General features: G+C 39.3%; 2 protein-coding genes and 2 pseudogenes across 7 annotated transcripts; 2 read left to right on the top strand and 2 right to left on the bottom strand.

Annotated features, from left to right (window-relative positions):
* Positions 1 to 101,793: 101,793 nt before the first annotated feature.
* Positions 101,794 to 104,949, top strand: LOC122751158 (annotated as a pseudogene).
* Positions 104,950 to 106,807: 1,858 nt separating this feature from the next.
* Positions 106,808 to 144,361, bottom strand: LOC122751148 (annotated as a pseudogene).
* A 9,156-nt stretch (positions 144,362 to 153,517) lies between these two features.
* Positions 153,518 to 237,469, bottom strand: OSTF1 (osteoclast stimulating factor 1). 2 transcript variants are annotated; one of them, XM_043975984.1, is made up of 10 exons: positions 237,040 to 237,469; positions 185,765 to 185,811; positions 166,771 to 166,821; positions 166,139 to 166,202; positions 163,814 to 163,867; positions 162,836 to 162,943; positions 162,312 to 162,361; positions 162,088 to 162,166; positions 159,164 to 159,262; positions 153,518 to 154,043 (listed from the first exon to the last, which is right to left on the bottom strand). In XM_043975984.1, the coding sequence occupies exons 1-10, from the start codon at positions 237,053 to 237,055 to the stop codon at positions 153,985 to 153,987; spliced, it is 627 nt and encodes a 208-aa protein (XP_043831919.1). In that variant the 5' UTR covers positions 237,056 to 237,469; the 3' UTR covers positions 153,518 to 153,984. The 2 variants fall into 2 exon arrangements, with proteins under 2 accessions (XP_043831919.1, XP_043831918.1); XM_043975983.1 differs by lacking the exon at positions 237,040 to 237,469 and adding an exon at positions 235,071 to 235,471.
* NMRK1 (nicotinamide riboside kinase 1) lies at positions 235,597 to 273,334 on the top strand. 5 transcript variants are annotated; one of them, XM_043975977.1, is made up of 9 exons: positions 235,891 to 236,146; positions 246,136 to 246,191; positions 252,217 to 252,307; positions 252,632 to 252,680; positions 257,701 to 257,848; positions 257,922 to 257,993; positions 262,891 to 262,997; positions 265,515 to 265,598; positions 272,828 to 273,029. In XM_043975977.1, the coding sequence occupies exons 1-9, from the start codon at positions 236,081 to 236,083 to the stop codon at positions 272,878 to 272,880; spliced, it is 726 nt and encodes a 241-aa protein (XP_043831912.1). In that variant the 5' UTR covers positions 235,891 to 236,080; the 3' UTR covers positions 272,881 to 273,029. The 5 variants fall into 5 exon arrangements, with proteins under 5 accessions (XP_043831915.1, XP_043831913.1, XP_043831914.1 ...); XM_043975978.1 differs by lacking the exon at positions 257,922 to 257,993 and having other exon boundaries at positions 235,886 to 236,146; XM_043975979.1 differs by lacking the exon at positions 265,515 to 265,598 and having other exon boundaries at positions 235,886 to 236,146.
* The last annotated feature ends 15,024 nt before the right edge of the window (positions 273,335 to 288,358 follow it).

Below are 288,358 nucleotides of genomic sequence, written 5' to 3'. Positions count from 1 at the left end.
CATCGTAGCAGAAGAGGCAAGTATACGGATCTATGATCACCTGTACCTCTTCATAACATAACACACACACACACACACACACACACACACACATCTGTGCATTGACAATAATCTCAGTCACAATTTACTGCAAGTAAGAGTTGTTGTTTTTTTCTTGTTAGCCCTGATCTCACTCTTTGCCTATGTTCCAGCTAGTGCTCAGGGATTATAGCTGACCTTTCCTGAAATGTTTATTCCAGAGACATTTTTGTGTGAGAGAAAAGAAAGCAATGCTTAGTGTTATTAACTTAGAATATCACCAATTTCTGATCCTACACGTTATGTGTGGTATGCTATATGTCAGTGTCACATAGAACTGCCAGAGTCAAAGGAAGAAGGCCCAGGTTTGAAACCAGTCACACCTCTATCTTGTTGGGCTGATTTTTTCCCATCTTGCAAATAAAAAAGGGAATTAAAAAACAACCCCAGTTTATGCAATACACTTCTAATGAGAACATTTCTTTATTCCATAAAAATGGCATGAGGAAAAAATAATGCTGTGAAATCTTTATTATCTTTGTTTACTGAAGTTTTGAGTATCCTGATTTATTAATAAAAGGAGAAAGACAAATAACTAGTGCCTTTTCTCCTATAATTATTCAAATGCAATCATTTGAAAAAGAAAATCCTTAGGGTAATTGGCCAATTTTTCCTTTTGTATAATATTTGAATTGTTTTGTCTTCAAAAGAAAAACCTCAATTCCCAATCTGTTGTGTAAAAGGAGAATTTTTACAGGATTTGAATTTAGTCCTGCAACACACCAAAGCAATAATTTACTCTATTGCCCCCTAGTGGCCCAAGAGAATTAATGCAGCTTCCCTTGTTGGCTAACTCAGCTAGTCTTAACTAAAAAAAACGGATCTGGCTCCACAGTGGAGTTTTGATTTTCCTTTACCAGTGTATTGTGTATACCACCAAGTACCTAAGTCTGGAATTTAATCATTTGGACATCGATTGTCTGAGTAGGCCAGAAATCATGCTAGACTTTGTTTTCCTGTTACAATTTTGGCTTCCCTTAGCTTTAGTTGCAGAAAGGGTTTTGGCATAAAGGTTTCAAAGTCATTTACATTTTTAAAAATCTAGCTCCTGCTTTTAAGAAGGATTCTTTTCCCATTCCACTCTCTCCATCTTTCATGGACATAAGAGCATTCTGAAGATTTGAATTTACCTTCATAACACTGAATTTGGAGCTGTATCTGGGTTCTAATTAAAGCTCTGTCATTAACTACTTGTGTGGTGAGCAATTAATCAATCACAAGCATTTATTAAGCACTTACTATATGCCTGGCACCCTGCTGAGTGCTTCTGGTAAAATCGCGCAACCTCTCTAGACCTCAGTTCTTCATCCATAAAATGCAAAGGGTAGATTTAATGAGGTCTAAATCTCCTCCCAGCTCTAAATCTATGAAACTAGCATCAATATTTCTATGAGAAAGGTAAGAGGATGAGGAAGACTATATTATCAGCAAATTGAGATATAGATGTTTTAGTGGCTTGAGTCAGAAATTATCTTAGAGAAATAAAGGTCCAATAGACTATAATCTCCATGAGGACAGAGCCTGTTTTGTTTTGCTTTGATTTGTTTTTGTTTTGTTTTGTTTTTACAGACCCAGTGCCTCACACATCGTTAGTTCTTTATAAATGTTTGTTCAGTGAATATATCCAGTCGGACACACAAAATTCTTGACTAGGTCCCACAACCTCTGAAAAATAACACTTCCAAAAATATTTGACATCCTTTTCCAATACTCTAAGTAAAATACATTCTTTTGGGTTAAGTGTAAACCAAAGGTCTATGACCATAAACAGTGGTTCCTCTTATTGCTGCCACCCTCCTGCTCTTATGTGGTTCTCTGAATTCTGCCTCTCTATTTTCCCCTCTCCTTCGATCCCTCCACATTCATTTACTTTTTATTCTTGTATGTTATTTCCTCCTCATTCTCCATTTTATTTAACTATGCTCATCATCACTGGTTTGGGGCATTTATTTTAGAAATCACCAGTTTGTGTGATTTTAATAGAATGGGAATGCACTCTGCTCACAAGGCTACAGAACTAATGGCATTTCTCCCCAGCATTTGAAAAGAGTATGAGAATTGTACTGATCCAAGCAAGATGGAGTCCCACAGAGTTAATTAATTGAGATAGCCCTTGGGCATTCGCATTAAAGAGTGTAGATAAGCATAATCATTCCATAGGCCAACTCTCTTTCAGCAGGTACTTTTTAAGGAAAATGGGGCAAAATTCCTACATGAGAGGAAATAACATTGAACATATATACTACAAAGAAAAACAATTACCTAATGAATTCCTGGATAACTTTCAGTCTGCTCTGAATCTATGAGGTTCTGCCACTAAAAACAGTTGGGGGGAAAAAGAGACATGTAATATGTGATACAGAGCCACAACAATTCCATCATGCATTGGTTGTGACTGTAGCCAAATAATTATAATATCTTGCCAAAAACCTATTAAAGTCATTGTTTTCCATAAGGGTTCTATCTGTATGCAGGAAAATCAAAGTCATTAGAAGAGCCAGCTAAAGGCAAGAAATATCAGAACCCTCCAAAGAAACTTGAATATGTGTGATTTCTAACTCCAGTGACTGGGGCATAGTGATTATTCAAAACATTTTTTTTCTTCTCTGAACTATGCATGTGTGATGTGAAAGTTCAACCAATTAGTCAAGTATCTTGAATATTCTCTGATGGAAACTATGAGAGAAATACAATTAAAAGCTAGAGAGAACATTAGAAAGTACAAGACTATACTAATTGTATTCTCATTGTTCTACCCTATACCTCCCCTCCCCCAACACCAAATGAGTAGACTAAAAATAGACCAATTCATTCATTGCAATTGATAGAACCCTATTAAAAAAAAAAAGTGATCCAGACATGGGATCTCATTGGTGTAAGGAAATGCCCATGAGGAAGCTCCCTCTGAATGCAGGCTGATTGGTAAACAGTAAATTCTGCAATTTACTGTCCTGAACGGTTGATTGAAGCAGTGAGGAATTAAGTGACTTTTCCGGGGCCATTCAGTTAGCATTTTTCAAAAGCAGGCTTATACTCGTCTTACTGTCTCTTTCTCCACTACAACACGCTACCTCTTTTAGAAAATTAAGAGTGGACAAACTAGCCCACTTCAGCCATTATATTTGCTGCTGACCCTAGACGTGAAACCATGTTTCAACTCCATATATCATGTACATCTACCTCACAAATCTCACTACCATTCTTGTCTCACAGGTACCTGCCCCATCCCCATTTTTCACCTCCCCTCAACAAAACTCCCTTCCCTCATTACTCCTCTATATATTTTATCTTCCCCTACTGGACTGGAAATTCAATGAGGGCAGGAACTGTTTCTTTTTTAAATGTTCACTTAGCCAAGTGCCTGGTCCTCTGTAGGTGTTATGGGGTCCGGACATATCAAAGAATTTGGGAATTACAATTTAAACTGTCCAGATAAGCTAAAGGACAGACACACCTTGAGAAGTAAGGGAGATAAGCCCATTAGGGCATGACTATTGCCTGAGTGGCACTAAGGGTATAGCAATAACTCCAGAAGTCCTGACCGCCACCTCTCACTCAAGCTTCCCCCACCCCCAAAGGGAACTTTCCATTGTCAAGTGGTCACCCCATCTACCATCTATAAACGCTTTTGCCTTTCTCTTGTTTGAGGAGATAAGTATCTCAGAGAAGGTCTCTGAACCATCTCCTCTTGGTCTCCTTTCTCTAGCACCTAAATAAAGATTATTTTATTCTAATTGGATTTGTGTGGGAGAGAGTGCAATTCTTTAAAAAGGAATATCTAAGGACCCTCACCATCACCCATTCCCCCCATGACAATAGGCATGGAATATTTTTTTTAATCATTCAAGAGCCAGGGCATAAATGTAATACTCACAAGCCCTTGAAGGACACAATCTTTTCTCTAGAGGAGTATTATCCCTGGGGTCACATGGATTGGATTGACATCGTAGGAGATCCTCACACCAAAGCAAGGATCTTCTTGCGCTCTCTCATTATACGCCCTATCTAAAACCCCAAGAAAAAAAATTGAAGTTTAGGTTTGGCTCATGTTTTATATTTCCTCAGGATTAATAGGGTCTCTCTCTCTCTTTTTTTTTTTGGTGAAGCAATTGGGGTTAAGTGACTTACCCAGGGTCACACAGCTAGTACGCTCAAGTGTCTGAGGCCAGATTTGAACTCAGGTCCTCCTGAATCCAGGGCCAGTGCTCTATCCACTGTACCACCTAGCTGCCCTAATAGGGTCTCTTCTAAGAAGATGGTTAATGAGGGCAGCTAGGTGGCGCAGTGGATAGAGCACCGGCCCTGGAGTCAGGAGTACCTGAGTTCAAATACGGCCTCAGACACTTGACACTTACTAGCTGTGTGACCCTGGGCAAGTCACTTAACCCCAATTGCCTCACTTAAAAAAATTTTAAAAATTAAAAAATAAACAAAATAAAAAGAAGATAGTTAATGTACAAAGGAAACCAGGCATTGGGTGTCTATGTCTTTCCTCCATCACAAAAGAAATGCTTAAACCATAAAATGCTCATAAGCACATGTGGGCAAATGCTTAAGACATGAAACAATAATCCATAACTCCTATTAGACTCTCCTAGGAGCTTGATACTTAGAACATTAAAGCAAGAAATATGTCTGGGGACCACTGCACAGACATTTCATTTTCACCTCAAATCTATAGTATCCAAGCAACTCATTCAAAGTCCATATTTTCTAGCAATGCCAGAATGCATGATTCATCATTCTGGTGATGGCCATTGTTGAAAGTTATTGACTCAGCATCTCATTGTTCACAGTGCTGCTTATTATCAATCAGTGTTGGAGGAGGTGCTGGCAGGGAAGGAGACACCAAGTCTATAGCTTTTTGTATAACCTGCTCTTTGTCAGGTATCCCTACCTGCAAATTGTCATGTTTATGCTACCTTGAGGAGGAACTTAGATTCAAGGGTCCAAACTCTTCTTCTGAGGTGGAACTATCTGAATTGTCTCAAAGTTACCTATAAAAGCTGTCCCCAGGGGGCAGCTGGGTGGCACAGTGGATAAAGCACCAGACCTGGATTCAGGAGGACCTGAGTTCAAATTAGACACTTGAGCTTACTAGCTGTGTGACCCTGGGCAAGTCACTTAACCCTCATTGACCTGAGAGGGGGGAAAAAGGGAAAAAAAGCTGTCCCTACCTTGAAGTCATTGCTGATTTCCAGTGATCAATGTGTTGCTACCTTGATGTATTTATAATAAACTCCTTTTAATTCTATTTGTCCTGAGTTTTGACTCATTAATGAGGGTGAAAAGTCCAAGTGAGGAATTTTCCTTTCAACAGTCATCTTCTCCAAAAAGTTGTTGTGAAGATCACCTTCTACTGAGAAATCAGGACCTAGACCCCAGGAGCTCCCAATCTCTCCCAGCTCTCAAGATTACCAATAAGGCAGAGAACACTCATCTCAGGAATTATTTTTCAATCATTTGTGCTCTGATAAAGAAACACAAAACAAAAAAGGTAGCTGACTTCTTGACCATGTCTTCCTAAAAGTTTACCAACTAACATGCTAGAGGTCTTCCTCTTTTTTTTTTTTTTTTTTGCAGGGCAATGGGGTTAAGTGTCTTGCCCAGGGGCACACAGCTAGTAAGTGTCAAGTGTCTGAGGCTGGATTTGAACTCAGGTACTCCTGAATCCAAGGCCAGTGCTTTATCCACTGAGCCACCTAGCTGCCCCAGGTCTTCCTCATTTTACCCAACATTGCAAGGATACCAGTGGAGGATGGTAAAACTGTTTATATTGAAAATATGAAAATTTACTGTTATGGGAAATTTGGGGTCAGTAAAAAAGATTTTCAACTTCCAAAAAGAAATCTAATCAATTCTCCTCCTTTTCAACTTCGGGCTTAGTTCATTGTCTGTCTGGACTATATGTCCCACTGTTGGACAAGCTTTATAAGACGTCCATTCCCAGTCATGTTGAAATCTTAGCGATATAGATTCTTCATCTGTTTGGTCTTCCCTTTGTGGGTGAACAGACCAAACTCTTTTGTGTAATTGGAATTCTTCTAGAACATCCTGCAATGTAGGGCTTGATGGAGTCAACAATGCCATCTGCAAACATTTCCAGAGAATACCTCCTCAACCCAGACCCCATGCTGGATGTCCTCCATCACAATGGTGACTACTTTTGTCAAATATAAAATTCCTTCTCTTATACCTATAATGAGTAAAATCTAATGTGTGTCCTTACCTGCCCCCCAGTGTGGGGCGGGGGAAGAACTTGCTAAGATTTACTGATAAATTGAGAAATCGTTTAGGCTTTTAGGCATTTATTTTTTGTTTGTTTGTTTGTTTTTTGTTTTTTTTAGTGAGGCAATTGGGGTTAAGTGACTTGCCCAGGGTCACACAGCTAGTAAGTGTTAAGTGTCTGAGGCCGGATTTGAACTCAGGTACTCCTGACTCCAGGGCCGGTGCTCTTTCCACTGTGCCACCTAGCTGCCCCCCTTTTAGGCATTTATTAAACTATATTAGGGGTTAGCAAAGAGAGAGAGGGAAAGCCGCCTTCACCTAGCTATGCAAGAGAGAACACGTGAAGTTCAGGGAGATAGGAAACCTGTCTACCCTGGCCTGCTTCTTCTGCCACAACAAGTTTGTTCCAGCCACCAAAGAGAGAGTTTCTCAGTCCATTCAAGTGGAAGCTTCCTGTGGGACCAGAAGAGGGGTGGTCCCCATACACAGTTCCAAGCTAATTGGCTAGTAGCATTCAAGTCATTTGACTGACATGACTTAAAGGTGGTCTTTGAATAGAGGCAACTTCCAGGATGCCAGGCAGCTTCCAGACACCAGGATGACCTTAGAAAAGGTCATCTCACCATGTCTTTCTTGGCAGGGGGTGGCACCCTGGTTTTCACATACCTCACCTGACATTTATTACCAAAGGGTCATTGATAGGGTCATTTCCAAGATGCAGGATTATCTTCCAAAGAATCTTGGAGATAAGTACATTGCCATATCAATGAGAGATAACTTGCTGTAAAAGAATCTAAACTAGGGATTGTGTTTTTTTAATTCTCATAGAAGAAGAATGTTAATATTGTTAACTCAGATACATTGGTTATAGTTATTAGTTTCTAGGAAAAAACTGGGATAAAAAATATTAGTTAGCAAATTTTAACAAATCAAGGATAACATTGAGGGATGAACTGGAAACCTCACATTCCTTTATTTGGTATCACTTGTGTTTCATAAAATTAATATTTTTTTTACTAGATCTGTGATTTTATTGGAAAAGAGAATTCCCAGTGAGGATACCCTCTTTACCAATGAAGGTCTGCAAGTTATATAGGCTTAGGGAATTGCTGGGGACTTGTTCAAAATTCAATAGCTGGTCTGTGAAAGAGGCTGGACTCATACCCAGTTCTTGTTGACCCAAGGTCAGGTCTCTTCCATTATACCTATTGTCTCTCATTAACTGTAATAATAATTCATGTTTTAAAAAGGAAAATATTGGATGTTGAAGGAGATGTGGGAAAACTGGAACATTAATCCACTTTAGGTGGAGTTGTGAAAAGATCCAACCATTCTGGAGAGCAATTTGGAACTATGCCCAAAGTTCTATAAATGAATAAATATATAAGTAAATAAATAAAACCACTGCTAGGTTTATATCCCAAAGACATCCCCCCCCAAAAGAGAAAAAGACCTATTTGCACACACAAAAATTTATAGCAGCTCTTTTTGTGGTGGCTAAGAATTGGAAATCAAAGGAAATGCCCATCTGTTGGGGAATGGCTAAACAAGCTGTGGTACATGATTATGATGGACCATTATTGTGCTATCAGAAATGACAATTGGGTGATTTCAGAAAGGCCTGGAAAAACTTGTATGAACTGATGTATGGTGAAGTGAGCAGACTCAAGAAAACGTTGTGCACAGAGACAGCAATATTGTTTGATGAAGAACTCTGAATGACAAGTATTCTCAGCAATACAATCATTCAAGAATCCCAAAGGACTAATGATGAACAATACTATCCACCTTCAAAGAAAGAACTGATATTGATTGGACGCAGACTGAAGCAAGCTATTTTTCACTTTCTTTAATTTTTTTTCTTTTATTAAAGTTTTCTTGTACAAAATGACAAATATGGTAATGTTTTACATAATTGCACACATATAACCCACATCTGATTGCTTACCACCTGAGGGAGGGAAAGAGGAGAGGGAGAGAAGGAGGGATAAAATTCATAACTCAAAACTGTAAATAAAAATGTTTATTATTAGAAAAAATAATAATAACTCATGTTTCTACAACACTTTCTTCACAACAACTCTACAAGATAAGTAAAGTTACTATTATCCCAATTTTCAGATTATGAAACCAAGGCTCAGAGAAACAAAGTGACCTATATATAGTCCAAAGAAGAGGTTTCAAACATCTGGCCAGCTGACCCCACGCCCCCAATAGCAACCTTTATTGGAGTAAAGTACAATTGGGAAATATTTAACTAAATAAATAAAAATACAATGAAACAGAAACGCTAAATTGTGGTTTTCTGAGTCAATATGTAGCCCACTGGGATCCCTTTGAGTTTGACACCATTGACAGAGATCCTTGGAACCAAGATGAAATATAGGCTTTCCCTTGAGTAGAGGTATATAAACATATGGATGCAAAGTACTAGGATCAATGCTGTGCTATGGAGATTCTGATTTCCTTCAAAGTCCAAATGAAACAGGGATTCCCTATAGGTCAGAAGGAATGCTCAGTGCTCCTGTTTGAAGTTGCCATGATGCTGTTTACAGCAAACACCACAATTCTCCAGCATGAAAGGGGGGGGGGAAGGAGGGAAGGAGTGAAGGAGCAAGAGAGGAAGGGAGGGAAGGAGAAAAGAAGAAACAATCAATGAATGAAAGGAAAGAAACAGTTATAAATCTACACAGGAAAAACCAAGTGGATGAAGAATACTTATTATCCAGGTTGCAGTATGTTGATTGGATTAGCAGCCCTTTTACTTATTCTGTGGATACTCATATCTTGGACAGACACTGGAAAACAACAATGAAATGGGTCGATAATTTGGTAGAGGGAAGGGACTGGATCATATTTGGGAGATTTTCACAACACTTCCAATTATCTCAAGCTGCTTTCTGCTTCAGAAGTTCAACATTGTTAACACCAAAATTCTTCTGGCAATGTTATTTGGTTACAAATCATGGAACAGCACACCCTTGCAAGAATCAAATTTCAGGGAATTCAAAGGGAAACAGAGAGTTGAATATTGGATTGTAGCCATGCTATATTACCAGAAATAACAAAGTCAGGAAATGGTATAAAATATATCTTCAAGGAAACATATGACTGGAAAAGGATGTGGGCTGGTCATAGAATGAAAGCAAAGGATAACTAGTCTGAGCATTGCACCCCCCTTCCACAAAAAGACTTAGAGGAAGGCCTCTAACAAGATGGATGGGTCCTCTTATCTAGGCTCTATGTAAGGGCACAGATCAGAATCACCCAAATTGAGATGAAGTGGAGCAGTTATAATTTGCATTTGCAAAAGAAGTAGAGCCATAAGAATGAGTTCAAGGGGCAGCTATGTGGCATACTGGATAAAGCACCGGCCCTGGATTCAGAAGGACCTGAGTTCAAATTCGGCCTCAGACACTTGACACTAGCTGTGTGACCCTGGGCAAGTCACTTAACCCCCATTGCCCCACAAGAAAACAAAAAAAAACAAAAACAAAAACAAAACAAGAATGAGTTCACAGATTCACTGAAGTAACAGAGAAGGCTAAGCCCCCCCCAAAAAAAAAACCTATGCTGAACAAATCCAAATAATGCACCCCTACTCATTTCATGTAGAAAATATAATTTGGGGGAATCAGTTGCCTGACCGTAATCTGAGCTAGAGCATGGGAAAGACACTTCTCTCTGACTCCAAAAACCCTCAATTTTCTTCTATAATATAAGATGTACATCATTGTCATATTATCATTTTCAGGGAAATCATATGGCAAGGGAGATTGCTGCCCAGGGAGATCAAAATGATGAAGGGCTTTTTGAAAACTTTGGTGATGAAAGATCTAGATTACAGGGAATGATATGAAGGGTCCGAATGGAGTGTGGAATAATTTATTGGTGTTCTGTCCGCAATTGGAAACTTTATCACTGTTTCAATTTACAAGTTTTTTGAGAGTGGGTGTTTGTTTTTTTTAACCCAGTTACATCATTTCTTTCACAGTCCCAGAGTTAATAGTACTTTGCACTTGCCTCTCACCTTCTGTCAAAAGATCATTAGGTCATTTGGGGACTGTGTGCATGGATTCTACTGTTACATTTCTACCCTGTGCACATGGCTGCTCCCTTCAACTGGGCAAACTCTGAAGAGATAAGAAAATTTGAGACAAAAATGATTCCTTACCATGGCCATGTTGAGAAAGTAACTATTAGTGTGTTTATTTTTTTTAAAGGATAGAATAGAGTACAATAGAATATAATAGAAATTCCATCACTAATAGGGAGCTCTGAGGTCATCCAGTCCAACTCAATATCACCTACAACTCTTTGCCCACCCTCCTCTTAAAAACCTATGGTTTCATTTTTTTTAAGTATTCAGCAAAAAAGAAAGTAGAAGTTCCTCAGTCAGCCTACTCCACTTTTGGAGGACTCTGATTGTCAAAAAGTTTTTCCATTCTATTAAGTCAAAATCTTAGTCACCTTCAATTTCCACCCTCTCTTACAGCTTCTACTTTCTGAAGCCAATCAAAATAAATCTAATGTCTCTTCTGTATAACAGGCCTTCAAAGACAAAAAGACAACAATCCTTCCCCCTTTAATTTTCCTCTTCACCAGGCTGAATAGCCCCAGTTCCCTAAAATGACTCTTATATAAGTATGAGAAATTGTCTCACTTTCAGGGTTTGTTTTTGTTTTCTTTTTTTAATCCTCAACATCTAGTACAGTGCCTGGAACATAGTACATTCTAAGTCAATCTTTGTTGATCAATTGACTGATTGATTGACAGCAGCATTTTAATTCCCTTCACCATTCTACTTACACATCTCTAGGTGCATTTCAGGTTGTCAATGTCCTTTCTAATACACAGCACTGAGAATTAAGCATTATACTCAAGATGTGGTCTGACCAGAGAAAATAGCACAACAGAACTGCCACCAAATTTTGAACACTATGCTAGTGTAATTCATCTTTAAGCTGATTTATCTTTTTTGGCTGCCATATCATGCTACTGACTTGTTGAGCTTGTTCTTCACTAAGACCGTCATATTCTTTTTTTTGCGAGACATTTGGGGTTAAGTGACTTGCCCAGGGTCACATAGCTAGTAAGTGTCAAGTGTCTGAGGCCAGATTTGAACTCAGGTTCTCCTGAATCCAGGGCCAGTGCTCTATCTACTGCATCACCTAGCTGCCCCAGTCATGTTCTTTTTACATGAATAGTTTGTTGACTGGTCATATCTCTCCCATTTTGTACCTGGATAATTGATGTGTTTTTTTTTTAACTAAAATGTAGCAATTTCCATTTTTCCCCATTAAGTTGCATCTTAAATGCCCTATGGTACCCCATTAGAAGCTAACTTCCAAGTTGAAGCTAGCCCATTATCAGTAGTCTGGTTGTGACCATTCAAGCAATTCTAAATAGACCCACATTCATCTTGCCCACTTCTTTCCATCTTGTCAAAAAGTATATTATGAGAGATTTTGTCAAATGCCTTACTGAAATACAGGTATACTATATCATAGATAGCTGGACAGACGGATGGATGTATAGACAGAGATAGATAGATAGATAGATAGATAGATAGATAGATAGATAGATAGATAGATAGATAGATAGATGATGGATAGCTGGACAGACGGATGGACAGAGAGACAGATAGATAGATACAGCATTGATTTGTTTAACACTAGGGATACAAATACATGCAAACAAGATAGTTCCTATGTTCAAGGAGCCTATATTCAAATGGTAGATAAAGGGGAGCTAGAAAGTGGGGAGAGGAGCATTAGGAGCAGCAGAGTGCAGGCAGAGGCATCTCATGAGGGCATGGCTATTGGCAAGGAGGTGAAGTCCAGAGAATGAGTTCATATGAAAGTTAAGTAAGCATGGATGGAGTCTCTCAGTGGCCCCAGCTAAGAAATCCCGTCAGGAAAATGAAACCTTCTTTGACATACCTTTAATGTAGAAACCTAGTAACCCTGTCAGAAAAGTAAATAAGGTCATTTTAATAGGATTTGTTCTTAATGGGACCATTAAGAATAAAGAGGAATCCTATAAAAAGAAGCAAAATCCTAAAGATGAGAAGCTGACCTGCCTACTGCCCCACAAGGATCCCATGAAGGATCCAGAGAGGAATGAAGCAGTCCTGATTCCCTATGTCACAAAATTTCAGTGTTGAAAAGGAGCTCAAATGTTTTCTAGCCAAACCTGTACCTGAATAGGAATGCCTTCCAAACATCTCCAGCAAGTGAACATTCACTTATTCTCTGCTAGAAGACATTCATTGTTGAGGACAGAGCATTCCACTTTTAGAACAACTTTATTCATTAGGAAGGGTTTTTTTTCTTATATTGAACTGAAGCCTGTTCCCCTATAACTTCCATTCATTAGTCCTAGTTCTGCCCTCTGGACTGTCCTCTGCTCCAGAGAAGAGCAATTCAAATAAGTGAAGGCAGCTATGTATTCCCTTGAAGCCATCTCTGCTCAAGCCATCTTGTAAATCCTTAGTTATTTTCATGTTTGTCTACCCCATTACAATGAGAGCTCCTTGAAGGAGCGGACTGTTTTTGCTTTTCTTTGGAAACTCAGCACTTAACACAGTGCCTGGAAGATTTGTCATTGTTCAGTCATATCTGACTCTTCATGACCCCATTTGGGGTTTTCCTGGCAGAGATACTGTAGTGGTTTGCCATTTCTTTCTCCAGCTCATTTTACAGATGAGGAAACTAAGGCAAATAGGGTTAAAGGACTTGCCCAGGGTCACACATCTAGTATCTGAGGCCAGATTTGAACTCAGGAAGACAGGCCCAGCACCCTATCCACTGCACTACCTAGCCACCTGAAAGATAACAAGATCTTTTTTTTCTATTTTTTTGTTTTTTGGTGAGGCAATTGGGGTTAAGTGACTTGCCCAGGGTCACACAGCTAGTAAGTGTTAAGTGTCTGAGGCCGGATTTGAACTCAGATCCTCCTGAATCCAGGGCTGGTGCTCTATCCACTGTGCCACCTAGCTGCCCCAAGATAATAAGATCTTAATCAATGCTTATCAACTGAACATTGTTTGAACATACCCATATCCTTTAACGGTTCATCATTTGACAGTTTTGAGTCTCTTTGGCATCCTGTTTATTCTCATCTGGATGCACACCAGCTTGTCAATGTCCATAATGAAATGTAATATCCAGAACTGAACATGGCACCTCAGATGTGGTCAGGCCAGGGTAGAGTACAACTCACATCTTTTAGATTGTGTTTCTATTAATGCAGTCTATAATAGTATTTCCCTCAGAATTACAGTACTTATGTTCTGAGATCTGGGCCCTTGATGCCAGCTGGATGAATAGCAGAGCCACAGCAGTAGGGTCTCAGCTTTATATATTATAATTTAGTCTGTGAAAGATAAATCAGCTAGTTAGAGGTTAGAGGTCACAATATGGATTCCCCCACCATTAATCTGGCCCAAATTGTCATTGCCATTATCAGCACACATCCCTCACCCTTAGTTTTAAAAAATTTATAATCTGACCTTATTAAAATCTTCCAGGGCTGAAATTTGATCAGCTCAGCTTCATTCTTAATCCTCCAAAAAGTGTTTTTAATCAGTCAGAATTAAAGATTTGAAAAATTGGACAATGTCACTGTTGTTTCCTCAAAACAGGTTTTAAGCCAAATAGACATGTGCCAAGTAGACAGATATGTCTCTCAAGGATTAAGTTTGCAATGCCAGAGGTAACAGTAATTAATAAAACAGTGTGTAACCAGAGAAAGGATCAGGCCCCCAAATAGCTGACTGGTTATCCAGAGGAATAGCTTTCTTGTTTTCTGAATGATTGCCTCCTAGGCTCTGGAGCAGAAATTTGACAATTTTGAGGCATCACTACAAAAAAAAGTTCCACAGTTTGTGCATCACACACACACACACACACACATACACACACACACACATGGGTGTTAACATGCAAGTTATTCAGAGGTGAGAAATGGTCAGAAAAGTCTTTTTCTTCCCAGTTCTGCAGAATCACATGACAGGAGACAGTCTCCCAGGGATGCAGAGGCATGGCTTCAATTAAGCCACAAGCATTTCCACCTGCAGCTCTTTCCCCATATTTTCTCCCAGTGTTTCCTGTTTTCTGGAATCCTCCAGTGACTTCAGGGCCTGTGCAATCTCCTCAGCTTGATTCCTTTCCTTTTTTTAAAGGGCCAGTTCAAATTGTTTGGAGATTGGAGATTTCTTACTGCTTTTTTTTATCGTTACTTGCACTCTCAAGGTCTGTCTTGAACAAAATGGGCAAAGTTAAAGTTAAAATTTAGCACACATTGGGCCTTTAATGTGCATGAATGTAGCATTTTTCTTAAGTAAAGAAAGTAGGTGGTAGAGGTAGAATAGACTGACCACTATCTTATTTGGAAGAAATAAGAATTTCAGGCCATTCTTGTGTGTATAGCAGCTCACATCTTTTTGTTTTGTTTTGTTTTTTCCATTCGACTTCTGATTCACAAACTTCTCTTCCAGTGTCTAGTGTGGAAAATACTCAGAACTTCAAAACAGATCTGGGTTTCTGGTATGCTGATATTGGTGCTTTGCAAGGAGGCAAGTGAAGCTTCTTTGGTTGACCTATTTGAGAACACCAACTTATGTATTATCCATGCTAAATGTGCCACAATCATGTCAAAAAATATGAGCTGGCCCACCACACGTATGGAGAATGTGCTTAAATCCCACTATGATGGGAAACATTTCCATTTGAAGCAGCTAGGTGGGGAATAGATAAAGAGCTGGGCCTGGAATCAAGCAGACCTGGGTTTCAATCTGGCCTCAGACACTTACTAGCTGTGTAATCCTGGGGGACTCATCTAACTTTTGTCTGTCTCACTTTCCTCCATTGTAAAATGGTGATAATAATAGCACCCACCTCCCCGAGTTATTGTGAGGATCAAATTAGAGAGAGAGAGAGAGAGAGAGAGAGAGAGAGAGATACATAAATAGATAGATACATAGATGGATATGCATGTGCATATGTATGTGTATATATAATTCAAATATATTTATGATATACTTAGATGATAGATGGATGGATGGATGGATGGATAGATAGATAAATTTGGAGCTAGATGGAACATTAGAGGTCATAGGGTCCAATCCCATCATTTATATAGATGAAGAAACTGAAGCCCCGAAATGAAATGACTTGCCCAGGGTCACACAGGTAGAAAATAGATTTGAACCAAATTAGGTTCAAAGCAAAGAAATTAGGGCCTCTAACTCTAGATCCACAAATTTTTTCCCACTGTGCCACATAGGGCATAGAATTGGAAGAGACAACAACAATAAAAAAGGAATGAAACAAAGCCCTATTTTCTGCTCAGTTCTAGGGGATGTTTCCATAAGAACCTTCCCGTAACTATGTTTCTAAATAAAATTTCCTCTGACCAGAACTCTGAATTACAAATCACAGTTCTTCCCATAGAAGTTACCCTAGAAGATTAACACACACACCCAACTGGGTGGAGTAATCTATTTAATCTGGGCAGTAAATGAGCCTAACACTCATCAGAATTGGTTCAAGGAGGGAACACTGCAGGAAAATAGGAGGGGAAGGGGATAAAGAGAGAGGGGCAAAAGAAGGAAGGGCAGATTGGGGGAGGGGACAGACAGAAACAAATTCCTTTTGAAGAGGGATAAGATGAAAGAAGATGGATAATAGAATAAATATGATGGGGAAGGGAATAGAATGGAAGGGAAACAGTTAACAATAGTAATCATGAAAAGGAGAAAAGGGGGGGAAATTGTACAAAAAATATTTATAGCAACTCTTTGTGATAGCTAAGAATTAAGAATCAAGGGAATGTCCATCAATTGAGGAATGACTGAAGAAGCTGTGGTATATGATTGTGGTGGAATGTACTATAGGAAATGACAAACAGGATGATCCCAGAAAAACCTGGAAAGACTCATGAACTGATGAATAGTGAAGTGAGCAGAGCAGGGAGGACATTGTGCATAGTGACAGCATATTGTTCAATGAGCAATTGTGAATGACTTAACTACTCTCAGCAATGCAATGATCCAAGACAATCCCAAGGGACTAATATGAAGCTTACTATCCACCCCCAAAGAAAGAACCAATAAAAAGAGCACTTGTGGATTGTACATATATAACTTGGTTGCTGTCTTGTGGAGGGGAGAGGAAAGGGAGGGAGGGAGAAAAATTTGGAACTCTAAATCTTATGAAAATGAATGTTGAAAACTACCCTTACATGTAACTGGAAAAAAAAATGTTTGTTGCTAAAAAAAAAAAGTTACCCTAGATATTCATGAACACCATATATATTCTCTAATCCTGTATGTTGCCTACAAATATGCCAAATCAAAGTCTCTTTACCAGGGTGCCATGGTGTTAGGCTTCTCATTTGATAACTTAGGAGATTATTTATTGCTGGCCAATTTTACCACCATTGAATGAAATACTACTTCTGTTTATCTTCAAATTAAGTACACATTTACTTGTTTGGGAATGTATTTTGATTTGGGGACCCTGCCTTTGGGCTGAGATTAAAAAGCCTTAGGCCTCCAAGGGTTTTTTCTGTGTAAGAGGAACTGGTGCCCCTCCCCCTCCACTTCAGCTGAGCCAAAAAAGCCCCATGGGCTTTACGGGACACCAGATCAGACATCTGGGGGAAAAAGCCCCAGCTCCCTCTGCCCTGGGGGGATCTACCCCAGAGATCCCAAGATTGTCCTGCCAGGTCCTAGCGCAGCTCGTGCAGAGGTCCCAGGCATGCAGCAGGGGGCACAGGCCCCTCGAGCCCCGCTGGGCACAGCCCTAGCGTGGCTGGCAGATTAACGTGGTGCGTGCAGGGGCGCAAGGAGCCCGAGGTTTGAGGGGAGAGGAGGAACTTATACAGGGGAGAAGACAATGAAGGAGGAGGCCAGAAGATTAAGAAGACAGTAAGGGAGGAACAGACAGAAAGGGTGGTGCTACAAGGATGCTAAGAAAGCGAGAAAGGAGACGGAGAAAAAGCTAAGAGTAAGGAAGGAGGATGCAACAGTAAGAGGCTTTTCAGGGGGGTTGGCAAGAGTACGGAGCAGGGGGGCTTTTCAGTGAGGGCAATGCTAGAAGAAGGTCCATTGGTACGCAGGAGGAGGCTAAAAAGTTCCAGGTATGGTGGGTGGAGAGAGATGCACTGGAAAGCATTCAGGTTGTACATTTTATTTTCCTGTATTCTTAATTTTAAATTGTATCTCATAAACAAACCCACTGCTGTTAAATTAGAAGAGGCTGTTTGCTTATCAATTTGGGAGAAGCAAGTGTGGGGAAAATTTTAAATGGCTCTAACAGATTGGCTTAGGAAATTAATAGCAGTCATTTAGCCAGCCAGTCAAAAGTCCCCAAATTAGTCCTCCAGTTATATTAGGCCCCCCAAATTAGGCCCTAAGTTAGCTAAAATATTTTACATTTGAATGGCGACCCAGATGGGACTTACACCCCAATTATAATTTTTCATATAATTATAATTTTTTCATGTAAGTCCAGCTATAAATTTTTCAAATATAGTTAAGTTAATCATTTTTTTACACTTGGCCTAAGCATCCAGACACAAGTAATTCATAAGATGATTTTCCCTAGAAGATTTTTTCAGATAGTGTCTTAAAACAGAAAGTTGTCCTTCATACATTTCCCTATTATTCCATAGAAGATACCGATACTACTGATTGCCAGTTCTGGTGCTTACCTCTTCAAAATTATTTTCTGATACTTTTTTCGCAAAGCTATAAACAGTTTTTAAATTTTCAAATATGACACAGACCTCCCATATTGTAAATTTCTATGCAAGGGAATCATTCAAGAATGTGAATTTCAAATGGTTAATGAATAAAATTTGAGTCCCCATTTGAATTTATATTTAATCATGGGACTATTCTTTGCTTTGACAATCCCCATGTACATTTGGCCCTTGGCACTAATTAAAAGTATCATGATAAAAATATCTTATGTACTTTTAAATCACATATTAATAGCAACCACATAATCTCACCCTATTAAAGGCGATTAAAAAGAAACACAGAACAGAATACAGAAAACAAATGTATATCGGAAATTCTTAATCATCTAAATAAATAATTAAAAGCAAAAGTAAAAAACTTAAGGAAATACAAGTAATCAAAGTGACACAAAGGATAAAATAAACAATTAAACATCAATCAAAAATGGTTCTATGACTATATCACCTGGGAAATTATCACCATTCCAATCTTGTCACTAATGAATGAAATACTATTTCTGACCTATATATGATAAGACTAAGTAGCTATGTATTTGCTCTAAGTATCCAGAGGTTTGAAAAACAAAGAAAGTATAGAATAGGGAGGGGGAAAGAGAACAAGTATTTAAGTTCCTACTATGTGCTGGGCAATTAACTAAGCACTTAACAAATATTATCTCGATTGATCCTCACAACAACCCTGGAAGGTGAGTGCTATAATTATTTCCATTTTATGATTGGGGAAACTGAGGCAAATAACAGTTAAGGTCACAGAGCTAATAAGTATCTTGGAATGGATTTAAATGCCGGTTTTCATGGTTCCATACCCAGTGCTACATCCACTATACCACCTAGCTGAAGAAAGAAAAAAATGTCCCAGAAAAGGAGGAGGTGGAAAATGTCTGATTATCCATGTTGCGAAAGAAATACAACATGAAGAAAGCACAAGTTAGATCAAATGTGAAAGGGGAAAATTGAATAATATTAAAAAATAAACAACAGGAGAGTAAGTAGTGACCTCAACTTTAGCTTCCCTGCAAAACCAGAAAATGTTGGGTCTAGATAAGATCCTTAATTATTGGCTCAATTGCTTCACAGTGGGGTCTATATTACTAGCAAAGGATGTTACCAGCTTCCTGTCTGATGAAAACCTAATACTATCTTCCTTCTCACAAGGCATCACAGATTTCTTATCAAAAGATGAGAACACCAGTGACTCCTCCACATAGTGACCAATTGCATATTGAAGTACTTTAAATAAGATTAACATCTTGTATTGTTAAGCATCAAAAATACATGCACATATATGTATGTATGTATATGTATCTATACATATGTGTATATACATATACATATTGGTTTTATATATATGTGTGTGTATGTATGTATGTGTGTGTGTGTATATATATATATATATATATATATATATATATACTTTTTTGTTCTCTTTATATAGATAAAGAGATAGAGAGAGATATAGTCTCAGGGCCATACTCATTGATTCAAAGATTACTGAACTATCAACCTCAAAGTACATTTACTGCATTAACATTTAAATGGCAGAGCAATATTGACTATGGACCTCAGCCTTCTCTTAGATTTGGCCTTTCCTTCTCCTCTTTCTTGAAAGGTCTGATTGGACAGAATTGGGACTTTGGACCACCTGTTTAATTTATTTCTGTGTCTTTATTGATACTGCAGTCGTTAACTCAGTTCTGTACTCACGGCTTAGCTATAGATTACAAATATACAAAATAAAACCAAGCACCATGAGAACATGAGAGTTTATGAGGGCAGAGACTATCTTTTGCTTCTTTTTGTATCCCTAACTCTTAGCACAGTGTCTGGCACATAGTAGGTGCTTAATAAATGTTTATTGAATGAATTAATGAATACATGGTTGATGTCATATAGGGAAGTGAAGAGAAAGGAATAAATATTTATCAGACATCTATTATCCACCAGGAACTGTGTTAAATACTTTTTACAGATATTTTCTCATTTGATTCTCACAACAACCCTGGGAGGTAGGTGCAATTATATTCCCCAGTTTACAGTTGAAGAAACGGAGGTAAACAAGTGTTAAATGACTTGCCCAGAATCACATAGCTAGTAAGTGTCTAAGGCTGAATTTGAGCTCAGGTTTTCCTAACTCAAAACCTGGTGCTCTATCAACTGAATCATCAGCTGGAAAACTATTTTCTAATTTACAACATGCCAATAGCCAAAGAATTGGAAATAGAGGGTGTGCCAATCAGTTGGGGAATGGATAAAACAAACTGTGGTACATGGATGTAACGGAATACTATTGTACTGTAAAAACCGATGAGCAGGCGGAGCTCAGAGAAACCTCAAAGGACCTACATAAACTGATGCTGACTGAGAGGAGCAGAACTAGGAGAACATTGTACACAGTAACAGCAACATTGTGTGATGAACAATGGGGAGAGACTTGGCTCTTCTCAGCAGTGCAACGATCCAAAACAATGCCAAAGAACTCATGATAGAAAATGTTCTCCACATCCAGAAAAAAAGAACTATGGATTATAAATGCAGATCAAACCATACCATTCCTACTTTGGGGCCGTTGTTTTTCCTTCTTTTTTGAAGTGATTCCCTTGTGCTCTGATTCTTCTTTCACAATACAACTAATGCAGAAACATGTTTAATGTGATTGTGCATATATAAACTATATCAGATTGTTTTCTGCCTTGGAGACAAAATTTGGAACTAAAAATCCTATGAAAACAAATGTTGAAAACTAGCCTTACATGTAACTGGAAAATAATAAAAATTACTTTTATTTAAAAAAAAAAACATGCTACTAGCAGGGTAACATCAAAAACAATTGTAATAAAATGTGACATCTTCCATGGGCCAATTTTCAGCCTGCTTTGATGCTGCCCAGCCTTAAATCCATTAGTATCATTCCTAAATAGAACTGAGTACAATTTTTAAGTCAAAAAGGAAGGAAAGAGAGGGTAGATCATACAAAAACATCACATTAATCATTTGATGTACATGGATGACATTGGGTTATCTCCTATCTACTATTCTTTTCATTTACTCTCCTACAGTTTTGATTGAAGTCTAAACCTTCTAGGCAACAGGGAGTCATTGTAGGTGCTCCACCAAGTGAATGATGAAAACTGAAAATTAGCCTGGCAATGGTATCTAGACTATGGTGTAGCAGGTAGAAATTAGAAGACAAGAAATTGTGTTTTCATGCAAGTAGTCTAGAAAGTTGATGAATATGAAATGGAAGGGGAGAAGTTGAAGGAAGAATTGACAAGGTATTGTGACTGGTTTTTAAAAAGTAATCTACGGGGGCAGCTAGGTGGCGCAGTGGCTAGAGTCCTGGCTCTGGATTCAGGAGGACCTGAATTCAAATCCAGCCTCAGACACTTGACACTTACTAGCTGTGTGACCCTGGGCAAGTCACCTAACCCTAATTGCCTCACCAAAAAAAAAAAAGTAATCTACCTTCTTGCTGAGGACAGCTAGGTAATTCAGTGGATAGAGCTGTGGACCTGGAGTCAGGAAGACTCATCTTCCTGAGTTCCAATCTGGCCTCAGACACTTACTAACTGTGTCACCCTGGGAAAGTCACTTAACCCTGTTTGCCTCAGTTTCCTCATCTGTAAAATGAACTAGAGAAGGAAATGGCAAACCACTCTAGTATCTTAGCCAAGAAAATCCCAAATGGGGTCACAAAAAGTCAGACATGACTGAAACAACTCAACAATAACAACACCTTCTCATCATCCCCCATGAAATTTTTCACTCTTGATTGGTCCCACAAAATTTAGTATATAATCATATATAACAATTGTATAGCTCTTTAAAGTTTTTTAAGTGTTTTACATACATTATCTTTTTATAACCCTGTAAAGTAAGCACAATCAATTATTATTACCCTTATTTTACAAATGAGGAAACTGTAGCCCTGAAAAGTGAATTTATTGACCACAGTCATATAAGTAATAAGTGCTGGGATTCAATTCCAGGTCTTTCTCCCAACAAGCCGAGATCTCTATCAATCTGCCTCCTTATAAACGCCAAAATGAAAGGGAAAGACTAGGGAAGTTAAAGGGTCAGCTCAACATATGGAAGGGGTAGGACCAAAGTTGCATGTAGGGTGCAACTTACTCTATTTCCTGAGGTATAATGGGAAAGAATTTTCAAACTGGAGAGGTAGGAAATGAAGAAGTCTGTTGCAAAATGAGATTTCAAAATTCATAGTAGAAAGTTTCCTTTTCACTTCTTAGCTGGAATTGAACTACAGAATTATTTAATGGGATGGGACCTTAAAGACCTTCTAATCCAGGGGTTCTTGACCTCTTGTGAGTGTGAGTGTGAATGTGTGTGTGTGTGTGTGTGTGTGTGTGTGTGTGTAAGCATGCATGAGATGGACCCTTTCGGTAGTCTGGTGAAGCCTATGGATCCCATCTCTGAATAATGTATTTAAATTAGTAAAGTAAAATACACAGACTTACATAAATCAATTATATTGAAATACAGTTATCTGGGAACAACTGGGTGTCACACTGGATAGAACACTGGGCCTGGAGTTAAGAAGACTTCTCTTCCTGAGTTCAAATCTGGCCTCAGACACCAGCTTTGTGACCTTGGACAAGTCACTTAACCCTGTTTGCCTCAGCTTGCTCATCTATAAAATCAGTTATTGAAGGAAATGGCAAACCACTCCAGTATCTTTACCAAGAAAACCCCAAATGGAGTCAAGAAGAATTGGAGGGGCAGCAGCTAGGTGGCGCAGTGGATAGAGCACCGGCCCTGGAGTCAGGAGTGCCTGAGTTCAAATTCAACCTCAGACACTTAACACTTACTAGCTGTGTGATCCTGGGAAAGTCACTTAACCCCAATTGCCTCACTTAAAAAAAAAATTTTTTTTAAAAAGAAGAATTGGATATGACTGAAATAAAACAATTGAACAACAACATTCTGGTTCCAAACTGCCTTTTCAGCATTATTTTACAAGACTTTCCTTCTCACACTTTATGTTCTAGGAAAACTGAATTACCTGCCACTCCTTGAACATGCCCTTCCATTTTCTCCCCTCCCCCCTCCCCTCTCCCCCCCTCTCCCTATATATATATACTCCATGTATTAAATAAATTCTTCCCCTCCCCCAAGCTCAGGCCTTTTGAAATTCCCATCTTTCTTTAAGGCCCAGTTCGAGCACCACCTCCTAAGTGACATCTCTCCCAATCCTTTCAGCTACATTCAAATCCTTCTCTCCCAGAAACCTTCAGTCCTGTCTTTTGAATATCTTGTATTCATTTATCACATTCTAACTTAGAGCTGTGTCATTGTATATCATTCCCCTACTAGACTGCATTAGAGGCAGCTGGGTGGTACAGAAGATAGACTGGAGTCAGGAAGACCTGAATTCAAATCTAGCCTCAGACATTTTCTACCTGTGTGACCCTGGGAAAGTCACTTAACCTCTAAACACCTCAGTTTCCTCAACTGGAAAATAGAGGTAATAATAGTACTTGCCTCCCAGGGTTGTTGTGAGGAGCAAGTAGGATATTCTTTGTAAAGCCCTTAGCATAGCACCTGGAAAATAATAGGTGCTTAATAAATATATGTTTTCTTTCTTGTTTCCGCAAAAGCAAAGTCTATATCTTTTTTTTTTTCATTTTTGTTACTCTCAACCCTTAGCACAGCCATCCTACCCCTAGTATTTGTTTAGCAACCAACTTTTGAATTGAATGAGTAGGTAGTTACACATTAAATGCAATCTGAGGAACCAAAAGATTGTATTGGGTAGTAGGGGTTAACCTACTCTTTTGGGTTAAACCAAAAAAGACCCTGTTAAAATGGAAAAGTTACCTTGGAGGATGTCACTAATTTTTCACAACTCAACAAGGCTTAATACAGTTTGGTTCTCATTACTAATGAGAATTATGAGAAAACTGAACATTGAACACTTATAATGGGAGAAAGGAAGAAACATAAAAAATGGCATGTGGGAAGGATGCTAGGGAGGCCCCAATCAAGACACCATCGATGGTTTGCCTAAGGAGTAAGAAGGCAAAATTGGGACATTCAGCACGCATATGTGTTTGTGTGGGTGAGCAAGCGTGTGTTCAGAAAGGGATAATGAAAAGGTATGAGAGAATGGAAGGATGCCAAAGACAAATAGCCCACATTACAATTTTACCTTGGACAAAGTGCTAACTAGGATGGGAATGAAAGGACAGAGCCAAGATCAGGTTAACAAAAGCATGGCAATGATTAGCTGAGGACTAACAAGTTCTTCCTGGAAAGTGTCCCCAACCAATCAGTGCAATGTTTTACAGATGGACTCGTGATCATATTAGCATGCAAGGAGAATGTAATATAGATTTCTTCATTATGGCTAATGAAAGTCATACTTCAAATTGCCCATACAGTGAGCTGGAAATATATCCTGTATTTAGTCTCATTTATCAAATTAAAATGAGAAGAGCAGAAATTTAATTTCATAAAATAATGTATTAAAATATTCGTTACAACTATAATTTCTTCCCTTTTAATATGCATGCTGCTCAAAAATACAGTTAAGTATCTATGTTTTAAGAAGAAAATTGCTTTTTTCCCCTCTTTAAGTTTCAGGGTGAATATAAATGATCCCTGAATCAGAATGAGAATTCTCTGAACTCTGGGAACCTTTACAGTCTTGCTAGATGCTCTCTGTTAAAAGTCATCCTACAAAGATGACCCTGGGTGAAAAAGGCCCAATTCAAACTCACATCCTAAGACAATAAAGGGAATCTTCAGTGAGGCTGTATTTGAATATTCTCATTAACTTTAACGGGAGCTGGTTTTCAGCACACTGACATGGAACTTTGGATAAGTAACTCCATCTGGCTTAAAGGTGTTTTCCAATGGCCAAAAAGTGAACTGTGGTCCATCAACATTTCATTATACTCAGAAAGAGCAAGAATAGGAGAATTTTTCTTCTTCTTTTTTTTAATAAATGCAGCTAAGGTGAACTTCATTTTTATGCAAAAGAAAATTTTCATAGAGAGAGCCTTCATTATTATCACTTCTTGCTGAATCAAAACTAACCTTTATTACTTGGACAGGTCAGGGAGGTCAGAAACCAAATCAGTTTAACTTCCCAAGCATAGTATGCATTGTTATTTTGTTCTAGCTGGATCCTATCCTAAATTCTTAAAGTTCCTTTTTATTATTTTCCTTCCATTGGGAATGTTCAGCAACTAAAGCATATATGTTCCAATTCCCTTCCTTTCTCCCTTCCTTTTTCTCTTCCCTCCCCTCTTCCCTTTCCTTCCCTCTTCCCTTCCCTCTTCCCTCCCCTCTTCCTTTTCGCTCCCCTCCGCTCCCCTCCCCTCCCTTCCCTTCCCTTCCCAGGAACATTACATATAAAGCTGAATTCTGTCCTTCATCCTTCCAAATATATATAATTGAAGTTTCTGGACTTGCGTATTGCTGTGGAGGCTGAAAATAATAGGGGTACTTGAGAAAAGAAGGGTTGCCCTTCCAATAGGTTGTTGTTGTTGTTTGGAAAACTGTCTTCCTGTTTCACCTAGACTCTAAATATAGCAACTACTAACCAACCTCATCCCACTATTAACAGGCACAGGATTCTTGATCTTCTCCATTTCTGATCATGGCCAATTAGTCTTTCCTTAGGCATCCTGATACCCTTCCTTGCTCCCAGGAACTCTTCATTAAGGTGCTGGACATCCAATCCATTTTAGCCCTACTCTATCTCAGAATTCCTAAGCTTGAGCAATCTACCAGCCTCAGCCTTTCCAGGAACAGGTATTACAGGTATGTGTACCATGACCTAACAGAGTCTTTAAGAGCTAAGGTTTTTTAAAAATATATTTTTATGGGGGGCAGCTAGGTGGCACAGTGGATAAAGCACTGACCCTGGATTCAGGAGGACCTGAGTTCAAATCTAGCCTCAGACACTTGACACTTACCAGGTGTGACTCTGGGCAAGTCACTTAACCCTCACTGCCTATATATATATATATATATATATATATATATATATATGTGTGTGTGTGTGTGTGTGTGTATGTGTGTGTGTGTGTGTGTCTGTATATATGTATGTATATGTATATATACATACATATATAAATATATACACATATATACATATATAAATACATATATATACACACACATATATATATATTTACATATGCCATCATTTGTTTTATTTCACCTTCATTTTCAAATATACCCTTCCCCTTCTCCCCTGCCAGAGAGCTGTCTCTGCTAAAAAGAATAAAAAATTTTAAAGGGTAAAAAAGCAGTTTATCAAAACCAACCAACACTTCAATATTATCTGAGAATAAATGAAATAATACTCCAAGCCCATAGGCCCCCACCTCTGCAAAGAAGTGAAGAGGTACACTTTTCTCTGAGTTCAACCTTGGTTACTATGATTCCACAGTGTTCAGTTTTGGTTTTGTGTTTTTTCCTTTTCAATTGTTATAGCTATTGTGTATATTGTTCTCTGGGTTTAATTTACTTCCCTCTATATCAATTTGTATGTCACCATATGCTTCTTAAGATCCCTCACATTCATCATTTTTCATCAATTGCCAAGAATTTATTAAGCATCTACCATATACAAGCCCCATCCTAGGTGCTAGGAATACAAATACAAAAACGAGACAGTCCTTGCCCTCAAGAAGCTTATATTCTTATGCAGTAGTAACATTCCATTGCATTCATGTCCCACAATTTGTTAACCATTGCCCAATCAGAAAATATCAGCTTTATTTCTGATTCTCTTAAGAAAAAGTGCTTCTAAGAGTATTTTGGTCTATCTGGAAACTCTCTTTCTGTCTTTTTTTTTGCAGGGCTATGAGGGCCAAGTGACTTACCCAGGGTCACACAACTAGTAAGTGTCAAGTGTCCAAGGCCACATTTTGAACTCAGGTCCTCCTGAATCCAGGGCTGGCACTCCATCTATTGCACCACCCAGCTGCCTCCTCTTTCTGTCTTTTACATCCTGGGGACAGATATCTAGCAATAGGGATACAAGACATGAATTGACATTTTGGTCACTTTTGTGTAGTGTAATTTGAAATTATTTTCCAGTAGTTGGAATAATTCATAGCTCCTCCAACAATGTAATAGTGAGACTATCTTTCCACAGCCCCTCCCACACAATTTCCATCTTTTTTTAATCTTTGACAGTGTGGGAGACAATAAGAAGAAACATAAGAGATGCTTTGGTTTGCATTTTGATTTACATTTCTCTAGTTGGTGATTTGGAGCCAACTTTTACATAGTTGTTAATACTTTTGAAAATTATACATTCTTATTCTTTGACTTCTGGTCCACTGAGGAATAAAACAGGGCTTCTTTATACAGATGAAAAAAAATCTTTTAGCTTGGTGTTTATGCAAATCTATTTCCATCGACCACTACCCCACAATTCCTATCCTCTCATCCTTGCTATTCTCTACCTTTATCAATTGTCTGTCTTTTTTAAACTACCATCTGTAACAATAATGAATGCTATAACTGATTTGTACAAAGTAGTACTGGTGATAAAAGTGCCCCAGGAATACAACAAACCCCTATCACTACCCTATTCATGAAAAGCCAACAGAACTGTGTTTTCTTTGCTACCTAAAAGAGATTAGCTTTCACATACAATCTCCCACTAATATTACCAGGGGTAAACATGTAACCCTATGAAAATGTGAATTTCACATGCTTTTCTTTGTGTAACTCAATACAATTCTGTCTCTGTTCAGGTGTTGCTTTAAAAAAGATTATCCTTAGTCCTAGGTTAAAGCAAGGGTGGCCAACTTTAGGCATAAGAGGAAAGGCATTTACTTCACTAGTCAGTGGTTCACAAGATAACTGCAAAACAAAGATACCATAGACATTGGAATGTCTGTGGAATCTATAAGATCATCTTGTGAACCAGTTGTTTTGGTAGGCTAGCAATTACCCATTCATAGATTAATGCATTTCACATATCCACTTCCAAAAAAATACTGTAGACAGGTGTTATCTTTCATTATAGTAACTGATACTTATGAAGTGGTTTATAATTTGCAAAGGACTTTACACACACACACACACACACACACACACACACACAATACATATATATACTTTATTCCATTTGATCCCTACAACAATAAAATACTATTATTCCAGGTTTATAGATGATGAAAATAAGGTTCAGAGGAGTTAACTGACTTGCATTTGACCACATAGATAATAAGTTCTTGAGCTGGTATCAGAGTCATTACAAAAGCAGGACAGTTGGGTTTTATGCAAAAATTCAGTGAGTGCTTACAGAAGCTACATTTGTTTGGCAACATAGAACCAAACAAGCTTGGTTTTTTTGGGGGGGGGAGGTTGGTGAAGGTTGGGGAGAGGGGGGCAGTGTCTATAGTGGAGGGCACAGGGGGTATCAGTACCCCCCTGGGGGAAGAGTACATCTAGGATTTCTTTGATAGAAAGGCTCCTGGTATGGAACTCCATCTACTAACACTGCTAACTGTGCAATTCTGGGATTTTTCAGAGGCAGAAGGAGGTGAAGGACTGTCTCAGAATCTCATAGCTGGTATATTTTCTAGGAGAGAGAGAGACCCAAACCCAAGCTTCCCTGACTCTGAGGCCAGCTTTTATCCACTACATTAAAACTTCCTCCCTTGACCCCCAGCAGGAATAATTAGTGCAAATAAGAAGCTATCAAATGAATATTCTTCCCCATCCCCAGCAGCTGTATCCCTCCCTGGTGAGCTCCTGTCTGATGCAGCCCCATATAATTTTCCACTATCACCCCAGCTGCTGCCTCACAATGTCCTGGGATCTCTATGCATGGGAACCAGTGGCCTCAGGCTCTCCCTGCCCTCTCTAAACTAATAAGGATAAGAACTCTAGGCCTGTGATTTAAGTGATAGAAGGAAGTTTGGGATGAGGAAAGACCTTCTACCAATGCATTCTCTGTAATTTGAAGTCTCGCAGAGCTGCCTAGATCCTTGAGAGGTTAAGTAAATTGCTCAAGGTCATACAGTCTGTATGTGGCAAGATTTGAATCCAGAATCTTCCTGGCTTTGAGACCAGCTCTTGATTCTCTACACCATGCTGCCTCTCACGTATTCTACATATTTGAATTTAATTTTCACAGGAAAGTTAGCTTATCAGATAAAGGTTTCAAATTGAAAATATATAGATAATTTTGTCAAATCTATAAGAATACAAGTCATTCCCCAATTGGTAAATGGTGAAGGAATTTGAACAGGCACTTTCCCAATGAAGAAATCAAAGTCAATTATAATCATATAAAAATGCTCTAAATCATTGTTGATTTTAAAAATGTAGATTAAAACAACCTTGAAATATCATTTTATACCTACCAGATTGGCTAAAATGATAGAAGGAGAAAGTGACAAATGTTAAAGAGAATGTGGAAAAACCGGAACACTAATTAATTGTTGGTAGAATTGCAAACTGATGTAACCATTTTGGAGAACAATCTGGAATCGTGACCAAAGAGTTATTAAACTGCCTATCCTCTTTGACTCAGTAATACAACTACTTGGTCTATTTCCAAAGATGATTAGGGAAAAAGGAAAAGAAACTATATTTTCTAAAATGTTTATAGTAGCCTGTTTTGTGGTAGCAAAGAACTAGAAATTACAAGGATGCACATCAATTGGGGAATGGTTGAACCAGCTGTGGTATATGATTATGATGGAATACTACTGTGCTATAAGAAATGATGAGTTCAACAATTTTAGAAAAACATGGAAAGACTTGCACAAAGCAATAAAGAAATGAGCAGAACCAAGAAAATATTATATACAGTAACAGCAATATTGTTTTAAGAATGACTGAATGAATGTTATTTTATCTCTTATAAATACCCAAAATATTTAAAGAGGACAAATGAAGAGATATGTAATCTGCATCCAGAGAAAGAACTGACAAATAGAAGTATGTATAGAATAATTTTATAAATACATGTGTGTATATATGTATATATTCACACACATATTTGTACCTAATGGTAGCCATCTCTAAGCTTTTCCTGATAAGTCATGAGTAGGTTAGTGATAGGGGTTTATCGTATTCCTGAGGTACTTTTATCACTAGTACTGCTTTGTACAAATCAGTTGTAGCATCCATTACTGACATAAAATCACATTTGCAAATGGTAGTCAAAATTAATATTACAAGTTGAATAACCCATAAGAGAGAAGGGACATCGTGCCTAGACCAAATATTTAGAATCATCAGAGAAGACTGAGTAACCTAATATAATCCCAGCAAGTCTACCCTGCTGCTAAGTAGAATTATTTTTCTTCTTCATAGAACCACAGTGCTTCTGTACCCAACTAACTCCTTGACTGCTTGGGGACACAGTTACAAAAGATTGTCTTTCTAATTTATGCTCCATCCACTTTTGACCATTTTAGATATCGATCTTGCTTTTTGCCATCAGTTTAGGTGCCCCAGCAACAGCCTCATTCAAGACCGTGACGGTGGGTGATCAGCCTCTAAAGCACAGAAGAAATGGGGGGTGAAAAAATTATTTACCCTGCTTTTGTTGGCCTTTTATTACTGAAACAGATGTTGTGAGTTTTCCTGGCTGAAGTAATCGGTGGCAGAGCAGGACAGGTAAGTGGTGAAGCTTTCCCCACTGAGCGCCAGGAGCCTAAAGCTATGCTTATCCTGGCAATGTCATTTCATCAGATGCACCCAAAGAGCTAGAGTCAATGAAGCCCAAAAATGTTGTTGCTTGAAATTTTAAGAGATTTCTTCTCATCTGTGGGCCCAGAAATGGAAAAAGAAAGAAAGAAGGAAGTGTTTGCTTAAAGATCATTTTAAAATCAAATATTATCAATACAGCATGTACATCTGACTGATAACAATTGGCTTAGTGTAGGCAATGTACCACTCTCATTTCCTTGAATAGTTGTGTGAGACTAGACGATCCAATGATTTTATTGGACGGTACCAGGCTATGAGGTCCAGAGTATATCGTAAACTCTCCTATTAGGGTGTAGGAGCATAGCTGCTGGATTGTAAGCCTCTTGAGGGCAGTAAACATGGCTTACATTTCATTTCTCCTTTAGAACCTATCCCAGTGCCATCATGTAGGAATTCAATAAATGTTTAATGAGTTGAATCATCTTTCCTGATGTTTAAAAGCCTGGGGTGAAGTTTGGCCCAGAAGAAGAGATGAGAAAATGCAGAAGTGGGGGATCCTGGGTATGAAATTTGACAAATTTTTGCTATTTCTTTTTTTTTCTTAATTATTCTTCATTACAATGGAAAGTTTACTGGATAAGGAAGGAGAGAGGGATATATTTAGAAATAAATATAATGAATTGATAAAAAAATCAATAATTTTTAAGAAACTAAGTAATTAACTGAAAATGAATATCTAAAAGGAATGGGAGTAATCCTGGGATTTCATTGGCATAGAGAAGAAACTCCTTCTACAAAGGAAGAGGAGCATCTTCTCTGTAACTTAAAAGTCTTAGAGAGTTGCCTAGTGGCTCTAAGAGGTTAAGTGACTTGCCAAAGTCTCATGGTCTTGAATGAGGCTGTTGCTGGGGCACCTAAACTGATGGCAAAAAGCAAGATCGATATCTAAAATGGTCAAAAGTGGATGGAGCATAAATTAGAAAGACAATCTTTTGTAACTGTGTCCCCAAGCAGTCAAGGAGTTAGTTGGGTACAGAAGCACTGTGGTTCTATGAAGAAGAAAAATAATTCTACTTAGCAGCAGGGTAGACTTGCTGGGATTATATTAGGTTACTCAGTCTTCTCTGATGATTCTAAATATTTGGTCTAGGCACGATGTCCCTTCTCTCTTATGGGTTATTCAACTTGTAATATTAATTTTGACTACCATTTGCAAATGTGATTTTATGTCAGTAATGGATGCTACAACTGATTTGTACAAAGCAGTACTAGTGATAAAAGTACCTCAGGAATACGATAAACCCCTATCACTAACCTACTCATGACTTATCAGGAAAAGCTTAGAGATGGCTACCATTAGGTACAAATATGTGTGTGAATATATACATATATACACACATGTATTTATAAAATTATTCTATACATACTTCTATTTGTCAGTTCTTTCTCTGGATGCAGATTACATATCTCTTCATTTGTCCTTTTTAAATATTTTGGGTATTTATAAGAGATAAAATAACATTCATTCAGTCATTCTTAAAACAATATTGCTGTTACTGTATATAATATTTTCTTGGTTCTGCTCATTTCTTTATTGCTTTGTGCAAGTCTTTCCATGTTTTTCTAAAATTGTTGAACTCATCATTTCTTATAGCACAGTAGTATTCCATCATAATCATATACCACAGCTGGTTCAACCATTCCCCAATTGATGTGCATTCCTGTAATTTCTAGTTCTTTGCTACCACAAAACGGGCTACTATAAACATTTTAGAAAATATAGTTTCTAGTAAGTGTTTGAGGCTAAATTTGAACTCAGGTCTTCCTGACTGGAGACCCAGAAATCTTTCCACTTGAAGAAGCAGAAAGCAATAATGATTAGGAGGAATCAGGAAAGGCTTCCCAAACGAGACAACGATCACAGCCAAAGTTGTTACAGCACTGTAATGCTTACACATGAAGGGGGGCAGCTAGGTGGCGCAGTGGATAAAGCACCGGCCCTGGATTCAGGAGGACCTGAGTTCAAATCTGGCCTCAGACACTTAACACTTACTAGCTGTGTGACCCTGGGCAAGTCACTTAACCGTCATTGCCCAGCAAAACAAAACAAAAAACAAAAAAACAAAAACTCAAATGCTTACACATGGCATCTTCCTACTGGTAACTGTGTTATATCAAATAGCATTGCCTGTGGCTCATCAGGACTTTGGGACTGTGATTGCTCAGGAGATCTTTTTCTTGTAGTGAAATATTTATACTAAAAGGCTTGGATGATGAGTTTTACAAATGATGGCAGAAGGGACCTTAAGTACCTGGGCATTATGTCCCTCACCCTGGAGGAGGAAGGGAAAGTTGAGACTGTTTAATGAATGTGATGGGAAGGAAAGGAAACACAGGAAGTATACTGGTAATGAATAAATGAGTAAAGGGAATGTGTGACCATAAATGCTCAGCTCTAAATTACCCCATAAATATAACAGGAATGTACTAAGGGGAAAATCATAGTGAAGAATAGAAAGAAAATACGTAAAGGAGTGCAGACCCCTTGCCCTGGCGTTGCTACACAATCTGGACCTAATATGGGTATCTGCAACCCATCTCCCGCAACCCTCCCCCCCCCCAACAGCTATAGAAGGCGGTCTGGTAGAGTGGATGGTGCTAGATTTGGAGTTGAGAAGATCTGGGTTTGGATGCTAACATTGATCCATACAAGCCATGTGATCTTGGGCAAGTATTTAACCTCCCTGATATGCAGTTTCTTCATCTGTAAATGGGGGATCAGAATACCTATAGTACCAATTGCACAAGATTGTCATTAAGCTCAAAAACAGCAAGGAAGGAAAAAGTCATGTGTAGGCATTACAGAGCTGTATCAATGTCAGCTGTTATTGTTGCCTCCTGCAGGAAGCCTTTCCTATTTCCCCTTAGTTGTTATTGCTCTCTGCTTCCTCAAATTACCTTTTATTTACTGAGATAAATAGATATAGATATAGATATAGATATAGATAGATAGATAGATAGATAGATAGATAGATAGATAGATAGATAGATAGATAGATAGATAGATAGATAGATAGATGATAGATGACTGATAGAGACAAATGATAGAGAGAGATGATAGAAAGATGATAGATAGATAGATGTGGATGTGGATATACAGATAGATATAGATATAGATCCCCTAGTAAAATATTGACTTCTTAAGGACAAACACTATTTTCACTTTTGTCTTTGTATTTAGCACAGTGCCTAAAATATTTGTTGTCCTGGGGCAGCTAGGTGGTGCAGTGGATAAAGCACCAGCCCTGGATTCAGGAGGACCTGAGTTCAAAATCCTGCCTCAGACACTTGACACTTACTAGCTGTGTGACCTTGGACAAGTCGATTAACCCTCATTGCCCTGAAAAGAAAAAAAAAAATGTTCTTCTTCAGTCATTTGGTTGTGTCTCTAGATTGGGTTTTCTTAGCATGGATACTGAAATGGTTTGCCACTTCCTTCTCCAGGGGATTAAGGCAGACAGAAGTTAAATGACTTGCTAGCAACTTCCTGAGGTTGGATTTGAACTCTGGTTTTCCTGACTCCAGGCTCAGCACTCTATCCAATGAGCCACCTAGGTGCTTTTCCTAACACATAGTAGGCACTTAATAAATGTATGTTAACTGGAATGAATAGAAAAGTCTTTGCTCCTCTTTTCACCTCTGAATTTTGACTCATGCTGTTCCTTCTGCCTGGAATACACTCCCTATTTCCTCTGCACTTCTCCAAATCCTGTTCATAAAGTCCTAGTTTAATTTCCCAGACCACACTGATCTCTCCTTCCCATGAATTCCTGCAGTGTTTATGGTCTATAATACTTACCCTAACATTAACTCATTCTATACTCTTTAGATATTTCCTATGTGTGTGTGTTTGTCTCCTTGTTAAAACTAAAAGATCTCTGAAGACAATGATTATGTCTCATTTTTCTTGTGTATCTCAGTAGAAAGAAAACTATCTCTGCAATCTGAGATGTGGATTCAAATCCTGGTCTTGAAACTTACTATCTATGTAACATTGGACCATTTAATTTTTCTGAACCTCCATTTCCTCACACATAAAATGAGGGTCTCAGTTTGAAAGATTTAAGAACTCTAATAAATGCAATAATCAACCATGATTCCAGAGGAGCATTGATGAAGTATGCCGCCCATCTCTTGACAGAGAGATGAAGAATTCAAGATGAAAAATGAGACATACATTTTTGGACATGGCAAATGTATGGATTTATTTTTCTCTACTCTGCATAGGAGACACAGTGGATAGAATGCCAGGCCTGGAATCAAGAAGACCTGAGTTCAAATTTGGCCTCACACACTTTTTAGCCATAGGACCCTAGGCAAGTCACTTAACCCTGTTTATCTCAGTTCCTCATCTGTAAAAAGAGCTGGAGAAGGAAATGACAAACCACTCCAGTATCTTTGCCAATAAAATGTGAAATGGAGTCACAAAGAGTGACTGAACAACAAAAACAACAAATTGTTAGAAAGATTATGTCTTCCTTGTTATGGGGTAGAGAAGAAAAGTTTGAAGCACAGAAAGGTTTAAGAAATTTTTTTTTAAAAGAGAGAGTTGAACTAGATGACCTCGAGTTCCCTGAAGCGCTTAATCTATGAATCTCCCCTGCACTAAGGGCAATGCGTGCACACAGTTGATAATAGACTTTTGTTAAACTGAACTACTATTTTATAAAGAATGTTTTTACCCGAGTCTAGGTAGGAAATCTGATTTCTTGCAGGAGCTAATTAAATAGGAATGCCCCCTCAGTGTGACCATATCACACCTCAAAACTTCACTTATACAAAATTGAGAATTCGTTTGGAAACTCCAAGATTATCCCAGCCATTATTATGTAATGGGCTTTGTGTGAATTACTAAATTTCTCCTGAGTTTTAGTCAGAAACCCAAGCATCCCTGGTTCCCATGGATTAACTGATCAGATTATAATACGAGTTTGCTTGAATTGCCTTGTTTCAGGGAAAAAGATGGTTTCCTAGTCTTAAAATCTTAGAACCAGAAGGAATCATAATGGTTATCTAGTTCCACCTCTTCATTTTATAAATAAAATAATAGGTTCAGAGAAGTAATTGTCCATGATTATTGTGCTAGTCAGCTCCAGGATTTCAAGGAATAAGATAGGCTTATACTTCATCTATTTAACTATGAACTTTATTGATAGTATTGATTTTGTAAACATGCTCATAGCAGAAGGATCCAAGACATATTCACCCTAGTTCACTGATACCCTGGGTCACTGCTTTGACCTGCTTAAGAGAAATGAAGAAATATATGAAACTACAACCTTGGCTGTTGTCCAGAGGAATGATGGTAAATGTTTAACAACCAACTCTCCAAAAAAAATCACATACAACATACTCTTAAGTTTAATCTGCATCATTGACATTTTCTTCATTACTTCTTAAATCCAGACATTCAGCAAAACAATAAACCAAGCCCTGATTCATAACGTTTGCTTATTTCCAATGCTCAACCTGAAAACTTAACAATCAGGTCTCATGAAGCAATTCAAGCTAGTTTCAGCATGCTTCTGCTGTTGTACAGAATAATAGTGTACAGAATTGTCTGTATATAGACAAGTAATTGATTCTGAATGTTCTAGAAGCCATATAGTTTTATACTGAGTTAGACAGACATAGCTGAAGCCTTTTGCTAATGTCCCAATCAAAGATAAACAAAACCTAGGTAACTTTGAATATACCAATCATCAATCAGAAGTTGATCAGATAAGGCTAAACACAAGGTTTGATAGAATTCTTTTGGAAATGCTTAGATATTAACTAGTTCTGTCTCTAACTGTTGGTATGTCATCCTCAGCCTCCCCTTTTCTTGCTAAATAGACCTGGTCTAAATAGTCTATATCATTCACATAGCTAATTAGTAACAGAAATTCTAGGATTCAAATTTCCTCACTCCTAGTCCAGGATTCTTTTTTTTTTCCCCATTCATTATATCTTTAATTTCCCTTTCCAAATTTCCTTAACTTTCTTTGAGACCTAAGGTTCTATTCTTTCCATCATCTCAGTTACTCCTTGTAAATAATAAGAAGGAAAACTCAAATAATCAGCATGGTTGGTCCAAGATCAGATCAGGTCTTGGTAACTTCATAATAGGATCAGAAGTCTAATTTAGATGCACATGATGAATGATATATTCCCCCAGACCAAAGTCCCTCCCTGGAAGGAAGAAATACAAATATTTAGGGAATCACAGTATCACTTTGGGGCCTTAGGCTGACCTTTGAATTCATATATAAAAGCAATTTTAAATAATGGGTTATACTTTATAGATGAAAACGGCATCTATTAACTAACCCCCATGAGATGTCCATCAGCAGCAGTAAGGGCTTTACTGAATCTTTTTGTCTTCACTCACTATGCTTTGGCCAACTGAGCTAACCTAGCAGACTATAATGACTTGATCCCCATCTTTCCATAAACTTTCCATAAACTCTCCTAAATAATAGGAGCATGTATATATGTGCACAGGCATATAAAAATAGTATCACAACCAGAAACACAAAAGTAAAAATAAATAGAAAGGATACTTGGGGAAAAAAGCAGATAATTTCAGCAGGTTCTTGGTGAAGTATACTTGGAGATTAAGGAATAATTTATATCTAAGATAAGACACTATGGATAACAATTTTTAGGGGGCAGCTAAGTAGCACAGTGGATAAAGCACTGGCCCTGGATTCAGGAGGCCCTGAGTTCAAATCTGGTCTCAGACACTTGACATTCACTAGCTGTGTGACTCTGGGCAAGTCACTTAATCCTCACTGCCTCGCAAAAAAAAAAAAAACAATTTTAAGCGCTTGCCTTTCAAGTGCCTCAGAAAACCTAATCATGTTTTTTTTTCCCTAAGTACCATTTCATTTACCTATTATCATAATAAATATTTTAATGAAAAAATGCTATATAGCTATTGATTAGTAAGAAGTAATGAGATAATTCCCTAATAGATAAATGGTCAAAGGATGTGCAAATAGTTCTCAAAAGAAGAACTGCAAAGTATTCATAATCACATGGAAAAATGCACCAAATCATTAATAATAAAATAAAGGTATATAAGCACAACCCTAAGGTTCACCTCACACCCTTAAAATTGGTAAAAATGGCCAAAAATGGCGAAAGTTAATGTTAGAGGTGTTGTAGGAAGATAGGCACACTAATACATTGTTGGTAGAGTTGTGAAGTGGTGTGACATTTTGGAAAGCAATTTGCAATTACACAAATAAAGTGAATAAAATGTCCATATCCTCTATTACTGGGCTTATACCCCTCAAGGAAGCCATCAATAAGAAAAAAAAGTCCCTATATACTCCAAAATATTTATAGCAACACTTTTTGTGATAACCAAGGATTGAAAACAAAGTAGAAGCCCATAAATTGGTGAATGACTACACAAATTGTGGTATATTAATGTAATGGAATACAACTATGCTATAAAAAATGATGTGCATGATAAATACAGACAAGCATGGAAAGAGCTACATGAACTAATGCAGAGTGAAGTAAGCAGAACCAAGAAAATAACATACACAGCAACTACAACAATGTAAATGGAAAGAACAATGACACACCTGAAAATCAAAAGTAAATAAAACACAGTTATAAAGATCAAATAGAAAAAAAAAAGATTAAGTAGAACTCAAATCAAGAGATATGAGAAGACACTCTCAATCTACCCATTCATTGAGATGGGAGGTCCACAGGTGTTCCACATTGCACATGTTTCTGGACTTTTTCAATATCAATTAGTTGTGCTGTTATTTTTTTTTCCTTTCTAAAAAAAATGGGGGCAGCTAGGTGGTGCGGTGGATAAAGCACCAGCCCTGGATTCAGGAGTACCTGAGTTCAAATCCAGCCTCAGACACTTGACACTTACTAGCTATGTGACCCTGAGCAAGTCGCTTAACCCCCATTGCTCCACAAAAAAAAAAAAAAATTCAAATAAAAAATTTTAAAAATGCTATTTATCATATGGGATGGCTCTCAGAGAGGAGGAGATGAAAGGGGAGAGATACTGAAAATACTATAACAATGTAAGAAACAGAAAATATCAATAAAACTTATTTTTTAAAAATAACAGAATACGTTAAGAAAATCGGAGACAGAATATTCATAGCAATACTTTGTAGTAATAAACAATTGGAAATATGGAAGGGGAAAGAGCTGAAAAAACTATGGCAAATGAATATAATAAATTAAAATTGTTCTATAAAATCAGTAGTTGAGTCAAAAAGTGTTTACTCTGTTCTAAGTGCTGGAGATACAAAGGAAGGCAAAATGCCCTCAGGTAATTCACTTCCTACTAGGAGAGGCAACAGGTAAAGAACTCTATACATACACTATATATACAGTTATCTCTTCCACATTGCAAAGGTTAAGGACAAGGCAACCCCTGCAATCTGGAAAATCCATGTAAAAATTTTTGGACTTCCCTTGTTACCAGGGAAGAATTTTTTCTTTTTCTTTTTATGGGGTGTTTACAGTACCTTATTATAAAATTCGGGGTAAATGTTTGGTCATAGGCTCTGTGTCATCTGCTGGCCTTTGCACGTCATCTGCGGCTTCTGCAAAACTCCCCAAATAATTCCCATTTAATTTCATATGCCAACTGTGATATATCGAAACCCCATGAAGAAAGTCACAGTGTGGAAGGAATAACGTGTATATGGCAAATGTCAGGTAATGTCAGAGTGAAAGCTCTGGCCAGGATGAATATAAGGAATTCAGAGAAACATGGGAAGATTTGCACAAAATGAGGGGGAAATTAGCAGAGCCAAGAGAACAATATACACAACTACAACAAAGTAAATGCTAAAAATCACTGAAAGGAAGTTTAACTCTGAATAAACGGAAAAATAGTGAAGGTCCTGGAGAATAGTTGATAATGAAACATATCTCTCCTATTGTGGCAGAGAAGTAAGGGACTGTGAGGACAAAATAGCATATATGCCATTAGATGAGATCACATCAAATGTTTTTCCTAAATTGTTTTTCTTTGTCACGATGAAGGGTTTGTTCTGAAGGCATGGTTAAAAGGACTGTGATGAAAAAATAAAATAAAATATAAAATATAAAATGAAAAAGGATTGTGATATAGGACAAAAAAATCATCAATAAAACACACATATATACGTGTGTACACATACACATTTAAAGAAGAAAAAGATAACAGAAGAAATGGCAGCCAACTGGTCATGTCGGTGTGTGGGATCTAACTGCAGGCTGGTTGCCTAGGAACAAGGGTTGAATGGGCCAAAGCTAAAAGTCAAGTCTAGCCAACATTAGCCATTGCCACTGATAGATAATAATAACAGCTGACATTTACATAGAAATTTAAGTTTTCAAAGTAATTTGCTTATGCATGACCATATTTGAGCCTCACAACTACCCTGTGAAATATTGTTCTCAAGCATTGTTAATCTTATTTTACAGTTGAGGCTCAGAAAGAGCAAGTGATTTGACCTGCATCACACAGCTAGTGCTGGAGGCGGGGTTTGATCACAGGTCTTCCTGAATCCATGTTCAGTCATTCCAATGTACCATGCTGACAGAATCTAGGATTGTAAGTTTAAGAATTCATACAAGGGGAAAAGGTCGAACCAAAACAAAACTTTAGGCTGACATATCAAGGAAGAGGAGGTGATGTTTGATATCACTCATTCACTCTTTTTTTTATCTGTAGTATTAAGGCATAGTCTCAGATAGATCTTTTCAGTCTCTTTAACCCAGGCAGACAGTAACACTGAACATAAGAATATTATTGTTGAAAGGGATCTTAGACGGGGCAGCTCGGTGGCGCAGTGGATATAGCACTGGCCCTGGATTCAGGAGGACCTGAGTTCAAATCCTGCCTCAGACACAACACTTACTAGCTGTGTAACCCTGGGCAAGTCACTTAACCCTCATTGCCCTGCAAAAAAAAAGAAAGAAAGAAAGAAAGAAAGGAAGAAAGAAAGAAAGAAAGAAAGGAAGGAAGGAAGGAAGGAAGGAAGGAAGGAAAGAAAGAAAGAAAGAAAGAAAGAAAGAAAGAAAGAAAGAAAGAAAGAAAGAAAGAAAGAAAGAAAGAAAGAAAGAAAGAAAGATGGGGATCTTAGAGAGCATTCAATTCAACCCTCCTCATTTCACAGTAGAAGAAACTGAGGCCCAGAGAGGAGAAGATACTTGCCCAAAGCCACACAGCTAGATGGGGCAGAGTCAGACTCAGCAGCCAAATCTTATGACTCCCCATTGAGACATTTTCCCGTTATTTTCACTCCATCTTTGTGTCAATGAGACTATTATTCTGGTCGAAGAAATTGGGATTTGATGTGAATTCCTTGTGATCTTAAAATCAGTGATTTTAAGTGATCTTTAAAAATTGATTTTAAAATCAGAAGAGGATCACATGCAAAAAAGGAGAAAGAAGAGGGGGATGTAGCTAGGTGGTGCAATGGATAAAGCACTGGCCCTGGATTCAGGAGGACCTGAGTTCAAATCTGGCCTCAGACACTTGACACTTACTAGCTGTGTGACCCTGGGCAAGTCACTTAACCCTCATTGCCCTACAAAAAAAGAAAACAAACAACAACAAAAAAGGAGAAAGAAAAGGGAAGAAAGAAGAGGAGGAGGAAGGGAAAGAAGTTGAACTTTTCTCTCAGGAAGCATCCTTAGCATGTGCTTAAAGATTTAAGGCTTGCTGGGCACTTTAGAATAGGAGATCTGGGGGGCATCTAGGTAGTGCAGTGGATAAAGTACTGGCCCTGGATTCAGGCGGACCTGAGTTCGAAACCAGCCTCAGACATTTACACTTACTAGCTGTGTGACCCTGGGCAAGTCACTTAACCCTCATTGCCCCGCAAAAAAAAATTATAAATAAAATAAAGCTGATTTGTTCCCATCAGAAATCCAATTGCTTAGAACTGTCATAAAAAGTCTGTTGCTGTTGTTCAGTCATTTTTCAGTTGTATCTGACTCTTTATGACCCCGTTTGGGGTTTTCTTGGCAGAGATACTGGAGTTCATAACCTGATATATTTGAGAGGGCCTATGAACCTGGACAAGGGAAGAAATGACAGTTTTATTTTTACTAATCTCTAATTAAAATTGAGTACTTTCTTCCATTATCAACATAGGAAACAAATATTATTCTGAGAAAGGGTCTCCATAAATTTAACCAAATGGTCAAAGGGGTCCATGACACACACAAAAATAAAGGATCCTGGTCTGAGGAGCTCTCAGTACAGACAATCTTTCTACCCATGAAGATAGGCAACTCATTTGTAACATTTTGTAACTCATTTGTAAGATTTTGCTTGGGGAACTAAGAATTTAAGTGACTTATCCACAGCCACACAACTAGTAAATATCAGATGCAATATCTGAACCCAGGATTTGCTAACCTCAAGGCTTGCTCTGTCCTCTACATCATGTTGCTCCTCCATAGTCACTACTCATAATACAAATGTTTTGTACATAATCAGTACAGATTTATAGCTAGTGTTTTTGCCCTTTGAAAAAGTTAAAAAGATCTTCTACTCAGATTCCTAAAGCAAATCAGTGTGGTCCCCATGACCAGCTCACAGTGAAACATCCTGATTTATGATGGGAGTATCTTCTGTGGGAATTTTAACCAGGGTCCCATTTGGTGGGTAGCTCACTGGGTGGGTCCTGGCTGGAAGTGAATGCAAGTCGTCAAGGCTGAATAAATTAATGTAACAATTAGCCATAAAATAGCATCAGTATCTGAGAAGTTAAATAAGCTATAATAGCTATCCCAATAAAACTGTTCTGACAAAGACTAATGAATCTCTCAGACTTAATAGCAGCTCTGTCTTGCTATGAAAGCAATAGAAATTAACCAGTTCACTAGTTTATGGAACTTCACCAACTTTCTGTTGTTTTAGCCCAGGCCTGTGATTTCAAGGGTGTGGTCAGTCCCTCCATCCATGTAGCTCAATAGCCCCCCCCCCCCCCCCCCCCCCATATCTATTACTGAATATCTGTGAGATTTGCCAGGGGCCCTAAAAGGTTAAATGACTTGACTATGATCAATTAGCCGGAATGCATCAGTCAGGATTTGAACCCAGGTCTTCCTGAATCTAAGACCAGCCCACTATTCTCCAGATCATGGCTGCCACTGGTCTAACATCATAGAATCTAGAATCGGGACACTCCTTCAAGATGATCCTCATTTTATAAAATCACCACTTAGCCCATCCCAGCCCAGAAAAATGATTTGTCCAAGTAACAAGTCACTTGCTTCCAAATAAGCAAGTGAACTTGTCCAGGTTCACTCAGGTAGCCAGGATTCTGAACCCAGGTACCCTGATTCCAAAGCCATCCCTCTTTTTACTCTTCTTAAGGCAAGATAGGTGAGATTATGTTCCCTTTCCTGCAGGAGGAGGATTTAAAAGGGGAAGTCAGGATAACTTTTTTTCTGGTTACTCAAGTGTTTAGCTGGTGAAAGTGGGGAGGATCTAGATAGCAGAATCAAAAAACCAACACACACACACACACACACACACCTGCAGCTCTCTCTCTCTCTTTTTTTTTTTTTTTTTTTAGGCAATGGGGGTTAAGTGACTTGCCCAGGGTCACACAACTAGTAAGTGTCAAGTGTCAGAGGCCGGATCTGAACTCAGATACTCCTGAATCCAGGGCCGGTGCTTTAACCACTGCGCCATCTAGCTGCCCCCACCTGCAGCTCTCTTATACTCCACTCCTTACTCCTGAGCATGTAAGGCCACAAACCCTCAATGGGATTATAGGATCATAGATTTAGACCTGCCAAGGTCATCAAATCCAGCCCCATCCTTTTACAAAAAGCCCAGAGAGGGGGCAGCTAGGTGGTGCAGTGGATAAAGCACTGACCCTGGATTCAGGAGGATCTGAGTTCAAATCTGGCCTCAGACACTTGACACTTACTAGCTGTGTGACCCTGGGCAAGTCACTTAACCCCAATTGCCTTACCAAAAAAAAAAAAAAAATCCCAGAGAGGTTGGGACTCACCTGGGCTCACAGACAATAAGTGCCTGAGTTGGGGTCCAAACCTAAGTCTTTTTGATTCAACGTTCATCATTCTCTCCACTGTATCCAGATGTTGTTTGTAGTAAAATTTAGCTCGGGCCACTTCTACCACTATCCACAGAGCTCTTATTAAGCCCAGAAAAGAGGAAGGAGAAGAGAAACCAGCACCAGGATTGCATTTTCTTTTGTGTTTTTTGAAGTATTATTATTATTGCTATCTTAGGAGATCCAAATGACTCATAGACTGGCCCAGTCCATCCCTTTAATTTTCCAAATAAGGAAACTGAGGCCCAGAAAAATGAAGTGACCTCCAAGGTCACTCGGGTAGTAAGTGGTGGAACTGAAATTGGAAGCCAGGTCCTTTAACTGCAAATCCAGGTCTTTTGCCTCTGTACTAAGACTTTAGGTGTTCCAAGTGGACTCGACTTCCTCCCAACCCTGTCTAAATGTGGTTTCTAAGTGCTACAAGTTCAGGCTATCATTCATTCACATCCTGGTAGAGCCAGGTTGGCGCAGAGTGACTGATTCTCTGAGTGCTTGAATGAGAAATAGGAAGGCAAAACCCTAACAGGGTAAGATTGATGTCTGGCATGTCTGGGATATCTGCACATCCCTCCATAGGAGAGCAGAACTTAATACATGGGGTTTCCTTCCTCTTAGAGGCCTTGCTTCATTTTTATTTCCTGCTTTGATCCAGCATGATCGTTTCTAATCAAACACAACTATGCGTGATGGTGTAACTGTCCAAGAATGGTAAGGCACCACGGGGAAGAGATTGAACACTCTCTGCTGTGCTCGTGTAGCAGCTAGTTTCCAAAGGGTCCAGGGTAGGAGGCTGCCTTCTACCAAATGGGAGTTTCTATACTTGTCCTTATTTGCTTCCTGAAAAGAGTAAAGAAATTATCCAACTGTTTTTAAGTATATTTGAAGGAGCCCAAGAGGAAAGGGTGACATGACCATGGGGCCACTTACTGATGGACAACTAAATAGTTTAATAACAGCTATCTCCATCAAGTCAAATCTCAAGGTTTGGCAGGGGGAGCCTTTCCCATGGGTGCAGGGTACTCTCTAGGGTAGGAATCCTCTACACACCCAGTGCTCTAAGTTAAGTTATCTGAAGGCTACCAGCTAAACCAGAATCATAACAAAAGAATCAAAATTGGATGCTGTGAAATTATAATAACCAACTTTGTCCCAAAGAAGAGATATGAGAATTACCTTCCCTTTCTTCTTTGCAGAGATGGGGGACTATGGGTGTGGAACACTGCATTGAGGTCATTTTGCTGAACTATTTTTAACTCTATTTTTATCCTTTGTTATAAAGGATGGGTCTCAGGGATGGGGTAGAGGAGGGATATATTGAGAAATGGAGATAATAAAAAACAAAAGTTATCAATAAAAATGTTTAAAGAAAATAAATCTCATGGAAACTTCCAGATGTCAAGCATACCTATTTTCCTACTCTGCCATCTAGAAATCTTTTCTATCATTTTCTCCCTCTCTTCTCCCTCTCCCCTCCTCATCTCTCCTTTCTTCCTCCTCTTCTTCCTTATTATCCTTCTTCTCTTCCTCCTTCTTCTCTTTCTTCTTCTCCTCCTCCTTATTCTTTTTCTTCTCTCTCCCTGTCACTCTGTCTCTCTGTCTCTCTGTCTCTCTGTTTCTCTGTCTCTTTCTCTGCCTCTCTCTGTCTCTTTGTCTCTGTCTCTCTCTCTCTCCACTATTTTCCACATACTTTTCCATTTTTCTTTTCTTTCTAATCCTTTCTTCCTCTTTGTTAGCGTATCTTTGGAATGCAGGCCCTTAACTATTTCAAATTAATTTGAGTTGCATTACCATATTCCAATGCATCCCCACTCCAAGCTTTCTTTCAATGCTTGCAAGTCAACAAGTATTTTCTAAGCATTTATTAATGTTCAAGTCATTATATAGGGCACTGGGGAGTATGGAAACAAAACTATATACATAAACCATCCCTTTGAAGAGTTTCTGTTCTACTAGGAGGAAATATCATTATTTTCATCATCATCATAGCTACCACTTATTTTTAAATGTTTTTAAGTGTTTTAAGATTTTCAAATCACTTTTTTTTTTTTGCGGGGCAATGGGGGTTAAGTGACTTGCCCAGGGTCACACAGCTAGTAAGTGTCAAGTGTCTGAGGCCGGATTTGAACTCAGGTACTCCTGAATCCAGGGCCGGTGCTTTATCCACTGCGCCACCTAGCCGCCCCCTCAAATCACTTTTAATGAATCTCATTTGTTCCTTGCAACTCTATGAAGTAATTGATATTATTTTGTTCATTTTATAGATGCAGAATCTGAGGCTGAGTGCTATTAAGTAACTTTCCCAGGGTCACACAGCAATAAGTGTCTGAGGCACTTCAACTCTTGGATTCAGGAAGACCTGGGTTCAAATTTTGAATCTGACACATTTTGGCTGTTAGTTCATGGACAAGTCACTTAACTTCTCATTGTCCCAGGAAAATGTCAAAGACTATTAGTTACAGATGGGTTGTCAAGCTGCATGGGTAGAGGGGCTTGCTTCACACTATGAACTCAAGTCTTCCTGACTCTAGGTCCAGCATTACCCCCACTTACTCTCTGTAAGCCGAAAACTATATACATTAAACTGTGAGGAGAATGGAGAGAGCAAGCACAAAAAAATAGGGGAATTTAAAAAGACTTCCGATGGGAGTCGGTACATGAGCTTAGGCTGGAAGAAAGCCAGGGACTCTAAGAAACAGAAGAAAGGAAGGTTTAAAGTGGATGGGCAGAATATGCTGAATACAGAAAACCATGGGATGACTTAAGTAAGATGATGCAAAGTGAAGTGAGCAGATCCAGGAAAACAAAATGCACAACTGACTATAATAAAATCAATGAAAGAACAGCAAAAAAAAAAAATTGAATCTGAATGTTGCAAAATCATAATGACCAGGCATGGCCCCAAAGAAGAGACAGAAAGAAGGTGCTTCACTCTGCTTCTTTGCAGAGGTAGGGAGCTATGGGTGTGGAACACTGAATATAATGTTAACATTTTTGATATGTAGGTTAGTTTTGCTGAACTGTATTTTTTTTTCTTCCCTACTTTCTATTTTTTGTTATAAGGGATGGTTCTCTAGGAAGGGGAGGAGTGGGGTGGGGGGGGATACATTGGGAAACATAAGTAATGTAAAAAACAAAAGATACCAATCAAATTATTTTAGGACTTTTAAAAATAAAAATAAAATTATTCTGCAGGATGTTTAGGCTAGAATGTGGTAGAAAGGGAATGTCCCAGAAGAACAAACTTGCATTTTCTCCCTAAAGAATGACTGGTTTTCCCTCCTCTTATTTGCTCAGCCTTTGAACAGACTCCCCTACCTTTAGCAGAAAGTTGGAGGACTATACGATTATTCCACAGCATCAAAGAGTCTCAGAGCTGAAAGAGACCCCATCTAATTTGAAAAAGAATCCCCTTTCTAGTATACTCAAGTATGCATCCAGTCTTTGCCTAAAGACTTCATATAAAGGGAAATCCACTGTCTCCTCCTCCTCTGTACCTGGCTCCCTTTGAGTCTCAGCTCACATCCCCATCTTCTACAAGAAGCATTTTCTGGTGCCCTTTAATCATTATGCCCTCTCTCTGGGGACTATCTCCAATGTATTCTGTAGTTAGACATAGAGATAAAGATAGAGATAGATAATTGATAGAGATATAGAGGTAGATAGAGACAAATACATAGATCTAGATATATCTAGGTAGTTATACCTTGTTTGTACCTAACTGTTTGCACGTTATCTTCACCACCACCCCCCAGTAGACTAAGTTCCTAGAAGTCAGAGACTGTCTTTCGCCTTTCTTTTTGTATCTCCAGAGATTAACACAGTACCTGGCATTCAGTAGGTACTTAATAAATGCTCATTGATGTGACTTGACTCCTGAAGCAGTCCATTCTGTTTAGGGATAATTCTTTTTTATCAGTGAGCCAAAAATTGCCTGTTTGCAAATTCTACCACCATGTTGTCCCTAGTTCTGCCTTGTGGGGACAAACTGAACAAATGTCAACATCCCCCACATGACAGCCTCTCCATATGATGGGTGCGGCTACCATGTCCCTCCCTGAGTCTTCTCTTCCCCAAACAAAATATCCCTTGTTCTTTCTATACATGGCAGCAGTTCTGATCACAGCGTTCTGGATGACTAGCTGATAAAGACATATACCCAGAATAGCTCTGTAGTGATTCTGCTGACACATGTAAAAATATCTGTGCTTTGAATTAACTTTTTCACTTATGCCAAATTGATCAAGCATAAATACGAGGCCGTGTTCTCCTTTTCTACTTAACATAACTATAACAGCTCACTAAAATGTCAAGGGATATAATTTTTTATTGTGATTCTCCTCCTGTCTTCCCTACTCTGGCACACACACACACACACACATACACATGCACCATAAAACCCTTTACACACACATATATACATATTCATAATAAATATTATGAATACATAATCCATCCATACATTTATACCACAATACCTTCTACACAAGCCATACATCCCCTTTCCCCAAATAAACATATACCACATAAACCCTTTACACACATGTCCCCCACATACCATTTATATATATACACATATATATAAACTAGAAAAACTCTTACATATATCCTTTACACACAGACACATGTATCATATATATAATATATGCACACATGTCCCTCATACCCTTTATACATGCATCCATGTACATGTATACTGTAAAAACCCTTACATAATGATATGTATAAAAGCTCTGTACTTATAGAGAGAAATATGTGTGGGTGCAGCTAGGTGGTACAGTGGTTAAAGCACCAACCGTGGATTCAGGAGGACCTGAGTTCAAATCCAGCATCAGACACTTGACACTTACTAGCTGTGTGACCCTGGGCAAGTCACTTAACCCTCATTGCCCTACCAAAAAAAAAAGAGAGGGAAATATGTGTGTGTATATATCTATACATCTATATCTATATATATGGGTGTATATATATATATATATGTGTGTGTGTGTGTGTGTGTGTATGTGTGTGTAGTTTTACAAATGTACAGGGAGGGGAGGGAGGGAAAGAGGAATAAAAATTCAAACCCAAAACTATAAATAAAAATGTTTATTATACAAAAAAACCAAATGCACATATGAATATATACACCACCAAAAAAACTCTTATACACATGCTATGCAAGTCCTTTACATGCACACAGACAGAAAGGTGTACACACCTCACACATACACATATACATCCTATTAAGCCCAATGAAGCAGCTAGGTGGTATGATGGATAGAGCACTGGGCCTGGAGTGAAGAAGACCTGAGTTCGAGTCTAAGCTCAGACACTTAATTCGCTGTGTGACCCACAAATCACCTAGCCTCTGTCTTCCTCAATTTCCTCAGCTATAAATTAGGGATAATAACAGCACCTGTTTTACAGTGTTATTGTGAGGATCAGAGATATTTGTAGAAAGTGCTTAGCACAGCGCCTGGCACATAATAGATGCTATAGAAATATTTATTCCCTCCCCGCCCCCGACATTATAAAATAACATTTCCAAGATCATTAACATTTCTTTTTCCTTTTCAATGAAAGCAAAAAAAAAATCGTAACTCCTTCTTGGTAGCCTATGTGTATATGTCTGCTTTTCATCAGGCTTCCTATTCTCAGAATCCACAAAAATTCATTTTTTAAGTTATAAAATGTTCCCTACTGTGCTATAATTCCCCCAAGGAAGGATACCCCAGACACCAAGTTGATGGAATCTAGCACATAGTAAGGGAGCAGGCTGTGTGGAGATATTGCCAATTAACACAGGATTTTTAGTACTAGATATTAATGCAATTAATGGAGGGGGGGTGGAACCACCTTTTTCCATTTCCAATTCTGCATGAGTGTTAGATTTTATCACAAGGGAAAGTGAAGTCATGCAACTAGGCAGAATTTAAACACTAGGCAGAAAATAGAAACAGTGAGAATTATAAGAAAGAAGTGAAAATACACTATGAGAGAAAGACAGCCAAAAGACCTATGAGAGCAGCAGTCAGTGACAAGGGAAGAGTTTTCTCTTTTTTTAACAGCTAAATAAGAACACGCATGATTCTCATTAAAGGGACCAGGACACCACATGATCATTCTCATCAGGAGCATTTTCCAGCTGTGTGAGTCATCTCTGGTGTACAGTCAATCCTTGGAATTATGAGCTGTTAGATTTCAAAGACTCCGTCCTCTGCATATTCTGTACAGTGTTTCACTGTAGGTGCTCATTTGTATTATTGAATGATGAGCAAACAACTAGTGGCTATTTTGACATGCTCTACATTAGGGACTGGACATGTGATTTCATTTGTATAAAAAGCTCTTTTTACCCATTCAATTATGCCCCCTTCTCTGCAATTTATGGTTGCCTGGAGCACTGAGAGGTTAGTCCATTTGCCCAGGGTTACCCAGTCAGTATGCATCAAAGGAAGGACTTGAACCCAGGTCCTTCTTGTTCTGGGACAGGTTCTCTATTCACTCCACCATGCTACCCTTCATGAGGGATCTTGGAGGAGCTTTCTAATGGATGTGCAATTTCCAATCTCTCCAATCAGAGGAAGGGAAGGGTCCCAGGGCCAAAGAGTGCTAAAGAAGAGTGAATATCAGAGTTGATTCAATCTTGGCTGTAAGGTGCATTACTGGAGACAATCATGAGGTTATTATGCCAATACATACTTATGTTTCAATGATTCACAAGTTCATTGATGTGGCTACTCCTTATACTGATACTAATTTCCACTCATCTGCCACATAATAGAGTCCAGAGGTGTCAAACTCATTGGCCAGAAAACTCCCAGTGTAGCCTGAACAAGATTTAAAAGTAATTTGAAAGTGTTTAATAAAATAAAAATACAAAACAACAAAGATAATGTTAAATTATTGTTTTCTAATTCAAGATGCTGACACACAGATTCATTTCTATTTGAGTTTGACACCATTGTAGTAATCCACCTTTGAGGGTTTCTGGTGCTCATAAGTTGGGGAATGACAGAACAAGCTGTGGCGTATGAATGTAATGAAATACTATTATGCTGTAAGAAATGATGAGTGAGTGAATTTCAGAAAAACCTGGAAAGACTTGTATGAACGGATACAAAGTGAAATGAACAGAACCAGAAAAACATTGTACACAGTAACAGCAACATGGTGTGATGATCAACTATAGAATGACTTGGTTCTTTTCAGCAATACAATAATCTAAGACAATTACAAAGGACTCAAAATGGAAAATACTGTCCATCTCCAGAGAAATAACTGATGGATTGTAAATGCAAATGGAGCATACTTTTTTGTTTTGTTTTGTTTTGTTTTTTTTGCTGGGCAATGGGGGTTAAGTGACTTGCCCAGGGTCACACAGCTAGTAAGTGTTAAGTGTCTGAGGCTGGATTTGAACTCAGGTACTCCTGAATCCAGGGCCAGTGCTTTAAGCACTGCGCCATCTAGCTGCCCCTGGAGCATACTTTTTTAACTTTATTTTTTCTTGTTTTTTTCTTTTGTTCTGTTTCTTCTTTTACAGCTGTGAGTAATATGGAAATATGTTTTTCATCATAGGATGTGGAGATATTGTTTACCATTTTAGGAAGGAGGTGAGGGAGGAAGGGAGAAAAATTTGGAACTCAAAATTTTGTAAAAATGAATTCTATAGGGGGCATATAGGTGGCACAGTGGATAAAGCACCAGCCCTGAATTCAGGAGGACCTGAGTTCAAATCCATTCTCAGACACTTGACACTAGCTGTGTGACCCTGGGCAAGTCACTTAACCCTCATTGCCCCACCAAAAAAAAGTAAAAGAATATTATAAATTGTTTTACATATAATTGGAAAAATATAAAATGTTATTAAAATATTTTTTTAATTTCTGGGATTGATCTCCTAGGCCTCATCATTGTCTCCAATAATTCATCTTCAGCAATATTGAATCAACTCTTATACTCACTCTTTTTCAAATATGGTCTGGCCCCAGGACACTTCCCTCCCTCTTGTTGGAGGGGGTGCACAGTGAATATCCATCAGAGAGCTCCTCCCAGATGTTCCATTTAAGGAGGTGGCCAGATAAAGCTACCTCATCATCTCCCACATGGCCACAGGTCTTCAATGACAGCCAGTCTCCTGGAGCCTTTCCCAACTTATACACGTTGGACTTTGGATAACATTGGCCTATAGCAGATGGGGTTTTGTGAGGAAAGCTTTTTTGTCAGAGGCAGCTCTAACATTGGCATACTCTTAATTCAAATTCAATGTTAAAACAAGAAGCACTCAAAATTTTTTGAATGTTTAACAAAAGGACATTTCTTTGCCCTAATATAGCAAGGATACATAACAAGGACAAAGTGGTACTTAGTTGCTCTGAATTTGCCCACCTCTTGACTCCATATGGAAAAACATCTGGTCCCCAGAGCAGAATATTGTGACTCCCAGGTTCTTCAGAAATCCACCAAGTTTGAAATGCCCCAACTGCTCATGGATGAGATTTTTTAAATGCCTTTAGGTCACCAAGAAGCTCTTAGGGAAGGTAAGATCAATCAGGTCCTGGGGGTGGCTTTGTCTCCTTTTAGAGAAAGCTAATCTCTAAAGATTAGGAAAGGTGAGGGGCCTGAGCCTCCCCATCTGGTGATTAGGGATAAAAAAAATACATGGGGAAAACTTGATAAATATTAGTAAGAACACATTGTTATAGACCTTAGAATAGTGATAGGGACTAGATTTGTGATTTCATTGGTATAGGGAACTCTCAGATGAGGAAACTCCCTTTATTAGTGCAGATTACCTCCCCTGTATCTTCTAGTCTTGAAGAATCCCTTGAGGGCGGCTAGGTGGTGCAGTGGATAAAGCACCGGCCCTGGATTCAGGAGTACCTGAGTTCAAATCCAGCCTCAGACACTTGACACTTACTAGCTGTGTGACCCTGGGCAAGTCACTTAACCCCCATTGCCCCGCAAAAAACAAACAAACAAACAAAAAAACAAAAAAAAAAAAGAATCCCTTGGATCAGAGGCAACAAACAATTGGTCAGCAAAACTTCCAAGTCCAACCAGATTAAAATTTAATTAGGAAATGTTTAACAAATTAAATAAAAATACAATACTACATAGTTAATGTTAATTTGTGGTTTTCTTTTTTAAATTTTGTTTGTTTATTTTAATTTTTCTCAATTAAATGTAAAGATATTTTTTGAGTTCCAAATTTTTCTCCCACCATCCCTTCCCTCCCCACTCCCAAAACCAGTAAGCAATTTGATATAGGTTATACATTAGAATCATGTTAAACATATTTCCACATTAATCAGAACAAAAGGAAAGAAAAAAATGCAAGAAAAAATAAATAAGAACAATAACATAAAGACAGCAACAAAAGTGAAAATAGTGTGCTTTGGTCTGCATTCAGACTCCATAGTTCTTTTTCTGAATGTGGAGAGCATTTTCCATCATGAGTCCTTTGGCATTATCTTGGATCATGGCATTGCTGTGAAGAGCCAAGTCCATCACCATTGATCATCACAAAATATTGCTGATACTGTGTACATTGTTCTTTTGGTCCTGCTCATTTCACTCAGCATCAATTCATGTAAGCCTTTCCAGGTTGTTCTGAAATCCATCTGCTTATCATTTCTTACAGCACAGTAGTATTCTATTACATTCATATAACACAACTTGTTCAGTCATTCCTCAATTGATGGGCATCCCCTCAATTTCCAATTCTTTGCTACCACAAAGAGAGCAGCTATACATTTGGGTCCTTCCCTTTTCCATGATCTCTTTGGTATACAAACCTAGTAGTAGTAGTAGTAGTAGTAGTAGTAGTAGTAGTAGTAGTAGTAGTAGTAGTAGTAGTAGTAGTAGTAGTATGCTATGTCAAAGGGCATGCACAGTTTTTTGGGGGGGTTTTTTGGGTTGTTTTTTTGTGGGGCAATTGGGGTTAAGTGACTTGCCCAGGGTCACACAGCTAGTAAGTGTTAAGTGTCTGAGGTCGGATTTGAACTCAGGTACTCCTGAATCCAGGGCCGATGCTCAATCCACTGCACCATCTAGCTGCCCCTAAAATTAGAGTTCAAAGAGGTATGGTATTTTCTTTTCTTTTCTTTTTTTAGTGAGGCAATTGGGGTTAAGTGACTTGCTCAGGGTCACACAGCTAGTAAGTATCAAGTGTCTGAGGCCAGATTTGAACTCAGGTACTCCTGATTCCAGGGCCAGTGCTCTATCCACTGCACCATCCAGCTGCCCCTGGCATGCACAGTTTTAAAGCCTTTTGGGCATGGTTTGCTCTCCAGAATGGTTGGATCAGTTCACAGCTCCACCAACAATGCATTAGTGTTCCAGAGAGAGAAGGGGAAATGAGAGAGAGAGAATTTATTAAGTGCTTACTATGTGGTAGGCCATGTCATACACTAAGATATTAGATTATTTACAGTATTCAGTATTATAGCACTAAAATGGTCTTCTCTGGATCCATGTCATAAGACTGATTTACAGGTAATACCTGAAAAGAAATTAAAGTTCTTTGGATGAAGCCAAAGATAGGAGTGACTCATGCCACATTTTGCTTTTTAATAAATAGTAGTAGAATAACATTCATCTAACAAGTTATCATGACCTCATTTCCATTTCTGTACAAACCCATTTCTCTTATTCCTAAAAATAATCATTACCCTAATATCTTTTTATACTTTTTCTTCCTAGAGAAGGTTAAGGAAGAAAAGTGAGGAATAGCACAATGCTTCAACTAGTGATGAGAGAAAAGCATAGGATTCTATTTAAGATCTCTTTCAACATCATATACTATGCAACTTTCAGGATTGGGCATGAGAGATGTCACACAGTTTCCGTAACTATAAATCAACACACATTTATTAAACACCTTCTATGTGCAATGCTCTGTGCTAGGCACTGGGGAAACAAAGACAAAAGCATGACAATCACTGTTCTCCAGGTCTTCATGTTCTAAAGGAAACACCATATAAGCATGTGCTCATGGGAATATGCACAATATGTATGTGTCTGGTATGTGATGAGACAGAGACAGAGACAGAAAATTTGTAGGAAAGAACTAGCAACTGGAAAAATTGTGAAAGGTCTCATATAGGAACTGGCACTGGAGCTGAGATTTGAAGAGACCAGGCCCTTGAAGGTTAAAGTGATGAGGGAGTCTGAGAGACACAAAGATGAGCAAAGGAATATCATGTGTGAGAAACAGCAGGAAGGCCAGTTTGCCTGGATCAAAGAGTGAGTGAAGGAAAGTCAGGTTGGAAAGATAGGTTGGAGATAGGTTGTGAAGGTGTGATGGGGGATGGAGTTCCCTTTTTTCCTGCTTTAGTCTTCCCTAACAAGTAGGGGACACTGAATAGCCTGCCCCACCTCCAAACCAGCTGCCTTTCCAAATGGAGGAAGATGACTCCACCCTAAGGACAACTCCATGGTTGGTGAACCCTTGCCCAAGACAATTATATTATCAGAGGCCCCAGTTACAGTGATATTTTCCTTCCTAGTTTACTCTCTTGTCAGCCCCTGTTTTGCCCTGCCACAGATACCCCTAGCCCCTTCCAATTCCCATCTCCCCTTTATGTGTTGTTTTCTCACATTAGATGATAAGTTCCTTGAGAGTAGAGAGCATTTTTTTCTTGTTTTTGTATTCCCAGTACTAGCACAGTACCTGACCTTTAGTAAACTCTTAATCAGTGTTTATCTCTCCACTAATAATAATATAATAACAATAATGAAAATTTATATAGTACTTTAAAGTTTTCAAAGTGCTTTACTCATTAACTCATTTAGTCTTTGTGAGGATCATTGTGATCCTCACAACTTTGTGAAATAGGTGCTATTACTGCCTCCCTTTTATAAATGAAAAACAGAGGGACTGAAGGACAGAGAGGCTACATAATTTGCCCAGGATCACACAGCTAGTAAGTGTCTGAGGCAAAATTTGAACTCAGTTCTTTCGGTCTCTAAGTCCCTCTCTCTCTCTATCCACTATGCCACCTAGCTGCATCTATCTGTAAGCAGTAGAGCACTCCACCAGAAGAGACGAGGAGACTTGAGTAAAGAAAACAATAATGGGAAACAATGTCACACAGTTCAGGAGGACCTGAGTTCAAATCCAACCTCAGACACTTAACAATTACTAGCTGTGAGACCCTAGGCAAGTCACTTAACCCCAATTGCCTCACCAAAAAAATAAATAAATAAATAAATAAATAAATAGGGACATCCTAGTGAATGTTGCCTCTTTTTTCTCAGCAAAGTATGAGATATCTTCTGTTGAGAGGGTGGGAGGAGGGGAAGTATGAGAGGTTTGAGGAAAGACTTCCCTTTCTACTAGGGGAGTGATAGAGAATGAATTAGAGTAGAACAAAAGAAGTGCCTTACTGTAGTGAGGGCCCAGTGAGATTAGATCATCTAAATTTGTAGAGGACCTAATCACCATGGTTGAATGAGTTCCACCAGCACCATTCAGTGGCATATATATAGGGGTGAGAGAAGTGGAAGAAATTCATAGCTAGAGGTTTGTTTGTTCAAATTGACTTGAGAGAAAGTATACCAGTATTAGACTAGGATTCTTCTAGGGGAATCCGGGTCTCTGTGAGTGCAGGAAAATGGAAGGAACATTAGAGGAAAAGATCTAAGGTAAACAGATACTTGATAAAGCTAGAATGAGGATTCTATAGAAGGAGCAGAAAGAGCTGAATTGGGACCTGAGAAGTTAAGCATGAAGTCAAAAGATGAAAGAATGGGAAGCAAAGGGAGTGGCTTATACTTATGAAACCAGGGATTCTTCATCTCTCTACTTTTTTCATTTCCCAGACATAAGAAAATACAGGTGTTCTGCTGTACTTTGAGTTCTCAAAAATGCAATGTTCTAGACTAGCATAGAACAAATGTATTTAATTCTAAGCCCACAGAACATAGCTTCATAAGATCATAGATATAGAGCTTCATGGGATCTTAAATGTCATCTCATCTTCCCATTTTACTGATAAGGAATATGAAGCTAACATGGGATGAGTGACTAACCAAAGATCATACAAGTATCACGTGACAGAGGCAGGATTCTAACCTAGATCATCTGAGTCCAAATCCAAGTCTATGCTTTCTACTCCAATAGAAAAACAAATTCAAATAAATTGTCTATTTGTTCTGATTAGTCAAGGAGCATTAATGTGACTAAGCCAGCATTAGTTTAACATCAATAGAAACCTTAACCAATTTCACACCGGATGTATGACCTTGGTCAAGTCACTATAAGTCTTGATTACCTCATTTGTAAGATGAGACCAGACAAGATGATCTCTAAGGTTCTTCCCAATTTTAACATTTTATGTTTCTAGAAAAAAAATGCCTTGAAGAGATGATGAGCCCAAAAGATAGTAGGAGGGAGTGACATTTATCTGAGATCGTTTGCTCAGTAGAGCAGCACGCTCAAAGTACATGCCACAGAGCATCTTCATGAGATGAGCAGAGACTTCGTGCCCAGTGGTCACCCTGGAATCGGCAGAACACCTCACTCAGAGAGATGATAGCAAGGCAGAAAGCAGATCCATTGAGAACATGATGTCACCTGAAGATTTTAGTGGTCCTATAATGTCAGAGATGAGTTACCCCTCCAAATGAGTTACTCAAGCTACACATGTTCCCTTATGTGCCTTTTTTGGGTGATCTCAATGTCTACTCATTCCTCTCACTGATGGTATGATAAGACCCAAGTGATTTGCCCAGTTACATAGATAGTAAAGGGGAGAGTCAGTTTTTGAACCCATGTCCTCTGATTGCCAATCTAGTATTCTTTCCACTATACCACACTGTTGAGGTCTTCTCATATATTCTTGTTTGTAAATATCATCCTGATTATATCAAGCCCTGGAAAATTTCAGTACCCCTTAAATGAGATTTGTTCTAACTCAATAAGAGTCAAGTCTAACTATCCACACTGGAAAAAACAAGTTGATAAAGAATGTCTTGTTGTCCAGATTGTGATGTAGAATCAGATGGACTTCCATAGGACTGGTTCATCGATGCATATATCTAGGACACACACTAAAAATGGAAGACAAATTGGACCCAGATTTGAACAAAGGATGCTGTGCATGGGCTGAAGTGCTCCGGGAATATTGTACAGTGTTTATAATGACTTCAACTTTCTCACTAAAACAGGAGGCCTTTTTAACATCAATGCCCTTCCAGTGAGGCTAGGTGTCTATGGGTCACAGAATATCACTTTGTCCAAAGAATTAAAGTTATAGGGTACCCATATGGCAATAAAGAGGTGGGTATGATGGGCATGAGTAGGCTGCAACATATTACTGATTTTTAAAATCTCATAGAAGAAATGGCATAAAATAAATCATCAGAGATATTTGAGTACCAAAGGAAGTGGGTCAGTCATATGGGAAGTAAGAGGATGGGTAATTTAGGTGCTCCTTGTTTTTCCCCACATAATATCAATAGATCTAAAGGAAGGCCTCCAGCAAGCTGAGTGTACTCACTATGGAGGACTTAGAGAAGGAAATGGATAAGCATCACATAGACTCAAAAGGCTCAGACCATTTGTGATATGAGACATCAGAAGAAATCTCTATAACTAGAAGATAAAAAGGACATTAAAGCACAAGAGTATAGTGCTATGGTTCTTTGAATATGTGTTTTCTCTATATATAGGCACGTTTGATGATAAATGAGCTAAATAGTTTCAGGGTCAGGTTAAAATGAACATCAAGAGTAGCCTGGAAGAAGAAAAGGAATCACAGAAGATCAACATTCAGTGTGATAGCTGTGGGAAGGAGGGAGGGAGGGAGAGTGATAGGGAGGGAGGAAGGAAAGAAGGAAGGAAGAAAAGAAGGAAGGAAGAAAAGAAGGAAGGAAGAAAAGAAGGAAGGAAGGAAGGAAGGAAGGAAGGAAGGAAGGAAGGAAGGAAGGAAGGAAGGAAGGAAGGAAGGAAGGAAGGAAGGAAGGAAGGAAGGAAGGAAGGAAGGAAGGAAGGAAGGAAGAAAAAAGAAGGGAAGGAAAGAAGGAAGGAATATCTGAGAGTCATAACAGTGAACAAGGAGAATGTCAACACCTCTTCCTGAACTTTGTATCAAGGGGTACAAGAGAAGGAGCAATGAGCTTAGGAAAAATATGAGGTACTCAGAAGAAATTTAGGCTTCAGTCAACACCAAAAGATAGAAGGAATGTGAACGGCATAGATCTAAGATTGTGGATCTTGAGCAGAACACTGGATAGAGCACTGAACTTGGAGTGAGAGTAACCTGAGTTCAAATACTATATCAGACTCTTACTAACTATGTGATGCTGGTCAAGACACATAACATCTTTCCACCCCAGTTTCTTTATCTATAAAATGGGATTGATAACTAATTATAAGGTTGATTGTGAGGATCAAATGAGCAAACATAAGCAAAGCACTATATAAATGTGAGTTATTATCACTAAGAGATCATCTGAAAGGAAACTGAGGCCCAAAGAGATAAAAACAACTTGTCTAAAGTCATACGACTAATAGATAGAAGAGTTCATCTTTGAACTCAAGACTTTCACTGCACCACTATAGTGGAGGCTTCCACAACCATTAGAAACAGCTGGTGGCTCAGTGGAACGAGTGCTGAGCCTGGAATCAAAAGACCTGAGTGTTCCAATCTGCCCTCAGATACTTACTAGCTTTGAGACCTTGGGCAAATAACTTAGCCTCTGTCTGCCTCAGTTTCCTCAACTGTAAAATAAATTGTTGTGAAGTTCACATGAGGTAATATTTGTAAAGCAGTTAGCACAGTCCCTGGCACATAATAGGTGCTTCATAAATGATTCTTTCCTTCCAGGAGGCCCAGTGGAAAAGGAGGTAAAAGATAAGGACAGAAAATATTAGCAGGAGGGACAGTCATACTGTGGCTGCCTTTCCTGTTGATTGCAAGATGATCCTGGTCACCTCCATCATCATGGAAGTTGCCAGCCAGCAGAGGGGGTGGTGGTCTAAGGGGATCAGGGCAGTTCAAGCATCATCCTTGGCCAGTAGTTCAATAACCATACTGGAGGGGCAGCTGTGTGGCACAGTGGATACAGCACCCTGGATTCAGGAGGACCTGAGTTCAAATCTGGCCTCAGACACTTGACACTAGCTGTGTGGCCTTGGGTGAGTCACTTAACCCTCATTGACCCCCCCAAAAATAATAAAATAAAATAACCATACTGGAGACAGGGAGCTCAGCAGGAGGAAGAGTGTAAGTGGAGGGAAAAGAGAAGTCTAAGGAGAGAGGGAAGAAAAGAATAATCATTCTTCCTGCCCCAACCTCTAGGGATGTTGTTGTCTGGGACTCAGCCCCTATGCTGCTGGCTCAAAACATGGCCACCTACAATATGGACTCCTGGAAGTCTAAGGCCTGATGTAAACATTCCAAATTTTCACAACCCAGGTACCTCTCTGAACAGTACTTTGAACACAGTATTATCTCAATTGACATTTGATTGATTAACCAGTAAACTAATGACTATTGCCTCTTCATCATTTACATGGTTCCTCCAGTCCAATATTTGCTTTTGAGTATAATTATGTCATCTATCTGAGGAAATGGAAACGGTGTTTAAGATGATGAAGTTAGCAAGGGCTGTTGGATATGGCCAAATACATAAAAATCCACCAAAGTAATGAAAATAAATCTCATTGGCTGACTAGTCTTTGACCTTAGGAAAATGCTAATTTCAAGTATTGAAATAGCATCAACTTATCAGAAATAGGATCACTAAGAAACTGGAAATCACCACTAACATTTATAAATTAAATTTTTATTTACTTTAATAGAATAATTTACTACAGAAGGACTCAATGTCTTAAAACAGCTAATATCTCTGCCCTTGTGTTTTTACCCCCTTGATTCTATATTTAAACACCTAGTCAAAGATTTTTAAAACACTCAAATGAAGAGGCAACAGTCAATAGTCAATAAACATTTATTAAGTACCTATTATGTGCAGCTACTGTACTAAGCACTGGTGATACAAGAGTCAAAAGATGGTCCCTGGGGCAGCTAGGTGGCACAATGGATAAAGCACCGGCCCTGGATTCAGGAGGACCTGGGTTCAAATCCAGCCTCAGACACTTGACACTTACTAACTGTGTGACCCTGGTCAAGCCACTCGTTGCCCGGAAAAAAAAAAAAAAAAAAGATGGTCCCTGGTCTCAAGGAGTTTGCAATCTAATAGGGGAGATAATAAGCAAATAAATATGTACAAACAAGCTATATGCAAGATAAATAGGAAATAACTGAAAGAAGGAAGGCACTAGAATTAAGAGGACTTAGGAAAGGCTCCCAATAGAAGATGGGATTTTAGTTGGGATTTGAAGGCAGAATATTCCAGGTATGGGTAGAGTGCTGGGCCTAGAGTAAGAAAGACTCATCTCCCTGAGTTCAAATCTGGCCTCAGATACTTACTAGCTATGTGACTTTGGACAAGTCACTGAACCCTGTTTGCGTCAGTTTCCTCATCTGTAAAATGAGCTGGAGAAGGAAATGGCAAGCCGCTCCAGTATCTTTGACATTAAAACTCAAAAGAAGTCACGAAGATTCAGACACAACTGAAAATGACTAAACCACTACCAAAATATTTCACACTGAAACTTGAAATTATAAACAAACATTCAATCTCTTAACTTCAAATCATCCTTCATACTTCACATACGCTTAATAATTCTAGTGCATTTCCTTTGTTAATTATTTCCTATTTATCCTATATATATAGGTTGCTTTGCATATATTTGTTTACATAGTTTCTCTCCCATAAAGTTGTAAGTTCCTTGAGGAGAGGAACTGTCTTTTGCCTTTTTTTTTTTGTATCCCCAGTGATTAGCATAATGTCTGCCACACAGTAGGCACTTAATAAATGTTTATTGATTGATTGACAATATAATCTTTCTTATGTATAAATCTAGATGTGTCACTCTTCCACTCAGAAATCTCCATGATCTGCTAGAGAAAAACATAAATTCCTATGCCTGCTATTCAAAATTCACCACATTCTAATACCACCCTACTTTTTTATGTGCTTTCCACGGGTTGTGTACTCCATACAGGTGAACTCCTAGCTAGCCATCTCAGGTTTATTGTGTTTTGTGGATAAATATTCATTCAAAACTATAGCCTATCATCTATAAGGTATGTTTACCTTTACCAACCCAACCAAAGGACATAATAGTTTAAAGCAAAAGAACTCAATCAAAAAGCATAGCAAATTAAATGTTATATGGGCGTTCCTATCTTCTTGGGGTGAATAATTACAACCTGCTCAAATATTATGTGACTCACATACTTGATAAAAACTGCAGACCTGGAACTTGTCTGTTGATACTTTGAAAATAGCATCTTTCAGCCAAGACTATTATTTTATTATCCCACCATTATCATGCTTTTCCAGTGTATTTCCAAAGATGAAGAGTTCAACTAAATATGTCAATAATTCTAGATAATTCATATTTCTTTTTTTAAGTGAGGCAATGAGGGTTAAGTAACTTGCCCAGGGTCACGCAGCTAGTAAGCGTTAAGTGTCTGAGGCTGGATTTGAACTCAGGTACTCCTGACTCCAGGGCCAGTGTTCTATGCCACCTATCTGCCCCGATAATTCATATTTCTAACCACATTTACCAAAAGTCATTGCAAAGTAGAAAGTGTCCCTAAAGTTTGTTGGAGCACTTTCCCAAACTGGCAAAACAATATGTAACAAGACCTGCTGAACCTCACATTTAAGGGGTTCTAGTTCTAGGCCAGGTTCAGATCTAAGGTAGCCTGGCCTCTAAAGGAAAAGGTTAGGCTTCATTTTCATTGTTTATGGCTCATTATTTCCTCACTCCAGAATGGAATTCTGGGGGCAGTCACTTAAAGTTGAGATTTTGTCTCATGTCTAGTTCTTCTCCAAAAGAGAAAAGAAAGTTTCTCTGTGTACAATGTAGATCAGGTAAAAGACAGCTATTTATTTCTCCTGTATTATTCAAAAGACTGATGTGTTTCTTAAAATATGAAACTGGAATCCATAATTAGTCCTATACTCCCTGCTTGTATTATAGGTAATAATAACATGTAATATATACATAATAAAATAGCTATCATTCATATTACACTTTATGGTTTACAAAGCACTTTAAATGTTATCTCATTTGATTCTTATAACAGTTTTGTGAATGAGATGCTATCCTCAATTTTTTTTGTTGTTTTTGCAGGGCAATGAGGTTTAAGTGACTTGCCCAGGGCCACACAGCTAGTAAGTGTCAAGTATCTGAGGCTGGATTTGAACTCAGGTCCTCCTGAATCCAGGGCCCGTGCTTTTTCCACTGCTCCACCTAGCTGCCCTCATCCTCAATTTTTTTACAGATGAGGAAACTAAGGCTCAGAGAGTTTACCTGACTTGTCCAGAGTCACATAGCAAGTTAAGTGTCTGAGACAGGATTCAAATTCAGGTTTTCCTAACTCCAAGCCCAACATTCAACATTCAAGCCACCCAGCAGCTTCTTATATAATATATAGCAAGTTCAAGGTATCATCACCTCATGACATATGAGTTTGCTACACTATCCTTAGTCAAGGAAGAAAGTATATGTAAAGTTGAGAAATATTGTGTTGAGCCTCTGTAGCCCAAGGTGTAAAGGAGTAAATAGCTTTTTCACATGAAGAAGAGTTGGGGATGAGGGGTTGAAGTAAGGGGGATGACCAGCACACTGACCCATATAAACATGACCCTATAGCAAGACCTCAAAGTAAGAAAAATTATCTCATTGGTTTCTCCAGCTTTTCCTACCCTGGTTCACTTATCTTTAAAGTTAGTTTGTTCTGTACTACTGACTCTACTTTCTGCTTTATCCTAAGCAGAGATGAGGACCAACTTATATTCCAAAACATACAAATGTTTTGTTTTTCCTATATTCCTGATATTTTCTTCCTTGACTTCCCAACTGGTAGGTTTCTCTCAAACACAACCTTCCCAAATCTTCCTTTCATTCCCATTCCCCAGGGACATTAGACAGAAATGTAGACACACCTCAGTGTTTGCTGGCACATAGAATTATCTGACAACCAGCTAATATGTGATGATGATGGGCAGATGAGTAAGGTGTGACTGCGTTGACATTTCTAATTGAATAATTTGATTAGTTAACTAATATTGATTTATGGTTTTTGATTTATGATCTGTGCAGATCCTCCTTGCCCCCCTAAAAAAACATTTTGAATCTGTCAAAATGGCCACCATGGGACATTAGTCAGTTGTATGTCAGCTTTAGTTTAACCATACAACATAGAGAAAGATATGCTACACATTCCAGTTAGTGGCAGATAGGAGATTGCCCTTAGGATACCCGGAAAATTCTCCAGGTTTAGCAGGCACTATTTTCAGAATGCATTTTGATCATCATGAATGTGTATTAAAAGAGGGATAGCAAAATAGCTGAAGTTGAGGTCTAAGATTATCTCTGAATTTCATTTATCCATGTTACAGGAGTCTCCCATGTGCAGAGATAATTCAGAGTGCTACTGCTTCTCCTTGGGGAGAGGAAGCTCATTTGGAGGATGAAAGGGATGATGAAAGAAGGCATCAGGGCAAGAGGTGATCTATGGAGAGTTCTGTGGACTAATCTTTCCGCAATACTCTTTTTTTACAGTCAGGGTGAAGGGGAAAAAAAGTAAGAGGAAAGAGAAGATTGGAGTTTTAAGTCTCTTCTTTGCCTTTAAAGGTGCAAAGGATGCTCTGTAGTGGGTTTTGAACTCTTGACCCCTGATCATTATCAGGTAAAAACCATATCCATTACCATAACTGTAATTGCATTGCTTTCAATATTATCTAGGAAATCAGGCAGTTGAGAGTTGGGCTTTTTATCTCTGTTGAAGAACAATTACTCCTAAAAAACTTATTATCCTGAGTGAGCAAATGATTTTGCTTCATTTTGTTCAAGAGGCAAGCATTGAAGTTATCATTTTAAAACAGTTTTGGGGGGAGAAACACATTTAGTTACTTCAACAACCAAATCTCTTATCACAGATGTAATTTCACATGATAGAAATGCAAATTTTCCTCTCTCAAAGATTAACTCACTTATTTTTTAACGGATGATCAGTATTTTACCTGGCAGGAGGATGATAAGCCCAATTTGGTGGCATACATGTTTTGTCTTACAAATCTTAGCAATGTCTATACTCTTCCTCTTTGCCTATGGAAAAGAACAGCTTAGACTCATTTCCTTCTTTTTCCCCCCTTCTGGGTGGATCAGAACCATCAAGAAATATGTAACCCATTATTTAACATTACATCTTCATTTAGAAGGAGTGACAATGACTGAAAATTTGAATTTGCAAGCTAATCCTACTGTCATGTACAGACCCTGGCATCAGCAGATGTCTATGAATTGACTCAATGTCAATCTATAATTTGCAAATTAGTCAACTTTGCCAGTTTTGACACAGAGGTTGTGATGTATTTGTTCATTTAACCCATGGCAGCTACTCTTATTATATGGCTGCTATAACCAAAAAAAATGTTAGGTTTAGCAAGGTGATTGATTTTGTTGTTGTTAACTCTTTGGTTTTCAAAGCTAATTATTGAGTATAGACTTTGGAGAATGAGAAGGTTGGGAGAAAGCAGAATCCTTAATAATGATGGAAGATTTTTCCAATTTAAAAAAGACAATGTGTTTTTTTTCATATTTTTGTCTAAATTTGCCTGTACTTACTACTCCTTTGTTCAGAAATTCGGAATCTCTGAATATACTTTGGGGGTGATAGAGTTATGGAGGGGTAGAGAATGATTCAATACTATTTTGGACTATAGAAAATATTAGTCATAGTTATAATAATGTTATATTGATCTGAATTTATATTTGAAAAGCAAAAAATGCACTGAAGCTCACTTCAACTGAAATATCTGGAGGGAAAATGTCTTTATGACTCAGAATTTCAACTAGCTTTGGGCAAATTTTCATCATAGTAGCCTTGGTTTGAAAATAAGCTGGGGAGGAAAGCATCTAGGTGGCACAATGGATAAAAAAAAAAAAAGCATCAGCCCTGGATTCAGGAGGATCTGAGTTCAAATTTGGTCTCAGACATTTGACACTTACTAACTGTGTGACCCTAGGCAAATCACTTAACCCTCATTGTCCTGAAAAAAAAAAGAAAAAGAAAAGAAAAGAAGCTGTGGCTCCCTCCTCCACAAGCATCTGTATTACCTATAAGTTTAAAAGGAAATTGGAGGAGGAGAGGAAGAAAGCTAAGTTGACTCTCCACAAAATATGCAATTAAATATGAATATTTTGTGCTTTAGCAAAATGAAAGCTGCTTCCATGATCAGAAAGGCAAATTGATCTATGGGTCAAGAAAACAGCAGCTATTGCAAACTCCCATAAGAAGGTCGCCACTCTTATCTCACACTTTGAAGCTATCTACTGGGAGTAGATAATAGAAAAGAAACCCAGAATCTCTAAGTTGGGTGTTGTGCTGGCTCATTCTATTATGATTATTGAGCTAAATATTTTGAAAGGAGGGGAAGCAAGAGACCAAGGTTGTAGGTGATAGCCTTTGTGGTAGAGCAGTATGACTGGAGAGTCTGGTTATCTGGATGACTATTCCTGTCTAACTGTGCCATGCTTTCCTGTGTTGAATATTCCCCTGAATAAATTCTTCTATATTGGACTGTGCTGTAAGTTGCTTGAAGTCTTAGGTACAGCACACATCAAAGTGTTAAGCAGTCATGATCCTATCACAATGTAAGCAAGAGCTGCATCCTTGACAGCACACTTTTTCTCCTATTTTTTTCTTGGGTGTAGTTATTTCAGAGATTGTCAAAGATGCTCACAAAGGGTTCTTACTCAGGTACAGACTAGACTATATGCCCTCCGTGGTTGTTTTCAACCACTATAAGATTCTAGGATGATCAAGAAGACAGAATTTCTGGTCAAGAATCACACATCATAGGATTATAAATATAGAACTTGGAAGGTCCATTTCTCTCATTTTACAGATGATCAAAGTAAGATCCATGGAAGTTAAGTGACTTACCCAGAGTTACACAAGTGGTAAGTTAAGGATGGAGAGAGGCTAAATTTACCCTTCAATATAACTCTGAAGTATTACCATAGATATTAAATAAGTCATCCCAAAAGAAGCAGTGGCATTTTCTTTCAGCTTCCTTCTATATATCTCTCTGCTCTATTAACATAGATCTCAAGGGCTTCCCACCAGTAAAAGCATGGTAAGTAGGGAAATAGACACTGAGAATATAGTTAGCATCATTGGGATATGAATAATTGAAGAGTATACACATAATTTAACCATCAAAGAGAACTTATTTACATTTGGATTTAGTTTCATTAAAATATAAGAAATACTTTTTAAATTAAGTAATGAAGTCAGGTATCAACTGGGATTAATTAGAGGAGCTTTCTTGGTTGAGTTGACATCTTTAACTGAAGAGTCAAGTTTTGAATGAGGTGATAGACAAGTACTAGAAGAAAGGAGAGTAGATATAGTATACTCTGAGAAGTGAATGGCCTGAGCCAAGACTAGAACATGATATGTGGTAGATTGCTGTCAGAAGCAAGGAGAATAAAAGATTGGATGATTGGCATTGAGGGTCCTCTTGGATAGTAACTGCAGTAAAATAAATAAATAAATAAATACCTTTGATTTGTGTCAATTTAAAGTTTATAAATGTTCTTCTCACAACAGTCCTTTGAAGTAAGGAGTACAAGTTTAACTATCTCCATTTTTCAGATGAAGAAACTTAGAGGGAGAAATTAAGTACTTTGCCCATAGTCACACAGTTGGTAAGTGCCTGAGCCAGGATTTGAACTTAGCTTTCCTAAATCTAAATCCAGTATATTTTCTAATATACCACACTGCCAAGATTTTCTATCTGCTATTTACAGAGCACTGTACTAGGTATAGAAGATAGAGTTTAGATAGGACATACTCCCTGACTTCATTAAGATAACAGTTAAAACACCCTTGCAAAAAACTATAATAAATATTATAGCATTACTGAGTGCTACTACTTACAGATCACTGTTCTAGATACTGAAGAAGATACAGTTTAGAAGTGATATAATCACAGCTAGGTGGCGCAGTGGATAGAGCACCGGCCCTGGAGTCAGGGGGACCTGAGTTCGAATCCAGCGTCAGACACTTGACACTAGCTGTGTGACTCTGGGCAAGTCACTTAACCCCAATTGCCTCACTTAAAAAAAAATGCACCAAGAAGTGATATAATCCCTGCCTTCATTGAGATTCCAGTCTAGCTATGGCTTAAGGCAACCCTACAAATGTCAATGATAAATATTGCATAAGTGATTAGAGAATTGAGAAGCAGCCTTGGTAGAGTAGGTAGAAAGTTCCCCTCTGAGTCAAGATCCCCTTCTAATATATACTGGCTGTGTGAACATGGACAAGTCACCTAAACTCAAGAAACTCTAACACTATCAGTTGCAGAGCTAATGTCAATCTTCATCAGTAAAGGGAGAAGCCTTGCTTACTTGAAGTTCCACACGCAAATTAAATCACAGGTCTCATTCTAAAAAAAATGAGAGTTGCAAAACAAGGTGTTTTTACATGGTCTGAGGCCAAATGACAATACCACTTGGGAAGGGAAAGGAAGGAAAGGCTATCTGAAGATGGCATTTTGATAGGAATGCAGCACATAAAGGGAGAGAGGGAGAGTATTCTAAGCAAAGAAATCTGTATAAGCAAAGGATAGATGTATGTTCAGAAGACAGAAAGGAGTTGTTTTTGTTTGTCCTTCATTATCAAAGAGGACCATCACATCAGGGTGATGTCATGACTTGCAGTGAATTGGATTTAAGAGAGGCAGGGCTGTGCAAGGTGACCAATCTCACTCTCTACTCCAGAGCCATCTGGGTCCAGTGGCAAGATACATATAAGGACAACTGGAGATGGCCCTGAATGTTCAAGGCAATTGGGGTTAGGTGATTTGCGCAGGGTCACTGAGGTGAGATTTTAACTTGGGTCCTCCCAACTTCAGGGCCTGTACTCTACCTATTGTGCCACCTAGCTTCCCCACAGAAAGAAGTACAGTTGAGTTGGATTGCAGAATGTATGTAATGACATGACATGAAATAATATTGAAAAGGCAGAGTTATTCCATAATGTGAAAGGCCTTGAATGACACCAAAGGAGTCTGAAATTTCCTTGGTTGGCAAGATGATTTTGGAACAGAGGAGTAATGTGACCAGATCTTAACATAAGATTATTTGGGCAGTAGTGTAAAAGATAAATTGGGAGGGAGAGAAATTGGAGACAGAAAAACCTGTAAGCATACTGTTACAAAAGACCACCTAGGTGGTAATTACCCTGTACCAGGTGGCAGCACTGGAAATAGAGATAAGATGAATGGGAGAGGGGCAGCTAGATGGCGCAGTGGATAGAGCACTGGCCCTGGATTCAGGAGTACCTGAGTTCAAATCCGGCCTCAGACACTTAACACTTACTAGCTGTGTGACCCTGGGCAAGTCACTTAACCCCAATTGCCCCGCAAAAAAAAAAAACAAACAAACAAACAAACAAAAAAAGATGAATGGGAGAGATATTGTAAAGGTAAAATGAACAGGATTTGGTAATTGACTGACTCTTCCCCCTTCCTTACCTCATATTCCCAAAGATAACACCAACTTTACAAACAAGGAAGTAGACATGAAGGTAGGAATGCCATAGGCAAAGATACTTAAATTAGGAGGAAGAACAGATTTGGGGGGGGGGAGACAATGAACTAGTTTGGAACCATGTTAAGTTTTTGATGTCACTGGGACAACCCAATGAAACATCTTAAAATGTGAGTAGAGATGTAGGTCTGGAACTCAGAGGAGAGGTTGGAGTTGCTGATAAGATTTGCAAGTAATCTGAGTAGAGAATGTATTCCTAATCTAGAGTCCATGAACACGGTGGGGTTTTTAAAAATTATTTTATAACTATAGTTCACTATATACCAATGCAAACTCTTTCAAGAAATTTAGCAGTGAATGCAAAGAAAAATATAAGGAAATATCTGGATAGAATAGATGCTTCAAGGGCTTTTTAGGAATAAAGAGATCTGATCAAGGTTTTAGGCAATTAGTAAAAAACTAATGGCAAGAAAAATTGAAGATGCATGTGAGGAAAATAAATGCAGGAGCAAGGTCTTATTGGGCTAAGGAGAGAAGAAGAAATAGGATTATGGGTACAAGTATCAGATCAAATGAGATAATATTTGTAAATCACTTAGCATAGTTCCTGGTACATAGTAGGCACTATGTAGGTGCTTATTCCCTTCAGTAAGTAGTAGGGACATTTCTCTCTTTTCTCTGTCATTTAAGTAAAACAGGTAAGGGAGGGTAATGATGTTAAAGAGGTTTGATGTATGGAAAAGAACTGAGAGAGGTCTCCTTGGATGAACTTGCTTCAAATAGGTATGTAAGGGGGAATGAGAAAAGTTTGGAATAATCAATGTGAATAATGAGATAGGGAGTTATTATGGGTCAAATAGAAGCAGTGTCAAGCAGTAACTGAGTTTCTGTAGTATAAATATTTAGTAGTAAAATCAGTTTAGTTTTATGACTTTCTTCAGTGACACTCGGCAGCCTATAAGCACAATATCTGGCACATAGTAAGCATGCAATAACTACTTGGTGACTTGATAACTTAAGTAGAAGTGTAAAATATAGATGAGAGGGGAGTGGGTACCCCAAGTATGAGGAGTCACAGCCATTGGAACAGGGGATTCTAGCATAGAAGGCAATAAAACATTACAGGAACAGAGCACTGTGACAAGGTTGAGAATGAAGACGTGTAAAACCAGCAGGAGGGGGCGAGGGGGAGTCGACCAGGAGAAGAAAGATCGGTCAATGGCCTAGAAGTCAGAATACGTGGGAAGCTTAGATTTACTGTAAGTAAAAGAATAGGAGAGGTACAAGAATAGAAAGACATTTGTGGTTGGAGAGTAGAATTTCAAAGTTCTAGAATCTTGGAGGTATGGAATGGAAAAGCATTTATTAGGTGGTAACTATGTTCCCAACACTGTTCTAAGCACTGGGATTACAAATTTTAAAAGTTCTCAAGGGGGCTTACACTCAAATTAGAGGAAATACCTACTGAAGGGTTTAGCCTCAGAGCAGATGGAAAGGTTAGATGGCCCTTAGGAATGGCATGTCAAATAGCAATGCCAGATGGATGTTAATGCAATTCTAAGAAATTATGAAGTCTAGGGTATGATCGTGCCAGCATTTTGTGACTCAACTCTTGCTGTTGTTGGTCTTTCCTTCTGGAAGAGGACCAAGAGAGACCATGATCATGATGTCAAGACTCACAGTAAATTTGATTTAAGTGAGAGTGGGCTATGCAAAGTCACCAACCTGACTCTCTCCTCCAGAGCCATCTGGGTCTAGTGGAAAGATATATGTAAGGATGAGTGGAACTGGTCCAGATACAGTGGGAGACCTTTTTTAAGCTAAGGCCCTGTTTGCCTGAGGCAGTGCCCAATCAGAGCCCAATTAGTGGCTAATTAAGTAGAATGCTAGATCTGGAAACAGTGGATCTGGGTTCAAATCTCAGCTTTCTATTTACTATTTTGTGACCCTGGGAATGTCACTTAACCTTTTCATCCCCAAGTTCCTTTACCTATAAAATGAGGAGATTAGATTAGATAACCTCTAATATCCTTCCAGCCCTAAATCTATGATGCTATTTCTGAAGTGTAGTAAGAAGTCTAGAAAAGAAGTTGAAGAATCATGTGATTGATTTAATAGGAATGCTGAAGTCTCCAAAGATGATGGCAGAGAATGGGTTGTAGAGGAAGCAAATAGACAAGGTATTGAAGTCATTGAGAATATAGGGAGAGAAGGCAGTTAGATGGTGCAGTGGAGAAAGCACCGGCCCTGGATTCAGGAGGCCCTGAGTTCAAATCCGGCCTCAGACACTTAACACTTACTAGCTGTATGACCCTGGGCAAGTCACTTAACCCTCATTGCCCTGCAAAAAGAGAGAGAGAGAGAGAGAGAATGTGGGGAGAATGACCGAAAGAGATCAACAAGGATGGGGCAAAACTGGTAGAGACACATCACACAGACCTTAAAAGAGGTCATATCATTGACAGAGTGAACAAAAGATTTCATCTTGAAATTGCAGGACGTTATATAAAAGCATGCTCATCCTTTCTCCTGGTTGTGTGAATCTAGGGGAATAGAGAAGAGTTGCAATGGAGAGAGTTCCAAGGTAGAAAGAAGTTGGACTGGTTAATTAAATAAATATTCATGAGCATTTACTTTGTGCAAAGTATGGAGATAATACAAACATAAATAAGAGATAATCCCTGTCCTTCTGGGGTTTATACTCTGAAAAAGAAGATTAAATAAGTATACAAATCATTATACAGTAAGTAATAAGGAATCACTAAAAATTCTAAGCAGAAGAATATGAAAAAATAGTATTTCAAAAAAGATTCTAGTAACTACCTGAGCTTTTCTTGAATCAGAGAAGACAATGGAGAATGCTAGCCTGGGAGGTTTCCTTAACATTCCAGATTATTTTCCCACACTGCCCTAGGAAATGGGGAGGAGCTGTTCACCCAGGAAGAATAGAAAGAAAGAGAGGGAACCAAGGAAGAAAGAGAAATGAGAAAGAAGCAATGGCTTATTATTTTTAGAGCCACATAATAAACAATTTGAAAGAATGAACTTGAGTTTACATCCATCACTATGAAACTCCCTCATTTTACAGAGAAGGAAAAGAAGAACAAGAGAAGGCAAAGTTCTTGTCAGCAGCTACACAGCCATTGAAGTGGGACAAGAACTGAGGTCTCTTGACACTGAATCCAGAGCAGTTCTTTGTGATACAGACAGATGAATGCCCCACAATTAAATTAAACTGTATGGATTGCATACTTGGTTAGATATCTGTGAAGCAAATCCAATGCTGGAACTAAAGAATTTACCCAGCTATGAGGAATGAAGAAAAGAATCATTACTTTTGATGTGATGGATGACAGGAAAAACTAAAGCAAAACATAGGGAAAAAAACTCAAAGGGGAGCCAATTAGTCTATAACCTGCAGATCATAAAGCTTATTATGATTAATATATAACACTTCTCTTTGAGCCTTTTAATGACTGTCATTTTTTTAATACAGGCCAGAAGCAAAATCCAACAGAGTTAATATATTTAAATTGTAGAGTATAGAATCCTAGAATATCTTACCTAGAAAAGGCCTTAGAAGTCATTTATTCTAGCCTACTCGTTTTAAAGCTGAAGAAACCGAGGCCCAGAAAGGCTAAGCTGTCGTAATCCAGACCATAAAGTGAGCTTTGGCAGAGACATTCTATGTTTTCCAGTGGATCATTCTGTGGTCCCTTAGGGCCATAGGGAACATTTTGGATGCATACATTTCCTATATTAGAATATGACCTTTGAACATTTGGTGGTGGGAACAGTAATTGGAAGGCACCACTTGGATGACCACTCCTCCAGAGGGGGAAAAGAGCAAAAAGCCAGTCTGAGTGGAATTGTCTACGGAACTACTGTTAAGATGCTCTTCAACAGAAATCTTTTCACAACATTTTTGTGACCCTGAAAGTCAAGGAGAAAGTCATAGAGAGACTCCTTCCATCTGTAGTGTTAGAATTCATCCCAGGCAATGGCAGTGATTACCATCCAATAAACTAATACCTATAATATTCATAGCACTAGGCCAGGCTCTGGGGGAGACTCAAAGTTTAAATAAGAAATCTGCATTGGTAGATAGTTCTTCACCAGGAATTACTTTAGTTAATGAAATTACATATACATATATACATATATACATATGCATACGTTGTTGTTGAGTTGTTTCAATCACATCCTACTCTTTGTGACCCCATTTGGGATTTCCTTGACCAAGATAGTGGAGTGCTTTGCCATTTCCTTCTTCAGCTCATTTTATAGATGAAGAAACTGAGGCAAACAGGGTTAAGTGACTTGCCCAGAGTCACACATCTGGTAAATACATATGTGGATATGCATGTGTATGTGTGTATATGTGCACATATGCATATATGTATGCATATACATGGTATGTGCATGCATGTGTATGTGTGCATACATATATAGCCACAAATATGCGACTGCATGATACATATATGTATGTGTATATATACATGTGTATATTTTGTCTAAATCAGAATGTGTCTGTGTGTATAATACATATATACATGTATGAGAATATATATGTGTTCATCAATAATTGCATTTTACAGTTTACAAAGCGCTTTCACACATTCTCTCATTTAATTCTCAGCACAAATCTGTGAAGTTAACAGAGTAGGTAATATTATCTCTATATTACAGGGGAAGAAACAGGGGTATACAAAGTGATTATTTTTAACTTAATTAGCAATGATAATGAAACCTGATGTTCCCATAGCACTTTACGGCTTTAAAAGTGTGTTACAGATATGTTCCCATTTGATTGATGGTCATAAAACAACTGAGGTCCCATAGAGGTCATCATCGTCACCATCATGTGTTTTTATAGTGTTTCCTAGTTTACAATGTCCTTTACTGATTATTTTTTTATTTGTTCCTTATCACAAAGCTAAGAGGTAAGCAGAACAGCAATACTATCCTCAGTTTACAAATGCAGAAGCTAAGGCTAGAAATGTGATAAGATCTGTATAAGGTTAAAAAACTAGGGCAGCTAGATGGTGCAGTGGATAAAAGCAGTGGCCCTGGATTCAGGAGTACCTGAGTTCAAATCCGGCCTCAGACACTTAACACTTACTAGCTGTGTGACCCTGGGCAAGTCACTTAACCCCAATTGCCTCACCAAAAAAAAAAAAAAAAAACCTAATAAGTGACAGAACAAAGGCTGTTCCTGGTGCATACATAGCATGGTGGCTGGCACAGAATAAGCTCTTTTTTTTGGGGGGGGGGGCGAGGCAATTGGGGTTGAGTGACTTGCCCAGGGTCACACAGCTAGTAAGTGTTAAGTGTCTGAGGTCAAATTTGAACTCAGGTCCTCCTGACTCCAGGGCCGGTGCTCTACCCACCTAGCTGCCCCAGCAAAAGCTCTTAATAAGTGTTTGGCCACTGGTTGACTGCGTGACTACAAACTGATTGGTCCCTTGTCAATCACTGTTTCCACTCAATACAGGTTTACTCTAGCATCTGGCTAGGAATTGGTGAACCATATCTCTCCACGTCATGCTGGAACATTTACTCAGTATAATAAATGAAGGGAGGGGCAGCTAGGTGGCACAGTGGATAGAGCACCAGCCCTGGATTCAGGAGGACCTAAGTTCAAATTCAGCCTCAGACACTTAACACTTACTAGCTGTGTGACCCTGGGCAAGTCACTTAACCCCAATTGCCTCAGCAAAAAAAAATGAAGGGAAGGAACTGAAATATCTCCTCCACAACAGGTAGAGATTATGGGTGCTAACAAATTGAGAAAATTCAGCAGGACAAGACAGCAGGTTAAAGATAGTGTCTGTGTCTAAATGACTATCTCTGCACTCCAAAGCATTTCTTCTCATAATGGAGGAGGATCTCTATGGCTAAAGGGGAACCAACAGAGAAGTAATCCCCTACTCCTCCTACCTTCACCTCCTCCCCTGCTTCTTCCAGTCCCCTCTCTCCTAGCTCAGAATTCTTACTTCATGCCCTTCCTGCTCACCCTTGGATGGCTGCTAAACCATCGCCTGAGTTTGTACAACCAATCCAGAGTTATCAGACACATGTGATTGGCAAGCCTGAGATATGCTGCTGGTTTTCATTTATTTCCGTTTACCTTGTTAAAATTCAACTTCAGAGGGTGGCTATGATCTTTACACTGGTTATCATCTTTCCAATGAGAGCTTTTAAAGCAAGCTAATGGTTTTGATGTGCATCCAAGTCATACTGCATAATATACTATTATAGGTGCTTTTCCATCTGGGAAACACTTAGAGATAAAGGAAATAATCTGATTATTTGCCTCCTACAAATTACTGCTCTGAAAATTAGTTTTTAATGTAGAAAATGGGATTATATTTAATGTTTCTTATCTGACTTAAACCCTCTTCAGCTTTCTTCCAAACTCCAACCAAATATTTACATACAATATAACATTGGTATATCTGTAATATAGGAATATAAAATTTCCCATACAGGATAGCAGAACAATTCATGTTTACCTTCAGAACCTACCTTGGGGGGGATGGGAGAATAGAGGGGGAGGAGGCAGGAAGGGAGCACCATTATCCTATTTTTTATGTTTTGCAAGGAGTACAGGAGCAAAAAAAAAAAAAGTCAAACTTCAGGTTAGATGCTTAGCTCTGGAAGATATAACATTTCTTCTGAATTATACATGATCTACAAGTGCCCTAAGTATGAGGTCAATGCTATATGCTGAGTAAGTAACAGTTGTAGTAAAGGCAAACCTCTTGAGCTGAGGTGGGGGAAGAGGGCTAATATCATTGATTTTCCAATCAAAGGCATGTCAAGAACCACATGAGATAATAATATACTGATCTCCCAAAGGCAGATGATCCAATTGTCATGAGTAGCATCAGTGAATAGAAGTAGCCACATTTTCCCCAGTTGAGGGAATCATATATTGCTTCCTACATTATGGCCACCATACCCAGACTGACAATGGACTCTTTCCCCAATCTCTTTTTTTTTTTTTTGGTGGGGCAATTGGGGTTAAGTGACTTGCCCAGGGTCACACAGCTAGTAAGTGTCAAGTGTCTGAGGCTGAATTTGAACTCAGGTCCTCCTGAATCCAGGGCTGGTGCTTTATTCACTGCTCCACCTAGTTGTCCCCTCCCCAATCTCTTGTAAGGGCATAAACCTGATTATTCAGATGATTTGTTTTTCATTTCATTTTCTGTATCTTCTTGTAAAAATAATTTATTTCCTTCATTTTCTTCTTTGTTTATTTCCCCTTTGTCTAATGGAGACTTTTTATTCTTTGACTCATGGACTTTACACTTATTTAACCCTTCTTTATTCTCTATATTCCTTATGGAATTAAAGTTTCTAAGGTAGCTATTTTGAGTTACATCTTCTAAATACTCTAAATACTTTTATGTAATCGCCTTGTAGATCTTGTCCCCAGTTCCCACTCTCTGTTGTACCTCACTCTTAGAAATACTAATCCCTACAACTGATCAAAAAGTTATTGCCTCCTGGTAAGAATTTTACCATGTCCTTGATTATGTAGTTCATTATTAAGTTGTGCCTTCCCCATGATCATTTCCCCGCATTTGTCTTGAAATCTCCTCTCTAGGTCTATTCACCATTTGGTTGTCACTTTGGTCCAGGAGCCCTGATTACTCTTCTCCTGAGGCTGGAGGAGTAGTCACTTTAAATACCAAGTCTCTGCAGACTACACCTATTGTAAGCCCACCAATGTCTGTTTATGAACATCTCTCGTCTCTCATGGGAGCAGTCATCAATGGTACCCCCCTCCCACTGCTAAAGAAAGATCTTCCCATTTCTTTTCCTCTTTTTCAATCCTTCCCTTTGTCTCCTTACCCTTTCTCCTATAGGCTCTCTTCTTCCTAAAAATAAGTTATTTTCCCATCATTTTCGCCTTCGACTTGATTAGGATGCCTCATATATCCCCCCCCCGCCTTATTTTTCTCCTCCCCACATTTATACACCCTCTTATTCTGTAATTTAGTCCCACAAAATACTTTCATTCACCTGTAGGGAGTGCTGTAAGGGTACAATCATGTTTCAGAACTGTTTCTCCACCATCACTTCCATTTGATCTCTGCTTTTACTCTTGTCTCCTTTGCACTTAGAAAGAAATCTCTTAATGGTTTCTCAATTGTTATGCTACTGTTGTTGTCGTCCCTGGTTGTTGTAGTTGTTTACTTTTCTTATATTTCTGATTATTCCCCTCTTTTCTGCTATTTGGGGTGTATGCAGCGTTCAGGGAGGATGAGAACTTCTAGTGTGAGTGCTTGCCAACCCTTTTTTATGGCTGCTCATCCACCTTTGGTGTCCACTTCTCACCCAATTCTCACCTATGGCTCCAAGAAGGTATAGCAAGCTTAGGGGTTACACTCTGGTAAAACCATATTGGCAGGGGCAGCTAGGTGGTGCAGTGGATAGAGCACCAGCCCTGGATTCAGGAGTACCTGAGTTCAAATCCAGCCTCAGACACTTGACACTTATTAGCCGTTTGACCCTGGGAAAGTGACTTAACCCCATTTGCCTTCACAAAAAAAAAAAAAAACATATTGGCAAATAGGCTAAACCAGATTGAGGGTAACCAACAGGCCTCAAACCCATTAGTGAATTAGGGGAATATATATCCCAAGCATGTGAAGACTTCCCCTGCTGAATGAATAGATGAGAATGATTTTTTTTTCAACAGCAATGAAGACAGATAAAATGGGAGCCATGGAGTACTTAGAGCTTGGTCCTTTGAAGACACAAAAGTCATCCTTTACATACTGGGACATCACCAGTTGTCTTGACTTTTTGTCTAGCACCTGGACTTTGATGACTCTGGAGGCCAATGACTGTGCAACTCTGTCTCACTTAAATCCAACTCACATACAAGTCAAGACATCACCCACGATGTCATTGATCCGCTTCTAAAAAAAAGACAACCAAAACCAACAATATTTCTGCTATTTGGAGTGTTTGAAAGGAAGATAGTTTCTTTGGGTCTGATTTTCTTTCTAGGAATGTTTCTGATGACTCCTTTTATTGAACATCCATGAAAACATGAATGGTTAAACTCAAGTATGCAGAGTAGGTCCCCTTGGGTTTTATCTTGAGCTCCTTTTCTCTTCTGAATTACATTATTCTGTGCTCTCCTTCAGTTTCTGGTAGGTGTAGAATAGTCTTATTATTCAATTTTCCTTTGCTTTATATTTGAAGGTATTTTTTCTGGTCACTTGCAGAATTTGTTGTTTCTGAATAGAATTATTCAATTTAACCAGTATTTGTCTTACAGTTTTCAGCATAGTTTTTTTTCTTCTGGAAATAATCTGTGGATTCTTTCAACTGGCACTTTATTTTCTGGGTTCAGTAGTTTTAGGCAGTTTTCTTATGTTATTTCTTGCATGGAAGTATACAGGTTTTTTTGATTGACTGTCTTCTTCTAAGAGACCAATGATCTTTAAATTGTCTACACGCATCCCATTGAGAGGCATAAAAAGTTTGAGACGTAATTTCTGGGTAATTAATCATTGTATTAATCATGCTAGCAAATATTAAAAGGGATCAATAGCACTCTCAACTGGCAAAGACCCCTCATGGAACCCACTTGGCTCTTATATGACCCTAGAAGAGTAGGTGCTCCTGAGAGTGGTAATCAACTTTGACTGGTTAACAATTAATGAAAATGATGAATATTATAATGAGAGATAGGCTTATTTTAATGAGAGGATGGGGGATATAACTCTGACCTCTCAGTCTTCAACAAAGAGATTTATCTCTTATCTAAACTACCGCAGCCTAGGGCAATCTAGACAAAAGGGAGTCCACCTCAGCTCAGAACAGGACAAGTGGAACACAATGGGCCAGAATTCACCTTAGATTAAATTATTTGTGAGGTTCTCTAGAAAAATGGGGTCTCCCACCCAGTATTGAAAGATGTGTACCCCAAGGACATAGGCAATCTCATCCACCTATAATGTCCTTCAGATGGTGGTTTGGCCTATTAGAGAATGGGGATCTAGAAAGGTAAAGAACCTGGATCTCCCTAATAATTGGTTATTTAATAAGCATTTCTCTCACCATCTTCAAGATCAATATATTTGGTGGGGCAGCTAGGTGGCACAGTGGATAAAACACCAGCCCTAGATTCAGGAGGATCTGAGTTCAAATCCAGCCTCAGACACTTGACATTTATTAGCTGTGTGACCCTGGGCAAATCACTTAACCCTCATTGTCCCATGCAAAAAATAAATAGATAGATAGATAGATGAATAGATAGATAAGTAAATAAGTGAATGACTGAATGAGTGGATAGATAAATAAATAAATAGATTTTGCTTGTATGGAAATCCTGTTTTCTTATTATAATGTTATAATTTTTTGCTTCTCTTTCCATACTGTCCTTCACTTCTGTGTATTTGTAGTCCCAATTGGCAATTCTCTCCATTGTTTCTTTGGTGAAATTTGCCACCATGGATTCAAGATGCCATTTCTTGAAAGCCAAGACTTCATAATATGAGTACCTTGGGTTAGGGAAGGAGGCAAAATATTGGGGCTAGTACTAAGAGTCTCAGCCTCCAGCAAAAGCATAAACTATTCATGAAAAGAGTCTGGGGAAGCATGATATACCATGTCTATTTAACAGTTGCAGCTTCCTGCACTCTACCCATCTTGTTAGGAGGACCATCTTGCATTATCTGATGGGCAACTCTGGGCAAAGTTTGATGATATGGTCCTGGGTCATCTGTTTTACAGGACACAGAAATAGAGAAAGAGCCATTGGTGAAACTGATAACCCCATTCTCATTCAGCCCACATATATTTAACATTTCCTTCTATTTCCAAACCACTATGGCTTCTAATCCCCTTTTGGTCCTATTTCCAACTGAAATGCTAAAAAAAATAGTTTATTTTCATTTGCCTTATTCTGGCAAATTAGTTTTTCTAAAACTGTAAGAGCCAAGGATTACTAATGTTTTACAACATTTTTATTCTGTCAAGTACCAATCAGACTGATCCTATGGGTCAGGGTGGAAAGGAAACCTCCTTAAGAATGAATGAATAGGGGCAGCTAGGTGGCACAGTGGATAGAGCACCAGCCCTGGAGTCAGGAGGACCTGAATTCAAATCTGGCCTCAGACACTTAACACTTACTAGCTGTGTGACCCTGGGCAAGTCACTTAACCCCAATTGCCTTGCCAAAAAAACAAACAAAAAAAAGAATGAATGAATAGGGGGCAGCTAGGTGGCACAGTGGATAGAGCACCAGCCCTGGATTCAGGAGGACCTAAGTTCAAATCCAGCCTCAGACACTTAACATTTACTAGCTGTGTGACCCTAGGCAAGTCACTTAACCCCAATTTCCTCACTGAAAAAAAAAAGAAGAAATGAATAGGGGCAGCTACGTGGCATAGTGGATAAAGCACGGCCCTGGATTCAGGAGGACCTGAGTTCAAATCTGGCCTCGGACACTTGACACTTACTAGTTGTGTGACCCGTGGGCAAGTCACTTAACTCTCATTGCCCCACAAAAAAATGAATGAATAAATGAAAATTTATTAAGCACTTACTATGTGCCAAAGACTAAGCTAAGTGATAGGGTTACAAATTACAAAAGCAAAAAGAGTCCCTGCCTTCAAACAGGTTACATTCTGATGGGGGGAGGATAGTAATACATATAAAGAAGTGATGGCTAGGGAGGGCTATTTTGGTTTTTCAAAATTGCAAAGATGGTGAGTTCACCATGATCGAGTAGATTGGCAAACCCTTTCTAAGTAGCAATGCCAGAACTGATTTGATTATCGCTGGGGAAGAGGGTGGCAAGAGGTATGAATGTTGAGGCTAAAGAAATGGACAAGGAGTTAAGTGAAGTGTGACTGAAACCCAGGCCTAGATATAACGATATAATGAGTAAATGAGACAACAATTAGGACAATAGGACTCCAAGGCCAGCGTTGCAGGAATGAAAAAGTTGAATGCCAGGGGTTCATTTATGGTCTGAAGTGGAGCATGGCAGCTGGTAAGATGCCAAGGAATGAAGTAAAGTTTGACAGGAGCCTAGGCCTGGATATTGTTGGTTACTGATGGAAGTACCAATCAAGACAGAACGGTCCCATTGAGAGAGCTCCCCATATATGCCCAAAGCACTACAGCCACAGGGTACCAACTCAAGACTTCCTTTATTCCACATCATCATTTCCCTACTTCTACCACAAAATTATCACAAAACATTGCTATTAAATAATGCCAACTAGCTCCAAAGATTCTGGGTCAGGCCTAACTCATGCCAGTCCCATGTAGGATTCAGGTTCAGAGTTAGAATGCAGAGAAATAATTGTGGATTGTAAAAATGTAGGGGGAATGATTATTTATGACAAAGGATTAAAAGGGTATAATTATTTAAAATAGATACTGCTGTCCTCTTCCTCCATGTTCAACAAAATAATAATACTAGATCAGAAAGACATTCCACCAGGCAATGGAAATTGCCAAATCTCGGTGACACCAACTCCCAGTTGGCTGGGATTTTTATACCTATAGGTCTCCAATATCTGTATTGAAGTTATTGAGAAAGGTGTTAAACAGCACAGAAAGGAAAAGAAGGGAACATGTTTTTATTAAAACTAAAATGTGCCAGGTGCTATGCTAAGCACTTTACCAATATTATCTCATTTGGTCTTCATGACAACCCTGGGAGGTAGGTGCTATTATTACCCCCATTTTACATATGACAAAACCGAGGCAACCAATAGTTAAGCTATTTGTCCAGCATCACACAGCTATTAAGGCCGCATTTGAACTCAGGTCTTCCTGACAACAGGCCCAACATTCCATCTACTGTGCCACCTAGCTGCCTTTAAAGATAGATAAGAACAGAACCCAGAGGCACCCCATTAGACACTTCCTACTGTGTTTTTTTTCTTTCTTAAGTTTTATTGATATGTTTTGTATTTGCAATACAAACGTTTACAGATTATTCCCACTTTTTGAGAGGTCCCTTGTAACAAACCAAAACATTTAAAGAAAACAAATAATATGGTGACCTCATATGAAAGTGCATTCAACATCTCCAATATTTGCTAAAACCTCTGTATACTCTATACACTTCAACTCAGTATTGTTCTCAAGTGCCATTAAGTTAAATGCCCTATAAACCTAAAACACCAAATACCTAATATTTTTCTAGAATGTCTTCTATCCTGCCTAAAGGCCAATGAATTTATAGATTTTTTATTCCTGAGGGCCCCAGTTTTGGAATTTACTAAATGACATAAGACTCTTTGTATTAAGACCTAATGAGTTCAGTTATTTAAGAAGTAGAAGCAAGAAACATCATAAACAACACTGGATTAGGTTGGAATTAGGAAACGGGTTCAAATTTCAGCTCTCCTAACTCATTGCTCTTTTCCTGTATGGAAAGTAGGTTCAACCTATGCAAAATGAGGTCATTAGATTCAGGTCCCGTATAATGATATGATCCTGGTGTTAGAGTCTTCTGTGTAAAATTAAATCAATCAACTAATTAATATTTGTTAAGTACCTACTACTGTAGGTGCTCTGTGCTAAAAACTAATAAATAAAAAGAGAGAATTCGAAATTTGAGGGCAACAAGTAGGTTCGTGTATGTCCCATCAGATTCAGAAGGAAAACTAGGCTAGAAAGTGAGACATCTCTTACTCTCTGGGCTTTATTTTCCTGATGTGAAAAATGAGGACCTGGGACTCAAAGATGTCTTGGGTCTCTTCCAAATTTGTCATTCTATGATTCTGACAGAGAGAAAGATAGGTGCCGTGAAGAGCCAAATAGGAACTGGTGTTGGGTTTGTTGTTTTTTTTTCCAAAATGTAACAATATCCCTTTCTGACATAATGGTATCTATTCACTGAATTCAGAAGATGTCTCTTATAAAATGATTTGAATTTCATTGGATTTGGACCACTGCAGGTTAAAAAATCTTCCCTCAAATTTCCCCTCACCCGGCAACATAATAACTATATACCATCAAAGCCTGATAAAACCCAGAGAGCTTAAAATAGCCTAAAAGACCGGCATTCGCTTTGTCCCCAATACCAGAGATACCATTGTATCTCCTCTTTTCAATGTGTGATGCTTTACTATTGAGGTAACTAGGAGAGAGAGGAGACAGACAGACAGACAGACAGACAGACAGAGAGGAGAGAGAGAGAGAGAGAGAGAGAGAGAGAGAGAGAGAGAGAGAGAGAGAGAGAGAGAGAGGGAGAGGGAGAGGGAAAGGGAGAGAGAGAGAGGGAGAGGGAGAGAGAGAGAGAGAGAGAGAGAGAGAGAGAGAGAGAGAGAGAGAGAGAGAGAGAGAGAGAGAGAGAGAGAGACTCTTTCATGGACAATATTTCCTTATGTCCCACTGCCCTCTGCTGGATAGAACTAAAACTTCCCATATGAACATAGCTCGTTCCTTCACTTCACATTTCCTTCTTCAGGCTACATTCCAGAAGTTCACTACCATGCCCCAGAAACCTCTTGTAACGATTGGAATGTCGCCACCTGCTGGAGACTTACTGTAGGAAAGCTCCACCATGAGGAGAAGGCGCCTGAGGGCAAGACATGTGGCTTTTCTTTGGCGTCAGGAAGGGACGTTTGCTTGTGGGAGGAAGAGGGGGTGAGGCTGGCACTCAGTTTCTTTCATTAGGACTCTGGTGGAGAGCGGAGCTAAAGAAGCGCTCTCCCATTGATAGAGAGATGAATCTAGGCCTTTTTCTCTCTCTTCACCAAATTCTTATTCTCTTTAATAAATGCTTAAAAATCTAACTCTTGCTAAAGCTTATAATTTATTGGCAACCTCTCATTAGATATTTTAGACAGACTAGCTAGAATTTTAGCCCCTTACACTCTTCATGCTGGAAATTCATTCTAGCCCGGAAACTAATACATTATAAATAACTTCTACCCCTCCATGGTCTCTCCCTCTAATTGGATGACTCCTCTCAGAACCTTCACCCAGGTTAGCCAGGCCTCATTCTTCTCCAGGATGTGCTCCTAGTTCTTCTCCAGATTTTTGCTACCAAGACCTGTCAACACCTTTTCAGCTTTCTCTTGCAAAAGAACTATCTGTATGAAAAATATTCATAGCAACATTGTTGTGAATAGTTGCCGTCATTGGTTCTCAAAGAGGACCAAAATGGCACCAATCTGTGTTGGAGTCAAGTACGATGTGTCCGACTGTGGCCGAGCAGACCAGTACTAGCTTGGAAGGCTCCGAGACAGGTAAGGGACAAATAGTCCACATGAACATTTGGAGTGGAGATGTCTCCAAATTTGCACATCTCATGTTTCTTTTGAGCTATTGCAATTTTGCTTCACTCAAAGAGCACAGAGCCACATAGTAAGCACTTAATTAAATACTTGTTGACTTGTCATATATTATTTCATCCACAATAATGCAGCATGTGGAATTATTCAGTTCTTCAATGCTCATAATGGTCAACTTTGAACTAGTTTTCTTTTACTATGCATCTCCTTACAAAGAAGAATCAATACATTACTTTTGCTAAGCTATAATGAGTCACATGGTCACATAATCTAGGCAGAACTGTTATGTAGGAAGATATGATAAAAGGGACAACATAATTCTATGCTCAATCAAAACTATCTCCTACCCCCTCATACCTACACCTCCAACCCCCCAGCCCTTGCCTACCAAAACACTTAAAGCCCCTATGATTAAAAATGCTATGTTGATAATACAGAAATATATCTGATGTGATTATACATATATAACCTATATCAGATTGCTTTTTGTCTTGGGAAGGAGGGGAGGGAGGGAAAAAAATTTGGAACTAGAAATCTTATAAAAACTAAATGTTGAAAACTATCTTTACATGTAACTGGAAAATAATAAAATACTTTTATGATTTTTAAAAAAACGCTATGTTGAGCTAAGTCATTGTTTTCCAAACTTTCCTGTCAAAAACATACATGTATTACTTAGGAGACAGGATCCCTTTAATCCAGAGTACCCATCTGTATTTAGTATAGATTCAGATCATAGGGTCTTGCAGTGTTGATTTCTAAATCACAGAGACATAGGGATAGAAAGTTAGAAAGGCCTGGGGAGTATCAGCCCTGGATTCAGAGTTGAATGAGTTCAAATTTGGCCTCAGACACTTGACACTTAGTAGCTGTGTGACCCTGGGCAAGTCACTTAACCCTCATCTCCCCAAAAAGAAACACAAAAACAAGATAGAAAGGACTACAGAAGTCTTCTGGTCAAACCTCCTCATTTTGCAGGTGAGGAAACTGATGTCCAGAGAAGTTAAATGACTTTGGCCAAGGTCATAATAGGTAGTAAATAGCAGAGGCCAGTATCGAGCTCAGGTCTACTGACTCCAAATCCAGTATCCTGTTCTTTTATCAGAGCAGCAGAATTCCATTTTGAAAAGTAGACATTGGTATCTTCCTAAAGCACATATAACAACCATATATCTCAAAGAGATCAAAGATAGAAAGGCCCCTATAGATCAAATTATTCCTAAAATCAGTTTTTGTGGTAGCAAGGAACCAGAAACAAAATGAGTGCCCACTGATTAGAGAACGGCTATACATTTTTTTTTTTTTTTGCGGGGCAATGGGGGTTAAGTGACTTGCCCAGGGTCACACAGCTAGTAAGTGTCAAGTGTCTGAGGTCAGATTTGAACTCAGGTACTCCTGAATCCAGGGCCAGTGCTTTATCCACTGCACCACCTAGCTGCCCCCAGCTATACAAATTTTGACAAATGAATGCACTGGAATATTGTACATGATAAATTTATAATAGCTAACATTTATCTATTTAACATCTAATGATAACTAATATTATTTGCCAGACTCTGTGCTGAGGGCTTTGCAAATATTACCTCATATGATCCTCAAAACAACCTTGGAAGGTAGATACTATTATTATCTCCATTTTACAGATGGGGAAACTGAGATAAACAGAGGTCAAGTGACTTATGCAGGGTCACAAAACTAATAAGTGTCTGACGCTGAATTTGAACCCAAGTATCCCAGGCTGCAGGCCTGTTACTCTATCCACTGAACCATGTAGCTATCCAAAAGAATTCAAAGAAATATGAGATTTGCCGAAATGCTGCATTGATGTAGAATGAGATAACCAGAACGGGGAAAGTAATCTACACAAAGGCTATGAATATGGCAATCAGAATAGTATGAATGAAACTGGATGCTGTGCAATTATAATGACCATTCTCAGCCCCAGAGAAGAGGTAAGGAAATGCACTTCTCTCCTTTTAGTGGAGAGGTAGGGGAGCGGCTAGGTGGCGCAGTGGATAAAGCACCAGCCCTGGATTCACGAGGCCTGAGTTCAAATCCGGCCTCAGACACTTGACACTTACCAGCTGTGTGACCCTGGGCAAGTCAGTTAACCCTCATTGCCCTGCCCAAAAAAAGTGTCACTAGAGAGGTGGGGTACTCCCAAGAAAGGAACCCTTTATCACTGCAAGTTGGGACCTTTTCTGAAACTAATGGCCTTAGAAAGATGCCTGGAACAGAGGTTGAATGATTGCCCAAAGTCCCACTACCAGTAGCTATCACTTGTGAGATAGGGAGAAAACAAAATTTGAGGGTTTGAGATTAAGGAGCTAACTGTCATCCTTCCAGAAGAACCGACTGAATGGAAAGTAGACCATCAAGCTCCTGCATATCTACTTCAGCAAAACCATGAAGTTCCCAGAAAAAGGAATAAAGATTAAGAAATCCAATGAGAAACTACAGAAAGGGGGGGAAATGGAAAACCGTTTTTCCTCTTTTTTTGCAGGGGAAGCATTTTATATAGAACCTACTATGTGACAGATGCTTTTTACTACTTTTATTACTTTGCTTTACTGCTATGCTAAGTGCTCTTACAGCTAACTCCACAAGATAGATGTGATTATTATCCCCATTTTTGTTGTTCAGTCATTTCTCAGTCATATCCAACTCTTCATGACCCCATTTGGGTTTTTCTCAGCAAAGATACTGAAGTGGTTTGCTATTTCCTTCTCTAGCTCATTTTACAGATGAGGAAACTGAGGCAAATAGGGGTTAAGTGACTTGCCCAGTGTCATAGAGTTAGTAAGTAAGTGTCTGAAGGAGGATTTGAGCTCATATTTTCCTTACTCCAGGACCAGTGCTCCATCCATGACACCACAAGGTGACTTCTTCCATTTGAGAACTGCATAAAAAGTCAATCAGAAGCCCACAGAGGGGCAGCTAGGTGGCAAAGTGGATAAAGCACTGGCCCTCAATTCAGGAGGACCTGAGTTCAAATCCAGCCTCAAACACTTGATACTTACTAGCTGTGTGACCCTGGACAAGTCACTTAACCCCGATTGCCTCACAAAAAAAGAAGAGAAGCCCACAAGCAATAGGATAGTACAATCCTCAAGTCAAGCCAGTGCAGCATGACCAGAGATAGGACATGCATAGCCTCAGCAAGAGCAGGGGGCTCCCTTAAGAAAGCTCCCAAATGATCCCAAAGCCCCATGGTGGGGACCTTGGAAACTACAGCAAACAAAAACTGACAAGTACCATCAAAATGCTTTTGTGCTCAGGTCCAGACAGGTCAGGCCCAGGGTTACAGAGGTCCCTAACATTCTGTCCTGACACACCAACAAGAACCCTCTGGGTGTATCTGAAAATCCAGTGCTCTGAACATCAAAAATCTAGTAAAGCTTAACCCTAGGAGGTCAACATAGGAAGCCAGACAAGACCCAAGACAAGAACAAACAGGGCCTACAATGTCCCTAGAAGTATAGCCGGGGCAGAACATGGCCCTGACACACACACAAAACAAATTTAATAACTAAAGATGGGGAGATGAATAATTAAAAGAAAACACCAACCAGTATAAAGATTATTATAAATCTAACTTCATAACTGCAAAAGAAAAAAATCAATTTTCCACAAGGATTTAGCAATGCTTAGAATAGGCATTAGCAATCGTTATGTCCCCCAAAAGGACAATTGTAAAAAAAATGTTAATGCACAGAAAACAGAACCAAGTTTTTCAAAAGGAAACACAGACAAGGGCAATTTTGAATGTAAGGTGTAGGATATATTATATCCCTTTTTTTTGAAGCAAGCAATATGAAATGGAGATTTACAGTTTCATATAGCATTGTAAGAAAATAATGGATTTGGGGGGTCCCAGAGGCCCACTACTCCGGGGCCTAACTCAGGAGTCTTGCCTGACCCAAAGTCAGTAAAGTTGGACTTTGGACTCTGAATAGAGACAGTAGAGATTAAAACCACACCTACCTGAAAGTCTTTCCCCTCAGAGTTTCTGTCCTCTGAACTCTGAACTTAGCATGTACTGCTCATTTTAATATGAACTGCTCTCAAGGCCAGGAAACCAATAGATTTGAATGATGCTAGCCAATTAGCTTTGAGCAGTGTGTAAGGGCTGCCTCTCCTCCAGGCTGCAGGGAGTTTATGCTCTCTCACATGCGCTCTTGGCATGGGACGATGGAAGAGGAAGCCATGCAGCCTCTCATGCTCTTGCTCTCTATCCTAGATATTGTGATGTTTAAAATCTAAATTGTGGTCGCCTTAAATTAGAAGCTTTAGTACTAGTCTTTGGGCATTAAACATTTATTAAAGCATACAGGTATTCACAAGGAGTTCAGAAAGTTAATAAAAAGCCTATCCAGCCTAGAGTTCCAAACTGGTTGGGTTCTTCCTCAAGTCCTCCTCCAGGAGCCTGCTTTAATCAGGAACTCACCAGCAAGCTGATTGTGGAAGCTTTTTATAGGTCTGGAACAGAGGCGGTCCTTACACAGTGCTTCAAGCTGATTGGTTGGCATCATCCAAGTCCATTGGTTTTGAAGGTGTTCTCAAGTTGAGTTCACAGTCTAGCTTCTGAGAACAATACCTTCTTAAGGGATAGCCAGGTGTGATTACAATCCAATTAACTTGAAGTAGGCTAATCAGCAGTCAATCACTCCCACTTGATTCAATCAGTCTAGATTAATCTCCAGGTGGGTCTTTGAGTATCTGTGAAATCCCATTATTTCATCACAATATGTAGGGCTTCTGAACTTTTGAAGCCAGGTGCTCTCTCTTTACTAACATTTAATATGACTTAATAAATGCTTAATGCCCAAAACTGATGCAGTAGCCTCTAATTTATGAGTAGTAATATATTAGAAACTGCAGCTAAGTTCCCTAAAAATTGGGACAGAAATAGTGTGGTAAAAATTATTGGAGTTTAGCTGACTCATTTTGGGGGGGGGCACACCTGGCCCACCCTGAAGTTACATATGCTACTGAGGTCAGAAGTAATAAACCTCTCCATAGGCAGTTTTTGAAGGACCTCCCGTTTTGGGGGAGGAAGATTGAATGCTTGCTGAGGGGAGGCTGAGTCGATTCCAGAACACTCTCTCTCTCCCACTCTCTCTCCTTGGTTTTTCTGGTGGCACGAGAAACTAGCACATGTCCCAGGTGTGGTGAGTGAACACAAAAGCCCTGCATTCCTTTGAAATTAGCTTAATTGGAAATGAGCTGGGGATTGTATAGATTTAGGTTAGAGTTAGGAGAATTTATCTGTATTTCTTTTTCCCTATTTCCTTATCTTTGATTTTTATTAATTTCACCTTTGTTGTTTAATTAATTCCCAAATAATAAAATCTGATCCTTTTGTGGAAAAGAAGCTGTAAGGCTCCTTTCTTATTGGCCTGGGAGAAATATCTAAAAGGGCACTTTGAAGGGGAGGGAGCTTTGAACCCAGAGGTCCCTCAATTATTTCCGGGACCCCAATATTTCAGCGAGTCACCCAATTAACTCTCCATATATTAAATTTGAGCCCCACAATAGGCACCCCCATATAATTTCCTTTTTTTTGGCAGGGCAATGAGGGTTAAGTGACTTGCCCACGGTCACACAGCTAGTAAGTGTCAAGTGTCTAAGACTGGATTTTAACTCAGGTCCTCCTGAATCTAGGGTTGGTGCTTTATCCACTGCACCACCTAGCTGCCCCCACTCCCATATAATTTCAAACAACACAGCATCCTCTTTATGCTTGCTCTCTCTCTCTCTCTCTCTCTCTTTCTCTCTCTCTCTCTCTCTCTCTCTCTCTCTCTCTCTCTCTATCTCCTCTCCTCTCCTCCCACCCCCCATGGATGTGTGTGTCTAAATGCCAGATAAAAAGGGGAAAAAAAAGAAAGAAATTAAGGAGCTGTCAAATGTTCCAGTGAACTCCCCTGGAAACAAGAGCTGAGCTTTGTCTCCCAAAATGATCACTCCTGTGGTTGGATTACTCCCAATGCTGGACACTATCTTCACATTTCACCCCCACATAAGCTCAATTGTTTTCTTCCCAGGTGAAAAACTTGTAGTTATAGATCTGGAAAATAAGCTATGTGTACTAAACAAGTGACAAAAAAAGATGGAATCAGAGGATAGGATTTGGCTTTTGGTTCCATGACTAAAAACATATAGATGATTTGCTCTTATTCAAGTATGATTTTGATCTAATAATAACAGACAAACAAAAAGGTTTTTCCTTGAGATTTGCTGATATTATCAAAAGTACAAAACTTAAAAATAAAAGGAAAAAGGAAAATACTATCTATAACTACTAAAAGGGGACAAAATGGAGTCTCTGTCTTAGAAAGCAATCAATATGTCATAGAAAGAAAAATAACTTTAGATGTCTTCATTAATTTAAAGGAGAAAATTACTGGGGAAAGAAGCCAAAATTCTGTTCACTTGAAGCACTGAATTTAAGTATTGAAGTGAATATGAGATATTAAGATATGGAAATAAACTCAACTTCATATATAGGACTAGAACATAACAGTTTCAGGATATATCTCATAACAAAGGAAAAAGAAGTAACCTAATATTTGTGTGGATAGATAGATGTATTGATTTTCATATAGTTATATACACAAATATTATATATAATATCTGTATATATAGATAGATAGATATGTGTGTGAGTGTATACCTACATGAAAGCATATATGTATGTGTGTATACCTGTATGAAAATCCATGAACTTCACATGAGAAGCATGGCCAAAAAAAGTGTTTCAGTGAATATAAAAGAATGGATATATTTTATCATCATAGAATATGTTATAGACCAAATGGCTAGAGGAAATAGATGATAAGTTCCCAACACATCATTATATCTTCACATTATAATAGCAAGGATAAGACAAGTACATAAAGGACTATTGTCAAAGCAGAAAACTATAATTTAAAAAGTACAAAATTATAGGGAGAATTAAAGGATATCAGGCAAGACTTTGAGAAAAATTATCATTTGTAATGGATGTTGGAATATGAGTAAGACTTGGACAGGAAGAAATGGTGGGAAAGGACATTTCACATAATGGAAACTGAATAAACAAAGTCATTAAGTTGGAGAAACACAGAATGTGTTCAAGGAATGTCAAGTAGACCAGACTGATGCATGTAGGCAATAGTTAAAGACAAGAAAATAAAGATTAAAGATATATTGTGGAGGGCCGTAAATGCCAGAAAGAATGCTGTGAACTTTATACAGTAGGCATTAGGGAATCTTGTGAAGATTTTTTTTAAATTTAAGTGACATATTCAGAGCTGTCCTTTAGGGAGATCAGTTAGCAGTATAGAGGACAGATTAAAGTAGTAAAATGATTAAGAAGACCAGCTAAAGACTATTGCAATAGTCCAACAAAAAGGTAATAAGGTTATAAATAAAAGTGTCAGTAGTGGAAATGACCTAAAAATATAGTGTTAATAACTATGAATTAATAAAGTGTAAGACCAAACCAACAAACATAAGTAATTGATATTAGGGAGGGATATAAAGAGATAAGTTATGAGGAATACTAATGTTTCACCAAGGTAGAGAGAAAGCAAGAAAGAAATCAAGCAAACAAGAAAGAAAGAAACAAAGAAAGGAAGGAAGGAAGGAAGGAAGGAAGGAAGGAAGGAAGGAAGGAAGGAAGGAAGGAAGAAAGAAAGAAAGAAAGAAAGAAAGAAAGAAAGAAAGAAAGAAAGAAAGAAAGAAAGAAAGAAAGAAAGAAAGAAAGAAAGAGAAAGGAAGAAAAAGGAAGGAACGAAGGAAAAGTTTGGGGTGTTCTTCCACAGGCATCAAATCATGTTGTAAGTAAGGAACCTGAAGTGGAGTGAATCAGATAGAATGAGATGCAGGTGAGGCTCTACAGTCAAGCAGGATTTAGTCAAAAAATAAGGTTTGAACACATGGGGTCTGGACAGAGCAAGGGTATCGAAGACTTGGTCAAATAGTTAAAGCTTCCAGGATAGTTGATACATAAGGCAGGCCTCAAATAAGTAGCAGTCAGGGCCTTAGCAGCAGGTTATTGAGATTTCAGCACTAGTATCTGAGACCAGCACCAAGGATAGCTCCTAGGGAGCCTTGAGGCTCTACTCTTATATGAAAGGAGCAACTGTAGCCTTCTCATGTTATGCATCTCAACCTTTCTCTAGTCAGTCCCACCCCTGCAGCTATCACTCTAAACATTTAAAGAGCACCCTTACCCAGGAACCCTCAATGTCCTTTCTTTCTTTCTTTTTTCAATGTCCTTTTCATATGACAGATATTTGAGGTAGATCAAGTGCTTGGCAAAAAGGTTCTTTTCCCTGGTCAATTTTACGGTCTTCTTCATATTACTTTCTCAGGAAACCATGAGGGGTTCCAATACCATGAAAAGACTTTAACAGTCTGGAGACACAGAAGGCAAACTCGGCAGAGCTCATAATTTTGCCTAAGGTTTGGTCTTGTTCACTTTCAATAGGACAAGCACAAATACAAATGTATTCTGAAGTATTTTTGTCATGTGGCTACTAATATTAGCTGCCCTGCAGCATATGAGCTATGAAATTTATTCTTCAAATTCCTTTCTAACATTTACACCTTGAGCTCTGTCTTGCAGCACAACAATCCATTCCTTTTCCACAGTTCGTATATATTTTTCTTTCTCTCCTAAAGCAGTTAGTATCAATTCACTTGTACAATTCACTTCCAGTTCTTCTTGCTTAAGAATCAAGCATTTGAAGGTAAAGAAATATTGGCCTTCCATCGCTTGTGGACACCACTGTAGTAACGAGACTTTTTTTCTGCATGGAGCCAACATCATGAAGTATTAGGAAGGCAAGCAGCTCCAAAGACACCTTCGGGTATTGGGGGAGAAACAGGGCAGGGGAGGGGGAGAGCTTATGTAAGCTAAGTATTATATTTGTTTTTATTTGGATTTGGGTACCTTATCATTATTTAAATTAGCTCTTTTTTGTCACTTAGCCTGCTCATCTTTTTTAACATTGATATTTTCCTCAGTTTCAGATATTCTTTTGGGTAAGAGAGGGGAAGATTTAGCTAAGAGAAGCTCTTTTATCATCTTCCTGAAAGTTTATTTTTTACCTTAAAAAAAGCAGCAACATAGAATCAACTTTGCAATGAAGTTGTTTCCTTCCTGGTGGATTCATTAATCAAAGTGGTAATGTATTTTGAAATAAATACCTGGTCATCTCTGCAACCATGGAAAGGGGTTGTCTGGATAAAGAGCAAAGGATCAGGATTAGGAAAACCAGGCTAAGCATATATATCTAATCAAGAGAGAGGGGACAGATAGGTGGTGCAGTGGATAAAGCAGTGGCCCTGGATTCAGAAGACCCTGAGTTGAAATCTGGCATCAAACATTTGACACTTACTCATTGTGTGTGTGTGTGTGTGTGTGTGTGAGAGAGAGAGAGAGAGAGAGAGAGAGAGAGAGAGAGAGAGAGAGAGAGAGAGAGAGAGAGAGAGAGAGAGAAAGAGAGAGAGAGAGAGAGAGAGAGAACACTCAGGGATGTAATTAGGCCCATTAGGTCAAAGTGCAGTCAGGAATCTGGAGACAGGTGAGCAATAAAGACAGTAAAATCAGACAGGACATTAGAAGCCAGCAGGACATCCTAACCCAAAACAAAACAGGAAGGCATGTCCAGTAACTAGGAGAGACTGATAATGGCCATGAGTGATTTGAATTAGATCAAGAAAACTAATTGAGGAGCTATTTTCTCAGGTCCTCAACAAATGAGGAGTGCTCTCTTGGGAAGAAGATCCCCCCAACCCCTTCCCAGGTGTCAAAGAAGAAAAGGTTTGTGATCAATATTTGTGTTCACTGTATCTGATCCTACAATTTGTGAAAGTATATCTGATGAAGCTAGAGAACATGAGAAACCTCCTTCCAGGAAAAGCTTTTGTGTAGCCAAAAACTCACAGTAATTGTGGTAAAAGGCAGAAGAAGTGGGGTACACTGGTAAGAAAGATGAAAATGCATTTAATTAAGGACTTACTGTCTGCCAAATATTGAGTTGGCTACATCAGATCTGTGTTTGTATCAGATCTGATTCTACAACTTATTACCTGTGTGACCTTAAGCAAATGTGTTAAAACTGTATCTTGTTCTGGTCTTCCTGACAACCCACTCCCTTCTACTCAGTATAGTAAGTTTGCAGGCAGCCAGCATAAAGGGACAATAGCAGAAAGAAAGATTGCAAAGGGGAACTTGGAAGTCACATATAAATTGTTCCAAAGATCAAAGGAGCATAATGTTTTTGGTTTTGTTTTGTGGGGCAATGGGGGTTAAGTGACTTGCCCAGGGTCATACAACTAGTAAGTGTCAAGTGTCTGAGGTCGGATTTGAACTCAGGTCCTCCTGAATCCAGGGTCGGTGCTTTATCCACTGCACCACCTAGCTGCCCCAAAATTATTTGTTTTTTTGTTGTTGTTCCTGGGTGGGGCAATGAGGGTTAAATAACTTGCCCAAGGTCACACAGCTAGTAAGTGTCAAATATCTAAGGCTGGATTTGAACTCAGGTCCTCCTGAATCCAGGGTCGGTGCTTTATCCACTGCACCACCTAGCTGCCCCAAAATTATTTGTTTTTTTGTTGTTGTTCCTGGGTGGGGCAATGAGGGTTAAATAACTTGCCCAAGGTCACACAGCTAGTAAGTGTCAAATATCTAAGGCTGGATTTGAACTCAGGTCCTCCTGAATCCAGGGCCAGTGCTTTATCTACTGTGCCACCTAGCTGCCCTTCAAAGAAACATAATTTACAAAAAGTATCATGTAGTAACGAAAATTCACATCCTAGTAATATGTGCTGGAATCAGGAAAAGCCGTCTAGACTTTGCTGTCTTGGTCCTATGATGTATAAATCCCAGACAAATTCCAGACAGCAGATCACCAAATGGTGGTAATGATTTTGAGTTGATATGGACATATTAACTTTATAGTTTTATTGCCAACTTTGAAATGATCTGAATATATTAATGAACTGACCCCAACATGGCACAGATGAGAGTTCTTCTGTCCCTCCGCCCAAAAAAAACTTATAAAAATGAGACCTCAAATTCCTCCTCTCAGAGCACTCTTCCATCTCTGGTCAGCTCCATGCTGCCCAATGTTCCCAAATCTAATCCGTAGTTAAGTGAGTGACACTCTCTACCTCTCCTCCTCCCCATTGTCTTCCTCATGTTGCCTACCTTCCTTCACCAACCCATCATCTGTTCCCATGCCATCTGCCTCTGGACCCTTTTTGCTACTGATCTCTGTACTTTCTGTGCTATTTCCCCCCACACCTTCTGTGGTTATTAAAGTATGATTACAACCCCATTTCCTGCTGCCATCATGCTCTAGCCTGGTAAATATCCAAAGAACCAGGTGTGCCTGCCTCCATTTCATAATTTCATAATTAATTATCAATTCAGCAAGTCACTTCATAGCTATGGGCCTCAGTTTCCCCATCTGTAAAATGAGGAGGGTTGGACTTTTGTAAGGTGGTGCCAGATTCTGATGTAGACAGCTTTGCTGAAGGAAAGGAAACAGAATTTCAGGGCAGTTGTGAGAGAGCAAATGTAAAAGCAGCCCCCTCATGGGTTAGCGATACCAAACCTGGAGCTTTACTATAAAGCAGCAGTCATCAAAACTATCTGGTACTGGCTAAAAAATAGGGTGGTAGATCAATGGAATAGGCTAGGCTCAGGAAATGCAGTAGTAAATGACACTAGTAATGTAGTGTTTGATAAACCCAAAGACCCCAGCTTCTGGGATAGGAACTCAGTATTTGACAAAAACTGCTGGGAAAACTGGAAGATAATATGGCAGAAATTAGGCATAGACCAACATCTTACACCTTATACTAAAATAAGGTCAAAATGGATACATGATTTAGACATAAGAGGTGATACCATAGGTAAATTAGGAGAGAAAGGAAGAGTCTACCTATCAGATCTTTGGAAAGGAAAACAGTTTTTGACCAAACAAGAGATAGAGTATATTATAAAATGCAAAATGGATGATTTTGATTACATTAAATTAAAAAAATTTTGTACAAACAGAAGCAATGCATCCAAAATTAGAAGGGAAGCAGAAAGCTGGGAAACAATTTTTGAGGCCAGTACTTCTGATAAAGGCCTCATCTCTAAAATATATAGGGAACTAAATCAAATTTATAAGAACCCAAGTCATTCCCCAATTGAGAAATGGTCAAAGGATATGAACAGGCAGTTTTCTGATGAAGAAACCAAAGCTATCTATTCCCATATGAAAAAATGCTCTAAATCTCTAATGATTAGAGAGATGCAAATAAAAACAACTCTGAGGTACCACCTGACACCTATCAGATTGGCTAAAATGACAAAAAAGGAAAATAATAGATGTTGGAGAAGCTGTGGGAAAATTGGAACACTAATCCATTGTTGGTGGAGCTGTGAACTGATCCAACCATTCTGGAGAGCAATTTGGAATTATGCCCAAAGGGTGATAAAGCTGTGCATACCCTTTGACCCAGCAATACCACTTTTGGGTCTTTTTCCCAAAGAAATCATGGAAAGGGGAAAGGGACCCACGTGTACAAAAATATTTATAGCTGCTCTTTATGTGGTGGCAAGGAATTGGAAGTTGAGGGGGTGCCCATCAATTGGGGAATGGCTGGACAAGTTGTGGTATATGAATACAATGGAATACTATTGTGCTGTGAGAAATGATGAGCAGGAGGAGTTCAGAGAAACCTGGAGGGTCTTGCATGAGCTGATGATGAGTGAGATGAGCAGAACCAGAAGAACATTGTACACAGTATCATCAACACTGAGTGTTGATCTACTGTGATGGACTATATTCTTCTCACCAATGCAAAGGCACAAAAGAGTTCCAGGGAACTTGTGGTGGAATTCCAAATCCAAGAAAAAAAAAAAAACTGCGGAGTATAGATGCTGAATGAACCATACTATTTCTTTAGTTTTTGATGCTGTTGTTTTTTTCTATTTTGAGGTTTTTCATCATTGCAATGATTTTTTCTCTTATAACATGACTAATGCAGAAATATGTTTAATGTTATTATGTGTATATATATATAACCTATATCAGATTACCTGCTGTCTAGGGGAGGGGAGAGGGAGGGGAGGGAGGGAGAAAAATCTGAAATTGTAAAGCTTGTATAAACAAAAATTGAGAACTATCTTTACATGTAACGGAAAAAAATAAAATACTTTATTAATTTTAAAAAAAGCAGCCCCCTCAGAGAAAGGGCATTTGGAGTAAGATGGCCAAACAATAATGTTTCCCAGCATCTAATTCATATATGACTTATATGAGGACTTTAAAGTTGATGTCTGGAAAGCCCCAATACTACTTTCTGAGAAGCCAAGACATGATTGAAACCTCTTGAGAGCCAGATAGCAAAGGGGTGACCCAGAACTAGCCCAGTGAAATAAATCAAAGTTGAATCAGACATCCTCATAATATATAATTCATTTTTCTAATCTTGGATAAATTTTAGTTTTATTGACATGCAAGCTACTTTTTAGTATGTTCATAATTACACCTAGATTAGCTGATCTATATCTGTATACAGGTAGTTTAGACAAAGAACTGAGCAATCCCATAAAGACCTAGTGGCAAGTTTACAGTCAGATGGTTACTAGCTCTCCTTATATTTAAACAAACAGTTCCCTTTGCAAACTGTTTCAAAATGTCTATAAACTATTTCCAAATCTCCCTGACCACCTAATTACAAATTTCCTTTAAAAAACATCTTATTTTTTTATATCACAGTTATTTCACCTAACTCCTACTAGTACCCCAGAGCAAGCTTTCCTTTATAAGAAAGAGAAATAGTTAAGCAAAGCTACTGATAACATTAACTATGTGGTGGTATATACTATATTCCAAATCCATAGTCTCCCACCTCTTCAAGGAGATGAGGGAAATACATTTCCTCGTTGCTTCTAAGCAGTCAGGATTGGTAATGACGGTTCCTCAATGTTTGACTTTGTTTTAGTGTCCTTTTTGTTTATATTATTCTAGTCACTGTATATATTCATTTCCTGATTTTACTTACTTCATCCTGTATCAGTTCATACAAGTTTTCTCATGTTTCTATGAAATCCTAATTTTCATCATTTTGTATGAAGCAATAATAATCTATGGCATTGATTTATCACAATTTATACAGAAATGCCTTCATTAGTGAGTACCCATGTTTTTCTACTATTTTGCTTTCACAAAAGGACTCCTATGAATATGTATGCATTTTGGAAACTATCTTACCATCATTCACCTCCTTGAAGGTATATACTCAGCAAAAAGACCTACCTCATCCCTTAATGATAGGATCATAGATTTTAAAATGGAATAAATCTTAGAAATCACCTAAACTCATCTTTATACATAAGGAAATTAAAACCCCAAAAGGTCAAGTACCTTGTTCGTGGTGACTCAGGCAGTCAGTAATAGAAGCAAAATTCAAACTCTGATCCTTTGACTACAAATCCATCCTCGTCCCTTCTTATCACATTGATAGGATTCTTCAGAGCTTTTAACCTGTGTCACCTCACTTGACCTGAACTGGAATGTTGGCATTCTCTCGTCATTTCATTCTTTGTATTCAGTAGAATCATAGGCTTCTGCTTTTAAGATATGAGAGTGGGGGCAGCTAGGTGGCGCTAGTGGATAGAGCACCGGCCCTGGAGTCAGGAGTACCTGAGTTCAAATCCGGCCTCAGACACTTAACACACACTTACTAGCTGTGTGACCCTGGGCAAGTCACTTAACCCCAATTGCCTCACTAAAAAATTTTTAAAAATTATTAAAAAAAAAAAAAGATGTGAGAGTGAATACACTCGTTGGCCAACACACACACACACACATGCATGCACGTCAGTTTATTTTTCCAAGTAAGTTCAAATAAGGACAGTTTCCCCTTCAGAGTGATTGATAGGCAGGTCATTAAATGGTGTTACTTTTCAGACAAGTTCAGCCAAAGAATGCTCTGTTCACCAGAGAAGAGGCAAAACATAGCCCTTGCTCAGCTTCCTCTGTCCTAATGGCTCAGATTGGGAGTCCTTCCAAACAGCCGAGATGATTCAGGCCAGTGAAGCTTTAACAGCTTTACAACTTTCTATCTTTCTGAGCTTAACCAAGTAGAAAACAAGAGACACGCTGTACTGAAGGAAAGAAGACAAGGGTGTAATACTATCTTTCCCCTAGTGTCCTTCCTGGCTAGATGAAGTTCAATAATTAATACCAAAGAACCATGGTGATTCCAAGGCTACAGTGAACTACTAGGGACTGTGTTAATCTCTCTCTCTCTCCCTCTCCCTCTCCCTCTCTCTCCCTCTCCCTCCCTCCCTCCCTCCCTCTCTCTCTCTCTCTCTCTCTCTCTCTCTCTCTCTCTCTCTCTCTCTCTCTCTCTCTCACACACACACACACACACACACACACACACACACACACACACATTACCTAGACAATGGTTTGCACAAAGTAGAAAAGGATCTGGTAACCTTTAAAAGGATATTTTTTTTTAATTCTATGGACTTTGACAAGTTTAAGCAGGCTATGTCCCTTAATTGAAAAGAAGTGCAATGTTTATGTGAGCAAACAATGTAGAAGATATATGTACACACACACATATACCTATATATATACATACACACACACACACACATATATATATATATATATATATATATATATATATATATAAGTCTGACACTGGCCCTGGATTCAGGAGGACCTGAGTTCAAATCCAACCTCAGACACTTGACACTTACTAGCTGTGTGACCCTGGGCAAGTCACTTAACCCTCCTTGCCCTGCAAAAAAAAAAATTAAAGAAAAAAAAAAAGAGCCCAGAAAGCAACTTTTTGTTCTGAACTACCTATGCCCCTAAATTAGTAATATTTTAGGGAGCTGATAATTTAATTTTAGTCTGGTATTATCCTCTATCAGAGTAGAACAGAGCTGACAGCCTAATGGTCCCTCCTCCCCTAAGGCAAAAATCATAGAATTCCTTAGAAAATAGTGGGCAAGGGGCAGCTAGGTGGCACAGTGGATAGAGCACCGGCCCTGGAGTCAGGAGTACCTGAGTTCAAATCTGGCCTCAGACACTTAACACTTACTAGCTGTGTGACCCTGGGCAAGTCACTTAACCCCAATTGCCTCACTAAAAAAAAAAAAAAGTGGGCAAAATTCCAGTGATATCTATCAGTGTCTGCCCTCAAGTCATCTATCTATGAATTCGGACAACCCATGTGAACATACACATCTTACATGGGCAAAACATACTTTACAAATATGATATGCCCAAACACATGACTTGAAAGTTCCGATTCAAGCTTACTACTGCAGAGATGACAATTTCCGTATTAAGCATATAGCCTGGTGTCTAAGCAGACTGCTATGTTCAAAATCAGTTTCCTATAGATACCGACAATCTGTTTCAAGTTCAACAGGTCCCTTTAGATGTCTCTTTTTAGAAGCTCAGGTAAAACTATATTATATGAATGCAATTTATCCATATGGTATAAGAAGGGTACAAGAGGGTGACTATAAATTCTGTCAGCATAGCACAGCATGGGGATGGTAAATTGATTTTCCATTCACTGTCCCTGAAAGCTGATTTCCTTGGAAATGAAACAAGTTTGGATACAACCTTGGTAAAGACTAAATTGAAATCACTTTTTTTGGTTATATAGTTGGAATAGTTATCAATAACCACTTTTCTGCCCTATCTATCTCTCTGAATGTGAAGCAGGGAATGAAAGAGATAGACAGATGATAGATAGACAGCTGATAGATAAGAGAGAGAGAAGCATTTATTAAATGTTTACCGTGTGCTAGACACTTTGCTAAGCACTGGGGATATAAATAGAAAAGAGAAACAGTATTTGCTTTTAATAAGGTTACCTTCTTCTTAGGAAGACAGCATATATCAGGAAGTTGTAGACAGAGAAAAGTTTTTCAGACTTGGAAGTCACAGGGATGGAGACTAGAACCACAAGGCAATCAATTGATATGCCCTTCCCAGGAGCAATGGTACTGCTGATTTGGTTACTGTTACCAGAGCAGAAGATAGAAAGTAGGTATGGACATGAAGAGGTTGGGGCTGGGGGAGAAGGGAGAGGGTACCAGCATGCTAGAAGTGAAAAGAGGGTTGTGAGTGTAGGGGTATGGCTGGCCTACATCGGAAGGCAAGGTGGTCAGAGAGATGAAGGAGAAACTATCACGTTGGCCACCCAAAGAGAAGGCCAAGTTCAATTCGAACTTTTATTAGTTGGTGATAAAAGTACTGGAAATAACACATTTGTCACTTGACGGGTGAATATGAGAAGCATGTAACCACTTTGAGTGTTTCATACTAACAGGGCCCCTACAAAATTCAACATCCACCATACAAAGAGACCAAGAGAAATTTGGCAGACTAAGAGATAGCTCTTACATCCAATCTCAGTGTGTCATTATAATGTTTCGTGTGACTTTGTTACTAATAAGAATGTACCTAACTGACTCATGATGAAAAATGATCTCCACAACAAAAAAAAACAAAAAAACAAAAAAACTGTGGAATCTGAATGCAGATTGAACCACACTGTTTCTAATTTTTTTTTGTATTTTTGTTTTTTGAGGTTTTTCCCTTTTGTTCTTATTCTTCTTTTACAACAAAATTAATGCAGAAATATGTTTAATATGATTATACATATATAACCTATATTAGATTTTTTTCCTGTCTTCGGGAGGGGGAGGGAAGGGAGGGAGAGAGAAAAATTTGAAATTCAAAATCTTACAAAAAACAAATGTTGAAAACTATCTTTACAAGTAACTGGAAAATAATAAAATACTTTTAAGATTTTTTTGTTGGTGGGGCAATGAGGGTTAAGTGACTTGTCCAGGGTCATATAGGTAAGTGTCAAGTATCTAAGGCCGGATTTGTACTCAGGTCCTCCTGAATCCAGGGCCAGTACTTTATCCACTGAGTCACCTAGCTTCCCCAAAAATACTTTTAAGATTTTTTTTTAAATCTTTAAAAAAAAAAAAATGTACCTAACTGGCATAGAAATCTGGAAACAGTATGTGAAAATTCCCCTATAGTGTTGTGTGGCCACAAAATGTATGTTAAGGACAGAAAAGTTAAGGCAAAATCCATTGTCTTCCATGGAAAGAAGAATCCCCAAGACTTTGACATTTTGTCCAAATGTAATGACGATGCTGAGAAACCCTTTCTTGGGCTGGATAGAAAGCTTATGGGAGGGAGCAGCTAGGTGGTGCAGTGGATAAAGCACTGGCCCTGGATTCAGGAGGAACTGAGTTCAAATCTGACCTCAGACACTTGACACTAGCTGTATGACCCTGGGCAAGTCACTTAACCCTCATTGCCCCACAAAAAAAAAAAAAAAAAAAGCTTATGGGAGATGCTAATTTGGAGTTCACTACCATGCTTGCCCTTGTATTTCCAGAGGTTATCACAAACCGGACCCTGGCAGCTCAGTATGAACAGGACTTAGAGATTACTCAGACAATTGAAATCCCTGAAGAAGATAATGACATAGCACAATATCTGGCACATAGTAGTAATGTAATAAATGTTTATAGATTGACTAATTATAAGGAAGTGAAGCTAGAATCCAGGGTCAGAGGTTTAGTTTTATAGGGAACAGTTAGTCCTGCAGTGTCAGGAGTGATACATGGTTGGTTTCCATTTTATTATATAACTGAGAAGCTCATCTTTGGGATACTGAGAACTCCAGAGTGAATGTGGCACTTTATTATATATTTATATGTGTGTGTGTGTACACATATATGTATATGTAGTACATATACAATTCATATGGTACATATAGTATATACACACATATATACTATATATAGCATAGCCATATACACATATATACCTATATGTGTATATTTATTATATGTGTGCATATATGTATTATGTGCATTATATAATTCATATTTTGGATCTTTGTACTTAGCTGTTTGACATCATTGAGTTTCAAATATAAAATTGCTGGAGTCCTATCACAATACTAAACAGTAAATATTATTTGTTATTGTCATTCCCAATCCCTTTACATTTAAGTCATAATAAAGTTGTATTGCAGATATCTTTCTTTTTTAAAGAGCATTTGAGGGGCAGCTAGGTGGCACAGTGGATAGAGCACCAGCCCTGGATTCAGGAGGACCTGAGCTCAAATCCAGCCTCAGACACTTGACACTTAATAGCTGTGTGACTCTGGGCAAGTCACTTAACCCCAATTGCCTCACAAAAAAAAAAAAAAAAAGAGTATTTGAATCAGATTCTAATCCCACCTCTGCCATTAACTAGTTGTGCTAGTTGGATACATCTCTGTGTTCTTCATTTGTAAAATGGGGGTGAGGTGCTTATAGATTAAATTATATCTAAAGTCCTTTCTAGCTCTAAGATTTTGTGATTCATTTGGATCAAAGTTTTAGAGCTGGAAAGAAATTTAGAGCATCAAGTCCAGCCCACTCATTTTACAGATGAGGAAACTGGGGGTTTAGAGGTCAAGTGACTTGGCCAAGACCACACAACAGTGAGAAACAGAGCTGACGTTCAATCTCAGGTCTGATTCCAAACCCAGCGCTCTTTCCATGTGATAATGCTACTACTCCTATTTTTTGGGTGTGTGTGAGGCAATTGGGGTTAAGCGACTTGCCCAGGGTCACACAGCTAGTAAGTGTCAAGTATCTGAGGCCGGATTTGAACTCAGGTCCTCCTGAATCCAGGGCCGGTGCTTTATTCACTGCACCACCTAGCTGCCCCCAAGAGCTGTATTCCTTCCCAGCGGGAGGAGAGGATACTGAGTTCAGGGCTAGATAAAGGAGGAAACAGTAGCTGGTGATAGTGACATCTGCAGTTCCCTCCCTCAAACCAAAGACTTCATGTGAGACCCCAGTAGGGGAACTCTAAAGCAGCAGTTCACTGACTTTTTGGTCTTTGAATCCCTTTACAATATAAAAATTGAGGAACCCCCCCCCAAGCATTTGTTTGTGTGGCTTGATATTTATCAATACTTTCCATATTGGAAATTGAAAGTCCTATTACTATTATGAAAATAGTTTTGATATCCAGGATCCCCTGAAAATGACACCCAGGAGAACTACTGTTCCAAAAGAACAAGTGGAGTATATGGTGGTGGTGGCAGCAGTAGCTGCTGTTGTTTAATCTAAGGAACTCATTCAGTTGCCTGCTGCTCCATATATCATGGAAAGACCCTGCCACCACTCTTTTCTCCTTTTTTGAAAGAACTTCCCCAAAAATCCCTCTGATGGAGAAAGTCCTACCCTCCAGTTCTGATCTCAAGTTAGCTTTCTCTATTCTGATGCTGGAAAGAAATGCAACTACCAGGGGTTTTTTTTTGGCCAGCCCAACCTTTAAAGTAGAGCTGTTAACTTTAATAAATAATAACATTAAGAACATATTCCATCACAGATGTATTCAGTCTTATCAACTGGGTTAAGAATTCTGATGCATTTTGTCACTGGGAAATCAATTTTGTAAATAAGTGGACCTATTCAAGTGGCCTCAATAAATATTTAAGGGCCTACTATGTGCCAGGCACCGTGCTAAGGATCAGGGATACAGAAAAGAAAAATGGCACCATCTTGCCCTCAGGAAACTTAGGTATGTACACAAAGTAGAACGTGATAAGTGGAAAAGAAAGGCTCAGATATTGGGCTCTAAGAAACTGAGAAGGGAGAGGTCACTCTTAGCAATAGAAAAAGGGTTCAATATGGAGGAAGTTGTACCTGAGTTGAGTCAGCTTTGAAAAGAAAGAATTTTGAGAAGGGGCAGCTAGGTGGCACAGTGGATGAAGCACCGGCCCTGGATTCAGGAGTACCTCAGTTCAAATCCAGCCTCAGACACCTGACACTTACTAGCTATGTGACCCTGGGCAAGTCACTTAACCCCCATTACCCCGCCAAAAGAAAAAAAAAGGATTTTTGAGGAGCAGAGATGTGGAAGGAAGGTGTTCTTACCATTGGAAAATGCCTGTATGGATCTATGGAAGCAGAAGAATGTGGTGTAAGATCTCGAATTAGCTAGAAATTCAGTTTGTATTAGGGGAGTATATTAGGGGAGTAATCAGAGCAACCTCCTGATCTGCTGGACTGGAATACTTCCCTTGCAGCTCTCTGAAGATGAACATGTACTATGAGTCAGCACTGAAGAACTTGCATTTTGGAATGTAATAGAAAACAATTTCTCACATTATTTCCTCTTAGAAATTATTATAGTACTTTAAACAGTATGGTAACATATCTGTCATTCAAAAATTCCATGACAGTCACAATAACTTAAAAGAACATTTATATAGTGTTGGTAATATTAAATTTTGACCATGCCGAGTTAAAAACAAAGAATTCCTACCCGGCAGAATAATTTCAAGATGATCTGGTCACATCATGGGCATAGTTGGGGGATTTCTTAAATTTTGTTTTTAAATAAAATTCTTTTACAAATAAGGAAATAAAATTAAGAAAAGGTATACACTTTGATGGAAAAACTTTAGACTAGCGATGGTTTGTTAAAAGAAGAAAAACCAAATGTAAGGTGCATATTGAGGTTCTGTAATGCAACACCTCAAATTTATAACAGCCTGAAGTATTTGAGATTATGAAATCCCAATGGTTATAATCAAATCACTTTAGAGCTGTTCCATTTCTAGTATCTTATTTCAGCATGACACGCCAATTAGCAGATTGTGCTGAAGTGTGTTAAGATTCTGTATGGTGCTGTCAACCTACCCCCTTTACACTGGCTTCTGTCCCATGGGACAGCAAAAGTAGCCTGATTTTCAATGCTCTATATGGTAATAATGTTTATCAACATGCACTTCACTTAGTAAAGCCCACATTCCTTTAAGCATCAAAAGACAACATCAAAAGCAGACTGTGGGGCAGCTAGGTGGCGCAGTGGATAGAGCACCGGCCCTGGAGTCAGGAGTACCTGAGTTCAAATCCGGCCTCAGACACTTGACATTTACTAGCTGTGTGACCCTGGGCAAGTCACTTAACCCCAATTGCCTCACTTAAAAAAAAAAAAAGCAGACTGCCTGTTGCTGGTGTCAGTGGTCCAGGTAAAGTGGGCCCAAATCAACTTGGTATCTTCTCTTTCATTTAGATCTTCAAATGATTTGATTGATAAAGCTTGCTACCCTTCTCCTGATAGAAAGGTGGTAGATTCAGCGTGCAGATTGAGATATGAGTTGGTTGGTTTGGGGGTTTGGGGACATGATGAATGCAGAATCTGTTTTGTTTTACTATGTCTATTACAAGGGATTTGATTTTCTTTCTCTTTCAAGGGAGGGGAGAGGCCATTATGGAGGAAAAAAACATTTTCATTAATTGACAAATAAAAAATTTTAAATGCCACTGAATATATATGGCTGCCTTCTTATATATTTTAGACCCTGTATACTAGGGATACAGAGAGTTAGTGGGCTTCCTTATTTTTTCTTCAGAAAGGCTTTTTTGTTCAAGAAGAGAATGATTGATGTGTCTGAAAACCATCTGTTGTTACAAATGCTGTCAAACAGTTTCATACTTTGATGCGTTCTGTTCGTCTCTTCCTCTTCAGCTATGCTGAGGCCATAATCACTGTCATACCTTCAAAAGAGTATCTGCTGTTTTCATTCAGCTTATTGACCACCCCACATCAAACATCTTGAAGTTCAGGTCTTTGAAGATGAAATGAGTCTCCACTATACCTATGGCTTTGCTCTCATCTGGAAGACATCTTGTGAAGTTAGAATATGGCTGGTTTGAGGTAGTCCATCTAAGTGATTTAGGTAATATGATTCTAAGTCATTGAGATAATATTCCCTTGACCTGATGAAGCAGGCTTACACCCTGACATCTTGCTGTAACCATTTAATCCCTCCTTCTAGTTCTGGGGTAATGACCTCCTCCTCCCCCTCTTTCAGGACTACTAGTTAAAACAGTCAAGACATCACCCGTGATGTCTTTGGTCCTCTTTGAAATGAAGGATGAACAACAACAACCAATTAAAACAAACAATTGCTGAATATCATTGACTCTAGAAGCTTCTTTAGTCATCTCATAGTACTTATTCTAATTGATAGCATATGCAGTTTTTCTCTAGCTGTATTCAGGAATGATTTTCATCTTGTTTTATGATAATGCTTTTACTGGATTTGCCAGCAATAAGCTCACCCTCCTCCTCCTTTTTCCTCCTTATCCTTTTCCTCCTCTTTTCTTCATCATCATCTTCTTTTTCTTCTTCTCTTTCTCTGACTGTCCCTCTCTCAGCAGCAGCTTCACCTTTTGTCCACTTTCTTTTTTTATTTAGTATTTTGGTATTTTATTTTTCCCCAAGGACATGTAAAAACAATTTTTAATATTCATCTTTAAACCTTTAAGTTCCAAACACTCTCCCCTCCCTCCCCTTCATTGAGCAGGCAAGCAATTTGATAGAGATAATACATATGTAGTCATATAAAATATATTTCCATATTAGTCATATTGTGAAAGAAAACATAGGGGCAGCTAGGTGGCGCAGTGGATAGAGCACCGGCCCTGGATTCAGGAGTGCCTGAGTTCAAATCCGGCCTCAGACAATTAACACTTACTAGCTGTGTGACCCTGGGCAAGTCACTTAACCCCAATTGCCTCACTAAAAAAAAAAAAAAAGAAAAAAAAAAGAAAGAAAACATAGACCAAAAAAACCCAACCCCACAAGAAAAATAAAGTTTAAAAATGTGCTTCACTCTGTATTCAGAAACTATCAGTTCTTTCTCTGGGGATGCATAGCATTTTTCACCATAAGTCTTTCAGGGTCATCTTGGATTATTGTATTGCTAAGAATAGCTAAGTCATTCACAACTGATCATCTTACAATATTGCTGTTAACTTTGTACACAGTACATTTCACTTTACATCAGCTAATGTAAGACTTTCCAGATTTTTTCTTAGAGCATCCTGTTCATCATTTATTTTAGCAAAATAGTATTCCTTCACAATCACACACCACAATTTGTTCAGCCATTACATCCCCTCAATTTCCCAGTCTTTGACACCAGAAAAGAGCTGCTGTAAATATTTTTCTTCATATATGTCCTTTTCCTTTTTGGTTTTCTATCTCTTTTGGGATACCGACCTAGTAGTGGTATTGCTAGGTCAAAGAGTATTCATGGTTTTCTAGCCCTTTGGGCATAATTCCAAATTGCTCTACAGAATGGTTGAATCAGTTTACAACTCCACCAACAGTGCATTAATGTCTCACTTTTCCCACATCCCCTCCAACATTCATCATTTTTCTTTTCTGTCCTATTAGCCTTTTGGCCACTTTCTTAGCCATTATTGGTCCCAATGATCAGGGGTAGAGGGAAAACCATACCAGAGATGACGGGTGACTGATTGTACAAGCTTTTCCTTGGTAAATGAGAAGATAGCTTCTCTCCTCTCATCCAAGCAGCTATGGCAGCTACGTCTACATAACAGCAAAGAATGTGTGTTTACTTAAGAAAGCTGCAAACTAGACCTTAAGTCCCTAGATGCCTCTTCTGTTTTGTGCTTTCTTCCCTGAACCTGTATCACAAAAAGTGAATATGGAATATGGACATTTCCGGTCTAGGTGTTAACCTGATAAGTTTGAATGGTCAAGGGTTGTTCAGCTGGTGCCCGATGTCCAATCAGAAGCACTTTCTGAAATCACAACACTTTCCTTGGGGCGCAATCCTATCCCATGTTATCCTATTCAAGTCCTATACATATTAGCTGTGTGGCTATGACTAAGTCACTTAACCTTTCGGTGTCTCCAGTCAATTCCGTAAGCTATACTGATTTGTTGCCAATCCACATGTCAGTAAAATCACAATTCCATTTTTTGGATGTCCTGGAAAAACTTTTGTTCCATTGGCATAGTCTTCACCAGCCCACAATTACCTTCACAAAGTGATGAGGCACTGGATTTGGGCTTCAATTTAAAAAACAAAAAACCCTCATGGTTAGTAGTGATGTCGGTACCACTACTACTAATGATTCCCTATCATGTGTTTGATAATGGGAAGCTCGTAACAGTTACAGCATAACCAAATCCAACTCCAGAGTTCAAGGAACTGAGAATAAGCATGTCCTGGATGGCATGGCTACACTTAAAACAACTCATATCTTTTCATTGCTGCCAGTGACCTCTAGTGGCTAACATGGATATTGATAGCAATGACAGTTTTCACCTGTATTTTTCCTTTCTGATTTCAATTCCATTTAAGCCCCTACCAATCGAAGGTACTATGATAGGTTCCAGCAATGCAAAAAAAGGGGCAGTATGGCATATTAGAAAGGGAGCTAGCCTGTGGGCTAGCCTGTGTGACTCTGAGCAAGTTATTTCACATCTACAAAGGGTTAAATTGAATTTAAATCAGGCAACTTTCTAAGGCTTAAAGGTGCAAAATAGGTACTAGATATGCACAGAAAGAGGAAGTTTTCTATGCCAGTGGTTCTCAAAAATTATTGTTGGGTTTTTTTTTTCCTTTCTCGCCCATGGCACTGTATTAAGAGTCACACATGGGGCGGCTAGGTGGTGCAGTGGATAAAGCACTGGCCCTGGATTCAGGAGTACCTGAGTTCAAATCTGGCCTCAGACACTTGACTTACTAGCTGTGTGACCCTGGGCAAGTCACTTAACCCCCATTGCCCAGCAAAAAAATAAAAAAAGAGTCACACATACAAGTTTATATGATTTGCAGCACAATTAGTTCTAACTCAGCACAACCTCTTTGAGGGCCATTGACCTATACCAATGAAATCACAGTTTTAAAAAAAGGCAAGTCATCAGTTGGGTCCTGGGGATACAAAGACCAAAAATAATCATCATCACCACCACCATCATCATCAAGGAGTTTACAAACTCATAGGAAGATAGGGCATTCACAGTAACTGCAATACAGAGTAGAATAAGAAAAGGGCAAAGGGCAGTCTGTTGATAAACATCGGTTAAACACTTACCTATACCTGATGTTATGGGGGAAATGGGTGGTGGGGGTCCTTAGGTATTCCTCTTTAAAGAATGAAACCCTCAGGGCAGCTAGGTAGCACAGTGAATAGAGCACTGGCCCTGGATTCAGGAGGACCTGAGTTCAAATGCGGCCTCAGACCCTTGACACTTACTAGCTGTGTGACCCTGCGCAAGTCACTTAACCCCCATTGCCCCACCAAAAAAAAAAAAAAAAAGAATGACACCCTCTCGCACACAAATCCAATTAGAATAAAATAATCTTTGATTTGGGTGTTAGAGAAAGGAACCAAGACAGAAGTCAAACTTCTCTCAAGGAGAGATAGCACAGAGACATGATTCTCTGAGATACCTATCTCTACAATCAGAAGAAAGGAAAAAGCTTTTATAGATGGTAGATGGGGGCGATCACCTGAGGGTGGAATGTCCCTTATTGGGGGTGGGTTGAGAGAAGTCCAATGAGGGGTGGTTGGAGCTATCTCTGTCCCCTTGGCACCACTCAGGCAGCAGCCATACCTAATAGGTTTATCTCTCTTGCTTCTCAAGGTGCGTTTGTCCTTCAGTTTAGCTTCTCAAGGAGAGTTACCCCAGACCCTGTCCTTTAGTTTAGCCATCCAGTTTAAACTTTAATAGTCCAAAATTCCCAACCCCATAACACCTGGTACTCTCCTAAACACTGGGGAAATTCAATTTAGTTCAACAAGCATTTGTTAAGCTCCTACTATGTGCAAAACAGCATGATGAAACTGGGAATACTAAGAGAAAAATGGGAGGAGAGCTATTAGATAACTTGTGGAAATTATCATATTACGAGTCAATCAAGAAGCATTTATTAAGCATTTACCATGTGCCAGGCACTGTGCTAAAAAACGAGGCATACAAAGGAAGGCAAGAACAGTTTCTGCTCTCAAGGAGTTTATATTCTAATGGAGGAAACAAGGTGAAAACAACTATGTGCATTCATGATATATACAAGTTAGATTAGAAGTGATCTCAGGGGGCAGCTAGGTGGAGCAGTGGATAAAGCCCTGGCCCTGGATTCAGGAGGACCTGAGTTCAAATCCAGCCTGAGACACTTGACACTTACTAGCTGTGTGAACCTGGGCAAGTCACTTAACCCTCATTGCCCCACCAAAAAAGAAAAAAAAAGAAGTGATCTCAGAAGAAAGAGATTAAAATTAAAGGGAACTAATAAAGGCTTCTTGAAGAAGGTGGTTTTTAAGAGTGGTAGAGATGTGTTCCTATTTGTAGGTAGAAAGGCGAACCCTTAGGATGAGTGATTAATCAAAGTTGTTTCAGGTAGACTTGTGCCTACAACAGAGTATAGGGTTGTTGTTTTTCTTTAAGAGAAGGGAAATTTAATTTTATGGATGTTCATTGTGAAGTTATTATATAGTTCATTTTCTACACACTTTGGCATTCTCTTGAATACCAAACCAATACCAAATGATACATTATTAGATATTTGGAAACTCCATGCAATATACTTGAATTATAGCTTTAGTCCCCACACTGTTGTGAAACTGGGGACCTCTAAAATCAACTAACTCTGAAGTAGATTGTAAAACTTCTGAAGTAGAAAGTAAGCTTATTGAGGTGAAGGACTGTTGTTTTTTGTTTGTTTGTTTGTTTGTTTGTTTGTTTTGTCTCCCTGTCTCCAGTGCTTTGAACATAACGGGTACTTAAATGCTTACTGAACTGCTTAATTGAACTTGAACAATAGCTAAATATCCAGATATTATCACACTAACAAAAAAAAAATGGGATCAATAAAAGCACATATATGGAACCAAAAGGGAAAGTGTAACTAGGGTGAGCTCACATGCAGATCCACTAATGCAACATCTCCACATGAAGAAGCTAAGTAGTTTGTTTTGGGGAGAAGTGATGACATGGAGTTGAAGTACCTAGGAGAGCACATGCGAACATTCTGTAACTGGTTCTTATCTGTGTTGAAGAAGAGACTTGTTGACAAGCTGCAAAAGTATTCAGTAAAGTCTATCAGTTTCAGCCACTTCTTGTATCTAGTGTAAGCCTTTGAAGCTTCTCCCCTCCAAAGCCACATGGCCCCATGAAAGAGCCCCATTCCTCTATATTTGTTGTTTTCTGTTATAGAGGAAGGCAATGGAGAGTTGTGAGTTTCAACAGGCTCCTCTACATCCTGGAATTCCAGAATCCATGTAGAATTGATGCCTTGAAGAGCAAGAGGTGACCTTTGGGGAGTGACCTTCAGGACTCCAGCCTAGCAGGAGCTGAGGCAATGAGAGATGCCTGGACATGAATTTGGTGGAGATTACTGAGCTAAATTTTGAGCCTACCCTGCTCAGAGATAGAGGTGGCTTAGAGAAGAATATGTCCTCAAGGTATCAGAGAAAACTGTATCTTTGAAGTAAATACATCAAGACTTCTGAGGCAGAGCCAAGATGGCGGAAGAAAGGCAGTGAGCTCTCAAACTCACAACACACTCGATCAAAAAAAATCCAAGTAATGCCATAGGACAATACCTGGAGCAGTAAAACCACCAGAAGAATGTGCTGAAATCATCTTCTAACCAAGAACGGCTTGGAAGGTCAGAAGGAGGGAGCTGCTGTGCTGAGACAGGAGTGGAGCCCACCCCCACAGTCACCCTGACACAGATCCAGTCCCAGGAAGGCCTCACCAGAGAAGGAGACACCCAGAGCCTCTGAATCAGCTAAAGAGTCACTGTCAACAGGAACTCACAGTCTGGTGAGAGGGCTGAGCCCTTAGCAGGGGGGAGACTACAGGAGTCTATGCTGAAACTGAGGCAGAACTTGGGTTTTTCACCCCTTGTGGGAACCAGGAGGTAGGCTTGAGTAGCAGTGGCCCAGGTGGGGGAGGGGCACAGGCTCATAGGAGCTGACAACCACAACACACAAAGCTGGTTGATTTGCAAGTTGTTCTGGGGTCATCTAGGACCAGGAAACAGGCCGGGCAAGGGAAGAACCTGATTCTCCTTAAATCATACCACCTGGGACTTCTTAAGCTTGGGATACTGCAGCCTGGAAACAGTGCCCCACTTTAAGGAGCTAAAAGTCAAGTAAAAGAAAGGAAAGATGAGCAGACAGAGAAAGGCGAGGACCATAGAAAGTTTCTTTAGTGACAAGGAAGATCGAGGTGCACCCTCAGAGGAAGATGTCAATGTCAGGGAACCTATATCTAAAACTTCCAAGAAAAATATGAATTAGTCTCAGGTCATAGAGGCACTCAAAAAGTACTTTGAAGACAAAGTTAGATAAGTAGAGGAAAAAACAGAAAGAGAAATGAGGGTGATGTAGGAAAGACATGAGAAAAAAGTCAACAGCTTGAAAAGTCAAATTGGCCAAATGGAAAAGGAGGTGAAGTAAATACATCTTTGCAAGCTAATTGATGTTGAGTGGTTAAGTGGAACTGGGGCACTAATTATTGAATAATTGAAGAAACATAGGTCTTGGGAACTAGAATTAATAGCCTTAGAGATCTCTCCCAATCCCTCCAGAGTATTCTAGAAGAGAAAAGGGGGGAGGGGGGCAGCTGCAGCAACCTGGGTCTGGGAGAACCAGAGAGCATCTACTCTTCAGAAAGAAATTTTTAAAATTTAGAAAATTTCTCAACAAACAATCCCCACATTAGTGCATTTTCCTCTCTTCTTTCAGAGAAATTCAGAAAGGAAGCCCCTTTATCCAGATAACCCTGGAAAACAAAAGCCATTTACTTTTATTTTTGTGTGTACAAAGAAGTTGTTAATAAATGTTGACTGAATTAAATTTAAAGCACTTTCCTCACAATAATTCTATAAGGCACGTGGTATCAGTATTATTCTCCCCACTTTAGAGATGAGTAAACTGAGCATCAGAGAGATTAAAGGACTTGTACAAAATCAGATAGCTAAAAGAGCATTGGAGAAAGAACGTGAACCCAGGTCTCTCCTGACTCCAAGTTCAATGTCTTTCCACTAAAGAATGGCTAACTGCCTCTCCCACAGAATTAATGCCATTTTTACCCAACTCAGCGTTCTTATAGGGAAATTGTACAATACACCATACAAGAGGCTCACTTATGAGGAACACACCTAAGCTTGCTTGATCAGTCACATGGATAGCCTGCTGCACAAGCTGTCTTCTAAAAACTGCCACTCAAAACTCAAATCCAATTAAATCCTACCCATTCTTCAAGATTTATTTCAAATGCTACCTTCTGGGTTAAGCTTCCCCAATCTCCCCAGTCAGAAACATTCTTTCTTTCCTTGAACCTCACATAATACTTTGTTCCTACCTCTCATGAATTTATTTCATATTTTACATTGCATAATTACCTGTGGAGATGTTATATCTTTCTCTGCCACCTTCCTTCTCCCACTCCTACTATATTATAAGCTCATTGAGGCTGAAACTGTGTCTTATCTTTGTCTAGTGTTCAGCACATACTATGCTTTTAATAAATTGTTCAATGTTATTGAATCAATATGGCAAAATCACATGAAAATTACATGGTGAATTACACGGTACAGATTAGAAGTATATACACTTCAGGCAAGTCATATGGGGGGGCGGGGCAAACAAATTAAAACGTGATTAGTTTGACAAAATAAATTAAAATACAATAAAACATTAGATAATAAAACATTACATTTTAAAACTGTCAAGATACAGCCTACTGGGATCCTGACATATCATTTTGTGGCTGCCATTTCTGTTTGAGGTTGAAGTAATTGGTCTAGAACAGGACTTCTTAAACTTTTTCCACTCACAACCCTTTTTTTTTTTTTTTGGTGGGGCAATGGGGGTTAAGTGACTTGCCCAGGGTCACACAGCTAGTAAGTGTCAAGTGTCTGAGACCGGATTTGAACTCAGATCCTCCCGAATCCAGAGCTGGTGCTTTATCCACTGTGCCACCTGTCTGCTCCCCCCCACAACCCTTTTTTGCCAGAGAAAATTTTACCTGACCCCAGGTATATAAAATAGGTATAGTAACCTTTTACTGTTGCCAAATTTTTCATGACCCCCGCATTCAGTTACTCGACCCCATATGGGGTCTCGATCCATGGTTTAAGAAGCTTTAGTTTAGAAAACCAATTCAGTTAAATTAAAAGTTCTTTGTATAGTAATAACTTATACAATTCAACAACAACTACTACTACTATAATAGTATTTACAGAGCTCTTTAATGTTTGCGAAATGCTTTACAAATATTATTTCATTTGTTCCTCATAATAAACCTAGAAGAAAGGTGATATTATGATCTTCATTTCACAGATGAGGATATACAGAAATTAAGTGACTTGCCCAGGTTCACATGGCTAGTTAAGTGTCTGAGGCAAAATTTGAAAGCAGCTGTTCCTGCTTCCCATGTGGCTAGATGACTTAGAAGATAAAGTGTTGGGCCTAGAGACAGACTTATCTTCCTGAATTCAAATCTGGCCTCAGACACTTAATAACTGTGTGACCCTGGGCAAGTCCTTTAACCCTGTTTGCCTAGGTTTCCTCATCTATAAAATAAGTTAGAGAAAGAAGTAGTAAATCACTCTAGGATCTTTACCAAGAAAACACCAAATGGGGGGGTGGGGGGGGGAGGAGGGAGCACACAGCTAGGTGGTGAAGTGGATAAGGCACTAACTGGCCCTGGATTCAGGAGGACCTGAGTTCAAATATGGTCTCAGACAATTGACAATTACTAGCTCTGTGACCCTGGGCAAGTCACCTCATTGCCCTGGAAAAACAAACAAACAAATTAAAAAACAGCAAATGGGGGTACAAAGAGTTGGACACCATTGAAAAACAACTGAAAAACTTCACAATTTCAGATCTAGCACTCTATCTATTGTACCTTCCATCCACCAAATGAAAACAATGGCATACCCTTCTTCTAGCTTTTGACTCTGAAGTCCTGGTCTTTATGTTGTTTTATGAATAATGATAATGGTACTTTCCATTTATATGGTGCTTTATAGTTTACACACATTATTTCATATATGAGAGGAAATGTGACATAATTGATAGTAAGCTGGCCCTGGAGTCAGGAAGACCTACGTTTCTGTTCTGTCTCTAACACATACTGGCTACAAGCCTCATGACAAGTCATTTAGCATCTCAGGACTCTAGACAACTCTCTAAGATGATCATTTGGAGAATAAGTACCAATTTGCATTAATAGAAAGAATTTCTAGAAGTTTATACCATGGAAATCACAGGGAAGGGAGTAGGGATAAAATTTAGAATTCAAAACTTTAAATAAAGGAATATTTATTAAGAGAGAGAGAGAGAGAGAAATCACAGGTTGGGACCAGAAAAAAATGCCTATATTATTTTACAGAATCATAGAGCCAGAAGAGAAGTTAGAGGTCATCTATTTCAAACCCCTGCTTTTGCACATGAGGAAACTTAGGCTCGGAATGACTTGCCTAAGGTCACAGGTAATAAGTAGGAGAGAAAAGATTAAAACCCAGGTCTTTCAATAACAAATCCAGTGCTCTCTGCTCTACAACATGATTTCATTTTTGCTGTTGTTCAGTTACATCCATCTCTTCATGACCACATTTGGAATTTTCTTGGCAAAGATGCTAGAGTGGTTTTCTATTCCCTTCTCCAGCGCATTTTACAGATGAGGAAACTGAGACAAACAGGGTTAAAGTTACTTGCCCCAGGGTCACACAGCAAGGGTCTGAGGCCAGATTTGAACTCAGAATGAGGAGTCTTCCAGTCTCCAGGGCCTGTGCTTTATCCACTAAACCACCTCGTTGCCTTCATTTAGTCCTGAAGTAGGCAGAGTCTTTTCTGCCCCATTTTATAGATGAAGAAGTTGAAGGTCAGGGAGTTCTACTGACTAGGGCAAGCTCATAGAGCAAATTACTATTAGAAACAGGTCTGTAGGGCAGCTAGGTAGTGCAGTGGATAAAGCACTGGCCCTGGATTCAGGAGGACCTGAGTTCAAATTCGATTTCAAGTCTCTTTCCAGGACATCACAAAGGTACAAACTGCCATTCACTCAGATTATTTCACAAATGTTCTTTACTCTGAAACTCTTGAACAGTATAGTGTGGGTGTTCAAAATAATGCCATGAACTCAGAGGCTTCAATTTTTCCACATTTAATATTTATAACCACAGAATAACTGGGGGAAAAGGAAACTTCCTGATTTATTTTTTATCTCACTGCCGTTTTCTTTCTTGATTTATTTTTGCTTTTCATTTCATTGTATTCGTGGAGTATGCTACAATAAACTGAATGTGACAGACAAGTTTCACCAATAAACGTTCATGAAAACCTTCTCAGATAGCACACAATAGTTCTCTGGGTCTATGCAGATGACAAAGGTATGAAGCAGGTGGTGCACGAATAGATATTATACTGAAAAAATGTAAAACGAAATTCAGTTTTCTCAAATTTCCCCTGAAGAAGTGCAATTAAATGTTTCACTGCAGAGAAGAAAATTTGTCTCCTTGCAAAAAGATCTTTCATGATAGAATCACCAAAGGGAGACATGCCCAAGTAAGAAATTGTGAAAATGACTATGGTGGTGGGAGAGGGATGATTGAGCAATGATTTGGTGTTCAAGTACAGTCCAGTGGAGCCAGTGGACTGAAGATAGGCTAGGCAATCAAGAGGGCAGCGAGGTGGCACAGTGGCTAGAGTGTCTGGTGTACAGTCACAAAGACTCTTCCTGACTTCAAATCTGGCCTCAAACACTTATCATAGGCAAGTCACTTAACCCTGTTTGCCTCAGGTTTCTTCATCTGTAAAATGAGCTAGAGAAGGAAATGGCAAACCACTCCAGCATCTTTGCCAAGAAAACCCCAAATGGGGCCATGAAGAATTGGACACGACTGAAAAGCAGCTAAAAAACAAAAGGCAATCAAGATAAGTATCTGCAATAAAATAAGAAAACTCCACAATATGAGCATTTCTTTCCTTAACTTTTCTCTCCGTACCAATGGTTTATCATCTGTAAAATTAGGATTATAAGGCCTGTAACACTTACTTCATAGGATGGCTGTAAGGAACAACTAAGATATGTGTAAAATACCTAGAAAGCCATAAGGAACGATGTAAATGTAAGCTACTTGTTTTCTCTCTCTTCTATTATCTAGTTGAATTATAAAGTCTCTATTTTATTTCATGAAAGATACATCTGCTTGGATTGTTTAATTGAGCATATCAGATCACACACACTACCAGTAGGCTTTTTTTGTGCTTGAAATCTTAAAAAGTATCAGAAATTATTATAGACCCTAAGTGTTTCTGCCCTGTTCTAATATAAATGCACTTAAACAAAATGAGGTGGTAAATGGGGGGAAGAAAACACTAGGAGGAGACAAATACTTATCAATGTATTTTTTCCATTTCAATCAGGTCTGACTTGAAGGTTCACTTATGTGTTAATGGTAAAGTCAATCTGAGATTCCAAGGCTCTAACCCATGGCATGAAATGATGTACCTTTTGAAAGATACTTTTATGAGGCTAAAATTACACCCTTTAATAATAACTGTAGAATGAAATGGATAACCAGGTAAGTTAATGCAATAGAACTATTGAGGAAAAAAAGTAGAACTATGAATGGAAAAGATTTGTATTTTATAAATATACTCAAAAGAAAAATTATGGAAGAAAAATTATTCAATAAATACTAATTGGAAAATTGTAAGACTGTAAGGCAATGGGTGGCCAATTGTTAACATTTCAGTATAAGTATTATATCTCAGAAATCAGCAAAGGCCACAGTAAATCAGGGCTTGACTTATTATTTTTTGATTGTATCAACTTAAGAAGGTGATGGTGAAAATGTTAATAACTAAATTAACTTATAATCAAATTAAAAATGAATAAATAATAAATTAAATTAAAAGATTAAATGCAAAAGTGTGTTGTGCTTTGCAGAGACAGTCATTAAACATTTACCAGCACACCCCTGTTTTGGTTCTACATCTCACACAATATACCACAACAAATTCTAACTAAATCAGTGCTATAAATATATTTTCAATCATTTTAAGAACCAAAAGAACAGGGAATATGTTTGTCTCAATTATAAAGAAAAGTGATATTTTTTAAACCAACTAGAAAGAAGAAATGATTGGAGATAAAATTGATGGGCTTGATTACATAAAGGTAAGGAATTTTTGCACAACAACAATAAATTCTTTAAAATTAAAAGATAGGGGCAGCTAGGTGGCACAGTGGATAGAGCACCGGCCCTGGAGTCAGGAGTACCTGAGTTCAAATCCGGCCTCAGACACTTAACACTTACTAGCTGTGTGACCCTGGGCAAGTCACTTAACCCCAATTGCCTCACTAAAATAAATAAATAAATAAATAAAATTAAAAGATCAGGAAAAAAATATTTGAAATACACTTATCAGATAAAGGTATCACATCCAGAATTTATTTCCCAATGGAGGAATCAATAGCCAAGATAATTTATGAAGGAAGAAATACAAATTATTATTTATAAAAACATGAAAATAGGGGGCAGCTAGGTGGTGCAGTGGATAAAGCACCGGCCCTGGATTCAGGAGGACCTGAGTTCAAATCCAGCCTCAGACACTTGACACTTACTAGCTGTGTGACCCTGGGCAAATCACTTAACCCTCATTGCCCCACAAAAAAACAAAACAATAACAACAACAAAAACCCCATGAAAATATACTCAAACTCACCAATAACCAGAGAAATGCAAATTCAGATACTGCTAAAATACTATCTTATAACCACTAGGAAGGGTTCTTGCTCAACCTACTAAAACAAAGAAGACTGAGGAGGTTCACATCCGCTGAGTGACCCTGTCAAAGTAAAAAAAGGCCTGCAATGGCAGCCAAAAGTCCCTTTTCTCATTAGCCAGGAGTTTGAATAGCAACCAATTCCCAAGGGATCCCTACCCTTTACCCTACCATCCTCCATATGAATCATCATCAGTCCTCCAACCTTGAACCTGAACACGGGGTTCAGGTTCTCTATACTGTCCTTCCTATGCCTGGTCCTGCTTACCCCAGATAATAAATCAATAAAAATCCACCATTCTTTTGCAGTGTGGGATGCCCAGTTCTATCTGGGTCCCAACAGACTTGTTTCCATTATCCTTAACACCCTTTATTATTGTAACCATGTCCCCCTCCAAAATGCTTGCTTGCTCTGCTTTCTGTCTACTGTTCTTTTAGTCATGTGGTTTTCTGCTTCCTTATATTGTGCCATGGGATCATGAATCTCACTCAAACTGGGTAAAGATAATTCTGGAATGCCCCCCTTTTTACACTGGAAAGCGCTACATCTGAAGTGGAAAGACTTCAAGTTCCAGATCGGACATGCATTACCCTTGGGCAAGTAATTTATCCTCTCTTGGCCTCTCTGTTCATCTGTTAACACAACATTTTAAATTCAATGACCTCAATCCCTTCCAGCTCTAAATATGTTCTGTATACTATGGTGAGGCAGGTAGGTGGCGCCATAGTGCATAGAGAGGTGGCCTGGGAACCAGGATAACTCATCTTCCTAAATTCAAATCTAGCCTCAGACACTTACTAGCTGTGTGACCCTGGGCAATTCATTTAGCCCTGTTTGCCTCAGTTTCCTCATCTGTAAAATGAGAAGGAAATGGAAAACGACTCTGGTATCTTTACTTAGAAAACTCCCAAATGAGGTCACAGAGAGTCAGACATGACTGAAAAACAACAACAAAAATATACTATCATCATATTCTGCCTAGGAATACATTTATATAGTTGGGGAGTTAGCAGATTTTCAATGCAACGTTACACTTGCCTGTGCAAACAGCTGAAAGACATTCCTATCTGCTTACAAAAACTTCTGTTTATCAGAAAGAGAACTTAAAAGATTATCTACAATGTACACTTTCTGAAAGTATGAGTAAAGAAAATGTCCTTTAAAAAAATCTAAATTAAGGGGCAGCTAGATGTAGCAGTAGATAAAGCACCAGCCCTGGATTCAGGGGGACCTGAGTTCAAATCCGACCTCAGACACTTGACACTTACTAGCTGTGTGACCCTAGGCAAGTCACTTAACCCTCATTGCCCCACAAAAAAAAATCTAAATTAAATAAATATTATCCCCAATTTATACTGTTTATATCTTATTTGTACATAGTTGTTTGTGTATTGTCTCCCCCATTAGATTGTGAGCTCCCTAAAAGAAGGGACTGTCATTTTCCTTTCCCTGTATCCACGAAGCTTAGCACAGTGGCTGGCACACAGTTAGCATTTAATAAATGTTTATTGACTGACCGTAAGAAAAGGCAGTATGGTACAGTGGATAGAAAGCTGACTTCCAAGCCAAGAAGATATTTTTCTAATCTCATCTCTTACTCATTCTGAGCATGTTATTTTGGACAAATCACTTACATAGTCAGTGTCCCAGGCATCTCTCTAAAGACTGCGTCAGAGACAAAGTCCTGATCTGCATTGGTAGAGGAAGTTCCTCAGTGGGAGAAATCACATATTCAGGCCCCCTCAAAATCCCTTCATAACAGCAGGGACTATATAGGGACTTTATTTGATTTCCTTCTTCTAATTGTTGCTCCAGATCAACCATTTCAGTAAGTTTGAAACACTCTACACAATTGGGTCACAAGGAGTCAGACACAACTGAACATCAACAACAAACAGTTCTGCATTTGTGAAGTTAGCTGGTTCAAGATGCGGTGTTTCTCTTTAGTGTCCCCCATTCAAGGGTATCAACAAGGGCACACAGTAGAATATCAAGAAATATATCTTTTTTTTCTTTTTCAGTGAATAGCATTTGTTTGCTCCATGGTAACTTTAAAAATGGGAGACTTTTGGTCGTTGACAGAACATGGATTTCTTCTGGAGGTCATTCGGATATTCTCAAACCTTAAGCTTGTTTATAATTCATTCTGGCATTTAGTTCAAAAGGTCAACAAATATTAAGTACTTGATTCATGTAAAACGTTGTGATGATGGTTCCTGGGAGAAAAACCATTTAGATAAGGTCATTGCTTTTACAGAATCTATCAAGAAGATATGTTGCATTGTGTGATGAGCAACTGTGAATAACTTAACTCTTCTCAGCAATACAATGATCCAAGACAATTCCAAAAGACTCAATGAAAATGTTATCCACATCCAGAGAAAGAACTGATGGAGTCGGAATGCAAATCAAAGTATACCAGTTTCACTTTAGTTTTTTTCATAGTTTTTTCCTTTTGTTTTTTAATTAGTTTCTTATTTATTTCACAGCATAACTAATATGAAAATATATTTCGCATGATTGCACATATATAACCTATATCAAGTTACTTACCATGGGGGGGGGGAATTTGGAACTCAAAATTTTATCAAAAAATAATGTTAAGGAGCAGCTAGGTGGTGCAGTGGATAAAGTGCCAACCCTGGATTCAGGAGGACCTGAGTTCAAATCTGGCCTCAGACACTTGACACTTACAAGCTATGTGACCCTGGGTAAGTCACTTAACTTTTTTTTTTGTCCCATAAAAAGAAAGAAAGAAGGCAGGAAGGAAAGAAGAAAGAAAGAAGGAAGGAAGGAAGGAAGGAAGGAAGGAAGGAAGGAAGGAAGGAAGGAAGGAAGGAAGGAAGGAAGGAAGGAAGGAAGGAAGGAAGGAAGGAAGGAAGGAAGGAAGGAAGGAAGGAAGGAAGGAAGGAAGGAAGGAAGGAAAGAATTTATTATACATTTATTATAAGATGGGTTTTTTTTTAAAGCAAGCTACATGTCATTGATTTAGTTTTACATATATTCCTCTTTTTCCGTTCTACTTTTTTAAAAAAAAGTAAGGATAGCCACAACAACAACAACAAAAACAAAAGAAAATATGAACAAAATTCAAAAATGTTTTCTTACACTCTATTTAATGCTAAAAACAATAGGCTCTTTTGTTTTGTGGGCTTAAATGAAGACCAGGTGGCTTACCTAGAGATGAGTGTCCATCTGATAGGAAGCTTCAGAGGTTCAAAGAATGATATTAGGTTCAGAGATGACAGGGTGTTTTTGTTTTGCTTTTTTTTTTTTTTGGTTTTTGTTTTTGCAGGGAAATGAGGCTTAAGTGACTTGCCCAGGGTCAGCCAGCTAGTATGTGTCAAGTGTCTGAGGCTGGATATGAACTCAGGTCCTTCTGAATCCAGGGCCAGTGCTTTATCCATTATACCACCTAGCTGCCCCTGAGATGATGGGTTTTAAAAGAAGGCCAGAGCAAGAAAAAAAGGGTGCCAGTCAAGAAAATGGGTTGCAACTAACTTTGTTTAGATGGAGAAAGGTTAGTTTAGAAAAATTGAAGTTTTTCTAGAATACAAGACTCATTGAGCACCTATTACATATAAGCCACCATTCTAAGTACCGCTTTCATTTATAAATGAAAAAATTAAAATCTAGATGTGCTGAATGACCTTCCTTAGTGCCTGCACATGAAAATTATAGGTTAAAATCTATTGAGGATTCTCAAGAACCATATCACAGGACAGATTTCACTGGATACTTCTGTCTATTATGAGGTCCTTTGAGTAGACTGGCCCCAGGAGGCCTGCCAGAAGCCTTATAATGATTTCAAATGAGCTTGAAATTTCATCACCATTTTAATTTACTTAATCTATGTCACCCTGCCTTGCTTATTTTAACATTCTGTTCAAATTTTCATTGCAGCATTAATAACAGTTTCACCTTAATTCATGCCTACTAAGAAAATCTCATTGTGTTGGAAGTTCATGAGCCCCGTCTACAGACATACAACATTAAATGGCAATTTAATACTAAAACCATAAAAATTTACATCTGACATTAATTGGGTTTTCCTATTCACTAAGGGACTACAACACACCTACTTTGACATAGAAGTCATTTTCACTTTATAGTTAACATAATTTTTATTACTACTAAAAGCTACCTCATCTCTCATAACTTCATAAATTCTTGGTTGTGACATTTTGCCAGATCTGCAACTAGGGTAGGGCAGTTCAGGCTTTGTCTCAGGGCACCAATTAGAGGGCATCAAAAGATTTGCAGTGCTTCAGCATCATAGTAATAATGGAACTTAGTACTTAGAATAAAAAATAATTGAATAGGAAACTGCTAGATGGTTGACTTCCTTCCCCTTTTGGCCACAACTTTGGTAAGCTCCTGCTCAGTTCAGCCCTGCCCTGATAACCTACCTCTCCTCCCACAACATATCTCACATGGTGGCCTTATGTTACTTCAAATTAAAAAATATATTTGAAGACATATTTTGTGCCTTTTGTTTCAAGTTCAGAATGCTTCAACATGAATAAAAATTAAAAGTTAGAGTTCTACATTTTGCTCTCTTTGTTTTCATTGTAGAGAGAAAATAATGGGTTTTGGGACACCGAAAGGACACCCCCCCCCCCCACACACACACACACCCTCCCACCCCTTTGAGGGGATTATATTAAGATTGATTGGATTGACTCACTTGGAGTTAGTGATTGGAACCACACCTACCTGAAGGCCTGGCCTTCAGGGGGTGTGTTCTTTGAACTCTGACCTCAGCACTACTGCTCAGGACCACCCTCAAATCCAGTGAACCAATAGATTTGAATGATGCTAGCCAATTAGTTTGGAGCAGTGTGTAAGGATTGCCTCTTGTTGGGACCTGCAGGAAGCTTCTGATCACACAGGGAGAGAGAGACTTCCTTTTTGGCCTAAGACTGTAGGTGAAGGTGCCTTTTTCTCTCTTCTTCCTGAAATCCTAGAGAGGCTTTCCTAACTTTCAGGGTAATATGCTCTGTCTTTACTAATACCTAATATGCTTTAATAAATGCTTAATGCCCCAAAACTGGTGCTAAAGCTTCTAATTTATAAGTAGCAATATATTAAAAACCCCGGCTAATTTTCCCTAAACTTAGGACAGAAATAAGGTAACCACATATAGTTTTACTCACCACACTGTAGAATCTATCATGGTGTCTTGGAGCTTCTGTTCTCTGCATGTGCCTCATTTTCATAAAGTCCCCCAATGCTTCATGGGAATGAATTGAGATCCAGTAACTGAATGATGAAAATAGCACATTACTTTTACACACAGAGGGACATGTCTGTTATGAGACAATTCCACAAAATGTTATTAAGTATCTACTATATTTAAGTAGGTATATTCAAACTAGGCATCCATTCTATATAAAATCAAGGCATAACTAGAGTACAAAAGGAAGGAAAATGGCTACATTATAGAAAATCAGTACAAAAAATGCCTTATAACCATTGAACAAATAAAAGAACAATAGAAATATGTACTATTTCAACTTTTTTTTTTTTAGTGAGGCAATTGGGGTTAAGTGACTTGCCCAGGGTCACACAGCTAGTAAGTGTTAAGTGTCTGAGGCTGGATTTGAACTCAGGTACTCCTGAATCCAGGGCCGGTGCTCTATTCACTGCGCCACCTAGCTGCCCCCTATTTCAACTTTTTACTAAACATGAAAAATTTAACGGACCATCTAGGAATAGACAGAGAATTGGATTGGAAGTCAAGATGTGGAGTTCTAATCTCAGCTTTGCCACCAATTATCTAGAGAAAGTCACTGCCTATCTCTGAGCCTCAATGTCCTAATCCCTTTAAATGAGGGGGCTAGATTCTGGAAAGCAATTTGTGATTATGTTTTTTAAAAAACTAACTATGATGTCAATATGCACATAACCCCTAGGATGACAAATACTTAAAGAAAAATACCATTTGCACCAAAATATTCATAGCAGATCATTTGGTGATAGCAAAGAACTGGAAAAAAAATTATTCATCAGTTGGGGAATGGCTAAACAAACTTTGTTATGCAAATGGAATGAAATAGGCAAGCCAGTCTAGTGAGAGGAATTATTATTATTTTTCTATTACATTAATAACAAATTATCAAATTAGGATTGAGGTTTTTCTTTTCTTTTTTCCTCATTCAGGAACCAGTCCCTATAGATCAGTCAGTCAGTATCTGAAGGAAATGGCTGATAAATGACATTGCCCAAATGCTCCACAATCTTGGGCAGGACCCTACCCAACTGGAAGACCTAACAAACAGATTGTAATTTAGATGAATTCTTGCCCTTGGGAAATAAGCCAATGTCATTACACTTTTCCATTAGAATTTAGGGTGACCCAGCTTATGAAGGAGAAAACCAACCAGAGTGTTGTGAGAGGAGATGGATTCCCCTGTCCTGATACTGGAGGTGGCTGAGTCTCGTGATCAGGCCACATTCTCAGCAGGAGGAACTGAAGGCTTTTAGTCAACCCCCTCATTAATTGTTCCCCAGTCAAGGTTGACTTTCACCTGTCAGGGGCATCTCCTTTTCCAAAGGTATTTAAGCATCCAGTGAGCTCCATGCTTTTGTCTTTGATTGCCAAGAGATAATACTGACCATCAATTTATTCAGTATTTGTTAGCCTAGTTAATAAATTGGAGGTTGTGTCTCAGGCTTTTCATTCATCACACTAAGTGTAGCAGCAAGTCACTCCCAAAAAAGAGAGAGAAGGCTACGTGGGCCAGGTGGGCCAAACCAATATCACTACCTTGAATGTCACTTCCTCTCAGACACTGGTGGAGACAGCCTAGGACTGAGCCCCAAAGCTCCAGGAATAGAAATGCCAACCACTCTCCACCTCCATCACTGGTCCTGTTTCCAGCCAGGCTCCTGCAACCATCATAGAGGGGAGAAACCCTTTTGGACAAGTAGCTTGCCATCTCCACCATCATAAACAGCTGACCAGCTGCCACTCATGCGAAGGTAAGCCCTAGAGCACTGGGAATAACAGCATCCCCAAGACTGCTCACCCTGCTACTAGCTTGTCCTGCCATAGACCAGGGGAGCAACCACCCTTTTGGAAATGCAATGTGGCAACTGCCTCTACAACTCTGACAGCACCCACCCACATATAGCTCCTCAAACAACCACAGCTTTTGGTGAACCAGAAAAAAAAAATTATTGTTCCCAAAGTCCTAGGCATCATCAAATAGTTAACCAGAAATGGATATGTTTTATCAATGGAAATAACATTTTAAAGAATACATTACCATCTGGATGGGGGGGATTTTTCCATCTGACTTTCTCTTGAAACCTCCTACATGTGTTGTGTCCCCCTATTAGAATGTGAGGTCTTTCAGAAGTGACCATTTTACTTTTCTGTTGGTATCCCCAGTGCATAGTAAACAATAAATGTTTTTTGTTCATTCATTCAGAAAGAATTGCTGTTGTTCAGTCATTTTGAATTGTGTCTGACCCCATTTGGGGTTTTCTTGGCAACGATACTGGAAGAGTTTACCATTTCCTTCTTCGGCCCATTTTACAAATGAGGAAACCGAGGCAAGCAGGATTAGGTAATTTGTCTAGGGTCACACAACTACTAAATTTCTGAGGTCATATTTGAATTTGGGTCTTCCTGACTCCAGGTCTGGTGCTCTATCTACTGCACCACCTAGCTGCCCCTTCAGAAAGTAACAGTCATGTAATTATCACGATCAAACTTGACCCCAGAGAAGAGATAGAAAAATATCTCCATCTTCTTTGCAGAAGTGCAGCGTTATTAGCATGGAACATTGCATGCACTGTCAGATTTGACTAAATAGCTTTTTCTCCTCCTCCTCCTCTTCTTCTCTTTCTCCTTCTCCTCCTTCTCATTCTCTTCCTCCTCTTCCCTCCTCCTTCCTCCTCCTCCTCCTCCTCCTCCTCCTCCTCCTCTTCATTTCTTCTTCATGATTCTAATAAGAGGAGAATCATGGGACCATAGATCTGGAGCTGAAAAGAGCCTTCAAGGTAATCTGGTCCAGAGGTGTCAATCACAGGGCTGCTGCATTTTGGCCAGCAACACTCCAGAGTGTGGCCAGACCCAGATTAAAAAGTAATTGGGGAGCAGCTAGGTGGCACAGTGAATAAAGCACTGGCCCTTGATTCAGGAGGACCTGAGTTCAAATGTGACTTCAGACACATGACACTAGCTGTGTGACCCTGGGCAAGTCACTTAACCCTCATTGCCCTGCAAAAAAAAAAAAAAGTAATTGGGAGGGGCAGCTAGGTGATGCAGTAGATAAAGCACCGGCCTGGATTCAGGAGGACCTGAGTTCAAATCCAGCCTCAGACACTTGACACTTACTAGCTATATGACCCTGAGCAAGTCACTTAACCCTCATTGCCTCACCAAAATAAATAAATAGACAGTCAAATAAATAAATAGATAAATAAATAAATGGATGGATGGATGAATGAATGAATGAATTTCACTCTAAGACTATGAAGTGAAATTTATATCCCATGAACCGCAGTGGAAGAATTGTGGTGTGAAGGTTGGGAACATTATGCTTTATAAACTATTACCTGAATAACATAGCTATAATATCACCAAGAGAATAGAATTTTCTTTTCTTGATGGATGCCTTGAAAGAAAATAAATACATTTACTTAGGAGACGAAAACAAAACCTTTAGCAATCCTAATTAGTTATTATTAAAGAATGTTTTCTTCTCTTAAACTCAGGTTCTTAAAAAAGTTTCCCCTTGAGATTATTTTAAGGCTATTGTGTCTGTTTTATTATCAATTATATTTCATTTTCACTTATATTTGCTTGTGGATACCTATTTCAGGCTTCTTTATAATCCTTCAGAGGGTTTAGAGCTAGAAATCGTTGACTTCTGACATTTATATGGCATTTCCACAAATTATCTCATTTAACCTCTGCAACAAGCCTTTGAAGATTGCTAAAGAATCTTCTTTTGTTTCCTAAGTTGTGTTTCTCCATTTTCTCTTGAGGGTTCCAAAAAAAGGAAAGGAAACTTCACTACCCCCTTGAAATTATAACTGTGCTATTCATATATGTTGCAAAACAAAATCCCTCCGACCCCTAAACTGTAATTCTCCCACTGAGGTTCAAGAGAAATAAATGCTACTTCATATTTTAAGAGAGAAAATTATTGCTATTTTTAAGGAAATAAAACCAAAGGCTTGTGGTTGACAACAGAAAATGAAGATATAGCTTATTTATTATTACCCCCATTTTACAGATGAGAAAACTGAGGTTTACAAAAGTTAAGTGACTTGTCATGGTCACAGAGTAATCAGAGATAGCATTCAAATCCAGGTCTTTCTCCAAATGCAGGGCATTTTCTACTATACAATATTGTTAACTAATATATTCTTTAAGTGTCTGAAAGGGAACTCAAAGATCATTTATTCCAATCCCTTTCTTTTTCCAAAATCAATTCCCCAAACATTTATGAAGCACCCACTATTTATAGTCCTATTCTGGTGCCTCATCATGTCCAGGATGTGACTGGATTTTTGAAGACTTTTTGTTGTTGTGGTTCAATTGTCTCAGTTGTGTCTGACTGTGAGGATTTTCTCAGCAAAGATACAGAAATAGTTTGCCATTTCCTTGAGCTCATTTTACAGATAAGGAAACTGAGGTAAAAAGAGTTAAATGACTTCCCCAAGGTCACATTTGAACTTGGGTCATCCTGACTCTAGGTCCAGCACTCTATCCACTGTACCCTTTAGCTATCCCTTTTTTTTTTTTTTTTTTTTGCGGGGCAATGGGGGTTAAGTGACTTGCCCAGGGTCACACAGCTAGTAAGTGTCAAGTGTCTGAGGCTGGATTTGAACTCAGGTACTCCTGAATCCAGGGCCAGTGCTTAATCCACTGTGCCACCTAGCCGCCCCCTTAGCTATCCCTTTTGAAGTCTACATCAGCAGAATATAAGCTCTAGTGAATTCTACCATGGTAGACAGTCTCTACACTGAATCAGCTTTCCAAGAAACAGTCTGGCTAAGTAGAGTCATCACCAGTAAAGTAGCCATTTATTAATGAATGTTTGACCATGACAACCCATGAAACAAAGGAAAAAACAAAATGGTACTCAGTCCTATATGACCCCTTTCCACTTCTGCAGTGATGCTGGCCAAACAGCAGGAAGAGAGTCAGAGGATTAAGAATCACACATTTTTAGAATTTCTATAAACTTTAATTTGACTGTTGGTGTCCTAAATATGGGAATCTTTTCTAAAGATTAACAAATAAACATATTAACTGGAGGGAAAGAGGGGTATTGAATCATATCCATCTTGTCAGTCTTGTTTGGAAAAATTAAATAAACTAGACCCAAAAATGAAGTTGCTCCTTAATGAAAGGATGACATACAGAAGTTCTTTAGAGGAACAAGGAAAGGAGTTGTCAGAAATGGTTTTATCATATGCCCAAAGACAACAAGAAACAATATTTGATGTGATGTTGGGTCATTTCATATGGGAGTGCTAATGATAAATATTTACAAGAAGGCTACCATGAAAATAACTGCAATTTTATACATCAGTATCAGTTGCTAAGGATGAAGAGGCAGAGAAATTCTAAATCAACATACAACACAATACTTAGTAAATTCAATGTGAAGGTGATAGGAATGCAAAATATATAGTAAAGCTTAGTTCAGGAAGAAGAAGGTTTTAAATTCAGATTTGTAGATTACAAAGAAGTCTCATACCTTTATGTCATTATTTTTTAAACAAAATAATTGGTAGTCACTGGACATGGAAAACAAATATAGAACATCACATACAAAAAATAATTATTTTAATAGACAAAAAGACTTGGTAATTAATGAAGGAGTTATCCCTGAAGCAAATGTCTATGTGCAGTCAGAGCACCAAGTCGTCAGAACAAAATCCTGTACCTAATCTACATTGTACATTGAAAATGTTTCTATTCTTTGTTTGAGGGAGAGCTTAGACATAAGCTAATTCTATCCAATATTCAAAGAAAAATAAATACACAAAATTCACAAACTATAAAAAAGGAAGTGATTCTACCAATGATTCTTAAATTATATGACCTTGATCTATTTTCTAAGTCATCCTTTCTTGATATGAATTGCTTTACATATCCTTTTGGTTTTTTCCAACCTTTTAACTTTATTTATTTATTTTTTGAGGCAATTGGGGTTAAGTGACTTGCCCAGGGTCACACAGCTAGTTCAGTGTTAAGTGTCTGAGGCCGGATTTGAACTTAGGTCCTCCTGAATCCAGGGCTGGTGCTCTATCCACTGCTCCACCTAGCTGCCCCTTTTAACTTTATTTTAATGTTTCTTCTTGTCTCATGAGGTAATTAATTTCTTTTTGATCAATTCTGACTTTTGAGGCGTCTGCAGATTGGATAAGGTTTTTGTGAGCAAATGGGGAATGGTCTCCTCTCAATAAGAATATAATAGTCACCATTCAAATTACACTCCTCCGGGGGCAGCTAGGTGACACAGTGGATAAAGCACCAGCCCTGGATTCAGGAGGACCTGAGTTCAAATCTGACCTCAGACACTTGACACTTACTAGCTGTGTGACCCTGGGCAAATCACTTAACCTCCATTGCCCCTGCAAAAAACCACCACCACCACCAACAACAATAATAACAAATTACACTCCTCTAGACCTGTTTGAGGAAAAAGGTCTCCTTCTCCCCCCCACCCCAGGCAAACAAAATCACATGGTTCAGGGAAACCCTGAGCTGGTATCAATTAGGTCCGCTCCTGTGCTGTGTCCATATAAGGGAAGATTGAAGAAATGCCCAGTGTCACCTCCCTCATTGGCTAACAACCCAAAGAATAATTATGGAAATTAGGGTTAGGAATACTGCATTCTGGTTAGCTAGTTTTTGCGTGTAGATTGTAACCCTTGAGTAATCAGACCAGTGATGAAAAAGGGGAGGGTCCATTCATGTTAGGGACTAGGGTTTAAAATGCTGCCTGCAAGCCCCCATTTTTTGCACCCACCAGCAACATACTGGGTTGCCCATTCTCACGAGAATTACAATAAATGAGTCTTTGATACATCACTGCGGCTGAGTTCCAGAGAATTATTGAGCAGGAGTCATTTTCCTCACAGTTCTGTACCTCTTGTACTAAGCTATTAATTCTCTTTCCCATCAAATTCTTTCAATGATACAAATATTGTTTCAATAGCTAACCCAGGAAAAGTCAAAACACAGAAAGAAAACAAGAGAACATTGTGTCTAATGAGCTTTGATGCAAAGATTTAAAATTAAGTATTAGCAAAGAAACTACAACAACATATCACAAAGATTATACAGTAATAACAGGTTGTAATTATACCAGGGATTCAGGGATGGTTGACTATATTAATAATTAGAATAACAAAAACCATATAATTATTTCAATAGGTGCAGAAGTTTTCGACAAAATATAGTACCCATTTCCATTAAATACACACACACACACACACACACACACACACACGAGAATAAATGGAGCTTTCCCTAACAAAGTAGGATATATCTAAAACCAAAACCCAGCATTATATGTAATGAGTACAAACTTAAGGCCTTTCCAATAAGATTAAGGGTAAATCAAGTATGTCCATTATCACAACTACACTTACTATAGTGAGAGAAATACTAGTTATGACAATAAGACAAGAAAAATAAATTAAAGAAATAAGAATAGGCAATTTGTTGTTGTTTGGTCATTTCAGTCATGTCTGACTTTGTGATCCTATTTGGGGTTTTCTTGCCAAAGATACTGGAGTCATTTACAATTTCCTTCTCTAGATTATTTTTTTCTTTCTTTTTAAAATATGCCCATATTTTTGTTTATTGATAACTGTGTTATGGGGAAATAACTCCATTTTAAAATCAGCTTTTTTTAAAGTAATAAGCATTTTTATTAATAGTTTTGGGTTCCAATTTTTATCCCTCCTTCCCTCCCTGGGGTGGTAAGCAATCAGATATAGATTATACACATAGGATTATGTAAAACATTATCATATTCATTTTGTGTATGAAAACTTGAATAAAATTTAAACAATTAAAGAAAGTGAAAAATAGCATGAGTCAGTCTGTGTTCCATCAATATCAGTTCTTTCTTTGGAGGTAGACAGTATGTTTCATCAATAGTCCTTTGGGATTGTCTTGGATCATTGTATTGTTGAGAATAGTCAAGTCTTTCACAGTTCTTCATCAAACAATTTTGCTGTCTCTGTGCACAATGTTCTCTTGGTTCTGCTCTCTTCACTATACATCACTATACATCAGTACATACAAGTCTCTCCAGGCCTTTCTGAAATCATTCTGTTTGTCATTTCTTTTTTTTTTTTTTTAAGTGAGGCAATTGGGGTTAAGTGACTTGCCCAGGGTCACACAGCTAGTAAGTGTTAAGTGTCTGAGGCCAGATTTGAACTCAGGTACTCCTGAATCCAGGGCCGGTGCTTTATCTACTGCGCCACCTAGCCGCCCCTGTCATTTCTTATAGTACAATATACCCTGATCCCCAACTAGACTGTAAGTTTTTATACTAAAACTTTCCCAAAATTATTGTTTCAATTAGTTTTTTGTTTACTCTCCAGGATTTTTAACTATTTTCTAGATAAATTAACTATTTTCTAGATAAGGAAACTAAAGCAAACAGGGTTAAATGAGTCCAGATTTGAACTCAGGAAGATGAGTCTTCTTAAATCCAAGCCCATCATTCCATCCACTATACCACCTAGTTGCCCAAACATAGGCAAAGAATAAATTAAAGTATCATTTTTTTTTAGCTGATAACATGGAGTAGTTAAAAATCCTAGAGCATAAACAAAAAATTAACTGAAACAACAATTTTGGGAAAGTTTTAGTATAAAAACTTACAATCTAGTTGGGGATCAGGGTAGGGCATACACAAATAACAATAATTCAAGGATCTAGTAATATAATATTTGTGAAGCACAATTTAGCATAGTACATAGCACTTAGTAGGCACTTAATAAGGCTTGTTCCCTCCCCCCACCCACCATGCACAATCATTATGGAAGTACAAAACAAACTGTTAGGTGAGCCTGGATAGAGAGAGGTCACTCCCACATATCTACTCCCCTATCAATTTGCTTCCTACTCCTCTTTCCTTCCTTATCTTTTCTAAACTGTATGAAGTCTTAATCTCAGATCACCGAGTTGGTGCTGAGCCAGATCATTTCTTAAGCAGGCAAACCAAAGGCGTGATCCATTTCCCTTTCTCAGCATCACAAAAAATCAGCTAAGCTTTTGCAAGGGTAGAGAGGAGATTAGCAAAATCATTCAAGTCACTAAGGCTCCTTAGAGTAGATCCTGGAAAAACTGTGAAGGCAAAGGTATAGTTTATCTTCGGTTCTTTCTCTTTCACTGCCTTTCTCCTTGACTTGGCCCACATCCCCTCCAGGCATCCCACACCCCCCATACTGCTTTTCTGACCGCCCCAGGGGCAAACTGGGCTGAGTTCTGGGGACAATTCCTCAAATTCTACCCCCTCTGCTTTCTATCAAAACTCACCTTAGGGGGCAGCTAGGTGATGCAGTGGATAGAGCACCAGCCCTGGAGTCAGGAGGACCTGAGTTCAAATCTAGCCTCAGACACTTAACACTTACTAGCTGTGTGGCCCTAGGCAAGTCACTTAACCCCAATTGCCTCAAAAAAAAAAAAAAACCTCACCTTAGATATATTTTGTTTCCCCAGTCAATCATCACATTGGAAAGTGATGGGATGAACTTATTATTCCTCAGGGATTATTGATAGATATTATTACCTATGGGGGACAGTTGCATTTTAACAGGAAAGCACTGGGAATTAGGGGTTTTTCTCTATAAATTAAAGATTAGACTAGATTAACCTGTGGTTTATGGGTATATTTCAGGTCTAAGGACTTGGAAGGGAGAAAAATAGTATATGTTTTTTTACTAACCTCTAAAGAAAATTTAATGTTTCCTTCAGTTATTTAAAAATTTTCTTCTGAGAAGGCCTCACCAGACAGCTGCAAAAGGGGTCTATGCCACACACACAAAAAAAATATTGAGAACCCTTGGACAAAATGATCCCTAGAGTTTCCTTCAGCTCTTAGTATATAAACCTATGATAAACTAAAGAAGTGATTGTTCAACTCTTTTGTCTCATGGCCTCTTTACACCCTTAAAAATTATTGGGGACCTCAAAGAATTTTTGTATCTATCAATGGATATCTGTATCAATAGATACAGATAAATATCAGTAACAAGTAAATATCAGTAACAAGTTTTTATATGTATCAATATTTATCATATTATAAATGTAAACTGATAAATTTAAAAATATTTATTAATTCATTTAAAATAATAGTGAACCTATTACACATTAACATAAATAATAGATTTTTATGAAAAATAACTATTTTCAAAACAAAAAATTAGGGAAAAGAATATTGTTTTACATATTTTTTTTTTTGCGGGGCAATTGGGGTTAAGTGACTTGCCCAGGGTCACACAGCTAGTAAGTGTCAAGTGTCTGAGGCCGGATTTGAACTCAGGAGCTCCTGAATCCAGGGCCGGTGCTTTATCCACTGCGCCACCTAGCTGCCCCCTGTCTTACATATTTTTGAAAATTCTTTAATATCTGACTTAATAGAAGACAGTTGGATTCTTATATCTACTTCTGCAATTCAATATGTTGCAATATGTTGTTTTGATTGAAATATATGAAAAAAATTTAACCTCACACAGATATATACTAAAGGGAGAAGTATTGGAATAGGCAAATACCATCTTAATATTATTATGAAAATAGTTTTGACCTCATAACCCCCCCAAAAGTTTTGGGGACCACCGGGGGTCTGCAAACCACACTCAAGAACCACTGGACTAAAGGAATTAATATCTAATATTGGAATTTCAGGCACTGAGGGAGGCAGTGGGGGAGGAAATTCACAGAAGAGGATGAGTTTAAACTGGAACTTAAAGGTTGAATAGGGTTTTAATAGATGGATGGGATGGAAGGACATTTCAGGTAGCATAAGCAGAGGGGCTAAGCCGGAAGAAAGCACAGAGATATGTTAGGCTTTCCATTGTTAATGACAGGAAAGTGACCCAGAACCTAGCACAGGGCCTCCCTTTAACAGGGAGGGGAATAAGCATTTACCTAGCTCCTCCTCACCTGTGGCTCCCAGGAGCTGTCACATGTGCAGCAGCCACACCCTGGTAAAGCTTCTAGGGAGATGGGCTTAACCAGACTGAGGGTGACTGACAGGCCTCAAACCCATTGTGGGTTAAGGGGGTGTCTACCCCAGGTGTGTGAAGACTTCGCCCAGGGAAATGGAAAGATGAGAACAATGTGTTCCAATGGCCAGGAAGGCAGCTAAAGCAGGTGCTGTGGAGCACTTAGGGCTTGGTCAGACATCAAAGACACCAATGTCACCCAAATGCAGCTCAGGCCATAGCCAGTCATTTTGACTTTTATTCAGCTGATGGACTTTGATGACTCTGGAAGAAAGGGTGAGGGTGGAGATTTTCTGCAACTCTGCTTCACTTAAATTCAATGTCAAGACATCACCCTGTGATGTCATAGGTCCTCTCTGAAAATGAAGGATAAATAACAACCACGTGCCAGGCACTCTGCTAAGCACTTTATAAATATTATTTCAATTGATCTTCACAACAACCCTGGGCTGGGTACTATGATCACCTACATTTTACAGTTGACGAAGCTGAGGCAGACAAAGGTTGCATGACTTGCCAAGGGTCACCCAGGTAGTAGATGTCTGAGGCTAGATTTAAACTTAGGTCTCCCTAACTCTAGACTCAGCATTCTATCTATGTTAGATACCATAAGAGGTGATGAATAAATCTTTTCCAAGTTGAACTGAATCAAATTTATTTTCATTCAGATTTTTGAGAGAACGTTTTAAAGGGTGAGATTTTCTAAGGTCTTCAAGTCACAGCACTTGAATATAAACATTAGGCCCTGCCTCGGAGAATTTATGGGAAAATGAAGGTTAAGGTTCAAACTTTGTCTTTGGGCTAGTATTCCTAGTTATCTAGCTGAGGTAATGTGGTTCTAGCTTTGGAATTAGGGGTCCTGCTTTCAAATCCTGCTTCTGATGTCCTGCATTGTGACTTTAGGCAACTCTGAATCTTCCTTGGGTCACAGTTTCCTCATCTGTAAAAGGAGATGATGACTGTACTAGATTATCTTTCATGGTCCCTTCCAGCCTTCAAGCCATGAACTCTATCATGAAAGCTCCTTTGAGGTGAAGAAAACCTTTTGTGGAGATTAGATGAAAAGAGACATCATGTCAGAGGCTGCTCAGGTGAGAGTGCAGAGCTCTCAATGTTTCAAAAACTTCACCTGACAGTGGCTGCAGCTATTTGGCAAAAGACAGACCATGTATAAACATCCTGGGAAAGCAGAGTCCTTTTTACTCAAAGGTCTTCCTTGTCACTTCCATACATACCATACTAATAGTGTCAGAAATGTCAAAGTCTCATATTAGGGAAAAAATCATAAATGTTGGAGGGGATGTAGAAAAAACTAGGACACTAGTACACTGTTGGTGGAACTGTGAACAAATACAACCATTTTGAAGAGCAATCTGGAATTATGGCCCAGAGAGTTATAAAATTGTGTAAACCCTTTGACCCAGCAATAACACCATTAGGTCTGTTTCCCAAGGTGATCAGCAGAAAAGAACTTACATGTTCTAAAAATATTTGTATCTTTCTTTGTGGTGGCAAAGAATTGGACATTACAGGAATGCTTATCAATTGGGGAATGGCTGAACAAGTTGTGGTATATGATTGTGAAGGAATACTACTGTGCTGTTGGAAATGATGAGCTGAGTGATTTTTAGATAAATGTGGAAAGACTTGCATGAAATAATGAAGAATGAAATGAGCAGAACCAAGAAAATGTTGTATACAGTAACAGCAATATTGTTTGAAGAATAACTATGAGCGATTAAGTTCTTCTGGAGTATCAGAAATATTCAAATCAACTACAAAGAACCCGTGAAGGAAGATGCTATCCATCTCTAGAGAAAGAACTAATAAATAGAAATATGCATAGTATGGTTTTATATATATATATATATATATATATATACACACAAGTATGTATGTATGTATATATGTGTATAGATTTACAAATACACATACATATATACATCTATATGCATATAGATGTATATGTGTACATTATATATGCATATATTACTACATATACATAGAAGTATGCATAGTATGGTTTTGTGTGTGTGTGTGTGTGTGTGTGTGTCTGTGTGTGTGTGAAATAAAGGCCTCCTCTAGTGCAAGGGACGGAGGGAGGGAACGAGACAGTTTGGAATTTAAAATGTAACAAAAAAAAAGTTTTTAAAAAGTGAAATGTAAAAAAAAAAGTCATAGTCAGAGTAATGGGTGGGCAGGGCGAAAAATTGGTGTTCCCCCTTCCCTCCAGGTGAATTGACATGATTACAGAGGAGATCATTGACAAAGGATATGTTAATGTGTGATGGTAATGACAAAAATACCCATCTGTGCCCTGAAGAAAATGGAAGAGTCCTTGACCTTTGACTGGTACTCTTTGACTGGCCAAAGATTGGCTGGGCTCCTAGTGGCCTTTAAAAAGCTAAGCCTACCAGCCATGGCAAGGAGTACTTTAGTGAAGTGTAACCCCTAAATCTCTACCAGAGGAGGACCAGGGAGGGCAGAGTTTTCTTTCTTTTTCCTCTTCCCATTTGTGGTAGCATTTTATAGTGGAGCTTTGGTTTTTCAGTCATTTTTCAGTTGTGTCTGACTCTTCATGACCCATTTGGAGTTTTCTTGGCAAATATATTGGAGTGGTCTGCAATTTCCTTCTCTAGTTCATTTTACAGAAGAGGAAACTGAGGCAAAACAGAGTGAAGTGACTTACCCAGGGTCACACAGCTAGTAAGTGTGTGAGGCTTCATTTGTACTCAGGAAGATGAGTTTTCCTAACTCCAGGCCAGCATTCTATACACTGAACTAACCTAGCTGCCCCAATAGTGGAGCATCTTGTGTACAAGTAGACAACACATCCAGGAAGAAGCAGAGAGATATAGATTCAGTATCAGGGGAAGGAAGCAGGTTCAAGGAGTGGGCCCTCTTCCTACTGAGAAGAAAGTCCACTATGAATACTAGGGAGAACCAACCCTAGCAGGCAAGAGTGGAGCTGTGGAGAGAAGACCTGCAACCCACACAGCAGACACTGTGAACTGGGAAAGATGTTCTTTGTTTTGTTTTTGTTTTTGCAGGACAATGGGGATTAAGTGACTTGCCCAGGGTCACCCAGCTAGTAAGTGTCAAGTGTCTGAGGCCGAATTTGAACTCAGGTCCTCCTGAATCCAGGGCCGGTGCTTTATCCACTGCGCCACCTAGCTGCCCCAGGGAAAGATGTTCTTAAACGTTTTTTTTGCATCATGGACTCTTCTGGTATTCTGATGAAGCCTAGAGCCTCCTTCTGAGAATGTTTTTAAATATATAAAATACATAGAAGTACAAGGGGAAACACATAGATTAATATAGTTATCAAAATATTAAATGTTCTAAATTCACAGACTCCCTGAATTCTATCCACAGACTCTCTGCCCCGCCCCCACATTGTGAAGACATAACAAGAAAATAAAAGGGACATGGGGTCCTCCAGTATCAGAGGCATGAATTGCCTTGGCAACGTGTCCCCTACATGGGTATCTCATTACCAGTGTCCTCTAAATTTATGCTCATTTCCCCAAATGGATTTATGGGAAAGTGCATCTTCCATTGATGGAGGAGAATGTTTTATTTTGTTTTTCCTATGTCATCTTAGGAAACATCTTTGCTTTGAGCTGATTGTGTCCACCGGCTAACTATTAAAGGTAAGCTCATTAGGGAGGCACCCACAGAGTATCCATGAACATAGAGGTACTAAGCAGTTTGTCCCCTGGGGCCTAAATGAATCTGCAAATCCATGAAGGTAGCAGCTTGGGAGTCATTCCAAAGGAAATACTCCATAAGAAAACAGACGTTATGGGAGGAAACCCGCCAGCTGACACATGAGACACATGAAAAATCAGGCTAAGGAGATTCAAAGGGGAACATTAGTCGTCCAAAGGTGTGGGGTGAACATTACAAATAGATCATAGTGTTTCCTGCTACAGGCAAAGGGGATGGGAGGGCTGAAAGTCGACACTGCCATTGCTTAAGGCATAAACTGTGGCCTGAGGTTCTCAAAAAGCAGGCTTTAACCTGATCTCCCCTGAAAAATTAATGGAGCCATGACACCTTGTATTTATACAAGTAGGGAGCTGACATCGCCTTCCTAGTCATCACCATCCCCAAGACAGGCTTTGCAGTAGAAATGAAGTTTGAGGCACTCAAAAGTTAATGACTTGTAAAATCCCACACTGTCTCCGAGTGAGAGACAAGTCTGAAAAAGGCAGGCCTTATGATGCCTAGTTCAGTCATCAATCCTCTCTACCTTGGAGCTCCTCAAATTCAGTGACTCCATGTAGGATTATTTCAGCAGCCAGGTGGCTTGGTAGATAGTGCTAGGCCTGGAGTCAGGAAGACCTGGGTTCAAATGTGGCCTCAGACATTCACTAGTTGTGTGACCCTGGGCAAGTCACTTAACCTCTGTTTGCCTTAATCCACTGGAAAAAGAAACGGCAAATCGCTCTAGTATCTTTGCTAAGAAAATCCCATGGGCAGCATGGGGTCACAAAGAGTTAGACTGAACAACTGAACAACAGGATTATTTTATTTTATTTTATTTTATTTTATTTTATTTTTGGCTGGGCAATGAGGGTCAAGTGACTTGCCCAGGGTCACACAGCTAGTAAGTGTTAAATGTCTGAGGCCAGATTTGAACTCGGGTCCTCCTGAATCCAGGGGCGGTGCTTTTTCTACTGTGCCACCTAGCTGCCCCCAACAGGATTATTTTCAAACATCCTTTAAGGCTTGGAATCATCAGCTAAACCATCTATGCATTCATTCAGGAAGATTCACTTCTTTCATCTTGACTTTGCTATTGGGAATTGACCCTCCTTTGCCAAATGATTGGCTCCACTGCAAAAATAATAGCATTTCTGTAGGGCTTTAAGGTTTTCAAAAACATTTTACATTTATTACCTCATTTTATCTTTGCAACAACTATGAGGTAAATGCTTTTAAATTCCCATTTTAAAGAGGAGGAAAGTGAGGCTGAGAAGTTAAGTAACTTGTCAGGGGTCACAAAGCTAGTGTCTGAGGAGGGATTTAAAGGGCTTTAAGGGTTGCAAAGGGCTTTACATTATCTCATTTGACAACAACCCTGTGAGAGATGTGCTTATCCCCATTTTATAGAAGAGGAGAACGAGGCTGAGAGGTGACTTGACCAGGATCACATGGCTAGTGTCTGAGGAAGCACTCAAACCCAGATCTTCCTGATTCCAAGGTGAAATACCACACTGCCTCCCTGGAAGGGGAGAATACCGAGAAAGTTCATTTTATTCTTTTTACTTCTGCCTTCCTGTGCAATATCTAGGGTGAGAAAACTAGAGCTTTGTCCCAGGGCACCAACATTTAAAAGGCTTTGATGGCATTTGCACTTCTCCATCAAGGAGAAACTGAATTTAGCATTGTCATCAAGAATAATTAACGAGTTAATAATTAGTTAAAATGGAAACTACCAGTGAACTTACTTGTTTCCCCCAACTCTAACTTGCAACAGCTAGTTGAGTCTTTTCCTAATCTTGCCCCACCGTGTTCTCATCTCACTGTGGCAGCCTCCCCAGTAGTGTTTTACAGTATCCCAGTCATTTTCTCATGCATGGCACAATGTCCTGTAGTCTCCATCAATTCAACCATGTACCCAGGGAAGTTTTTGTTTGGTATTTACTATGAGTAATCAGATGGTTATTGCTCTAGTTACATATAAGTGAGGACTGTGTGACACTTTGTTTCTATGCTCCTTCCTAGCCATACCTGAAACACTCTCAATGTGTCTTTGAAGCTGATTTTTTTAAAGAATACAAAATGCTTTTAGCTCTTAGGCAAAAGGTCAAAATGTTAAGAACTAAGTTTATATGAATAAATTCATGAAAAAATACCATTAATCATTCTGAAGAAATGTACAAGCCCAAGGTAAGAATATCAAACATTTGAATGCAAGTTAAATAGCATTTAAATTTCATATAAAGTACAAAATCTTTTATTCAGGATCTTTCAGACTCAAGAAAAGCATTCCAAAGGAAGCAAAAAAAAAAAAAGTGGCAGAAATTTAGAGCTAGGACCCTTTCTCTAACGTTGAAAATTTCCATTTCAGGCTCAGTTGAATAGTGACTTAAAAAAAAAAATGACAATAGGGGCAGCTAGGTGGCACAGTGGATAAAGCACCGGCCTTGGATTCAGGAGGACCTGAGTTCAAATCCGCACTCAGACAATTAACACTTACTGGCTATGTGACCCTGGGCAAGTCACTTAACCCCAATTGCCCTGCCAAAAAAAAAATGACAATAACCAGGCTTTTGTGGCCACATTCAAAAATGCATTCAAGTGGGGCAGCTAGGTGGCACAGTAGATAGAGCACTAGCCCTGGAGTCAGGAGGACCCGAGTTCAAATTCAGCCTCAGACACTTGACACTTACTAACTGTGTGACCCTGGGTAAGTCACAACCCCAATTGCCTCACCAAAACCAAAACAAAACAAAACAAAAAAATGCATTCAAGAGTTATGGTGTACTGGCAAAAATATAGCCCCCAAGAGTCAGAACACTAGAATTCCATGGCCAGTTCTGCTACCAGTTAGCTGTTCAACTTTAGGCAATTCACTTTCCATAGCCACACCTTGCTTGCCTTGTCTGTAAAAGGGAAGGAGGAAGGGAAAGAAGGCAATTAACTGATGTCCTTGTAAGGTCTCTTCTAGCTATGATATTCTGTGATGCCAAGAGATCCTTTTACACACACACACACACACACACACACACACACATTTCTGGAATATGTGTTACCTAACACAATTTTTAAAATGAAAAAGACCTCATTTAGGTCGAAAGCTTTACTCCAGAAATGTGGATAATTTTGAAAGGGAAAAACCCATTTCTCTTTTATTCTTTCCTCAGTCTCTTCTTCCCTTCTTACCACTGGCTTCCCTTCGTTTTTTTGTCTCATTCTGAATCTCGCCATCTTGAATTGCCCTGGTCTCAAACATCTTACCTTGAGCCAACACACTGAAGACTGACTTCACTTGTAAGGCAGCCAGGAAACCAAGCAGCCAAGAAGTTCCAGGGCTGCTAAGTATATGGAAGTATAACAGGAGGAGCCTGGGACAGCCGTCTGGCCCTATGGTCATGGCCAGAGACATAACTAGCACTTCTGGTCCCTGAGATGAAGGGCCATAAAACCTACGGCAAAATAGAAAGACAAAAGACAGAGCCATGGAGGAAGGGAGGTGAGACCACAGGTTTTGTGACACAAGTGATGAGAGCCTGTGAGAAATGATTCCTCTATTCCAATCAATACTAGTAAGTTTGACAGTTTCCATAAATCATATTGGTGGGGGCAGCTAGGTGGTGCAGTGGATAGAGCACCAGCCCTGGATTCAGGAGGATCTGAGTTCAAATCTAGCCTCAGACACTTAACACTTACTAGCTGTGTGACCCTGGGCAAGTCACTTAACCCCAATTGCCTCACCAAAAAAAAAAAAATCATATAGGGATAGTAGGCCTTTACAATGGGCCTCAAACTTTCATGTGATATTCATTACTTGCTTAACAGTTAGAAGTTCACTTGCACAACCACAAGAATGCTGACAAAGATATCTCCTTCCTCCTTTACTCAAATTCTATGTCCAGACCCAGCATGAGTGGGATACCTTTGATTCTTTGGAAAGTTCCCCTCATTTTTTTACCTCTGGACCATTCTGTCTTGTCCAATATGAGCAGGTGATCATCTTATGACCACTTAGTCAGTGGAAATGCCCCGTGCTTCACCCAACCTGTGCCGCCCCCCTCACCCCCACTGATGTCATTTTTGGCCCTCAAGAGCAAAGTCTAACAACCAATGAGATTCTGTATTTTACCAAGCCTCTTTTGTGTATCTGGGTATCAGACTATAAAAACAGGGTCCTGGAAGGAGGGATCTCAGATTGTAAGGAAGATCTGAGGTCTACTTCATTAGAGGAGACCATGGACCCTTTAATAAAATGCCATTGGGAAGGGCAGCTAGGTGGTAAAGTGGGCAAAGCACTGACCCTGGATTCAGGAGGACCTGAGTTCAAACCCACTTAACCCTCATTGCTCCACCAAAAAAACAACAACAAAAAAAAGCCACTGGCTCAGAGCTCTGCCTTTCTTGAAGATTAAGCAATTATTATCCCCACAACCCCAGGAAACCTCCCCTTATGAGTCACAGACTCCAGGGCACAGGGCCATGACTAGGGAGATCACTACCTGGGGATAGGAAAAGGTAGAGCTAAATCTAGGATTTCACCTGAAGTTCAGTCGATGTGATGGCATGTAGTAGCTTCCTGTTTTGACTATTTATTCTTCTTAGTTAGATGCTAAGCATAGTTGTTTCTAACTATTAAAAGAGTACAAGTTAATGTTAAATTAAGGCACCCTGGAAGGAAGCCCCAGCTGCCCTGTCCTAGTTACAAATCTAATCACAGCCCTAAGGATGCAAAGTAATTTGAAAGTTTTGATATAATTTTTTTTAGCTTTATTTCACCGCTCAGAATGAGGTTTCACAAGGAAGTGCGCTAACATGTATTTTAGAGCCAATGTACTACAAACCTAATTCTGGTTTTTTCATAGACCTATATAAACACTACTTACAACTACAAATATATACCCCCCCTCATCCTTTTATCCATCCTCCCTATGCTTAGACCCATTTGAACCCCAATTCTTCTGGTCTTAATATCTAAATTCTTTGCAAAAAAAAGCTGAATAAGTCCATACATACTGAGGCATAGAGAAGTTAAATGAGTTGCAATGAATCACAATTAGCATGTAGCAAGGCCAAGATTCAAACACAGATGAGATACTTGAAAGTATTCCCCAATTTGAATATGCTAAATCTACTGCCATTGAAAACCCTGTATATCCTGCAAGAACACTCTTTGTTTCCAGATTTTTGTTGCCATAAAGTAGCATCCATTGGAGAATGGCTAAAAAAAAAAATTATGGTAGGTGGATACAACAGAATATTATTACTGCACCATAAGAAATGATGAGCATGTCGAATTCAGAGAAACATGGAAAGACTTACATAAACTGATACAGAGTCAAGTTAGTAGAACTAGGGAAACAAACTACATAATAACTACAGTCATATAGACAGAAAAACAAATTAAAATGAATGATATATAATAGTATAAAGATCAACCTTGGACCCAGATTAGAGTTGAAAAAATGGGCTTTTCTTCTTCAATTGCAGAAATGAACCATGGATGTGAAATATTGCATATACCCTCAGATATAGTCAATATGGTGTTTGGTTTTGCTCAACTGCTTTTTTCCTTCTTTCTTTCTTTATTTTTTTTGGGGGGGAGGCAATTGGGGTTAAGTGACTTACCCAGGGTCACACAGCCAGTAAGTGTCAAGTGTCTGAGGCTGGATTTGAACTCAGGTCCTCCTGAATCCAGGGCCAGTACTCTATCCACTGCACCACCTAGCTGCCCCACTTCTTCATTTTTTAATTCTTTGTTACAAAGGGAAAATCAGTTACAAAAACTGCTAGGTAAGGGAAGAAGGACAGTCACTGAAATAAATGCAATATTAAATGGGAAATTTTAAAATCACAAGTTAGGGGTGTAATAGGCAAGACAAGATATATATTTGAATATGGACAATGTGAAAATTTGTTTTGCTTTAACTACGTATGATTATTAAGGGTTTGGATTTTTCTCTCTTTTTAATTAGGCATCAGAATGAAAGGGGGTTGGGAACAAATCAAATTAAGAGACTATTAAAGTTTAAACTGGCCAACTGGCTATCAGGATGGACATACCTAAGAAGTAAGGGGAGATTAAATTCTATAGCAGGAAAGTCAGTTAGGTGTGGCTACTACCTGAGATAGGAAATAGAGACAACTCCAGAGGTCAGGACTAACATTCCAAAAGACACCCCCCGCCCCGCCCCCCCCAACACACACACACACACACACACACACACTCTCTCTCTCTCTCTCTCTCTCTCTCTCTCTCTCTCTCTCTCTCTCTCTCTCTCTCTCTCTCTCTCTCAGGAATCTTTCCCCATACCACCATCTAAGGAAACTTTCCATAGTCAAGTAGTCACCCCATCCATCCTCTATAAAAGCTTTTGCCTTTCTTCTATTCAAGGAAAAATGTGGGGACAGCTAGGTGACGCAGAGAATAGAGCATTGGCCCTGGATTCAGGAGGACCTGAGTTCAAATCCAGCCTCAGACACTTGACACTTACTAGCTGTGTGACCCTGGGCAAGTCACTTAACCCCAATTGCCTCACCAAAAAAAAAACCCAGGAGAAATGTGTCTGAGAGAATCATGTTGTCTCTAAGCCATTTTCTCCCCTTGAGTCAAAGTCTTTTGACTTCCCTCTTGGTCACTTTCTCTAGCGTCCAAATAAAAGACTATTTTATTCTAATTGGATTGTATGAGAGAGTTGTAATTCTTTTTTGTTTTTTCTTTTTACAGGGCAAGGATGATTAAATGACTTGCCCAGAGTCACACAGCTAGTAAGTGTCAAGTGTTTGAGGTCGGATTTGAAATCAGGTCCTCCTGAATCCAGGGCCAGTGCTTTATCCACTGTGTCACCTAGCTATCCCCAAGAGTTGTAATTCTTTTTTTTTTTTTTTAGGTAATTGGGTTTAAGTGACTTGCCCAGGGTCATATAGCTAGTATATATTAAGTGTCTAAGGTCGAATTTGAACTCAGGTTCTCCTGAATCCAGGGCCGGTGCTCTATCCACTGTGCCACCTAGCTGCCCCAGTTGTAATTCTTTAAAGAGGAATACCTAAGGACCCCACCTAAAAAATACCATCGAATGAGAAACAAAGATGTTTTAAGCAACGTTTTATAAGCTTTTAAAACATGCTGTATTGATATCAATTGTTGTTATTATTAATGACCCTGATGAAGCAAGTCAAGAAATGAGAAATAAAGTACTAAAGCAGGACAGACACGAAGCTTTACGGTCAACTTTAATGGGAGTTTTTTAAAATAGTTATGGGGAAGCTAGGTGGCACAGTGGATAAAGCACTGGCCCTGGATTCAGGAGTACCTGAGTTCAAATCAGGCCTCAGACACTTGACACTTACTAGCTGTGTGACCCTGGGCAAGTCACTTAACCCCCATTGCCCCGAAAAAGAAAAAAATAGTTATTAGCCATCATTATTATTAATAGCTATTAGCTAGCTATTATATACTGAAGGAGGATGGACATACATGAAGCTCTGAGGCCAACCTTAATGAGAATTTTTTAAAAGACCCTCAGAAATTAAATGTTCAGAATTTGCCTCTAAATAACTATTCTTTAGAAATATGTATTCAAAATAAACAAATAAAAACAATCACTGTTTCATGTTTGCTTGAACCAACATTTTTTGTTTTTTTGTTTTGTATTTTTTGCGGGGCAATGGGGGTTAAGTGACTCACCCAGGGTCACACAGCCAGTAAGTGTCAAGTGTCTGAGGTCGGATTTGAACTCAGGAACTCCTGAATCCAGGGCCGGTGCTTTATACACTGCACCACCTAGCCACCCCTTTGAACCAACATTTTGAATAGAATGAGCTAATTTGTACTTAAAATCTCAACTTTCAAATGCTTAAATAAATTAGAAATCTCATCACCCAATTTCTTACTGCTGTATTAAATACAAAGGGCCAAACTGGCTATCAACCCCTGGCTATTGTTTACTCAGGCCTACTATCCACTCAAAAGTCAGAGCAGCAGTCTTGATCACTGAGAAATGTTCTGCTCAGAAGCAGCAACAGCGGGTAAGAATATCTGCACTTTGAAAAGCAGAAAACTTATGTTAAACAACATAAGCCTGACACCCAAAGTAACTTCAGACTCCATCCCAGCTACTAGCATTCCCAAACAGAAAAGAGCAAAGGAATGGTACGTTCCAATTACCAGGCTAATGCTACAATTGCTTTGTTACCTCTTTTTTCTTGGTTCATGCAGAGAAAAAAGGTAACAGATGCAAGGCCTAAATTACAGAAATCTGGAGCCTCCTCTTGTTATATGGAGGACTGGGTGGAGAGGACTACGAAAATTAAAAACAGCACCAAAGCCAATCCCAGAAACGAAACCCAACTCAGAAACCTCTATCCTTTATGTTAAAAGAGGCAGAGTTTTAGCTGAAGTGTAAATCCACCGACTGCCAGAAGGTACTTTCTAAATGACAAAGGCAACATGACAACCAGAAAATATAGACTGCAACGACTTCTAAAATCATTTCCTAAAGGTAAATCACAAGCTTTTGTTTGCCCTTTGCAGGGCTACCACTTTGATGCAGTTACTGGATGCTGGAACAGGTTTGTTTTGTTGCTGAATTCAGCACTCCCTAAGCTTCTGTGAAAACCACAGATTTACTGGTAGATACCCATGAAAAGCCAAGTCAACACAAAAGCAGAAATAAATTTTCCCATGGTGTTTCAAATATAATTGAATGAACCTGTCCTTTTCTACCTCCAAACTCTTATAGATATCAAAAGACAAATATGCGCATGCCTTCTTTGACATGATCCCCTTATTCACCCCTCCCCATTCCCTCTTTACTTGAAAAACTATCCCCTAAAGCAAGTGGCCCCCCACACTAGGTTTTCCCCAAAAAAAGTCTTTATCAATTTCAATGTAACTATAAATGTTGCAGTATTCTCATGTTTAAAATACTTTTTTCCAACTACTTTTTAATTTCTACTTCTACTACTTCTGCTGAGGTGTACCAAAGAATTACAAGACTCAGTGACTCAGTTTCCCAAGGTTTTTTTTGTAATACTGTGAGTGACCACATGGAGGTGTCTCTCAAATAGGGAAAGAGAAGACAGTTATATTTATAGTGTGGATAAATTGATTATCAGTCTCATTATAATAATCTCCCACTTAGGGAGGTACAGGGGAGGGCCTATCCTAATTTGGGGTTCCTGGGGGCTTAAGCCAACCTGTGAGGTGGGTGTCTTTTTCTGTGGAGGTGTGTTTTGGGGGTTTATTCATCATAAGGTGAACTGGGGACAAATTTGGCCTTTTCTGCGCATGTTACCTCAACTTGCCATGGTCAGAATGTCCCTGTGTTTTTCATTCTCAGGCCTAGTTTTTGGGTATTAACATTTATCAGTTAGAATTTCTATAACCTGTCTCTTTATTTTTTTTGTTGTAGTTAAGGTCTCTATAACTTGCCTCTTTATGTTTTTGTTATGAATGATGATTAATGGGAGTAATTAATAGGAGCCAGACCTCTGGGTACCAAGAATCTAGGCCCTGACTTTGATAAGGGCCCAAGTCTTTAAGTTATGCATTAATCCCTTTCAGAACTGGGATCTGAATCCTTGTTAGAGCTCAGATCTAAATCAGAGCTTGGATCGTAAGTTTGTCTGTTAACCCCTTCTTTACCTCCTATGCCACTACTACCACTACTACCACGACTACCATCACCACCACCACCACCACCACCACCACCACCACCACCACTACTACTACTTCTTTAAGGTTATAAAGTCTTTATTTCCCTCCCTCCTCTATTCTCTCTTTTATCTAGTCAAAATGTCCTTGGACTCAAAATCTACAGAAGTGGGAGGAACACTTAAAAAGTATTAGGGTCATCAGACTTTTTGTGTGCCCACGGAGGAGGTAAAGGCCACAACTCGAGGACATTTACTTAATGGTTACATAGGAAAAGACATTTAAATCTAGCCACCATTTTATAAAAAATGACTAAATACCTATTTTGTGTAGCAGACTGTGCTGAACATGCTGTGAAGGAAGCCCAAGGAGCTTATAATACATTGGACAGGGTTAAGGGAAATACACAAACAGCTGTAATATAGGCAGGATGTGGTAATTGGGTTAAGTGTCAGTGATAAAAATGTTATTGATGGACTTCAGAGGAAAGAGATTATTATATTTAGGAGGGAAAGACAGAGAAAGCTTTATGAAGGTGTCTAAGTCAAGACGATGCATCTATGCATCGAAAAGATTTCAACAGGAAGAGATGTAGGTAGCAGTGCATAGTGATGGACTTGGATACCAAAAGACATGAATTTGACTCCTGCCTCACACTTACATGACCCTGGGCAAGTCACTTAACCTCTAAGTCACAGCTTCCCCCACTTTAAAATGAGAATGATAATAGCACCTATACCACAAGGTTGTTGCACAAATATAAAGTGCTTTTTTGAAACTTAAAGCAATATATAAAGACTAGTCATTAGGCAGTGAGGGGGTGGTAAGGAGAGGGAATGATGGCTAGAAGAGGGAACATTAAAATGTGAAAGCAGAAAGTATTGAGTATGCTTACAGAAGACCAAGCAGTGCAGCTTGACTGAGATATAGTTAGTTTGTGTAGTCGGGTGATAAGAAGGGGTAAGCAGGTTGGGGGCATTGAATGCTGCACTGAATTTGGTTTTCATTTAATTGGCAATGGTGAACCATTTAAAGTTTGGGAGGAAGTCAATAAAATTATCTGATCTTATAATTTAAAAAGGTCACCCTGGTAATGGTGGATGGGACAGACTGAAGAGGAGGAGGACTGATGGGAGGAAGTCTGGTTAGGATATTGCAAAAATGCAACCAAGAGGCAATGAAGCCTTGAACTGTAGTGGTGCCCATGAGAATAGGAAAAAGTACAAATACATTAGCTCAGGGGTTCCTAATCATTTGGAGGGTCATGATGACTTTGTCAGCCGTGTTTTATTATTTGTTATATTTATTACAAATTACATTTGTCAGGCATGTTATATAGTTATTATAAAATAAATTGCAAAAGATCACAAAGGAAACCAATTATATTTAAAGCCATTGAAATATTTTTCAAAAGACAAACAAAAAAACAAAAAAAAAAACCCCAAGCTTGAGGATCCCAGGCAAAGAATGCAATGCCTCAGTCAGAAAGAGATACTGGAGGTAGAAGTGATATTCTGGACTTCAAATCTAAAGTTCCTTCCACAACACCAGTGGTATAATTATATATCACAGGTTTAATATCTTGGACATTCATTAACTAGCATTTTATCAAGGAGCTGATGGGGGGTCAAAAAGGTTTCTCTTCTCAAGACACTCACAACAGACAAAGAAAGCCTTGTACCAGCAGTTACTTACTTCCTGAGTTGAGCCACTTCCTTTTTAAAACACATCCTTATCTTCATCAATGTGTTTTATGAAATTAGCAAGACAGATCTATTGCAAAATCTGCTTTTAAACAGAAGATTCTGACATGATCTCAGTAATACAGAATCAGGCTCTTGTATTCATTATCGCTATTACAGAGGATACTCTATTTTACTAACTTTAATTTCCATGAAAAAACTCCCAGTCACACCCACATTTTGTGAGGGTAAGATAGTATCAAAAAAAAAAAAAAGCCCCAAAACTGAATACAAATCTTTCGTGATTCCTGTCCATCTAAGAGTTAACACACACACACACACACACACACACACACACACACACACACACACAACCGACTCTCAGCTGAGAGACTGTCTTCTTGGATTTGTCAATTTACTGAGGTGTCAGAGTCATCAAAGCTCAGAAAACTAGAGATAAATTAAAGATGAAATTACTTATCAAATTACACACCATTTTTGGAAAGAGAACTTTTCAGTGATCACTGCCTTGATGTTAACTATCATGAAATTGTTCAAATTACATTTTTAAAAAGTTTCTGACTGGCATGTGAATTCACTGCTAGTAAAGCTGGGAATTGGGTCAGACAATTCTAGAAGGGCTTGTAACTATACAAGAGAGATTACTGATTCATTCCTACCTTTTGACTCAGGAATTCCTCTCCTGGGAAGATATCCCAAGGGAGAAAAACCCACATGTATCAAAATGTCCATAGCAACATTGTTTGTAGTAACAAAAAAAGAAACAGGAAACAAAATCCAAGTTCAAAGTAGCTAAACAAAATTATTGTTTATAGATAAAGTAGAATGGGGCAGCCAAGTGGCACAGTGCTAGGAGGCCTAGAGTGAGGAAGACTCATCTACCTGAGTTCAAATCTGGCCTCAGACACTCACTAACTGTGTGACTGGGGGCAAGTCACTTAACCCTGTTTGCCTCAGTTTCCTCATCTATAAAATGAGCTGGAGAAGGAAATGGCAAACCAGTTCAAGACCTTTGCCAAGAAAACCCCAAATGGATCCATGAAGAGTTGGAAACAACTGAAACAAAACCAACACAAAATTGAGTAGAATATTACTTCACTAAAAGAATCACAGATGTAGAGCAAGAAGGGACCTTAGCATCTCCTGAGTCCAATTCCCTCATTTTATGATGAAGGTACTGAAGCTGAGAGGTCCCATGGCTAGTGTTCATCTCACCTGGCCTACTCCTTAGGACTTCTCCATCTTGCTCCCATGAACCTTGTCATCCTGCAAGATCACATCAACTTTAACACCCATATCTCAACAGTACTCTCTGCCCCTGAGGAAGTCCTCTGGACTTTGATCAAATAAAACATTCAGTATTCAGTTTAGTGACATGCTGCCCAAGTTAATCACTCCTCCTTCCCATTAAATCAACCATCTGTTTTTTGAAGGGAATGTACTCTGTAAAAGGGTTTCTTCAGGCATTTGGGGCATAAATTTGTGGCAAAACAAAATGTACCAATAAATTTGAAAAAAAATAATCTATTTGAAAGTTTCTCATTTAAAACATTAGCGGAAGCAGCTAGGTGGTGCAGTGGATAAAGCACTGGCCCTGGATTCAGGAGGTCCTGAGTTCAAATCTGGCCTCAGAAACTTGACACATACTAGCTCTGTGACCCTGGACAAGTCACTTAACCCTCATTGCCCTGCCCCCCCACAAAAAAAAGGCACTAGCACCATCGCAAGGTTCATTTACTAGTAGACAACTTCACAAACAACACACAAGCATAAAGTGTCATAAAATATTTATTTCTGTCAGAATAACCGACAGCTTTCTAAAGAGATATTTTTGGTTTCTGTTTATAACAAGCATTTCTCCTTCTAAAATCCATTCAAAATACTTCAACTCTGAGGTAAATTACAAACTTAAAAATATATATATATATATCCACCCCCGAGTTTTCATTATTAAGCAAAAAAAAAAGGTTTTAATTTCTTAAGCAGGATAAATAAAAATTATTCTCTCTTGTGCTAATTTGGTGAACATAAATGCATTTTATACAGCAGAGGAATCTAGTGACTTATTGGCAAAATTAAAGTGAAGACAATACATGTACAAATTCTGTTCCAACACAACACTGCCTTTCTCACATCTCCTTTTTACAATTACCAACACTCTTCTGGCAAAGATAGGGTATTTTTTTTAATGGCCTTGACAGCAGAGGTTTCAGATCTCAAACACTCTGGGGCGGGTATTAGTCTGAATCTTCATCATCAAGATAATCTTCTGCATTGCTTAACGTCCGAATCACGTCTAAAAGAAGAAACAAAGCAACCAAATGTTAACCCCCTTTAACATTTACAAAGCACTTCAAGTCAATAGCTCAGGTTATTTATTGCTTACTGAGTGAAGAGGTGAGGGGTCAGGGAGAGACGCTTAACTAAAAAGCAAAAGAACACACAGTAACTGCATATCCAAGGGTCAACAAGGATGAACCCAATCATGTCCTCAGATTCCCTTCTTTGGTTCTGTCCTCAAATTCAACATCCAGATCTTAAGAAACAGCTCCCCAAATGTACAGTTTGTTACATTTTGGGGGCATGTTTCTGAGGGACATGCAGAAAAGGAAAGATCATTTAATACTCCATCTCTTACAAGGTACACACAACCTACATGTATCTCTGCAAAGCATGAGGAGTGGGTCAGTCATATTGAGCAATTGTGCTCCCTCAACTGCAGGTTTCAATCACCCCCCATCATGGACAAATCTATGATTACTCCTCTCCCTCACCTGTTTGATCCATTACCTAGTGGCAAGAGAAACCAAAGTTCTCCACAAACTTAAATCCAACAGAACATAAGTGCTGAGGGCAGAGACTGGTTAGCTTTTGTCCTGATGTCCCAAGCTGCAAGTATAGTGCCTGGAACATAGCAGGCTTTTACAAAGTGCTTGTTGATTTGCTGATCATGTCAAAGACAGGCACACAAGGAGAGAGTGAGATAAGAACTGAATGAATATAAGCTTGCTTCATTTAAGTTACAGAAGCTGCAGCATAGCTAGATGGTACAGTAGATAGGGGGGCTAGGCCTGGAGTCAGAAGACAAGTTGAAATCTGGCCTCAGATACTTATTAGCTGGGTGACCTTGTGCAAGTCACTTAATCAGTTTGCCTCTGCTTCCTCCCTTGTAGAATTGGAATAATAATAGCACCTCCTTCCCAGGATTGTTGTGAGGATCAAATGAGATAATAACAGTACCTGGCACAAAGTAGACATCTAATAAATGTTTGTTTCTTCCTTTTTCTTGGAAAAAAAAAGTCTACTAGCCTAAGAGTAGCTACTCTTAGAAGCTACTCATCAGAAGCATTTATGCAATGGTTTAAGGATATTTGAGCCTTACATCAATCACGTTAAATAGGTGCTATATAATTATCGCCATTTTAAAGATGAGGAAACTGAGAACTAGAGAGGTTAAGTGAATTGGTCAAGGTCACACATCTAGCAAGTGTGTGAGGCAACATTCAAACTTGGGTCGTCCTGATGCCAAGTCCTGTGCTTGCAGCCACCTGGTCTGTCCAAGGCAATGGAGAAGTGGAAAGGGTAAACAAAAAAAGAGAGATTCAAAGGGAAGTGCCCAATGCCCCCACTAAAGACCAGTATTCCCTTGGACAAGGCTAAAAAGAAAAAGGGGGTGGGGGGTGGTCTTCATCTAGCTCAGCCAACCTTTTTATTCCAATTTCTTCACAGGCAGAATTTTAAAGGGGGGTACTAGTGAAGACTTTTGTTAGGCCAATGTGACAGGGAACGGAGAGAAGCAGAAAGGCAGATGGGGGAGTGAAAGTCACAAGAGGGATAGGTCCTAGAACAGGTTTTCAAGTTTACTTCGAGTCTATAGCTCATTGTGTAAACACACAAATACCCTTTGGGCAGTCTCTACCTATCTCTCAATAGTAACCTCAATTTTCTAAACTGCTAACAACATGGATAGGACATAAACAACAAGAACTACATGCTCTTCAAAGCCAAGACAATTCTCCAGGCTTCCTTTTTTTGTCTCACCATTCCACTCGGGGAAAATGTCTTCCCTGAGGCCCTAGCTGGTGACTCCTTAATGGGGATCACTATTTTAGGATAGAAGGACCCCAGAGATGCCTCAATTCACTCACATTTCTCTTCCCCCCACCCTTCTCCCTTTTATATACCTTCATGTATTGGAATGCAAGCTCAATGAGGGTAGGGACCGTCTTGTTGGCTTGAGTTTCTATCCCCAGCACTTAGTTGGCATGGAGTAAAAACTTAGATGCTTTATCTCAAGGTGCAGCTAGGTGGCACAGTGGATAGATCACTGGCCCTGAAATCAGGAGAATCTGAGTTCAAATTCAGCCTCAGACCTGTGTGATCTTCTATCAACAATAACAACCACCTCTTCATATATGATCAAATGGGGTTATCACTTTGGGGCTCTTTTGGAAGCCCCATTCACCATGCTGTTGGTACTGGGGAGTGAGTGAGCATTCAGGGAGGCAGCCAGTAGGGCAGATGAAATGAATACAACAAGAAAATTTTAATGTAAAAATAAGTGGCTCAGGCAGCTTCTGCTGAAATGCAATCAGTCCAAGATCCACCATCACCACAGAGGAGTTCTTTCTTTTGTTTATTTTCTTCCTTTTCTATATTCTCTCTTCACTACCCTAAGCCAGAATACATTTTGCCTTTTTTCTTGTCCCCCTCCAATGTTCCCTATACATTTTAATTGAATAATCAATCAATAAACATTTATTAAATGCATACTATGTGCCAGGCACTGTGAAAAACACAAGAGGCCAAAGATAGTCCCTATCCTCAAGAAACTTACAATCTAATGGGTGAGACTACAGAAAGAGAGACAGAGACACAGAGAGAGAGAGAGAGAGAGAGCATGCTATATAAAGGATAAATAGGAAATAATAAAAAGAGGGAAGGCACTAGAATTAACAGAGGCTGGGAAAAAGTGGGATTTTAGAGGGCAGCTAGGTGGCACAATGGATAAAGCACAGGCCCTGGATTCAGGAGGACCTGTGTTCAAATCCAGCATCAGACGCTTGATACTTACTAGTTGTGTGACCCTGGGCAAGTCACTTAACCCTCATTGCCCCACAAAACAACAACAACAACAACAACAACAAAGAAAATTGAAGGAAAGCAGGGAGGTCAGTAGTCAAAGAAGAGGAAGAGCATTCCAAGCATGAGGAGCAGCCAGAAAAAAATGCCTGGAGCCCAGAGACGGAGTCTTTTAATGGGTCAGGAGGCTGGTGTCACTGGATAGAAGAGTATGTGTGAGTAAGGTGTAAGAAGATTTGAAAGGTACAAGAGGGATAGATTACAAAGGGCTTTGGAAGGCAAACAGAGCAAGTGGAGGGGTAAGGGTGAGGAGAGAATGGCCCTGAAAACTTGGCTGCCACCTATACCCCTCAGAGATGGCCTTGTGATGACTGTTCATATAATTACCAAGAAAAGTATGCAAACTTTCTACCCCATTATCATCTCTTAAGTCTCTGAGACACTAAATGAAGCTCCCCAAGGTAGAGGAGGAGGTGACAGGATTCTGAACCACCTTTAAGTTGATACCCAAAGGGAACCAGGAAATAAAATGTAAAAGTTGTTTTCTGCTTCAACATAGTATTATTTGGGGGCAGCTAGGTGGCGTAGTGGATAGCACACCGGCCCTGGAGTCAGGAGTACCTGAGTTCAAATCCGGCCTCAAACACTTGAACACTTACTAGCTGTGTGACCCTGGGGGCAAGTCACTTAACCCCAATTGCCTCACTTAAAAAAACAAAAACATAGTATTATTTGTGGGAGGCAAAAGATCCCACGATTATGTGGGATTTCTCATTTCTCATCTGCACCTTTGTATTGGCCATCCCCGATGCTTGGCCTGCACTCTCTTCTCACTTCTGCTCCACAGAACCCTTCTCTTTTTTCAAGATGCAGCTGAAGCAGCATTTTGTTTCTATGAGAAGATTTCCCTCATCTTCTCATGGGCCAGGATATTCTTTTTCAAACTACCTGGTATTGTTGTTTTAGTCATACCCAACTCTTTGTGACCCCATTTGGGGTTTTCTTGGCAAAGATACTGGAGTGGTTTGAAGCTCATTTTACAGATGAGGAAACTGAGGCTAACAGGGTTAAGTGATTTGCCCATCCATGGTCACAAAGCTGTCTGAGGCCAAATTTGAACTCTGATCTTCCTGACTCCAGGCCTGGAGCTCTATCCACTGTATTACCTCACAGTATTAAACTATTTTGTATTTATTCTACATATACTTACATTTGTCCTTGTTGCCTCCTCTCCCCTATTAGAATGTAAGCTCCTTGTGAACTTCTGTTTATAACATTTGTATTCTCAATAAATGCTTGTTGGTTAAGGGAGAATCATTCCACAGCACTAAGCCTTCTCCACCTTTTTTGCCATTTCAGGCTTTGTAGGAAGGAGGAAAGAGAGGATTACATGAAATGGAAGTGAGGCTAGGAGTGGTACTTGAGTGCCTCGAACACATAGACAAGTGGGAGAGGAGAATTAAAAACACAAAAGAAAAGACACGCTGTGAACTTCTACCACCACCACCCCTACCCCTGCTTTCAAGAACTAAAGTAAGTGTGAAGTTAGTGGTGACCCATGGAAAAGACTCCATCGTGACTGGGTCTGAATGCTGGTTTCACATTGAAAGCCAAATATTCAGGGGGATTATCCACAGAGAAACAGTGACCTGAATTCAGGCAGTGCTAAAACCACCAAGCAAGCTCTTTTCACAATTGTTAAAACTTGCTCTCAAAACCCAAAAGAGATTCGTCCTTTAACAGATGTACATAGACATTATGAAATTCATTTAGAGACCAATCAATAGTCTCTTTAAAGATATAAATAGGACCTAAGCAAGGGTGGTGGTGGTGGGGGGAGAGTATTTCCACTGATACAGTTTTGAGCTGCTAGAAAAAAAATCAGAGACCTAGGAATAAATTTTGAGACTGTTCTATTTAAAAAAAAAAAAACAACTTGCTGGCTGTTTTACTAAGCAGTATGTTTTTTTAAAGAATAGATCTAGTTATAAATAAGTATCTGTAGCAAGGGATAGGAAATACTATCTGACCCTGAGGAGACCTAAGATAAAAGCCTGAGTATGGGCAGGTGAGAGATTACTGGGAAAACCAACATTACCCAAACAGTAAATGAGGGGATTGAAAGGAGAAGTGAAATTAATCATAAAAAGCTGTGTTTCATTAGAGCACTCAATTAAACTGTGATTTTTTTTTAAAACGCTGCTAGGGTTCCTACTCCTGGTAGAGAAAAACAATCAATCTTAAGAAGCCACTAAAACACCTCGTATGGAAAATAGTCTAACCTTTAAAGTTTGCAAAGAAGGTGGAGAGGAAAGAAATAATAAACTTAAGTACCTGTTCCTTGCTTCTTCTTAAGCAGAGCAGCACAGGCAGCATTGGTTGCCATGTCCAGAGCCAGCTTCTTCTCATTATTTCTCAAGTCTGTCCTAGCACCTTTTATACCAAAAGACATGAGTCATTTTTGGGGCGAAGAACATCCATAACCTTAGCAAATCCATTCCACCACCACCCTCCCCTATGAAAGCCTAAGGGAAAAGGCAGAATCTCATCTTTGCCTCCCATCCTAACAAATGACCACCTTTGGCAAAGGCAAGCAAGAAGGAGAAGCATTATGGAACACAGAACTAAAAGTGTCCTTACAGGTCATTTAGTCCAACTTTCCTCATTTTACAGATGGAGAAACTGAGGCCTAGTGATGGGAAATTACTTGTCCAAGGTCACATAGGTAAAAAGGGGGGAAAGTAGTTTTGGCTTAGGAGGATTTGGGGGGGGGCGGGATTCGGTAATAAACCAACATAAACAACAGGCAGAGGTTGTAATAAGCATATCTGACACCTTCGATTAAGGAGTTTGTTGCTGTAAATGTTATCATTATAGTTATCTGGGGATAGAGATAGGGACCAGACTTGTTATTTCACTCATATAGGGAACTTCTAAGTGAGGAAATTCCCTCTACCACAGCAGATAGAACCTTTCTCTGCAACCTCGGCCTTACAGATCTGGGAGGGGCAGCTAAGTGGATAAAGCCCTGGGCCTGGAGTCATGAAGACCTGAGTTCAAATCCAGCCTCAGACACTTACTAGGTATGTGACCCTGGGCAAGTCACACAACCCTCTTTGCCTCAGATTCCTCATCTGTAAAATGAGCTGGAGAAAGAAATGGCAGACCACTCCAGCATCTTTGCCAAGAAAGCCCCAAATGGGGTCATAGAGAATAAAGACACAACCGAACAACAACAGTGAGAAGTTAAGTGACTTGCCCAGGATCATACAACCAGTATGTGTCTGAGGTACAACCTGTTTCAAGGCCAGCTCTCTATCCACTACATTATGAAGCTTCTTACAATCTGTTACTACCCCATCCCAGTAAATCTCACATTATCAGATACATTAAAATATTATTATTGTCATTAATAACAATAATGTAGCACTTTAAGGTTTGCAAAGGACTTTACAAATATTATCTAATTAGATCCTCACAACAACCTGGGAAGTAGATACTAATATTATCTCCATTTTTACAGGTGAGGAAACTGAGACAGCCATTAAACGACGTGCCAAGCTAGAAAGTATCTGAGGCTATATTTGAACTCGGGTCTTCCCTGACTTCAGGCCCAGCGCTCTATCTACTGTGCTACCTAATTACTAATTAGCTTTACAGTATGACATCAATCTCAAGGCACCAATATGTATCAGAACGAGAGTGTTAGGATTAACTAAAAGATGCCCTTTTCCCTTTCCCTTCAAGATGTTCACTGAGAGAGTAAAGGTCAGGAGGATGAAGAGTGGATTTGATGGAATGACACTTTACATCTAGAGAGAGGGTTTCTCTCAGATTGAACTATACAACAAAAATCCAGATGTGATTTGTTGTTCCATGTAATGCTACTGTCTAAAATAACTTATGCGATTTACTCTTCTCCTCCTCTTTAAAAAACAAAATAAAACATAGAAAAAAGTTACACTTAAAGGCCAAAAAAAAAATTTTCGAGCCAGACAAAACAGTACATTTTAAGGAACCAGAAAATAAAAATCTCTTGGGCATCATCTTTTTCTCCTGGGCAGTTCCTAGCCTATCTACAGTTGAATTTAAGTTCTGTTTCCTTCTATTTTTATTCACTTCTGCTTTATATCAGATTTTCTCCTAAGGTACTGAGTAATACAGATTCTACATATCCAAAATGGAACTCATTGTCTTCCCCCAAACACTATTCCTCCCTCTCAACTTCTCTATTTCTGTTTAGGACACTATCATCCTTCCAATCCAGTCTATTTACTGTTCCCCAAACCCACCTTACCACCTCCTGTTCTGTGGCTCTGTGAAGGTTGCCCTCCCCCCCACCTCTTTTGCTTTAAATCCTGGCTTTTTTTTAAGACCCAGCACCTGTACTACCATCTATAAAGAAGTTTTCCCCATACCCTGAGGTGTTAGTACTCACCTTCTTCAAATAACTGTTCAAAGACTTATCTATTTATATACTTTACCCACCCCCACCCCCCACATAGATACAATTCGAGGAGAGGTATTCATATCCCAGCATCTCAGACAAAATCTTATATGATCCTAAGATAAAGACTGTGAGCTGGAAGGGAACTTAGAGGTCATTGGTCCAATCCCTCATTTTACAGAGGGGGTTCAGGGAGGTTAAATAACTCACCCAGGGTCACACAGCTAGTAAGGGTCTGAAGTAAGAATTAAACCCAGGTATTCCTGACTCCAAATCTAATCCTCCATCCACTACACTCTAATCTAAGAGAGGCATGTAATAATTACTTTAATTCATGTGGTATTGGATTCAGACACCAATGAAACAGACTCAGTGAAACAGATAGTGCTACAGAAGAGAAGTCTAGAAGGACGAGCAGGGCAGCTTTGAAAATAACAGTGAATTTACCATAGACTCAAAAAGGAAAAAAAAAAAGCTACACATAATTGAGATGCAGAGTTTCACATATAATCCTCTTTTTTTTTTTTTAGTGAGGCAATTAGGGTTAAGTGACTTGCCCAGGGTCACACAGCTAGTAAGTGTTAAGTGTCTGAGGCCGAATTTGAACTCCTGACTCCAGGGCCCGTGCTCTATCCACTGCGCCATCTAGCTGCCCCTGTAATCCTCTTTTTTATTCTTTTTGTGTGTGCGTGTGTTCTACTATGTATATGGAAATGCCAATTTTGGTTATGTTTTGTTCAAGTTTTTGTTTATTTGTTTTTTTAATAGGAAAAAAGAATCAAGTGAATGCTAAACTCAACTTTAAATTTACCTTTTGCCAGAAGCATCTCTACAATGTCAGCATAACCCTTCCAGGAGGCAGCATGCAAAGCTGTGTCCCCCAACTTATTCTATGGAAGTAAGAAGGAAAACAAATCTCTTCAAAATATAAGAAAGAAAAATTCCAAGACAATAACACAATTAGACTTAAAAGGCACATAGTTTACTAAAAAGAGATAGGTTTAAAAGGAAGAGCTATGGTACAAACTTCCTCACCTGTTGATTAAGCTCAATATTTGGTTGGGTAAATAACACCTCCACTACATCTGAAATAAAAATTTAAGAACCACATTTTAAAAGGAAACCAGACAAAATAAACCACAAAATAAAACGAGAAGTCAAAAACAGAATTTACCAGTTTACCAGTTAAAGAAAATCCATGTCATTAAAGTGCTTTGAGATTAGTCTTAACAGAGAAAAACTGTGAATAGTGAGAAAAATGTTTTATCAATGTTACAGAGTCATCTGGGTTTCTGTAGCTTGTACCATTGTGATTTTTTTACTTCTAAACTGAATTTTCACAATCTTGTCCCTAAGAATTTTTTTTTTCTTCTAGGTTTCTCAGCTTATATCTATACCCACATGTAGTAGTATCTGTGTTACAGTAAGCTATGCATTACTTTGGGCATGTTTGCAAAACTCTTTTGTTGGATAATTTGAGGGGACCCAACCTTTCCTGTTTTGTAAAACTGACTGTCCCAGGCTAAGTACATCTTCCATAGCATGGATGAGCATCATACCTTTGTGACCTCCATGACAAGCCCAGTACAGAGCAGTGCTTCCAGCTTTGTCTAAGCCATTGACGCCAACTCTGTTATCCAAGCATTCTCTCAACCAGCTCAAGTTGCCTGAAATGATGGTAAAATGCAAATCAAGGAGAAGTTTGGTTTCATTTTAAAATCACTACCTTTTTATACAGATTTCAGTTGGAATGGATTCATCTACAAGGCCCAAATAATCACCTTTCTAATAATTCTATCACTATGGAGTGTTGGGTTTTTTTTCGTTCTTTTCAGTCATGTCCAGCTCTTTGTGACCTCATTTGGGGTTTTCTTGGCAAAGATACTGGAGTGGTTATGCCATTTCCTTCTCCAGCTCATTTTGCAGATGAGGAACTGAGGCAAGCAGGGTTAAGTAACTTGCCAGAGATCACACAGCTAGTAAGTGTCCAAGGCCAGATTTAAAGTCAGGAAGATGAGTCTTTTTATATTTTGTCAATTAAAGTCATTTGTTTTAATGGTATGTTTATAAGAAAAATTGGTACAAAGGCTCTATTAAGTGTGTTCCTCCCTTCTAAATAAATAATCCTTTCCCATGGAGCGTAATTATAAAAACAAAAGTAGAGACCAAAAGGAAACAACAAATTCCGGACCTGTGCCATTATCAGCTCTTATTGGAGAAGTAGTAACTGACCACCCAAAGTTATAGGCCTGACAGTGTTTAACCAAAATAATAAATTCTAAACATTCAGAATAATGCCTTTAGTGAATAATTTGTACAGCCTAAAAAATACCAACTTATTCATAATTCTAAATTCACTGTCAGCCATAAGCCTGAAGTTATCTGAGGCCATATTTGAACTCAGGTCCTCCTGAATTCAGGGCTGGTGCTCTATCCACTGTGCCACCTAGCTGCCCCCTACATTACAGCAATTTAAAGAAATTTATGTAAATTAGCCCTCCAGAGAGCTTCCTCAAACCTAACCAAGTCATACCCACCTCTTTTGGCAGCTTCATGAAGTGGGTTATCAATGGACTCTGCTTGTTCAGCCACTAAAGTGAAAAGGAGAAAAATTGAAACCCCAAATCAACAAACAATGCCAACTGGCACAAATGCCAAGCCTGTTAAATACAGCCTTTGGTCTACTGAAACCTAGATGGTTCCCCATCTAAAAAGTCACAGTCATCAGTCCTATGTTTTCCTTCCCATTTTACTTATATAGCCAAAAGGAAAGAGAACAAAACATCTCCCAGATACTTCCCTTCCCTAAAAGCAAGTTAATCCCTGTTTAGTGAAATCAACCCAAGTGAAAAGGTAATTAATTAGGAGGGGGAAAAGAGGTATGCCACAAATCTGCTCTTTCAAGCTTCTTCTAACAATAAAAAAAGAAGTTAAACATCCAATGCCTGTAATGCATCTTGTTTTGTTGGGGGGGGGGGTTTGGGTTTTTTTGGTGGAGGATGCGGGCAATGATTTGGTGCATTTTTAACGTCTGTCACATCTAAAGTAGAAAGAACACTGAATTTGAGGTACAGTCTAGTTTCTTTTTTTTTCTTTTTGTTTTTAGTGAGGCAATTGGGGTTAAGTGACTTGCCCAGGGTCACACAGCTAGTAAGTGTTAAGTGTCTGAAGCCGGATTTGAACTCAGGTACTCCTGACTCCAGGGCCAGTGCTCTATCCACTGTGTCATCTAGCTGCCCCTACAGTCTAGTTTCAATCTCAGCTCTTGCTACTGCTTTCACAAATCACTTAAGACTTTCTGAACCTCAGTTTCCTCATATGTAAAAGGAGGAAGTTGAACTTAATGATCTCTAAAGTACTTTCTACCACTATTGTGAAGGTGTTTGAATATGAGCATTTATTTCCCCATTAATGAGTTATTTTCACTAAAGAAAGAAATCTTTCCCATAGGCATTAATAAAAGCCATGGTAACAATTAGTATGGGGAAAATGGAATCCTATTTTCTCATCTCTAAGAACAGCAGTTTCATCTCTCAGAGGAAAATCTGTTCATTGCTCTCAGGAAGCTAGTAAAAGCAACAATCCAAATACCCTCTCTGATAAGAGGTTGTGATCTGTTAAAAATGTTCTTTCAGCCACAGGCGATCCAACACTGGGGCTGGGCTTAACTACCACACAAAGACTAAATGGAGACCCACAATTTATAGGGAGTGGGAAGTTACAGTATGTGGTATTTTTAGGGGCTAGGAGATGGAACGGGAGAAGGAAACTTGTTACATTTTTCTAGAGGACCCAAATAATTTATTTCTTAACCAGGAAGCACTGGCCAGCAGGGAGAACAGAAGAAATGATTCATACCTAATCTCGTTTATGGAACCCTCCAAACTGGTCACACCTTTGTTCCAGTTTTGCCAATAACTCCCATAAACCTTTTTCCCTCCCCTTTTCCATTGTCTCCCCGCCCTTGATCATTCAGTAGCCATGTGCAAATCTCCTCAGTTCTAGGTGGAGATTCTTGTAAATCTAGGTTCTTGTAAAAGTTTTTCCACTTTAATCTATATGTCCTTTTTCTTTTACATCACTTGCGTGTGGGGACCATGTGTCTGATTCCCTAAGTCACCACAAGCCATTACCCAGTTGTGGAAGTAAGGACAAAGAAATGGCACTTAAACAGACATTTTACGTACTTTATCTCATTTGACCTCGCAACAACTCTGTTAGGTAGATCCTAGGTCAACTTTGGTCCAAATCTAGCCCTCTTGCTACTGTCCCACATTGCTTCTTCTTCTTCTTCTTTTTTTGGCGGGGCAATGAGGGTTAAGTGACTTGCCCAGGGTCACAAAGCTAGTAAGTGTCAAGTGTCTGAGGCGGGACTTGAACTCAGCTTCTCCTGATTCCAGGGTCAATGATCTATCCACTGTGCCACCTAGCTGCCCCCACATTGCTTCTTGAGGTAGTGATAGAATGTCACTTTGTAAAAAGCACTGTAAGAACAGGTTCTCCTTCCACAGATATCAGGCCACACAAACTAAGAAACAGTCAGTAGTGTTGCTATTTGACTCAGCAACAGGAAGATTCAGGACTCCACATGTAAAGACGGCAGAGATGGTCAAGAGATACTCTGTTCCCTATTCCATTTCAAGACTTTTGCCCAAGGAACAAGCCCATTTGGACCACTTTAGGGTGAGATTTGACAACCCCATCCTCCACTTTGGAAGGTAGCCATAAGGAGTAAAGAATATTCTACCCAACTAATTCCTCAGTTATCACAGCCAGGAAGGGGGCCCAGAAAACTAAGTAATTAAAAAGGAAGTTGAAATAATTATTCTGATAACTGAAGCATAAACAGTCACAAAATTTACCATAGTTGCTTGGAATAAGTCCAGTCCTGCCCTTTGAAGTCCCTTTCCACCAGTTGGTATCACTCTGAGGGGAAGGGGAAGAGAAAGTTTAATTATATTCAATCAATTTCAAATTACTTGATATTAAATGTTAACATTCAATAACTAATTACATTAATTATAATTAATAATTAGTAATATTAGATATTAAATTAATATAAAAGGCCGTTTCCAAATCATTTGTCTGATAAAAATCTATTAGCTCTATGAAATACAGACCTACCTATCTGTATTTATCAAGCTTTCCTACACCTTTAATACCCTTTACATCTTAACTACCTTTTTTTGCTCCCTAAACCACTAGATTACCAACATAAATATCTACCTGTGGCAAATACACACAAACACACACACACACACACACACACACACACACACACACTCTCTCTCTCTCTCTCTCTCTCTCTCTCTCTCTCTCTCTCTCTCTCTCTCTCTCACATATTATAAAAGGGAAAAAAGAAAAGAGAAGCAAAAATACTTTAATTTTAGACCAACCATTCAATTTCCTTTATTCCTTTAAAGGACAGGTACTACTTTATGGTTACATTAAATATAAAAGTCTTTATACCTAGCAGCAACTTATTTAAGCTTACCATGTCAGAAATGTAGATAATATCACCTTCTTCAAAGTACAATTCATCAGGCTAAAAAATAAAAAGAGAAAGGAGTTTGATTCTGTGTAATTATCTATGACTTAGTAAAGAATAATAATTTAGAATACCTAAAATTTGGTTTTCGCACATGGAAAAATCAGCACAGAAATCACATTATGGATTATGAATGTCAGGTACAGATAAAAGAAGCTGGGCCATGCCTCATGGTGGATTTTATGCACCTATTTATCATTATTAATAATAACTGGAACTGGGCAGCTAGGTGGCATAGTAGATAAAGCACTGACCCTGGATTCAGGAGGACCTGAGTTCAAATCTGACCTCAAACACTTGACACTTCCTAGCTGTGTGACCCTGGGCAAGTCACTTAATCCTCATTTCCATAATAATAATAATAATAATCACTTATATATCACTTTAGAGTTTGAAAAGCACCTTACAAATATTGCCTCATTTTATCCTCATAAAAAATGTTTCATTCCTTTTGTAGTCTTTCACAGAAGTCATCTGTATTTAAAATGAGACATGAGATGTAAAATTTATAGAAAGCAAAATAAAATATTTTAATATATAATCAATATAGCATTAATTTCTAAATATGAGTTATGAATGCCACTCTTGTGAGTAAGTTTTGTTGTTCAGGTATTTTAGTCATGTCCAACTCTTTTTGACCCCACTTAGGGTTTTCTTTACAAAGATACTGGAGTGGTTTGCCACTTCCTTCTCTATTTCATTTTACAGATGAGGAAATCGAGGCAAACAGCATTAAGTGACTTGCCGAGGGTCACATAGCTAGCAAATGTCTCAGCCAGATTTGAACTCAGGAAGATGAGTCTTCCTGATTCCAAGCCTAGTGCTCTACCCACTGTATCACCTAGTTGCCCAAGTAAATTTTAGGTTTATATTTTATAGATCCTGTAGGAATTATGGAAAAGAACACTGAGTCTGGAGTCATAGATTCTCTGAATCCTGTCTCTCCTAATAACTTTTGGACTAGGTTCTCTGATGCTTTCATTTTCCTAATTTATAAAACAGGGAGGATATTATTTCTATTACCTACTTCTCAGGGGTTTTGTGAGGAAAGCACAAGGCAAATCTTAAAATACTACACACACACACACACACACACACACGTTCTAATGTCTTTGGGACGCCGTGTGTGTGATATTAATAGAATTTTCATTTTTATCATGTTTTCTGGGGTTTTTTAATATTTTTTTTCTTTTCAAGGGAGAGAATGGAAGTAGAACATGAAAAAAATAAGGAATACTCTCTCAAAAATTTTTTTTTATGGTTAAATGAGTTTCCTACTGCCCTAGATGGGTTCCACAATACAATTAAATTTTTCGGTCTCTCTTTTTTGGAGTGTCAGGGGAAAGCACCAATTTTCTATACTTCTGACCACATACATTTCTTATAGTGACTTTTAAGCTGCAGGAAGCTGCATCAGGCTCACCAATTTTAGGTGGCCTCTCTCCTCCAACAGTCTGACCTAATTTCATAATCTTAAAAGTCAAGTTTGCTAACGGCCTCACATTCACAAGACTACCTCCCAACCAGATGGCCTATCTTTGTTAGGGTGAATTTTCCATGTTATCACTGGATGAAAGATTTTTTTCCCCCTACAGTATAACTGTAGATAGATAATATTTACTGAATAAAGTTGGAGGTAAAAGAACTTTAGACGGGATGGGAAGGGGACATAGAAGAAAAGTATTTCCTGTGTTTGTTAATTCATTTGGTTCTCCCTTATTAAATGCTGGGAGATTTATGTAAGATTTTACTCCTCATTTTGTATCTAGATAGGATTCTTTGTATTAAAGAGTACGTTTATAATTTTTTTTAAGTTTTGATTTGCTAATGAATTCTGACAGACAATGGAAAGAAGGAGGGTAATTTACTCGAAGAATGAGTCATCAGGAATAACATGGGGAACTGGACAAAGCTGGTAACCTGAACCAGGATAACCATCCACTGAGCTCAGTGACAGCAGTTACCTCGGCTCAGGAGCCAAGTCAGAACACCCTACCGAGAAGTCATTTAATGTTTGTTGAATAAAGCTGAATGATCTGTCAGAGATACAAAGTTAAAAAACTCTAAGGGTCTTAGAGGTGGCCTTGGCCAATGGTCTCATTTTTTATTGTGTCAGTTTGCTTTGCTTAATTGTGCTTTGTAAAAAGAGATGGTTCCACAGGGAGGAAGAGAAAGGAGGAGCTTGGTTGGAAAATAACAGCAAGGTGGTTTTTTTTTAAAAAAGCATTAATAAAATATTTTTAAAGGAGGGTAGATGTCAAGAATGTAGGCCTGGGTCTTCAGATGTATGTCAGTCAATAAACTTTTATTAAGCATGTATGTGCCAGGCACTGATGAGTGCTAAGAATACAAAAGATGGCAGAAGAGAGTCCCTGTCCTTGAGGAGCTCACAGTCTAATAGGGAAATTATACAGGGGAATATAAGAACAGTAGAACAAGACACAAAATTAATGACATTTTAATCTAGAACACTGGGCAGCTAGGTGGCATGGTGGATGGTGTGCTGGACCTGGAGTCAGGAAGACTAATTTTACTGAGTTCGAATCTGGCCTCAGATACTTAACTAGATATGTGACTCTGGGCAAGTCACTTAACCCTGTTTGCTTCAGTTTCCTCATCTGTAAAATGAGCTAGAGAAGGAAATAGCAATATCTTTGCTAAGAAAACCCCAAGTGGGGGTCATGAAGAATCAGATACAATTGAAACAACCTAACAATAACAATCATCAAGAACACATATGCTGATCCGGCCTCAGACACTTAACACTTACTAGCTGTGTGACCCTGGGCAAGTCACTTACCCCAACTGCCTGACTTAAAAAAAAAACAAAAAACAAAACACATACGCTGTAGAAGTAATATGAAGTTATTAAAAAAAAAACAAGGGTTTAATTTCCAAAAAATAACCCCAAACAAAGCACCCAGCCATTAATAGTAAGGTTACCTATAGGAGAGGCCTTCTATTAACAATGATATTTATGGGGGCAGCTAGGTGGCATAGTGGATAGAGCACTGGCCCTGGATTCAGGAGGACCTGAGTTCAAATATGACCTCAGACACTTGACATGTACTAGCTGTGTGACCCTGGGCAAGTCACTTAACCCTAACTGCCCCGCCCCCCCCCAAAAAAGATATTTATGGAATACTGAACATAACACACAACAGAACCAGACATGGTAAAGATAAATTCATCAATCAGACAAGAAGTTGGAGTAGTACAAATTCTTAGGTGTGGTGGAAAAATCTGGACTTGGAGACAGAAGACCTGAATTAAAATCCCATTTTTAGCACTTACTTTGTGACCCTGGACAAGTCACTTAACCTCCCTCTGAGCCTCACTTTCTGCATCTGTAAAAAAGGATGACAATGTGTGTGTGTGTGTGTGTGTGTGTGTGTGTGTGTGTGCGCGCGCGCGTGCGCGCAAATCTAACTCACAGGGTTGCTGCAATAAAAGAGCCTCAAAATCCATAAAGCACTTTAGAAATTAGTTATTAAGGTCCCTTTAGACTATAAGACTCTATATTATGGTACCAGTACCATCCTTTAAACTGGAAACAGGAAGTTACTGGGCAACCCAACAGAGACTCTTATGCTTGAAACAGAAAAAAAAAAAGGGGGGGGGGAAATGTATCTGCTACTGGCCTTTGAAGGAAAAGACAAAAAAAAAGCAACAATGGAGAAAGGTTTCAGAGTAATAGTACTGACTACCAAGGTACCTGGTCAATAAGAAAATTAGATCTAGGTATGAACTAAGGACACAAAATATCAATATCCAGATGTAATAAATATATTTTACAGCCTTAGGCAAACCCAGAAACAGAGAAATGATTGGGTCGAGTGCTCAAGGCTACTACAGGGCACAGGTATTAGAAATAGCTACAGGAACAGCTAGGTGGCACAGTGGATAAAGCAGCAGCCCTGGATTCAGGAGGACCTGAGCTCAAATCCGACCTCAGACACTTGACACTTACTAGCTGTGTGACCCTGGGCAAGTCACTGAACCCTCATTGCCCCACAAAAAAAAAAAAACACACACAAAAAAAGAAATAGCTACAAAGTCAGGATAGGGTGAATGCCCAGGGTAGAGATCTCTGGGAATCACATAACAAAGGATGCTCCTTCTTCCACCTAGTGTCTTCCAATCTAAGATAAGTAAGTCTAGGTGGCTGGTTCAAGAAGTTCTGAGGTCCTATCATATGAAATCTACCTTTGGCAGATGTCTAGAAGCTTCATCTAAACTCTAGCCTTAAGAAACTTTGTACATGAGAAACCTTGGGGACAAGAATTAAAAAGAACAGGCAAGTGAACAAGAGGAAGCAAGAAAAATCAAGGCCCAGCTCCATTTACATTGGGGACCAGGTCTAGCCAGTCCTTTTTGAGCCCTCAAGTGCAGAAAGGGTTGGAGATCAATCACCTTCGTGTATAGCCCAGGTGGAGATGGTGGCCACTCAGCCTGCTATTTGATTTAATACTATGTTCATTCTCATCATTGCAAATTCAAAAGTAATCCACAGGTATGTTTGTATAATGCCTTTTAAACTACCACAATTGCAACATCTTTCTTATTAAACAACTAGTTCTGAATGTAACGATTGGAATGACGCCACCTGCTGGATACTTACTGTAGAAGAGTTCTGCCCATGAAGCAAAGGTCTTTGAGGGCAAGACCAGGCTTCAGGAAGTGACGCGGACTAGTGGGAGGAGGAAGGAAGAGACTGGCGCTCAGGCTCGTTCTTCTTTCCTCTGGACTCTGGCGGAGAAGGGAGCTAGAAATGCGCTCTCCCTTTAATAGATAGGAATCTAGGCCTTTCTCTCTCTCTTTACCAAATTCTTATTCTCCTTAATAAATGCTTAAAAGTCTAACTCTTGCTAAAGCTTATAATTTATTGGCGACCACTCATTAGATATTTTAGACAGTTTAGCTAGAATTTTAGCCCTTAACAGATGGCTGACCACGAAGAGGAAAGCTGAACCTCACTTCTGATCTTCTGGTTGGGTAAGAAATTTCCCCTACCCTTTAAACTGCTAAGTACTGGCGTACTGGCGTACTGGCGTACTGGCTGTGTTTTCCCTTTAAATTTTTTCGAATGGATCTTTTAAACTCCCTAATTACCCTATTTTTGATTTTAGTCTGTTTAACCAGACAAATGGGAGATAAGATCATGTTAATGCTTTGTTTTTGTGGATTTTCTATTTTTCTTTTTATTTTTGTTAAAAGAGCCAGCAACTTATTCACACAAGGAAATATCTCTCCCTCTCCCAACCATGCTTTTTCAGAGAAACCTGAAGAGATTCCTGCAGCTTTTCCCAGTTCTAACACTAATTGTTGCTCTAATTTTGCATGCCTGGAGGCAATGACCCACCCTCTAGAAGCTTTTAATCCCCTAGCACCTGGAGGCAAAGTGGGGGAAGAGGAATCCAGGCCTGAGTTCAAAATCAAGTCTGATTCAAATTGCTCTGGTCCCTCCCCTCCTCTCCAGACCCCACCCTCTACTCCTCCCATGGCCAAGCCCATTGCTTCCCCTGCCTGGGAAGTCCAGAGATCTGATGCACATGCTCAACTTTCTCTAACTACATTTGCAGCTTCAGACTCAGCCCTTTCCCAGCCTGGCTGTGCTTCTGAGGCAACCTTAGAAAACCCTTTAAATTCCAGATATGCTCGATTTGTTCATAATTTTGCTAACCTGCTTTTGTCTTTAATTAGTAATCTTATAAAGCATTTGTATGGTGAAAAGCCCGACAGACAATATAGAGGGGTTAAAGAAGAAAAACTTAAGCTGAATAAGAATGACAATCAACATAGTTCAAGACTCTGCTTCTTTTGCCATGGAAGGGTATATATTTTACAGAAATGTAGAAGTAAGCAGCAAGGTATTGATATGAGTATTGGGGATTTTAGATATTGGAATCAAGAGTGTTCTGAATTCACTAAGATTATTAACAGTATCAGTTCAGAGGTTACATAGGATTTCTATGCTATTACATATACATTTTGAAATTAATGGTATGGGTTTATTTTCATAGAGATTTTCATGCTTTTGAGGTTGTGTTTTATACTTAGTTTTTAAAACAAGGAGAATATTTGTAAAAGTTTTTTATAGTCATGTGATCAAGTTTATATTTTATAATACTCTTATTAAGTTCATATTCATTTATATTTCCTTAGTTTGAATTTCATTGTCTTTTATTGTTCCATGTGTATTTTCTTCTATTCATTTATCTATCTAATTTTGAAACATTGCAAGATGGTTTTGTTTTTATTATACAATGTTAATTCTAGGAGTATTGTGCTCCCATATTCTGAGTTGTTTGTTTTTGTTATTTTTTCTCAACTGATTATTTGATCAAACTCTTTGAAGCATTTCCCTGGCAAATTGGTTGCCATGGCAAGTGTAAAGAAGTATTATTTTTGATAAGCATATTCAAAAAAAAAAAAAAGAGGGGAACATTTGTAAAAGTTTTCTTTTTTCAAAAAAAAAAAGTTTTCTTTGAGATTCTGTTGTGCTTTAACTTGTATTTAAATATGTTCTGATTTTTCAAAAAAGTAATTGTATGCTAAGTAAAAAAAAGGTATTATTTGAAATTGTTGCATAATTATATATTATATTCTGAGTCAAGATGTATTCACATTTTTTGCAATCATTTATTATCCTCAATTTTTAAATCCATATGAGACTTGGATTATGGGAACTTATCATTTAAGACATTAATTGCCTTTATTCTGAGTTATCAGATGCCAGTTGGCCAAGATGCCATCCAATCACAAGAGGAATACATGCAAAGAGCAGACATTGAACTGTTACATGAGGGGAGACATGCACGAAGTTAAGGTATGGCCGAGGGAACGGCTTTTGACAAATGTTGAGGTTGGATTCTCTTGGTTTAATATTTATTTTATTTTTCCCCACAATATTGTACAGATGGCTGGAAGTATTCATCCCACCCATCTCACTTCTACACCTGGCTTCTATGCTCCCTCCTATATGCCTGATGCCATGGACATCTCAATCCCATGCATCTGATTAAGTCTGACTCAGTTTCTTCCAATATGTTCGGTGGCACGGACATATATTCCATCCACCTATTTTAAGCCTGGCATACTGTATGGGCAGTACATATTGCTCAAGTGTGGGAATGCTCATATCCCATCATTTCTCTGTTCTTTTATGGTAACCCCCATAATTATCTCAGATGTCATGATAAATACAGTGTTGAATTTGGCCTTGACACCTGTTACCAATTATATTAGATTTTAAAATTTCTCATAATGGCATGAGGATAATTAGGCAGATGATGCAAAAAGTGATAAAACAAAGAAAAATTATTTTTATTAATTAATATTGCAGCAATTGTCTTCTCAATTACCCTCCATGAGGGGGGACTATAGTAAGATTATAATTTTAAAGAATGTTTCAATTTTTGTTTTATTATATGTTTCATGTGTAACAACTAAGATTCTGAATTCCCTTAGACATGTTTTTGAGAACTTTCATTGTTTGATTTGATTATTGACAAAGCTATTTTAAAGTTGTGTTAAGCTCAATTTTGTAGGAAATTTCCTGGCTGATTACCAGCATCCATACCTCAACCCCTGAAAAGACTTCCATTCCACGACTACACCTAGAGGACATCTGAGAAAAGACTTTCAGAGACTTTAAATGAACAGTTTTGATTTGTTTTTGTTGTTTTTTTTTCTCTTTCTGTTATAATATACACCATCTGTAACATGTATTCTCTGCAGAGGCCCTCCCTTTGCAAGACCAATGTCAAAGCGTCGGTTCATGAGGACAAAAAAAAAAAAAATCGCCCCTCTGGACAAAACTTTCCTCTCTTCCTTTTCTATATTGTTGTTCACATATTATTAGTTAGCAATAGTTATTATATTGTTTTTACTGTTCCGTCAAGGAAACATTTTGTTTCTTGAGGAACAACAGGGGGGACTGTAACGATTGGAATGACGCCACCTGCTGGATACTTACTGTAGAAGAGTTCTGCCCATGAAGCAAAGGTCTTTGAGGGCAAGACCAGGCTTCAGGAAGTGACGCGGACTAGTGGGAGGAGGAAGGAAGAGACTGGCGCTCAGGCTCGTTCTTCTTTCCTCTGGACTCTGGCGGAGAAGGGAGCTAGAAATGCGCTCTCCCTTTAATAGATAGGAATCTAGGCCTTTCTCTCTCTCTTTACCAAATTCTTATTCTCCTTAATAAATGCTTAAAAGTCTAACTCTTGCTAAAGCTTATAATTTATTGGCGACCACTCATTAGATATTTTAGACAGTTTAGCTAGAATTTTAGCCCTTAACATGAATCACCACCAGCTTATTAAATATTGATGCAACTAATAAACTGGAGAAACTTCTTTTCACACAAGTTGTTCCCCCCGCCTCTCTCTCTCATCTATCTCTCATGTCTGTCTGTCTGTCTGTCTCTCTCTCACACACACACACACACACACACACACACACACCCCTCTAAGCCTGTAGGCTTAAACACAACAATGACTGAATATATTGAGTGAAAAATAATAAAATATTTATTTGCAATTGTTCAAATATGAGAAAAATCAGAGTTGCATCTAACCATTGCAACATCCTTGAACAGTATCTATAGTCTCTGTGAGAGAAGTTATTGAAGTTGATGGTCTACATTTTTATAACTATTTTCTTGTTTACCATTTTAAACACCTGTATATTTCTCTGTAATTACTAATAAAAAAAGCACTTCAGAAAACTTAGAAGGGCTCTGTGCTATTTTCATAGCCATCTAGGTCAAGTTGAAATTGGAAACTTCCATCCCAGGATGAGAGGACCACCGAGGAAAAGCTGGCTAAAATGATACTGACAAGAAGCCAGAGAACTAATGCTAGGAGACTCATAGGTAAAAGAAAGAAGGGCTCCCAGATGGAATAACAAATGTCTTCAGGGCTTTGAGATCCAACAGGAAGTGACACCATACTCCTTGGAAAAAAAGATGCTTTATGATTTCACAGGAATATAACTAGCCCAAATAATAATAATAAATCATTTGCAAAAGTACTATAAATGTTATATAAAAATTAAAGTCTGGTTATTTTCTATTATACAAATATAATAATTTTAACATCATTAAAATTCCTAATGTGATCAATATCATCTCTCACTTGTGAGAAGTGCCTTAATTTGGAAAATGCCATTAAATAAGATTATCATGGCATTTTGTTTCTTTATTTTAATGTGTCAGTTCAAAGCACTGGAGATGTGTTACTTCGTTTAGAAATAATTCATCTTGGGCAGTCATGATGCTGTCCATTTTAGCTGAAAAAAAATTTTTTTTAAGTCATCCTATATTCCAGGCAAAGCCATTGGGCAACTTATTCCCACCTTTAATGAAATAGCTCCCAAGATACACTTTTGCTCTCTATAAAATTTCTTTTCAAGGACCAGTTATTCCCTGGACAAATTAGGAAGATGATCTCTCACAGGCCCTGAGCAAACCAGATGTTTCAGACTGTCATTAACACAAGCAATAATTTAGATGATTTCATTGCTTTGACAATCAAAATAGCTTCAAGGTGTAAAGTTTGCATTTTCTATTAAGAAAACCCTCCCCATGTGGTTAAGAAGCATTTTTCAATAATTTATTTAAAAATGTCTAACTTCATATTTGTGGGTCAAAATGGAGAAAAATATCATCACAATAAGGCAAAATTGTCTCCAATTCTGTTTTGTTCTTTGGTTCTCCACATCCTTCTTTTCTTCTGTTCATTATGAACCACCAGAAAAAAAAGGGTCAGAAGACATATGACCTTAGTGATTACCTGACTATATCATGCACAACTCCAGAGTACTGCTCAAAGAATAAGGGTTTTCTCAAACCAGTCCTACAGACAGTTTTTCTTAAAAGAAAAAAAAATTAACTGAAAAGTAGGCACACTAAGTTTTAGTTTTTCAGTTTGCTCACTGCAAGTCACCTCCATGGATCAGAATAACACCAGAAGTACAGATCTCTACAAAATGGTCTAGCACACGAGACTGCAAACTAGTACTTACTCCCAAGGAAGGAAAAAAAACATAAAGGTCCCCCTCTATATATGAAGATATTTATAGCAACGCTTTGTGGTAGCAAGAAACTGAAAATAAAGTGGATGTTGATTTTGAGTCAGTCAATGAGCATTTATTTATCAAGTACTCATTATGTGCTGGTCACTGTTTTAAGTGCTGGGGATATGAAGAAAGGACAGAGTCATAGATTCTGAGTTGAAATTAATCTGACAGAACATGTAGCTCAACTTCCTCACTCTACAGTAATTGCAGAATGACTGAATAAATTGTAACCTATGAACATAATAGGATATTATTGTTTGAAGAGATAAGACAAATGGGAAGAATTCAGAAAAATTTGGCAAGATTTGGATGAATTGATGCAGAAGTCCAATGACCATAACAATGGAAGAAAACACTAAAAGACATCAGAATTAGATCAATGCACTGACCAGGAGTGAAGGTAAAAAATACTTCCCTCCAAATGGTAGAGCAGTTGTTGACTGTAGGTATGGAATGGGGAATTTGCTGGAACACAGATTCAGAGCTAGATGGAGGACCTTTTAGGATGTCCAGTGCAACCCTCTCATTTTTTTTTTTAACTTCAGTTTGTCTTGCTTAAGTATATTTCTTGGTAACAAGTGAGAATTCTATCAAGGCAGGCCAGAGAGTGTTACTGAGATATGATACCCATATTTTTAAAAGCATGGATTTAGGCAAGGGTTTTCTAAAGTAAGAAAAGTAGAATAAAAGGGCACAATATTAATGCTATTTTTCTTTAGATTACATTTATCAGAGATGAAACATGAAAGTATTTTTTAAAAACCTACTAAAAGGGAAAAATTTCCTCATTCTTTTATTTACTCAGAAGATAATACCCTCCCCTCAAGACCCATCCTAATTCTGCCCATTCTTCAAGGCTGAGATTAAGTCTCAACTCTTTCACAAAGCCTTTAAATGCCACTCCAGCTCCTACTTTTCTTCTCTCCCCTCTAAATTAATAGCACTTATTATCTGCACACCACCCATTTGACTATCATATGAAAATATTCATGTTGATACCTGTAACATTTTGTTCACTGTTACTTTATCTTCATGTGTTTATGTAACAATACAAAAACCAAAAAGTTGTTGGGGAGTTTTTGTGGGACAATGAAGGTTAAGTGACTTGCCCAGGGTCACACAGCTAGTAAGTGTCAAGTGTCTGAGGCCACATTTTAACTCAGGCCCTCCTGAATCCAGGGCTGGTGCTTTATCCACTGCACCACCTAGCAGCCCCTGCAAGTTGTTATACTATGTGATAAGGTTTCCTGTGTATTATCTTGCCATGCTTTTTTTTCTCCTTCCTCTTGTATCTTGCACATAGCGAGCACTCAAAAAATATTTTACTTGATTCATTGATTGATATGGTTAGTTTATGGGGTTCTTGTTTTAAGCTAAAACTAAATGGTTATATGGTAAAATATACAAAGTTATATTGTCCCACATTTTACTAATGAGAAAGCTCTAAAAATGAGTATTTCAAATATCCTTCAATAAATGAATCAACAAGCATTTAAGTACCTAGTATGGGCCAGACACTATGCTAAGTACTGGGAATACAAAGGCAAAAGAGACTCAGTTCATACCCTCAAAGACCTTACATTCTAATAGGAGACCAAACACAAACACACAAACACACACACACATCCATATAGATTTTTTTCAAGCTATGGGCTAACATAATTGAATATTTCACAATTCAAACATTCATTTCAGTAATAGGTTAACATAACTTTCTTTTTTACTCTACTACAGGCTCAGGATGGCTCTCAACCTGGTAGAATCAGCTTTTCAGTTGTAGATCAAGAGATAATCCCTTCGGAATTTGCAATTTCTGTGTCAATCATTGTCCATCCATTATTGTCCTCACTAGGTGGAGGGGTATAGAGACCTCAGTCAGGTCAAGAATCTTGCCCCTGAACACTGTGTCTAGGGGACTTAACATGAAGAACTTTACCTGGGGCAATATCATAACTCCTTTCTTCTCTCCCATCCCCTCAATCTTTTCAACAGATAGTGAATCAGTCAGTCAACTAAGATTTATTAAGATCAAATGAGATAATATTTATAAAGGGTTTAGTGAGTATAGTGCCTGGCACATAGTAAGCACTGTATAAATGTAAGCTATTATTATAATTTAGCACATACTATGTGCCAGACCCTGTGATAAGAAAGCTTTTACTGTCTCATTTAATCAAGTGATGAGAGAACTATATTGCATAATAGAAGGGGAGCCAATAGAAAAAAGTGATGAACTATTAAAGAAACATTTATACTTTTATTCAAGTATGTCATGGGTACAAACTGTGATGTGTAAATCACATGTTCATGAATCTTAGAGGGACAGAAAGAAGCAATTATTCTAAATAATTTTTTAAACTTCTTTTCATTTGGAACTTTCTTCCAGAGAATTAAAAGTGCCTTAAAAATATTTCAGTTTTCAGATCCCTAATGGTCTGTTATAGACACTGAAACTTAGGTATATTATAGATCATATGCCTGAATATATAGTGATCCAATTTCTAATCTAGTGCTCAACTCCAAATTCTTCCTTAAACCTTTTCAATGAAAGTATTTATCAGATAAACTGCTAGCTTAAAAACAAAACAACTTATATTCATTATCTATCTCCAAATCACAGAATCATAAAGCTGAAAGGAACCATGCTTTGTCACCCATGTGAGCTCGGCCAAGTTACTCAACCTCTATGGGCTCCAATTTCCTCATCTGTTAAAAATTAGTTGGGCCAGTTGGGATAGATGACCTCAGTTCTAAATCTATGATGATCCTATGATCCTTTGAGGCCATCTAGTCCAACCTCTTTATTTTACAGAAGAGGAAACTAAAGTCCAAAAAAGGTTAAAAGTGATTGGCCCAAGCTCACATAGGCGATAGTGACAAAGTCGGGATTCAGACTCATCTCGAGTTGATTTGAAATCAGCCCTCTTTCCCTGACAGCTGTTAAATTAATCTTCCTAAAGCAGAGAAGTGGTCATGCTACCCTTCTCTTCAATAAACTCCAGTGGCTCCCTACCACCTTCAGAACAAAATGTAAAATCCTTGTTTTGGTATTCAAAGTCTTTCACAAGGGGGAAGGCTAGGTGGTGCAGTGGATAAAGCACTGGACTTGGATTCAGGAGGACCTGAGTTCAAATCCAGCCTCAGACCCTTGACACTTACTAGCTATGTGACCCTGGGCAAGTCACTTAAATCCTCATTGCCCTGCAAACAAAAAAAAACAAAACAAAAACAAAGTCTTTCACAAGGAGGCTGTGGTCCACCTTTCCAGACTTCTCCCACCTTCTCCTCTGCTCCTCTCTATGGTGTGACTCAGTCACTCTGGCCTCCTAGATGCTCTTCTCACCAGGCACAATTCTGGTCATTTTCATGGCTGCCCCTACTCCCTCTACCTGTCTGGAATTCTCTCCCCGCCCCCCCCCCCATCTCTGTCTCCTGGCTTCCTTCAAGTCCCAGCTAAAATCCCATCTTCTACTAGAAATCTTTCCTGATCTCCCTGAATGCTAGTGACTCCCCTCTGTTGATTATCTCCAATTTATTCTGTATGAAGCTTCCTTGAACCTAATTATTTTCATGTTGTCTCCATCAGGTTATGACCTCCTTTTAAAGCAAGTCCTTTATCTTTCTTCATATCCCCAGTGCTTAGCACAATACTTGGCACATAGTAGGCACTAAATTAATGCTTACTGACTGAAATCATATTTTTTGATGTTATTCATGAGTTGCTATGGTTTGAATAACTTGAAAAAAATGATCTGGTGGCCAACCTTCTGATGACTGATGTTAGTCTGATCCTGGGAGTACAGAGACCAAATAATATTTCATACTTCTATACTTCCTTGCTTGGGGGGCCCTGCCAGAGTCTATTGTCCATTGACCTTGAGGACTCCAGGTCACTTCCTTATCACAATGAAGCATAAACATAGGATATTTATGGGGGTGTGTGTATGTATATATATACAGTCAATCAAGAAGCACCTTATTAGGGGCAGCTAGGTGGTGCAGTGGATAAAGCACTGGCCTTGGATTCAGGAGGACCCGAGTTCAAATCCGGCTCAGACACTTGACACTTACTAGCTGTGTGACCCTGGGCAAGTCACTTAACCCCAATTGCCTCATCAAAAAAAAAAAAAAAGGAAAAAAAAGAAGCATATTATTTACTATGTGATCAGTGCTGTAATAAGCACTAAGAATTCAAAGAAAAAGGGAAAATAATGTCTGCTCCTAAGGAGCTTATGTTTCTTATATTTTAATGGAGGACACAGCATAGACAAGCACACCTGGTTTTATTGTGCTTCACAGATACTGCTTTGCTTTGTTTTTGGTTGTTTTTTTTACAAATAGGTTTGTGGCAATGCTGTGTTAAACAAGTCTATCTGTGCCATTTTCCAACAGCATGTGCTCACACCGCATCTCTATGTCACACTTTGGTAATTATCACAGTATTTCTAACTTTTTCATCATTATTTTATCTATTATGGTGATCTGTGATCAGTGCAATTATTCTGAGGTGCCATGAACCATGCAAGACTCTGAATGTAATTGAAGCATATGTGTTCTCATTACTCCATCAACAAGCTGTTTCCCCTTCTCCTTCCCTCTCCACAGGTCTCTCTATACCCTGAGACACAACAATACTGAAGAATATTACATAAACTTAGGCAATAAAACAGCTGCAGGGTTTGAGAAGACTGACTCCAGTTTTGAAAGAAGTTCTACTGGGGGTAAAATGCTATCAAAGAACATCACATGCTACAGAGAAATCTTTCTAAAAGGATGAGTCAATCAATGTGGCAAACTTCATTGTTTTCTTATTTTAAGAAATTGTTACAGCCACCCTAACCTTCAACAACTACCACCCTGATCAGTCAGCAGCCATCAACATTGAGGCCAGACCTTGCACCAGCAAAAAAGATCATGACACACTGAAGGCTCAGATGGTGGTTGGCATTTTTTAGCAATAAAGTATTTTTAAATTAAGGAATGTATATTTTTAAAAACATAATATTATTGCACACAATAGACTGCAGTATAGTGTAAACATAACTTTTCTTTGTGCTGGGAAAACAAATAAATTCATGTGACTTGCTTTATTGTGGTGGACTGGAACCAATCCTGAAATATCTGAGGTATGCATACCTGTACACATATAAGTATATAAGACACATATAAAATAGAAACTAGGTATCCTCAGAGAAAGCCTAGCAGCTGAAGGTGGCTCAAGCTACCTATATGCAAGGTGTGCCCATAAAATGAGGAAACTGACATTGTTGTACCAACATTTATATCTGAAAGAGTCATTCATTAAGATATATAACTCATAGGGACTAACAGTGAAATCAACTCAACCTAAATGGATTTCAGAGCTTCAAAGTCACTTCCTCTGATTCAATTCAGTTCAATTAAACATTCACTACAAGATTATTTACCAATCAGCTCTGCCTGCAGCCAGAATCTCAGGGCTAGAATAAAGGGTGACTCTGAAATTAGTACATGGCACAATCTAATGTGGTCTTCTGGTGGAGGGCACTCCCCCAAACACACACACACACACACACACACACACACACACACACACACACTCTGAAAGGGAAGATAAACTCTTTTCCTAATTCTATACTACTTACCTTAACTGAATTCTCATCTTAAAAGAAACCTTGAACTTTCCCCAACCAACCCCTGACATAAATGACTGGGACAGACCAGTGTCTAATAGGCAAGTCATTATACGTACACTCAGAGAGGAGCAACATGAGACAATACATAGTTATAGAAGGAAGAACATGCACTGAACAAGCCTCGAGAAGTTAATCTTGATCATCTAAAGTTGGTTTAGATGTACGTGTGGAAGTGTGAAGAGTAAAAAAGCTGGCAACTGTGGGTAGGCTTCAGTTCAATATCAACTCCCTCCTTAATCTCCTCATTCTGTAAAAGCTTGGTAAACAGGACTAGATTGGGATGAGGTAGCAGTCGGCTTTCTTCTAAAGAGATCAATTAGAGTACACTCCAAAGACCAGAAATACGTCTTTCTTCTCTGCCCTAGTTTCTCTACACTGGTTTATCCAGTTTAACAAGGTCTGTATAGGAAGCTGTTAGTGGGTGAGAAGAAATAACCAGGTCGTACTTTACCGGGTCCATCCTGTCCTCTACTCTTTAAAACCGAAGACAGGAAATGGTGACCCAAAGGACCAAATGCAATGAGTCAAACCTGATGTAGCTTACTTATTTATCAAGGTTAGGTCATCTTTATTGTAACCTCTTAAGCTTAGATGGGTAGAGACTTGGGGGACCAGGATGATCAGGTGATGATGATCTCATCAATGGCAACACCAATATCCAATCCAGTTCCAAATTCTTTCCTCTGTTGCTACCTTACCTGCCGGGGCAGCTAGGGGTCACAGTGGATAGAGTACTGCCCCTGAAGTTGGGAGGACCTGAGTTCAAATCCCACCTCAAACACTTACTAGTTGTGTAACCCTGGGCAATTGCCTTAAACATTTGGGGCATCTCCAGTCATCCTGATTAGACAGACAGACAGATAATCTTGCCACTGGACCCAGATGGCTCTGAAGGGGACAGTGAGGTTGGTGACTTTGCACAGTCCTTCCTCATTTAAATCCAATTCACTACAAATCCTCTTCGAGAATGAAGGACAAATAACAAAAACAATACTACCTTATTTCCCAAACCATGAGCTGATTATAACACTTGTGAGATAACTTTTCTTGCCCCCACCCCCAGGGGATTGACTGTTCAGTTATGCAAAGGAATTGAGACCAAGTTATAATCCTATGAGGGAAGTACTGGGATACTTCATACCATGCATATTCCATGCTAGATTTGGGCTTAGAGATCCTCCAAAGATGAAGACACCAAATGAACATTTATTTTTGCAGGACTTCCTATTAGTAATACTTCAGATAGGATGATAGATTATGAAAAGATGGAGGCAAATTTATAGAAAGGAAGGAAGGAAGGAAAAATGAAAGAAAGAAAGAAGGGAGGGAGGGAGGAAGGAAACAACCACAAAAACAAAGAACATTTGTTAAATAGTATTCTGTAACAAGGCAGCATTCCAAGACTGAGGAGAATAAAAGTAACATGAAACCTGAGGGAGTGTCAGGAATCATCTAAGGATGATCTCTAAGAGTTGTTTGTGCTTTCAATCAATCAATCAATCTATAAACATTTATTAAGCACCTTTTGTGATCCTTATCCTCAAGTAATTTTATCATCTATTTAGGGAGATAAAATGCACACAGGAAAAATGCATTAATAATAACAGGCATTAAATGATTGGTGCTAATAAGTTCCAAGGATCAATTTTAGCCAGAGTGGCCACAATAGACTTCAAGAATGAGGTGGGATTAGCTCTGGGACTTCAAAGTTGGTAGGATTTGGATAGGTGGGAGGTAGGCATTCCAGCAGGGGAGACTCACTTGACCAAAGCTTCAAAAGCCAGAAAGGCTAAGCATATTTCATGAGACAGTTAAACAGTGTAGATGGAAAGGAAAGTCCTTGTAGAAGTGGGAAAATAAAAGAGAAGACCAAGAAAAGATCAGTAGAGAGGTGGAGAGATAAATGAACAGAGCTAGATAAATGAATAAATAGATTAACAGGTAGAGAGACATAGATATAGACAAATTACATACATATATATGCACAGATGTATATTATCAAACTGGAGATGTAGATGGTGAATTATTTTTGTGACACAGAAGTTAAAGAAGAATAAAGTTGCTAAAGTGGATAAAATCCATAAAAGAGAGAAAGTATGGAATGAGAGTAGAAGCCATACTAGTAGGCCTGGAGGAAGGAGATCAGTCAGGAAAGGGGAAGACTCAAGTGTGAGTCCCAATGCAGCCACCTGCTAGTTCTGTGACCTTGAGAAAAGAACTTACTTCCCCTTTCTATCTGCAAAACAAAGAAAATGGTCTGCATGAGGTCTAAGCTTCCTTCCAGCTCTAATAGTCTGTGATTCCAGGACAAGAGATGGAGCAGCCAGAGAGGCAGGAAGAGCCTCAAGATAGCACAGCATCTAAAAAGCCAAAGGAGGAGAGAATTCCAAGGAGGCAGAAATTAATAGTGTAAATAAGGCAAAGGTCAAAGAGGAGGCGAACTGGAAAAGGCCCCTGGATATACAAAATTTAAGTAGACACTGGTCACCTTTGAAAATGCAAGGTGAAGAAAGGTTGGAAGGAAAGGAGGAAGGGAGGAATCAAGTATTTATTAAGCTCCTACTATGTGATAGATATGGCGATAAGCATTTCTTAAATATTATCTCATTGATCCTCACCAACAACCCTTGGAGGTAGGTACTCCCATTTTTACAGTTGAAGAAATGGAGGCAGAGGTTAAGTAACCTGTTCAAGGCCACACAGCTAGGAAGTGTCTGAGGCCCAAAGTAAACAAACACAGGTCTTCCTAACTACAGACTCAGTATTTGATTCACTGTGCCACCTGGCCTTAAGAATAAGTGCAACAGGGGGCAGTTAGGTGGTGAAGTAGATAAAGCACTGGCCTTGGATTCAGGAGGACCTGAGTTCAAATCTGACCTCAGACACTTGACACTTACTAGCTGTGTGACCCTGGGCAAGTCATTTAACCCTCACTGCCCAACAAAAAACAAATAAACAAACAAAAAAACCCTAAGTAAGTGGAATAGGCAAAAGCCATGTCAAAGGAGGTTAAGGGGTAAGTGGATGAAAAATGGAGGCAATGGAAGGTAAATCACTCACTCTTTGTGGGAAATGGTTAAATATTCATCCTTGAAAATTATTCCTCTTAATCAAAAGACAAACAATTTGAGGTAACAGAAAAACAGATTTAGTTTTATGTTATAACTGAAGAGAAATTGAATACTTACAGTTCTCGGTTCAAATGTATACAGAGCACGGAAGACTTTGACCTGCCCTGAAAATGAAAAAAACAATACAATCAATTTTCCAAATGTGATGTTTAAAATCTAAATTGTGGTGGCCTTAAATTAGAAGCTTTAGCCCCAGTCCTTGGGCATTAAACTTTTATTAAAGCATACAGATATCCCCATGGAGTTCAGAAAGTTAAGAAAAAAGCCTATTTAGCCTAGAGTTCCAGCCTGGTCTGGTTCTTCCTCAAGTCCTCTGCCACAAGCCTGTTTCAATCACGAACTCCAGCAAACTGACTGTGGAAGCTTTTTATAGGTCTGGAACAGAGGTGGTCTTTACACACTGCTTCAAGCTGATTGGTTGGCGTCACCAAATCCATTGGTTCTGAAGGTGTTCTCAAGGTGTGATTACAATCCAGTTAACTTGAAGTAGGCTAATCAGCAGTTAATCACTCTCACTTGATTCAATCAGTCTAGATTAATCTCCAGGTGGGTCTTTGAGTACCTGCTAAATCTCATTATTTCATCACAAAAGCAAAATCTACAATGCTATCTATCATCGGTATTGTAAGATAATGCTCTTATTTTATGTAAGTATTATAAGATAATACCAACAGTAGGATACACATTCATTTCAGCACTCCTGAAAGTTAAACAAGGGTGAAATTTATGGTCATCACCTTAATATAATTGTGAGTTTAGACTTTAACCTGCCTTCCCCATCTCTTCTTACACTCATATAGACGACTGGACTACATACTTATTGTGCTTTGCTCTTTCCTTCCTCCTATGCTTCTGCCTCAAAGACTCATAGATTTAGAATGGTAGGGATCTTATAGACCATCTATTCCAAGGGCAAACTAGGGGTCCAAATCTACCCACTGCCTGTTTTTGTATAGCCATGCAATGAGAAAGTTTTTTTACATTTTTAAATCAAATTTTATTTTATTTTAACATGCAAAAAAACATTATTAGTTCTGCTACTATACAAAAACAAGTGGTGGGCCAAATCTGGCCCCGGGTTATAGTTTGCCAACCTCTGACCTATTCCATCCTTATTTTTAAAATGATGATACTGAGGCCTAGAGAGGATATGTGACCCACTCAAGGTCACAGAGATAGTAAAAATCAGAACCCAGGTACAATCTCTTCCATAAAGTCTTCCTTACTCTCTCTCAGCTGGACACAATATCTCTCTCCCTTCTCTGATGTCTTGTCTTCGTTGGCTTATGCCTTTCAAACATAGTTCAACTTCAAAAAATTAGAGATTTCTTCAGCATAAGCCTCTTGAGTTGATCACATTCTAATTTACATTATAGTCAGTTGTGTCCCATCTTCCATCTTATGTCCTGCACTAAAATCTTGAGGAAAGGAATCCTGTCTTAGAAGTCTTCTCCAACACACACACACACACACACACACACACACACACACACACACACACACACACCCCCCAAGGGCAACTTGATACTTCTTTCAGGAACCTTTAAATATTATACAATGTAATCTTTCCTTTTATTGCTTCACAGGGAAACTGAATAATCATACTGGATTATTCTTCTAAAGCAATGACAATACTTTGAACACAGAAAGTATCTAATACATATTGGGCATAACATATGAAAACACTCTATATAAAGCACTATTGAAAATAAGCAGGGGTCAGCTAGGTGGGGGCAGTGAATAAAGCACCAGCCTTGGATTCAGGAGGACCTGAGTTTAAATCCAGCCTCAGACACTTTACACTCACTAGCTGTGTGACCTTGGACTAGTCACTTAAGCCTCGTTGCCCCACGCCCCCCCTCCAAAAATTAAGTATTAAATAAATATCAGTGAATGACCTAACTGATATGCCTCCACCTCAGTCTCTCCCTCTTTCATCTTAGAAAAAAGCTGAGATTGGTGCACAAAAGACCTAGTTCATCATCTCTGGCTTTCTACTCACAGAAAACTAGAGAAACCTCGCAGTCATACATCTCTACCATTTCAGAGCTTGGTTTTTTTGTTGGGGTTTTTTTTTGGTTTACTTTTTTCCTGTTTTTTTCCTGCTGTCTCACAGCAGGTCCTTAACCTTCATTTTCAGCAGAGGTCATCTTTGTAAAGATTCTGACAGTCTGCCAGCTTAACTTTGACCTTACCACAGGCAATTTACACTTCAAACAACATTTAAGCAAACAAAACAAACCTCTCAATTTAAAACAAAGATTTGGATTGGTTTTATCACCATTAGGGTAAATCTAAAACAAATACATTTTTCTATGACCCATCAGAGTAAAAGGAAAATTATGGAACCTCTGAAGGTCTCTAACAGTGACCACCCTTATCTGTCTAATAAACAGAATATTAAACTTTGTAGCTAAGTATGTTTGGTAATACCAAGAAAAGAATGCTAAAGTCATTGTGACTTAATGGCCTCAAATGTTTTTTTTTAACCAGGACTTAGAATCTTACAGAAGAAAGTAAAAATGAAAAAAAGAAACTGGAGGAAAAACCAGCATTGCTAATAAGTTTTACCACAGAAGTGGAAGGAGATTAAATCAGTAAGGAGGGCAGGGACTAAGCAAGCACTCACTCAGAGATAATCACTCCAAATATCTTTTTATTGGTGTAGATATTCCCTTGACCAATAACAGACAACAATCCTTCTTAACTGCTCTCTTTCTCTCTGTCTGTCTCTCTCAGCCCCTTCCCTCCCCCTCTGTTTTTGTTTTTGTTTTGTTTTTGCAGGGCAATGAGGGTTAAGTGACTTGCCCAGGGTCACACAGCTAGTAAGTGTCAAGTGTTTGCGGCTAGATTTGAATTCAGGTCTTCCTGAATCCAGGGCCAGTGCTTTATCCACCTAGCTGCCCCCATCCCTTTGTTTTTGAAGAGGACCAATGACATCCCACTGCTGGAATCAGGTTACAAGTGTATTTGGCTGTGGCTGATCAGTCCAATAAGAGCTTGGAAGGCTCTACTACAGGTCAGGCACAAGTAGATGATTAGAACATTTGGTATGGAGATGTCTCTGGATAGGTAGAGCTCATGTTTCCTTTGTGCTACTGTGATTCTGCTTTGTTCATGGAATCTAGTGTCTTCTCTGATGCAGGCATGCCATGCTGTATTGGTCCTGTGCCACTGTCTCCCATGTCTCACAATCAATACTAAAGTTCTAAATATTTAATTTTTTTTCTAATTACATGTTAAAACAAGTTTAACTTTTTTTAAAGTTTTGAGTTCCAAATTCTAGCCCTCCTTCCCTGAGATAGTAAGCAATCAGATATAGGTTATATATGTGCAATCATGTAAAACATTTCCATATTACTCATTTTGTACAAGAACACTGAAAAAATAAAAGAAAGAAAGTGAAAAAAATAGCATGTGTCAGTTTGTATGTAGACAATATCAGTTCTTTCTCTGCAGGCAGATAATATGTTTCATCATTAGTCCTTTGGGAATGTCTTAGATTACTTAGATTACTTAGATTACTGTGTTGCTAAGATTAGCTAAATCATTCACAGTTCTTTGTACAATATTGCTGTTACTGTGTACAACATTCACCTGGTTTTGCTCACTTTACTTTGCAACAGTTCATAAGTCTTTCTTGGTTTTTTCTAAAATCATCCTGTTTGTTATTTCTTATAAAACAATAACCTTCCATCACAATCATATACCAAAGCTTGTTTAGTTATTCCCCAACTGATGGGCATCCCTTTGATTTCCAATTCTTAGCCACCACAAAAAGAGCTGCTATAAATTTTTTTAAATTAAAAAAATAAAAAAGAGCTGCTATAAATATTTTTATACAAATTGGGCCTTCTCCCTCTGCTTTTTTTTTTTTGATGATACTAAAGTTCTTCAGAGAAACCTTGAGAGTGTCCTTGTACTGCTTCTTCTGAAACAATCTAATGGCCTTTTTGTTTGTTTTCAGTACAAATTTTTATTGATGTCTTTTCCCCCTAGTTTCCCCCAGTATCCCCTCCTCTCCCCCTCCCAGAGAGCCATTCCATATAACAAATAGCATTTTTTTTTCATTTAAAAAAAAAGAAAAGAAAAAGAGGGGGGAAAATAGGTGGCATGGTAGATAGAGAGCTGGGTTTGTAGTCAAGAAGAACTGAGTTCTTATCCAGTCCCAGACATACACTATCCTCGTGACCCTAGACAAGTCACTCAACCCACCTGCCTCAGTTTCCTCATCTGTAAAATGGGGGATAATAATAGTTAGCACCTGTCTCTCCGGGTGGTTGTGATGGCCACATGAGAAAATAATCAGAAAGTGTTTAGCACAATACCTGGCACATAGTAAAGGCTATGTAAATGTTAGCTATTAGTGTTGTTATTCTTTGTGGGAAGACATATGAATTTATACAAACTGAAGTAAGCAGAACCAGGAAAATCATATGCACAATGCCCACGACAATGTAAATGGAGGAAAAATAATTGAACACCAGATAATTATAATGATCAAATCTCTCCCCCTTTCTGGATTTCAGTTTTCCCATGTGTGATGTATGCACTTAGGAACACAATTTGGAATTATCAGAAACAGATATAAGAAAATGCACTTCCCTCCTTTCTCTAAGAGGTGGAGGACTATGGATATGTAACACAGCATACATTGTTATACTCAAGTGATATATGTGTGTGTGTGTGTGTGTGTGTGTAGGTTACTTTTGCTTAACTTTTTTTCTTTTTTATTGTTATAAGGAATAACTCTGTGGATAGTGGTGGGGAAGATGGATATATTTGGAAAAATGCCAAAGGTATCAATTTTAAAGCCTGTTAAAAAAAAATCTTCATTATTCAGTAGTTTTTCAGTCATGTTCAACTCTCCATGATTCTATTAAGGGTTTTCTTGGCAGAGATACTGCACTGGTTTGCCATTTCCTTCTGCAGCTCATTTTACAGATGAGGAAACCAAGGCAAACAGGGTCGAGTGACCTGCCCATAGCCACACAGCTGGTAAGTGTCTGAAGCCAGATTTGAACTCAGGAAGATGAATCTTCCTGATTCCAAGCCCAGTGCTCTATCAACTGTTCTACCTAGCTGCCCTGTTTAAAAGTATAGATTGAGGAGAGGCAGCTAGATGGCGAAGTGGATAAAGCACCGGCCCTGGATTCAGGAGTACCTGAGTTCAAATCCGGCCTCAGACACTTAACACTTACTAGCTGTGTGACCCTGGGCAAGTCACTTAATCGACTCACAAAAAAAAAATCGCCTCATAAAAGTATAGATTGAGGAGGGAAATAGATAAATAGATAAAAGCTGTCAGATTCTTCCTCCAATGTGTCATCATGGCATGAAAGTGATCCTGGGTTGTTTTTTTTTAATAAAGTATTTTATTTTTTTCCCGTTACATGTAAAGATAGTTCTCAACTTTTGTTTATACAAGCTTTCCAATTTCAGATTTTTCTCCCTCCCTCCCCTCCCTCCCCCCTCCCCTAGACAGCAGGTAATCTGATATAGGTGATATATATACACACACACACACACACACACACACACATATATACATATACACATAATAACATTAATCCTATTTCTTCATTAGTCATGTTATAAGAGAAGAATCAGAGCAATGATGAAAAACCTCAAAATAGAAAAAATAACAGCACCAAAAACAAAAGAAATAGTATGGTTCATTCAGCATCTATACTCCACAGTTCTTTTTTTTTTTCCTTGGATTTGGAGATCCTCTTCTATCATGAGTTTCCTGGAATTCTTCTGTACCATTGCATTGGTGAGAAGAATATAGTCCATCACAGTAGATCAACACTCAATGTTGATGAAATGTTCTTCTGGTTCTGCTCATCTCACTCATCATCAGCTCACACAAGACCCTCCAGGTTTCTCTGAACTCTTCCTGCTCATCGTTTCTTACAGCACAATAGTATTCCATTGTATTCATATACCACAACTTGTCCAGCCATTCCCCAGTTGATGGGCATCCCCTCAACTTCCAATTCCTTGCCACCACATAAAGAGCAGCTATAAATATTTTTGTACACGTGGGTCCCTTTCCCCTTTCCATGATTTCTTTGGGAAAAAGACCCCAAAGTGGTATTGCTGGGTCAAAGAGTATGGACAGCTTTATCACCCTTTGGGCATAATTCCAAATTGCTCTCCAGAATGGTTGGATCAGTTCACAGCTCCACCAACAATGGATTAGTGTTCCAATTTTCCCACAGCTTCTCCAACATTTATTATCACGACTACTATGGTATCCTCCTTGACTCCTCACACTCACTCATCCTACATATCCAATGAGTCTCCAAATCTTGTCACCATTTTCTCTACATCTCTTCAATATATCCATGTCTCTCTATGTACACAGTCACTGTCATGGTTCAGGCTTTTAACACCTCTTGCATCAGAATCCTCTCTGGTCTCCTTCCATCAAGTCTCTTCACCACTCCAACCCAGCCTCCACACAGCAGTGGAAGTGATTTTCCTAAAGCAATACATTGAGGCTGAGATATAAACTCCTTTGTTTGGTATTTAAAGCTCTTTAAGCCCTGACCCTCTTCTAGTGTTCTTACCCATTGTTCCCCCCTCAGAATCTCCAGCCCTACTGGTGTACTTGCAGCTCTTCATACACAAACAATCCATCTCTGTGCCTTAGCACTGGCTTCATCAGTGCCTGTGCTTCTCTCCCTTATCATCTCTGCCTCTTTAAGTCTCCAGTTTCCTTCAAGACTCAGATCAAGTGCCTCCTACACTAGGTCATTCATGGCCCTCCCTGATGCTACTGCCTTATCCTCTAATGTGATTTTGTTCTTACTCTGTGTGTGCTTTAGCTATGCTTACATACGTTTGTGCCATTTTCTTGTTTTGAATTTAAGTTTCTTGAGGACAAGGACAGTTTCCTCTTTGTTACATTGTAGACACGATAAATACCTGTTAACTGACAGGGTGGTATAGTGGATAGAGCACTGAACTAGGAAGACCTGAGTAGCAATCTTGCCTCAGACACTTACTGGTGGTAAGGCCCTGGACAAGTCACTTAACCCCATTTGCCTCGGTTTCCTCACTTGTAAAATGAGCTAGAGAAGAAAATGGCAAACCACTCATATCTTTGGCAAGAAAACCCCAAATGGACTCACAAAGAGTTGGACATGACTGAAATGACTGAACAACAATAAAATGAGAGCGTGAGACTCAATGAACTCTTTAAGATTCTTTCTAGCCCTAAATCTCATTATCTTTTCCTAAGACGCTCACTTCTCACCTTTCTCATTATTGTCAAGGGTACCACCATTTTTCTAGTCTATGATCTTTTTTGACTGATAGAGAATAGAGTAAAGGTCCTTATATTAAATTAGATAGCAGATGAATGAGCTCAGACATAGAAACACAGGCTTCAGAGCTAGAGGGTACCTTACAAATAACCTAGTCCAAATCCCTCATTTTACAAATGAGGAACTTGAGGCCCAGGAAGATAGACTAGTTGGGTTAGTCAGTAATTTGTCTTTGTGGTTGTTCAATCATTTTAGTCAGGTCTAACTCTGTGACCCTATTTGGAGGGTTCTTGGCAAAGATACAAGTGTTATGTGTCTGAGGTCGGATTTGAACTCAGGTCCTCCTGAATCCAGGGCTGGTGCTCTATCCACTGCCCCAGATGTTTTAATGCAATTGGGATTAAGTGACTTGCCCAGGCTCACACTAGTAAGTGTCTGAGGTGAAATTTGAACTCGGGTCCTCCTGACTTCAGTGCCAGTGCTCTATCCATAGAACCACCTAGCTGCCCCTCCTTGTTATATACTCCCCACCAAAATTCCATAACAAACTCACCTGGCTATAACAGTATGATTAAGAAGCTAAAAAGCACAATAAAACAACACACACACTTCCTTGTTCTCAAAACTATAACTGTGTACCAGACTCTAATACAGTTTTCTGACCTAAAATATGACATTTCCATTTTCACTTTGGCTAAATCCTAAATAATCCATACTGTTTTGGGTGACTTTTCTCAGTCATCCTATTTTTTGTGCTGTTATTTTAAAACCATCCAACTAGCACATTCTTGAGTGAATTCCCCTGGGTTCAAATCCTGCCTCTCTCCCATACTACCTGTGACTTCAGGTTCTCTGTGTCTCAGTTTTCTCATCTAGAAGATGGGGGATGTTGGATTAGGTCAAGTGTTATTAACCTTTTTTGTATGATAGCTCCTTTCTGGCTGTTTGGTGAAGCCTATAGACTCCTCTAAATAACATTTTTAAATGAATAAAAAAAAACGAACAACATAGAATTACAAGAAAATCAATTGTACTGCACTATGTCACTATGTCAGTACATAGGATCACATGCTAGCTAGTGGCAAGTCTAATAACTTCAGTAATTTCAAAGTAGTGATCGAGATAAACAACATTTTGAGATACCTACAACAATGCTAACAAGACATGAAACTCTCAGTGACTAATACTACTGTGGTTTGCTGCCTACATTCATAATTGAAAGAAATGCTAAAGTTGAGTTATAGATTAATGCAAATAAGGATGCAATTTTTTCCCATGCAAGATTATGGATCCCCTGAAATTTGTTCATGGGCCTATGGTTAATTAAGAACCCCTAGACTTAACCCTAGCTTCTAAATTGTGGGTCACAAACACATATGGGGGTCAAGAAAAATTTGGCAACAATATACCTATAAATCCAAGGTTGTGCAAAAATTTCTCAGGTGAAAAGGGGTCATGAGTGGAAAAAGTTTCAGAAGCCCTGGACTAGACAATCTCTAAGGCCTCTTTCTGCTCTAAAGAGCTATGATCTGATGGTCTTGTTACCCAATGTGGCATTTGCCAACTTATCCCTGTCTGTTCTTGTCTTAGCATCACATCGGGCCCAATATTTGCTGATATCAGAAAGTTAGTCTCTCTCTCTCCAGTAGAATTAGACTCGTTATGAAAGGCCTATGATTAGGATGATGACTAGGCATTCCTGAATTTTATGCCAGGGACAAACCTTCATTGTACTGGCTCTTCTCCACAGATACACCACGAGTGAATGCAGGTCAATATTTTCAAAAAAAAAATCAAGTCAACATTTTTTTTTTAAATCCTTGCACATGTTGGGGAGAAGTAATGATATAGCTATAATCAAGCCAATACAATGACCATATTGGAAACAAGAAAAAGATTAACTGGGAGATTGAAAAAAATGGAATTTTACCCATTTGTCTCCCTTTCTGCTGCTATTCCTTCCCTAGACAATGGGTGGCTATAATGTACTAGTAAGACAGGGATGGAGCCCTATTGTATAGGAAACTCCCAGCTTGGGTAGGACATCAATGCAGTTTAGCAATTCTACAAACTAATAGTCTTGGATCAGGAGTACTTAACCTGGGGTCTATGGATAGATTTCAATAGGTTGTAAACTTGGATGAAGGAAAAAATTACATCTTTATCATCACTATCTGTTTTGCATGACTGTGCATATATAACCCACATCAAACTGCTTGTCTTCTCAACAACAGGGAGGGGTGGGAGGGAAGAAAAAAATTTGGAACTAAAAACACCCTTTTTTCTGTTAAATAGTATTTCATTTTTTCCAATTATATGTAAAGATAGATTTCAACATTCATTTTTTTATAAGATTTTGAGCTTCACATTTTTCTCCCTCCTCTCCCCAAGACAGCAAGCAATCTGATATAAAGCTATACATGTACAATCATGTTAAACATATTCCACATTCGTCATGCTGTAAATGAAGAAACAGAACAAAAGAAGAAAACCATAAAAAAAAAAGTGAAAATACTATGCTTCGATCTGCATTCAGCCTCCATGGTTGTTTCTCAAGATGTGGATAGCATTTACCATCATGGGTCCTTTGTGATTGTCTTGGTTCATTGCATTGCTAAGAAGAACTAAGACCATCACAATGTAGTTATTACTATATACAATGTTCTCTTGGTTCTGCTCACTTCACTCAGCATCAATTCATGAACGTCTTTCCAGGTTTTTCTGAAATCTGCCTGCTCATCATTTCTTACAGCACAATAGTATTCCATTACATTCATATACCACAACTTTTTCAGCCATTCCCCAATTGATGCACCACATCACCTCAATTTCCAATTCTTTGTCACCACACACACACAAAAAATGTTATAAATATATTTGTACTTGTGGAACCTTTTTTACGATCTCTCTGTGATACAGACCTAGTAGTGGTATTTCTGGGTAAAAGGGTATGCACATTTTGATTGCCCTTTGGGCACAGTTCCAAACTGCTCTCCAGAACGGTTGGATCATAGAACTCAAATTTTTTTAAAAAAGTTAAAAATTGTTTTTACATGTAATTGGGGGAAAATAAAATATTAAATATAAAAAATTCTATTTTCACTAATCTTTGGTTTCTCCTGTAATCCTGTATGTTTTATTTTATGCATTTAAAAACATTATCCTGAGGATTCTCTTGGTTTCCCTAGACTTCCAAAAGCCTCCAGGACACAAAAAGAATCCCTAATCTTAGAGTTACACAGAGCACTGAGAGGTTAAATAACTTGTCAGGGCAGAGCCAAGATGGCAGAGGAAAGACATTAAACCCACAGAGCTCCTGATACAACTACCCCAAAAACAGCAATGAAAGAACCCCTGGAGAAGAAAAACCCACAAAAATATGGGCTGAGACTATTTTCCAGCCATAGACAGATTAAAGGAGGCTGTGCTAAGCTACTGGTAAAGTCCAACCCCCCCCCCCCTCATTAAGACAGAGACCCCAGGCACGCCCCACCAGAGGAATTTAACCCCCGAACCTCTGAATCAGCTGCAGCACCAACGTCTTCTGGAACTGAAGCTTGTGGTCGGGTAAGAGGGCTGAACAGCTGATGGGGTGGGGGAAGCACAGGAGTGTCAGTGGAACCTAGGGAGGAATTTAGCTGTCCCACCCCAGCAGGGAACCAGGAAGAACTCCTGAGCAGCTGGAGGCCCAGGTGGGAGAGGGGCACAGGTTCATTGAAGCTAAGAACCACCACAGCACTCTGCTGGCTGGTTAACTAGCAAGCTGGCTTGAGGTTATCTTTGGACCAGAGAACAGGCCAGGTGAGAGAAAAACCTGCCCTCCCTCAAACTGAAACACCTGGGACCCTCTGAAGCTTGGGAGAGTAGTGTAGCCTAGAAGCAGGGCCCCCCCAGTGGGGAGTTAAAAGTCAAATAAAAGATGGCAAGATGAGCAAGCAAAGAAAGTTGAAAAATATAGAAAGTTTCTTCAGCAACAAGGAAGATCAATGTGCACCCTCAGAAGAGGATAACAACCTTAGGGCCCCTACATCCAAAGCTTCCAAGAAAAATATGAACTGGTCTCAGGGCATGCAAGCTCTCAAAAGGGACTTTGAAGAGAAAGTAGGAGAGACAGAAGGAAGATTTAGAGAGAGGGAGGAAAGAATGGAAAGAGAAATGAGAGTGATGCAGGAGAGTCATGAGAAAAAGTCAACAGTTTTAAAAGTCAAATGGAAAAGAGATAAAAAAGCTGACTGATGAAAATAATTGCCTAAGAATTAGGATTGAGCAAATGGAAGCTAGTGACTTTATGAGAAACCAAGACACGGTAAAGCAAATCCAATTGAATGAAAAAATAGAAGGCAATGTGAAATATCTCCTTGGAAAAAAATAGCTGACCTGGAAAATAAATCCAGGAGAGATAATTTGAAAACTACTGGACTACCTGAAAACCATGACCAAAATAAGAGCTTAGACACCATCTTACAAGAGATTATCTGGGAAAATTGCCCTGATATTCTAGAAGCAGAAGCTAAAATACAAATTGAAAGAATCCACAGATCACCTCCAGAAAGAGATCCCCAAAAGGAAAACCTCCAGGAATATTATAGCCAAATTCCAGAACTCCCAGGTCAAGGAGAAAATATTGCAAGCAGCTAGAAAAAAAAGGAATTCAAATACTATGGAGCTCCAATTAGGATAAAACAGGATCTAGCAGCATCTACATTAAAGGACCAGAGGGCATGGAATATGATATTCCAGAGGACAAAGGAACGGGACTACAGTCAAGAATCATGTACCCAGCAAAACTGAGTATAATATTTCAGAGGGAAAAAATGGGACTTCAATGAAAAAGAGGACTTTCAGGCATTTGTGAAGAAAAGAACTGAAATGAGTAGAAAATTTGACTTTCAAATACAAGACTCTGGAGAATCATAAAAAGGTAAACAGGAAAAAGAAATCACGAGGGACATTAAAAGGTTAAACTGTTTACATTCATACATGAGAAAATAATACTTCCAACTCATAAGAACTTTTTCAGTAAGGTATACACAGAGGACAAAGGTCTGAACTGAATATGAAGGGATGGTATTTGTAAAGCATTTATTCTTTGTTTATCCTTGTTCTTTGTGGAGCAAACAGGGTGGGGTGTCTTATGTCTGGGGTCAGATTTGGGCTTGGGGCCTCCTGGGCCCAGGGCTAGTGCATTGTCCACTGTGCCACCTAGCTAACCCATGATGACATCTTTAAAATAGGGTTGAGGGGTAGGAGGAATAGATTGGGGGAGGGGGGAGGGGAGAGGTGGACTGGGGAGAGGTAGCTCACATGCAGGAAACAAGAAAAAAGCTTATGGAGGGGAGGGGAAGAGGGGGAAGGAGTGGGGGAGTGAGTGAACCTTACTATCATCAGAATTGGCTCATACTCAAGTGGGTATGGTAATATATTTTTGACCTGTGGAAAAGTGGGTGGGAAAGGAGATGGGGGCGGGGGAGGAGGGGAAGAAGGGAAGGAAAGTTTGGGGGAGAGAGATGTAAAAAGCAAAACACTTTTAAGGAAGGTGAAGATGTTCTGCATAACAGCACATGTATGACATATATTGTTTGATTTCATATAGAGAGTTGAGGAGGGAGGGAAGAAGAAAAATTTAGAAAACAGAATTAGCTCAAAGACCTTAACCTCATCAGACTAGGCTCAAGGAGGGAATAACATACACACCCAATTGAGAGAAGTAATCTCTTTAACCCTACAGGAAAGTAGGAGGGAAAGAGGATAAAGAGGGAAGGGTAAATGAAGGGAGGGTAGAGTGGGGGTGAGAGCAGTCAGTAGCAAAACACTTGAGGAGGAATAGGGCAAAATAAAATAGAAAATAGAGTAAATATCATTGGAAGGGAATAGGATGAAAGGAAATAGTTATGATGATTGACTACAATGGCAAAACATATGGTACCTACTCTGCTGGGCACCTGTGAAGAAAATTCTTTGTCAAGTTTAAAGTACCATATAAAAGTTATGATGAACAGGATGCTATCAGAAAAACCTGGAAAGACCCACATGAACTGAGGCAGAGAGAAATGTACTATATACAAAATAACAGCAATAGTGTAAGAGGATCTGCTGGGAAGTATGGGTTATTTTCAGCAAGGCAATGATCCAATATAACTCTGAAGGACTTATGAAAATTGCAATCCATATACAGAGAAAGAACTGATGGTATCTAAAAACAGACTGAAACAGTTTTTTTTAACAATTCCTTAATCTGAAGTTTTGTTTTTAATCTGTTTTCTCTTATAACCTAGCTAATGTAGAGATGTTTTCCATGACTACTTATGTATAATTCATATTGAATTGCTTGAGTTCTTAGGGAAGAGGGTGGGAGGAAGAGAAGTTGGAACACAAAGTTTTGGTTTTTTTAAATTGATGTCAAAATTTGCTTTTACATGTAATTTGGAAAATAAAATTCTAAAAAGAAAAAAAAAAGTAACTTGTCCAAAGTCACACAGCCAGCATGTGCCACAGGAAGGACTTAACTCTACTTCTTCCTGAATTCAAGGAAGGCTCTCTATCCACCATGCCATGCTGCCTCAGTAATGTGCTAGTGAGTTAAGTGTTTTAAATAACAACCCCACTGCAAATTGGACAAATTACATATCTAAAATGTCCTAGATGCTGTAGTATCTCTAGACATGTATAGAAGCTTTACTTTAAGCCATTTATTTCACAAGAGATATAAAGTCTGATTGTTAAAAGGTATTTTTATATTCACAGATTTCCAACTATCTTGAGAGCAAGCACCTCTATGCAGTCATCTCAATTTGCTTTTTGCATGTGATTTCTAATATCAAATGGCTCCTCCTCCACAGCATGATAAGTTTGGTAGACCAGAAGAAATGTGAGGACTTTCGCTAAGCCTATGTTTGTTTGTTTTTTAAATACACACCCACACAAACAGAAAAAGGAAATAGCTCTCAACAAAGAGACTGGGCAGGCAGAACATTTTTTTCTGCTGACTTGATGCTCCTTTCAAATCTAGAGATTAAGCTATCTGTACCACTTCAAACTTTTCGAAAGAAGTTACAAAAGAGAAAACTTATCTTGAGAATGAGTTGAGTAAAAGACACTCAGAGTACCAGTCTCTACACAGTTACATTATTAGTAATTCAGATAGATATGTTATGTGTAATGCAAAACAATAAAAGAAATCTCCAACTTGAAGAACTGAATGACAGTCAACAGAAACCAAGCCACTTGAGAATGCACTGAAATTGAAATTCTATGATTGAATCTTTGGTAACATACTCTAAATCAGGGATTCTTAACCTAGGGCCCATGAATATTTTAAATATATATACTTTGATAATTATTTCAATATAATCTGTTTCCTTTGTGATACTATATATTTTATTTTCTGCATCTAAAAACATTGTCCCAAGAAGGGATCCATAGGGTTTACCAGACTGCCAAAGGGGTCCACTACACCAAAAATGCTAAAAATTCCTGCTCTAAACTGTTCACACTAGAAAGATTGCGAGGTTTCAAGGGTACTGGGTGAAAAAAAAGAAATGAACATTAACCTAACAGTTAATGTTGAACATGATCTGTAAATGACACATTAAAAAAAAGTTTTCCATTTTAACATTTTCCATTCTCAAAATAAGATGGAAGTGAAAAGAAATGAAACAAAGCAAAAGAAAATGCTGGAAATGAGGTGGGGGGGGGTTGTTAAAGGATAAATGGGATTAAAGGGACTTTTATAGCAAATGGTCAGGTAGGTGGTGTAGTGGATAAAGTGCCAGTTCTGGCATCGGGAAGACTCATCTGGCTTCAGACCTTTACCAGCTATGAGACCCTGGGCAAGTCACTTAACCCTATTTGCTTCAATTTCCTCATCTGTAAAATAAGCTGGAGAAGGAAATGGCAAATCACTCTAGTATCTCTGCCAAGATAACCCAAAATGGGGTCACAAAAAGACTAAGATGATTAAACACATAATTTTTCATTAAAATTCTGCTTCATACTTAGAAGTATTTATATTTTATTAATGATCTTTACATCATATTTTCTTCTGTGGCAAATGGTCTATAGATCTCATAAAAGCAGGATAGCATAGTGCCAATATCACTGAATTAGCAGTCAGAAGACTGACACTTTACAATCCATTTGACCTCTGGCAAGTCACTTCAGCTCCTAAGTTTCAGTTTCCTTCTCTGTATAAAGGAAACTCATGCCCTGCTTGGGTTTCAGCAAGGATGAAATGAAATTCTGTATATGTGAAAGTGCTTTGTAAACTATAATGTCCCATTTAAAAAGTAGTAGTATTCTTCAAGTTGTTGGATAATAAGTCATGGAAATATGACACTGTATATCAATACTGCCTTCCCTTCACAAACCTTAAAGGGGGGGGGGGGGGGGCGTGTGCAGCTAGGTGGTGCAGTGGATAGAACACCAGTCCTGGATTCAGGAGGACCTGAGTTCAAATCTGGCCTCAGACACTTGACCCTTACTAGCTGTGTGACCCTGGGCAAGTCACTTAACCCCAATTGCCTCACTAAAAAAACAAAACAAAACAAAAACCTTAAGGGGGGGGCGGGGAGGAAGATCACTTAATAGAGAATTAAAGCAATCGCAAAAAATCTTCCCCAAAGTTCTTTCAAAACAGGACAGACTGACAATTGTACTGTAAAACCATCTCCAGAGGTGTCAAATATGCTATCAGCCTGTGTACAGCAGTCCCAGTATATCTGAAACAGATTGGGAACTATTTAACAAAGTAAGTAAAAATAAAATAGGACATAGATAATGTTAATGTATGGTTTTCTATGTCAATATGTGGCTGGTAAGGATCCTTAGATATGGTTTAGTGGTCCTGTTTCTATTTGAATTTGAGGTCACTAAAATAATGCTACTAGGATGGATCATAAATTCAGAGCTAGCAAAAAGCCTCAGAGACCATCTGATCCAGCTCCCTCATTTTACAGATGCTGACCCAAAGTTAAGTGACTTGCCCAAGGTCATCCATGTAGGAAGTGACAGAGCTAGGATTTGAACACAGGTCATTTGGCTTCAACTCCATCCCTCTCTCCTCTGTGCCACAATGACCCTATGTTGTGGTCTTGCTCTGTTGCAAGGGAATTAAACTAACTAATCTTTAAAGTTTTCTGATTTAAGAAAAGTGTGATCCCAAAAGATGATATAATCCATCTGCAGTCATTCTGAACTAGAAGAGTCCCATATCTTTTGTTTAGTGTGCTATTTATTTACTATTTATTGTTTACGACTTACCATTTATTTACTACATTGAAATAACATGTCTTTAGAAAGCAAACAGGATTGTTCTCATTCCACAAAGCAGGCAGATTCCCATGACATTAGATTCTGCCAGCATTTACAGGTACTACAGGCCCTGGGCTAGTCATCCTCATACAGAAAAGTATAAAAGGTTACATCATTACACACTGATCAAATGAATTCCTTCCTGGAATTCATGTGTCTGATTCTTCATGACACCATGGTGTATTCTTGGCAAAGATCCCAGAGTGGTTTGTCATTTCCTTCTTCAGCTCATTTTACAGATGAGGAAACTGAGACAAACCAAGCTAAATGACTTGCCCAGGGTCACACAGCTAGTAAGTGTCTAAGGCCTATTTTTAACTCAAGGCTTCCCTGACTCCAAATCTGGAACTAAATCCACTGTGCCATCTAGCTGCCCCTGGATAAGGGATAAAACAAAGATTTCACCTTTTTTGTGGTATGCAGAGGGTAATAGGGTGGTCATTTCAGATGGCATGCAGATAACAGAAGGAGGAAAAAAAAAAAGACTTTTAAATAGTAACCTTAAGTTATGAAATATAAGGTAGCACAATATTTGTGCATTTAAGATAACTGTGAATGTACTAGGTGAAGGCTTAACTTTGACATGGAATCTAGTTTGGCTCTCATTATAGTTAACCTTTATGTTTGACCACTCCCTTCATCCTGGGTCAGGTTTCTGATGAAGGTCCAAACTGAGAAATGTGTTAACTTTGTTTTGGTTTGGTTTTTTTTTTTGCGGGGCAGTGGGGGTTAAGTGACTTACCCAGGGTCACACAGCTAGTAAGTGTCAAGTGTCTGAGGCTGGATTTGAACTCAGGATTTGACTCCAGGGCCGGTGCTTTATCCACTGCACCACCTAGCTGCCCCCAATGTGTTAACTTTGACACGAATTCTAGTCTGGCTCTCAACACTCTTACCTACTCACTTCCTACTCCCTTTATCCAAGGTCAGGCTTCTGAGGGAGGCCCGAAGAAGCTCTGAACACCTGAAATGGCTATCCAAGCTCCAGTCTGGAAGTCAGGTGTCCAGGCTCTCATCTACAGCCTGGCTAATTTAACATACAAGTCTTCATAATCTTGGTTATCTGGTTTCCCAACCCACAAAAAACAACAAAACAGAAAGGAAAGAAGGGGTACTGGAGGCTGAGGCAATGACTACAGCAATGATAAATTACAATTGATAAGAACATATTCATTCATTTAACTTTTATTGAATACTTTGTAAGAACCAAGGAAAACTTCAAATGGCTGTTCATGACCTTGGGTCATCATGAAAACGAAGAATTATGTTCAGAATCCTCTACACAGAAATTGAGAAGAGAAGCCTATCATACTCTCTCTCTCTCTTCCTCTCTTCCTTCCTTCCTTCCTCCCTCTCTTCTCTCCCTCCCTTCCTAGCTTTTTGGAGGCAATCAGGGTTAAGTGACTTGCCCAGGGTCATACAGTTAGTAATGTCTGGGACCAGATTTTAACTCAGGTCATCCTGACTAGAGTACCTGTGCTCTATCTACTGTGCCATCTAGCTGTCCCCACCTATCATACAATTTCAAAAAATCTTCATCAAAAATGGTTAAAATAAAACTCTGGCACCCAGATAAACATCAATCATCTGCCAAATTCCTCTCTCATAGACCATCTCATTCTCTTTCTATGTCACAAATGCTCTTCAAAGGGAAACTTTAAAAGTTGAAACCTTTGCTGTTTCTTCATTTGAAAACAGAAGACAAGTGAAGTAGCAGAGAATAAAACTAATAAAGGTGTTGGACTACGAATTTGGCCCATAATAAAATTAGCCAAATGCTTGTAGGAATTCAGGATGACTTGGTGCAAACAAAATATTCACCAGTCAATTACACTTATCTACTGTCTGCTGCAATATATACTGCCATTTCAGAAGTAATACATTTCAGCAATACTGTCAAAACAACGAGCTTTAACAGCATATTTTGTATGCTTTTCTTCTGATTTCTCTAATAAATTCTCAGGAAAGCAATTGCAAAAATAATTTTAGCTATAAATCTGCATGTGAGCAAGTCATAAAATTGAACCATTAAAGTTCAGACAGAAAAATCTAAACTCCATACCCATGGTTTCTGGGGGTATCTTTTAATAAACAATGAAATAGTAACAATAGCAAAATAAAAAGTATTTCTTTAGGTTAACTTTTGTAACCATTATATATATAGTGCCTTCACTTTATGGTAGTCTTAAGTGAATAATATTACAATAAAAGCTTGTATTTACGTAGGATTTAAGGTTTTCAAAGTACTTTATAGACTTCAACTCATTTGAACTTCACTACAGCATGCAAAAACTAATACTCTAAGCCTAGGTCTCATCAGCCTGGAATCTTTACCCTTTTTTCAACTGTACTAGGAGATTAGAATTTTTTGCATATGGAAGGGAAATAAGAAGCAAGGGAAATCCTACCTCTAAAAACACATAGGGGGCAGCTAGGTGGTGCAGCGGATAAAGCACTGGTCCTGGATTCAGGAGAACCTGAGTTCAAATCCAGCCTCAGACACTTGACACTAGCTGTGTGACCCTGGGCAAGTTACTTAGCCCTCACTGCCCCACCAAAAAAAATTAAAATTACACTTGATCTTAGCCAAAAGGCCGAGAAGCGATAAATAAAAATAAAATAAAAAAATACACCTCTTCTAATATTTGTTCTAGTATGGAAGACCTTATATTTTGATCATTTTATGAAACCATAATCTTGATGTGGGTATGCCTTCCTGGATGCAAATGAGAAATCACTCATATGTCCTTTTCCTTTTAAATTTTTCTTCTTTTTCTTCTCTATAAATCTTCCATGGAGTATCTACCCAGAACACCAGAACAAGACTTCTTAAACTTTTTCCACTCAAAACCCCTTTTCACTTGAGAAATGTTTATGCAACATTGGGTATATTAGGTATAAAAAATAGGTATAGATAACCTTTTACTGTTGCCAAATTTTTCACAAGTCCCACATTCAGTCACATGTCCCATAGGGTCAAGACTCACAGTTTAAGAAGCTAGATACTAGAAGACCTTGCACTAGTTCTTTTTGTACGTTCATTGCAGTGAGTCAAACACACTTTCATTTTCCACCTACTATCCCCCCTTCATTCTCAATACAGGACCGCCTCATCTCAAGTTTCATGCATTTCTGTCCCACACACCAATCTAATGGTGCCACTCCCCTTTATGTCATTTCGAGTCACCTACAATTCTGATTCTTTGGAAAAATGTTATTATATGACTTTTTAGCCATATAACATCATTGGTAAATATTGGTGTTGAAATAACAACAATAATAGATTATTGGATCAGGGGTAAGGGAGCAGGGTAAGATCATCAAAAACATAATTTCCCAAATGCCTGAAATATAAAAGTTAAAAAAATCTAACTCCCTCTAAAGTATGGAAGGAGTCTCTTACCAGTTTCTGGTTGACCTAATGATACAGATTCTTAAAAAGAGATTAATTAATCTTAGAGAATGTCATAAGGATTTAGGCACTTAGAGGGCAATGGTCTTTTCTTGGGAATCAGGAAAACCTGGGTACAAACCACTGTCTAAAGACAATAATATTCTTATTATGCAATTTCTAAGAGGTCCTTCTCCATATACTAACACATTCATTATTTTATTTATAGTCTTACTTCTCCAATCTATTGTCCACACAGCTAACAACTTTATATTCCTAATGCATAAATCTGTTACCTCCCCGCCCCCCCCCCCAAATCCAGTGGTTCTCTACTGTCTCAAATAAAAAGTCCTCTGGCATTTAAAATCTACCACATCCTGGTTCTACTCTACCTAGGTTTGTTAAAATAGAGGAAGCAATCTCTGAGCCTCAGTTTCTTCATCTGTAAAATAGGGGTAATGACACTCATACTAACTACCTCAATGTTTTTTGTTTGTTTTTTTGGTGAGGCCAATTGGGGTTAAGTGACTTGCCCAGGGTCACACAGGTAGGAAAGTGTTAAGTGCCTGAGGCCCAGATTTTGAATTCAGGTACTCCCTGACTGCAGGGCCATGCTCCATCCACTGTGCCACCTAGCTGCCCTCAATGGGTTTTGTGTTGTTTTTTTTTTAGTGAGTGCAATTGGGGTTAAGTGACTTGCCCAGGGTCACACAGCTAGTAAGTGTGTATTAAGTGTCTGAGGCCGGATTTGAACTCAGGTACTCCTGACTCCAGGGCCCGTGCTCCATCCACTGTGCCACCTAGCTGCCCCTCAATGGGTTTTAATGAAGTTTTAAGTACTATAAAAATAATTTATTGTTGATGTACAAAACTATTAAAAAATACTCAGTCAACAAGCACTTCTTATTTTTTTGCAACAAACATTTATTTTCCATTTACATGTAAGGGTAGTTTTCAACATTCATTTTCATAAGATTTAGAGTTCTAAATTTTTCTCCCTCCCTACCTCCCTCCCTTTCCTCCCCCCTCCACAAGATTGCAATCAGGTTATATATGTACAATCCACAAGTGTTATTTTTATCAGTTCTTTCTATAGGAGTGCATAGTAAGCTTCCTCATTAGTTCCTTGGGATTGTCTTGGATCATTGCACTGCTGAAAGTAATTAAGTCATTCACAATTATCATTGAACAATACTGCTGTCACTACTCACAATGTCCTCTCAGCTCTGCTCATTTCACCATACATTGATGTTCATTAGTCTTTCAAGGTTTTCGGGGATCATCCTGTTTGTCATTTCCTGTAGCACAAGTCCATTCCACTACAATCATATAACAGCTTTTTCCATCATTCAACAAGCACTTATTAAATGTCTACTATATGCTAAACACTGAGAATACAAAGGCAAATAAAAAGTCCCTTTTCTCAAGTAGCTAGTCTAATAGACACTAATTACATGTATTCCTATCAAAAGAATGCTTTCCTGACATGGTTATGTTATGCCATTAAACACACATGAGTGGCAGAACACTGCGATGGGAAGACAGGCTTAGATTCAGGAAGAACTAGATACCTGATTTTCACTATCTCTGTTGTTATTGTTGTTTATCATTTTCAGTCAGTCTGACTCTGGTGAGCTTATCTGGTGTTTTTCAGGCAAAGATACTAGAGTGATTTTGCCATTTCCCTTCTCCAGTCCATTTTTATAGAGGAACTGAAGCAAACAGGTTAATTGAGTTGCCCAAGGTCACACTGCTAGTAAGAGTCTGAGGCTAGATTTAAACTCTGGAAGGATGAGTCTCCCTTAACTCCAGGCCCGCTCTCTTATCTATTGCACCACCTATCCTGTTGCCATAGACAATCAACCCCAGCCCCAGTCATTCTCTATGATTATCAATTATGACAAGTTGCCAATGGAGGAAGTTTTTAGAATCGGAGTCTCCCACGCACACTCATACACACACACAAAAAAGTGTGAGAGGTCCATACCCCCTCTGCTGTCACCCCACTCTACCCCTCCCCAAAACCCCAAACAAACAAAAAACAACACACATGCACTCGAATGATGAAACAGGATGTTTTCTCTTTTACCAAACACAGTCCACCAACTATGATATTTAAAAACCAAGGCCAGCCTTTCTATTACTAAGTTAGAGGAAACAGCTGTACTATGTTGGCCCCAACATGGCTCCCCTGAGCTTTGATTGGATTACAGCTCCCATAAAACGTAATGATGAAGCAAGAGAATGACCCACTCCTGGATTCGTAATTATTTCATTTCACCAAAACCTGGTTCTTTTGGAAGTTACAAGAGAAATTCCCTTGACAAGGAATGATGTTATCAAATCAGTAGAGGGCAAGAGCTTAGAAACATGTAAACATGCCTATATCCCACACCATATATCATGAAATTAATGAGTATAACCAGATGTATATTACCAATTACAAATTTAAAAAGAAAAGTTCTGACAACTGAGAGCATTAATATCACCTCCCCAACTCTGTCACCTCCCCCGCTGAGGTTAGTAATTTGAAACATTTCTTAATTGCATCAGCACAACTGAAGGACTCTGCCTCTTTGCAAATAAGTGACTAGTGTTTTCCGACAAAAGGATACTGTTTCATTAACAGTGAGCCTTTTAAAACTTCCCTTTTTGCCTCTGCCCTAGAGTTTGGGGTACCAGTCTGCAATCCTTTCATATTTTAACAGTCACTTTTATATACTGAGATATAATAAACTTGTCTTCTTTTTCCTTTCAGACTAAAAAAAAAAAGACTCGGAATTTCAAGGAAAAGCTTCTTGCCAGAATTCTGTCATAACTTTGGATTTACCTACTTTGTGTGTTATATGTATATGTTATAGATAGATTAGATGTATATGAGTGTATGTGTATATATTTCTACATATGTATTTATTAATTTTCTATCTATTTTGTATATCCTTATATTGATGCTTGCCTCTCCTACTGGATTATATGTTCTTTAGGAGTAGAAATTGTTTCATTCTTTGTATTGGCACCACCAGCGCCAAACACGGTGCCTGGCACTTAGGGAAGCCCTTAATAAATATTCATTAGCTAATTGATTGAACTTCAAAAAAGACAAGTAAAAGCTGGGGTACTGAGAAAAACTAGCAACAGAACAATTCTCAATTTGGGAGACTGGGAGAACACAATTTCACAGAAGACCTTCCTTCCTTCCTGAAAGAATTTAGGAACTTAGAATGACAAGCTTGAGTCTCAACATTAAATAGTCTGTTAACCAACCTCCATCAGCTTCCATGAGAGGCACTACAGTGAAAAGTAGATTAGATGTGGAGTGAGAGAAAATGAATTCAAATCCTGGTTCTGCTACTTATAAGCTACATCACCTTGGAGAACTCAACTAAGTTCTCAAAGCCTTCATTCCTCATCTGTAAAATGAGGGATTTAGAATGGATGATTTCTAAGATCCCTTTTCAGTCTTAAATCTATGACCCCATGATTTTGGGTGTCTGCAAAGCCAAACTGTAAGAGAAGGGCAAAAAAGGGGAACCTATGGGGGCAGCTAGGTGGCGCAGTGGATAGAGCACTGGCCCTGGAGTCAGGAGGACCTGAGTTCAAATCTGTCCTCAGACACTTGACATTTACTAGCTGTGTGACCCTGGGCAAGTCACTTAACCCCAATTGCCCCCACCCACCCACCCACAGAGGTAATGTTTGCTTCAGCAAAAAGAAGAGTAAAGTATATGGAAGCCCAGCTGTGGGGGGGGTGGGGGGGGGAGGGGGGGCAGGGATGAACTGGAAGCCTTAGGTGAAGCTTACTCTCAGGAAAAAGATATTAGGCAGCACTGGAATTAGTGAAAAGTAAACTTCCTGCCTCAGCTAATCCACTCCCACACCAGTGACTTCACACTTTGCACCTCAGTTTCCTCATTCATAAAATGCAATGATTAGACTTTCTGCCTGAGTGACCTTGGGTAATCCCTTAACCTACCTCTCCCAGTGTGGTTTAGTTTAGGTGATTTCTGAGATTCCTTTTCGGCTCTAAAAACAAAGACATTCTATGAGATTTCTAAGGTCCCTCTTCATACTAAAATTTCCATTATGTATTTATAGTCTATTCTCTACTCTTCAATCCATGGTCCACAGTTTAACAAATGCATATTCATCTTGCATAAATCTGACCAAGTCACTCTCCCTCCAAAACCCCCACTCTTCCCCTATTACCTTAAGAATCAAATAAAAACTCCTCTGGCATTTACAGTCTACCACATCCTGGTTCCACCCTACCTTCCCAAGCTTATTGTCTATTTCTCCCCTTCACATTACTCTAATACAGTATAGTCAAACTTGTCTCCCCTGTTGTTCCAAATACACAAACTTCGGGGCAGCTAGGTGGCGCAGTGGATAAAGCACCAGCCCTGGATTCAGGAGGACCCTGAGTTCAAATACCACCTCAGACACTTGACATTTACTAGCTATGTGACCCTGGGCAAGTCACTTAACCTTCATTGCCTTGCAAAAAAAACAAAAACAAAAGGCCAAATACATAAATTCCATCTCCCATCTCAGTGAATGGCCAAGTGACCTCAGTGACCTGTGCCAAGCCTAGCCTTCAATCCCTCTTCAACTCTACTTCCAAAATCCTCAGGTTCACTTCATTTTTATTTATTTGTTTGTTTATTTATTTTTGCAGGCGCAATGAGGGTTAAGTGACTTGACCAGGGTCACACAGCTACTAAGTGTCAAGTGTCTGAAGCTGGATTTGAACTCAGGTCCTCCTGAACCCAGGGCTGGTGCTTTTATCCACTGCGCCACCTAGCTGCCCCCCCTCTCAGGTTCACTTCAAACTCAGCCCAGGCCTCAATTCCTAACATGATCTCCTCAGTTGCTAAAGAGCTCTTCCAAGGAATTACCTTGTATTTAACTTGGCATTTGTTTCATATACACCTACATGTGTGGTGCCTCGTCATCTGGTCTGAGAGGACTGAAGCTCCCTGAGGAAGGACAGGAATTGTTTTATCCAGTTCCAGTATCCCCAGCTGGAGCACACTGACTGGCTTGTTTTGTTGTTACTCAGTTTGTCAACTCTTAGTGATCCATGAAGATAGTGCACCAGGCCCTTTTATTCCTCCACTATCTCCTTCAGTCTGTCCAAGCTCATGTTCACTGCTTCCATAACACATAGGAGGCACTTAATACATGCTTGTTGATTTCACTATAAATAGAACAAATATTAGGTTCCTTTTGCTGGGGGCAGCTAGGGTGCGTAGTGGATAGAGCAGTGGCCCTGGATTCAGGAGGACCTGAGTTCAAATCCGACCTCAGACACTTGACACTTACTAGCTGTGTGATCCTGGGCAAGTCACTTAACCCTCACTGCCCTGCCCCCCCCCCCCAAAAAGTTCCTTTTGCTGTTCCTAAATACATTTGCCCTCCACCCTCTTTATCCTTCGTCCCTCCCATATCTCCTACTCTGTCTCTGTCTCTGTCTCTGTCTCTCTCTCTCACACACACACGGCGCGCCCACACACACACACACCCCTTACTTTTAGCCTTTTCCCTATAAATGTGTGCCCTGTAAGAAGATGAGATACTCAAATTCCGGTCCTATGCATTGGAGAATTAATTAAAACACCTCAGCAGATGTTTCTTAAGTACTATTATCAAGTTATCATGTGACCCTCCATTTGCCTTGGTGGGTTTCTAAGTCACATATGTATTTCTAAAACAAAACTCTGTTCCAAATCTGTAGTTACTTCAAAATCAGAATTCTGTTGCTGGGGTAAACTTTTTACTGCAGAATGTTTCCCCAACAGACCTTCACAGATAATAGAGTTTCTATGGGGTAAAAAATGCAGGCAAACCTTTGAGAATATATGCCTGTGTGCAGGCTCTCAGACACAGACAGCACTAGACCTGTTTTCACCTTGGTAGAATCTGCCTGCCCCTCTACTGGTATCATAATAAAGTATGCAAAGTCACCTTCCCACCTGGTATAGCACCCAAGTAAGACAGCTACAATGGTTAACCAAAAAAAAAAAAGAAAATTCACCTTGAGAAAAAATCATGCTGAGAGCATAAAGATGAGTAATATGAGAAAGGTCTGCCCATGTAAAGCTGGAGCCAGACTGAAGGGGACCTTGAGTGAAAGAATCAATACTTTATATTTTTATTCAGCAAGTGATAGAGAAATCACTGAACATTTATTATATAGCAGACAGTGACACGATCAGGGCAGTGCATTAGGAAGAACACATTTTCCAATCATACATATTAAAAATCCTGCCTCTCACACTTATCAGTGTCACCCTACATGACTTTGCAGTCATTCCTGTGACCTTCTCCTACCACTCATTCCCCTACTACCATGCTGAGAAAATGAAAACACAAACAAACAATACATGGTGAGTTCTGCCATCAAAAAAAAAAACTGCATGAAAATCTAAAACTATTATTACTTTTATTTCCCTCTACTGATTTTCTAGTCCCTAGAAGTGTGCATATAAGAGGTGGCATGACCCTTTAGGCTCTGATAAACCAATTGAACCATAAACACTTGCCAACATGCTCAGGGTTTAAAAGCCAGGATAAAGGGGGCAGCTAGGTGGTGTAGTGGATAAAGCACTGGCCTCGGATTTAGGAGTACCTGAATTCAAATCTAGCCTCAGACACTCGATACTTACTAGCTGTGTGACCCTAGGCAAGTCACTTAACCCTTGATGCCCTGAAAAAAAAATAGAAAAGGCAGGATAAAGAAAACAAAGTGACAAAGCTAAAAATGGCTCTAGTAGATTCTCTGGGAAAACAGAATATATGGTACATTAAGCAGATGATCATGTTCTAGTAGCCTCTATATAAAGAAAAAGGAAAAGGGGAGGGGAGGCCAACAAGGATGGCCAAAAAATGGATAATATTGGTAAATATGTGTAGGATTAATTCATTTTTAGAAGTTAAAGAAAAAATTTTTAAGTTTTAAAACTCTGTAAGGAATAATATTCTCTCTATGTATGATCATCCACTCCCTTTACTTCAACTTTCACGCCTGGCTTAAGGCACTGACAGGACTCAGGCAAAGAATTGGAGATGGAAGAGGCTACAGCTCTGGGAAAATGAAAAGCACCAGAGATCTGGCAATTATTTGCAATGGATGGAATAAAATCCAATCCACCGAAGTTTCCCTCTCATACTCCATCACAGCTTGGAAGTGATCCTGAGTTTGCAAAGAAGCAATACCAGAAAAAATGCAAGTACTGGCAAATCCTATAAAGTTGCAGAGGTCTTAAGTATGGCCTGGAACACAGATGTCCTCACAAAGGACAGAGTTTGGTAAGCCTAAAGATGCTTAATCAAATTGACGTCAGAGAAATGAATCCTGGTTTTTTAAGTCTATCTATTAAGTCATAGAAAAGTTGCATCTGTTTAGGTACAATGCACATAACCAGGAGATCAAAGGATGAACCCTTAGAGATTTACAAACCCCTCATTTTACAAAATAGGAAATGGAGGTTAAGTGACTTGTCCACGGTCACACAAAAGGTAAGTTACCTGCCCAAATGATACAACCAGACCATGACCCAGGTACTTCTTTTTATACTGATGTTACTCAGCATAGTCATGCTCCCTGTCCTTCTGGAGTCCAGGATGGATTTAAATCTAGGCTCTGGCACTTAATACTTGAATGACCTAATGCAAGTCACTACTTCTAAGTAAGCCCCAGGAAATGTTCTAAAATTAGAATGACAGGGTGGCTAGGTGATGCAGTGGATAAAGCACTGGCCCTGGATTCAGGAGTTCCTGATTTCAAATCCAGCCTCAGACACTTGACACTTACTAGCTGTGTGACCTTGGGCAAGTCACTTAAACCCCCACTGCCCGGCAAAACCAAACAAAACAAAACAAAATTAGAGTGACCTATCTGCATCTGACCAAAGAAATTTCCATATCAGAATTCTTCAGAGGGACAAAATCATAGATTTGGACCCCCCCAAAAAAGTAGTCATTTACTTTGGGTTGAAATAAAAATCACAAGTACAAGACAGCTATTCATCTGAAAAAGATCTAGAGTTTTAGTGTACTTGCAAGCTGAATATGAACCAATATTAAGATGTAGCAGCCAAAAATCTATTGCAATTTTAGGATTAGTTTCCAGCCTGTTGCTAGGATTAGGGAAGGCCTAGTCCTATTATTACTCTGTCCTGGTCAAAGCATACCTGAAGTATCCTTACTGTCCCATTGTTGTTGAGTGGTTTCAGCTATGTCCGATTCTTTGAGACCCAAATTGGAGTTTTCTTGCAAAGATACTAGAGTGACTTGCCATGTCCTTCTCCTGTTTATTTTAAAGATAAGGAAACTGAGGCAAACGGGGGTTTAAATGACTTGTCCAGGGTCACAGGGCTAGCATCTCAGGTTAGATTTGAACTCAGGATGATGAGTCTTCCTGACTCAGGACTGGCGCTCTATGCACTATGGCCGCACCTAGCTGCCCCCTTACATACTCCCCAATATGTGCCCTGATCCAGTGACACAGACCTCCCCTTATCTCTCAGCTGAGAGCATTTTCTCTGGCTGTCCCCCATACCTGGAATGATCTCCCTGCTCATCTCTGCCTCCTGGGCTCCCTGGCTTCCTTCAAGTCCCATCCAAAATCTCATCTTCTACAGGAAGCCTTTCTTACCCCTTCTTAAATCTAATGCCTTGCCTTTGTTAACTATTTCCATTTATCCTGTAGGTAGCTTGGTTTGCTTGTTGTCTCCCCCATTAGACTGTGAGCTCCTTGAGGACCAAGACTGGGCTTCTGTCCTTTTTTATATACCCAGGACTTAGCACAAATACTAACTGACCGACTGTGTGTGACTACGAATACCTCTACAACGTGGCTTTGGCCCAGCCCTCCCCCTTCTCTCCTGTGACAGGGATTAGTTTTCCATAAAAGGAGACAAAGTGGTCATGAACCTGATTGGTCTGTTTCCCTGAAAAACTTGAACTACAAGAGTTCTGCCTGTCTCAAATGGGCCCCCACATGGAAGAGGAATTAAACTTGTCCTGCTCAGTCCGAGAAGCTAGAAGGAGAAGAAATTGGCAAAAGTTACAAAGAAGCAAATTTAAGCTTGATACAAGGAAAAGCTAACTGAGCTATCAAAGAAGAGGCTGTGTCTCAGAAGGTACTGGGTATGATAAGGAGTCTTCAAACCAACACTGGATGACCATGTTGGGGTTCTTGCTCAGGTATGGCTGGATCAGATGATCCAACTCTGTGGGACCATCCTAACCTGACTACACACTGCTCTCCTCTCACACCATTCTATGTTCCTACCTAACTGAAACATTCACACTTTCTCTCTTCTTGTTTCTGGCCTTTGCCCACCATGCCACCGTAAATTGATGCACATTCCTACCCTCAATCTCTTGGAACTCACTCCCTTTAAGGCTTGGTTCAAGTATTACCTTCTTCATGCAGCCTTCCTTGACCCCAAAGTCCCAAGTATAAGCTCTCCCTCTCCCCCAGTCTCCAATTTTTATTGTACGTGTTTTTTCCCAGCAAATCTACCATCAAAGGAGAAAGCAAGCTGCTTGAGAACAGGTGCAGTTTCACTGTCCTGGTGCTTAGCACAGTGCCTGGCACATAGGAGGTGCAGCTAGTTGGTGGCAGTGGATAGAATGCTAGGTCTGGAGTTAGGAAGACCTGAGTTCAAATCCTGCCTCAGACACTTACTAGCTGTGTGAACTTGGGCAAGTCACTTAACTTTTGTTTGCCTTCATTTCCTCAGCTGTAAAATGGGGACCTACCTCCCAGGGTTGTTGTGAGACTCATGTAAGAGAATAATTATGAAGTGCTTAGCACATTACCTGGCATAATAGTAAACTCTTTTTTTTTTTTTTTTAGTGAGGCAATTGGCGGTTAAGGACTTGCCCAGGGTCACACAGCTAGCAAGTGTCAAGTGTCTGAGGCTGGATTTGAACTCAGGTACTCCCGACTCCAAGGCCAGTGCTCTATCCACTGCGCCACCTAGCTGCCCCCAGTAAACTCTTTATAAATGTTAGCTGCTATCATCAGCAACAACAAATGTTTATTGATTGATTTAGCACAATGCTTGAATTGAGTGGAAGCTCAAAAAGTGGTGGTCTGACTGAATTCTCCAAACTTATGGTATCCCTTTAAAAAAAAATTTTTAGTTCCCTTTTCTTAGGGGGGAGCATGGAAATGAGAGTTAAGTAACTTGCCCAGGGTCACACAGCTGGTAAGTGTCAAGAGTCTGAGGCTGAATTTGAACTCAGGTCCTCCTGAATCCAGGGTCAGTGCTTATCTACTTTGCCACCTAGCTGCCCCTTTGAGTTCTTTTTAAAGTAATAATAATCATAATAGTAGCTTCTGCTAGTCGCAGACGACCATGGATCAGTGCCTTGAAGAGGCCAACAGGCCACAGTGTGGCCTGTGCAGTCCAATACGGGAGCTGCAGCTCCTGCTGCAATGAGGACATCAGAAAACTGCACTCTCTGTTGCCTGTTGGTTCCTGTGTCTCTTTCGTTTTCTTCCTCCAGAGCTTGGAGGCCCATCTCAGTTGCACGCAAGCTGCTCCTGAGTACTGAAACTCCACGTGGCGTGGGGTCCTTGGCCATCTCCTCCCAGCTGCTGGTGTCTATTCCCAGAGCCCTCAAGTCTTGCTTGCATACATCTCTGTAGCGAATCTGGGGGCATCCAGCAGGTCTTTGGCCTGGGGCTACTCGCCATAGAGTAGATGGAACAATCATAAAGTCAGCATTTATATGGTGCCTACTATATGCCAGGTACTGTGCTAAGTGCTTTACAGATATCATCTCATTTGATTCTCACAACTCTGGGAGGGAGGTGCTGTTATTATCTGCATTTTATAGTTGAGGAAACTGAAGCAGACAGGTTTAAGTAACTTGCCAAAGTCATACAAGCTAGTGTCTGAAGCAGACCCTGAATAACACAGACAAGAATAACAATATTTGTAAATAATAGAGACATGGGGCTGCATATCACAGTGCTGAGTACACTGCAGTCATTCAATAAATATCTGTGAGCTGATTAATGTCCATGAGTATGAGTAGTATGTCCTATGAAAAGATTTATATGAGTTTATTTTCATTCAGTAAATTATGAGAGCCCAGATAAAGTGATTTAGTGAGAAGTATTAACAAAGTGATAAAGGTGAAGCTGGAGTCACTGGAGAGGAAAGGAAAAATAAATTATTTTGGAAAACCGAGACAGGGATAATCAAACAGGTTCTTGCCCCCTTTCAGTTCAGAGAACAGGACTTTCATATTCTAGCTTCCCATATGACAGAAGGATCTTATCAATCAATCCCACCCCCTTAAGATTTTTTTAAAGAGCTCAAACACGAGGGGCAGCTAGGTGGTGCAGTGGATGGGACGCTAGCCCTGGATTCGGGAGGACCTGAGTTCAGGTGTCCCGACCTCAGACACTTGACACTTACTGGCTGGTGTGACCCCTGGGCAAGTCACTTAACCCCCATTGCCCCACAAAAAAAAAACAAAAACAAAACAAAACAAAATAATTAAAGAGCTCAAACAATCAAAGCAGCTCCAGAAAAGCTACTTATAGGAACCTAACAGGAAATCTAAAATCTTCAATTTCTACAATCAATCTAGTAAGATATCCTCCTTTCAGTCAGAAAATGCAATTTAAAATGGTATTTTGATTGAACTTTCCTTCAATATGCAAGCAATTATTTTAACAGAAGACCTCTAGGGACAGTTCTATGCCAATTCACCATTTTAATCAGGGTGGTAATCAATCACAGGCCAAGTCATCTAACCTCTGACCTATTTAAACTCTACTATACCTTGATGTGTCTATCACTCTGGCAATCATGTTTTGGGTTGGTTGGTTGGTTTGCTTACATTCATTTAAAATTTTTTTTTTTTTTTAGTGAGGCAATTGGGGTTAAGTGACTTGCCCAGGGTCACACAGCTAGTAAGTGTTAAGTGTCTGAGGCCGGGATTTGAACTCAGATACTCTGACTCCAAGGTCGGTGCTCTATCCACTGTGCTGCCCCATTTTTTTAAAATTTTCAGTTCCAAATTTTCTTTTTCCCTCTAGGTCCTCCCCCACTCACTGAGAAGGCAAGCAATATGATACCCATTTTATACTTATGAAGTGATACAAAACATTTTCATATTAGCAATATTGGAGAAAAAAGGCAAGAAAAATAAAGAAAGCAAAAAATATGTTCTAATCTGTACTCAGAGCTGATCAATCCCCCCTCTCTAGAGGTGGGTAGCATTTTTCATCAAGAATCCTTTAGGGAAGCTAGGTGGTGCAATGGATAAAGCACCGGCCCTGGATTCAGGACTACCTGAGTTCAAATTCAGCCTCAGACACTTGACATTTATTAGCTGTGTGACTCTGGGCAAGTCACTTGATCCCCACTGCCCCGCCAAAAAAAAAAAAAGGCTCTATCAGGAGGACCTGAGTTCAAATCCAACCTCAGACACTTGACACTAGCTGTGTAACCCTGGGCAAGTCACTTAACCCTCATTGCCCTGCAAAAACACACCCCCCCCCTGCAAAAAAAAAAAGAAGAGTCCTTTGTGGGGCAGCTAGGTGGCGCAGTGGATTGAGAACCAGCCCTGGATTCTAGAGGACCTGAGTTCAAATTTGACTTTGGACACATGACACTTACTAGCTGTGTGACCCTGGGCAAGGCAGTTAACCCTCACTGCCCTGGGAAAAAAAAAAGAGTCCTTTGGCATTGTCATGGATCATAGTACTGATAAGAGTAAATAAGTGTTTCAGAGTTGATCATCCTTACAATACTGCTTTTACTGGATACAATGGTCTGATTCTGCTCACTTCTCTTTGCATCAGTATAAATTTTCCATATTTTGCTGAGTCTATTCCCCCTTCTCCCCCTTATAACACAATAGTATTCTATCTCAATCAAATACTACAAGGTAGTATTTAGTAAGCCATTCTCTAATTGATGGGCATTTCCTCAATTTCCAATTCTTTGCCACCACAAAAAAGAATTACAATAAATATTTTTGCCAAATTTCAAAGGGTATTCTGGTTAGGTAGTTTGACCTTCCATCCCAGCAACTTCTCCAACTACCATCATCCTGTGTGGACAGTTTTTTTGTTGGTGGTGGTGGTGTTTTTTAATACTTAGTATTTCCTGTTCTGGCTATTGAATTAGAAGGAACACTATATCCAATTCTTCTCCTTAAGTAGAAAGCTCTACTATCCATGATTTCAAGCTACTACAGTATACTAGCAATCAAGTCACCATCATACAATATTATGGAAATGCCCTTAGTAATGTCAGTTTATAATCCTTGAACTCTTTTAAGTGGGTATTTTGTGGTATTGTGGGGGTTTTGGGGGGGGGGAGAATGAACAATTATGTCATAGGGAAAATGGGATAAGGGAGAAGGGTAGTGGTAGGGGTTTGGGGTCCTTAGGAATTCCTCTTTAAAGAATTACACCCTCTTGCACACAAAAGCAGTTAGAAGTTTATTTTGGGGCTGAGGAAGGAAAAGGGAAGGGAAGGGAAACCATGAAAGAAGTCCTTGGACTTCTCATGGGGAGAAAGGCATGGCACAGAGAGAGTGGTTCTGAGATACCAATCTCCTCGAGCAAGAGACAGGCAGATACTTTTATAGAGGACTTATGGGGGTGACCATCTGACAGTGAAAAGTTCCTTTAGTGAGGGAGGACCATCCCCCACTGGTGGTGGCTGGAGGAATTGGGGGAGGGGTGGCTGCAGATCTCTCAAGCCATCTCCTCAGGACACAAAGAAAGCAGCCACACCTAATCTTATAGCCAGGGTTGAGGGAGACTAGAATGAAGGGTGGGGGTCCTGGAGCAAGCTCAGTTCGATCTGGTTCCACTTATCTCTCTAGGCATGTCTGTTCTCAAGGAGAAGGTTCTTTGATGTGCCCCAGAGAACTTCTGGGGTGCTCTGGGCCCATAACATTTAGAAGGAAATTTATTTAAATATCCACATTTTCCTGATATCCATGATTAAATTCCTAAGAATTTAATGGAAAAGGAATACTAACTATTCTTCTAGAAGAGATTTGATAGAACCTGCTAACAATATTAAACATCTACTTGTTTAAGTAGGCATTGTGCTAAATGCTAGGGATACAAAGAAAGGAAAAGGCAGCCCCTGGAGCTTAAATTTTGTCACTATTGTTTGATAAAATATTTTTGAACTAAACTTTTAGTGTAATAAGTGAATTAATAAAAGGGAAAATTAAAACATTTTAACATAATGGATTCTAATAGAATGTCAAGCTTATGTTTTTAAAAATTTATACTAGATGCAATATTCCTTGATATTGAAAAGACAGTTTGTATGGAACGTTGGGCTTGGAGAAAGGAAGAATCAAGTTTCAATCCCACCTCTGACACTAGCTAAGTGACCATGAGCAAGTCAGATAATTTCCCTAAGCCTCAGTGTCTTCATCTGTAAAATGAGCAGACAGCCTCAAAGGTCTCTTCTAGCTTTGAATCTATGCCTCTAGAAAAATAGCTGCAGTCTTTTAGCATTTAGGCCACTGGGCAGAACTTGGATCACTCCTCAAATGCAGGGATAATTCTGAAGGCTTTTATGACTTTCATAAGAGGGTCTAAGAAACTTTCTCTAGTCCACCACTATTTGGGTTTGGGGTGAGGAGTAAAGGAAGTCCTCTATAACGCTGTACAAATATTTAAGAGAAAAGGGAAGGAGAGTAAAAGAGGCAGAAGAGAAATCAGATTGGTTCTGGAGAGCACCTGGAAGTCCACAAGAATCCCTGGGGAATCCCATACCCAAAAGGAACCATGCTGAGTCAAATTGCTTCTCTGGGATTTCCTCAAAATGGTAATAATGATGACAACGATGATGACAAATGCTGACATTTATACAGGGCTGTAACGCTTGTGAATCACTTCATTTATATTAACATCTGAGCCTCACAAAAGCCCTGGGTGGTAAGTACCACAGGTATTATTACCTACAGTTTACAGAGGAGGAATACAGCCATATTATTTATTAGTCGCTTCTCAGAAGCAATTTCTGAAGCCAGCTCTTCCTTACTTCGAGTCTATATTCTATAAAGATTCATCCAGACCTGGAAAACATAACTAGGAGCTTTTCAGAGCTACCAGAACCAGAGCTGTCCCCCTAGGGTATAAAGGCAAATTGGCTTTGCCTCCCGTGGAGGAAGTGGATTCTATACGTGGGCAGTGACTCCGGCAGTCAACCAGTAAAGCCAAACTCTACTCCATCCCCATATCATTTCACAAAAACAAATTCCCAGGGGCAGCTAGGTGGCACAGTGGATAGAGAACTGGCCCTGGATTAAGGAGTACCTGAGTTCAAATCCGGCCTCAGACATTTAACACTTACTAGCTGTGTGACCCTGGGCAAGTCACTTAACCCCAACTGCCTCACCACCACCACCACCACCAAAAAACCCCCAAAAAACCCAACAATGAGCACAAAAGCAAATTCCCTTCACATACATCCCTGGGATTACACATTGCATTTCTGTAATCTCTCCTGCCCTCCTGGATCTTTATTTAACTAGGTTTTAGAAATACAATTTGAAGAACAGCGGGAGAGGAAAGAGTCAAAATGTCATTGCCGTCTGTACCATCCTAGTCCTGATGCCAATCCAAACTCTTGGGGCTTCAGAGTCGCCCCAAGTTCAGGTTGTAGATAATGAGGCAATGAAAACAATAACCTCCAATAGACTGTGAGCTCATTGAGGGAAGGCACCTGGTTTGGTTTGGTTTTTACTTTTCTTTTTATTCCCAACACTTAGCATAGTGCGAGGCAACAGGGGAAGCAATAAATGCTTACAGACTGACTTTCCCCAATTGAAAGGAAAAAGGTGGCAGATATTTACATAAACCCCAGGGGAAGACTCCAGGTATTTCCTGGCTGCAAATCAAGCAACTTCAATAGAAAGATGGACAGAATTAGTTTAAAATAATGGTTTACCATTGAACTGAGGCAAATCAATGACTCTGATTCTCAAAGAAATGTTCACGGATGGGCAATTTGCATGAACTAAGACTTTATCTCTGTTCTTAGAAATCATCTCCAAAAAAGAACTGAGTTATAAATAAATCACCAACTTTATAGACTTTACAAATGTAAATGTCCTCAGAATCTTGATCAAACACTGAAAAATATTGTTAGGTTTCCATGAGGATCTGTGTGTTTGTGGAAACTCTCCATTATATTTCCTGCAGACCATCACTTGTGGTCTTAAGCTAGTGCTGCCACAAAAACAGGCACTGACCTAAGTGAAATCAGACTAGACCTAATTTTTTAATATGCTCTGACTCTTTTCTTCTCCCTTTTTGGTCATCATGGGAATCAGGGCTTGTGGGAAAACCCTGAATGTGCTTAGTTCAGCCAGATGTTTATATTCAACTAAACCTAGAGATCTGGGAGTAGCAAGAAGAGGTCAGCAGCAAATTATAAAAGTTAGTGAATTTTGTGAGCCTAGTGTTTAAAAAATTTTTTTTTGAAAGCCTATTCTAAGGATCAGTAAATCAATTAATATTTAATAATCATCAACTGGGTGGATTATTATTTCTCATTTTATTATATTGCTCAGGAAACTTATTATTATGTTTAAATCCAACTTTATGTGATTTAGAAATTTTTTGAACCCAGAATGTCATCCTGACCTCAGTAACTCTCCAGGAATGCTAGAGATGGCTGTAAAGAATTTGGGTTTCCCCCAAGTCTTGGACCCACCCCAAACATCCCGACTTAGATACTGATGCATACACACACACACACACACACACACACACACACACACACATAAACTGCCCTTCTCTTGAAGACTACCTACTCCCTGTTGAAGCCAATCAGATGAATATCTTTACACATCAATCTAAATCCTATAAATTTAAACCTTACAGATCCTGATGAGAGGAAACCACATCTCCATTCCAGCATGCTTTCTTCTACCAAACATTTCAGATTTAGGGGTTTGTTCTAGAAAACAACAAATGTGGCCCTGGGGTACTGAACCGGGAGGTAGGAGAAAACAAATACAAAGAAACAATCCCGACTCTCCACGAGCTTGCATGTTAATGAACACGGAACAGTTGAGGGATCCCACAGGTAAAAGAAAGAAGGCAAAAGGGAAATCTGAATTGTATTATTTTGTGCACAGTTGGAAGACATTTTTTTCTCCCTGCCATACAGCCATTTGAATTGTTCAGCAACAAGACATTTTAGCTACTGGTAAACACTACTAAACTAATACTATTTCATAAGGATTCCGTCCAACAAAGGACATGTCAAGCGCTACTTAGTTATGTGCAAAGCATCAGAGAAACAAATACAAAACCCCCAAACCTCAAAATGTTTAGAGCACAAATAAACAGATTCAACATAACACTTAAGTGGTCACAAGAGAGAAAGAGTGCTTATTAGCACTCTAATAAGAGTTCTTAGCACTCTAAGAGGGGGTGGGGAGGTCAGGAAAGGCTTCCATAGGAAGCTAGGCATCCTACAAAGAAAGTAGGAGGATGTTCGTTCCAGAGGAGTTACTGGGTAATTGAAAGCCAAATCCTAAAGGCACACAGGTGGGTTTCATGTACCAGGAAAAGCCAGCAGTCTGGTTTGAGTGGTATGAAGAATGTGTGAAGAAGATCAAATATAAAACTGAATAGGAAGATTAATTGTCGTCATTCCCCACCCTATCCCCAAATACGAAGAGAATAATGAAAGTAAGACATCCCTTCATACATGGTCAATTATACTAGATCATACCTGCACTGAGCACAGGCACAATAAGCATTTGCCTCTATGGTGTGATCTAAAGGCTAGCTGAGTTCCCCACTCCATAGCCACCTTTCCCACTAAGATTCCGCCATTGGAGAATCAGTCCTCTAAGTTAAAGTTCTTTTCTCTTCCAGAGCCCCAAGTTAAAAAGTAATATAATAGTAATCATAATTCTTAACACCTTCCTAAGAATTAGTTTATCATTTATGATAAGCAGAGCCCTCTAGCAATGGGAAACTGAATCTCTATTAGGTGGAAACTGTAAGTCCTAAAAGGAAGCAGAAAGACAGGTCAAGAGCAGAGTGACTTAAGACACTACTTTGGTAGGGGTGTGCTGGAGTCAGCGCTTACCTACTCAAGAAATGGATAGTTCAATTTTCAGTGTGAGCATTTACACCTAGGAATTGGCAAACTCTACAAATCAGACTTGATTTATTGTTTTGTTGATTATCTAGACTTCAGAAAGTGATGGAAAATATGTTAATAATGCAGATTTTCAGACAGCAGGATGTTAAGCATTTACCAACACACTCCTCCTGAATGCAAGTCTAACAGGACTGACTTACTGAGAGTTTTAGTCATTAACCAAAGCTCCAACGAGAACAAAAAGACAAAACTAATCAAAGCCGAGGACCAGCCAGCCAAGAAGACCTGACAGATTGGAGGATGGCAGGAATAGGAATGTGGACACCATACTAGATTTGAGTACCAAAGGACTCAATTCAAAGTCAGGGCAAAAACCAAGACACCAGTATACTGGTAAAACAGGGAGGGAAGGGAATTCATCTATCAATAGCCAAATACTCAGACTTTGAAAGAGTACCAGAATACACATGTAAATAAAGGCAAACCAGGACATTAGTTTAGATTCAGGCAGGAAGTTGGGGGATTGGGATGTCAGGAACCAGAGACCTAGTCACAAAGAGACTGGTTTAGGGAAACCTCTAGACCCTGGGCTGGAAGGGAGAACACTTACCAAGCAGATAGTCACAAATGAACAAGGTAGGGGAAAGAAAACAAAAACAAAAACAAACCTGGATACCAACAAATGAACTTCACTGGAGGCAGGAGAGGAAGAATGGGGAGGTAGGGGATGGAGGTGGGAAGAAAATAGTATGTTATTCATTCAATCAAAAAGCACTGTGGGGGCAGCTAAGTGGTACAGTGGATAAAGCACCAACCCTGGATTCAGGAGGACCCGAGTTCAAATGAGGCCTCAGACCCTTGACACTTACTAGCTGTGTGACCCTCGGCAAGTCACTTAACCCTCATTGCCTCACAAAAAAAAAAAGTACTGGGTACAGAGTATTGGTGGAAGGAGGGAGGGAGAAATCACACAAAATTAAGTAAGATATTGTGATGGAACTTTTAGTCTAGCATCAAGAGAAGACTCAAAAATTGATATGATGTAATTCAGCACATTAGCACTATGTGCTCAGGATCTTAGGATTTTAGAGCTGGGATAGATTTACCATTCATTTAGTGTTACTTTCATTAAATTAAGTGAAAATATACAAAACAAAGGGCAGCAAGACAGATGAGACTGAGCTGGTAAAATGATCTAATGGGGCTACACTTGGAGGTTAAGTAGCCTGGAGAGTGAAGGTTAAGTTACAAGGTCAAGGAGTAAAGTAAGTTAGAGAATACTAGGTGACACAGTGGATGGAGTCCTGGCACAGAAGTCAGAAGACATAAGCTCAAATACAGCCTCACACTTACTAGCTGTGTAACTGACCCTGTGTAACTAACCACTCTGCCTCAGTTTCCCTATCTGCAAGATAAGGATAATAAGAGCACTTCTCCCCCTCACTCCACCTCTGTCTGTTGCAAAGATAAAATGAAATAATTATTTTGTAATGCCCTATATAAAGGCTACTCAAAACAGGGAAGGTTTTAATCCAGTGAAGACAGGTAGGACTTGAAAAGAGTCTCTCTCCCCTCTCCCCTCTCCCCTCTCCCCTCCTCTCTCTCTCTCTCTCTCTCTCTCTCTCTCACACACACACACACACACACACACACACTTCAGTGTTGCCTATGGCAGACCCAAGTACTTGGAGGCAGTCAGCTGAGTTATTTAGATTTAGCACTTAGGCAAAAGTTAACAAATGAATTTGCATAAAGGAATAACATCCCTCCATGCAGGAAAAAGGGAAGGTAACAACAAAAGAAATTAAGTTCAACACAATTTATGATTAGCACCTTGCAGAACGCTGACTTTGGAGAGAGCTGTTTTAGTTTTCATCACAGTTATTTATCTCATTTAAATAAGAATTTAGAAACCTGGTATATTGGGAGAGAGGTACACTAGATGCTAAAGTGAGAGGAAGAGGATTCAAGCCCTATCTCTTAGGATACCAGGCTCTGATAGGAGAGATTTTTGCCTTATTTTGCCAAGACCCAGGCTTCTACCTCACTTCCTGGCCATTTAAACACCAATGTTGGGGCAGCTAGGTGGTGCAGTGGATAAAGCAACAGCCCTGGACTCAGGAGGACCTTAGTTCAAATCCGGCCTCAGACACTTGGCCTCAGACACTTGACACGTACTAGCTGTGTGACCCTGGGCAAGTCACTTAACCCCAATTGCCTCACCCAAAAAAGAAAAGAAAAGAAAAGAAAAGAATGTAAGCTCCTACAGGGCAGGGACTGTCTTGCTTGCTAGTATCTATAACCCCAGTGCTTAGCACAGTCTCTGGCCAAAGAGAAAAAGTACTTAATGAATGTTTTATCTTTCTCTGCTATACTCTGTAATCTCAAGGAAGTCACAAACTTTTTTTGGGGGGGGGGGGGCAATGGGGGTTAATTGACTTGCCCAGGGTCACACAGCTAGCAAGTGTCAAGTGTCTGAGGCCGGATTTGAACTCAGGTACTCCTGAATCCAGGGTAGGTGCTTTATCCACTGTGCCACCTAGTTGCCCCTTAGTCTTTTCTTAAAGGAACAATTTGCAAGGGACCCTAAATGACTATCACTTTAAATTCATTCCTGTGAATGGACAATGAAAATCAAACCAAACTAACCGAACCAAAAGCTTTATCAGGGTTAAGTGACTCGTCCAGAGTCATACCACTAATATGTACCTGAGGCCAAATCTGAACCCAGGTCTTCCTGACTCCAGGACCAGCACTTCATCACCTTGCATAGGTAATTATCATGAGCCCCTTAAAACTATACTGAATACCCCAGCAGTACCTGACTTTACAGTGTTTTCAATGTTTGTTTGCACCCAGGACAAAGGGTGCATATACAATCTTTGGATCTCTCCCCCTAGAAGTATAGACGAAATAAGTGTGTACCTAAAATAGAATCGCTGCTACTCCAAAGCTCTCCCAACTGAGATTAGTTTCTAGTCCAAGGTAGCCTTTGAGTTGGTGTTGGGGTAGGTTGATTCAAAGGATCTGTTCTCTAAAGGAAAATTCAGAAATTCTCCTAACTAATACAAGCCCCTGAAAAATTCATCCCTCTCTAGGTACTCCTTCAGAGTTAAGTGAGTTTCCTAGAGGTGAGCCCTGGGCTAGAAAGCTAGTCTCCAAAACCTAACCCAGCCAACAAGAAGTTAGCTAACATAGTGGAATAAAGTGATGAATTTGGAATCAGAAAGACCAGAGTTTGAACCTTGCCTTAATCATTTAATAACTGTGTAAATCCTAGTCAAATCCCATAATCTCACTAAGCCTCATTTTCTCCATCTGTAAAATGGGAATAATAACGTCCCTACCTTACAGAGTGGTTGTGAGGAACAAATCAAATGAGATAATAAATTTAAAGTACTTTGAAAACCTTAAGGTACTATATAAATATTAGTTATCATCACTATATTAACAACTAAGAGTAGCTAAGACCTACCTCCACTCTCCTCCCCCCCACCCCCGTTTGTTTTTTTTTTTGGTGGGGCAATGAGGGTTAAGTGACTTGCCCAGGGTAACACAGCTAGTAAATGTCAAGTGTCTGAGGCTGTATTTGAACTCAGGTCCTCCTGAATCCAGGGCCAATGCCTTATCCACTGTGTCACCTAGCTGCCCCCTCCACTCTCCTTAATAAACTTTTTTAAAAATGGTCGGGAAGTCCCATGACAGGTATGTATTAACTGGTCTAAATTCTTTAACCAAAGTATTCCCCTTTCCTGATTTTTTTTTAAAGCAAAAAGCTAGAGCAGAGGTAAGGGTTGTTTATGTCATAAAATCCTAGGAAAATCCTGAGAAGTTAAATCTGTTTATGCACCATGGTCTTTTCCCTAAACCACAAACTAAGAAATGTGTGATATGATAGTTCAGCCTACAGAAGGCTAAACACAAAGGAGGAAGTGATTGACAGGAAGAGGAAAAAGGAAGGAGGTATGGGTAGTAAGTAGAACCCATGCATTCGATTTAGTTTCATGAAGTCACTGGCTCTCCTCAACCCTGGAAGCTGAACTCTGAACATACAGCTAATTGTTGATAGTCTCCCCCCCCAAAATTTAAAAGCCTAGATGGGGGTACCTGAAGAACATGCAAATGTCTCCTACACTTTGGAACATTCCAGTTCTGCATGAAATGTTAGAGATGGTACATCATTTTCCCTCCACAGATTTTTTATCTAGTTATAGGTGTATGTGTTGTTGTTTGCTTTAGGGCAAAGACTTTTATTTTTGTCTTCATATTCCCATGGCCTAGAACAGTGTCCATCACATTCAAAGGATTTAATAAATGCTTAGCAAATTGCTTATCCAGTTCACTTTTCCATTTATGAGCACAAAGGTCCTGACTCTGAACAGAGCTAAGGCACCTCTGAAGCTAACTAAACATGGCTACTTATAATGTACTAATTTTCATATTAATGGTGACTGGGTCCAACAGTATAGTGTCTCCCTTTAGGGGGAGGGGGGAGAACCAAAGAAGAAGTGTTTAAAAGACATTCGAACAGATTCTGAAAGTGACCAAACAGTCCTTGACACTTTTCACCCTGAATGAACCAAATCACTAAGAACTAATTAAACTGGAAGCTCTCAAATGGCAAAAGCTAGACTTCCTAGTTCTTTTGTATAGTGAGGTTCCATTATGGTTGAATGAAAGCAAAATAGAGGCTTTTCAAAGTTAATTTCTTTAAAAAATCATCAGGACAGCTAGGTGATACAGTGGATAGAGCACTGACCCTGGATTCAGGAGTACCTGAGTTCAAATCCAGCCTCAGTCACTTGACACTTACTACCTGTGTGACCCTGGACAAGTCACTTAACCCCCACTGCCCCGCAAAAAAACCCCAAAAAACCCAAAACAAAAAAAAGAACAAAAACCAAAAAAAATCATCAATTCACACTGAACCTCCCTAGTTTTATTATGCATGCTACCATCTTTATATTTTACTTACACCATGATAATTGATAATATTTTGACCTAAAATAAACAACTTTACTTTTTCCCAAACCCTCCCAAGCATTTGATTAACTTCTTATTGACATTAATCCACTACTCAATTCCTGATGAAATGTCTCACCCAAAGGCACAGAGGTGGACCCCGGATTCTTAGATGCTGGGCAAGGGAAGCTTAAGATCTGGCTGATGAGTCCTACCCAAGATGGAAAAGTTTGATGATGGATATATCTGCCTTCAAATCTGCACAGTGAAATTTGGGGAGGTTTGTCACCAGGAAGTTGGTAACCAGGTGATTAATGTTTTTTAACCACATGGTATTTGTGATAACCAATTTATTAACCAAGGCACAGAGGCTGTTCCCATAGTGATGAAACTTGACTTGTGGTTAAATTAACCCCAAGAAAGAATCTGTCATTTACAGTTAATTCTTAACCCACTGAGAGTTTATACATATATATGTATATATGTATGTGTATATGTGTAACTCAGTGGGTTGTATATGTATATGTATATATGTGTGTGTGTGTGTGTGTGTGTATATTTTAATTTTGTCTTCCTCTCAGTCCACACACAAAAAAAGAGAGAACAACCCTGAGGAGGCAATTCCTGTTCCAGATGGGGTATAAGAAAAGGCACTACCTGTAATTCTATGAATCACATCTAAGTCATTAGACAGTAAAAGCTTCTTGAGGATATTTTTGCCTTTCTTTGTAACCCTAATTCTTAGCACACTTGAGAACATAGTAAGCACTTAATAAATGCCTGGTGACTTGCCCTGAAGATCAAGGGCTGAAAAAAAGCAGAGGCTACAAAAAAATGTTGCTGCAATAGGAAGGACTGACTGTAGTGACTAGGGTTCCCATTAATTGAAACACACAGGAAGTATCTCTTTGGCCATTGTTACTTTGCATACAATGAGGTTAGAGCATGGTTACCTAACCGCTCCCTTCCCCACCACCTTTTGTCCATCAGTGAAGAGCACTTTCTGAGGTTCCGTGGTACATAAATATAATATAAAGTGTTGTGCCTGTATAAAGGGTTAGAAAACTTAGTCTCCAAGATATTTATAATCCAATTAATGAATTCAAAAGAAAGAGGAATAAGGTTACCAATCACAGAACTATACAAAACAAATAGAAAATGACAGCCACGGGAAGTGAGTGGACAAAGATGGCCCAAGCACCCGAGTAACTTAAGGATTCTAAAATCTCCTTTAAGAGAACTTTTTGATGATGTGCATACATTCCACATTTTGGATTAAAATTGCCCATGATTTGGATTTGACAGAAAATCTGACCGATTCATTTATCAAGGGCCATGTTTTGTCTCTTCTTTTCTAACCTAACATGAGATTTCACCAGGGGGCTAAGAAATCTGTGGTATGGAAATTTCCTCAACCAAAGTAGATCCAACTGTCTGTAATTTATTGTCTTAGGAGAGTTGCCTAGAGAACTGAGAAATAAAGTGACTTGCCCATGGCCGTACAACTTGTATATATGTCAATCTATCTACTATTCATGCTGCCTCTACAAAGGGATTAGTATATGATCAAAATGGCAAGACCAAAAATAATAACTCCCAGGGGTAACTGATACATAGGATGATGGATCTAGAACTGGAAGGAACCTTAGAAGTGATCTATTAAAACAAATTTGTCTTACAGATGAGGAAAATGAGGCTCAGGAAAAGTGACTTGCTCAAGGTCACGAAGGCAGTAATGGACTGTGACAGAACCCAGAAACTCCAGCTTCAAATCCTGAGGTCTTTCCAATGTAGTATATCACTCTGACTTTATTTTTAGTTGATTTTTTTCTACCAAAAATATAATTTAAGCAGGATTCTTAGTTTTTGTGATCTAATCATTAAAGTTAAAATGATTTTTAAAGTGTAACTTGAGTTTTTCTGATTTAATTTATATTTCATTCTCTGTATTACATATCTTTATCATAAAATAATAACTAAAGACATAAAATATGTATGACACTTCGCTTTCATCCATAAAGTCAATATGCCATTAGGAAAAAACAGTGCAGGTCAGTCCACAACAAAGCTTGAGGCTCACAACTAAAAATTTTATCTTGATCAAACTTGCTTAAATGGAAAATCTCTTATAAAATTCAGCTCCTGAAATAATACATTAAGTATTGAGATGAAGTTTGTAAAAAGAGTCCTCTTGGATATCAAACCTTTGTCTGCTATGCTCTGACATGCTAAAGAAATTAACTTATTCCTATCCAGCCATCAGAATGCAAAAGGGGCTAAGAATAGTAAAACTTCTGGTATGGGAGTATTTTTAGAGAGTATTTTTACAGAAATGGGGTGGAGGGGGCAGGGAAGACACAGACTTTGTGTTTAGGTCTGGAATGTATCTGATTTAACAAGTACATACAGGGGACCTACTAAATAAAAAGGCTCTATGCAGGGGACTGTGCTAAGAAATGAATGTGATGGTGACGAATACAAGTATTACCTCACCCTGGCTCCCACAATATTTTAAAAGCTAGAAGGGAAGATAAGAAATGAACACAAACAACTCTAAGCCAGGATGTGACAAGTGCTACAATAAAGGTATAATGAACTGCACAGGCTAGGGAGAGGAATTGAAGCTGTGATTTCATTGACTGAGGTAATTCCCTAGACCTAAAGTAGTTAGGTGTATATATAGCCTTAGAAAGTTGCATGGGGCATTAAAAGGTTAAGTGACTTGCTTCAGGTCACACGCTTATGTATCAGAGGCCAAACTTAATCTAGCTCCAAGGATGGTCTTTCTCCACCAAAGAGAAAGAAGGAAGGAGAAAGGAAGGGGAGAAGGGGGAACAAAGGAATTAAGCATTTTTTCAGTTGTTTTTCAGTAGTGTCTGACTCTTTGTGACCCCCATTTGGGGTTTTCTTGGCAAGGATCCTGGAGTGGTCTGCCATTTCCTTCTCCAGCTTATTTTACAGATAAGGAAACTGAGGCAAACAGGATTAAGTCACTGGCCTACAGTCACACAGCTAGTAAGTGACTGAGACCAGATTTGAACTCAAAAAGATGAGTCTTCCTGACTCCAGGACTGGAACTCTATCCACTGTGCCCTTTAGAGCATTTATTAATGACTTATAGGCATTAGGCTAAGCACTGATCATACAAATAAAAGCAAAAAGAAAGACCGTCCATGCCCTCAAGAAGCTTACAATCTACTTGGTATTTGAGCCAGGTTTTGAAGAATAAAATTTCAACAAGCAAAGAGATCAGGGTAGGAAAAGAATTCGTGGTATGAGAATTCAAGGTTGAGTTATGAAAGCATGAGCAAAGGCAGAGAGATATAAGAAGGTAGGAGAAGGGGGCAGCTAGGTGGTGCAGTAGATAAAGCACTGGCCCTGGATTCAGGAGGTCCTGAGTTCAAATCCAGCCTTAGACACTTGATACCTACTAGCTGTGTGATCCTGGGGAAGTCACTTAACCCTCATTGCTTCGCCCCGCCCCCCCTCAAAGGTAGGAGAAGCAGAGAAAGACAAGTAGTATAGTGGGAAATGCTGTAAAAAGTAGAATTAGGGAAAGAAAATGAAGGGCCCTAAAAGCTAGACTCCTAAGTTTGAGATGGATGGTTGGATGGATGGATGGATGGATGGATGGACAGATAGACAGATAGATAAAACTTAGGAATATATATATATATATTTGTTAGACTATTACTTGATATTTACAAGCAGGGGAATTACAAAATAATCACAGTTGTTCTTTAAGACACTATAATGAGGGTGAAAATAGATTAGAGGGCAGAGAAAAAGGGGCAGACCATTTAAGAAACTATTGCAATAGTCCAGACAAAGAATAAATGAGATACTGAAGTAGGCAGCAGCAGTGGGAACAGAAAGCAAGAGAATGAAATATTGGCCCAAGTTAGTAGAGTTTAATGGTAGCAGACAAATAGTACCAATGTGAAAGAATACAGTGGCTCAAGTTTAAGAACTAGATATTCTTCATCTATCATTAAAAAGAGTCTAAATTACCTACAGACCCTGTATCACTATAATAATCCATTAAGTTAGTTAAAAAAAAAGATTTAGCAGCCTTTTTTTTCCCTGACTCATACAGATGCAAGGAAAAGACATCATCATAGACATTACTTAAATTGTCTCTAGACACAGAAGAGCGTTTGATCAATTTCCAGGATTTTTTAAAAATAATTGAGTACCAAAGAATAATAATACATTATTTTTATTTGATAAGTTGCTCTCTCCTGGCCAATAAAAACCAAATATCTAAAGGCAAAATCTGATCTCAGGTTTAAAACACTTTCAAGTCCCACTAACTGTTTCACTGTTAATGTAGGGTAGTGAAAAAGATAGGGGACTGGCAATCAAGAGACTTTGATTCAGATACCATATATGTGGACCCTAAGCAAGTTACTAAACTGCTTCAACCGGAGTTAACTCATCCATAAAATGGGTACAATAGTAGTAGTACTTGTCCTAGCCTAGCTTATAGGACTGCCATGCATGAGCAAGTAAGTGCTTTGCAAAGTAGAAAACCTGAAATCAATACATTAAAAATGTTGAATTATTATTCACACCTAGTCTTTGGTCAAAATAATAACAAAGTCTACAACACTGTTCTTTTAATAAGGCCTTCCTATCAATAATTACTTCACAATTATAGGAATTCATCTGTGTCATCAGCCCCTCCATGCCTAAGTGGATGCTGTTCATGAGTTGCAGGGGCCAAAAAAATCATTTCTTGGTACTAAGTCAGTAGGCTGGTCCTGGGACAGCCTGGAGACTCAGAGTCCTTTGCCAAGCCCATATGAAAAGCATTTCCACCATGGTAGACCATAACAAAACATATGCATAACCTTCATGGAGACCTTCGGTCACCTCCACCCACTAGGAGGCACAGGATTTAGATTCAGTATGTTCTATCCAAATTTAAATCCCAAGGAACTTGACAATCTCTTTTTAGATAAGTGGCAGCCTGGCCTAGCAGCTTATGGGGCAGGGCTCTGAGACATTGGTTCATTTGTCCCAAACTTGCTGTGTGACCCTGGGTAAATCATTTAACGTCTCTAAGACTCAAAGATTCAGAGAAATTACCAATACATACAGACATTGTTAAATGGAATCTCCTCATTGGGAGTACTGACACTCACCATTGAAATCACGAGTGTAGTAAAATAATTTTTTTTTTTCAAATAAAAGGGATTTACTCTTATCTCTCATTTTCAGAGGGAAAACTGTGTCATGCTTGAAAACACAGAAATTTAGAGAGAAAATACAAGAATGAAGGATGTGTAGAATAAAATCAAAATCCTTTAAATTCCTGAACACAAGCAATAGAAAAAAAATGTATTCTAAACGTTGATGAAACTTTTATTAAAGTTCAGTTCATGGCATTGCAAAAAAAATCCCCCAAAATACTTTCCTTCGCCATTCATTAGTATCCCACTAAACATACTAGATTCAGAAACCAGCTGTCCCTTTCTTCCTCTCTCCAAAGGACACAAAACCCTTCAGTAGCGATAATAAAAGTTTGAGAATGAATAAGGACTATCTGCCAAGGTAGCTGCTTGTTCGAGCATCTCTCTTTCCATAATTCTCCACTCGGGACAGGAGGCCCCTCCTCTCCAGCCCGACAGGCCAGATGTATCCCCTTTCCCCTCCCCCCTCCACCTACCCCCCATTCCCCCTGATGCCTTTATTGCGTATGTATAAAAGTGACAGTTTCGAGCACTAATGGCTATAGCTGCCGGAATTCTTCCGGCCTTAGAGCATTAGGCCGCAGGAGTTTGCTAAAAGCTTTCCCAAAATGAATCCAAGATCAATTGAGTGCATTTGTTCTTCCTTCCAGAAAGGTCCCTAAGGACTCTATACTAACCTCACCTCACCCCACCCACCATGCACTTCCCACTTTTAGGTCCGTCATGACTCTTGACAATGACACAACCCCCCCAAAAAAAAAAGAGGAAGAAGAAAGAAGTATCTTTAAAAGCCGTTTGGATAATTTTTTTTAAGCTATAATCAATCGATTGGCTATATCTTCCCAGATAGCCCTCCAAGAACACTGGAAAGTTGTTAGTGTGTACACCCACACCCAATATCAAAACTCTCGTGTCATCAAAAAAAAAAATCCTATCATTTCTTGAACTTAAAAGTCACCGACTACCGTCCAAGATGGATCGATCTTAGAAGGAGGCTCGCGCCAAGCTAGCCCCCTACCCCCGCCGCAGCGCAAGGAAGCAGAAGTGGCCCGGCTGGGGAGGACAAGAAGGGGGACCAGGGTCGAGCCCCTCCCTTACCTGGCTTGACTGGCTTAGGTGGAGGCTTCGACATCTCTCCTGTTGGGGTAGTTAATTCGAAAGCCCGGGGGAAGGAGTAGACAAAGTACAGCGCTCCGTGCTCTGCAAAGTTTTAGTCTGGTTCTTCTGCCACTCTGTTCTTGCGTCCGTCCGATATTGGCAGAACCCAGCCCTCCTCGAACGAGAAAAGATGTGAAGGGTGGTTTCCTCCAAGTTGTTCTCAGGATCCCGAACGCACCGTAGGAGAGAGCTTGGTCAATGAGGAAGTGAACGCTACATCAGCAAAAGCTAATTGGTTCGCGGGCCCGGAGCCCTCCAGCTGCTGCAGCAGCAAATGCACACAGCAAAGATGCGGAAGCGGTGGCAGCAGCCCAGCCCCAAGCCGAGCCCAGGCGGGACGGAACGGGCCGGGGAGAGCGCGCGCGGGCACGGGCGGCGCGCGCCCCGACCGCCGAGCCGGGGCCTCGCGCGCGGCACCGAAGCGTGGAACCCGAGCTGGGTCCAGAGTGCGGGCACGCACCTCGCCGCCTGCTGGGGCCCCCGCCCCCAGGCCGGAGCAGGGGCGGAGTGTAACCCTACGGGGCCGAACTCAGGGCGGCCCGTGGCCTGTGCGTCCCGGCCGCCCCTGAAGGCGCTGGAACCCTCAGGTTTTCCGCGTCCCGATTGCGATGGTCGGGGCAGATCACACTGACTGATTGCTTGCACTGAGTGCCGCTCGTCCCTCTGGAGTGACCAGAGCCACGGCGCTGCCCGCCTGGGACTACTGAACGCTCCGGCGCCCAGGTGAGTACCCGGCCAGCGCCGCGCTGCCCGTGCGGTGCCCCCTCGGGGTCTCCTCCCGGGTGCTCGATTTGCAAAACGCTTGGCAGTCGCGCTGCACCCATTTAGAAGTGCCTCGCTGAAGGACGGCCTGGAGAACCTACTTCGGGAGGGTCTGGGAATGGCGCACTTTTTCGAGGCGGGGCATTGTCGCCGTGAACATTCCACTGGGAGAGCTGTCGCCTGGCGTGATGAATAGAGACAGGCTTTGGAGGCAGGAAGACCTGGATTCGAGTCTTGACTGTGACACATCCTGGGCAAGTCACTTAACCTCTCTTAGTGACCCAGCAACTTTCTTAAGAGAGTGTAATTTACCAACAAGTAGCCCACCAGCTTTGGCGAAGGGAGTTTACACACCGTGGGGTACTTACCAAAGGAACGAAATCCAAGTTAACCCTCTTATGTCACCACCACCCCTCTCTGTAAAATAAGTAAATATAATTACGTAGCCCTCCAAGAGGCAAATTTAGACCAGGAGAAACATTCCTTGATAATAAGCTTCTTCTCACTGGAAGTCTTTAGGCAGCTTATGTGTGTTGTGGAGAGGGTTACTTTTCAGCTATGGGTTGGACCAGATTCCTTCCGTGACTTTAAAGGCCATAGGCTCATAGATTTAGAGCTGAAAGGTACCTTAGAGACCACTTAGTCCAACCTTTTGATTTTACGTGTGAGGAAAATGATTTGCCCAAAGGTCACATATGTAGTAAGCTTCAGAGGTGCAATTTTTCCCCCAAGTCTCCGACTCCAGAGGGGGTGTCCTTTCTACTAACATTATCATTAACCCTGAAAAGGGTAGCAGTACCAGCAGCTACTACCCGTATACCTCCTTTCCTATCTCTACAAAATCTTTAAATATAATCTTCAAATGAACTTCTAACATCCTTGTTGGAGGTATGGGGGAGGAGACAGGCTTTCCCAAATTCTACAACAAACTGCATCTTTACAGTCACATTGACTGTATGGTATGGAGAATTAAAGACCCAACATGCTTGTTATTTGATTGGGGGGTGGGGGGGGGGATAAAATCCTTGTAGAAAACTGTTCCAGTGTATACATAAATTTGTACAAAATGCCTTGAAATATCTAAGAAAGAGGCATTAATCACAGATTAACATTAAGCAAGTCAGAAAACCAGGTTAGACATTCTCACCTAAGGTGTTTGCCATATCATGAAGCACAGGGTCCAAGTAGAAGTGATTTCTTACAGATGATGAAGTCTTCTAAAAGTCACCCATATGCAGGTAACCTTTGCCTGAGTGCATTGAGTCTTTAAGCATCTTGTCAGACCTCCTCCCCCACTCTAAACAAGATAGTCACTTCCGAAGCTTGGGACTGACTATCCACACAGTTAGGAAAAAAACAAGTGGATGAAGCACACCTGTTGTTCAGAAGAAACCATTAAGAAGCCATTCAATTGATTGGACAGTCCATATTGCTGATCCATCATTACATATACCTTGGGCAAACCCTCAGATTTGTTAATGGGCCAGTTCACCAAATAGGCGGAAGAAATAGGGTACATTGCCTTTGGGAAAATTGTGTATAGCTTTTAATGACCCCAAGCTTTCTCACAGGAAAAAAAGAGCCTTACCATTTGTACTCAAATTTTCTCCAGTATTGCTCCAATATTCAAATGTATTAAAGTTAAGATATTGTGTAACATCCATGCAAATCGAGGTTGGAAATAACCAAATAGGCAAAAGATGGAGAAAAAAATCTGTGGTGGGCAGAGGGCTAAGTTAAATTTTACCACAAGTTGAATAATGACTGAGCAGTTCCTGCTGCTGTGAAAAAGGCCAGCCAAAATAATGCTTTCACTATACACTGAGTTTATAACATAGTTGTTAAATTTTTTATAATACACTTTAAATGGGATGTGGAGAAACTAAAGCAGGACAAGAGAATAATAACAAGGATTAATTATAATGGCAAAGAGGACGTAAGAATACAGTTAAAAGCAATAGGTATTGTTTTTAGTCTAGAGAAGGAAAAGCTCAGATGTGGCTTTGAACTATTGGGTTGTTTTTAACAAATTTCTTTTGGAAGAGAATTCAAGTGGAAATTGACAAGTGAAAATGACAAAAATTTTGATTGGACATAGAGAAGAAACAGATTGAGCATTAGGGTAATAAAACTCTGGGATGATTCCTGAGAGGTTGAGCTATCTTGGATATCCTGAAGGATGAAACATGAAAAGGTATTTCAGTGCTTGCTATTTGCAAGGTATTGTGCTAGGTGATGTGACAACTATAAAGAGTATGAGTTACCTACCACAGTTTATTTTCTTAACCCTTTCAAACCTCCCAAGGTTCCTTCATCCCCAAATCTCTCAGCTGAGAACCTTTACTCTTCTTTCACTAGAAAATGTTTTTTTAAAAAAATCATTAGCTGAAAGCTCACTCTTCTCTTCTACATCACATATCACCCAGATGCTTTGTGCCATTATCTCCTCCTTCACTCCTGTCTCATATGAAGAGACATCCCTTGCTTTTGGCAAGACTAATTCTACATGTGCAAGTGATCCCATTCTATCCAACCTTCTATAAAAGATTGCTCCCTCTATCATACCTACCTTCTCATTTATCATCATTCTCTCCATTTACTTACTGCCTATAAACATGTTCATATTACCCCATCATTAAAAAACTAGATCCATCCATCCATCCATCCCCACTGTCATCCCTTATCTCTCCTTCCTTTTTAAAAACATTTCAATTTATTATTTATTTGGGGGGCATTCTTTCTTTTTTAATTCTGAGTTCCAAATTTTCTCCTTCCCTCCCATGCCCTCCCACATCCACTGAGAAGGCAAGTAATATATGAATTATTACTTGTGAAATCATGCAAAACATTTCCACATATTTTTTTAAAACAAGAAAAATAAAGCAAGTGAAAAGGTTATGCATCAGTTTTCACTCAGAGTTCATTAGTTCTTTCTCTGAAGATGGATGGATGTCATTTTTTTCATCATAAGTTCTTTGGATTGTCTTGATCAGAGTAGCCAAGTCTTTCACAGCTGATCATCATTACAACATTACTGTTATTGTGCCCATTGATCTCCCAGTTCTCACTTCACTTTGCTTCTGTTCATACAGTTCTTGCCATGTTTTTATGAAATCACCCTCCTCATTTCTTTTTTTTTGTTGTTGTTGAGGCAATTGGGGTTAAGTGACTTGCCCAGAGTCACACAGCTAGTAAGTGTCAAGCGTCTGAGGCTGGATTTGAACTCTGGTACTCCTGAATCCAGGGCTGGTGCTCTATCCACTGTGCCACCTAGCTGCCCCCATGGTTGAACCATTTCACTACTCCACCAGCAGTTATTAGTGCACCTATTTTTCCCTTATCCCTTCCAGCATTTGCAGTTTCTGATAGGTTTAAGGTGATACTCCAGTATACAGTGGGACTACAAATCATGCAGTATCACATACCATCTCTGAAGAATTAAAATCGTAAGTCACCCAAAAGTCAATGAGGAGGTCCATGGTAAGTGTGAGTAGATTGCAAGATATGTCCAATGATGCCATCAGAGATATATGTGACTAGTATACATGGTGAGAGCAATAACAAACTCCAGCTTATGCTTCATTGATATCTGTGCATGTCATGGGAGGACATAGACTAGAGTCATCCAGGATGAGAAGCTGTAGACAGGTTGCAATCTACCTTAATGAAGGGAGTATCCACAGTGAAAAGAGAAATCACTGATTCATCGAAATATTGAAGCAAGTCTCATAACATTGTTAAAAAGAAATGAAATAAGGTTATTTTGATAGTCAACAAAGTTTTATTTAGTGCTATGTGCCTGACATCCATCGTGCCGAGCACCAGGGATATAAGGAAATGCAAAATCTGTCCCTGCCCTCAAAAAGGCGTCTTTATATAAAAATAGCAACTTACACTTTCTCAGTAAGGAATACATAGAAGACACAGGTCTGAACTGAATATGAAGGGATGATATCTGTAAAGCATTTATTTTTTTGTTTATCCTTGTTCTTTGTGGGGCAAACAGGGTGGGGTGTCCTATGTCTGGGGCCAGATTTGGGCTTGGGACCTCCTGGGCCCAGGGCTGGTGCATTGTTCACTGTGCCACCTAGCTAACCCATGATGACATCTTTAAAATAGGGTTGAGGGGTAGGAGGAATGCACTGGGGGAGGAGGAAGGGGAGAGGTGGACTGGGGAGAGGTAGCTCACATGAAGGAAACAAGAAAAAAGCTTATGGAGGGGAGGGGAAGAGGGGGAAGGAATAGGGCAGTGACTGAACCTTACTATCATCAAAATTGGCTCAAAGAAGGAATAATACACATACTCAAGTGGGTGTGGTAATATGTTTTTGCCCTGTGGAAAAGTGGGTGGGAGAAGAGGGGAAGGAAGAAAGGGAAGTTTGGGGGAGGGAGCTATAAAAAGCGAAACACTTTTAAGGAAGGTGAAAATGTTCTGCACAACAGCACATGTATGATATATATTGAATTGCTTGATTTCATAGGGAGAGTTGAGGTGGGAGGGAAGAAGAAAAATTTAAGAAAACAGAATTAGCTCAAAGACCTTAACCTTATCAGAGTGGGCTCAAGGAGGGAATAACATATACACCCAATTGAGAGAAGTAATCTATTTAACCCTACAGGAAAAGCAGGAGGGGAAGAGGATAAGGAGGGAAGGTTGAATGAAGGGAGGGTAGAGTGGGGGTGGGGGTAGTTAGTAGCAAAACACTTTTGAGGAGGAATAGGGCAAAATAAGATAGAAAATAGAGTAAATATCACTGGAGGGGAATAGGATGGAGGGAAATAGTTATGATGATTGACTACAATGGCAAAATGTATGGTACCCACTCTGCTGGGCTCTTGTGAAGAAAATACTTTATCAAGTTTAAGGTACTATATAAAAGTTATGATAAACAGGATGCTATCAGAAAAACCTGGAAAGACCCACGTGAACTGAGGCAGAGAGAAATGTACTATATACAAAATAACAGCAATAGTGTAAGATGATCTGCTGGGAAGCACTTGGATATTTTCAGCAAGGCAATGAAAATTGCAATATGCCTACAGAGAAAGAACTGATGGTATCTGAAAACAGACTGAAACACATTTTTTTTTGACAACTCCTTAATCTGTTGTTTTTATCTGTTTTCTCTCACAACCTAGCTAATGTAGAGATGTTTTCCATGACTACTCATGTATAATTTACATTGAATTGCTTGAGTTCTTGGGGTGGGGGGGTGGGAAGGGAGAGAGCAAGAGAAGTTGGAACACAAAATTTTAAAAAATTGATGTCAAAATTTGCTTTTACATGTAATTTGGAAAATAAAATTCTAAACAATAAAAAAAATAGCTACTTACATACCAAGTTGAAGGAACGTAATCTCAGAGGGGATGGCACCAGTAGCAGGGAACACTGGAAAAAGCCTCACACATAAGGTGGGGTTTTAGCCAGGTCTTGAAGAAAGCCAGGAAAACCAAGAGGTAGAGGTGAAGAAAGAGAGCATTCCATTGCAGAGGCACTGTTGGCAGATGGAGTGTCAGGTGAGAGGAACAGAGATTAAGCCACTGTAGCTGGGTATGATGTAATATAATACAATACCAGGCAGCACAGTGCATTGAGTGCTGGGCTTTGAGTCAGGAAGACTCGACTTCCTGAGTTCAAATCTTACCTCAGACATTACTGGCAAATCACATAATCCTGTTTGCCTCAGTTTCCTCATCTGGAGAAGAAAATTACAACCCACTCCATTATCTTTGCCAAGAAAATTTCAAATGGGGTCATAAAGGGTAGGACACAACTGAAGAACAACAACAATTGAATATAAAATCTGTAGAGGAGAGATGACTATAAGAAACTTGGAAAGAGTGAGCCTGTGCTGGCTTGAAGTCATCAGCCCTTTCTCATCCTGTTAGTATATGAAGCTAAATCATCAAAGAGGATTTAAAAGCCTTCAGAACTTGGTTCCATCCAGGATTATTGCACATGACTCTTCTCCATACACTGTGGGGTCCAGCTACCCTGAATTTCTTGCTGCATTTCACAGGCAGCGGTATGTCTCTCATTTCCATTTCTTGGCAATGGCTGTCCTCCGTCCCCATCTCCAACTCTTGGAATCTCTAGTTTACTTTAGGACCCAGCTCAAACAGGACCTTGTACAGGATATCTTTGCTGGTCACAATCGCTAGTGCCTAAGGTTACCTATTTTGTGTTTACATATGTATGTATATGTGTGTATTACACAATTTAGAGAAATTACCCAACTTGACCAAGATCACAGAGCTAGGAAATGATGACTGCCAAGATTCAAGCCCTGATCCTTTCACTCCTAATCCAGGGTTCTTTCCACTACACAACAGCTGTCTCCTGTGCTCACAAATTATATGTCATATTTTTTTTTCTAAAATTTTGCTGGGACTCATCATTAAGGACATCTGTTTGTAGTATCCTGTCAATAGTTTGTTTGTAGTTAATTGTTTGCATTTTGCCTCCCTCTTCAGAATTGTGACTTCCTTGAGAGCAGGGACTGTCTTTTATCTTTCTTTGTATTCCCAGTGCTTAGCAAGGTGCCTGGTGCATAGTAGGTGCTTAATATTGATTGACTGAGTTCAAAGAATCCACCATTTTCCCCTTTCTTAAAAGTGAAGCATTTGGGGGCAGCTAGATGGAGCAATGGTTAAAGCGCTGGCCCTGGATTCAGGAGTACCTGAGTTCAAATCTGGCCTCAGACACTTGACACTTACTAGCTGTGTGACCCTGGGCAAGTCACTTAACCCCCATTGCCCCGCCCCCCCCCCCAAAAAAGTGAAGCATTTGCCTTTTTCCAGTACTGTAATGTCAGTCTGTAATGGTATGATTATAGACAGTGACAAAGAGACATTTGGGCAGCAAGTCCCTTCATATCAGAGTTCACTGTCTACCCATGAGGTGTGGATTTACCCAGTACTAAACATATATACAAAGTAGAAGACAAATATTAAAAATAAGTACAAGAATATATTAGCAATTACTAGATCCTGTTCTCTGTGACTACTCCAAGATCACCATCAGTTCTATCACTTCTCAGCTGTATGCAAGGTGTTTCAACCCCCATGGGTGCTATAAATTTAGTACAACTAATTTTGGACTCGTTTGGGGGCAGTTAGATGCCCCAGGACATAGTAAGAGAATAGTGCATTTAGCTTTTTTTGGTCTACCTAAATATTATTATTACTCAATGCATGTAAATACATATCAATTTCACTCTTGCTCTCTCAAAAGGTTCTCTTCTCCTTCTCGATTCTGTCTGGCTCTTAACATTAAGCAGTGTCTTAGAGGAACGTTTGGGAATATTCCTAATTAGAACTCCAGCTTCATTAAAAGTATTTAAGGACCTGATGATACACCAATGACCCAGATCAAGTCTCTGCTTCCTGAAGATGGTGAATGGTTTATTTCCCTGGGGATGTTTTTGACATCCCAATGTGTCTGTGACTATCTTCAAGTAATCTTTTAAAAAAAATTCTCAAAATTAAATTTCATTCACATTAGAGGCTTGTATGGGTATTTATGACTATATCCATAGGTGCATATGCTTATTTGTTCTAGTATACATGTGTATATATTTACAAATATATAATTATGTTTAATAGGCATATACAATAGAACAACTCTTTGAGGAGGCCCTGAAGTCAAAGAAATGAAAATAGAATTTAAGACTCATGACTTCAGAAAGTCTGGCATAAAGATTCCTGAATGTTTCGAAACACTAAAGAAAAACCAGCTTCTTAGTATCCCGTTGGATTTCATATCTCTAATTGAAACTCTGTTTCCAAACTATGACAGTCTAAGAAGCTTTTTCTTAAAACTTTCACAAAAAGCCTTAGGCAACAATTGTGATATAGGCGAAGTTTGTCTTTAGCCCCTTTCCTGATCCTCAGTCCTTTTTGTATTCTTTGGGGGCTTCTCCCAGTCCAGTGAGTGTTCTCGATCTCTCTCTCTCTCTCTCTCTCTCTCTCTCTCTCTCTCTCTCTCTCTCTCTCTCTCTCTCTCTCTCTCTCTCTCTCTCTCTCTCTCACACACACACACACACACACACACACACACAAAATTGCCTCTTCCCTCAAAGCATCTGGAAGATGAATTATACCATTAAATGTTAGTGGACTCACTGTCATTTCTTCAAAGGAAAGCTGAAGTTTAAAAAAAAAAAAGAATTCTAAAAAGATGGTAATGTTTAACCTAAAGAAGTAAGCCTATGGGGCAGCTAGGTGGATAAAGCACTGGCCCTGGATTCAGGAGGACCTGAGTTCAAATCCCACCTCAGACACTTGACACTAGCTGTGTGACCCTGGACAAGTCACTTAACCCTCATTCCCCTGCAAAAGAAAGAAAGAAAGAAAGAAAGAAAGAAAGAAAGAAAGAAAGAAAGAAAGAAAGAAAGAAAGAAAGAAAGAAAGAAAGAAAGAAAGAAAGAAAGAAAGAAAGAAAGAAAAGAAGTCAGCCTATAATGATGGGAATGCAGACAGCTGTATCAGATAAGGGAGATATTTTGGCAGCAAAGGTCCATTCCTGCTCCCCTCAAATCAGAGCACACCATGTATCCATGAGGTATGGATTTGGCCAATAGTTTACATATGTGCAGAATACATGAGTACAATATAAGTAATAAAAATGTTGTATGTGTATATACACTTGCAATTACTAGATAAGTGACTCCTTCAATTCAATCAGCACCTATTAAATTCCTCCTTATGTCCAAAGCACCATCCTGGTTACCAGGGGTATAACAATAAAACATAAAAGATCCCCTTTCCCTAAGGGATACAACCCAGATGAGTAAAAACAAAGTAACTTGAAAAGTGGGAGGGTACGGGCTTTCCATTGGACAAGACAAGTAAATTTACACTTAAAATGAAGCTAAGGCAGAGCCAAGGTGGTGGAGAAAAGGCAGTAAGCTCTTGGAACTCACAACAGAATCGCTCCAAAAAACCTCCAAATAATGCCATAGGAAAATGAAGCTAAGGATTATAAGAAGTTGAGCTGAGGAGGGAGCATATTTCAGGCAAGGGTGAAAGCTTGTACAAAGACACAAACTTGGTTATCACAATACTCGGGACATGAGGATTTTTGAGGAAAGGTAACGAATTCTGTTTTAGATCTGTTGCACTGCCCGCTTTTATGTACCCCTAACTATGAGCTCAATCTACCTTTCTTGTCCTCTTATGCTTAATCCTCTCTGTGTCTTGTATGCTTGTAATTCTCTCGCTCACCTTCAACTCCTGGCTTCCTTTAAGATGAAGCTCAAATCCTACCTTCTACATAGGATCTTTTCCACCCTTATTCCTCCTTTCCCTCTGAGATTACCTTAGATCTATTCTATATTTATCTTGTACATACAAAGTTGTTTGCGTGTTTTCTCCCTTGTTAGAATAGGAGCCACGTGCCTGGCTTTTGCCTGTGAGCACTTACTATATGCTTGCTAACTGGCTGACAGCAATAGCCACACCAGAGTTGAGAACCAGGCTATAGAGAAAGAAGGTCTAGGTTCAGAACATTCTTCCACCTGGTGCAGTCCCTTGGTTGAATAAATTGGCCAGGTTAGACTCGACTAGGTTTACTGAAAGAACCAAACTCCAGGTGAGCATGATGGTGCACACATTTAATCCACTGCTACCAAGGAGTTTGAGAGGGCTGAGCTGTAATGGGCTAAGCCAATCAGGTGCCTGCAGTAAGTTACACATTAATACATTAAGCTCTGGGAACTGAAAGGACAAATTGGCCCAGATAGAAAACAGAGCCAGCAATATCTTCCCTGCTGATAAGTATTGGGATCAAGCCTATGATTGGCCACCATGCTTCCAGCCTCCAGATTAGGAGATCCAGCATCAAAAACTAAAAATATGTTTATGGTAAATTAAAGCAGCCCTCAACTATCTCTGACAAGGAGAAACTGGCATGAATAATGTTTTAAATCATTTGTTTTGAGCCCTGGATACATCATGTGGATTTTTAAAAATTAATTAGTGAATTATAGAAATGAATTAGTTAGTGAATTGGCTCATTTGCATTACCTTAGCCAACACTAGTTGTTAATACACAGCATTGGAGCACATCTGAGAGAAGATAATCTGTTGTTCAATATCAGCATCGAATGACCAATAACTGAAAAATCCTTACACGAGTGACAGAAATTCATATAATATTTTTTCCTGAGTTAGCTCATTTTATCTTGTGATTTTTTTATTCTAAAAAATTATCTCCATCAATGTATTTTTTATTTAATTTTAGAAAACGGAAGTAATTTGGAAGCACGCTATGAAAGCATTTGTTGTTGGAATTAGTGGGTAAGTAGCAATCAGATTGCTTTCCGCTGAACAATTAACTAGCTGAGAGAACTGTTTTCTGTAGAGGGGGAAAACAGGTGATTTTTAAAAACAGGCAGTCCAAGAAAGATGGGCCTGAGTAGAACATACAGAATTATGGAATCCCTAAAAGCCACAGGGCACCTGAAGTACAGGAGATTGAATACCTAATAGGAACAGGGAGAAGGTGGATGACAGCAGCTAAAAGTGTTTAGAAAGGAGAAGTTGGGAGAGTTGGAAAAGTCTGTCCCTGGAAGTGGTACACTGAACAATGAATATTCTCTTAATTCATGGTGAATTCTTATATCTTTCTCCCTAGCCTCGGAGACTTGGTGGAGAGAGTCTGTCTCTTCCTCTGTGTAATGTCCAGTTTTAGATATCTAGTGACTGGAAACAATCTCAGCTCTTCCTCGTGTATGCCCTAGTACAAAAGATACGGGTGTGCAGATAAGATGCCCGGAACAACTCTGGGTTACATTAACAAAGATTATATTTCTTTTGCTACCATTGCCCTTTTTCTCATTCCTTAGTATATACTCAAATTTTGTCTTGCTCCATTGCTAAATGAAAGAAGGCCCCCTGAACAATGATGATGTTTCTTTAAGACATTTTTCGGGGGCAGCTAGGTGGCAAAGTGGATAGAGCATGGGCCCTGGAATCAGGAGTACCTGAGTTCAAATCCGGCCTCAAACACTTAACACTTACTAAGCTGTGTGACGCTGGGCAAGTCACTTAACCCCAATTGCTTCACTAAAAAAAAAAAAGACATTTTTCTTTATATCATTACCGAGTACAATCAATAGGAAGTAGATTTAACCTCTGAAATGTCTTTGAACTCTTCTTTTTCTCTACACATCCAATTAATGCTCAAGCCTGAACTAATCTACAGTTGCAGTGTCTCTCATACCTGTCCCTTCCATTCCATTCTCATCTCTCTAGCTCAGGTGCTTAAGTACCTCCAAACTATACTATTATAGTAGTCTTTTCCCTGGTCTCTGTGATTCCACTCCTTACCTCCCTCCAGTTCCCTGCAGAGGTAACTGCCAGATTAATCTTTCAAACATATTATCCTGCTTATTTCATTCTTCTCTTCCAGAGCATCCAATGATTCTCATTTTCTGCTTCTGAGTCTGATATTCAGGCCTTCCATGATCTGACCCTAACCTAACTTTCTACCTTTTTTGCCTACTGTCCTTTTATATGTGGGCACTCTGTGTTGAACCCTTATGTTTTCAAGACTCTTCACCATTCTCTCTGTCATTCTCTTTATCATGAGTGCCAACCCTCATCACATAACTGTCAAAATATTAATCTTCCCCTAAATCATCATTTAAAAGCCACTTCTTCCATTTAGTTCATCCACAGAATCCAACAAATATTTATTAAAGAGCTACCATATGAAAGGCACTGTGCTAGGCATTGGAAACCCAAAGACAAAAATGAAACATTTTCAACACCTTCAATGAGTTTACATATTATTCAGTACACAGATACATGAGATACAAGGTAATTTGAAGGAGAGAGCACTAGGAAAAAGGAAGATAAGAAAAAGCTTTGCATAGGAAACCTAGGAATTGGCACCTGAGTTGAACCTTGATGGAAGATAAGGTTTCCAAGAGATAGGCCTGGGGAGCAAATGCATTCTAGACATAGGAGACAGCCCATAAGAAAGCAAAAAGATGAGAGATAAAATTATGTATTTGGGGGAAATTGAGCCCACTTTAGCTAGAACAAAAGGTACACAAAGAGAATTATGAAATAAGACTAGAATATAGGTTGGAGCCAGACTACAAAGAACTTTAAACGCCATGGTCAGGAGTTTGTATTTTATCCTAGAGGAAATAGGGAACAACTGAAAGGTTTTTTTTGATGTTTTTATTTTGTTTTGTTTTTTGTTTGTTGTTGTTGTAGTTTAAAGGAGAATGCTAGAGAGAAGTATTTGGGTTTTGCTTTTTGCTTTTTTCGGGACAATGAGGGTTAAGTGACTTGCCCAGTATCACACAACTAGTAGGTGTCAAGTGTCTGAGGCCGGATTTGAACTCAGGTCCTCCTGAATCCAGGGCTGGTGCTTTATCCACTGTACTACCTAGCTGCCCCTCACTGAAAGGTTTTAAGGAGGGCACTTATATAGTCAGACCTATACATTTTGGATTATATTTTATATCATCTGTTTTGTGATGGATGAATTGGAGTGGGGAGGGGCTGGTGCAAGGGAGGATAGTAATATAGCTATTTTAACAGTACAAGTGAGCATTAGATTATAAGCTCCTTGAGGGCAGGGTCTGCCTTTTGCCTTTTTATGTCTCTAGCACTTAGTACAGTGCCTGGCACATGAGAGGACTTAATAAATGTAATAAACATTTGATTGTGGAGATGGTGTCCTGAACTAGATTGGTGCTCAAATAAGCAGATAGAAAGGGATGCCTATGAGAGTTGAAGAAATGTAGAAAAGAAAGTACAGGACATTCTCTAAAAGTTTATCATGTTAAAATGAAGTAAGGATAATATAGCTTGAGAGAGTTGCAAATTCAAGTGAAGTCTTTTTCCTTGTAAGAATGGAGGAGATCTGAGTTTGTGAGTACCCTGGAAGGAGTCGATAGACTGGGAAGAGTCAGAGAGACAAGGAAAGAGCAACAGAGAGAAAGAGAATCTTGGCATGATTGGTGAAAGGAAGTTCTTGGAAGAAATGGGAAGGTCTGAGATCCAAGGCAGACTGGTAGATTGGTAAATTTTGAATGAAGAAGGGTCACCTCCTCAGACAGGAGAGAGGTGGAAAAGACAGGTAAAAAATAAGTTCTGAAGTCTAGAGTAAGAGAAATGAGGAGCTCACAGTGGGTGACTGGTTTATTCAGCAAAAGTTGGAGGCAAGGTCATCAGCTGAGAGATAGAGGATAAGAATTGTGCTAGGGTCAGAGGGGAGAAGAGAAGATATTGAAGAGCTGCTATGGAAAATGTGATAGAAAGTTAAGCAGGGAAGAATAAAACGATCATAGTGTAGCCAGGAGAGCCCAGTCAAGATTGGATGATATGAATCTCTATGGACACAATTCATACAGTTCCATAATTTCTTCCAGCAGTATACAGCAGTTCAGGTCAAGAGGTGATCCCTGGTTAAAAAATTGCCTAGTGTGAACAATGGAAGTACACAAAGAAAGGAACTAAAAGTAAGACCCAAAGGAGGGATAATAGATTGAGAAAACATCTATGGAAAGAACAACTGGCTCTCAAAGTGAAGATAAATACTTGGTTTAGGAGTAAGGCAGGAAAAAAATTGAAGGACAGTAGGTTATAAATATTGAAAACTTTAGAGTTCAAGATTATAGAGGTGGCATAGTTTTTCTGCAGGGGGCAGGGGGTTGTTAATGTCTGATATGTGACCTGTGTAGTTGGTAGCTAGGGAAGAGTAGAGATGGAGGTCATAGGAGTTGAGGATGTTGGTGATTTGGGAGGCCCAGTGTTCCAGGGGAAATGAAAAGAACAGCCAAGACTGAAGAGGGTGCCCAGGGATGCGGTATCACCCTAAGAGATTCTGGTTTCCATGAGCACCAGCAGATGAAGAGTGTGAGAGGAAGAGATGTAGTATGTAGAGGAGTGGAGGTCACAAAGGGTAACCAAAAGGCAAAGGACTGTGGGTAGGAGTGGGGCCGATTGAGCTAGGCATGAGGGTATAGCAAGGGAAAGGGTTTTCACCTTGGCAGAGATCAACTCTGAAATTAAGGATTAAGAGAACTGCTTGCTAGCTAGAGGATCCGGAAAATGCTAGCTGATCAATTATTCAGGTAATGGAAGCACAAGCTCAGAGATAATGGCAGTTGGGAAGATTATGTTTCAGAAGAGGCCCTAGTCCTTGGCAATGATCCGTCAAGTCAAAAAGCATTTTTTAAAGCCCTGATTATGCACCAGGTACGGTGCTAAGTGCTAGGGAGACAAAGAAGGGCAAAAATAGCCCCGAACCTCAAGGAACACATTCTCATGGAGAGGCAGCATGTAAATAAATATGTACAAGGAACATACAGAGTGGATAGAAGGTAACCTTAGTGAGGAAGTCACTAGAGCTGGGGGACCCAGGAAAGGCTTCCTGCAAGGAGTGATGCTTGAACTAAATCGTGAAGGAAGCCAGTGATTATAAGCAGCAGGGCTGAGGAGGGAGAGCACCCCATTGTCCCTCTCCTTGAAGGCAGCTGGGGCTCTGGTTTCAAGGACCCTGGTAGTAGCCCCTCCTTAACAGCAGTGGATCTTGCCTACCTGGCTCCTTTATGGTGACAGAAGGTTGAAAGCACTGTCTTCTCAGACAACAAGAGTATTAACATTATTATTAAGGTTTTGGGAGCCTTTACATGTTATATAGTTTGATCCTTACAACAACCCTGTGAAGTAGGTGCTATTTATTACCCCCCAGTTTTACAGAAGAAAAAGGTAAAGTGACTTGCTCAGGGTCACAGAGCTAGTCTGTATCAAGGCAGGATTTGAACGCAGGTACTCCATGTACAGAGCAGTGGACTGCACCACCTACAGAAAGCATATATTGTCAGAGAAAAGAGAACATACTGCATCTTCAAATAGCAGACAGAAGGACCATAGATAAGGCGTCTGAACCCTTTCCCTGAGAAAAGATGGGTTGGGGGGGTTCCCAGTCTCCCAATTCAAGGCAAAGGACTGAACAGGTGAGGAAAGTGGCTTTAGAACTTTCCTTGGATCATCCCCAACCACATACCACAATATTGCCTAGCATGTATTCAATGAGTATTAGTCTAATAAATAGATTTCACAAAAAACATACCATATGTTTGTTGTTATGAATAGACTTCTTTGTTTTCTTTCCATTGTGCATTCAATTTGTTTTAAAAATTCCATTCATTCTTATTTGTCTTAAGTAAATTGTGCAATTATTAGTTAGGCTTCTTGTAAAAGGTGGGATAGCCATCTTAGAACAAGAAAAAGGTAAGATCACCAGACAATAGGATTTCAGTTTTGTTGTTGTTGTTGAGTCATGTCTTATTCTTTGTGATCCCCATTTGGAACTTTCTTGGCAAAGATAATAGAGTGGTTTGCCATTTCCATCTCCAGCTCATTTTACAAATCAGGAAACTGTGGTAACAGGATTATGTGACTTGCCCAAGGTCACACAGACAGTATCTGAGGTCAGCTTTGAACTCAGATCTTTCTGACTCCAGGCCTGGTGCTCTATCGCTGTACTACCTTGCTGCCTTGGATCTAAGTAGGATCACACTAGAGGTATTGTGAGTTTGGACTCTGTCACAGGCTAGGTCCCTTACAGGCTACATTAAATATTAGCTGACAGGTCAACACTGTCGGATACCACATATGTCATGTTGCATAAATCTTCCAGGTGTTTGGTAGACACTGCATGAATAAACTAGCACTGGTTACAGACAGGCACACTCAAAAGTATGACACTCGAGGGACAGCTTGGTGGTGCATTGGATAAAGCACTGGCCTTGGATTCAGAAGGACCTGAGTTCAAATCCAGCGTCAGACACTTGACACTTTGTGTGACCCTGGGCAAGTCACTTAACCCTCATTGCCCTGCAAAAAAAACAAACAAAAGTGTGACACTCTCCATCAGTGTTGAATAAATTAGTTGAGGGAGGTGTGGGTGTGTGTGGGTGTGTGTGTGTGAGAGAGAGAGAGAGAGAGAGAGAGAGAGAGAGAGAGAGAGACTGAGAGACTGACTGACTTTAAAGGCTGTCATGGTGTAAAGGTAAGAGTGCCAGAGTTAAAGCCAGGATAACCTAAGGTCAAATACTACTTCAGACACCTACCAGACATGTGAATATAAGCAAATCATTTAACCACTTTCAGCCTCAGTTTCCTCATTTGTAAGATGAGAATAATAATCGTAACACTGACCTCTGAGGCCTGTTGTGAGGATCAAATGAAGTAATGCATGTAAAGCACTACAAAGATGTCTGTTGTTGCTGTGGATGCAAAATGGACTTCTCTTTCCTTAATTCTTTTTTTTTTATTATTTAAATCTTTGGTTCAGTGTGACAAATGGTGGGAAGACGACCCTGGCCAAAAAACTCCAAAAACAGCTCCCAAATTGCAGCGTCATCTCACAGGATGATTATTTTAAGGTATCTTTAAAGCTTCTTAGAAACTTTATTAGGGGATAGGGGTGCATCTTAAAGCAAGTGTTTATTAAATTCTTAGAGCAATTGCTAAACATTGTGCCTTTTGTGGTGAAGGTAGCTTCGGGTCATTTAGCTGATCGTCCACTAGGTGACACTGCGAATTAGTCATTTCTGGTTGGTTGTCTTATTTTTAAAAATTCATCAGTCATTATGTTTTAATGTTATCACCAGAATCATTCGCTAATGATGATACTTTTTATTTTAAATTTTTTATCATTTCTGCTGCACTTAATATTTCTTCTGATATTCATGTTCATTTTGTTCCAGCCAGAGTCTGAGATTAAGATTGATGAGAATGGATTTCTACAGTATGATGGTAAGCTGATTAGTAGTATCACTTAACAAATGTTATGCACTAATGTTCATTTCCTTCTTTTTTAGCAACAAAAGGGCCTCTTTTGAACAGAAAATGAATCTTAAAATTTGTTTAAATATGTCTCTTAAATCAGCACACACCTAATCATGCTGAACAGTTTTAATTAATTAAATCATTTTCCCAGTTTTGCATGTGAAATTTGAATTTTGAAAGCAGTTGTGAAATTACAAATCTCATATATCAAATTATCCTTCATTCTGGCTGGGCTGAATTCTTTAGTTCCCCTTTCCCAAAGTTGTTAGAAACAAGACTGTAGTGTAACAACACTTAGCCCCTTGGGCACCTAGCTTGGGGCAGAACACTCTACCTACTGCTAGGCCCTGCCCTAATTCTCCTCCCCTCAGGTGACCTTATCCTTTTCTGGCCCTCTGACAGCTAGGCCTTTTTCCCTCAGCAGCCTGAAAAGGTTTGGCCACAGATCTTAGAGACAGATTTCACACTCTTACAGAAGCTGACATTATCCTGAAAGTAAAGAATTTTAAATACTGTAACAGAGAGCCTTTTTGTCCCCTTAGAGATCATAGACCTTAGAACGTGTTAATAGAATGTCTTGCCATTATAAAGGGTTGTATGTGTGTATTTATGTACATGTGTATATCTGTATATACATAGAGAGAGTACATTGGAAATTAGTTGCAAACTCTTAAGTAACTTTAGTGGTTTGTTTGTTTTTTAATGTTTAACCTTGACAGTAATAATAGCTATCATTTATATAGCACTTTAAAGTTTTCAAAGCATTTATATACTTTATTTCATTTGATCTTCGGTGCTATTATTATCCCCATTTGATTGTTTTGTTGCTGTTGAGTCATTTCACTCGTGTCCTACTCTTCAAGTTTTCTTGGCAAAGATACTGGAGCATTTTTGCCATTTCCTTACCCAGTTAATTTTACAAATGAAGAAACTGAGGCAAACGGGTAAAGTGACTTGCTCAGGGTCACAAAGCTAGTAAGTGTCTGAGGTAAGATTTGAACTTGTGTTTTTCTAACTCTAGGCCCATTGTTCTATCCACTCCACTGCACCACTTAGCTGCCCAATCCCCATTTTACAGATGAGGAAACTGGGGCAAACAGAAACTCAGAGGACTTAAGTGACTTGCCCAGGGTCACATAGCTAGTGAGTGAGTGAGGCAGAATTTGTACTCAGGTCATCTTCTTTTTTTTTTTTTTTTGAGAGGCAATGAGGGTTAAGTGACTTGCCCAAGGTCACACAGCTAGTAAGTGTCAAGTGTCTGAGGCCGGATTTGAACTCAGGTCCTCCTGAATCCAGGGCAAGTGCTCTATCCACTGTTCCACCTAGCTGTCCCATGCACTCAGGTCTTCTTGATTCCAGCCTAGCACTCAATGCACTAGCTGTCTAGGTGAAATTGAAATAAAAGTTGTTCTTTCATCATTTCCTTCATATATATGTGTGTCTGTGTATGTGTATACATACATATGTATGTGTGCATATGTTTATATTTACATATATATATACATATGTGAGTGTAGATTTAGAGAAATTATTATTTCTCTCTTGTATTTAATAACTAATTGAATTGGGACCAAAGTTTTTCCCTTTTTCTACTTCCTCATCCAGAAATCAACCAGTGTGGGAAGTCTTGCTCAAACACTTACCCAGACAAGAAGGCCAAGATCTAATCAAAGATAGTAAAGAAATTCTAAGTTTAGGCAAATGGGGTGGATTCCTGCTCATTGTGTTTACTCAGACAGGTCTGGGAGATTCTCTTCAGACAGGTGATAAGGAAATTGACAGATCTCTTTGACCAAGATTTGGATGCTCAGAGTCACATACCCGAAGAGCCTCATTAGAATAAGTCTACCTCTCATTATTTTTTGTTTTGTTTCTGTTTTTTGGTGAGGCAATTGGGGTTAAGTGACTTGCCCAGGGTCACACAGCTAGTAAGTGTCAAACGTCTGAGGCCGGATTTGAACTCTGGTACTCCTGAATCCAGGACTGATACTCTATCCACTGTGCCACCTAGCTGCCCCCACCTCTCATTATAATATCCATTCTCTCATTAACTGTTAACCAATCAGAAATGATTGCCATCCTCAGGAACACCTACTTTTCCAAGGGCATGTAAACTGTGAGCCCACCTCCATCAGTCATCTTTGCCCTAAGAGAAATGGCCAAATGACCACTCCTTTTATTGATAATATGCTAACATTGCTAATAAAATGATTAAGTACAAAGAAGCAAAAGTGTTCATTTCTTGTTTTTGCCTACTTCTGGAACTGAAACTAACACATTTCCTCCTGTTTCCCCTCCACCTTTTCCAGTGTCCATTCAAGAACTTATTAGAAGTTAGGGGGTGAACCTAATTGTTGCCTGTTTGCAATTTGTTGAAGCTTGCTAAAAAGAAATTCAAAACATACAAAATGAAATTAATTATGTCCTTAGGAGTTGGAATTTTACATTGTGTTTGCATTCTTATGTCCTGTATATCCTCCCAGTTCTGCCTCAACCTCAACTCCTCTCTGTCTTGCTTCTTTGGAAATAGTGTGATAAAGTGGTTAAAGTGTTAGACTTGGGGGCAGCTAGGTGGCGCAGTGGATAGAGCACCGGCCCTGGATTCAGGAGGACCTGAGTTCAAATCCAGTCTCAGACACTTGACACTTACTAGCTCTATGACCCTAGGCAAGTCACTTAACCCTCATTGCCTTGCCTCAAAAAAAAAAAAGTGTTAGACTTGGCATCAGGAAGACTTGGGTTCAAATCCTATCTCTGACACTTATTAGCTGTGTGGCTCTGAGAAAGTCACTTAATTTCTCTGAGTCTTAGTTTCCTTCTTTCTAAAATGAGGGGGTTGGACTAATAGCCTCGAGCATTTTTTATTTCATCTATAATCATTTTCTTAGTTTGTAATGGTACATATACTGATTAAGAGCGGATCACTCCTCAGCACCTTCCTTTGTCCTGGAAGGCAAAAGAATTCTCTTTCTAACATGAATCATAATATTAATTAATTAGGCATAATATTACTAATTAGTAAGAAAAGAAATGTTTGCAATTGCAAAACAAAAATACAACTTTTTATTTTTGTTTTTATTTTTTGTTTTTGTTTTTTGTGGGGGGGCAATGAGGGTTAAGTGACTTGCCCAGGGTTACACAGCTCATAAGTATTAAGTGTCTGAGGTTCGGATTTGAACTTAGTTCCTCCTAAATCCAGGGCTGGTGCTTTATGCACTGTGCCACCTAGCTGCCCTCAAAAATACAAGTTTCTAACATTGAAAACATTAGCTACAGACCATCATAAGCTTTGAGGTATTGGGTGTTATGACAAACAATATAGGTTGGGTGACCCAGCAACCAGAGAATTACTTGCTTTAAGGAAATGAATCATGGCCAACACTTTGCCTATCCTAATGGTAGCACAAGCCCATGTGAAAGGCTAGCTATAATAATCCCTGTGTTTTTAATGCATATCAGCATAGCTCACCTTCGCCGGGAAATTTTTATTTTTTTGACTGAAACTATGATTTCATTGATGTGAGAAACTTGCAAGGAAGAAATTCCTTTTTCCAGTGGAGATTGGTGCTTCCTCTAAAATTTCTCATCTGATGGAGTTGCCTGGAGCACTGAGAGGCAACATGCCACACAGCCAGTTTATTATCAGAAGCAGAACTTGAACCCAGGGCTTCCTAACTCCAAAGTCACTTCTGTATGTATTTACATCACATTGACTCAGGGAACTTATATACCATATCGATGTTAAAGCTCTGGACTTGGAATACCTGAGTTCAAATCATACCTTAAAAGTGACTAGCTGTGTGACCCTGAACAAGTCACTTAACCTTTTTCAGCCTCAGTTTTCTCATTTGTAATAAAAGAGACATAACCACCTGCCTTGCTTTGTTTCCCAGTGGGAGACCCAGAGATGATTGATTGGTTCTCCCAATTCTAAGGCAGACCTCAGTGCCTCCTGAACAGAAGTGGGATCTAGACTGCTTTATATTCAAAAGTGTAAAAGAGGAAATGGCTAGCTGGGAGGGGAAGGACATTAGGGGAAATTAGGGTGATTTTTTTAAAAAGCAGATTATATTAGTAAAAATTTTAAAAAACAACAACAAAGAGAACCATTTCCTCTTTAGAAATTCCTCAGTCTCAGGTAGAGAGACCTCAGGCAAAGAGAAAAAATAAAGGAATTGGTGTCAGAAGATCTGGGTACAAATTTCAGCTCTATGACATTTTTTATTATTATTATTTTAATGAAACTAGAAGAAATTAGTTTCAGTACTTGACACTGAAATTTCTAAAAACAGTTTTTGACTTGCTTTTTTAAAAGATGAATTAGGTGACATATTTCCCAAGTTTTCACTAATATTCTGAGTAGTTATTCTAGAACACTAACTGGGAAAAAAATACTGTTTCCTTTCTTTCCCCCTCCCCCACACTTCATTTTTAGTTTGTTTTCTAGAACAGAGGTTCCTTCTCTAATTCTTGGGCAATAACATACCTTATCTAATGGCTGAGGTTTTACTGATGTTGTACAATATCTAAATTATACTGTTGCTCTTAAGGTTTTCTTTTTCCAAATGCTACATATTTAAATTCTATTTTCAAATTAGTTGGTTCCAGACACATTTCCTTTGTACAAATACAGACACACAAAATCCACTCCTCACAAAAGATGCTTAAATTCCAAATGTAGTGCTTAAAATGTTTGATATTCATTTTCTTTTTCTTTTTTTTAAGTGAGGCAGTTGGGATTAAGTGACTTGCTCAGGGTCACACAGCTAGTAAGTGTTAAGTGTCTGAGGTCGGATTTGAACTCAGGTACTCCTGACTCCAGGGCCAGTGCTCTATCCACTGCACCACCTAGCTGCCCCTGATATTCATTTTCTGAAGGACAAATACACTGATGCTAGTTCTGTGACATTTACAAAGCCCAAGAAATACCCAAACCATCTCGTTGTAGGCATCTTCCTTACCACTCTTTTCTATTTTATGTTTTTAGAACTTGAAGCTCTCAATATGGAAACTCTGATGTCTGCTGTCCACTCCTGGATAAAAAACCCAAGAAATTCCCTAAAATCAGATGGCCCAGAAGGTGCTGAGGAAGTCCCCATTTTAATCATTGAAGGTTTCCTTCTCTATAATTATAAGTAAGCATATCACCCTACCATTAATTCTGAATAGACAAGGAAAACTTGAGAACTAAATATGTTATCATCATAGGCCGCTTGATACTATATGGAATAGAAGCTATTTTCTGACCATTCCATATGAAGAGTGCAAGCGAAGAAGAAGGTAGGATTGAAAATTACCTTTTTGCATTGTCATCTGTATCAGTTCTGTGTGTGTGTGTGTGTGTGTGTGTGTGTAAAAACACTTGCTCATGAATTAGTACTTTTCAGACACCTCCTTCAGATCATTATTTGTAGGTTATTGTTATATATGTCACCATTTATAATATAGAGAAATCTTAGTTCTTGGCTCTAAAGTGATAAAGCTTTTGGTTGGGTTAGTTTGGTTTGATTTTCACTGTCCATTCACAGGGATGAATTTAAAGTGATATTCATTTAGGGTCCCTTGCAAATTGTTCATTTAAGAAAAGACTAAGGGGCAACTAAGTGGCACAGTGGATAATGCACCAGCCCTGCATTCAGGAGGACTCGAGTTCAAATGTGACCTCAGATACTTGACACTTACTAGCTGTGTGACCTTGGGCAAGTCACTTAACTCTCATTGCCCAGCAAAAAGAAAAAGAAAGAAAAAAGAAAAGACTAAGAAGAGCACCTTGTATCCTTTAATTTTAAAATTTTATTCTTTAGGCTCTAGACCTAAAATTCGTAGCATTATAGAATGTTAAAAATAGGAAAATTGGGGGCAGCTAGATGGCGCAGTGGTAAAGCGCCAGCCCTGGATTCGGGAGTACCTGAGTTCAAATCTGGCCTCAGACACTTGACACTTATTAGCTGTGTGACCCTGGGCAAGTCACTTAACCCTCATTGCCCTGCAAAAAACAAAACAAAAAAAACAAAAACAAAAACAAAAATAGGAAAATATGTGTGCTGGTAAATGTTTAACAACTAGCTCTCCAGGGGAAAAAAAAGTATTCCCAATATACTTGGGGGGGGGGTGCGGCTTGGCAGTGAAGGTTAAGTGACTTGCCCAGGGTCAGTCACACAGCTAATAAGTGTCAAGTGTCTAAGGCTGGATTTGAACTCAAGTCCTCCTGAATCCTGGGCCAGTACTTTATCTACAACGCCATCTAGCTGCCCTGCCCAATATACTTTAAGTTTCATCTGTGGTGTTTTCTCCATCACTTCCTTAAGTCTAGATGCTCCAATAATTGAATGAATGAATGAGTAAATAAATAAATGACACCTTAATTTAAATAAATACACAAATGAACAGACAAGCAGATAAATAAATAAACGAAGCCCTGATTTATAGCACTTGCTGATTACCAAGGTGCAAATGCTCTATCAGCTGGAGTCATTTGGAGCTAGCAGCAGCAGCATCCTGGCCAGAAGAGATCTTTGAGATCACATAGTCTGACTTCATCATCCATCAATGACCTTGATGATGCTCAGTTTCCCTGTAACTGGGTTTCTCTTTTGTTCCCATCTGTCTCCATACCATCACTTCCTGACCTGTACAGCTGTATAATCTAGCTAGATCCCCATTACTGTGAATAATGAATACCATAAAGTAGTCACATTATTCTAATTCCCACTGTATATTTCCATGGGCCTGAAACCAATTGCCAAATTTTACAAAATTATAACTTTGAATAGTACAAGCTGCAATATTGGACTACTTCATGGAATTTATTATTTGAACTAATTAGGACCTAGCTACCCAGTGACTGGGGTCCACTTTGTCCAATCTTTCCTTCTGGTGGCTTCCTGGCACATAGTAGGTGCTTTTTTTTTTTTTTTTTTTTTTAGTGAGGCAATTGGGGTCAAGTGACTTGCCCAGGGTCACACAGCTAGTAAGTGTTAAGTGTCTAAGGCCAGATTTGAACTCAGGTACTCCTGACTCCAGGGCCGGTGCTCTATCCACTGCGCCACCTAGCTGCCCCATAGTAGGTGCTTTTAATAAATACTTATTGGCTGACAGGATTAATTAAACCCTAGCCTCTACAAAGACTGGGTTCTTGCTGTCTGTTGCTAGACCCTTTCACTACTTAACTTCTTCCTGGACCTTTACCCCAGTGGACTTTGGCTAGTTGCTTGCAGCTTAGATTCCTACCCCATGCCTTAGCTCTAGGTATAGACGATTATCCTGCTCCTGCCCTCCAGCACTGTCAGCAGACCCCTTCCTTTTTCTTATATACCCCAGATTGAACCTCCCCAAAAAGGAAGCAGCCCAACTGCCTGCCAAGCAGGTCCTTCCTTCCATCTCTAATGAAGAAATAAGGAATGATAATGGATATGGTCTTGTGAAAGCTTCAGGTTTGTGAAAGAAAACAATTGAATGGGAACCATTTTATAATTACTGTAAGATTGCTGCGAAGTGCTAAAGCTAATCGGTCTGATTATTCAGTCTAAAGGGCCTAGTGTATCTCAAAAGAAGTAAATTTAGGCCAAATAAGAGTCCTAAAGGCTTATACCATTGCCTTGTGGTGACATTTCCCTCATAACCCTGGGCTTTTAAAAGCTAGGCCATCGGGGCAGCTAGGTGGCGCAGTGGATAGAGCACCGGCCCTGGAGTCAGGAGGACCTGAGTTCAAATCCAGCCTCAGACACTTAACGCTGTGAGATTAAAATTGGATATTAGATCATAAATCTACCCTACTTAACCTTTCCCTTAATTTATCTCCCAGACTAGTAAATGGAAGAAGCTTCTGGTTTTCTAGATAGAGCTTTTATTGTATGGTAGTCACAAGGTGATGTTGATTAGAAGGATAGGAAAGTAGAAATACAATACAAATCGTCTTAAGTCTAGGCTTAGTCTATATTCCGTATAAAATTCACCAAAAGCCGAAGGCCACCTTTGGGGAGAGAGACCGAGTCAAGCGCGTGCTGTTAACCAAGAGCCAGGCCAAGTCAAACTCCAGTCCGCGTCTGTCTGTGCAGCGCAGCCAGGAGACCAGCGGAGCAGGAAAAAGGCCCCACTTCCATTCTCTCCTTGCCTTTTAAGCTCGCACCCCAGAAGTCGAGTGCTCAGCAGGCAATCTGGCGTGCTTTGCAGGTGGACTGGTGTGCGTAGCTCATGCTGTTGGTCTCCTCCCCGAAAGGGTGGTCCTAAAAAAAACTGGCGTCTCTCCATTATCTAACTGACTGTTAAAACCACAACACTTACTAGCTGTGTGACCCTGGGCAAGTCACTTAACCCCAATTGCCTCACTAAAAAAAAAAAAAAAAAAACCTAGGCCATCATGAATACTTGTTGAATTGTTGATTGGTGCCAATGAGACATAAGCTGTGCCAGGTCCCACCATATTAGAAAGGCTTAGTTTAAAAGGTCAGCAGTTATCCAGTCATCTGAGGATCAGCCCAGCTAAGAATGGAAAGACCCATCACCAGAGAGTGACCTAGCAGGGGATGAATTGTTTTTAGCCATAGGAATTCCTGAAGACTGTCTGTTAAGGCATAGAGGAAGGATGATCAAAATCAGAATTAAAAACAAAACCAGCTATAAAATGGCCGGTAAGAGCAGTCCCTAGTATCTATGATAAAATGGCAACCAAGTGGCAACTCTACAAGGAGGAGTCGAAATCTGCTGCAATGAAAGAATCATCCAGACTGGTTATTTCGATTTATCATTTTTTATTATATCACTTTTAAATTTTTATGGAAAGTTAGCATTTTCTAACATCAATTCTCTAGGGTTGGTGGACAGGGGGAGCAAAGGGGCATGTTTCTCTGCTGAGAAAGGAAACTTTAAGAAAGAAAAATGACCGTGGGAAGTTTCCAGTTCAGACAAGCGGAGAAGCATCACAGGAGAGTGGGAACTACTCCTACTCCCCTCTTTCATCCTAAAACCATTACCATCCTGACAAGGGGCAAACCCCATCAATGCTACTGGGGGCAGGAGGATACTTAGAGGGAGAAAGAAGCCAAAGCCTCAAGCAGCCCATTTATCATTTACAGTCCAGTACACAAGTTAGTCTAAGTTTAATGTAACCTACAAAGACAATATTCTTAGCTATTTTCATATATTGATATTCTTATCTCTACCTTAGTCATAATGAAATCTAATAGAGTTTTCTTTTACAGAAAGAAAAAAACAAATAATTATTGATTAATGGTAATGGGTTTGGTAGACTGTCGTGGCCTTGGAATATATTACCTCTTAGCCCATTTACCTAGGGATGAATCTTTCCATAAGTAACCAGGCTGGTCTTTGGACAATAGGAATAGTTTGTTGTAGGGACGGTAATCACAGTATCATACTTTTTGTGAATTTTTAAACTCATTGTTTGGTCCAACAATTAAGTTATTTTATGAGTTTTTCACTGACACTGAGTTTTAAGTAATACACAGTGAACTATTTTTCATTATTAAAACTTCTTGAGAGCCAAAAGACAGTTTGGGAAAATTTATATCTGGAATAAATCAATGTCCATTAAAACCATCATATTGGGGGCAGCTAGATAGCACAGTGGATAAAGCACCAGCCCTGGATTCAGGAGTACCTGAGTTCAAATGCGGCCTCAGACACTTGACACTTACTAGCTGTGTGACCCTGGGCAAGTCACTTAACCCCCATTGTCCCACCAAAATCTTATTAAGGCATATTTTCATACCTCCAAATACTATCTCAACTGTATCTTCAAAAAATATATCCTGCTATTAGTCATTTATTTTACATAAGTGGGGGGAACAAAGGAGAGTGAGCATGATATAGCAAATAGAGAGCTGGCCTTGGAGTCAGGAAGACTAATTCAAGCTTTACCTCTGACACATACTGGCTGTCATTTCACTGGGCAAGTGATTTCACTTTTTAGTACCTAAGACTACTGGGAGAGGAACTTCCTTACTGCAAGCATCTTCTACTGTTGAAATCTCTGGTCCACCTTCAAAAAAAAAAAAGCACTCTTCTATTTCCTGACTCTTTACATTCTATTTATTTTTATTCTATTTTACATTATTTATCATTACCAATTTGCAGAAGTGAATATGCGCCTACACATGCATATATGGATATCTGTATACATAAGTATCTATAAAACCTACGATGTCTTTTCAAATAGTACCAGGGTCTATGAACCACCTGATCCTCCGGGATACTTTGACAAGCACGTGTGGCCAATGTATCTAAAACACAGAAAAGAAATCGAAGGCATCACAAGGAATATAGGTATGTGAATTTTCTCTTCTGTCAAAGTATTTTCCAAGATCATTTTTCCTTAAATGAAAGGATGAAACTTAGGAATTTTCTCTTTTAAGGAGGTTTTTCTGGACAACTTGACAGTGACTCTACCTCATGGCTAAAATAGTACTGCCCCTTAGGCTTCATCACTTTGTCTCTAGGACACTGTCTATTTTGATCTCTGATCCTAGTGTTCTGACTCTTGCCAAAAAACAGTTGACATTGGGGCAGCCCTGTCCTCCCAATTCAGGATATGGAGGAGAGTAGAAAGAGCTCCAAAATCTGAAGACAAAATGACCCAGGTTACATTGAGGTCTGCTCCTTAATAGTTGTGTGATGCTCTACAAGGCATTTAAATTTGCTAGCCCCTCAGTTTCCTAATCTGTAAGAGTTGTTTTTTACACACGTATACATGTATACACCCAAAAATATAATATGCATTAAATAATTTTAATTTTATATATGTGTGTATGTACATATACATATACATATGTGTGTATGTTATACAACCTAGCTTACAGGGTTATTGTGAGAAAAGTGCTTTGTAAATCTTAAACCATTATACAAACATGTTTCTGTTAATAAGAGGTGAGAAAAGAGACAGCTGAATAGAAGTAGGGAGATGAGTGTTCCCCTTCTCTTCCTTTACCCCCAAGTGGCAAGGCAACAACTTTAAATTTAATTATATTTGCCCTAGCAAAAAGTATGTTCTCCTAAGAAGCCTCTGATGGCATCCACTGTTACCATTTTAAAGTGGGCAGAAGAGGGGAATGTTTGCAGAGGAGAATTATGCAGGAAAAACATTTTCCTTTAATCTGTTCTTAAAATATTGTTGAGTGATTGGAGAAGTTAAATAAAGTATCAGTTTCCTATTTTCGAAATGATCATTTGTGTCCTGACCTTGAAATTGGGTGGAACAGCTAGGTGGCACAGTGGATAAAGCACCGGCCCTGGATTCAGGAAGTTCAAATCCAGCCTCAGAAACTTGACACTTACTAGCTGTGTGACCCTGGACAAGTCACTTAACCCCCATTGCCCTGCCCAAAAAAAGGGGGGGAGGGGACTGAATGGATCTTTTTTTTTCTTCCATCTCTCCACCCTCCCTCCCTCTACCCTCTCCCTCTTTCCCACCTTTCACAAACTTTTTCATTTCTCACCTATTTTTCAGTACTTAATCTTCACATCCTTCCCCATGTTCAATTCTACTTTGGTTAAGTAGTTTAGATAATTATATTTCAAGTTATGGAAAAATTTGAAGATTTTTTAAAAATTAAGCCTCCCCAAAAAGGAGACAAATCTTTCCTTGTTTGTTTCAACTAGTCAGCCTGTGGAACTATGGTGATAACCCTAAATAAGAGTACTTGGTTAGATCTGTTTCTCTTCTCCTTTTCCCACAAACCATGACTCCTTTTAAAGTTTTTATGCTCAGATATCAAGCAAGTAAACTTCGGCTTAAATATGGGCTTGCAGAAAAGATGGAAATCACTGCACAAGCTGGTTGATACATTTTCTTTGTTTCGTTTATGTCTTGCTTAACTGGCTCTCCCCTTAATAATACTTGATTTTGCAAGGTACAGTGGAACAAATCTGACAGAAACACACAGGAGTCTAAGAAAAAGGAAGAACTCTATGTGTTTTGTAATGATAAATATTTACTGAGAGTGATTCATGACCCTCTTATGCCCCAGACTTCAATTTCATTGATCCAGCACTAAAGATTATTACAGAGATTTGTCTTATTCAAGTCCAAGGGAGAGAACAGAGAAATCAGCTTTACATGATTCACTTAACACATTTATCAGCCATAAAGTATAAATCTATATGAAATTCAAGTTAATGAAAATTCCAGCCTCACCAAAAAAAAAAAACTTGAAAAAATTATGAATTGTCCTGTCAGGAAGAGCTTTGAATCTTCTAAGACAGTGAGCTGAGATTTATGACCAACTGTGTCAGCTTGGCTGTGGATCTGCTTGGATGACTTGACTGATTTAAAATAGATTTTTTATGGTCATAATCATGTGTTCTTTAATTAAATGCATTGGCATTGGAGAGAGATGTCAGTTTCATCAAATGAGATAATGTGTGTTTCATAAATTTCTCCACTAAAGGCCCACTCTTATGTTCCCACCAGTGGAGTATGGAGGTGACCCTGTGCTCAAAAAGGCTATGACAACTGAGTGTGAGACTGATATTACCTGGAAAGGCCTCATGTACATTCTCAGCAACAGATCATTATGCCCATTGGCGCCAGGTTTGGACAGGCTTACCACCAGAGGGCTGGCCACCAGCTGGTGAATTCTGGCCTCAGCTACTCTCAAAATCCATCCACAAAGATACCGATGGGATTTCTATCTCTATCTGTGGAAAATCCTGGCTTACTGAATTATTCAATTATTCAACATCCTTTTTGTTGTTCTTAGCAGCTTCCTAAAATAAGCCTCCTCAACTTTTCATAATCCCAAGGAGTTCAGGAGGTTAGTGTCTCATTTTTTTCTTTTCCCTTAGTTTATTTAGATGGTACGAAATCTGAGGAAGACCTTTTTTTGAGGGTCTATAACGATCTGATAGAAGAACGAGCAAAGCAGAAATGTGAGTATAGTCCTGTTAAATGGGGTTGGGGAGAAATGGGAGAGGCACAGTACCTCTCACTATGACCTCAATGCATGATTTTTTCCCATTTATTTAAAATTTTATTTTTCCCCCAATTACATGTAAAAAACAATTTTCATGTCCATTTTTAAAACTTTGTGCTCCAAATTCTCTTCCTTTCTCCTTCCCCCCCTTAAGAAGGCAAGCTATTCAGTATAAGTTATACATATATAGTCATGCAAAATATTTCCATATTAATCAGTTTGTGGAAGAAAACAGACAAGAAAACCTCAAGAAAAATAAACTAAAAAAAAATTATGCTTCAGTCTGTATTCAGAAACCATCAGTTCTTTCTCTGGAGATGGATTGCATTTTTCATCCTTCAGAGATGTTTTGGATCATTGTATTGCTGACAGTAGCAAAGTCATTCATAGCTGATCATCTTACAGTATTGATCTTACTTTGTATACAGTACATTTCACTTTGCATCAGCTCATGTAAGTCTTTCCGAGTTTTTCTGAAAGCATCCTGCTTATCATTTCTTACAGCACAATAGTGTTTCCTCATAATCACAGCCCACAATTTGTTCAGCCACTCCCCAGTTGATGAGCATCCTCTCAATTCTGAATACTTTGCACCAGAAAAAAAACTGCTATGAATATTTTTTGTACATATAGGGCCTTTAACTTTTTTTTTTAATCTCTTTTTGATTACCAACCTAGTAAGGGTATTACTAGGTCAAAGAGTATCTGCATGGGGGCAGCTAGGTGGCACAGTGGATAAAGCACTGGCCCTGGATTCAGGAGAACCTGAGTTCAAATCCAGCCTCAGACACATGACACTTACTAGCTGTGCGACCCTGGGCAAGTCACTTAACCCTCATTGCCCAGCAAAAAAACCCCAAAACTTAATTCCAAGAAGGGTGTTCATAGACTTCACTGGATTGCCAAAGGACTTCGGCACAAAACAGGTTAAAAACAACCCCTGCTCTGAGTGCTAGATGCATGCCATGGTAGGCGTTTAATAAGTGCCTATTGAGATAAGTCACTGAGTATGCTTAAGCTCAGTGAACAATTATTAGCATGACTAATTGTTTCATTGCTAAGCGAGGACTCAAGTCCTAACCCTAACACATACTGGAAATGTGACCCTGGGCCACTCACTTAAACCATCACTGCCTCCAGGAAACTCTTGGAGAATATGTGTTTATCATTAGTAGATTGGTTATCTTCCCTGGGAAAAGCTCTTACACAGATGAAATCTTAGATCTGGACATAAAATTCTAAAATGTATTGGGTGCTAGATGACAAAGACAAAAACAAAATAGTAGTCAATTAACACTCATTGAGAGTCAGTTAAGGCTCGCTGTGCTAAGAGATGAGGATACAAATAAGAAAAAAGAAAAACTATCCCTACCCACAAGGAAGTTCCATCTAATGGGGGAAGACTGTTCACAAATGGAAGCTGTAAAAGTGGAGAGAGAGGGTGCCAGAAGCTATCTGGTGAGGGAGAAAATGATGTTTGTAAATTTGAAACTATCTAGAGCAACTGACAGTGGATGAGGTTAAGTGGAAGAATCTAAGCTGAATAATAAAGGGCATGGCAAGATGGTGAAGTGGATAGAGTGCCAGACCTGGAATCGGGAAGACTTATCTTCCTGAGTTCAAATCCTGCCTCAGACACTTAGCAGCTGTGTGCTCCTGGGCAAGTCACTTCACCCTGTTTGCCTCAGTTTCCTCATCTGTAAAATGAGCTAGAGAAGAACATGGCAAACCACACCAGTATCCTTGCCAAGAAAACCCCAAATGGGGTCATGGAGGGTTGGGCAGGAATGAAACAACTGAACAACAAAAAATAATAAAGGGAGACCTTTGGAGACGTTCTTTGCTCCACCCTCCAGCCCTCCACTGTGAAGGGAGTGGCAATTAAAGGGAGTGAGGATATGTTGATTATCAAAGATGAGCCAGTCTCCCAAGTGAAGGGATTTGAGGTGATGAGCTTATCCTGGAGGAGGCGACCTAGCGGATCAACTATGATAAAGTTAGCTGGAAAAGTCTGAGCCCTCTCAAGGGTCTTACATTCTGTTCCTCTCCCCTAAAGTCACCATTGATCTCTTTGTTGCTAAATCCATTGAATTTTTTTTTAAACTCTTCATCCTTCTAGACATCTCTGTAGAATTTTTTTTTTTTTTTTTTTGCGGGGCAATAGGGGTTAAGTGACTTCCCCAGGGTCACACAGCCAGTAAGTGTCAAATGTCTGAGGCCGGATTTGAACTCAGGAACTCCTGAATCTAGAGCCGGTGGTTTATCCACTGCACCACCTAGCTGCCCCTCTGTAGAATTTTTATACTGTTGACCCCCCTTCATTTGGATCCTCTCTCCTTCATGGTTCTTCTCTTCCTACCTGTAATACTAATCCATAACCTCTTTCGCAGGACTCTTAGCCCCTGTGCATGGTTGTGCCCCACACCTCTGTCCTTGGGCCCTCTCCTCTTTTTACACTCTCAGTAAGCTAGGCAGCTCCTATGGAACTATTTTCTCTGCAAATGACTCCCAAATCTACATCTCTAAGCCTTCTTTCTCTGATGAATTCTAGTCCCAACTTTCCAGCTGCCTGATGGACATTTCCACCTGGAAGTATCATAGGTATATCAAACAAAATATATTCAAAACAGAACTCATTATGTTTCCCCAAAAATCCATCCCTCCTCCTTATTTCACGATTTCCATCTAGGGTACCACCGTTTTTCCAGTCATTCAATCTAGGAATAATCCTGAAACAGGATCATTGCCCAGTGCCCATATCTAATCATTTGCCAGAGCTCATCAATTCCATCTCCTCGGCATCTCTCACATCTGTCCCCTTATATATTCATACCATAACTCCCTAATCCAAGTCCTCAATATCTCTTGCCTAGTGTATCTCAATAGCTTCATAATGGACTCTGTCTAAACTTCTCCCCTTTTTAGCCATTCTTCACTCTGTCACAGATGACTGTGACCCCTGCTCAAGAAACTTGAATGATTCCCAGTACCTTTAGGATCAAATGCAAACTCCTTTTTTTTTTAATTTCTATTTTTCCATTTAAAACCCTTCATAAAATGGTTCCAGCCTATCTTTCCATCATTACCCTTCATTCACTCTGCACTCAAGCCACACTGACCTACTTAAGTGTTCCCCATACTCAGCATTCCGTCTCTTAACTCCATGCCTGGAGAGCTTTCCTATCCTCAACGTATCCCCCTAGAGACCTCTAGCTGTCTCCTGGGTTCAGCTCAAGTGGTACCTACTTAAAGAAACTTTTCCCGATTCCCCAAATTATTAGTACCTCCCCACAACTGAATTCATTGTATATCTATCTTATGTGTACTTATCTGTAGACAAGTAGAATGCAAACCCCTTGAAATCAAGAACTGTCTCACATTCACATTTGTAATCTCCATTTAGGCACTTTATAAATTCTTCTTGATTAATTGAGGGAAAACCTCATCCATCCTTATTATTCATCTTAGTTCTGATGATGTCATTTTTCAGTCGTTCAATTTCATGACCCCATTTGTGATTTTCTTGGCAAAGATACTGGAATGGTTTGCCATTTCTTGATCCATCTCATTTTACAAATGAAGAAACTGAGGTAAATGAGGCTAAATGACTTTCCCAGGGTCACACAGCTAATAAGTGTCTGAGGATTTGAACTCAGGTCTACCTAACTCCAGGCCTGGTGGTCTATCCTCTGAGGCACCTAGCTGCCCCAGTGATGATATTTAATATAATGTATTTAGGCAGATTTTAAAGTTCTACATAATCATTAGTTATAATTACCAGTCAAAAGTTGGCTTCTCTCACCGTTTGCTTAGAGACCCACCCTTCCTTCATGCACAGCTACTATTGGCTTAGACAGGGATAGGACTGGACCTATATGGTTTCAGTGATGTAGGAAATTCCCTCTGCCAATATAGGTGAGCCCCTCTGCAACTCATAATCTTGGAGAATTACTGAGATCATGGAGGAGTTAAATGACTTGTCTGGTGTCACATCGCTAGTATATGTCAGAGAGAGGACCGGAATCCAGGTCTTTGTGGTATTGAAGAACTTCTCCATGTGTCATAGACTACCATCTTCAGCTTTACAGGATTCTACTAAAAGAGCCAGGGAAGGGCATTTGAAGTTCTTAGAAACTTCAGGCCATTGTGCAAACACACCCACTCTCTGCTAATGGGCTGCACTCAGGAAAGCTCATTGTTAGGATGTGAGGAAGTGGCAGCTAGGTGGCACAGTGGATAGAGCACCGGCCCTGGAGTCAGGAGTACCTGAGTTCAAATCCGGCCTCAGACACTTAACACTTACTAGCTGTGTGACCCTGGGCAAGTCACTTAACCCCATTGCCTCACTAAAAAAAAGAAAAAGGTAGTGAGGGAGGAGGGACCAGTATATACCGGAGCTAGAGCTGAGTTATAAGGGGCCTCATGCACTGCTTTAACCTTGGCTGAATCTTACCAGGGATGTAGAAGGAAGTCCTGAGGCAATGAATTGAGTCCAGCCTATTGCCCCAGCTCAGTGATCCATGTGGAGTAGCACACAGGGCCCTGGAATCAGGAAGTTGTTCAGTCATTTTCCAGTCATGTCTGTCTCTCTGTGGTTTTCTTAGGAGAGATACTGCCAGTGGTTTGCTATTTTCTTTTCCAGCTCACTTTACACATGAGGAAACAGGCGCAACAGGGGTAAAGTGACTTGCTCTAGGTCACACAGCTAGTAAGTGTCTGAGGCTGGATTGAAACTCAAGAAGATAAGTTATTCAGAACTTCAGACCAGGCACTCTATCCACTGGCGCCACCATCACTTAAGCTCAGTCCTGCTCAGTTTCCTCAACTGTCAAGTAGGGATCATAATAGCACCTACCTCCTTGGGGTTATCGATGAGGATTAATGGCATAATTTTTTTTTCTTTTTCTTTTTTCCTTTTTTTTTTTTTTTTTTGGTAAGGCAAATGGGGTAAGTGACTTGCCCAGGGTGTCACACAGCTAAATAAGTGTTAAGGTGTCCTGAGGCCACATTTGAACCGCAGGTTCCTCCTGACTCCAGGGCCAGTGCACTATCCCACTGCACCACCTAGCTGCCCCATTGCCATAATATTATAAAGTACTTAGCACAGTGTCCGGCATACAGTAGGTGTTTGTTTCCTGTGAGGTAAATGCTATTATGATCCCATTTTACAGGAAACCTAAGTTGAGTAGCCTAAGTGTCAGGGTCCCACAGCCAGTTACACATCTGAGGCCAGGATTTCATCTCAGGGCTTCTGACTCTAAGTCCTGTGCTTGATCTACTCTCCCACGAGATGCCTCTGATTATCATTATTAATTTTGTTGCATTTGTTTACATTATGCTGTTATTATAATTCACACTGATATGGTGCTTTACAATTTATAAAAGTACTTTCCCCACACCAAGCCCGAGCGTCCCAGCCAGTTTTTGACCACATTCCAGCTGCCCTGAGCACTTGACAAGCATGGCTGGTGCCAGGAGGCCATCTGAGGGCCAGTATCTCTACGTGCCTGCCTCTTCGTACCTCCCAGGAGATACTGGAATGAAGGTTACATCGGTGCAGCTTTTCACTTAACTGCTTCCTGAGTGTGTTTACCTCCCCACCACCCACCAACATGGTTAAAAAAATTCAACTGGCAGCGGAAAAGGGGAATGATGGAAATTATCACAAAAGTACCACAAATGACACAGATCCCCTTTTTAAAAAAATCACCTCTAATGTAATACAGATAGAAATTCATTGGTGAAGCCCCAAGATTTGGAAATATAGGGAAATTCTGCCTGTTCCAGTCTGCAATCCTGCAGTAGTAGATAATCTTATATGTCTTGAAAATTTCTTTTAAAGGAGATGCCATTCACCCAGGGAAGAGGGGGAGAGAAATGATTGTAGAATTGCTTCAGCTATCACTTAAAAACTACTCCTGACCACACTTGCCTTTCTTGGTCTCCCAAGACTTGGTACATACTATGCCCCTAATAAATGCTTGTTGACTAACTGGATGACCATGTGATATTGTACAGAGAAATTATAAATAAATGTAAAAAAGCAGAGAGCATTTACAGACCACAGTGCTGTAAAATACAAGCAAACATACAAACCTAGATGGGAACTTAAGCACATCTTGGATAATGAGAGGGTCAGAGAACAAAAAGTGTCCCGTCAAGTGTACTGGTGATAAATTGGGTTGTGGGGGTGGGATTATGAGCACCTGCCTTTCATCTGGACTCAGCTCAAGGCATTTCAGAGGACAGATGCCATATTAAAAAGTTATGATTCTTGGGGCAGTCAGATGGCACAGTGGATAAAGCACTGGCCCTGGATTCAGGAGGACCTGAGTTCAAATCCGGCCTCAGCCACTTAACACTTACTAGCTGTGTGACCCTGGGCAAGTCACTTAACCCCAATTGCCTCACAAAAAAAAAAAAATGAGTTATGATTCTCACTCCTGATTATTGCAGTCACTGAATGCTAAATTTGTCCCTTTGCTTCCGAAGATATTCATGAATATTCAGCCCAGCCTTTGGGGGCTATTACCTCCTTGATGATGATGAATCTGAGTCAGTAAAACTCTTGCTGGCAGACTGGGGATTGTGCTGCAACCCATTAAGCATTTCAGTTGTTTAATCAGTTGCTCCTTCTTAAAACTATGCCCCTTCTGTAAAGTCAACTCTTGTTAATGACAGTCACACAGAATATGCCATAGTGACTCTAGATGGGTTGAACCCATTACGTGATTTAAAAGAAAAAGAGTTACTTAATTCTTTGAGAAAAAAAAGCATCCTATTATGGAGCCCAAGCACAGTGTAATGAGACTAAAAGAAAGCACAACTTTGAGTAATTATAATAAGCAACCTTGGCCCAGGAGAGCTAATGATACAACACTCTGCCTTAGTAGACAGGGAATGCAAAAGCAGGATGTAGTAAGCTTTGTCAGGTGTTATCACTGTATCAGTTAGTCTTATTTAAGTGTTTGCCCTTGTTACAAAGAAGGATGCTCTGTGGGTGTGGGTGTGGATGTGGGTGGGGGGGGTGTTGGTAATGTGGGGGAGGAGAATTAAAAATATAAGATCTTGCCACAAAAACAAAAGATTTTTTCAAAGTCACTGAAACTTTGTGGTTCCTGCTCTTTTGGGTACATAGCTAAGTAGTCTCCATTGACAATTTTTATTTTGATATTTTCCCGAAAGGTCTGCAGAAAATGCCCAAGGCACCTTCCAGCTCAACATCTGGGGTCCTATGAGGAGTATCAAGAGGGTATCCATCAGGACTCTGCAATATGGATTAGAAGAGTCTAAAGAAGATATTCAGTCACATAACAGAGAGAATGATGCACACAATCACAGTCACCACAATGTAAAGAAAAACAATACTGCAAGACTTCAGCTTACCGTAGTGATCAATCTTGATTCCAGAAGACTGATGATGTGTCTGTCCTCTTGATAGAGAGATGATGGACTGAAGGTGTGGAAAGCTGCAAATCTGTATATGCCATCAAGTGATGGTCAGTGTGTTGGGGGTCAGAGTGTGGGGAGTGGCTTGCTCAACTATTTTTTTTAACTTTATTTTTAATTTATAGTGTAAAACAAGCATTTCTATAACATAGTACAATAAAAAAGATACATGAAACTGCAAATCTGCTATGCACAAATATGCTATTCTTTGCAAACATACAATAAAATTATCCTGTCAGTTTCTTTTTTTGTTTTTCTTCCCTTCCCCCCCAGGTGGTTACTATTAGACACAAATAGGTAGGTGTGTGTGTGTGTGTGTGTGTGTATATATATATATATATATGTATATATGTATATATATGTATGTATGTAAAATTATTCTATACACACTTCTACTTATCAGTTCTTTCTCTGGATGCAAATAGTGTCTTTCTTCATATGTCCTTTATAGTTAATTTGGCTGTTTTTCTTTTGACAGGGCAATAAGGGTTAAGTGACTTGCCCTGGGTCACACAGCTAGTAGGTGTCAAGTGTCAGAGGCTGAATTTGAACTCAGGTCCTCCTGAATCCAGGGCCAGTGCTTTATCCACTGCGCCACCTAGCTGCCCCCAATTTGGGTATTTATAATAAAATAATTTATTTGCTCAAAGTTGTTCTTAAAACAATGTTGCTGTTACTGTATACAATTCTCTTGGTTCTGCTCATTTCACTTTTAATTATTTCATGCAAGTCTTTCCCATGTTTTTCTAAAATCATTGATCTCATTGTTTTTTATGAGGGTTGCATGGTAGTATTAGGAATTAACAGTGATGTAGAAAAAGTTAAAATCATTGGTAAGGGGGCAGCTAGGTGGCGCCGTGGATAAAAGCACCGGCCCTGGAGTCAGGAGTACCTGAGTTCAAATGCGGCCTCAGACACTTAACACACACTTACTAGCTGTGTGACCCTGGGCAAGTCACTTAACCCCAATTGCCTCACTAAAAAAAAAAAATCATTGGTAAGACATTGAAAGAGAGAACAAAATTATTTTTACATAAAAGTTCTGTATTTGATATTTTTGTCAGCTCCAGCTGAGTCTTGTTAGCTCTGGTGGGGTGAAGCACATATGAAAAGGAGATAACCCCAAAGTCTTTAAGGAAATAAAAGTACAGTCCTCCACCACCTGATGCACCAAGTGTCACAACTTCCCCCCACAATACTACAGTGTGCTCAGGTCTCTCCATCTTAAAAGGCCCGTGCCCCTGCTACTCACTCACATTATCAACCCAGCCATTCTTCCTTCCCTTCACTGCTAAAAGTCTAGAAAGAGGAATTTACACTTGCTGTCTCCTTTCTGGGTTTTTTTGTTTTTGTTTTTTTTTGGGGGGGGGTGGTTTTTTGCGGGGTAATGGGGGTTAAGTGACTTGCCCCAGGGTCCACACAGATAGTAAAGCTGTAAGTGTCATAAGGGCCGGAATTTGAACTCAGGTACTCCTGAATCCAGGGCCGGTGCTTTATCCACTGCGCCACCCTAGCTGCCCCCTGCTGTCTCCTTTCAATCAACTCCTTGCAATCTGGCTTCTGTACCCCCTACTCTACAAAAACAGCTCTTTCAAGGTCACCAAGGACAACCTAGTTGGTAAACTCAATGGCTTCTTGTAGATCCTGATCTTGATTTTTCTGCCTTGTTTGGACTCTCCCTCTTTCTGCATCTTCATCTCCCTTGGCTTTCTCAACACTGAGCTATTCTCTCATTTCTCTGACCAGTCCTGTCCTGTCTCTTTTGATAGCTTCTTCTCTGGTATCTTAATGTAGATGTCCCCCAAGTGTTTGTCCTTGGTCCTCATATCTTCTCTTCCTATACTTATGATATCATCCACTCCCCTGGTTTCAATGATCACCTCTACAGATGGAACCCAAATCTCTATTTTCAGCCCCGCCCCTTCCTGAGAACTTCATCCCTTATTTCTAAATGCTTACTAAGTGTTTCCACCTGAATAGCATGGCAGCACTTTAAATTCAGCACGTTCAAAACTGAACTCATGTCCTCCAAAATCTAGCCCTCCCCCTAATTTCTCTGTTTCTGTTGATGGTGCCTCCATCCTTCTAAGTACCTTAGAATTCAACCCTTCCAGGGGCAGCTAGGTGGCAAAATGGACAAAGCACCGGCCCTGGATTCAGGAGGACCTGAGTTCAAATCCAGCCTCAGACACTTGACACTGGCTGTGTGACCCTGGGCAAGTCACTTAACCCTCACTGCCCTGCCAAAAAAAAAAATAACCCCAACTCTTCCCTAACCTAACCACCACACCACACATCCAGTCATTTGCCAAGTCTGTTAATTTATCTCCACAATTTGTGTCCAATTGGGGCAGCTAGGTGGCGCAGTGGATAGAGCACTGGCCCTGGAGTCAGGAGGACCTGAGTTCAAATCTGGCCTCAGACACTTAACACTTACTAGCTGTGTGACCCTGGGCAAGTCACTTAACCCCAATGGCCTCACTAAAAAAAAAAAAAAACAATTTGTGTCCAATCCAGTCCCTCCTTTCCACTCCTGCTGAAATTGCACTTGCTTATGCCCTTGTCTTTTTTCACTAATATTATAATAACTTCCTGACTTGTTTCCTGCCTGCTGACTTTAACTACCTGCCCTGTTACTCTTCCTAACACACCACTCCAATCATGTCACTCTTGAAGCCATTTCGGGTTCTTTTACTCTATTACCAAATCAAATACAAATCCCTGATCCTAGCATTCAAGTCTTCAAATCTGGTTCCCAACCTACCCTGCACAGCCTTTCATTATAGTCTACATTCCAACTAAACCAGGCTACTTTCTTTCCCCTATTCTGTTCCTGCTTCTCTCATCTCATAGCCTTTGCTCACAATTCCCTTCACACAAACACTCTCCTTGGATTTTTGTAACACTTTGCCTGGATCTGTCCTTTGTATTAATTGTTTGGAGGCAGAAAGACTATGAGTTTGAATCCTGCTTCAGATAATAGCTGTGTGACCTTGGGTAACTCACTTGATCACTTCTATGTGCCTCAGTTTTTTCATTTCTCAACGGAGAGACTTGTATTTGGTGAACTTTAAGACCTCTTCCAGTTAAAATCTATGATCCTCTAAGTTTAGCCTCCTCCTTAATACAAGTTCTCCAGCAAGAGATTTAACCCTGCCTCCTCCTTTTTAGCATGCAAATCAAACAAAGATAAAAGTGTTTTTTTATTGGCTAGGAAACCCTTATATTCTCTGTTGAAAGCAGAAGTATTAATGCCAGAGGAAATTCACTGGGTTCCAAGAAAATACTTGGATTATTTTGTGAGGAAATAAACATCTCTAATCTATCATCAGTCTTCCACAAATCTATATGCCTATAAACTATACTCCTAGAGCTACTCAGAATCTGAAGTGAGGAAGAAATAGCCTCCTCTCCTTGTGTACAGTTTCATGTTAAAATAAACCCCTGTCAAAGCAGGTTAGTCATAATACTGTATAAATAGAACATATATAGTATCTACCAGCACAAGTAGTAAATCTGCTGAATAACTTTTAGTGTCCTGGTAGGGGGAAGAAAAGGTTTGGGTTAAATATCAGGATATGTTTAATGATATATCAGAAAAAGAAAAGACTGGGAAAATGGTAGAAACTAGTGAGCTAACTGACCCTGAAACAAAGAAAGCCCCCCCCCCCCCCACACACACACCATGGGTGTAAAAATGAATAGGTTGCGGGGCAGCTAGGTGGCGCAGTGGGGGGCAGCTAGGTGATGCAGGGGATAGAGCATCGGCCCTGGAATCAGGAGTACCTGAGTTCAAATCTGGCCTCAGACACTTAACACTTACTTGCTGTGTGACCTTGGGCAAGTCACTTAACCCCAATTGCCTCACTAAAAAAAAAAAAATTAATAGGTTGCTCATGTAGGTTGCTGCCTTCCCCTACACACACACACACACACACACACACACACACACACACACACTCACTCATAAACCTAGATCTTTCTAGGCTGGTTGTTTTTGTTTTGTTTTGTTTTGTTTAAATCCAAATGAACTGTTAAAGCTTTAAAACAAAATAACTTCTTAAATATGTTCCAATTAATTGCCTTTTATTTTGTAATGGCTGCACCTACTATGCATCTAGTTAGCTGGGCATCTCAAGGGACCAGCACTTTATTTGTGAACTGAATTCAATTCCTTTGAAAAAACTGATCCATACAGTAATGAACCAAAGACCTTGCCTTCTTCTGGTTCACACACTCAACCATTACTTTACAACACAAACCTGAAATCCAAACAAACAACTGCATACATTTGGTTTTCAAGACTGACTGGTGTAGATATCCTCATAAAATATTACAGCTGAAAGAGATCTTAATAGCCCATCTTGTCCAACCTAGTCATTTTACAAATAAGGAAACTAAAGTCCAGAGAGGCTAGATAACTTGGTCAAAGGTAATATGCCTGATTAGGGCCCTAACCACTGCTAGTCCAGAGCTTTTACTGTTATATATGCTTCCCTATGATTTTAGATCCAAGTTGCCTGGAGAAAGGCAAAAAAAGGGGGCAGGGGGTTTCCCAGAACATATTGGAGCACAATAAGTTGAGGAGTAAAAATAGGAAGGGTTGTGCCCTGATCTGCATAAAATGAAGTTTCCTGTTCAGGACTCTTGGAGGCTGGCCATAGAGGTAAGCCAATGCATGAGGTTCTAGAAAGATGAGGAGTCAGTGTGGAGGAGTCAGTCATGATAGGTTCGGTTCTAGGCTAGAGTTAGGCTTAAGGATGGGCGGGGGGGCCTCAGGGTTTGTATTTCCAGCATTTTTTCCCCCCAGTTCTTTTGAAGGGGAAGAATGAAAGAAAAAGCAAGAATACAGAAAAAGTGGTAATGGAAAAAGAATATTCTTCCCCTGCTCATAAATGTTTAACAACTTGATTTCTGAAGATGGAAAAAAATGTGCCCACTATACATTTTATTTTTTTTTATTTTTATTTTTTGCGGGGCAATGAGGGTTAAGTGACTTGCCCAGGGTCACACAACTAGTGTCAAGTGAGGCTGGATTTGAACTCAGATCCTCCTGAATCCAAGGCCAGTACTCCATCTGCACCACCTTGCTGCCCCCCCATTATACATTTTAACCTTTAATCTGCCTTATTAACATTTTTCTCTATCACTTTATTAAGTCTAGACCAGGTGTTCTTAAACTTTTTTCACTTGCAACTCCTTTTCACCCGAGACATTCATATATGATCCTGGGTTCATAGGTATATAAGATAGGTATGCAAATCAAACATTTAATGCCAACTTTTTCACAACCCCACATTCAGTTATGGGACCCCGTGTGGGATCATGACCCACAGTTTAAGATCAACAAAAGACAATCAACAAAAGATCAAATCAAGCTCTGATTTGTAGTATTTGCCATTTTCTGAATTATTACAACTAACACTAACACTGAAAATTTAACATTCAGCTCTGTTGGGGGCCAGTTTCAAGCCAGCTACAACACACCACTGTCTCATACCCTCAGCAGGACACTACATAGGGGTATAGAAGGTTTTTGCCAGTGATTTAAAAGAAATTAGAAAAATAGATATGCATCTGATCCAGGGTGAGTCCCCTATCTAGTAGTGAGAAGAAAGTGCTGCTTATCTATATCCATTGAAAAGCATGGAAAGTAGGCCTCAGAGACAAGATGAATCCTTCATGGATCCTAGAAAGGTTTATAAGTGGTACCCTGTTACAAGGCAGCTAGAAGGTGCAGTGGATAGAGCACCAAGCCTGGAATCAGAAAGAACTGAGTTCAAATCTAGCTTAAAATACCTACTAGCTGTGTGACGCTGGGCAAGTCACTTAACCTTGTTTGCCTCAGTTTCCTCATCTGTAAAATGATCTGGAGAAGGTAATGGCAAACCACTTCAGTATCTTTGCTAAGAAAACCCCAAATGAGATCACAAAGAATGAGACAAAGCTAAAAACAATTGTACAATAACAAGAAGCTTGTTACACCCTATGCAGCTGACCCCCTCCCTATTGCTACTCTTCTTCCAGACCTCATTAAAATTTACTTTCTTTTTAGCACACAACTCACTCAAACAGAAGTATTTATTAGACCTCCCAAACCAAACTTTTCTGAAAGTATCACAAATTCCTGGAAACTAAAGAAGGAACCAAAAGGATGACATATTCAACAACCACAGCAAGATAAAGGAAAGCAATAATCACATGAGGATTTTTTTTTTTTTAACAAATCAACCATTTTGGGCTTTAAGGGGATGAGATGAAACAAACTTCTCTCTTCTCATGAGAGTGGCACAGAATGGGGCAGATGCTATCAAATATGGTTTTTATGTAGGTCCACTAGAATTTGCTGCTCTTCATTATTACAAACAAGGATTCTATTGGGAAGAGGAAGTGGCATTGAGAAATGACAGCCGCCAAAAAAACTCCAAAAAACCAACTGTAACCAATTTTGTGGGGCAGGTAGGTGGAACAGTGGATAAAGCACTGGCCCTGGATTCAGGAGGATCTAAGTTCAAATCCAGCATCAGACACTTGACACTTACTAGCTGTGTGACCCTGGGCAAGTCACTTAACCCTCATTGCCCCACAAAAAAAAAAATTGAGAAATGACAGCAACCACAGTTATGACTCAAGATATAAAGAAAAGGAAAAAAACAGTCCCTGTCCTCAAGAAACATACATTCTAATAGGGGTGATGACATATGTAATGATTGGAATGGCACCACCTGCTGGAGGCTTGCTGTAGGAAAGCTCCACCATAAGGAGAAGGCCTCTGAGGGCAAGGCCATGCGGCTTTTCTTTGGCTTCAGGAAGTGACGTTTGCTTGTGGGAGGAAGAAGGGGCAAGGCTGGCATTTTGACTCACTCTTTTTCGCCAGGACTCTGTGGAAAGCGGAGGAGGAGAATGGTAGCTCCCCGAGATAGATAGATGAATCTAGGCCTTTCTCTCTCTCTTTACCAAATCCTTGTTCTCCTTAATAAATGCTTAAAAGTCTAAACTATTGCTAAAGCTTATAATTTATTGGTGACCACTCATTAGATTTGAGTAGCCAGAATTTTAGCCCTTACAGATGGCTGACCACAAAGAGGAAAGCTGAATCTCCATCTTCTGATCTTCCAGTTGGGTAAGAAATTTTCCCCTACCCTGTCCTTTTAAATTTGAAGTACTGCTGAAATACCGGCTGTTTTCTATTTAAATTTTCAAATGGACCTTTTAAACTCCCTAATTACCCTATTTCTGATTTTAGTCTGTTTAACCAGACAAATGGGGGATAAGATCATGTTAATGCTTCGTTTTTGTGGATTTTCTATTTTTATTTTTATTTTTGTTAGAAGAGCCAACAAGGTGCTCACACAAGGGAATATCTCTCCCTCTCCCAGCCGTGCTTTTTCCTAGAAACCTCTGACTCCTGCATTTTTTTCAAATTCTAATTCTAAGAGATTCTCTAATTTTGCATGCCTGGAGGCTACGACTCAACCTCTAGAAGCCTTTAATCCCCTAGCAGTGGGGGAAGGGGAACCCAGGCCTGAGTTCAAAATCAAGTCTGATTCAAATTGCCCAGGTCCCTACCCTCCTCTCCAGACCCCACCCCCTCCCCCTCCCTTGGCCAAACCCCTTAATCCTCCTGCCCAGGGTCACACAGACATTTGAACTCAGGTCTTCCTTAATCCAGGCCTGGTATTCTATCCACTGTGCCATCTAACCATCCTAAATGGGTTAAAACTAAACCCTACACGGGGCAGCTAGATGGCGCAGTGGATAGAGCACCGGCCCTGGATTCAAGAGGACCTGAGTTCAAATCCGGCCTCAGACACTTAACACTTACTAGCTGTGTGAACCGGGGCAAGTCACTTAACCTTCATTGCCCTAAAAAAAAAAAACAAAAAACCAAAACAAAACCTAAACTAAACCCTACAATTGAGTCACAAAATTTCAGTATAGCTTCTGCTCTTCCACTGAAGGCATTTTTCCTATCAGCTAATCAAAAAGTGCTTATTAAGTGCCTACTATGTGTCAGGCATGAAAATAACTGTCCTCTGAAGTGGTATCTCACCTAAAAAGTTTTTATGAGTTGGAAGTATTATCTTCTTATGTAAGGATGTAAACAGTTTAACCTTTTAATGTTCCTCATGATTTCTTTTTCCTGTTTACCTTTTTTTGCTTCTCTAGGGTCTTGTATTTGAAAGTCAAATTTTCTATCCAATTCAGGTCTTTTCATCACAAATGCCTAAAAATCCTCTTTCTCATTGAAATCCCATTTTTTTCCTCTGAAAGATTATACTCAGTTTTGCTGGGTACATTGATTCTTGGCTGTAGTCCCCATATCCCTTTGCCCTCTGGAATATCATATTCCATGCCCTCAAGTCCTTTAATGTAGATGCTGCTAGATCTTGTTTTATCCTTATTGGAGTTCCACAGTATTTGAATTCCTTTTTTCTAGCTGCTTGCAATATTTTCTTCTTGACCTGGGAGCTCTGGAATTTGGCTATAATATTCCTGGAAGTTTTACTTTTGGGGATCTCTTTCTGAAGGTGATTGGTGGATTCTTTCCATTTCTATTTTAGCTTCTGCTTCTAGAATATCAGGGCAATTTTCCCAGATAATCTCTTGGAGGGTGGTGTCTAAGTTCTTATTTTGGTCATGGTTTTCAGGTAGTTCAATAATTTTCAAATGATCTCTCCTGGATTTATTTTCCAGGTCAGCTATTTTTCCAAGGAGATATTTCACATTGCCCTCTATTTTTTCATTCAATTGGATTTGCTTTACCGTGTCTTGGTTTCTCATAAAGTCACTAGCTTCCATTTGCTCAATCCTAATTCTTAGGCAATTATTTTCATCAGACAGCTTTTTTATTTCCTTTTCCATTTGGCTTTCCAAACTGTTAACTTTTTTCTCATGACTCTCCTGCATTGCTCATTTCTCTTTCCATTCTTTCCTCCCTCTCTCTAAATCTTCCTTCTATCTCTCTACTTTTCTCTTCAAAGATCCCTTTTGAGAGCTTGCATGCCCTGAGACAGTTATATTTTTCTTGGAAGCTTGTAGGGGCCCTGAGGTTGTTATCTCTTCTGAGGGTGCACTTTGTTCTTTTCTTGTTGCCTTAAGAAACTTTCTCTATTTCTCAACTTTCTTTGCTTGCTCATCTTGCCATCTTTTAATTTGACTTTTAACTCCCCCAACTGCGGGGCCATGCTTCTAGGCTACACTACTGTCCCAAGCTTCAGAGGGTCCCAGGTGTTTTGATTTGAGGGAAGGCAGGTTTTTTCTCTCTCCTGGCCTGTTCTCTGGTCCAAAGATAACCTCAAGCCAACTTACTAAATAACCAACCAGCAAAGCTTTCTGTGGTGTGGTTCTTAGCTTCAATGAGCCTGCACCCCTCACCCACCTGGGCCTCCAGCTGCTCAGGATTTCTTCCTGGTTCCCTGCTGGGGTGGGACAGCCAAATTCCTTCCTAGATCCTGCTGACACCCCTGCACTTTCCCCCCCAGCCTGCCATTCAGCCCTCTCACCCTACCACAAGCTCAGTTCCAGAAGATGCTGGTGCTGCAGCTGATTCAGAGGCTCAGGGGTTAAGTTCCTCTAGTGAGGTATGCCTGGGGTCTCTGCAGGCATGATCGCAGGTGTCAAGATAATAGAATGTGATAGATGAGATTTGGCAGATACTCAGGAGCCCACCTGAGTGTATTACTGGTGATTTAACTGGATTATTAGTTGACTAGATTCTAAGCACATCTGGCTGGTACTTGAAAGTAGTTAAGAAAGCATGGTTTTCAGAAGCTAAAAAACTCTGAACTTCTGGCCCAGTCAACCAACCAGCTTGAAGAACCTCCCATTTCTGGGAGGGGACAGGAAGGAGGAATGAGAGCCTGTGCAGGGAGCTCAGTCTCTTTTGGTTCCTGATTTCACCGTCATGGAGGAAAGAGACTCCAGAAGACTTGACAGGGAAATTGAGGAAAGATAGGAATGCCAGGCTGTAGGAATTCTGTTCTCAATCTTTCTCTTTCTATCTTTCAATAAACCCTTAAAAACCTAAGCTCATTTTGTCAGTGATTTCAGTCAGTTTCCCCCCAAACATGGGGGAACAGATAGAACCCACATTTAGAATTTTTAAATTATACCACAGGGTTGGACTTTACTGGCAGCCCAGCACAGCCCCCTTTAATCTGTGCCAATAACTATGCTTTACAATTATACTCTCATTTGATCCTCACAATAACCCTGGGAGGTAGGTGTTATTATTATTCCCATTTTATATTGAAGAAGTTGAGGCAAACAGAGGTTAATTCACTTGCCTAGGGTCACACAACTGCTAAATGTCTGAGGTTAGATTTGAACTTAGGTCTTCCTGACTCCAAGTCTAGCACTTGGACCTACCCAAGAACCAATTCACTGGACCAACTATATGCAAGGGTTGAGACAGAGAGATAGAAGGTAAGGTTAGGAAAAATTATTTTACATAATCAGAGTAGCAGAAATTTAAACAAACAAGGATATGGACTTGTCATATATTGAGAGAGACAGAGATTATAGATGGACAGCTTGAATGTTGTCCTAATGGTTACAAAATGTTAAAAGTCATAGGGGAAGCTTTCTAGCGCTTTGATAGAAACTTCTTGGAGGGTTTATGGAAGGAAAGGCATTAGAAACATACAAGATAAGAAGATATAGATGCGTTTCAACCTCTACCCATGATGGGAGGACCCACATCAATTTAATCATAGAATTTAGAGCTAGAAAGGATCTTAGAAGTTATCATGTCCAACCCCTTCATTTTAATGATGAGGAAAGTTAGGGGGCAGCTAGGTGGCCCAGTGGATAAAGCACCGGCTCTGGATTCAGGAGGACCCAAGTTCAAATTTGGCCTCAGACACTTGATACTTACTAGCTGTGTGACCCTGGATAAGTCACTTTACCCTCATTGCCCTGCCCCCCCCCAAAAAAAATGATGAGGAAAGTTAGGCACAAAGAGAATAACTTATTTGCCTCAGATCATACGGTTCAAGAGTGAGGCTATTTGAAACCAGATCTTCCTGACTCCAAGTCTAGTTCCCTTACCCATTACACCATACTACCTCCCTAATGAAGGATTGACATTTAAAACATCAAAACATGAGCTCACAGCTGTAATGAAGTACTGAATATTAAAATATGATTTTACCCATATATTTCCCCAAAAGGGGGAAATGAAGGCATACCATTTTTAAAGAAGTAGAATAATCTGCCTTTCCCAGGGTTAGGACAAATATTTGATTGCTTTTATGTCACTTGTGGCAATAATATTGTATGGAAATTTATGCTGTTCTAAAATGAACTATCACTGAAAGAAAATGGTTTTCAAGAAATAGGCATATACAATTACTTCTACAATGATTACCTCTTAATCAGCACAGAGTTTGTCTCCTGGGACTGAGTATAATTTAAAAACTAGAATGCTGTTGGGGCAATTATCACAACTTTATAGAGCACGGTTTGCCAAAGCCATCACTCATGGAGTGATTTTGTTCCTCCTAGACATTTTGTTGCATTTAAGCTTTGATCTCACCAAATTGAAAGTAGCATGTGTGGATGTTGTGCTGAACCAGAAGTCAGGAAGAGGTGAGGTTCAATCCCTGCTTCTGACAGTACGCACGGGTGGCCATGCATAAGTCATTACTCTCTCCAAAACATGCTTCCTCATCTGCAAAATGATGATAATAAAAATATACAGTATCTTCACGAGATTGTTGTGCGGCTTCAATGAGATAGTGTGCGTAAAGTGCTTATAAATGTAGTCCTGGGTTTTCAGCCTCTTGGACAGGGATGCTATGGAGACTAGACTTAAGGAAATGGACATGGTTTCAGAGTTGACCAGTCTTTTGAACTTCACTTCAATTCAAGAAGAGAAAGAAAGCAGGGCAATTTTCTTCTATCTTGTAGAAATCCTCCCAAAATCTGGATGTAGCATAAGTTTGGAGTTTCATATGTAGGCTTCTTTGAGAAAAGGGAGGGAAGGAAGGAAGGAAGGAGAGAGGGAGAGAGAGAAAGAGAGAGAGAGAGAGAGAGAGAGAGAGAGAGAGAGAGAGAGAGAGAGAGAGAGAGAGAGAAAGAGAGAGAGAGAGAGAGAGAGAGGAGCAAGGAAGGAGGGAAGGAAAGTGGAGGAAGATGGAAACAAAGGAGGGAGGAAAAGAGGGAAGGAGAGAAAGAAGAGAAAAGCAGAAACTTGCATCAAGGCAATGGATCAGAAGTTCTTATTTCCACCCTGTGTATGCCATAGCTCAGAGACTCCCAAGTCACTTAGTCAATATTATCTACCAAGGTTATTCATCTTGGCCTTCCCTGAATTCATGTACTTACTTACTTCACAACAGAAGGGTCATGCGTTTTTACTGCAGTAAAAACTCAAGAAGCTTTGTGTTGTAGTTTTACTGTGTGTTTATTTAAACTTTTGATGTTCCTTCAGCAGGTAAAACCAACTATATTTAGCCTATAATTAAAAAACTAATTAGTTAAAATCAGAAGCTACCTACCACTTCACATACACACTCCTATCCCTACAGTCATATTCCAGGTGAAGCCTTCTTAACTTGGCCCCTCCTTAATATTTTCCTTCCCTTGCTCCCAACAATGGACTCCCCAGAAATAGTCTCAAACTGTCCTTGGTTGTCTGTTTCCTCTCCACCCCCACCTCACCCACCCACAGGCTGATATCCTGGAGTCTCTCTCCCAGTGGGACCTCAGGTTCCAAATCCTGAGGTCTTTCTCCCCACCCCCTTCCTAAACCCCCATGTTTTGTACTGTTTGCTTCAGGAGGCGGAGTTTATTTGTCTTAACTCAATAACGAAATGTCCTTCATTATACCACAGTTTTTGCACACAGGGCAAATATAGGTTTCCTGACTCCTTTTAGTTCAACAGTATTTCTCTTTTAGGCAAGGAAAACTGCCCAGTTTTCTCAATCTCGGATTCCAGAAGCTTTTAATGACTCATACTTTTGGATGTCATCTATCATCAGATTCTTTAAAGGTTGTGCAGAAAGATTTTATGAACCTCAGACTGACTGACCACAACTTAAATAACCTCACAGAATGATGCCAGAAATGGCATTATATTATATCCTTCAAAAGACTCGAGGTTCAGGGATGTTCGTAGATTCAGAGCTGGAGGGGGCCTAAGTTTAACAACTTTATTTTACAGATGAGGAAACAGTCCCAGAGAGATGAAGTGACTTGTCCACAGTCACACTGGCTGGAAATGTCAGAGGCAGGATTTCAACAATCCTTTGGCAACCAAATCCAGGACTACCCTCAGTATTCCACAGTGTATTTGTCCTTGTTTCTATCATCGCTTGGGAATCCACTTGACCTCATCAAATGGTGACCTATATCTTGCAGAAGACGGATGGAAGGGATAATACTTCTTGTTGTCCCTGGAAACTTTGGATCTTCTGGCCAAGAGGGATCATGGAACCTAGTCTTACTCTGGAAATCTATTAGTAGTTTCAGATGTAGAGTTAGGGGAAAATGCTCTGAAAAGCCAGATTAAGGCTTCAAGATATATTCCTAGTGTTACAGAAATTTTTTATTTCCTTTTGTTATTCAGTACTTAGGACCATTCCTCCTACACAATTATGGTTAACTAAAAGTCTGTTTAGAATTTTTATTTTCCCAAATTACATGTAAACACACAAATTTTGACATCAATTCTTTTAAAACTTGGTGTTCCCAAAATTCCTCTTTCTCCCTCACTACCCCCACCCCCCCAAGACACCTCAAGCAATTCAATATGTTATGCATGAGTAGTCATGCACAACATAAAAGTCTGTCTTATATTAACTTTACCCTACTGACCCTGTCCCTCAGGATGGGAAAATATACTTAGAGCTTTAAAACATTTCCTAGGGATAAGAAGCCAACTATCCCTGAATCCTTGTGACATATAAATCTTCCTTCTCAATCAGTCATTTGTGAACCCTCCTCAAATGTAGTTTAATCTGTAACCTGATTTAGTTTACTACAGAATTTGGATAATGAAATTTGTTTTCCTTAGGGGATGTCTGAGATTATGACTTTGTTTAACTAATGTATTTGCTCAACTTTTATGCACACTGAAGGAAGAATACGATTATGGATCTATCTTCTTTTAAACTTTCACACCCTAAGAGGAATGTACAAGATTGAAACAAAGAATTATTTTCCCTGTCACTCTGATGTAATTTTTGCCTATCAAGAAAACCTTGTCAGAATCCTCATGATTGTTGAGGTTTTCTCTGAGGCTTTCTGAGCCTGTGCTTAAGCATAATAATAAAACCTAGGCGCTTACCTCTGTAATTTCTGGTGTCCTCTATAATGTCTGACATGGTGGTAAATACATATTTGGCAACAGTAGTGTATCACATGAACTCAGAGAGGAAATATTCCTTCTATAACACTAGACATGACTGGTTTGCTTAGTAGCCCACCTGCTATCTCTAATTCACATGAAGATTTTCATTTTATTCAGTTAACAAAGGGTCTTTGAGTAAGTGTGAAACAGAGGAAAAATAACTGATTACAATACATACAAAACACTTTGCAAAGTGTAATGTGCTATGTAGGTGTCAGTTAGAAAGACTGCATGAAATGGTGCATAGAGACCTCGGTTCAAGGCCTATTTCTGACACATATGGCTATGTAATCCTTGGATACTCAACCTCTCAGTACACCAGGTGACTCTCTTAAGGCTGTAAATTGCAGAGAACATGCAGATCTGCATTCCTCATTGATAGTCCCTAGACCTAAGAAATACAGGTCCAATCCAAATTGTATAAAAGTATATAATTATTATATTTCTCTGATTGAGCCCTATACCAACAAACACTATAAGAACTTTTGATTATGGGAGGCAGGGCAGCGAGAAGAGGAAGAGAAAGAGAGTTATCTTTATACAATAAGCCTATAATGTTTTAAGAGGAACTATGTAGGTGAAGAGAAGTGAACTGGGAGACAAGGGGAAACACAATGGCCCATGGGAAGAAAACACAAAGAGACAGGAAGGTTTATGGAAAGGGATAGTGGGGAGAATGGTTCTTTTAATTCTGACCTAAGGCTAGCTGGGTCAAAGGAGGAGAAACCTTCTCCTTCCTCCCATTTGTGTTGACTCCCATTTCCAAGAAGTATATCTATAAATAAACATGTGTGGGGCAGCTAGGTGGCACAGTGGATAGCGCACCGGCCCCTGATTTCAGGAGGACCTGAGTTCAAATACAGCCTAGACCCTTGAATACTACTTAGCTGTGTGACCCTGGGCAAGTCAC

This window comes from Dromiciops gliroides, chromosome 1 (assembly GCF_019393635.1).
Source record: "Dromiciops gliroides isolate mDroGli1 chromosome 1, mDroGli1.pri, whole genome shotgun sequence".
Taxonomy (NCBI): domain Eukaryota; kingdom Metazoa; phylum Chordata; class Mammalia; order Microbiotheria; family Microbiotheriidae; genus Dromiciops; species Dromiciops gliroides.
The sequence above is the reverse complement of the archived record's forward strand: the minus strand, read 5'-3'. Positions and strand labels throughout refer to the sequence as shown.

Bases quoted from the DNA above. Each gene is read 5' to 3' on its own strand.
- NMRK1 (XM_043975976.1), top strand. From the start codon at position 236,081: ATGAATAGAGACAGGCTTTGGAGGCAGGAAGACCTGGATTCGAGTCTT. The intron at 252,308-252,631 runs GTATCTTTAAAG...ATTTTGTTCCAG, and splicing joins CACAGGATGATTATTTTAAG to CCAGAGTCTGAGATTAAGAT. The intron at 257,994-272,827 runs GTAGGATTGAAA...TTTTCCCGAAAG, and splicing joins GAGTGCAAGCGAAGAAGAAG to GTCTGCAGAAAATGCCCAAG.
- OSTF1 (XM_043975983.1), bottom strand. From the start codon at position 235,104: ATGTCGAAGCCTCCACCTAAGCCAGTCAAGCCAG. The intron at 185,812-235,070 runs GTAAGGGAGGGG...TTTCATTTTCAG, and splicing joins ACCTAAGCCAGTCAAGCCAG to GGCAGGTCAAAGTCTTCCGT. The intron at 162,167-162,311 runs GTGAGGAAGTTT...TTACTTCCATAG, and splicing joins ATATTGAGCTTAATCAACAG to AATAAGTTGGGGGACACAGC.